The sequence below is a fragment of the Brassica napus genome, chromosome A7, assembly GCF_020379485.1.
Source record: "Brassica napus cultivar Da-Ae chromosome A7, Da-Ae, whole genome shotgun sequence".
In the NCBI taxonomy this organism is placed as follows: Eukaryota; Viridiplantae; Streptophyta; class Magnoliopsida; order Brassicales; family Brassicaceae; genus Brassica; species Brassica napus.
This window is the reverse complement of record NC_063440.1, coordinates 26023969-26288839: the sequence shown is the minus strand read 5'-3', so window position 1 is coordinate 26288839 and position 264871 is coordinate 26023969. Positions and strand designations below refer to the sequence as shown.

Sequence of the window (264871 nt, the reverse complement as noted above, 5' to 3'; positions counted from 1 at the left end):
GATTTTCAAATTGTTTTTCAACAAGTCTTTCTCGAACACTATAGTAGACACACACACATTTATATATGTAGTTAAATTTATAAAGATTTAAATAGTTTTAATGAAGTTTAATGACACCCAAAAAACATAAATGTTAATTGATATATTAAAAATCATGAGTGTTGAATAAGAAAACAAACGATGCGATTTCATGTTTTATATTCCATAGCCAGAGAAACAACTATTTTGCAATTAAACATAGATGTCCAATTTACACCCAAAAAAAAACATAGATGTCCAATCATGAAAAACGTTAGTCTCTAAATTCACAAAATCAATTGTTGACAAAAAAAAAAGGTTCACACAATCAAATACTTTTGTTCTCTTTCTTTTTAGGCCACAGTTTGAAAATAAAGTGCAAGCATTTTTCACAGCATATCCGGACGAAGCATATATATTAAATCACAGTATATGAAATATGGACCATATTTCAAGATGGAAACATTATAAATTCTGGAATAGTTTTTGTTCTCCTTCACGCAGACATGTTTCACTGTGCCCATTGTCCCTTCGCAATTCTATTTATTTTCAAATACATATCAAATATACTAATAATTAATACTTTGTATTATTAAGTTTATAAAAGTCTTCGTTCTGAACTATTTTCCCGTGTTATAAGTTGAATTTTCTCTTTTATTGAACATTAATTCGAATTTTCTCTTTATAGATGATGAAGAAAGATGCCAAAAGAAAATAGAAAAATATCGGAGTGTGACGTACATATAATTCATAGCCTCTAATCAATGGATTGATAAATAAAAATTCATGGATCTGGTGCTTGCATCGCAAGCAACTCCGTCTTGACATTATTTTGTAAGAGCCGATGATGAATGAAAAAACAAAATCGAAAATAAACCAAATGGTTTAATAATTTTTCAAGTCAGTTGTTTAGTTATTCAAATTATTTTCTGACACTTAATCATCGTTATTTCCAGAAAATATTAGTTGCTTCTTTTTTCCAATTCATCAGAGGAATGTTATAATAAACGCTTATACTTAGAGCAAGATTAATAGGAGGTTCATAAGATATTTAAAAATCAGTTTTTAGTTTTTTTAGTTAAAAATTAAGAGACGATTTTTTATATTCCACTAAGAACTCTACGCTAAGAACCTCCATTAATCATGTTCTTACTGATCATGTTATTATTCGCCTAAAAGTTTAGGGAGTGGCCTTTGCGTGGCAGGTGAATCTCAGACCCTATTGTTTTTTCTCTTTTTAAAATTTTATTCGATCCAGATATATCTATCGGTTGACAACTTTTTTGTCAAACGACGTTTGAGGTCATCCACCTTCCTTTTCCTCCGGCAATCGAATATGCCGGAATTGTTGACATGTGGTAGGTATTGGAGACAAAATTTTGAAATTTATGTTCATGAAGTGGAATTTATAGTGTGGTGGCTCGATAAATAAGTTAGGAGTATTGGTGGCTTGTGAGTATTCTCTGTTTCGAAGATGGCAAAAAGTGAAACTGAAAGTCCTAGTCATTGAGACTTTAGAGTTTGTCGTTGGCAGTTGAGATCGGTTTCATTGACAGTGGTTCTAACAACTCCATAGAGGTGGTTTTCCAGGTTTGGTACCCCTTTAGTGTATAATCATTTTTGATAGGAGATTTGGAGATGAATGTATTCCTTGAGCCTGGAGACAGCAAATTTCAAAGCCAGAGATGATGGTTAAAATTTTAGTAGGTGGTTCTTTTTGGAAGTCTAGAGATTTGTGTCGCGAAACGTTTCAAATGATAGTAAAATCTCTGAGAATTAGGGGTGTTCAATCCGGTAAAACATAGCCAAAATAGAGAAAGTAGTTTGGATTTGGTAGTACCAAATAAACTAAATGAATGTTATTTTTAAGAAACCGCAGTATATAGATATTATTTGGTATATAAACCGATCAAACCGATTAATTAAAAAATTTAGTATACTTATATGTAAATTGTATAATAATATTGATAATATATGCATGATTTATTTATTAAATATGATATTCATAATCAAAACATTGATTTTAATAAATTTTTATTTTGTTTAAGTTAAAATAGTTTTTTTTTCTCATTTTCATCAAATTAAATAAATCATACTTTTTTGATAACTCCTTGTGGTAAAATATAACAATACAATGATATTATTATTTTCTTACTCTTATTTTAATATGTAAATAAAGCAGAGAATATTATATTTAAAAGTTAGAGTAAGGAATATATATTTATGTTTTAACAAATCTTATTTCTATTCATATAATCTAAAATTTGTTATAAAAGATAAATAAGTTATGTTTTTTTGGTATAACACTGAATAAATTGCTATATAAACCAAATCAAACCAAATTAGACATGGTTCTATTATAATAGCTAATTTTCATAAACCGAAATTCCAAAAAATCAAAAAAACACTGAACCGAAACCATAACGAAATCCAAAAAATCAAAAAAAAAAACAACGATGGTCTTCAATTTGAAAATTTATCTTTAGTGGTAGTAAAAATGAAGAATGGTACCAAGAAAGTGGTATATATTAAAATTCCATCTTTTTTTCACCATTGCTAATTTGCTTGTTAAATAGTTTCTGCTGTTTTTGTGTAACTTAGAATTATGTTTCTCCGGTTAAACTTAGAGCAGCCTCAACGGCATATACTTTGTTTTCAGTATCTTCTCATTTAAAGTTAATGTTTTTTAATACAGTTTTAATTATGATTTTTTGTTCTAGATGAAAATTGCAAAATAAACCACTCACAATGATCCATTTGGCACATGGGTATATTGTAAGGTTCCAAAAATGTGTAAATAAAGGATCGGTTTTAATCTTTTAAGTTACTGTGCTTAACTTTTACTCCCTCCGTTTTTTAATATAAGTCGTTTTAAAGCTATGCACATAGATTAAGAAAATTATTAATTTCTTATATTTTCGAAACAAAAACATCATTAATTATTTACCTAATCACAATTCAACCAATAGAAAAATAGAAGATATATTATCATTGGTCAGACAACATTAATTATTAATAAATGTTACATAGAAAATCGAAAACTACATATAATTTAGAACCAAAAAAATTCTCTAAAACGACTTATATTAAAAAACGGAGGGAGTATTATTGTTTATTTTTTACAAACTCTTCCTCATAACTGCGGGAGAAGCTCTTAGGCTTTGACTGGTATTAATTAGAGTAAATGAGTGGGAAAAAGACAAAAATTGGAGAAAAAGTAAAATTAAAATCCAGAGTAAAGTTTCTCTCTCATCTAAGCAAGAGGAATACATTATTCTATTTTTACTTTTTTTGCTCGTGAATGAGTTGAAAACACATTTTTCTTGATTGGCAAAAAATAGAGTAACTGAGCAGAAAACTTATTTACTCTAATTTTGTTTACGCCATATGTGTTATCCAATCATGCTCTTAGTATGTACGGTTCCGATTGGACCTTTTAAAAGGGACGAAATCAATGATGTTTAAAGAAAATGTTATGTTGCGGCTGATTAATTTACAAGTAAACAAATTGCGAATAATAAATGAGTTTACAACTAAATAAATTTACAACTAAACAAATTGCGAACAAAAAAATGTTATGCCACGACTGGAACACACATTTATCTTCTTCTGGCTCTTCATCGTGGAAGGGAAGGTTCAGGTAAGTTTATGTTTTGGATTATAGATCTTCTTGCTTGCTCCCTTAGCTGGTGGTGTAACATAGCAAGACATCCGGCTGATTTAGACTCGGGACTATATTATCTTTGATCGGTTAAGGATTGTATGTGGATTCTAGCTGTAGAAATCTACTTTAGACTTATATCTCAAGTTATGTTTCGATCTGCTTGTATGTCACCTTGTTTGGGTTGTAGCTTCCTTCTGATGGATTTTGTTTCTGGCCATTTTAACGTGTTCCGCCCACTTATGTATCTCATATTGTATCTATTTGGTGTCTAATGTATTTCAGTTGACGGAAAAAAAAAAGCAAACAATATATTTTGAAACATGCTGCCCCCACATGGGGCCTCTTCTGGTTACACCGTTATCGTTATTACATTGTCACAATTTTCAATATGGATATTGTTCACAAAATAAGTGTAGAATTCAATGCAAAGTCTAGTACATCGTTTCAGAAAATATATACTGTATTTTACGGCGTTTCACATATATTTGACTCTAATGCCGGATGTTTACTGGTAAAACCTAATCTGTAAATATATATACGCAGTAAATTCATTACTATCCCTTTTGGTAAAATAACTATAAATTATTTAGTTTTACTAATTATTATTTGGTTACTTTTTATTTACATTTTGTTTCCAAATATCACCATTTTTCACACATATTATAATTTTTGCTCAAATATTTGTTAATTCATTTGGGAAAACATAAACGCATTTTTTAAGTGTAAAGATTAATCATTCAAGTAATAAAAAATCAAAACATTAAAAGTTTTATACAAAAGGTAAAAAGAAGAAGTACGGTTGTGTAACACACCTGTATGTGTTTTTGGGTTTAATCATATTTACACGTCTCAGCAACGCAAATAGAAGTGTGAATACTGAGCATCCTAGCGATATTATTTAGTAACAAGACACAAATCCGGAAGAAGAAAATTATAACATGAGAACAAGTTGGCAACTATGAGATTTGAAAATTCGGTAAAACGTATCAATCTCTATTATCGTGCAAAGGTATTAATGTTCAGATTGGCATCAGATAGTACCCAACTTGCTCGTCATTGTTTGTTTTTACAGAAAATAAATTAAATATAGTACCAGATCAATCCACCGAACTAATTATCGTCAAATCTTGCTAGGCGTTAGTTTCCCACGTTATTCATAAGAGAGAAAACCCTAAAATAATAAGTGTCTTCACGTCGAAATATTTGTTTTAGAATTAGAGTAACATTCCCACACCAATTTGTATATATTAGTTTAATCGGTTTGAATTAATTATACATGACTCGAGTCACTCGACGAAGAGTAGCTAAAGAAAACTCATATTTAAAAGTAATAACAATGTACGGAGTCAAAATATTCTTGTTAAACCATTTCTGACCTCACCTACTATATCATGCATAGAATACAGATCTTCCATTACCAAAAATAAATTGTTTGCTTTTGTGAAATTAATTTCTAGATGAAGTCAGAGAGAATCTACCGACTGCAAAGTACTGCAGAAGAAGAATCTATCTTCGTTTATTCTTTTACACAATTTTATGTCTATATAGTGCATATTTTCTCACATTGATAAAAAATAACATTTTATTAGAAAATAATATGTCACTAAATTTTATTGCAAAATATTTTTCTTTCTATGATGAAATTTGTTTTCTTGCTTTTGTTAATTATTTGGGTTATCTAATATTAATCCAGTTTTTAGTGTTTTTACCGTGCAAGTCACCACGTGAACTTATCTCAGGAGAGAACAGGGCCCATTAGGATTCTCCGTATCTAACCGCGGACCCCCACTCTTTCACCACGCACGTGTGACCTCATCCTCTCCCACGTGAATATCCACGTGGCGCTTTTTCTTTGCGTCTCTCCCATTCCTCCCATGCTCTCCTCCATGACTATACCACATCCTAGTTACATCATATTTTATAACACTCAAAACACCAATCCTATACTCTCTAATCAAATTTCACTTCCCTATACATCGACATCGTTGATTTTTATACTATAGTTTGTTCTTGATGTCCCAGACAACTGATTTTTCAGTAGTCAAGTCAATGGTTACCTAGCTTTAAGCTCATATAACACGTTTTGATTTGAGAAATTTGATACTGCCAATCTTGAAGTAGTCCAACCGTAAGTATTCGGTCCACAATGTCTCGCTGAAACAAATGATTTGTATACACTACGTAGAATGATACACATCGACACGTAGATATCACACGGCCCTTCTGTTAAAGATGAATTTGTTATTAAAAATATGACGTGATCTTCTCCGGTACAAACTCTCTGTCCTATAAATAGAGAGCTTCTTGTCTTCATATTCTCGACACATACATAAACGCATAAACTCGTTAAATTGTACGAATAAATAGATTTTAAAAGCTCGTTATATTTTTATAATAATATTGTTTTTCACCCAAACCGAAAAAGAGAGAGAATCTGTGCATGTTGCTCAGAAAATCTTCAAAGTGTAATCTGGGCTTACGTTAGCTCTCACGAACTCCCAAGGATCTCCTATATATGTTTTTCCATTTCCCCATAAAATCTCTCATCATCTAAAACATCTTTATTATCATTTCTTCTTCTATATATATATTCCTTTCCCCTTTAGTGTCCTGAGAGACGCATATCTTGATTTCTTGATTCTTGATGACTCCTGAAATGACGTCAAGCTTTCTTCTCATGACATTCGCGATTTGTACACTGATCATAGCCGTTGGTCCCAGCGAGCTCCTCCGCATCGGAGCCATAGACGTCGACGGCCACTTCACCTTCAAGCCTTCCGACTTAGCCTCCGTCTCGTCGGACTTCGGTATGCTAAAGTCGCCGGAGGAGCCATTAGCCGTACTTCATCCATCCTCAGCTGAAGACGTGGCACGGCTCATCAGAACAGCTTACGGCTCAGCCACGGCCTTTCCGGTCTCAGCCCGTGGCCACGGCCATTCCATAAACGGACAGGCTTCGACAGGGAGGAACGGTGTGGTGGTGGAGATGAGCCACCGCAACATAGGGACGCCGGAGCCACTAGTTGAACCCGAGGAAATGTATGTGGACGTTTGGGGTGGAGAGTTATGGGTTGATGTGTTGAAAAAAACGTTGGAGCATGGCTTAGCACCAAAGTCATGGACTGATTACTTGTATCTTTCCGTTGGTGGTACACTCTCTAATGCAGGAATTAGTGGTCAAGCTTTTCACCATGGTCCTCAAATTAGTAACGTCCTTGAGCTAGACGTTGTAACTGGTTAGTATAAAACGTTCAAGTTCATATATTTGGTTCTTGAATTGATTTTCAATATTTATAACAAACAAATTGAATCAAAAACAGGGAGAGGAGAGGTGATGAGATGTTCAGAAGAAGAGAACACAAGGTTATTCCATGGAGTTCTTGGTGGGTTAGGTCAATTTGGGATCATTACACGAGCACGAATCTCTCTCGAACCTGCTCCCCAAAGGGTAAATGTTTTTAAATTTTGATTCTATGTTGTCAAGAAATAAAAACTGCCAGGCGGGTCCATGAGTTACATTAACATTTTCACTGTTGTGGTGACATATTTTGTTTTATAAATTTATTAAATTTAGTTAATGAAACCCTAAATAATAATCGTCTGACAGGTAAGATGGATAAGAGTGTTGTATTCGAGCTTCGAAGTGTTTACAGAGGACCAAGAATACTTAATATCTATGCATGGTCAATCAAAGTTTGATTACGTGGAAGGGTTTGTGATCGTGGACGAAGGTCTCGTCAACAACTGGAGATCATCTTTCTTCTCTCCTCGTAACCCCGTTAAAATTTCTTCCGTTAGCTCTAACGGCTCCGTTCTGTATTGCCTTGAGATCACCAAGAACTACCACGAGTCCGAGTCCGACACCGTCGATCAGGTAAAATTTAATTAAGAAGTTCTCAATTTTTTTTTCTCAATTAGATAAAGAGATATTATTCTTTTTATAATGATGAATATCTGGAACGATTTAACGCTATGCGATTATTGAGGAAATCATGATTAAAAAAATTGGTTTTCTTTTAGTTTATATGATTGAAAGTGGTCTCCCTAGTATTTTTGTTGTGTCGGCTTTATAATATAATTAAAATTGTTTATTATAATTTAAATTAGGAAGAAGACATGAAAAAGAAGCCAGAGAGGATCTACAGAGATCTAGCTTTTCCACCTGAACTATTATGTTTAGTTTATCACTAGCGAATTAATCATGGTTACTAATAAAGTAGTGGACGGGGTCATGGACCACTCACCAAATAATGATTCCCCTTTACTCTAATTAAGTTTTAATAAAACCAACTCTACTGGAATCTTAACTTATCCTTGGTTTTGATAGACTTTAATAGCAAAACAGTTTTTTAATTTTCTCCTTTAACTTTAATTTTTTTTTTTTGAAAAATCCTTTAACTTTAATTTTCCTAGTCTGGTTTAAATAAATTAAAAGTGGGTTTTGTTTGCTCCAGGAAGTAGAGATTTTGATGAAGAAATTAAATTTTATACCGACATCGGTATTCACGACGGATTTGCAATATGTGGATTTCTTGGACCGGGTTCACAAGGCGGAGCTGAAGCTCCGGTCGAAGAATTTATGGGAGGTTCCACACCCATGGCTCAACCTATTCGTACCAAAATCGAGAATCTCTGATTTTGACAAAGGCGTTTTCAAGGGCATTTTAGGGAATAAAACTAGTGGCCCTATCCTTATCTACCCAATGAACAAAGACAAGTAAGTCTCGATCGATATTACCAGCGTTTACTTAGAAATTTCTTTTCAGAAACAAAAGAATAAAACGAGTTTTGCATGCATGCAAAGTTACACTTGTGGGGATTAAATTAGTGGTCCAAGAAAATAAATGTTTTGTCGAAACTGTAAAGAACTACTGACACGTGGTACATGGGATTGTCCGAAAAACTTTGTTCACATGTGCATCGAATCGAACCAGCTAAGATTGATAATAACGCATCATCGTCGGCTCATCTTTCTCTTTTGGTTCGTTGTCCAATCTGGACGGTCCAGATTGGGTCTATTGTTTTTTAGTTCCTATAACTAATGGTGGTGGGTCCCAATCGGATTCTACTAAACCAAACCGATCTCAACGACCCTCCCTCACATCATTTATTAACTATAAGATTATGTCGTGCTGACGTGACGTACTTTTTGTAATGCCAGATGGGACGAAAGAAGCTCGGCCGTTACACCGGACGAGGAAGTTTTCTACCTCGTGGCTTTACTGAGATCAGCTTTATCGGACGGTGAAGAAACGCAGAAGCTAGAGTATTTGAAAGATCAGAACCGTCGGATCTTGGAGTTCTGTGAACAAGCCAAGATCAATGTGAAGCAGTACCTTCCTCACCATGCAACGCAAGAGGAGTGGGTGGCTCATTATGGAGACAAATGGGATCAGTTTAGAAGCATGAAGGCTGAGTTCGATCCACGGCATATACTCGCTACCGGTCAGAAAATCTTTCAGAACCCATCTCTGGCTTTGTTTCGTCCATCGTCGTCTTCGTCGTCAGCTTCATGGTGACAGGACAAAATCAGAGGGGGAAAGTAGTAGTTGAGATTATATTCTTCCTGATGTATATATATGACCTAATAGAGAAGCATCAGAGAGAGATTAGGTTGGGGTATTTTGTTAGCAACGTTTAAAAATTAGAGTTAGGAAGATTCAAGTTAGTAATATGTTACTGTTTAAATTTTCTACATCATCACGGATTTTGATATGGTTTTAGGGAAGCTTTAAACCCGATTATTAAATTAAAATTAGACAACAAACAAACCTCATGATTGTTTTGGATTATTATACATTTATGGTTTTGATGGATGGATGGTTTATACTTTATCATCGTGGAACCACCATCTCGTCTCCTTTGGAGATCTTCCGTTCTTACAATTCTGCACATATCGGTCATTATCGGTCGGTCGTTGCTGCAACCAAGCGAGAGGAAGAAGGTTCATATTTTGTAGAGAACAAAGAGAGCATTGACTATATAAAATGACCTATGAACGAGTATAAGAGTCGCATGTACCTTTTCAGTCGAGCTAGAGAGCATGGAGAGGATGCTGATGCAGATAGAACTAACAGTCATCGCTGGAGACCACGAATCATACAGAATATCTACAAAGGATACAAGTGGTCAGATTCTCCCTTGGAGTGGCCTATGAAAAGCATGAAACATAGAATATCCAAACGTTTCAGTCATTTGGTATATCTTGCCAAAACTGATCATATGATCTTAAACCGATATATATAGCATTGAATTATAAAGCAAGATCTTAAGGTATATAAATAAAGCAATTGAAGAGGGTCATTCAGATTAACGGGAAAGACTTCAGATTAGTTTGGAAATGCAAATTCATGGCACCTTCTTACACGATTTATACAGCTTTTAAATTGTTTTGATATGTATTTACAGTCTCAACCTTTTACTGACGTGTCAAAAACATCAGATAATTGGCTATATCTTGTTTTACCACAAAAGCGTGTTAAGATGTCTCATCATGTTACAGGAAACAGAGGACAATCGCACGTACCTAAGCAAATATGCCCATTGCTGTAAATGTGAGGATGCAAAGGAGCCGGAGGGAGAAAGATCACCTGCACAGTAAACAAAACATAACATAACATAACAAGGTGGACATCTAAGAATAAGAATAGTTACCATTTATTTGTATTTTAATTATTTTGGGTTTTTTATTTTAATTATAGGATTATGGTTTTCAAGGTTTTCTTATAAATATGCCTATGGTTTTATATCCTTGTTTTTTTGACACATCTTTAAAAATCCTAACGAGGCCAAGAACGCTTGGTTTACTTATAAATTCTTAGACTAAACTTTGCATCTATCTAGTTTCAGCTACCTGGGGGAAAAAAAAACTTATGCTCAAGTCAAACTCGAATACAAGATAGAGCAGAGATCAATCCCTTTCATTATTTATCATCAAAGCATTATTTGCGAGACCCATTAACTATAGACTGTATATATAGTGTATAATCTAAGCAGCAAAGTCATCACTAAGTTGGAAACACTCACTTGCGGCGATTCCATAGGATAGTGCTCGGGAAAATCAACTTGAAGCTGATAGGTCTCGTTCGCGTACAAAGTTCCTGGTGCTCCAATAACTTCAATTATCCATCTATAACCAATCAAATTTCACAATGATTCAGTTCACAGTCGATAAAAGTGTACAAACTCAGCGATCAACACGATGTTGTTGTTTGTACCTCTGGAGATTATCAGTGACCTTGTGTTTGAACCCCGTAGGTGGATTCATCTGCCATTCCACAAGCTCTTTCTGAAGCCTTTTACACGCGATTTTGCTCAGAGCCTTACGCCAAGTTTAAACAAAAAGTCAAAACCCTAAGTCAATGACACACAAAGAGATAAAAAAAACAGAGGGAGTGAGAGAGAGAGAGAGAGGTAAAGAGAAGGAAACCTTGTGAGAAGGAGCACCAGAACTTGCCATGGCTTTGCAGAGATGGAGTGAGACAGAGATGATCGCCCCCTTTGGAGAAGAAGAAATGAGAAGGAAGGCTCGATGAAGAATAAGGATTTGTGGGGTCCTCTCTGATTGAACAGATCTCTGGCAGATTATTTCAGTTCGTCAAGATGGTGCCACGTGTATTATCCTAGGCCTTTTAGAGTGTCGGCGATGTAGTCAGAGTTGCTGAATTTTGCTGCCGGTAAAACGGTGCAAGGTAATAACAGTAATTTATTACATACTGCCTGCGTTACCAATACTGCATTTTGATATACACGAATCATTTATACTTTTAAAAACTTTTTTTTTGGTAAAAATACTTTTAAAAACTTGTCAAACTTTTTCTTCCAGAAAAATTTACTCTGTTTCCTAAAGAGTTTATTTTGATATTCTTACACCTATTAAAAAATAATTAAGATACACTTTTGTTTTTATTAATTATGCATATTTAGTCAATAATATTTGAGATATATTAAAATTATTTATAAGATTAATAATTAATATTAAACATAAACTCAATATTAATTATATTAAAATTGTAAAATGATATTTTTATGTAGCAAAAAGTGTGAAATAAGTAAACTAAGCCAGGTTTGGTTGTTGCCGTTCAAAAAAAAAAAGCCAGGCTTGGTTGTTATTGTGAATTTTCAGAGAAAATACAAGTATCAGCTGGTTATAACTTTATATAGAATGATAAAAAATATCGTTATTTTTGTATGTCAATCAACACAAAATTTAGACAACGAAAGATATACATTAACTGAAAATGTGAGATAACATTATTAAAATTGGGAGAATTCCTTTAAAACTGTTACAAAAAAAAAAAATCCCTTTAAAACCACTTAAAAGTAAGCTAATCTTTGGATTCTTCGATTACTTTGAGTAAGTCCACACAATCCATTTCAAAATTATTGAATGAAAACATCAAAAATAATAAATTAAAACATCCTTTCTCGTCTAACTAAACATATTCCACCCAAAAAATCATAAAATGAATGCCAACGATGAAACTGAAGAATAATAATTTCATCAATTTAATTTTTAATATTTCCTGTTTGGTCAAAATAAGTAACGCTTAAATAGTGAAAACTATAGTAGCTTATTAAACTAGAACTAACAAAATGGCTTAATAAAATGTTTGTATTATTATCTTTTTTGCTCTATTAATCGAGTGTGGATGAAGAAACATATACTTCAAAACTCCAATTAAAAAAAAAAAAAATGGGTTAGAGGTGTTTTAGACAGTGTTTATATATAAAATTATGGAATGGTATTATTTTTTTTTTTATTTTTTTTTGTCATCTATGGAATGGTATTATAAGACTAATAAATTAATAGAAGCTAGGAATAAGTTGAAGACTCGAAGGCCTATTGGATGTGTTGCAAGTTGATGTAGGAATAGTGAGAAGCCAAAGCAATGTCTTCAAAATCTTTGCAGTGCCTTCTCAACATCTACGAGTTGTCCTAGTTAGCAGCTACTATCAACGAATATACACACACTATTCTTAAAGTTTCCATGTTCCTTTGCCTTTATGTCTCAGACGCAGACAAAGTCTCTGAAATTTCCAATAAATAATAGAAATCATGAATTTAATAAAAGACTCTGATTGAACCAGATTTTTTTCCTTTTTTAACCGAGTTTTGTATATGAACGTTCAATGAGGTTGAAACTCTTTTTGGATTTTAGAACATTTTAATCTCCAAACTTTAAGTTTGAAGAGTAGTGGAGTGTATACAGATTATTAATTCCCTAGGCCCTAATGATTTTTTTTCAAAGCTCTAATTTGTAAATGATAATCGTCACTGGTAACATTAACAGTTCTTAATTTATAGAGTTGTAACAATCTTAAAGAGTTAACTAAATGGCTACTTATCAAGGAAGAACTTAGTGATATTATACATTTTCAAAAAATATATTTAGATATTAAAAATAGGATAGCATATAGAAATTAACATATGTTGTTTGCATGTGTGTGTCTTTTTCTCTCTCTCTTTTTTTTTTTGAAGTTCCCAACAAAGTTCGAAGCTCAGAAAGGGAACTGTGGCTACTGATGCAATGCAAGGTTAGAGGAAGCATTTATGCAAAAAGCCTGTTGCTTCGTGCTCAGAGGAGAGGGACCATATATATTTGAATCCCTTTCTACTTTCTTTTGACAAAGATATACCAATTTTTTTTTTTTTGGACTGGTGTTAATTCATTGTTTTATTTAACTATTTAATTATTTATTAGTACTAGTCTTAGTAGGGGGAGGTATAGGTAAGCAATACAAAGTGCTTTTCCTGCAGGCTTCAGCATTGGCTCTCACTCTCTAGGTGGTTCGTGATTTCAAAATCTTCAGTGCTTTTCTTGCGACAATAGTTGTGAAATATAAAACCAGCTTTGACCACTGATTACCTCGAGTAGTGTTTTTCAACGTATGTGACACAATACTTGGTCTTCTCGACTAATGGCCTACCTCAGTAAACAACACAAAATCAGTGAAAAACTTCAATTTTGCTAGAAATTCTGAGGTAATCTCTGGATAGACCACTAATGGTAACTAGCAACTAGGTTTCAACAGCTATCTCCGCTACAGGCCTACAAGTCAGCTTAACAGTTCTTTAAAATCAAATATGCATTTATATATAGATATTGCTTTGCTTATTTGTTAATATTTATATATGTGGAGGGAAAAAAGTAAAGTAACAGTGCCCATAAAGCTTTTGTTTTCACTCTTTTTCTTGACTTGTTTTCTCTCTGGGTAGGAAGACGATGGAGGAGTTTAGGGTAAGACACGAGTTTTCATCTACGACTAGTGTTTCGTTGGATTCAAGATACGTCAAGGCAGCGCGGTGCCTTTTAGAAGAAGTTATCGACATGGGTGGTAGAGAGGTTGATCTTTGCAACGACGTTCTTATCCAACAACTGTTTCCAGGAAGAAGAAGACCCGGTTTTGGCTTGTCCTCTGAGATCAAATCTGAACTTTGTAACTCAGGTTTCATGTCTTTGCCTGAGAATCATGAGCTTCATATCAAAATCACCAAGCTTCTCAGTTTGTTGCAACAGGTCAGTCAATATAATCTTGAGGATAATTATTATGGAAGTAATCTTTTTCCACTTTGGTTGCATTTATATAAATCTAATGACATAATCTATTTAAAAATTAACAAAACAGTCTAAATTTAAGCTGTAAACTCTAATTTTAAAATATTAAATACTAAAACCAAAAAAATTAAAATATTAACTATAGATTAATAATAACATGGTGTAGTTTTTATAGTTAGATTCATTTTTCAAATTATCCTAAAGTTCATTCCTTTGTTCTTTTTTCTCTTTTCTGGCTAGATCCGGTTTTTTTCTCCCGGGGCTATCAACAGGTAGAAATTATTTTGGAAGTAATCTCTTTTTTTTTTTTTCTCTTTGGTGGCATTGATATAAAATTTAGTGACAAATCTTATATGAAAAAATCAAACAAAACCGTCTAAATTTAAGCTGTAAACTCTAATTTCTAAATAGTAAATACTAAACACAAATTCTGATGCCTAAATTTTGAAAATCTTAACTAAATTTACTAAACTACATGTTGTAGATTTTTTTTATCTATATTTAGTACCAAAGTTTTTCTTCTCTGGTTAAATCCGGTTTATTTTCCCGGTTATCAACAGGTAGATGAGAGGTTTGACATATACTGCAATCAATTGGAGCAAGTGATATCATCATTTGAGGAAGTAGCAGGAGAAGGATCATCAAAACTATACACCGGTTTAGCACTTCAAGCCATGACTCGACATTTCGGTTCTCTCCAAGAAGCTATCCTCTCTCAGCTCAACTCTCTTCGTAGGAGATTCATCATCTCTCAAGATTTTGTTCCCAAGATCGTGACCTCTGGTTTGTCACAGCTCAGCTTGTTCGATGGGAACACTCCATCATCGCTTCAGCGTCTCGGTTGGGTTCAAGGACCTCAGAGACATGCTTGGAAACCCATCAGAGGCTTGCCTGAAACTTCTGTTGCGATTCTCAGAGCTTGGCTCTTTCACCATTTCCTGCATCCGTTAAGTGTTTTCTTGCTGCTTAAGTTAGGTTAACAGTTAAGTTTACAAAAAAAAAAAGTTAGGTTAACAGTAGAGATGAGAGAAATAACATTTTGATTTTTTTTTTTGTAATGAAAACAGTTATCCGAGTGATGCAGAGAAGCTGATGTTGGCGTCTCAGACAGGGCTTTCAAAGAACCAAGTACCTTCATCTGAGTCTTAGTCTAAATTTTTTGTCATCATCAAGAATCTGATTGAGATCATTTTGTGTGTGTTTGTTGGTGGTGTAAGGTATCAAACTGGTTCATAAATGCTCGAGTTAGACTCTGGAAACCAATGATAGAAGAGATGTACAGGGAAGAGTTTGGAGACTCCTCAGATGAATCCATGCAAAGAGAAGGCAATGATGATTCAAACTGACTTATTAAAGAACAGAGTCTTGCGCCATCTAACTCGATCTTTTGATGAGTTTGTTAGTCAATTTTACACCTTCTTTATGTCTATCTTAACTCTTCCCAAACACCAGCATTGTTATGTAAACTGGACCGAGTTTCTTCGCTTCGTTAGTTTTAGTTCTGGTTGATATCTCCTTGTTTAGGTATACCAGAAGCATGAATTTTAAGGATTCTCATTCTAGATCGGCATTACACAATGGGATCTCTAAAAAGTACACCTAATCCATTAGGAGAGACTATAAATCACAACAATAAGTAAGCAAGTAAAAAAAAAAGGGGAACCTTACTTGATGATCACGAGCATATCTAAACATCTCTCTCATTAACATTGAACTAACACTTAAGTATTTAACTACAACCGCGCAAGAAACAACCTAAGTGAAAGAACAAATATATCATAAAACTTCGTATAGGCAAAGGAAAAAAAACTGTTATACAAACCATCAAAAATGTGAATGGTTGTTAATAGAGATTGCTCTTGGTAACATAAAATCGATTCATCACCGTCTTATGTTGTGCACTATCATCATCAAACAGAACATATTCATCATCGTCTTAAATTATATTATTATTATTATTATTATTATTATTATTATTATTATTATTATTATTATTATTATAATAATTATTATTATTATTATTATTATTATTATTATTATTATCATTGCAAAAGTCATCATGATTTGCTTTAGAAAACCACATTCATTTAATCTATTTTAGAAAGTTTAACTATTTGATATGTAGTGTGTTCATTTCCACATATTCCACCTGCCACATATTAAATTAAGTCTACATTAAAATTATGTTTATCCAAATAAAAGAAACAATCCACTCATGATCATATACATAATCTAATTGTGTTAATACATTGATTCTCCTCGAAAGGTTTGTGTCGGCTGTTCCAATCCATGACAAATTGACTCAAAAAAATTGATAAAAGATAAAACAATATATACAGAAGGAAAATTAAAATAAATATTTATTAGTATTGACACAAAGCCGTAAGCTTCCTTCCGTTAGCGTCCACAAGGCAATTTCGCGTCCAAGTCTTTTGTTTTGGCAACTTTCACCAACCTCGCGTCCAACACATCTACCTTATTTATTTCATTTTTTCATCATTTCTATTTCAAATCTTTTTATTATTTATTACACAACCTCCATAGATCCCTTGGGACAAGGAATCGACCTATCAGAAAGCTCAAAACACTTGCAATTTATTGTTTTTGAATAAATACATATCATATAGTGTCATACATATCTAATTGTTTGTGAATAATGTATCATCCTCATGTCATATAGGAGTATATATTAGTAGATAATCCCATTTAAGAAAATATTTTTTCTTTTAGTCAATAGTTGATTTTTTCTTTACAAGGAAGGAATGGATAGTCACCAACTGGTTGTTAAGGCCCTTAATCCCTCAATTAAGCAATTGAGCAGACACACTTCTTCCTCAAAGAACACGTCTGGCAAATCAAATTCTTTTGGTTACCTCCCACAAAGAAAATTTCTCTAGCTGCAAGGGTGGTTTTGCAAGTTAACATCAATATTTAATAAACTGATTTTCTCCGTCTGTATTTACTAAGTATTATGTAAAAAATCAGAAAATATGAAAATGGAGTTATTTAATTTCCTCCTTTGCACGTCACTTAATAAGAAATGCGTGCCCGATGTATGACGCAAACATAATACGTATGACTTGTATAAACAGTATGATACGCCTAAAAATGCTTATTCGATTTAAATTACAAATTTCTCGACACCATTATGATCACTTTAACAATTACTTCATGTATCATGCACGTAACACAAGTTTCATGCTCGCCTATAAACAGGGATTTGCAATTATATACGAAATAAATATATATGGTGTTGGTTCACACTAACTTATGATTTTACCAGCACAACTACGACTAATTTGAGTTGCTCTAGTTAACAACTCAATCAAACTTTGGTGGACAAATTTAATAGTAAAACAATTCAAAGGTTGCTTGAATTTGTGTCCAAGCTATTAAACTTCTAAATAAAAAAATACAATACGAAATTCAACTCTTTTCTTCATTTTCTTAAAAAATTCCACTATTTGTTTGAATTATATACGCACCAAGTCAAGTCAATGATATTCGTGCCGTTTCAATAATTTTAGTTTGTTTATCGGTATTTTGAAATAAAAATGTATATAAGTCGGATTTTGCAAAAATATTCTCTATTATCTACAAAAACTAAACAGAAAAATAAATAAAGTGATTTTTCTGCTTCACGCGTGCTACTCGCTAAATGGTTGGCACAGAAAAAAAACAAAATAATATTAATAAATGTGATATAGAAGCTTCTTCGGTTCGAATAAAATTAAATATTACTGGTAGAGATTGTCAAATTTTCTTCATAGATTATTATGATATGGTTGATATTCGTTAAAGATTATTTTTAAATAATTTTAAAAATTGGTGTTTGTTGTCGAGGTTCCAATGATAAGATGGGTTGGTTCTTGTTCTTTGTGAGTGATACACACACAAAAAAGTAGAGAATAATTTTGTTTATTATAATTGCAATAATTGATCGTCTCTTGGGATTGGGTGTCTTCACCTCTTTTTGTCTTCGACTATTACGAAGTTCTTCTCTTTTCTTGTGTTCCCTGATTCAGAGCCACATCCACAATCTCTCTCAGGTTCTTGATTGATCTGTGCTGTGTTTCTCTCTTTTTCAAAAAGCTTTCCTCTTTTGGAAAGAAATGAATCAATGATCGTCTTCTCCATGTTATCATCATCGTACATGAAAATATGAAATCATCATCAGAAGAAAATAAACACTTTATTATATATGGATCTTTCATGATTTCATCATCCTCTCCTATATAAGGATTAGGGTTTTAATTCTTTCCTAATTTAGAGATTTCTGGGTTTCATTTATTTTTTTTATTTTCTTGAACTTTTCCATCTGTAATTACGGCGTGAGAATACGATGTTTTAACAAAGAATCTTGTTTCTAACTTACACGTCTCTCTCTCTCTTTCTCTTACAGGGAATCTCATTTTCAGACAAGTGATCAGTTGGATGAGATAAGACTCGCTGTAATAAAATACATTTTGTAATAAAATACATGGCGGTTTATTACCCAACTAGTGTCGGCATGCAACCTCTGTACCAAGAATCCATCTACCTCAACGAACAACAACAACAGCAACAAGCTTCTTCTTCCTCCGCCGCATCTTTCTCCGGCGGAGGAGGCGGTCTCGATATCCCTAACTCCGATGGTGGTGTACGACACGAGATGGTATTTATCCCACCAACAAACGACGTCGTCGTCACAGGACTCAATGAAAGTTCAAGCAACGATCTAAGCTTTCAAGGAGGAGGACTTTCACTGAGCCTCGGTAACCAGATCCAATACCATTACCAGAATCTCTCGAACCAATTGAATTACAGTAACGATGAGAATGGGAAGAGCCTGAGCCATCACCATCATCAACATCAAGCTGAGCAGCTTCCTTCCACTGGTTACAGCAATGGAGTTGGATACTACAACAACTACCGTTACGAGACATCAGGGTTTGTGAGCAGCGTTCTAAGGTCTCGTTACCTTAAACCAACACAACAGTTGCTAGATGAAGTCGTTAGTGTCAGGAAAGATATGAAACTGGGTGAGAGTAACAAGAAGACCAAGAACAACAACAATGACAAGGGTCAAGACTTTACTAATGGGCCTAATAATAACAACACAGAGAACGAGAAATTCCCAGAGGAGTTATCGCCTCAAGAACGTCAAGAACTTCAGAGCAAGAAGAACAAGCTCTTAACAATGGCTGATGAGGTACATTAGTTTAATCAAAAGCCACAATTTATAAACATAATTGTTAAGTATCATGACACCACAAAAATTAATTGGTGATAAGTGAATTACCGATCTCCTTTATATATTAGTGTTCGGTTCTTTAAATTTTTTATATGAGATCTCAACAATGATATTGTTGGTGTTGATTGTTTGTTAAAAATATTTGCAGGTAGATAAAAAGATAAAAGGTAGACTAAATAATCAAATACATATGTATTTTTAACCGATTTGAAAATTAGATAATTTATACATATTAAAAACTTGGAGGTCAAAGCGAATGTTTCGTTCCACTATGTGTTAACCGGCCTTACATTGATGTTTTATGATTGTTTTTGAAAACTTTGCAGGTAGATAAGAGGTACAACCAATACTACCATCAAATGGAGGCTGTAGCTTCGTCTTTCGAGATGGTAGCTGGTCATGGAGCAGCCAAGCCTTACACATCAGTGGCTCTGAACAGAATCTCTCGCCATTTCCGCTGCTTGCGGGACGCCATAAAGGAGCAGATACAGGTGATAAGAGGGAAGCTTGGGGAGAAAGAAACGTCTGAAGAACAAGGAGAGAGGATACCACGTCTTAGGTATTTAGATCAGAGGTTGAGACAACAGAGAGCTTTGCATCAACAGCTTGGAATGGTTAGACCATCTTGGAGACCACAAAGAGGCTTACCCGAAAACTCTGTCTCTATACTCCGCGCTTGGCTCTTTGAGCATTTCCTTCATCCGTAAGTGTTTGATTAAGAGACAGCATTCTAGATTCTCTTTGCTTAGTTAATTAACCAGTTTAATCTTCTTTTTTTTTTGTAGATATCCTAAGGAGTCAGAGAAAATCATGCTTGCTAAGCAGACAGGACTATCAAAAAACCAGGTAGATAACACAAGAAGGCTGAGATGTCACTTTTGTTGTTTGTTCAGTCTTTAGTCTTTCGTTGATTTGAGTGGTTTCTTGACAATATTTAGGTTGCGAACTGGTTTATTAACGCGAGAGTTCGGCTATGGAAACCGATGATCGAAGAGATGTATAAAGAAGAGTTTGGAGATGCATCAGAGTTACTCTCTAACTCTAACCGAGACAAGAACAAAATGCAGGAAACATCCCAGCTTAAACACGAAGACTCTTATTCTTCTCAACAACATCATCAAGGAAACAACAACAACAACATTGCATATACGTCTGCTGTTGAAGAAAACCTTGTCTTCACAGATCCAAAACCAGACCGTGTTACTACTACTGGAGACTACGACAGCTTGATGAACTATCAAGGGTTTGGTGTCGATGATTACAACCGCTACATTGGCCTTGGAAACCAACAAGATGGCAGATTCTCTAATCCCCATCAGTTACACGACTTTGTTGTCTAAAAAGGTTTTATGCCAGTGATTGGATTGGATGGAGTATGATTCTTGAAGCGCAAGAAAAGAGCTTCTTGCATTTTTATACATAGGAGATATATATATATACAGCACCATATAAATCTGTAATATTCATGGTTGCATATATTTGTGAAAACTGTAGGTGTTAGTCCTTTACATGTGTATATGAAATTGGGCCGTCTATACACATTGGTAAGCAATTATTGTAATGTTTTGTGTATAATCTTCATGGTGGTAGGTATAATAAACATATATACTTTTCAAGAGTGAAAACTGTAGGTCTATTCTTTATCCATTTCGATCTTATGTTGGTTGGTCGCCACATTTGCGCGTCCCGGGTCCCAAACAATTTTTTGTCGTGCATTTTTCATTTAAAATGAAGAAAGCCCAATGGGCTACATAAGCGATGTTTCAAAAGTCCTATCCCATCTCCGTTAACACCCTTGATACAAATTAAAATCCATCGCTGAGACACGCACTCTCTTTGGTATGCAATAATTGTAATGTTATGTATAATCTTCACTGTGGTATAAATAAATAGTTAAAAACTTTATACAAGTGTGAAAACATAAACATATTTGCGAGTTTGGTATTCTCATCTACTGTTATAGTATTTGTTTTTTGAAGCATGTTTAACATGTAGATTACAGAACTTAGATAACACTGTAAATGTGAGGCAAAAATTTATCAAATCTCTCTAAAATGATTAAAGTTTGTTTCATAAACTAAAAAAATCATCCCAATAAGTTACACTGAAAACACACAAAATATCCCAAACAAAACAAGTTAAAGACGCAGCTCTAAAGGCTAAAGCTGTGAAGCTCACTCTGTTTTTTTTTTTACAAAGCTTTCCTACATAACCTCACATTCCACTGATCTGAGAGGTTTCCTTAAAGCTGAGATGTCTGGTTAAGTCCCTGAAATGTGCAGCATTGTTACTATCAGACCATTTTTAAATAAGCAAAGAGAAGATGAAGCTTTTACCTCTATGCTTGATGAAGAACGGTTGTTACGATGTCTAGACCAAAACCCTTTCTTCAAAGCAGAGTCTTTGGACAAACGGTTGTTACTCCACTTGGAGCTGAGAGAAGCGAAATGCCATTTCAAGAACGACTTTGACGGGCCTTTGCTACTGGAGCTAGGCTCCATCTTCAGAGATTTTCCTTCTCTTTTCCCTGTCTTCTGGAACATAAACTCATCGCACTCACTCTCGCCGTAGCTATCCACCACACGGTTCTTACATCTTTTGTAATGCTTTGCTTTCGCTTCCGCCTCTGCCTTTAGAGCCTTCCTTGTTATCTTAGCAACCCGTTTCTCCCCAATCGTGCATATGGGGCAAGCGGGATCGTACTTCTCAATCTCGGTAGTCATGGTCTCTAAACACTCAGCGTGGTACACATGACCACAAGCAAGAACAGCAGCGATCGGGAGCTCGAAGTTCGCCACAGAAGACCTCTCGGTTAATAGCTTCGAGCAAGCTCCACAGTTCTGCTGATCGACGACAACGGAAGGGGAGAAGGAGAATCTGCTGCTACCACCACCACTAAGTTTCCTTCTACCGGAACCCAAGTGCTCGCTATCAAACGACCATCTCTCCCTCTGAGAATACGCCACGAGCTCAGAAAACGTGTTCAAGGACCATCCACCTTCAGAGGAAGCGTAATGGGATCCGTTGGCGAAGTCGTTGCTACAGGTCGAAAGCTTAAAGGACGACCTCCCTTCAGAGACTGAGTAGTTGTTATTCGGGGATTTGAATCCTAAGATTTGACTATCGGAAACCTGCCTAAACAACTGATGCCCCGGTGAACGCCTAGCTCGTCTTGATGGTGTGGATTTAGGAGGAAGCAAACGAGTATGAGCCGAGGAAAGGTCACAAACAGGAGTAGAGAGAGATGGCGAGGAGAACAAAGGCTTGGAAAGAGCTGACGGAACAATACTCGGCGAGGCAGCAAAACTCTTCACCTGAAACATTAAGAGGAACACAAGAGAAACGTAAACCTCCAAATCAAGCTCAAACTATAATGTAAAGTAGATTATCTCACCTCAATGGGGTCATGGCTTGCCAAGGATGAATCTGCAGCACAAAAAAGAGTAACATAAGACAAAGCAAGAATACAATACCGCAAGCTTGATTGTTTACAGTAAAAAAAATGCTTAGGAAGAACTCAAACAGACTCAAGACAAAGAGTTAAGATCATAAGCCACCTGAAGAAGGACTTAAAGTTGCAAGCTTTACTCATACATTAATGAACCAAACCGCTAATAACAACTCAAACAGACTAAAGACAAAGACTTTAAAGATCATAAGCAACAACCTGAAGAAGGTGGGACCATCATAGAGTTGGATCCCATCTCCGGAGCTCCTGACTTGAGAAAGGGAGTCCCATCAGGAGGAGGAGTTCCACCCTCAGAACGAGTCCCTCTCTCAGACCCCAACGACGACGTTTTATCCATACTAAGCCCTTCTCTACTATAATAAGGCGAACCTTCGATCTCATCAGCCACACGCCTCCTATTAACATCCCTTCGAAAGCTCCACTGAGGCGAGCACGCCGAGTTCCGATGAAGAGAGGCCCCGGCGGCAGCGTGGTGGTGGTGGTGTCCGCTGCTACTGGGAGGAGGAGGGACCTTCCTCCTGTCTTTCACAGCTACGCAACAAACTGAACCCATAGTCTTCTCTTCTCCTTGAATCGAACCTAATCAAATAAGATTCGATCTGAGATTAGATTCAATACAAGAAACGAAGAAAAAGTCAACGTGAGATGATTCTTAGGTCAATTCGGTGGAAAGGATTTTGATTCAAACAGCAACGGCGGTTATAAGGAAGGGAGGGGAATACGTACGGGAGATGGATCATTCGGCGGAGAATGAACGGCGGAGATTAACGATGATGATCGGCGCGAAACAGAATCGATCTGAGAGAGAGAGGGAAGAGAGAGAGAGAGGGGAGTTATGGTGGTGCGTCTGCGTCTGCGTCTGGGGGGTGAGGAGGAAGAAGCACGCACGGGGAATTGTGCCACGTTCTTCTCTTTTTCTTTTTCTTTTTATTTATTTATTTTTATTTTCGCTTTTTCTTTTTTTTATTACTTTTGCTTTATGTTAAAGTTTTCTCTAATTTTCTTTTGGAATCAGCATTAGTAACACACAGAGATAGTTAACACATTTTGAAAAATAAACAAAAAAAAAGTAATTTTTTTTTTTGAAGTTGTATATGATAGATTTAGTTACCATTTTCTAAAAATTTAATTATGTTAAGAGAATATTACTAGAGATTGGTGGGTGGCTTGGCTTCTGGACCACGGGGAGTGCGCTCTACGTGTTACTGTTTCTCCACAGCCGCAAAAGCCAAAACTTTTCTGTCCCCAAATTAAATTATTTAATCCTTTAGATAAATAGACTTTATTGTTTAATACTCAAAGAAAAATGTTTAATGGCTGTTCCTTTATTGTTTCTGCTACTAATTTATTCTCATCTCTCCAGTAGTATATTTGTTCACCCACTCTCATCAGTTGGAGAAAAATTAATGGAGAATTAAATATCTTTATCAATGTATATATGCCAAAACTTGTCAGCAGCTAGGTTAGATCAATTGACCACACCATGTTTTCAAGTCTGAGATTTATAGACTTTAAAACAATTGAAAACTGTAAAGCAAATAATTCCTACATATATTTCTCTAAATAATTTATACGTATTAATTACATAAACTTTAAAATATGAAACGAAAATTTTGTTCTGATTTATTAAAATATGAATCTATTTACTTTTAACTAAAAGTAAGTTTCTTACGAACTAATTTCTATTGTTGTTAGGTTGCTTTCTGAAACTACTTATTATTCTTTTGAATTAATATATCTTATTTGAAATTTATAAAATTTATAGTATGAAATCGGGCCCTGTCCCCGCATATGGAAGCACATCTAGTGCGATTTTGCAACTTTTCTTACAGTAGATTTGATTATTAATTGTTAAATCTACTACTAGTATTTTAAGGAATGTGTCTTTACTTACTATAGGGCCCAAATAGCAGAGGGTTCATTACAAACAAGCCTGGGCCAGAACTCTTCACTGGTCAACAACCTTTGCAAAAACGTAAATGACAGATTATTCCCACGATGCTTTTTGCAGTATAGCCCATCTAAACTTAATTGTGTGTCTATTTCATATGTAAACAAGCCCGGTTTAATGTGTTTCGGGTAAACCGGAGTAAAACACTTGCTGAAAACTTGTAAAAAGTCGGAGATCTCCAGTGACCAAGAGGGATACATTTGATTATATCCTTCTTGACCAAGAATCACGGTAACCCTATGTAAACTTTTGACGGAAAGATTAGCTTAGATGTCACGAAAGGATATTTAGGTTATATGTCCCACTTAACACTCGTCTCTTTCATACTAGAATAACATTCTCTTTACCCTTTCTCAAAAAGAAGATAACATTCTTTTTGTTTCTTTCATAACTGCAAGCGAACTTACAAACATGTAGCTATAGTGCCTAGTGTTAACGGGAATATAATCGTGGATAAATGAATTTTATGCCAACAACAAAAATAATGAAGTGGACGGTGCAACTATCAAAAGAATCGATTCTGATCAATCTTTCGTACGTGTTTTATTCGGAGAAAAAGCGATTGAAAATCAAAGACAATCAACTATGGTGGCGACAAAGAAATATACTCCACATATTGTTACCCTGAAATATAGTTTTATTCTTACGCTAAGTCAGACACACGAAGATCTACTTGCCCCCAAAATTTTTATTCCTTTTCACAGAGTATACTATATTATGATGTGCAACAAGTAAATAAGGACAAAATCACCAATCAACATGGTATGTGGATTCATTGAACATATATGAGTTTTCAAGGTTGATTAACATTAAACTTTTTTGTTTCTGGTTTAATCATTTCATCAGTGACCACTTAAGCCTATTTGCATGGTAGATTTGTAAAAGTCAATGTAAAGTATTGTTTTTGGTGTCTGGCTATCATTGAGGGTGATTTTTTTGTCAAATTATCTCATCAAATATCATCATTATAAGTTTATAACTAAATACACATATGTGGAAGCTTTTTAAAAGGATTTATAAATGTTTTTACATGAAGTCTAGAATTTAAATATTAAAGATACGATTGATTATTATTTATCCATTTTAATGGAGATAAATTTACAAAAAAAAAATATGGTGCATATAAATTTGTGTGGATTCTCGTAAGGTGGTAGATTTATATGTTGTAAAATGGCTGATGTAATATTTTCATAATTTCAAATAAAGAATAATAATTCAGTGTTAATAAAAATGTGTAATACCATACGAATTTGATGTGTGACATTTCAAAATGTATAGTAAGAAGTCAATTGAATATCTATATATATGAGACAGATAAAATATCTTTCAAATGATGATTTTACACACACACAAAACTTTAAATAGTGATTTTATTAATAATAAATATCCGAGGGGAAATAGTATTTTCCAACAAAAAGTTGAATAAATGATATAAATGAAATATATTAGGCTTAAGAAATTGAATGAACAAAAAACAACTTGTAATTTTATTTTATTTTTAATTTTAGATACCTATTATGTGTGTTTATCATGGGAAGTGCTTAGTTTTGTGGATAATTATAAGACAAATACAGGAATTGGAACAAATATCAATGAGACCTACTTTAAAAAAATATTAGGGTTTAGAATGCTCATATTATAATTTTGTGGCTTTAAGTTTAAGTTCTTAAGATTTATCGTTCATAGTTAGATTTCATGATTTAATTAGGTTTAGATATGAGTATATAGTTTGGTTCTTAATTAAAGTTTATGAAATTTCAATGAGAATCTTAAATTATTATTTAGTTTCATGATTTAAAATATTTGGATTTTATATTTTAGATCATATTTTATATATTTACAGTTTAGAGATTTCATATGTTGTTTTTAATTAATAGCAGACATTTTGGTTTTTATTTTAAGCATAAACTAGATTTTGACCCGCGCTTTGAAAGCGCGGGATTATTTGTTTACAAAACTTAGTTTATTATAAACTATAATTTCTATCTAAAGTTATATATTTTAAGTTTTATTTAAATAAGCGTTGGCATGTCTCTCATTTGTTTTAGATTATTTTAAAAGTTAAAAACTGAAACGGAGTAATACATCGTCTATGTCTTGCTTTGGTCAAATTTTATTTTTATAATTTTTTTTAATCATAAATGATAGAGCTGGGCAACATATCAAGACCCAAAGAACTGAATCAAACCCGATCCGAAGAGTAGTACCGAACTTAAACCAAAATTGATTAATACATGATTGGGTATACAATTTAATATAGGAAGAACCAGATTCAAACCCGACTTGAACAAAATATTTCGGGAACCCTAAAATGCTCAAAACACCGGAAATATCTAAAAACTTGTTTTCCATCATAATTTCCAAATAAATCCAGTTTTATTTTAATTTTATATATTTACTTTTACATTATTTAAATTTTTATGTTTTATATTATTTAAGTTTCGGGTTTTTAGAATTTAAGGTACATTTTAATTTTTCAATTGTTTACATAATTTAAATGGATACCCAAACCAAACTCCAATGTTTAGAATAGGGTTTAAATCTATAAGCCTAAAAATCTGAAATCCGAATAGACTCAAATCAAAGCCAAACAGATCCTGATTAAGATATATAAGATTATGTGTGTTTATTTATTTAATAATAATATAAGATTATGTGTTTAGTTTTTCTCCTAGAATATTTAAATGTTTATTTGGGTTTATATAGAAACCGTTTTTAACAAAAATCAATACCAAATATATGCATCTATATATACCGGGTTTGCTGACATATTATATAATATAAACGTGTTTTAATCATTTTTTAAATAATTTAAAATTTTGTGCTATAATCATTTTTAAATAAGAATATGAGGATATAATTATTTAGATGTTAGTGCCCAAACATATTCATTCAATAATAATGAACATCAAAAATATTCATACCTATGTATTGTTATGAAATCCTCGTTTATAGTAACAAAACTATAGATTCGGTAGAATCAGGTCATTAATGGCCAAAGATATGATCATTGATTTATTTACGGTTGGTGACATTTAAATATATTGATTAAATCTTTCTTTAAGCTAGATTTTAGGTTATTTATTTATTTATACTAATTAATATAGCAATGGTATGTCATTGTAAATAACTCAAAATCTAATGGCAGAATCCTAGTAAGAATTCTGCTTTAATAGTATAGATAAAACTTATTTTGGTAAATATTTTTAAGTAATATAACATTTTTCCGACTTAATGTGTCTCAAAACTGCATAAATATTTAACAAGTTTCCAAAAAATTATAATATGTTTTTAGAAATTTGTATGTCATGTTATTCATTTAAATTATTATATTTCATAATTAACATCTAAATAACTATAACCCTGACACCCTAACCCTGTTTTTATAGGCTTCATTAAAACTTACATCATTCTAATTTTGTAAGCTAGTCACTGTATAATCTTGGTAATATCGGTATTCATTTTACTCTTACTAATTATTAGCGTTAACATTTCTATATAGTAAGATGATTGACTAGTATGATATTTACTTTGGTCATATAAAATAGCCATATGTTATATTGTATTTGACATCTAAATCTAGAAATTAATCATCTGAACTCTAACGGAAAAAAAATCATCTGAACTCTAATGTAGTAGTCTAGAAAAATCTATCAACTATATTTCTTAGGTTTTGGCTTTATCAGATTATCGATCTCTTTCGTATTTTTTCCAATACATATATATACCAAACACACAAATTTTTGATTTAGATGAAAAAAAAAATGGTACCACAATTTGACATTTTCCACGGATTATCTGAAACAATTTAAAAAACAAACAAACAATAAAGTATTTTGATAGAAAAGATATCTCACCAGTAGATACATTTCAATTAGTTGTTCTAGAAACTGAGAAGACGAAAACCTCAAATAGGAGGAAGATGACCCATGATATCTAATAATTATAGTTGTAAATTCCAGCCATTTCCATGGATACCTAGTTCTGACCTGTCAAATTGATGCATCTTAGATTGATTATGACTTAGTCAGTGGTTTATGATAGAGCTAGGGATCAAATGGGGGTGAATCTTCTAGGATGCAAAAGTATGTCATAGAAGCCTTTCCACGACACGCTTCATGCCGAGATGAAAGGGCTTTTTTTGAGCTTTGTCAAGTAGTTCTAATATATTTATAGTGTTTACGTCTCCCTAAACAATATGTCATATCCTCTTCACTTGCTCTTGACATTTGGGTATCAAATCTATCAACGACATATCTACAACAAATATCTGGAACAACATAGCAGACATGTTATCACTCCACATGTCTTCTTCATCAACATCAAATCAAAGATCTCGACCTTTTTGGTTAATGTGGTGCATGTCCATATAAGTCTAGCATTAACTAATTTATTTTTAAGACTTTAACCAACCTTCTGGGAATCCCTTAGAAACATCTGGGAAAACAATCGAAGATCATTGACAAGGATAAAATAGTTTTGAAGAATTGTTTGTACTTAACAATCTTTTAGAGAACGTCATATCTAAAAAATTATATGGTAAACGTGGTTATATCTCTAAGCAGTCATATACATTAGTTAATGGGGGATTTGAATCAGAGAATAATCATGTACGTAATATAATAACGAAATTATTGAGAAACTGGGATTATGTGCCTCGTACGTTAGATTCTTGAGAAAAAAAAAAAAACTCGAGTGGCCCATGATCCACAATCCATTTTGCTGTAAGTACTAAAATACATCATTATCTATCACACTTTGGTCAGTTATAGTCTCGAGCACAATAATGATAATATTCCATCTCTATATAACGTTTTTAAATCGAACCACCTTGGATAGAACCGTCTCACATTGTTATCATTCTTCACTACCAGCCAAAGTTTCATCTTTCTAATAAGAGCAACGAATGCTTCCAAATAAGGAAAGCAGAAAATACAAGAAAAAGGTCAATATATAATATTTATTCATCATTAATTTAAAAAAACTTAAATAATATATCCCCCAATTACAATCACATCACCATCTTCATACTACACATTTATGTTCATTACAACACTGGTTAAGCCTTAGTTAACTTTATCTTATAATCTAAACACCCAGCATCACATCATCTATAATAAGATTATTACAAGTTTACACCCTGATGTCAGTCATATTCGTCTCTCTCTAGATGATGGTGATTGTGACATTGAGTTTACCAACGGTTGAGAACATCACCAACACCAGTCGAACCAGAAGCCATGTTTGGTGGTTCGTCATAAAACCCTAGATCGAAAGGGTCCATCGCTCCGTCGAAAAATTCACCTCCTCCTCCGCTGCTCCAGCCATCGTCGTAAAATCCACCTCCTCCTCCGCTGCTCCAGCCATCGTCGTAAAATCCACCTCCTCCTCCCTGACCAGCCTCCATCCCAAATCCTCCGGCAGCGGTGTAGCCCGTCTCCATCTCAAATCCTCCGGCGGCGGCGGAGGGAGCAGTCGCCATTCCAAATACTCCGGCGGCGGAGGGAGCAGTCGCCATCCCAAATCCTCCGGCGGCGGAGGGAGCAGTCGCCATCCCAAATCCTCCGGCGGCGGAGGGAGCAGTCGGCATCCCAAAACCTCCGGCGGCGGAGGGAGCAGTCGCCATTCCAAATCCTCCGGCAGCGGAGGGAGCAGTCGCCATACCAAAACCTCCGGCGGCGGAGGGAGCAGTCGCCATTCCAAATACTCCGGCGGCGGAGGGAGCAGTCGCCATTTCAAAACCTCCGGCGGCGGAGGGAGCAGTCGCCATTCCAAATCCTCCGGCAGCGGAGGGAGCAGTCTCCATCCCAAATCCTCCGGCAGCGGAGGGAGCAGTCTCCATCCCAAAACCTCCGGCGGCGGTGCCCCCCGTCACCGTCCCGAATCCTCCGGCGGCGGAGGAGTACGACTCTGGAAAAGCGATGATCTGGTTGAGGGAGTTCAGGCGATGGTTTAGCTCCGTCACCTGAGCTCTCATAACGGAGTTCTTCGCCTCCATCTTGGTGTAGTGCTGCGTCGTGACATCGACCTCGGTGGTGGCCTTGCGGATTTCCTTGCGCAGCTGCTCGAGCTGAGTCGTTAGACCCACCAGATGCTCCCGCTTCCTCATCCTCGACCTCCTCGCCGACTCTCTGTTGGACTCCAGCCTCTTCCTCTTCCGCTCGTTGATCAGATCACGTTGCACGCGATCGGAGTTTGGTAAACTGGTCGGTAGAACCGGCGACCAGTTACAGGTCAGACACGGTCTCATCTCCGGTTTATTCATCATTACAGATACCCAAATTAATTTTTTTTTTTTAAAAAGACAAAAACACGAAAATACTAGTTCAACTGAAAAGACGCAAGACCCTGATGATTAAGGTTAAGCAAAAGCTATCTGGAAAAGTGATATAATATATAGTTTATAGGCTATATGTTATGGCTAAAGGAGAGATGATTTCTGAGAAAACATAGAACCAGTAAAGAAAAACGACGGAGAAAGATTGAACAAGATGGGTCCTGCGTCTAAGAGATGAATCTATAGTTAAGCCAGATCTAAGTGCTTCGCTAATCACTGGAGACATTAATGTCTGAACATCAAGATCTTATCTTTCTTAACATGAGTATTTGAAAAAAATGATACAACAGGTTTTAATATTGTTGAGAAAACTGAAAAAAAAGAAGAGTAAAGATGGTCGAAAGAGGATGATGCGATGAAGAGAGCGAGTGATGTATTGGAGAGAGAGGAGGAAGAAGTAAAACTTTGGGAGGGGTTTTATAGTGTGAGAAGGAAAGAAGTGAATAATGAAAAAACTCTATTACAAGATAAAAATACAAACTAGGAATAAATTTCATAATATTATGGGAAAATAAGAAAGAAAGAAAAGGATTTGACTGCTGAGAGGTTCCAGTTGTTTTTCTAATGTAGTTTTATGTACATTTATGGTATTAATTTTTAAAATTAAATGATTCTGTGTAAAACCAATAACCATTTTTAGACAATTTTTATATGTAGGAAAACTTAGCTTTGTTTTCTCTGTGTGAAAATCTGAAATTTCTTAAAATATTCAGATTTATTCCCTTGTTTTGCTATATTCACTTTCTATATTAATTAATGCAATTAGATTTTTTTTGGCTGTATTAAAACTTTTCTTTTGACCAAAGAAAAAAAATCAGTTGAAACTTTTCTTGGTTTGGCTGTTTCTAATACATGAAAATCACCCATCTATAGTACCAGAATTAACCGTTCAGCAAAGGACATCTGGAGTATATGACAAATGATGATATTAGGGGTAGTTGTGGTATTTCTTAACATATATGGGTAATTTCGGTATTTACGTTCTCTTATCATGTCAATAAACTTCAATCAGTATTTTAAAGAGTATTTGAAATGCTAGCATGAATTTTAGTTCAACTTCATTCAACAGTGATGTTCTTATCACTAAAGTATCTGCTGGAGCTCTACAAGATAAAACAACTTCATTCAACAGTAACTCTAGTTGTTTTCTTCGTACTTATTTTTATTTGTTGGATATAGGAATCAAAGCATGCATGTAAGACAGTAAAAGGTAACCTCTTTCTCACTTTGTATCCAAAGTCTAAGCTATCACGATTGAAGACAACTGCGAGGAAAGGACACTCTTTATGTGCTTAAGTCTCTCATCCTTTCCGAGAATAGAGTTTCAGTTTGAAAAGCACTTTCATGTGTAATGATTCACCGGTCTTTGAATTTGATAGCTACATTTTCACTAAATGGAGGAATGATTCGAGGACATATATAGAGAAGAACTTCTGCTCAATATCCCATTCCATTAAACATGTTATTTTTAACTTCAGCGAGCACTACATCCGTATGAGACGGATCGACCATCAAGATGTTTAGAACTCTCTTTCTCAGTTTCAATGTTTCATCGATTTAATGAGCAGTCAAAAACAAGAACTCATTCGAATCATTTGAACCATTTCCATACATCTACTTGGAAAAACACTTTCCTAGAATAGAGATTTGAATTATAAACTGATCCAGAATACACCAGCCACTGAACATGAGAACTTTCAAAAAATATTGCAGATCATCCGCGAATACAATTATAGTATTTAAAACACTCTTAAAACATAAACCCAATTTAATTGAAAAATACATCTTGCTAGTGTTAGATGGAGACCCAACGTACGGACATCTCACGTGCAAGAGTGCGTGCTGTGTGTGTGCATGTGGATCCCGTGTAAAAACCTTATAGATTGGATGTCAGCTCGACACATGTCGCTATTTTACTTAGTATTCAGGAAAATAACTCATACCAACGATGTTGATTCAAACAAATAAGTCAGCCCTGATGTTTAAATTAGATTCTTATTAATCAATTTCTTCATACATTTACTGGAACAGGTTACAAAAGTAATTTGTACTAATTGTCTTCTCGATAGTTGATACATCATTCTTGGCCACATACCTTTTAAATTTTAAGTCAATTTCAGTTATACTTTTGTATGACATGTTAATGAGTTTGATTCCCGATAGAAAAAGCATACGTAACTGCAGAAAAAAGCCTATGTAACTGATTTTACATAGCAGCCGTTATTTTGATCATGGGTTACACGTTTTATTAGATTAATTAAATACTTACAACTACTAACCTTCAAAACTATTGTACCGGCAGTTTGTTCCGATTGCATAAATTGAAAAGAAAAAATATGGAAGATAAGTATACCTAGATAACAAGGTTTTCGTGGAGCTAAGTAACAAAAAGTCTCCAACTAATCATCGTAAACCCAAAATCAGTTGGAGAAATAAACAAAAAATACGACATATATTGGATATGCAAATGACATCCCTTTATAGATTGTCCATAAATCAAATGGTTAAACTTACCAAACTAATGAAATCGCCGCCTCAATAAGTTTATCCAACAGAAAAGGTGGTTGTTCGTTATTGCTTTTTACTACGCCATTTCACATCTCATTCATAGAAAATGATTTAAAAAAAAAAAACTCTTTTATTTACACACAATATGATGTTGTACATTCAGGTTTGGTAAGATATATAGCTTTATTTGAATGTTTATCAAGTTAGATAAATTATCAATAAAACTAGTTCATCTAACTAATGTAACTATGCATATATATATATAGATCTTAACAAATTAAGCACTGGTAGCTTGACTTAGTTCTAATATTAGGATTAAAGTATGTACTTAGAAGCTGTATTTTACTAGTTCAAAGTGTGTAAAGTTCTATGCACGTTGCAAATTATATGAAAGACCATCTTTTTAGTTTCGATTAGGATCTCAAAGAATGATAATACCTCATCAAAAACAATCAGAGTAGAGATATTTAGTACTGCAAAGTTTGGTGAGTGGGTGTAAGGTCAGTGGTGTGAAGTCTCTTTTTACCCAACGCAAAAGGGTTCCAAGTTGCTTAGTGAAACATATACACAGATATGGATAAAAGTATTTAAAAAGAAAGCTATGTTAAAGATACTGAGTTTTGGCAAAAACAGGGTTTTATACCAAAAGCGGAATCAAAATGTAGTAAAAAGAAACATGTTTGTGAGAGAGAGATGATCAGAGAGAAGGATGTAAGAAGAAAAAGGTCTCCGGAAGATTCTGAATCTGCCTAATATCTCAATTCTCAAAGCACATGCCCCCTATCTTTCTTCCTTATTAATCTATTTCCCTATGGTTTGTCCTCTCTTCTTTGCGAGCATTGTGGAGTTGTTTTATATCCAGACCACCTTTTCTCTTATGTACTATGCCTTGAAGCTAAGTAGTTAATTACTTTATGGTTTTTGTCGGTATAACAATAATGTATAAAAATAGAATCAACAATCATGAAATAAAGAAAAATCATTTAATACAATATGATAAACTATATATACACGGAATAATTAGAAAATCATAGAACAACGATTTATCTCAAGCTCAAAAAATGATTTATCTCTTTTACTTCATTTTGTTATTCTAACTTGCCAGAATAAACGAAATAATTGATTGGATAAATATCATCAATCAGGGTATGACTAATCATATATTACGGTGATAAGATCATAAGAACCAACACAATTGTTGAATAATTTCATGGATGACCAAACAAAATTGTTGCCTTTTGGGTCAGTGCGTGGTTTCTTTCAAATTTAAACTGTATCGTCCAAAGAACTTGGAGAATACAATGCAGCTTTGGCTAAAGTATCTGCTAGACAGTTTGCAAAGCGAGAAAGGAGAGAAGAACGTATTAAGGCTTTTAATATCAAAACGAACGCATGAAACCTCGTTCAACTCTGTCACTAAACTTTACCACCACCCCCCCCCCCCCCCCCCCCCCAAAAAAAAATACTGACCCTAACTTGAAGACTTTATAGAGTCCGAACAAATTTAGAGGTTATGAAGACTCTCCGCTGTTGAGGCTGAAGGGACAAACTCTCTATTATTTGGGCCGTGAAACAGAGTAGAGACATTACCGTCTTGAATGATCCATCACATTCCTCCTTATATATATATATACATATTCAATAAAATGTTTATATGAAGTAACAAAACTTTCTTTCGCTGAATTTAGTTCGTGTATAAAAAGAGACAATGCTCGTTAACTTATTTATCCTCTATATTATTTGATCTCATATACAAAAGAAAAACAGACAACCTCAATGAATGATGTAGTAAGCAGGTGCGTAGGTTAAAAATAATGTATAATTGAAAGTTAACTTCTATAACTAATTGTGGAATCCTTCCATCCAACGAAGATTAAAAGCCAAAGTAAGTTTTGCCAAATTATTTATAAGGTGGAGTATAGTGACTAGTCAATTTTTATGAATGTCTACTTCATTATTGTTTTATAATATGCTTATAAAAAAAGCTGGAAATATAAAACAATTTGTGTGAAGGCATCTTACAAAAATATTCCATTTTCAGTTAATATATGAACATTTATCATTTGTTGGGTTAGGTACTTTGTAAACTACTTAGAATCAAACTTGATATAACAGAAACAAATACATATTCTCTATAGTTTAGTTATAAAGACATTGATATAAATGTGAAAGTAGATAAATATAGGTTGTTTTTCACTTAATGAAAAACAGTTGCCTAATATCTCGTTAGACATATCCATCAAGCATAAAAAAATAAAGTAGAAATTAGCAAAGGAGCAACCGATGAGACCCAAGAGTCTGTTTCTATTTCTTATTCTCCTTCACCCATAAATTGTAAGAGGGATTATGTTTCAATCAATTGTCTCGGCGCATGCGTGCATTAATGTTTCAATCAATTGTCTCGGCGACCTCCGAAAACAGAGATCAACTAGGGATTATGTTTTGTTTATTAGACTGTTCTACTCAATTAGTGATTCTCTTTTCTTTGTTTATAATAAATTGCAATTTCTTATATTTGTCACAACTCACACATGCAAATTATAGAAATTAAATTTACATCATTACGATATTAGCATAAATCATTAGGTTGCAAACAATGATTCTTTATTAAGTATAGTAATTTTTTATAGAGTGGACCAAAAAAACATGGTTTTTGATTTAATGAAGTTAAATTTCAGGTAAAATTGGATGATTCTATAAGAATTCCTAGCTGTTCTCCGTAGCTATAGACCACAAATATTTATTTTATGGTAGACTAATCGCTACAATTTCCCAAAAATAAATCCTAAGATAATTTCAAACATTTATGGACACACGTTGCAGATCATAAATATGCCTCAAATATATAGAAAACGACTTTATGATATCAGTTGACATCATTTACATACTGCCATTCATTATAAAGAAAAACCTACGTGACCTTTTTTCTGTTTACAATCACATCAAATCTGATGTTGCAACTTTGGGTTCGAGATTTCTTGCCTAGCTTTGTACGGCCATGAACTTTTCCTTCGGTAGTAAGGCAAAAATGTTGACATATAAATTTTATAGCGTGGATTTATCATTTCAAAACATTCATAGTAAGATATGTATATCAAACAACTGCCTATCACATTTGGCGTGAAAAGAATAACAGAAAATGTGAAGAATTACTTTTACTGTCCTATCATCTCATAATTACACTAATGGATAGAATTTTCCAAAATCGATTAAGCTTGATCCATTCTCCAAGATAGCACATGTGATGAAAAGCTTACCAATGTGATTTGCCACAATACCATACTAGGGAAAATCAAAGATCCACCCCTAATAAAATGTTGATATCAAAAGAAAAATACATAATCAAATTAATGATTGGTGCTTTCATATAATTTAAGGTATATTAACGAATTACCTATTAAAAAAATTGGAAGGGATATTCTTTTGGTCAAAAGACATGCTCTAAAAGGATATGTGAATTCTAGAAGCCTTCTTTTTAAACCAAGAACGAAGAATAACTAAGCGGAAAATTAACAATCCAAGATAATCTCTGAGGAGCAAGTTCCAGACACCAGCATATCAGACATGAATGATCCTATCCAGTGTTCTGAAATCGGACATGGACATGCGGTCGAACCGCTAAATATGGTGGCTTGGTGTGTAATCCAATTTGGATTTTAAGAAAAAAACCCATTATATATATAAAGACCCGGTAAAACCTACAAAAATAGTTAAAACTCGAAACCCGGCTACCGGTTAAAACATTACATAAATTTTAATTTTATTTTTTTAGTTAAATTATTAGAATCTGATTTCAATTCTAATTAAAAAGCTAAATTTTTAGTTTTTTTCAAAAATAAAAAGATCATATAATCATGTGGATTATGAATTTATTAACAAAACTAGTTGATGTGATTTACCATTAGTTTATTAGTGATAATTTCTTAAATTTTATATTTAACTTTTGGCTTATTTTGGATTTGAATTTAATTTAATTATTCACATTAAATATTTAGATACTTACAGATTTTAAGTCTTGATATATTTTTATTATATGTCATAACTCGTAACTTGTTACAAAATTGTTAAATAGTCTAATTTTTTTTGTTGATATTTTGTATGTGAAATGGAAAAAACTAAATTTAAGTATTTTTCCAAATGTTTTATAATACATAAAAATTTCTTATATGTTTCAATAGCTAATATATTATTATATAACAAAATTAATTAATTTATTAATTCGCGGTCGACCCAATAACCTGGTGATCCGGTAAATTATCCGGTTCAGTGTCCGTATCGGATTTCGAAACACTGATCCTATCATAGTATCATATCTTGAATATTAAAATAAAATTCGATTGCGAGCTAAACATATACACAATATACACACAGAAAATTTGCCCTTATATATGCTATATGCACATATGACATAACTATAGTAATATATATATATTATACACTAATACTCATAATACAAATCATATGATTAATGGTATTACGTATAACGGTGTGTGGTTCCTTGCAAACTTGTGCATGGCCTTTGTCTCCGTTTTTGTGGCTAGAATTCGTGTCTCATGATTGTTGAAGACAGAAGTAAGACAGTATCATCGACGTATCAAATATAAAGCCTTAATCATTTTCTAATAATTGTTTTAAAAAGTAGTCAAAAAGACAACGTATTCGTGATATGAGGTTCATGCTCTTCTAAAAAAATAAGGTATACTATTTTGTTGTCGCTGAGACTGTTGTCGAAGTTTATGGATATACAAGGCCATCTGGGTTGCCAGATGAAACATTCGTTTCAAATTCCCAAAATTTTTTAAAAATTATATATAAATAGATTTTTAAATTTATAAAAAATGAATTTTAGGTTTCCAAACTGTAGAAATCTTTCTTACACGGTCTATACTTCTATAGCCTCAGACTCTAAGGACTGGCTCTGTAGATATATCAAGTTCATTATTTAAGCATATAATGATAACTTGTTAATTGTTTCATAGCTAAGTTAGCTGATATAATTAGTCCAGTCCAATAATATATTACGCAATAAGAAATTGTTTTAAGTCACCATCCCGTCCTAATTATGTATCGATACGGTAGCGTCATTTCAAGTGTGGTAATTAAATTTAGACAAAAAAAAAGTGTGGTAATTAACCCAACTTGGACTTTAGAGAAACGATTTGGTTATAATGATACTCTTGTGTGTTTATATAAAACCTAGTTACCTAAACATAAGATGCTCTATGTAAGCTAAAAATGAAATGTAAAAATACGCTAAGTGATAAAAAAACAAATGAAGAAAGAAAGACAAATGGGGGACACTTACAAAAAAAAAAAAAAAAAGGCAAATGGGGGAGAGGATAGTCTTGAGAGTGGGTGAGGGAGGCATAGAAGCAGCCGACATCGAAGCTTTAAAAGTGGCAAAAATCTGAAAAAACCTTATCACATATATACGCGCATCTGAATATAATTATTTTTCTTAATAAAAGATTCATGAATTAGCTTTGCTTGCTTGAAGGACAAGAAGTAATGTACTACATCTGGGAGTGAGCGTCCACTCACAGTGGAGAGGAGAAGTAGAGAGAGAGAGCAGATCTGGTTTCGGGTCCGGCGTACGGCCGGCGCGTGAGCGTCCGTGCCGTCGCCGGAGTCCATTTTCTTTTGGTTAAAAACGTTCCCCGGCTTCTTTTTTCACCTCCTCTTCCTGTTCGTTTTGTCGGAGCTCTGTCCAGTTCCCATCTGGTGTGGTCAACTCGGGGAGTGACCAGACACACGCGGTGGCGCGGTGGCTGGAGTAACGACGCGACTGGGTGAAGGGTGAGGTGGGGTGTTGTCGGTTTGTCAGGTTAGGGTTTCCCGGGAGGTGGAGGCTTCTTCAGATCTACCGTCGCCGGTCTAGTTTCCGGGAGGCGGAGGCTTCGTTAGCTCCGCTTTCGCCGGCTTCAGTTTCCGGGGGGTGAAGGTGTTCTTTGCCTTGCGCCGCCGGCTTTTAGTCCCCTAGGGTTGTTAGGGTTTGTTGTTTTTTATCTTTGGTTTTTGCGGTTTCGGTTTGGTCTTGTTGGAGGAGTTCTCGTCGGAAGACGATCGAAGCTATCCGATGTTGAAGGTTTGGTTGTGCCGGCGAAGCTTTCTTCCCAGTTCCGGTGTCTAAAGGAGGCGGATGAGATCTCGGTTTACCGATTGACTCTCTTCACTATTGGGAACTCGCGGTTTGGAAGCGTTTGCGGCGATGAGGTTTGGAAGCCAGTGAGTGATGGTTCTGCCGGTGGATCGCTGGGTTGATCACCGGTGTTGGCTGGAAGCGGGGGCACGCCGTGAGCGAACGGAGGCGCCGTTTTTAGTTTTTCTCTAGGGTTTCGTTTGGTGGGCTTTGGGCCTTTTTTTGTAATTCTGGGCTTGGCCCATTAAGTTATAAAATCAACTATTGACGGAAAAAAAAAAAGAATTAGCTTTGCTTCAAACAAAAGGAAACTGACCAAATGGGCAGAGGCTTGCCTTGATGCGAAAGAGTACAAACATATGCACGCGCTGTTAATAAAGAGCGATATGATGAAGCTGGTAAGTTAATACTAAGATTTATTCAAAAATATAAATCAGTGATCCGTATTTCCATGTAGCTTTCATAAATTTTGGTCTAAGATTAGTACATTGTTGTCTTAGGACATAGAGCATGCGCATCAACGAACCGGAGGTTCACAAACTTTAATTGTTTATTAATCTTTTTCGTTTGATTTAAAAAAAATAAAAAAATACGCAGATCAATAGCGGGCTGCCACATGGCGTGGAGTCCGCGAAACAGTGATGAAACGGGTTTATCCGGAGGCATCCCTACAAGACGAGTTCATCAGATTCTATTATTATAATATATTTTTTTTTATGTGTGAAAGCTTCGCTTATGAACCTTTGATGCTCATGCTCTTACAGCTGAGTGGAGAGATAATTTTGAACAGTTACAAACCAAGCTTAACCTAAGGAAATACACATATTAACAAGTATTTATAGGGATCATAGTGGAAGAATGAAGTGTAGTTTCGAGATGGAACACTACTTCTACACTTAACCCATTGTCCCGGAATAAAACAATGTATATAATGTATAAAATATATAAGTAGCTTAATGTGTGCATAGCTTATTAATTTATGATTTTTTTTTGTTAAGTTTTGAATTATTGATTCACAAAAACCATAAGATCTTTTATTGTCAAATTCATGATAAACATCTTAAAAATTAAAAAAATATCCATTAGAACAAAATGACTGAAATAATAACAAGAGAAACAGCGCCTAGCGATTTATCAAAATTTCATGTTAAATTAATTGCAAAGAAATGTAAAAAGCAATAGAACCCATCTCTATTTGTTTTACCACTTAAGCCTAAAAGAAACTAATGGGACGAATCCTAGGCCCAAGACGTATAAAGCCTGTTTGTGTATATGAGACGGTGCGTTAATATATCCCACATCGCTTGTGAGACTTTCTTAACTCAATAACATGCGCTATAAATAAGGACTCGCGTGCCTTCTTAAAAAACATCTTTGCGCTTGGGGCAATGACGCAGCTAATGAGGTACTAACCGAGGCGCGTCTATTGCTGGTTGAAAACTATTTCCAAACCCCCTCCTGGGCCTAAGCTTGTCTTGGGCCTTCGAGAATTTCTGGAAGGGCTCCCTCCGGGGTAAAGCCCTACAATTTTCTAAGTTAAATTTTTTAACGTAGCCTTGCATTTACTTAGGTCTCAGTAGTCTCTTCTAAGCTGTACTTCAGATTGCTGCTATTTGTTTATGTAGTACCCCAATGAGTTGCTTCATCAGTTTTCGTAAGTGGATAATGAACCTGCCCTAAAGTTTTATTAATCTATAATCACATGCAAAAGCCCAAAGCATAAACAAGTTATGTGACAAAATAAAATTCAACGATCAAGCAGTTGGTAAGAATCCGAGGATAATAATGTGTATGTAACATGCTTATTCTACGAGTTTTAAATATGTATTTGTTTCGTGCAACAAAACATTAGTATGTACTTGTAGAAAATCGATGCCAAATAGTTTGGTAACGACAAATATCATTGGTTGTTCTTTGGGAACACAGAACACCCTTGGTTCTTCCTCAAGAACATTTCTGAGAAATATTGTAAAAAAAAAAACAAAGTGGAAATGCTAATGACAATAAGTTCACAAGATTACGAGTTGGTCGTTTCATACAAAGATAACATTGATTGGTAGCTACGTTATTAGGTTCATTATAAATACCATTGAAAGGTAGTATTAGTTTTAATATAAGAGAGAACTACATTATAAGTGGTCATCCATTTCGTGACTAAAAAGAAAACAACTTTTCTCTCAGTCAATTGAGGTTATTACATCACATTACTGCACGTCTACTTAGATAGAGTCAGCCCCAACGAGCTCAAGTCCAGAAGAACCATCTTCTCGCCATCCAACGACGTCGTTTTCCTCCTGAACAAGACATCTCTTCTTCTCCATTATAAACGCCTCCACCTTCAAACGAAACTCCTCGCTGTTCAACCTCTCGATCGCCGAGTTCGCCGACTCAGTCCTCCGAAACTCCGTCGCCGGCCGGATAACCTTATTCTCCGTTGTAACCGCCTCTACAACCACCACCTCCTCCGCCGAAACGATTTGCTTCTCCGCAACCACCTCCTCGTGGACCTCCGTGATAAACGTCGGAACGATTTTCTTTTTCGAATCATCATCATCGGAGGCGGTTACGGCTACGGTTACGGCGGAGAAGGAGGTGTACTGATCGTATAGATCTGGCTCGTTGCTACTAACACTCCCACTATCTTCCTCGCCGTGATCGCGAGATAGAAGGAAGATGGAACCGATGAGTACGTTAACGAAGAAGAAAACGAGCGCGCGATTGGTTAAATTAATAACCGGTCCGGTTCGGTTAAACCAATCGCAGGCAGCTTGTAGCGTGGGAAACCACAAGTAGCAGAAGAAAGATAGGGCGGCTGCTCGTACGATGTTCCTGAGACGTTTCTGGTTGTTGTATCTCCTCATCGCTTCCGCTTTCTCCGCCTCCACGTCATCGAGCTGCTTCTTCTTCGTCATGTTGTGTTTGTTTTGTTTTGTTTCCGTGTGATAATTGAAAAAGCTAATGCTTTGGTTTTATGTAGGAGAAGTTGGAATACGATGAAGATCACTGGCGAAAATGAATCGGGAAAGTAACGATTCTTTACAAATTTTCCGGGAAATTTTTGAATTTGGGAAAGTAAAGCGATCGGTAGAATATTCGATTGGGGAGGGAGATCACTGACACACTTATACAGGTTTCTATTTATATAGACCGTTCTAAATGCATGCCTCTTTTCATTTAAATGTTTAATTATTATTATTTTTAAATAATATAAAACTTTTAGTATATGGTTTTATGTGGACATTCAACCAATAATGGTAGCAACATAATAATATAATTTTTTTTTCATTTTTCTTAGTATTTAAATTTATGAAATGTAGTAACTTGGAGAATTCTTTTTGTTTTCCTCGCAATGTTTTGTCTCCTGTCTATGAAAACAATGATAAGTTTGTCTACTAATTGCCGATTTTCCATATTTAGTTATTATACTATCTCACCACAATATTTTCTCTATGGAAACTTGCATATAGATAGTGAGATTGAAAATACGGTTTCCTACCGTATATATACTGAATATAATATATACCCAATATATTTCAACATACCATAACTTAAAAAGATACGTTTACGTCTAGGGGTACTTTTCTATTGTTTTTTGAATGTTCACATACTTTGTGAATGAGGTGTACTTTTTCTCTTACTTTAACTTTTTTACTTTCCAAAAAACCTTCTGGTGGATAACTTTTCTAACCTTGGTTAAGTCTAAAAGGGTTAAGCAACTTCCTTGGAGATTGTCGTTACATGGGCTGGTCCTAATTAAATGATCAAAAATTGGTAGTACATGAAACATGTATATTATTTGCTAGCCGTTAGATGACTATATTTTAGGAAAAAATCGGACAGTTCTCGTTGAAAGCAGTACAACGATGCTTTAAGCGGTAAAGTAGGTTTATTATGGTCAAAGTCGGTGTGGTCATAGGTATAGGTTTTGCACATTTTTTTGTTATGGTCAAAGTTGGTGTGGTCACTCCGGCGACTTCTTTGTCTAACAGCACCACCAGTCCAGCTTGACCACGTCTTGTCTCGTCCTCCACCATCAAGCTTTTCTGCTCCTCCTTCACGCTCTGCCACCGGCAACGAGGAGATCAATGATTCGTCACGCCACCACCACTAATTAGTCACGTCATCACCTTCCGTTATAACATCACCATTTTATACATGTACTTCTTCTAACTTCGTATCGACGGAGAATCGGCGAACAAGACGGGGTGACACTAGAGCTGCGGCAAGGAGAGATTAATCAACGACATTTATGGCTTTTTAGAGGATATAGTAATTTGAGATTGTCTGAGAGGATTGTGTTGAGTAATCGGAGATCTGAGAGGATCTCGGCTAGGGTTAAACCGTCGACGTAGAGATGTAGCGGGGAAGGAAAATCAGCGACAATTAGGGTTGGTAAAAAGTAGGAGACGAGAGAGAGAGGAGAAAATAAAATTTGGTAAAGAGGTAAATTGGGTTGTGTGTAAAAAATAATAAATTTAACTATGGTAAGAAGAGTTAACTAGAGTAGTCATGGTTTTAGGGTAGTTCAGTCATTTGAGTACAGTATAGTACTTCACATGTAGAGAGTATGTCTAGGTGATATGGAAGAAGGAAAAAGTATGTGTAAATGTAAAATTTTCACTTAATAATGCGTTTATAACAAAATATTAAAAAACATGTGAAATTTCATTAGACATGGACTTGTTTAAGCAGTTCAAGGCTTGCAGCCCATGAAGCCACTTGTAAAGTTTCAAAAAGACATGTGAAAGTCACGCGCCATCAGAGTAAAAGAGCAACTTAACTTATCCACAGACATACATTTACGAGGTTCATGGATTTGAAATACAAAAAGTTGCGCAAATGGTAGAGAATCACATGAAAATGAGATGAGTCACATGCACGAAGAAACTTTAGCGTTTATGTACGCAAGTATTATCTAAAAGCTTGATAATATTTTTGATGCATACATTAGTAGAATAGATTGAGCTAAGCTTTTAGCAGACAAATACTGTTTTGGTGTAGCAACAGAGCTTAACACTGTCTGATCTTGGCGTCGTCGGGGACAAACGATTGCATTATTTGGACTAATAAACAATCTATGTAACATTTATTTAATCCGGCATAAACCAAACAGATCTTTCTTGTGTTAAGATCAGGGAACAGGAAAACAAAACATTTGGTCTAAATCGATATATTGTTTTCATGTTTTGAATGAGTGTGTTAAGAAATTTTCAAGCTTTATGATCCAACTCCACATCTATATCCATTAAACGGTTGACTGGGCCTGACCGTCTACCAAAAACAGCTGACTAGGCATTGCTTACCGTCACATTAATTTTAATCCCCAACAGATAAAAAGCCCACTAAATAGTGTGTGCCTTTCAAACTTCAAATGAGCACAAGGATAGTATTGCACTGGGTATGACCACAGAAACAACCCTCAATGCTAGATTGTGCTCCCTAATAATAAATTTAACTTTGCGTGTCTGCAAGTCACTACTACAATGATCTCGAGTCTGTTGTGAATAAATGTATGATAAAAACACTATGTCACAGTTCATGTTCTGGCTTATAACAGCAGACATTTGCACAGACCAAGATCATGCTCAAAGTTCTGCAAATCTGGCTGAAAGAGAGAGAGAGAGAGCCCTAGAACAATTATCTCAAGTAACTCATCAAACACTAGACATCAATAACAACAACAGCAATAACCACATAAAGCATAATCATTTGCATTCAGAAGAAATGTATAACATACAACACTCAACAGCCAAAGCAGTCCACTTTTGATTCAATAAACAAAAAAAAAAGACAATGTAAAGTCACATCATTTCTTCTTCCCTTTACCAGCACCTTTGTTCTTCTTGGTCGGCAACACGATCTCTCCTTTCAGAACCGGAATCTCCATAATCTCCGACAGCCCCGCGAACCTCTTACGGAACTTCTCAACCTGATCAGCATCAACCATCAGAGCCGACCTGTTCCCGAGGTAAAACGGGTGGTTACCAGACCAAACATCGACCACATATTCTTTCTTGGTCCCTCCGGTCGTCATCACGAGCTCTCCGTTGCAGTAAACCTTGGCGTCCTCGTGAAACTCGGGGTGCAAATCCTTCTTCCTGCACGTTATTTGAACCACCGACGGTTTCTTTCCTCCTCCTCTCGCGCCAATCGCTGCCGCCGTAATTGGCTATTCAGAAAAAAAAAGTTTAGTGATTTGAGGAAATGAAAGGAGAGTATAAGGAGAAAGGTTTTACCTTTTTGATTGCCAGAGAAGGAGCGGATGGATTGATCTGTAGGAACGAGTTTGGGAGAGAAACCGCCATTTTTATCGCTTTGGCCACAATCTTTATCTCCTTTTCACTGGTGTAGAAGAAGAAGCGTAGATAAGGGAAAGATGATGATGAGGCTTAATTACGTTTCTAACCCTTGAAAACTGAAGTTTTTATACCAGTTCTAGTCATTTTACTCGGACCGGAAATTTGGACCGGAACGTCTGAATTCAAAGTACTACTAATCCACAATTTTATAGAAAATGTGTTTTTTAATTAAAAAAAATATAAGGGTTTATATTTCTCTATAAAAATGAGGATTCGATAAAAAAAAGACTATATATTTCAAGTTCTTTTTTGGGGGGTAAATTTAAAGTTCAAATGTTTTATTTTTCTATATTTTTGTGATTGTTACAATGAATTTATATTTGTAAATTTCATTGTAGTAATATATTTTAAGTACTATAAATTTTAAATATTAAATTTAGAATTATAATAATTTGATCTCAATAATTTTTATTTACTTTTGATGATTTTGGTACTGTTTGGAGTAAATTTATAGCCCCAAATGATAACATAAAATATTTGGATGTTTTTTATAAGTAGAAAAATATTTATAACGAAACCGAATCGGAACGGAGTAAACCAACCTAAACCTCCTCTACTCAAAAGACCCGGATCCAATAAAGATTCGAGTCGACGCTAACTCTTTCTTTGAAAACAGATTATACCAGAAGAAAAGGTTTACACTTTGTGGAAGGTTTGAGAAGCAAGTGACTATGAGAAAAGAGTTGTGCAGAAACTTTCAGCAGGGCAGGTATACTTTCTTTGACCTCTCCTTCTCTTCGTTTCCAAGTTGTTTGATTCATCGTTTATTGTTGTTCTTGCAGTTGTAGGTATGGAGAAAGATGTAGATACCTTCATCCACAACAAACTAAACCAAACAACCCCTTCGGCTTCGGCACACAGCAGCAACAGAACAAGACTTCGAACAACCCTTTTGGATTCGGTGTACAAGGCGGTTCTAACTCCAACAGACCAAATCAATCTCAGCAGGTTATGCCCTTTTTCAGATTTAAAGTATTGATTTTTGATTAATAATTGAAAGAAAAGAAAGCATCTTTGAATCAAATTGTGTGTTTCAGCCTTTTCAGAACACATGGCAACGTAATCCTTCTAGTGGTAGTGGTGCTTCTACGCAGCAGTCTGGTAAACAGACTCAGCAGGCTGACCATAAGTGAGTGTTTATCATATGCCTAGTTTACTTAAGTATCTTTCATGTGACCTGTTGTTGGTTACTTTGCATAGATGCACGGATCCTGCTGCGTGTAAGAGGGTGATTCAAGAGGATCTTAAGAATGAGAGACCCATGTGGAAGCTCACTTGCTACGCTCACTGCAAACAGTATGTCTATCTTTACATCCACCATTCTTTATAACGTTTTCTAATCTTTCTCTTTTACTCTTTGTAGCCTTCCTTGTGACGTTTCTGGTGATGTCAGCTACGAAGAGTTACGTGCCATGGCGTATGAAGAATCCAAACGAGGAATACCTCTACAGTCTATTGTGAGATTTCAATCTTTCTTAAAACACATAATCATGTCTCCTCTTTTTTTGTTGCCTTATCAAACAATGATGCGATTATATAGGTTGAAAGGGAGAGGAATTTGCAAAATGCAAAAGTAGCTGAGTTTGAAAACTTTCTAAGGAGTCCATACAGAGGCGCTGTTACAGCCAATCAAACTCCTAGTATCTTCCCACCAGCTACTCAGGTCAACTCCTCCCCTCCAGGGGGATTCTCTGCCTTCAACCAACAACCAGCATTCCCCAACACCAATGCTGGTGGTGGAGGACCTCCTAATCCTTTTGGGCGGTTTAATCAACAACCTAATGCTTTCAGCGTCAACACTCCTCAACCTGCTCCTTCAGGTACTTGTTTTTTTCATTTGTTCAGATTTGCTGAGACTCACCTCTTTTGGAAATGATCACAGGTCCTTCTGGCTTCCAGAGTCAACCATCATCGTTTGGACCTGGACCAGCTGCTCCATCTGCTTTCCAACCATCAGTATCGTTCAAGCCAGCATCGTTTGGACCTGGACCGGTTGCTCCCTCTGGCTTCCAGAGTCAGCCAGCATCGTTTGGACCTGGACCAGGACTCTCCACACCTCCACAGAACAGCAGCATCTTTCCTTCAGTGACCCCGACGCCGGCTTTTAATTCTAACCAGAATAATCAGACCGGTTTTAGTTTCAATTCCCCTGTTGCATCTTTCACTTCTCCTGCTGTAGACACAACAAACACACCTTCCGGGTAAGTGCTCATTCTATTTTTCAGATTTTCCACCGTGGTAAACACAAGAAACATTGACCTATGCTATAGTTTCTTACCTGAATCATGTGCGGAAACCTTGCAGAACCGAGCTACAAGCAGGAGGTGCCCCTGTTGATACTAGCATCTGGTTAAAGGAGAAATGGAATCCAGGAGAGGTAAAATTGCTCAAAATCTTTAAATTATTTTCAAAATTTTACTGCCAAAACAAGAGTAGTTAGATTGTTTTGTTGATTTTGTTCCTGCAGATTCCAGAGCAAGCGCCGCCTGATGCATTTGTTCATCGATAAAGAAAGAGTCATTTGTTATTTTAGGGGAAAGAAGTTTTGAAATTACGTGTAGGGAAGTGTTTCTAAATGACTTTTGACAATTTTCTTATGATCGTTTGTGTAATGATTTTGTGAACAAAAAAAAAGAAGCTATTAAAGACTAATGAAAAACCCTTTATACCATTGGCCAGCATTCTTATGAATATGAATCTTTTTACACGGATGATTGTGAAGTTGACTAGTCCACTGAATGTACCTATTATGCTGGTGTGCCATTTATTGTACTGTATTAACCTTAGTTTGAGAAACATTGATTGATGAATAATAGTGTGGATGCTTTAGCTGGGAATAAGAATGAGCTTCTACTTTTATATATATATGACTCATGAATACAAATGTTTATATTATTGGTTATTACATCTCTAGATCTGTCTACATCCCATATCATAGCTTGATCATGTACTTGATTTAGTTATTGAGCTGGTTAGTTCTGATTTTTTGGGTCACTGCTGATAATGGGGTAATGGTTCACATCATCTTACTTATCGTTCATCTGCACCAAATTTGTTCCACGCTTCCTGGAGAATCAGAACGAAGCAGGTTAGAAACTGATTGCAGATGGAGATAACTCAAGTGGAATTGATATATCGAAGAGTTTGAGAAAATAGAGACAAACCTTGAGAAGGTCAAAAACCTTTTCGCAAATGTACTTCTGTTGTGTGGATGCGCCACGTTGTTGAAGCTTGTCGGGATGAACGTAAAGAGTTGCCTTTCGGTAAGCTTTTCTCACAGAAGCACTTGAAACAAGATCAGTGAGAGGGATTGGTTTCCATCCACTCTCTGCTCCAAGTATCTGCAAATCATCAAAAAAACACAGGACAATAATCGTTAAAGAGTTATCTCTAGGTTTCATGAAAGAGTTAAGAGCTATGGAGCAGAAACAGTTACGTATTGGAGTGTTGAGAGCAATGCCCGCAGGTTGTTTTCCTTTCCATTCGACCACCGTTTGACATCAGCATCAAGAGCTTCCGAGAGCCTCTGCAATTCCAAATAGACAAGAAGAAAGGATTAGCGCAACTAAATTACAAAGATGATATGTACTGTCTATGTGGATTACATTTCTCTCTGCCTCCTCTTTCTGGACTTTGAGATCACGAAGTTTCTTCTCTGCAAGAGCTTCTGCCTGGAATGGTAGCAACACACATGCATGTTTCAGCAGAGAAAATGGGATTACACTAAACAGATGAACAGATGGGTGTACATACCGCACGCTCAGATGTTCTCTGGTGTCTCTCAGATCTAGCTTTGCATCTCTGGATTGGCTCACCTTTGGCTTCATCAATCAAATTAAATGTACAGGTCAGTGTACAGATCAAACATTTTGGAAACGACAATATATAAACACATCTATTAAGACCTACCAGTCTGGTTTGAAGAACTAGAGGGACCCGAACTTTTGTTCTCTGTAACCTGCTTCACAATATTACATGAGAGATTTGTCAGATAAGTTGAATGATGGATATTCATAAGAAAAGAGGGGTTGAAACTCACAGAAGATGAGGAGCCTCGTCTATCACCAGAAGAGCCAAACGACTTGCTGCCACCATAACTTCTTGTTTGAGAAGCATCAAACTTACCGGACAATGCCTTTTCCAAGGCACGTTCTCTGGCCTCAGAGAGTGCTCTCTCTACAGCAGCACGCTCGGCTCTGAGTTTGGCTTGCATTGAAGCCTTCTCAGCTGATGACAACTTATCATTTCCCTCAACAGATGCCTTCTCTGATCTCCTTGGACCATCGGAAGCCACTCTTCGGGGAACTCTCGCCTTTGCTTTCTCCATTGCGGCTTTTCCTGCTCTTTCCTTAGCATCAGCAAAGGCTCTTTCCCGGGCTTCACGGATAGCTCTTTCTACCATTGATCTCTCTTTCTCTTTCGCTCTTTCTTTTTCTTTTGCTTCATCTTTCTTTTTCAGATGTTTCTCAACTCGGTCTGCTTCTTTTTGTGAAGCATCAGAAGTAGATGATCGACAACTCTCCTCTCCCTCATTTTCTTTCATGTTTATATTAGCTGCTGCGCCAATTTCTTCATCTCCTTTGGGCAAACAACAGGAAGACTCGGCTGACTCTACATTGTTTCGATCTACCTCCTCCTTTTGGCACTCAAACCGATGCTCTTGTTCCGTCTTATCTTCATTATTCTCTTCACTTAGACTTGTTTCCATGTCATCAGATTCTTCTTTGGGTTCCTCTATTTCTTCAACCTTACTTGCCCCTCCATCCTGCATATGAGCAGCCAAACTTTCCTCAACATAAGACTTGATTTTATCGTCAACGCTCCAACCACTTTGAATTGAATCAGTATCTATTTCTTCAACGTGCTCTTCCGTGCTACTGGCAGCACTGTTTTTCTCATGGAACTGATCCCTGAGATCCTGCTCGAAGCCAACCTCCTCAGTATGTGAATCACCTTGTCTAGTTTCAAAAGATGACCTGCTGGTGTCAGTATCTACGCTACAGTCGATCTTGGTTTCCTCCGCTAGTTCCCGCGTTTGGTCAAATTTCTCGCAAGATTTGTTTGAATCCGTCTCACTACGATCATATTCAAGCATTTCAGCATGAGAATCTGGATGCTCTCTGATCTCATCAAGTTCAGAAAGTCCATGAGCCCATCCAGCTTCTTCAAATACTTCCGGTACATATTCACCTTCTTGGTCACTAGCCATTCCAGTAGCATCCGGCTCTTCTTCTCCAATTAGTTCACGGACCAAAGACGTTTTTCCATGCACTTCTACGTTACCTTCCTCTTCTCTACAGTTTGTTTCTTGTTCAGACTCCAATTCTTCATTTTCTATTGTATGTCCGTAGGCTTTATTCTCCGTCTCCACCTCATTCTGTTCATCTCTATCTGTACCCGTAATTTGGCAGTAAGAAGTTTCTTTCCCATTCTCGTCTCCAGCTTCTTGATGGATATCAATATGCTCCTTTTCAGATTCCACCAAGCAATAAGTTTCATCCTCTCCCTTAGTAGTATCTGTTGTCTGGAACATCTGCCTAAACATTTGTTTAAGAACGGTCCAATTTTCTTGCAATCCTGAATCACTGGCTTGCTCAGATGTGCTTTCTATTTCCTCACTAGAATCATGGATCCTTACACCTTCCATTTGAAAGGACCTCTGTGTAGTTTCTGTTTCAACACTTGGTAGCTGCCAATGCCTTTTGTTTCCCTTCGGTGCCCTTATCATATTGTAGACGTCTTCAGAGGTCTTCCAAACTCTTCTTCGCCTGGGAGCCTTGTGCTCTGTCTCCTCGTGTATGTTTCCTGGCTCAGGAGTGCTTTCTTTCGCAAAAGACACCATCGTTCCAACACTTTCATCTAATTGAGTTGTACTCAAGCTCTCATTAGGTGTTGGAATCTCTTCCACTTCCCTTACGTCTGATTTGGTATCATCAGGACTAACTAACATCTCCTGCGGCCTAGAAACTATCTCCTTCTCACTCTCCTGATCTAGAAAACTGTAAGTTGGGTCAGGGTTTTCTTGGAAAACTATTACACCACACTCAGGTCCATCTTCGGAATCACAAGAAGTTTTAACTTGCCATCCTGTTTCTTTCTCCATCTTCTCTGAACACTCTTCCGCAAGAATAGACATTTTGGATTCAGACTTCACTTCTTGTTTGGTTTCGCCTCTACTCTCAGTTTGTTGCTGGATCTCCTCCGCTTCCGTGACTGGAATACCAGCTAACATCTCATGTGAGTCGCCGCCTTCTTCACAGTGAACCATTTGAGGGAGGATAGATTTTTCCTCCTCTGTTGCATGCGACTCATTCTTTTGTGAAACCTTGCTTCCCGTGAAGGCCTCTACAACACCTTTTATTTTACTACCCAGCTGTCCAAATGTGTAGAAGGGGTTCTCAGTCAATGGTTGCACTTCTTGTTTTGCATCAGATTCAGTTTTGGCTGGTGCAAGGCTTTCTGGCTCCTGCTGCTTACTCTTCATAACTGATTTGAATATCCCTCCAGGTAAGTCCCAGTGTTTACGAGCTTTTCTGGCTTGTTCTTCTTCTAGCTTCACGTCTTCTTGTTCTTTCACCTCTTCCCGCTTATGGTCTGAGGTTGAATTTAAAAGTCCTTCAGGAACATCCCACTGCTTCCGAGCTCTCTTTGCATGCTGATCTCCCTCGTTTGAGAATGATTGTTCAGAAGACTTCACCACTTCACCAAGAACTTGAGGACTGTTTTCTTGTAGTTTTTCTTCAACTTGTTCGTCCCTTTTGTCTTCAACTTGAGAACTTACCACAGCTTCATTTTTTACTTCAACTTTAGGGGACTCATCACAAGTTTTCAGTTTAGCGGAACTGCGAAAACCTGATTTTTTCCTTTCCATCATTTGTTTTGCGATATTCATTCTCACTTGAGCCTCTTCTAAAGCCTTTTTCAACGCCGCGGAAGACGCAGCAGCAGAAGAATCTATATCTGTCTCAGCATCAAAGAATGGAGGTGAGCTTGGAGAATCATCATCAACTTCAGCTTGATGAAACCTCTCCGGAAGCCCTGAACTGAAACCCATTAATCTCTCAGACGCTCCACTTTCACCGTTGAGTGTACGCTGCAGCAAGCTTGAAGGTGGCTTCACATCCCGACGCTCAGCAATAGAATCAGTCTTGCACGTGGAGTTATCACGCGTGCTGCTTTCATCTCGAACAAAGATCTTCTCGTAATCCACCTCAGTTTTAGATCTCCGCTTTCTAGAAGCCTGGACTTCCTCAACTGATGGAATAGGTGTTTTACTCTCAACCTTCTGCAACAGACTCGTGTTATGAACCACTTGAGTAGGAGCAGCCACAACAGGAACCTGACCAGAACGAATAGTCCCATTCTCACTGCGCTGACCAATCTTCAGCAACGGATTGCTGATGTTATCAACCACTTGAGTAGGAGCAGCTACAATGGGAACGTGACTAGAGCAAGTAGTCCCATTTTCACTGCCCTGGACAATCTTCTGCAACGGACTAACGTCACCAACAACCTGAGTAGGACCAGGACCAGACATAGCTTGAACTTGAGTAAGATGAGCTGTCCCATTCTCTTTTGTCTGGTGAAGTAATATATCAGAATGCTTCATCCTAACCATCTCAGGTGAAGAAGTTAGATTCTTGACCTCATCAGAAGAGCTTCCACCTTTCCTACGACTCCTACACATTAAAACAACAGACCAAAGGCTCACCAAACAGAGACCCAAGAAACAAAGTCTTCAACTTTTCACTCAGATTCTACAAAGGTAGCACCTTTAAAGGATTAAAGCAGAGAAAAAAGTTACCTTCTTTCCTTCTTCTCAGGCCTAACGATCACTTCGCTGGGAGTAACAGCGAAATCACCGCAACCTCCGAACCCTCCAAACACCGAACCGTAATCGAGCTTGGAGCTCCTAACATCGACTTTAACCTTACCAACGTTGAGCTCGGGGACATCGAGAAACGGAATCGAAGACGGAGAAGGACCCGAGCCGCGGAATATCTCGCCGTAATCAACGAGAGGAGACTTCGCGTTCGCCGGAGATGAGAAAACGCCGTCGTACACGGCATTGGCGCTGAAGCTGAGGCTGTGGCTGTGGCTACGGCTAGTCATCTTCCTGGAGAAGGTAGTAGCAGAGGGAGGCTTCTCGTACTCCATAGAAAGGACTTCGTTGGGGTTTTAGGGTTTTCTTCCTCTTCTTCTTCCTTCCTTCTCTCTCTTTGGGGTGGGTTTGTCTCCTCTTTGCAGTAGAAAAAATCTGCAGAGGTAGAGAGAGAAGAGAGAGGAGTGAGAGAGAGAGATATGAGCTGTGTGTTTTTTTCTGCGTAGATATTTTTTTAATGTTAATATATATAAATTATTTAATAATTGGACAAAGCGCGTGAAGAAATAATGACTGTCCGTAAATAGTTGACAAGTATAATCGCGACGTACGATCTGTTCCGTATTATTTTTTGGTATTATTTGAAAATACTCTGTTTGTGTTTTTATATTTTGAAACTAGATTTTTTTGTGTGTTTCAAAATTCATTCTTTATACATACTAAATCCTTTCGCCGCGCTACGCGCGGTTAATATATTTAAATTTGTTAAATTTATTATTTTTATTTCTATGTGAATTTATGCATATTAAATTATATATAACTAATTTTTAAATTTGTTTTTTTTTAATTTGAAGTAAATATTTTTATTATATGTAACAAAATCAACTAATAAAATATGAAGAATTAAGCCTGAGATTTTAGAGTTATGTAAAAAATATATAATTATGTATAGAACATAAATTATCTTAGTTTAAAAGATCAGAATCTCATCTCGAATAAATTCACGAAAAGAAAAAGTACTCCAATACCCTACTAAAAATATAAAACCCCCTTTTCATTAAAAAAACGTACTTAATAATATTTTTTTACGTGTAATAGTTGAAAACTGACAATTGAATATCGTTCTAGAATATTATTTTAATAGATCTAAAGGTAAAATATTAATTATAATAAGCAAATTTTGAATTTTGTAATATTACATGAATTAAAAATCTTTAAAATCTAAAATCAATTTTATTAACATAATATATTTTTTATTCATTTATTATTTTGATGTTACAAAATATTGCTTTAGTTTATTTGTATATTGATTTTTTAATAATTTAGTTTCTTTTTAAGTAATTTTAAATTATCAAGAATATAATATATTTAAAATTATTTATTTAAATATATCCAAATGTGATGTCTCATTTTTATGGATGTTTACGTTGAGCATATTTAATTTGTAGTTTGTATATTTTAATAACACCTTGTTGCGTGCCGTTCTATGGTTTTAATAAATGTGTTATTTCATTTTTATTACTACTAACATGATTTCTTAGTGATCAGTGATAATGTATTTTTAACGTTATGTATTATATTTTATCGTATATTTGCTAACTCTTCATGTTGGCACTTTTTTTAGAATCATTTTAATTAGATAATATGTTTAAATATGTAAATAAAACTGTGTATGTTGTAAATTTAGACTTTTTAGTGTAACTGAGCACTATCAATTATGGAAATTATATTATGATTTTATTTTACTAAATCTTTCTTTCTGTGTATATTTTTTGTTTTATTTTGCATTTTTACAATTTTATTGCATTATTCTTTAATTGCAGAAAATTGCTATTTCTAATTTTTGTTTCATATACCTTAAAAGTTTTCGGTTGATTTTTGTTTGTTTTCTTTCTCCAATTATAATGTATGTTCGACCGTTTTTTCTTGGGATCAAATTACTAATATCATCAGATAGAAAAGCTTAAATTCCAAGAATGAAGTCAATATTTGTGCTAGAGAAAATTGATTTAGCCACTAATATAGTGAGATATTATAATATTATAAGGTATGAAAACTCTTCTATGTTGTCATACCCTGGACATAATTAAGTTGTTATCAATTGATTTTATATTTGTGATAACTGGAAATACATTTTTATGTCTTTCTTACATCATCCTTAATTGGTTTACGGTTCAACCATTTCTAATATACTGAAAATAACATAATATTAGATGTTGATTATCTCATTCCAATTAGGATTGAACAGAATGAGAGAAATTTAAGGTGAGACCACTTTACAATTTTGTCATCATATCTATATAGAGTTAGTTTATAAATTACTCCATATGTTTCAAAATGTAATCAGTTTTAATTAAAATCTGTAATATTTAAAAGTTATTACTTTAGTAACTGTCATTTAATATATAAATTTAATCAATTATACAGGAATTTACATAATTTAATTGGTCACACAATATCCAACAAATATAAAGTTACATTGAAATATAAAAACAATTTATATAGCAAAACAAAAAATACTTTTAAACCATTATATTATAAAACAAAGGTATATTCAAATTATATTGAAACATTAGAATAATAAGAATCAGAAAAGCTGAAATCTCAACATCGATCATGCCTTAGACCATCTCCAATGTATTTCTCTATTTTTTCTTTAAAATTGAAGAATTTCATAATAGAGATGGATTTGTCTCCGGCGTATTTTTCTATTTTCTCTCTTAAAAAAGAATATTCTTGATATATTCTTTTCTAAGTTTACAAATAATATTTATTTATTTTGAAAATCAGACCAATTTTGAAAATCAGACCAATTTATTTTAGTATTTTATAAAATTATGATATTATTTACACTAAATATTTCTTTACAAACTATTATGTAAATAAAAAATATAATTATATTTATATGTATATAATAAAAACCAAATGTGTATATATATATGTCGCAGATATAACCATCTTCGTCCACAACTCACCAAAAACTTGAAAGTGTTTTGAGAGAAAAAGAATCACAGAAATTCATGGAAATGGAAAATGCAGTAGCGAAACAGAGTATCCCTCTTCTCACTCCCTACAAGATGGGAAGATTCAATCTCTCCCACAGGGTTGTTCTGGCACCATTGACGAGACAGAGATCATACGGAAACGTTCCTCAGCCTCACGCTGTCTTGTATTATTCTCAGAGAACAAGCCCAGGAGGGTTTCTCATTACTGAAGCTACAGGAGTTTCAGACACAGCTCAAGGGTAACAAATTACTCTGCTCATTTTTAATTTGAGTATTTTATGGAACGATTAAAAGTAAAAGTTATAGTCTTTTATATTTGATAGTTTAGTATTAAAGCGGTGGAATTACGGTTTGAGAACTAGAATAATTAAATGTTTTTTTTCATTTTATGCGGTTTTGAGAATTTTGATTATTTAGTGCTATATGTAAATATAGTTTGTAAATACATATAAACATCTCTATATGTAATAAGACATTTTGTCCAGATTTAAATAAGAACTAAGTTCAATTTCTAATTAGTTTTTTTTTTAAATTAAAAAAATTATAAGATCATAAAGCCTACAATTCACTGTATATTTCTAAATCTATAGGTTTAAGCATAATTATAAATTAGTTGGTTTAGTGTCACCATAATATAGTCATGCTTGTAGTAAACAACGATTTTGATTGTCTTGACAAAAGAATATTGGTCTTGGACCGTTGGTTATTTTCTAGAATATGAGAAAAGATATTAATGATCCGAACTTTTGATTTTAGTTTTAACATATATTATATAAAATTACCCTTCAGTTTTATAGAGGGTTATTTAGTCAATTAATATTAAGAAAGTGTAATTTATAAAGGAAGAAGTGTATCATCAACTTTGGAAAAATATTTAAGTTTTCTCTAATTGCTACTTGGGTACTATAAAAGCAAATTAACGTTAACATGTGTCGGTCAATCACTTTCATTATGTTATTGGTAGCATATTATTTAATACTCTAAGATGCTTTAGCGTTTTAAATAACTGTAGATTGGTAGCCATTTTGTTGTTGTTTTTTGTCTTCATGCGATATTAGTGGGTTGGGTATTATTCATTGTGTGAAATCAAAACTATTCCACACGCCAATCTAATTTAGCTTTGCAATAATACAAATAAATAGTAGCAGATATGACAATGTGGTAATTAGCATGCTGGACAATATGGCGTTTAACATGCTACACAATATGGCATTTTCCATTAGCAAACCTAAAGAAAAGTAGAGTCAAACCTACATTAGAACTTCTATTAACAATGAAATGATGTAAACGTTGACAAAAAAAACAATGAAATGATGTAAGGGTTATTTTCGGAATATTATGTAGCATAGTGAAAGCTATGATTCTCTGTACTCTGGCGACCGTTAGGCATTAGCCTAGCCCGTTTGTCATATTTCAGTCTTTTCTTGGGACAATTAAACAATAATATGGTTTATGTTAAGCTCAACAAAGTAGTTAAATGTTCATTTTTACAATATTTTCATCGGAATTCAACTCTACTAAAACGCAATGCTCCGTGTTACAACTTGATACGTTACAATAACACCGCGGATTTGAGTTTTATACAATGATATCTTAATTTTTTATTTTATTATGATGATGTAATGAGGTAACTACGATCCTAATAAAGTTTGGTTAATTTACATACTGATACAAAAAAAAATACATGCTGATCGTGCAAAAAAAAACAAGAACAAGAAGGGGTAGAAAACAAGTGGCGTTACAAAAGTATGTATTAAGCCGTTGTGTATGTCTTTATCTCGAATGATCACATGGTTTTGGTACAAGACATGGATTCTTGTCACACCAATTTCCCACATATTCTCATAACAAGAAAAACAATTCACCACATTTTTATATATACTCCAACAAATTTTAAAATTGAAGTGAAACCAATAGTTCAAATATTTTTTTTTTAATAGTTCAAATATTTATCATACAGTATAACTCAAATTCATGATTTGAATTTGAAGCTTCCTCTTGGTTGGTGGGTTTTTGGGATGTGGTCCAAAACGTTTAGATTACACAGACTGGTCCAGGTTAAGTAGGACAAAAATATACATTTATAACAACTACTCGTATAGATTAGTACATTATATGAATTGAATGACCGTATGTATGCACACGTTTTGTAGAAATGTAATGATTCACAGCTTCATAGTTGCTGGCAATCACCAAGAGCAAGAAACTCATGCATTTCTCGACAAATTCATATGTTATCCAAAATAGTATGAACATTATTCACAGACTGAATAAAATCCAAAACAACTTTGCCATTTCCAAGATCGTTCCAGCTATCACCGCGTTGAGTGTTTTAAACAGTTCAATATTGGAAAATCCTACAGAAAATAAACATAGGTTTATGTTTCTTGTTTCCTTCAGAGAATATAGAGCACAAACATAAAGTTGAAACTGTTTATTTGAAGAAACATCAAAGAGACATCTTGTATCGGGTAGTGGTCCCCAAGTGCCATTAAATCATTTGTTTAGTGATCACTGATCACATAATGTTACTATTATAATGCGCCAACGAACGACATATATAATTGTTGATAATGCTTTTTCCATACTATCTAGTGATTTATATTATAATTAGGACTAATACGAATCCAGACGAAAATGACATCTCAGGCAAAGAAAAAGAAAAAAAAGTAGCAACATTCATGTGCAAGTGTGTGTATATGTGATGTTGACCTTCCTAACTCTTTAACATCGAGCGCCAAATTAGAATATAGATACATGTATATTTACTAATCACCAACTTGTTTATGGATAGAAACTCATTAACATTCACAGACCTGTATAATCTCATGTAAATCTTAGGTTTTCATTAGTATTAACATTTATCATTTACTCCTGTTTAATAAAAAATTAAACATGTCATTTGAAAGGATTCACTTTAGAATGTAATTTATACATACTTCTATCTAAATATTAATGATAAAATGCATTGATTTTATAAATAATTTTATTTATTTCAAAAATAATTTATTAGAATAAAAATAATTATTAAAAACATAAATGAATATTTTTTAAAAAAATTGTGAAAGTGTCAAAATTATACTTTTTATAAAACATATATAACCAAACATTTAACATGTAAGTTATGTAACGTTACAACATACAAATGATTAACTAAGAGTGTAAACATTAATTTTTTTACATCAAAAGTTTTGAATTCTAATTATAAAAAGTAAATTTATTATTATTTATATAAACTAGTGAAGAATAAACTTACATAGTTTTTAGTCTAGATTAAATAAAGTTGTTCGACGTAAATTTTATAAAATGATTAAGCGTAATATAATTAAATTATCAAAACAAGTAAAACTATCAATTTTGATTTAATAATTCTCACAGGTTAAAATAAGAATAAATTAATGTTAAAGAAGAGCAAACATTAAATGATGGTAAAGCTTTTCGGCAATTGAGATCTAACATGTAGAGTAAATCTTGGTTAATTCCTTTTTAGCTTTTTGGAGAAAAAATAAACGTAAACGACTGCTTTAAGATCGAGAATCTAATTATATATCAGTCAAAGCAAAAACAGATTGGAGCCCACTAAAGATAATATATCGTCACTACTTTCGGGTTTTTTAATTATGTAATATATATTTCAAGCTTTTCGATAGGCCATTGGCATCATGAAACCTAATCTGCAAGGGCTTTTCCAAGTTTTTATAATCTTTAAAGTGTTTTCAGTTGCTTTCTTGCTAAAAGTAGTCTCTGAGAGAATCTCTCAGCCATATGCATCGCATATTCACACCCAACCACATGCTTACTTCTCCGTGTTTTCAACAAGACATGAATCACATTCACATGATTGCATGCATATAAAACCTATCATCTCTCGACCCAATAAGGGCCAATATTACAAACCTCTAAATAGCCCATATTATAAAGGGTCATCTTTAGAAGGGTCAGCTGCGATCACTCGCTCGAGATTTGTGTATATCGATTTTCAATCTTCAGTGCAGCCAATATGCTCGGTGGTGTGTAATAAAGAATCTAAAACCTCTTGGTGAAATGTATGTGTTATTTTTCTTCTAGTGATACAATTCATTTTTAATTAAATGGTGAAATAACATCGAAGTTACTTACTAGATGATACTTCTTTCACATCTTGCAATTTGCTTTTTCGTATTTGATTTACAATATGCATCATGTGTTTTATATGCATACATACTTTTTTTTTTTGCAAATCTGACATTCAAGGATGTTGACATTGTTTTTACAGATTGAATCCATCTTTATGTTGTCAGGAAACTAGTAAAAATAACACAAAATAATATTGCTTCTTGCAAAATATACATGTAGACAAAAAATAAAACTAATATTTTCTTAATGCAATTTTACTAAAATATCACTAATAAAAGTTTAAAATCAAATCTATATATATGATAAAGTTTTCATAAACAAAAAGCAAAAAGTAAATTGAAAACTATTTAGTGAAAACACTTGTTATTTTTCACAAAAAAAATATATATGCGGTTGCAAGAGTTTGGTGCTGATTTATCATGTCTTTTTTTCTAGCGACATGAAGTATTAGTAATATAATGGTTCTTGTCAAATCTTATTGGATTCATTAGTGCTACAACGAAAAGTTGCTAATTGAAGAAATAATGAGTGAGTGACATGGCAGACTCATTACTTGAAACTTGAAAGGCCATGGTGGCCACAACTTCTCTTTTTTTCTTAATAAAAATGTATTTTGTACTTATTAAAACTTGGTCTAGAAACACCTATATAGGTAACTTTTTTTAAATGTACTAATAACATATTTTAGTAAATTCACATTAAGAAAATACTAGTTTTAATTTTTGCTGTCTAAAGGTGTATTTTTCAGAAGCAATATTGTTTTGAGTTGTTTTACTAATTTCCTAGCAAAAATAAATAAGGATATAAACATTGTTTAAGCTGAAAAACATTTAAGGATATGTATTTTTTTTTCTTTTTTTGAAAAAGGTTTAATTTAAGGATATGTATATTGCTTTCAGATTATATTCATCTTTCATTTTACATGTCATAAACATTAAACATGACACTGTTAACAACGTTGCTGACATTTGGATGGAAAACTTGACTGAATAAAAACTAAAAAGAGGATATTTCTCTTATTTACACACGTATTCATTTATTTTGGCTTTCTTTTTCATCTTGGAGTTTCCTTATTTTTTCCTAAATATTTTCTTATTTTATTCCAAAGTTTTCTTATATTTTCCTTAAGTAATGCCTGGGGCAGAGAAAGGCTTTAGAAAAGCTGCTTACGTATGCGATATCCTAGTTGTAGAGAACAACCAGACTTTGGTTCCAGTCCAAGATTTTGGGGTACGAGCTCAATTCCCAAAATATTTATTATTCAGTTAAAAGGTCGCAAACTAAAGAGTGTGAGAAGCATTTTTATTTCGGCGGACCAGGGCAACACGTTCAGGGGCAGTTCGTGGAACATTGGCATGTGCGTCGCTATTATTGTATTTGGTTTTTTTCTTGTGTGTTTAGTGTTGTTTCGGTATTGACTGTGTTTTTGTTTTCGAGTGTGGTTAGTTTCTTTGGGTAAAAGGTTGTGTGTTTAGTTTATGAAAATAATATATGCTGCTTCAATATCTACTGGTTATGTCAACCAATTAATAATGTTGGCAATCGTAGAAGCTTTCGACTTCTGATTAGACTGTTGGTTTCCATTTGGCAATTTTTTTGGAAAAGAGGATCCTACGGCTATGATCATGCGTATGGAAAAGTTAAACGATGGTAGATTCTCAAATTTCAACATATGTATAATCATAGCCAATAGATACCAAAAGGTTGAAATCGAATGCTAGTTATGGTGTATGTGTTTTTTATATTGTATATATGACGATGTTTAGCCGAACTGATTACAAACCAACATAATGACACCATCTTTTAAGTCCCCAAATTATAAAATACTTCCGATCATGTCAAGCTTGAATATCCCGATCATGCTTTTATTGAGGAAAAAAAAACTAATGGTTAGTACAAGAACAATAGAATGATGGGCCTTCAGTTGGATTAGCACCACATTGACCAAATTTAAATCCCTTGTCAATACAGTCCAGAGCGCAATAATACCATCCGTCTTCCCCATCACATACATTGGAGGAAAGAGCATACGAAAATATACTCCCTCCGTTTTCGCCATCAAATATGGTCCTGGGAAATCTCAAATTAGCTTAAGTTAGTCAAAAACTAATTAAATTTATTTGTGTATTTGCATATATCCTTTGACTCTGCTTATTGACTATTTAGTGACGTGTTTAGTTATTTATTTTAAAACATACTCCTTCCATGTTTTAATATAAGTCGTTTTAGATAAATTTTTATGTTTCAAATTGTATGAAGTTTTTGGTTTTCTATGTAAAATTTATTAACACTTAATGTTATATGACCAATGATAATATACTTTCTATTTTATTATTAGTTGATTTGTGGTTAGGTAAATAATTAATGATTTTTTATAAAAAATATAAAAAATTAATGATTTTCTTAATCTATGTACACAATTCTAAAATAACTTATATTAAAAAACGAAGAGAGTAAATGTAAATTACTTTGGTAACAATATCTTATTATAGTATTAAATGTTGCATTTGACTCCAAAAAAAAGTATTAGAAAGTTACATAAGACAACATTTTTTTCATCAAACTTTTTGGGATATACATTTATTTTATTTTGATATATTTCAAGATTCTCACAATACTTTTACAAGTTTGTTCAAATATTTACATAGTAAATAAGTTACACAAAATTTATTTATTTTTAGCCACATGTTTACTTTTAACATTTATAACAAAACATAAATGTAAATTACTTTAGTGTAAGCAACTTATTATAGTATTAAAAAGTTGCATTTGACCCCCCAAAAAAACTATTAGAAAGTTACATGAGAAAACATATTTATATAAACTTTTTGGGACATATATAGCTTTGACATATAACCTTTAAGATTCTCACAACTGGTTTGCAAACTTTGTTTTATTTTGTGATAGATTCACATTTAGTTTGACAAAATCGACTAAAATTTGATATATTTCTCTTTTGACCAAATACTTACATAGTAAATAATGTACACAAATATATTTACGTTTAGCCACATATTTACTTAATACTAGTAGATCTATTTAGTTCTTCACAGATTTATCTGTTTCACATGTATTTTTGGATTATTTTAACTAATATCTAATATATTTTTTTCTTCTTACCATTATTTATTTTATTTTGAGCACATATTAATTTAATTCCGTATAAAACCGGTTCAAACCATGGTGGTTAAACAGAATTCAACTAACTAAACCAAGACAGTGCAATTATGTGGAACTTTTTTCTTTAATTAATAATTATATTTAACAACCTCAAAAATTGGCAAATCAGAATTGTTACAGTGGCTCCGGTAACTGGAAAACAAGACATTTAAAAATTTGATGAACAAGCTAAAAACGAAAAAAATCACATTCAGAGGTGTCATGTGGCCATGGGAAGAGCTTACTCCCAAAACCCTACCTCCGCCATTATCTTATGATTCCCGTCACAAAATCCTAAAATGCACCCATCACCATAGTCAAGCACTCAAGCCAGCCAAGAGAGGAGTATGCTTCAAGAGGAGGGAGTCCCGGGGAACCCGCCATCCTCGTCACTACTAGTCTAATAATATATCGATGATTGATGAATGTGTGTCAATCTAAGTAATTTTCTCAAAGTTATACGAAAGATCGTAAGACTCTTTGATAAGATACAAACAACGCATACACATACACCTTTCTTTATCATTAGAGAGAATCACATTTTATTGTTGCAATATGAAACTGATGAGGTCATAGTCGTGGTAATTTTATTTAAGCGTTTTACTAAATTTCTCAAGCGAAGTGACTGAGATACTCCTCAATGCTCGTGTACTTGATATCGGGGTAAAGCTCAGAGGCGTCAACACCGAGCTCCGGCTCTATTGTGAAATTGGTCTGATCTCCCTTTATAAACACCGAGTGGTTTATCGACAGAAGGATAGTCGCGGGAACAACCGGAGACACTGCCAAAAAAATAACATATCCTTTTTTTAATATTCAGCTAACAAAAGAAAGAAGAACATATCTATAGTTGTGATGTGGTTTTAATCTTTCAAAAACCTTGGATGGTTTTTGAAAGATTAAAACCACATCACAACTATAGATGGGACTCACAATTCACCCTTGTTGTTATTATTGCTTTGGGACTCACAATTCACCCTTCCAGATTCGCTAGTTATAATTCAAGCTATCTTCTAGGATTCAGTAACCGTTTGAGCATGTCAAAACATTCTTTAAATTAAACTTACTTCATGATCAACCTTTTGCAAACATGCCATCAAGATCCTTAGAAATGCCAATTGACAACTCTACCACATGGTTAACCAGGCTGTTTTAACAAAGATTATATGAAGTACGTATACAAATAGGGAAAGTATGTTTTATAACAAACTTTTAATTATATGACGTCATTAGTTTAATTTGTTGTCAATAGCACAATTTAATACAAAAGGACTCAACACCATTTCCTAATAGATCCAACAAGCTTATGGACTCTAATCGTAGATGGATGCCATCTCTGATCTCAGGAACTCCATAAAATTGGATATCATGGACACACACATACAAAGATACAAACATAAACACACATTACTCCACCATTACACAAGAATGAACTTTTATTTTTTACATATATGAAACTCGCCTCTTGGACGTGGTACATTAGGTGTTTTTTAAAAGAAATCTCTTCAAGCGAAGTGACTGAGATACTCCTCAATGCTCGTATACTTGACATCAGGGTAAAGCTCAGAGGCTTCAAGACCAAACGAAGGCTCTATAGTGAAATTGGTCTGATCTCCCTTCACAAAAACTGAGTGGTTTATGGCGAGAAGAACATTGATAGGAACTGGAGACTCTGCACACAAAAAAAAAATAGCACATCATTTTTTAGTTTGGCAAATATAAAATGTCGTATTAAAAAAAAAATCTAAAAATGATACTAAACCTTGGATGAGTTTAAGGACTTGCTCCTCTGGGATGTGAGTCTTCTCAAGAGACTTGCCGATCTTGGTCTCCCACAAGGAGACCATTTCGTTCATCGATAAAGTGTTCTTAGGAGGATTAATGTAAATGATTTTGTTAAGAGTTCTTGGATCATCCACCGTCTTGATTGTGTAAGCAGCTATATCTTCCTCCTTGTTGATCACAGCTGCAAAAAACATAGGTTTAGTATCATTATAAGAAATAAATATTTTGATAGAAATGAGATTTAATAGGCCTATAAAACATATCATAAATTTTTTAACCTTTGGCATTTCCATCTCCCAAAATGGTGACTTTGTCTCTAGGAGGAGAAGTGAGACCAGGCTCGAACTGAACCAACGTAGGCAAGTAATAACCAGCAAAGCAATTGTTAACAACGTAAGTGTATGGTACTCCTTCTGCTTCGATGCCTCTCCTTATCTGAATCTTCACCGCAAAAGCAGATTTCGCCGGCTCAACCGCACTTGTTCTGTCCACGTCTGTCCCAAACTCAGACGGCAAGAATCTCTACAAAACAACAACAATAACAACAAACAAATATAGTATGAAACTATGTAACTATTAAATTTTTCTATAAATATAACCTTTTCGTCAGTTCGTATACTAATTATATGTAACGGGTTGGATCATATACCAACCTTGACGTTACCAGCTTCTTTGATAGCAGAAATGATCTTGGTTTGATCCAAGATTTGCATACTTCCAATACTCGATATCACCACATCGACCTGTTTTATCGCCTTCACTAGGCTCTCGTGATCGTTCACATCTCCCTGCACAAACCAAACGATCAAATTAAAACGGAAACTTTTAACACAAGAAAACATTTCATTACATTAACTAGCAGAGAAAATAGAGTTTCACACGTACTTGTAGTATTGTCACGCCGAGATCTTTAAAGTTCTGTACGGTTTTGCTCTTGACGGGGTCCGAAAGAGTGGTTTCTCTAACGAGAGCGAATGTTTGGTGACCAGATTTAGCGCTTTCTGTGACGATGAACTTCCCGATGTAACCGGTTCCTCCGATGACAAGAATCTTGCTTTTCTCAGTCGCCATGTTTCTTGATAATAAGTGAGTATAGTTCGATTTGAATGCTATAGAGAGAATGGTTATGAATGTGAGTGAATGAATGGCAATTTATGGACCATACAATGTTTGGTTGGTTTACGATCATAGCCTTACCAAACTTTTGCTTCAAGTCTAAGATAATTTATTTCATGTTTCTAGTCCTCTGTCTACCTCAAACTCTAATCTTTACGTTGAAATTATTTAGAATCACATTGGTTGGTTCAAGATAATACCCTCACCGGACCCTTTTTAATTGGACGCTGTCTTATTTTTGTTGTCGTTGTTAGTCTTTCACTCTTTCCTAGTTCCATTAAATTGTTTTAAAGAAAAAAATTAAAATCATATTAACGTTTACAACAATTAAACATTTTCTTCGGTTCTAAGATAATTATCTGCTGATGTGATCATTTTTAAGGTGCCTATATGTTTAGATGTCATGGATAGGCCTAATTTTTGTATGAGCTAAGAATATTAATGTTTACACACGAAAAATGGTGATATTAATATGGATCAAATATAGTTTTGAAATTGTATAAATAATTAAAATTAACTAATTTCTCCTACGGCTTAGATTTGTTGTTGTTGTTCTCTGTGTTGTTTACTTGTAAATCTAACGACGTCCGGATTAACCGGTGGTTGAGTCTGTTCCGATGTCTTATTGGGGTTCATTAATGCAATTTATAAACATGAAACAGAGTTGGGCATCTAAGGTGAACGAGTCATGTGGTGGATCCATGCTCTTCGTGTTATGTTGCTTAGAAAGATCGCGTGTTACTGTTTTTCTTAAGAGTTTGATTATCTCTTGATGCAATAAACTATCATATAGATATGTCTTATTCAGTTTTTGGTATAACTGACCAATGGTCTCTTATCACAGTAAATGGTTGCCACAAGGCAAAGATGATTTCTTTTACTTCTTACACAAACTGGTTGAGATACTCATCGACGCTTGTGTACTTGACATCAGGGTAAAGCTGAGAAGCTTCCACACCAAAGGAAGGCTCTATTGTAAACCACGTTTGATCTCCTTTCACAAAGATGGCATGATTCAAAGCCAACAGAAGATCCAGAGGATGTGGTGACTCTGCATCAACAACGTTTCCAAGTGCCTTAGCAAATCTCATTATCTTGATTGTTTATGCATTGTATTAAAACAAGTGTGAAATTATCTCTCTAACCTGGGATTTTCTTGAGGAGTTCTTCCTCTGAAACGTAAGTCTTCTCTAGAGTTGTACCAATCTTGCTCTCCCACAAGGCAACTACATCGTTCTGCGAAACAATGTTCTTCGGAGGGTTTATGTAGACAGTCTTGTTGAGAGTCCTTGGATCATCAACAGCTCTCATGGTGTATGCAGCAATGTCTTCCTCTTTGTTTAAAATGGCTGCAATTTCATTCGATCATTGTTCAAAAAATCATTAGGCGGTAATTATACGTGTTATAAGAGATTATTTAGGCAGACGGCTAGGCATCGCTCAGATCAAATTTAAAAAATATATATATTTTAGAACAATCGCTTATGACCGATTTGCCTTCCAAGCGTCACCTAAACTGAAATTTAGTAACAAAATCTATTTTTCAATCAGATGATCATGCTCTCTTAATGTTACCTTTAGAGTTTCCATCGCCGTAGATGGTGACTTTGTCTCTAGGAGGAGAAGTGAGTCTCGTTTCACATTGAGCAAGTGTAGCCAAGAAATATCCATTAAAGCAATTGTTGATAACATATGTGTACGGTACACCTTCAGCTTCAACGACACGGCGGATCTCAGCCTTCATTGCGAACTCCGACTTTGCTGGTCCAATCGCCACCGTTCGATCCACGTCATTGCCAAACTCAGAAGGCAAGAATCTCTGTAAACTCGTAACCAAACACATCAACAAAACATACTGTAACGTATTGTTTACAACCTTGAGATAAATCATAAAGACACTGACCTTAATATGCTTGCCAGATTCTTTAATAGCAGAAATAATATTAATCTGGTTCATGAGTTGAGATAGACCAACGGTGGAGATGACTACATCAACGTGTTGAATGGCCTTGACTAAGCTCTCCTTGTCGCTTAAGTCTCCCTGCGTATAACATATGGTTGACTAATACACATCATGGATCTGCTCATTTCATAGAACATTATAGAGAAGATTTTTTACGTACATATAATATTGTAACGCCGAGATCTTTGAAGTTCTGGACGATTTTGCCCTTGACGGGGTCAGAGAGAGAGGATTCTCTGACGAGAGCGAATGTTTGGTGGCCGGATTTAGCGCTGCCTTCGACGATGAACTTTCCGATGTAACCAGTTCCTCCGATCACCAGAATCTTGCTTTGCTCCGACGCCATTGATGTTGTTGTTCTTTGTGAGTTATGTTGTTTTTGGTAAAGGGGTTTTAAATTATTATGGTCACGTTTAGGCCGGCGGGTCTATATAGCACCCGTGCCGCGTTTCAGTTTGTTAAATTACGGAATTAGCCTTTGACTGAAGAGTCTTTGATTTTGACTTTTGTTTACTGTGTCTGCTTTCTCTCTCTTCCGATGCATACGTCATGCCATGCGATTGATTTTTTTGAAACAATTTATCCTTTTTGATTAATTATTTAAACAAATTAAATCACTTTTCTAGAACATCAATTTTTTTTCAAACAACATTTCTGTTTTTTTTTCTATGCAGTATTTCGCTTAATGATCCTTTCACTAAAATTAGTTAAATAATTGAAATTACTCTTTTTCTAGAAATATCAAAAAAGAAAAACGAAAAGCATTGCGAGAAAAGTCCTGTTTTTGGTGGTCAAAGCTTCTAGATAATAATATTTGAACAAAAAAAAGAAGCTTCTAGATAATACAAGTTTCAAAGACTCTTTTGGTGGTGTTAAAGTAAAAGATGTACATTCTTGTTGGAGAGGAAATTCTCTAAAGTTATTCCAAATAAAAGATGCTCCACGTTTTGAACATTCAATGGTGCGATTCATTGAATAAACAACAACATTTGTAAGAACTCATACTCCATGTTCTGTTCCCTTTTGCCAATGATCAAATGGAGCATTTACATAATTAAGTATTCACATAATTTAATAAAAGTATATTTACATAATTAAGTGTTCTCAATATCTTTGTCTTTACAGGTAAAGCGGCAACCATGTCTCCTAGGCTTCAAGGGATTCTCCGGATCCGACTGACTCGACTCTGCTAGCAACCCTCTCAAGCATCTCCTCCTCACCCTCGGCTCATACTTCAACACCTTCTCCGTCGCCGGTTTTTTCTCCGGTGGACTAATAGTTTCATCCTTTTCCTTTGATTTTTCAAACTTCAAATTCATATGAATGCCTGGATCGTTCTGTTGCACTGAACTATCGCATATAATCGAGTTGTTGACCCCCTGACTGTTTCCGTTCACGTATGCCCTAACCCTAGCGTCTTCTTCCACGTCTTTAGGGTAGGGTCTTGTGCCTCCTTCGGTCTCCGTGGCTGTGGTCTCAGGGCTCTCGTCTGGATTAGTTTTGTACCCACGGCGGATGTGAACCTCACCGTCTTTCTTGTCTTTTTCAGAACCTATTGCCATGTTGGCTCCTCTGTTTTCGCCTGTTAGAGTGAAGACACTCACGGATTTCTCGTTGTCACCGTTGCTTTTTCCCCAAGTAAGCTTGCTTAGTCCGTCTCTGATGTCTTCTTTGATCTTTCTGCTCATTGAAGATGATCCTTCTTTTGCTGCGGTGATATTTTGTGTGGTTTTGCTTTGCGTCGCATCTTCTGTTCCCATCGTTTTAAGAGCTGTATGTCTTTCTTGCGCTGCAAGTTTGCTCTTCTGTTGGTCTTGAGCTGCTTTTGAATTCTCTTCCATGTCATTGCGAATAACTTTCTTCTTTTCTTGATCCGCAAGTTTCTCGGTTTCCTTTCTCCTCTGTTGTTCTTGAGATGTCTTTGAATTCTCTTCCATGTGGTTTTGAATAACTTTTTCTTTTTCTTCCATCGCAAGTTTCTCCGTTTCTTGAGCTGTTTTTGTTTTCTCTTCAGTGTCCTTTTGAAAACCCTTCTTCTTTTCTTCTACTGCAAGTTTCTCGGTTTCTTTGCTCTTCAGCTGTTCCTGAGCTGTTTTAGTTCTCTCTTCCATATCCTTACTAAGACCTTTCTTCTTTTCTTCCGGTGCAAGTTTCACGGTTTCTTTGCTCTTCTGCTGTTCCTGAGCTGGTTTTGAATCCCTATCTACCACTGCAAGTTTCTCTACTTCTCTCCTTCTCTGCTCCTGAGCTTCTTTTTGTTCTGAACGTGCAGCCGGAGGCTTCTCTACTACCGGATTGCTGTTCTCACCAGCTTCTTTTCTAACTTCTCTTGATGATTTATCTTTCATCGCCACCTTTTGCTCCTCTGCCCTCAGAGACTCAGGTTTCTTCACCGGAGAACCAGATTGGTTACTCTGTTTCGCCAGCCGGGAAGGCGTGGCTGCGCCTCGGGATGGCAACTGAGACGCAGAAGAAAAAGCTGCAGTGGCCGCAACATTGCTTTTAGACCTAGAAAGCGAAGGTGACACCTTGGGCTTTGTTTCTTGCGACGTGGCTGGCTTTGACGGATGAGCGATGCCACCAGGGCGAAAAGGAGGGCGGGAAGAAGTAGGAGGAGGTGGGGGTGGTGATGGGGAAGAAGTCCCTGATGAAGAGGGACGAGAAGGAGAGCCGTAGGAGAAGAAAGGAATGTTAAAACGGAAAGGAGGCATAATGTTATGGTAAAAGAGATGTCAAAGTGGGTGAAAATGTTTTTTTTTTGACTAAAAAGTGGGTGAAAATGTTAAAAAGAGTAAATATAAATATTTGGTGTGTCTTAATTTGCGTCTGTGTTTGTATGTATATGTGTGGCTTTGTGTGTGAAGAGGAAAAGATAACTTTTCATGCAGGTAAAGAAAAGTGATCGTTTTATCCATTGAAGTTATCTTTGGTATCTCTATTCAACTTGTGAATTTGCTCCTTAGGTTTACAGAGACCTTTGTGAAGAAGCAAAGAACAAACAGGAAACTTGAACTGAATACAAGATAATTTCTTTTGAGTCTTCTTGAAACAGGTGTTTAAGATATTCAACATACTAATGCAAACCAAAACCATAGTTTAATGGGGAAAAATATTCTCATAAAGAGATTTTTAGATAATTCTGATAAACGGTGACTGACATATTTCAGGCTTCTCAATGTTTTTTAGCTTGAAATATAAGCCTATCTATTGACAGATTTGGGAGAAAAAAAATGGTACAGAGACTTGGGTTCCAGCTCTCTATATTTGCAGATATGAACCCTGACCTTTATCAAAATTCTTCATTTAGAACTGCATTGAGTATAAGAGCCTTAACCATATTTCGACTCGTGATTAATTTATAAAGAACCTAAATGTTTCAACAAAATTCTAGATCTTGAAATATTTGTGTAATGTTTCTAAAGCAACAATCTACATGAAGTAATTTTAAATGTAATTTTAAATGTATGAGCTTCTGTAATTGTTATTTTAACGCATTATTTAATTAATTTTATTCACATTATTACTTATAAAAGTATTAAAAATGAAAAAAATTATGATAACTATAACTTTTTCTTAAGTTTGTCTTTTTATAACTAATTTTAAAATTTACAAACATATTCATTGCTTCTTTTATTTTTTTATTTTTAATTATAGATCATGTAAAAATATTTATAAAAAAAATTAACCTAATTTTTTTCTAGATTATTTGTATTAACTGAAATGAAAAGATACATCTGTAAGTATGTTACAAATATCCGGAGCAAAACAAATAGAAAAATTTGATATCTATAATGTACAAAGCAAATCACAAATACCTATAAATTTTTTATCTTTGTATGTTACGGATATCTCGAGCAAAGCAAATCAAAAAAATTGGTATCCGTAATATACGAAGCAAATGAAAAATATTTCTAAAAAATTTGGATATCCGATCCAGCCCTAATTACAATGGAGTATATCTGATTTTTTTTTGTACTGTGAGTCGAATCTAAAATAACCAATATTTCTCTTCCAAAAAAACATTTGACTCTAACTAATAAAATGGGATACCAATGAAATTGGACAACTTTAACGTTATTGTTAGACATGAAAATTATTAATTTATTTTGTCATTTGGTCGACATTAGACATGAAGTATATGTAACAGAAAATAGATTAGATTTGGATATAGGAATTTTATCACAAAAGGAAACGATAATATCCCTTATGTCCTTATTCTTTTGCATGAAAGTATTGGTGGTTCTTGTAAATTTGCTTGTCATCCAAATGGCTCTCTTCCATTAATTACATCACACATAAAGTCATGAGATTCAAGGTCCCGGAGAATAATGTTTTATCTTTGATCATTTCGAATTGGTAACGAATATGATTTGTAGGAAAAAAATATCCACCAACTTTGGTTAAGGTGATGAAGATGATGATGACATATAGAATCCTTTATTTGTTCGAATTTAGCATTTTTAGAGTTATTAATTATTAGTTGATGCTGAGAATAGAGAACTTTAAGCTACCATATCAAACATCTTGATTTCTTGTAATATGCTTTGGATAAATATGATGGTAAACTTAGCCAGAAACGATGCTCAAATAATGGCTTATCATTATTTAGTCATAAGCATTTTTGAACATACGATTAAGCTTTGGAGAATATAAGTATGGGCCAGTCGTCTCCATTTCAAAACCTTTTTCATTCCAATAATACTATGGATGTATTATACTTCCACTATGATTGTCTACTAATATATTCTTAAACCTATCAATCATCACGCAAAGTATATAGATGGCTTACATTATGATATCGAAAACTGTGAAATAATATATACGTAATACATGTATATAAGAAAACAAGTAGTGGCACTTATATTAATATAGCATCGCGATAATCTTTTGTTTATAATAATCACATAGTATTAGGCCAAGTTGTTCAATTTACCAACTTCAACCCTACGTATAAACTGGTTGTCAGATATGATAATTCAGTTCAATAATTTTGCTTTAACGTGTAAGCTTATAACATCATCCTAGTTTTCAGTTGCTTAAATTTTTATTTTACAAACTATCACTTATTAGTTAAAAACATGTTTTTTTAACGTTGATTTATTATGATATTACAATTATGAGAAAGATTAAATAGAAGATTCGACAACCGATAATACTATATATCTTATGAGGTTCTACGCCTAAATGCATCACCTGAACCGTCATACGAAAACCTACGCCTAACCGGATTTACTTGCACCATATTGAAGATCCCTTGTAAGTTTTTTTCCATATCTATCTTATTAAAACTCAAGTACAAAATTGGAGTGTTTGGAGACTTGAATAGGACTTTTAAAAATTTGGAGTGTTTGGAAACATGGATTGCAGTCTTTTAAAAAAAAATATTTTTGTTTGAAAACAAGGATAGTAGTATTAAGAAAAAAAGTAATGGGCTTATGTTTTTTTTAAAAATTGAAAGTTATCTAGGCCACTTTTAAAATATACCAAAATGGGTCAATCTAATTCCCTAAAAATTTTTTTTCTAAACTAACCATAAAACAAAATTTAAACTTTATATACATATTTCAAATCAAAATAATAATTCAAATTTGATTTATATCAAAAATTGATTCAAAAATATACATATATTCAAAAATGGATTTTTACTAAACTATTTTTCAATAAACATTATAAAAAAATATTGTCAATATATATAAGAAAAATATAATACAAAGCCCAATTTGAAATACCAACTCAAATTATGGTTTTCATATTTCATATTAAGTTTTAAAAATATAATATATGTAATTATTTATATGATGGTATGTATAAAATACTATTAATTATATGATTACTTATATGATGGTACATATAAAATACGATTAATTATATGATGATAAAATACGATATATAATAATGACTAGGGATGGGCTTTTAGATATCCATACGGGTTTAGTTATGATCGGTTTGTATTTTGGGTTTTCGGGGTCAAAGATTTCAGCCTTATTAGAATGTTTCTAAATTTTGGTTTGAGTTCGATTTGGATCTTTGCGGGTTTGGTTTGGGTTTGGATAACTAATTTAAATTATTTTTAAAGTCTTAAATCATTATATATTTTAAATTTCTCAAAATGTATAAATAAAATAATATATTACGTATAAATTTGAATAACATATGTCATAATACTTAAACTTAACATATCAATTGGCTTGATTTAAAATTTTGGATACGAAATCAATAATTATTTTAAGTATTTTTGGTGATTTGAGTATACTTTAACTATTTCAGATATTTACTTTTGACTATCTATATATATTTTCAAGTATTTAAATCAATTTAAAAGTATCATTTTTGATGTTTTATATACGTTAAATCTAAAAATAATTAATATATATAAGTATATAAATCTATTTTTAGATAAATTCGGATACCTAAATACTTCGGTTCGGATCAGATTCGGTTCTCTAAATAACAAAATTTTGAATAATTAGAATATTTAATCAATTTATGTTTGGGTTTGGTACTATATCTTTGGATCGGTATCGGTTATGTTCCTCGGATTCATTTTTCCAAATCCTAATAATTACATGAAAAACAAATATCAACATATTTTTCAAAATATACACCCGCGCGCCTGCGCGGGTCAAAATCTAGTTTTGTATAATTGTTTAATAAATCGTTTTTCCGAGAATTAAAACATAGACCTCTTATAATGCGTGATCTGCAAGAAATTGCATAGTCTGGAATTTAAACTCCAGACATGGATGTAAAATGCAAAACTATCCTCCAACTTAAAATTTTTTAAAACTTTAACCATTAAGCTACGGTAATTCCACATTTAAATGCATGTTTAGATGCGAACATACGAGTATATAGGACTATATATTACATAGCTCTCACTTTTTTCCTATATCATTCTTTCACAAAAAGAACATAAAATATAATACATTCTTTAAAAACTTGAGATATCGATACATTGTTTCCACTTTTCAAATTAAAAAGGTATATCAGAAAATACTACACCAGTGTTGGCTTTATCTATACCATATATATGAACGTTAATGTGTCACAAAATGTCATTTATTTAAATTTGGATAGTATAACATGAAAAGAATAATTAAATAAAATAAAATTTTAAAAAACTCTCCAACTTGCAGAATCTAAGAACTCTCTTTTTCTCCTCCTTATAAGGAACCCTCTATTGCTATTTCGTTCTCACTCTCTCCTCAAGTAACATTAATGGCGTCAAACTCTAGAAGCTCGTCATGGACGTTTAAGCAGAACAAGATGTTCGAGAGAGCCTTGGCAGTTTACGACAAGGACACACCAGACCGATGGCACAATGTAGCAAAAGCTGTCGGAGGGAAATCTGCAGAGGAAGTGAAGCGTCACTATGACATCCTCGTCGAAGATCTCATCAACATCGAAACTGGTCGTGTCCCTTTGCCCAACTACAAGACATTCGAATCTAACTCCAGAGGCATCAATGACTTCAACACGAGGTAAATAATTAACTAGCTACTTATATTTTGTTTTCACTTTAACAAGCCTATATATGTGTCTCGTTTGTCCAGATAAATTATTCATGTAACTTTGGAATATCAATTAAATGCTTCGTTTTGGATTTGCCTTTACATGTTCAGTAATGTGTTTAGTTGGATCTTCAAAACACAACACAACACAACACAATAGTTTCTTCTACTTTTTTTTTTACCAAACATTACTTTTTTTCAATATTGTAACATAAACGGAATAAAAGAAAAAAAAAGTTGACAAAAAAAAACGGAATAAAAGAAAATTAGTTGCGGTTATAGTTTATAAATAAATAAAAAACTAGTTTCGTAAGAAAACTTAAATGAAATACATATATTAAAAAAGTAGTTTTATAATTATAAGGAACACACCGATTAAAACACAAGTGTGTTCACATGAAATTTAATCTCTTCTTGTACTTGATCACATGCAAATTATCTTTAATATTTTTGAAGCTCATAGCACTATATGATGATAAGATGTACATAAATAGATATTTTGGTTATTTCTACTTCTGTCCATGGTCGGTGGTCGACATAGTGTTTATTTAGATTACAAGCAGTTATTTAAGCAAAACTCGAGTTTGGGAAACCTTTAATTAACGATATCTTCAAGTTGCTAACTAATATGTGTTTGGAATCTGATCAACATGCATGAACCGATAATTTAATTACACATGCTCTGGTTGATAGTGTATTGTTTTTTTACAGGCTAATGAAAAATTTGAAGATCTAATGAAGTTTATCGTGTTTAAATGTAAGGATTCAGAAGACTATGTGACTCTTCTGATTATTGATTATGTTTGTATTGATCGTTTGCTTTCATATTGTGTGTTTGTCTACTACTATAATTAAAGAATTGAAGAAAGTAAAACTCAGTCAAATATTTTTTTTATAATTATTAAATCAACTGGAGAATATAATAAACATTTGAAAGCCGACAAGAATATTGTGTTTCCTATTTTAGCAAATGGGGAAGAGTGATTTATACAAAAAGTGTGCCGAAAGAAGAACATAACAAGAAGCTGGGAATTGGCTTAATTAATATCTTAATCATTACTTTCGTTTTTCATTTTCAGAATTAGTCTTAAATTAAAATGTATTCCGAAGAATACACAATAGTCTATTGCAGACTGATGCCTGTCTCGTCTTCGACTTGGTCATCATTGATCAAGCGAGTTCTGTTTAATTTAGCATATCTATTTAAATTTGTTGTCTCTCCTCCATTTATTGAGGATTATATTTAAACATCATTTGTACTGAGCGAATATTTTAATTTTATCGTCCATGCATTGTATTTGATATGTCCGAAGAAGAAGAGAAAAGTCACAAAAATAAGAAAACACATGATGAGCTTTAATAACTCCAATAAAACCAATCGTTTTGCCGGAAGCATTTATATAATACATTTGCGTGATTCTAATGGGCTTTCCCGGGCTAATTGTTATAAATGAGTGAGGCCTTTAAATCTTCGAACCGACCCATTTGAAAGGTGAACCAAATAGATGATTAAAAACTGAAACGACGTCGCGAGTGAAGGAGAAAATCTTATGTCTCGTGTTTTATGTAACTTGGACTTTGATATTGGAAGCTTTTTCGTATAAAATATTTTGGCCCACTTTCTTTTCTCAAAGGAAGAAACATAACTTCCATGAGAATAATATAATAATATTATTAGAAATTATCAACAGTTCCCCACACATAATTGTCACAAAAGAAAATAGAAACTCGAAAATTATTTATAAAGCCAATTATTACATATAGCAGCTTAGATGCATAGGTCTTGACGACACAAAAGAAAAGATACATAGGTCGTCAGTTATATAAATTTGGTCTCATCTGTGTTATATTCAACAGTGAGAATCTTCAATTTTTGTTTTTAGATTTCTTTTTCTTCCATGTTTTTTCGTTTTTGTACAAAACTGGAATGTGACAGATCTACAGTATACTCAAATCATATGGTCACAATTGTGGACATATCTCACATCAAACATATAAAGTGCTCAGCTTTGATCATATATGACGCTGGCGTATGCATATATTTATATATAGCAAAAATTCTAAAATTATGGATTCATTTTTTCAACTAATTTCAGACATTATATAAACATTAAATATTCTCGTTTTTGTATATCTCTTGAGAAAAGTAAATATAGATTAATTAATTAATATTTTTGAGGGATAAATATGGATTAAATTACAAACATGAAAATATTATCAAATAAAACAAAGTTGCTAAAGTTTTCACTAGAAAAGGGTCAACCCAAAATTTAACCATAAAATTTTTGGGGTCTCATACAAAAAAAAATCTTCATATATATATAAATTAAACTGCTAAAATTATTGTGTTTACACTATATATCTGTTTTCTTTATTGGGTGACAGCAAATAATGTTTATCTATAAGTTCATGTATATCCAAACTAAGGAATACAAATTTAGAATGTTTGCATTAGTTTATATATTTAGTAAGATTGGTATCAAACTGTTAATAACAATGTCGTATTTGGCATATTTAAGTTTGTACTTTGTAACAACACAGCATCTTTGAGTTTAAGCTTAAACGTAAAAAAAGACAGAAACATAAACTAACAAGTAAACGAAGCTGATTACAAGTACGAACTGGGTAAAAGACAAAACACAGACAAATAAAATAAAAAACAAACCAAATTAAAAGAAAAAAAAAACATTAACTACGCAAACAAAACATCCATTGATTGATCCAAAGATCGTACAAGCTACAAAAACCTAGATAACATTAAAATAAAAAGACAACAACAATAGATTAATAGATAATCTCCGACATAATCTCACCATTAGAGAGGTTCCTCATACTGTTGATGGTGGTGGCTTCCTTGCATTGTTCTTGTTGTTATGCATCCACACTTTGAAGACTTGTCTCTTCACTCCGATCTCACCGCAGAACCTCTTGAGCTCTTCTTCGTCTTGCTTGTTCATCCTCCACCCCAGCTTCTCCGCGAACTCCATCATCCTCTCCTTCTGCTCCGTCGTGAACTTCGTCCTGAACCGTTTCTTGGACGACATCGAAAACGCCATTTGTCCCGCCGCTGCTCCTCCTCCGTGCTCTCCGCTCGATTGTCCGTACATGTTCAGATCCTCACTAGACGACTCAGCTCCACCTCCTCCTCCTCCGCTCCCACCGTAAGCGACGCTCATCGGCGTCACCATTCCTGCACCACCAGGCGGACTCATACCGTACTTGTGGTGGTGCATCGGCGTGTAGTTCGGCGGCGGAGGAAGCATGAGCGGGTTAAGCATCATGTTCGGCGGCGGCGGTCTTCTCCCTCCTCCTCCTCCTCCACCGTACTGATGGTGGTGATGACGGTGGTGGTGAGCGATCACATCCGAGCTTCCCACACCGTCGACTTCTTTCCGGTGGAAGTTACGGTGGCAGTCGCAAGCAGCGCATCTGAGAGCTTCTATCGTCCCTTCTTCGCCGCTCGGCATAAACTCGCCGCATCCGTCGTGCACGCTTCCGCCGACGTTCGCCGCGTGGTTCTTGAGACACTCCCGGTACCGCACGGCGGTTTTAGCGGCGGCGGAGATGACGAAAGAAGACGGAGACTTGGACTGGTGGTGATCTAGGGTTTGAGAAGAGACACGAGTGTTGTTGTTGTTATTACCGTTGACATTATCTTCATTTGCAATGCTACCAACACCATTGTTGCCATTGTCATCTCTTCTTCTCTCTACCATTTCATGGCTTCTCATATCCATTTTTCTTCTTCTTGGAGTTTAATTAAAATTAAAACCCTGAAAATGATTTAATTACAATTAAAGAGATTAACAAAAGAAAAAAGGGTTAGTCATGAATTAATATTCTGAATTTTCATGGAGATATTATTAAATAAGCTTATGAACTGAAGCTTGTTTAATTTTATGTCTGAAAAAGAACATTTTAATGAGATTACCAATAAGGAAATAAAGAAAATTAAAGACAGTGAGATCCAGAGACTCACAGATAAGAGCAAGTACACGAGGAACAGCCCAGTTCTTTGCAGGAGGAACCGAAGAGGATCTAAAACTCATTAAAAGCTCAAAGCTTTTTGCTTGTGAATGGTTTTAATGGAGAGAGAGAGAGATGAGGAGATGAGAGAGGAACTTTTAAGATTAATACTGTAAAAGGGATTTTTAGGGCTAATTGGGTTTTTAAGGGTGAAAGAGAGAAGAAACCATGTGTTGATGTCTCAGTGCTCCCAACAAGCCAACCTTTGAGATCTGATTATAAGAGACAGTTTGGTTGCGTGTGGTGAGGCCATGAGAAAGAGATAAGAGACGATCCCCTTTGTTTTTTGAGAGATGAGACTAATATCATACCCTACTATATATATTATACTATTATATATGTTTATCATATACTTATTAAGGTATTTATCATTTTTTGCATTTTCTTTTATAGCTGCTTTAATATTTTGACCGCTAAATATGTTCAGCAATCTATCCAAAAGCTATTTTAAAGTTAGTATTATCATTTTTAACATTGAGTTGAACTAATGTACAAACTTATAAAAGTGTGAAAACAGAACATAACTTTTAATTGAATTTTATCCTTATAAATTAAGTAGTTTGTATAGTAGGACACCATTTATAATTTACTCAAAACGTATCATAACCCTTGATCAAACTAAAACAATGGGCAGAAATACAAAAACTGCTATCTGACTCTACATCAATATTTTAAATCCGACGATTTTCAGGTCACTGGATCTACAAAACAATCAGGATGGATCATAAAATAATTGATTAATATTTTTTATATGTTAAGTTTATAACTATAAAATAAAAATAAAAACCTGATAGTTTTAAATATGATGTCTAACAATAATGATAAAAGTGACTGAAAATATCAATTATAAACTAAACCAAAAAGAAACATTAAAATAGTGTGTATTGTATAATTATAAAAAATAAATAAACTAACAATGTATTACATCAAAATTATAGTTATTTTCATCACTTTCTGCTAAATTCTACAAACTGTATATAACATATATATATACATTTTAAAACATGAAGGGTGTAAGCAGACTGACCCCCGATCATGGGTTAAGTCAGATTTTGTTGGTTTTCTTTTTAAATGTTAGCAGTAGGTTTCAAATTAGCTGATTTGGCATTATAATTTATATCAGAATCAAACTAGTGACCAAATCGCCGGTTTATATATCCGACGGCGGATCCAAACTGCAGATGAGAACATTACTCTATATTAAACAAAATAATTGAATTTTTCAGTTAATTTCTAAACACAGCATGATTCTCTAGTAACTTGAAGCTCAAATTTCATAGTATTTGTAACTCGCATGAAATTGATGCAATTATTGACATTCTGACCGCAAGTTTTTGTGAGCTCACTTTTTTACCGTGTACAGTAAGGCATTAGTGCGTACGTTGATCCTTTTAAAACTGTTAAAATACACTTGAAAACTATAATATATACATCATTAAAATTATTTACTTCCTTTTTTTTTTCTGTTGTTTTGCATAATGCTAAATTGCTAATCAGCCTGAAACGGGACTGTTGTCTGTATGTTCCGTCAGTTAATCCCCTTTGAGCATATTAATAAATAATTACGTAGTCAACTATAATAATGATTAAATAAACACTAACAATAGTTAATTCAGAGCATTGTAATTTGTGCCAGTGGATCATATTTTACATTGGTAATCGGGTGATCTTATTACGTAATCTTTGTTTTAGATATATATCATTTATTGTCCTCTGGTTTTAGATAACAAGTAGTATACAATATTCAAGTTTACCTCCAAAGCTACAACTCTCAATCTATACTTCCTGTGGACATTATGCATAAGTGCTGTTTTCTGCATTGTTTGCGTCCCCATTAATAGAATTAAGAGCGTTTGAGGGGGTCAACTATTCCAAACGATCTTAATTAATCTACCTGAGAACTTCAACCAAGTCGGTGCACAGATCTTAGTTGTATCTTGGTGGGGTGGGTGGGGGTCAAGAAGGTCTTTGATTGTTTATACTGGAATATGAACGTTTGTGCTTTTGCTTACCAGTGAATTTGTAAAAGTTCATATGGTTTACAAGTCAAAATCGAAGTCAATGAACACTACATCCATACAAAATTAAACATAAACGTAAATGATAATTAATCAGGACTTAGTTCATGCAATCAATATTTTTAATAATTTTCTTACATTGGATAATAAACATAATTCATTCAAATAATACTCTGAAATTAAAACATATTGTCAATTAGTGTAAATATATCTTTAACAGTCAATAAATTCAGTTATATTATATCTAATAATCGGTTTTGAGATTTTGGAGGGACAAATATTTTACGATAAATTTTAACAAAAATATTATTTAAATTTTTTAAAATCAAAGTATAATAACTTCTAAAACTTGGAAGGTAGGCGAATATTTCACTGCGTTTTACCTTTCACCCAAGGCCGATGCTAAATATATATTGTAAATTTTAGATATGAGTATGTATAACAATGTTTCCGTAGAATAGAAGTGCAGAACTATAGTATTGAAAGTTTGAAACAATGTAAAAAAAAACTTCCGTAAAAACTCAAAAACAAAAATAATTACCATATTGCTTTTTCGAATGTGCAAAAAAATATAAAGAGATTAACTAAAAATAAAAAGAAATTAGGCTTTATATAGTGTGTGGGTTGCAGAGAAGGGCAGTGCAGAGAACAACCGACAAGGTCAAGTTGGAAGCCCAGCCACATGCCCTGCCACATTATGGACCCCGCCCATTCGCTCTCTCTCTCCTTCATTATTATTACTCTCTTCTCTCTCGCTTGATTTTTTTTCAAACCCTTAAACCCTAATTTGTTGAAACACCATTTACCCTTGCTCATGTCTTTTCTTCTTTCCTCTTTCACCCTACCTTTACTTTACTTTTATTATTTGCTTAGTTGTATCATTTTTGAACTAAAGAAAAACTCAAAACATACTTCATTTACTCAAGACAATACTTTTTTTTTTTTTGTAAAAGTACTCAAGACAATACATGAGAACATACAAAGTGTGTCTTCCTATCTTACCTTTTATCTTTTTTACTTTTCATTTTGAATATATAAATTAATTAGAAGCTTTTTCGAGCACAAAAGAATTATGAGTTTGACAAAACAACATGTAAAAACATCCATATTAATAATCTTCCAGTACAAAACTATTTTAATATTAACCCAATTATCTTATTTACTATCCTGATATGCAAATAGATATCCGTTCATTCATTCACGCATGACGTAATATACTGTACTTTCTGAAGATGTAAGATATTCAGCATATATAAATTCGGCAATACTACAATCCATGCGTGTGAATAACTGTTGTAAAAGGTTGCAAAAATGAAAAAAAAAATTACCGTAATTAATTAAATTTGATAAAAAAATATAAAATAAAAGTAATCGTCATAGCTTCTGCAGAATTTTTCATGGACACAGCCTGTCACACGATAATTACTTATCTACCATAACATGTTTTTGTCCCCTTTAGCATTATGACCTCATTCTCTTTCTAACAATTTATTTTGACTTTAATTTAAAAACAAATCGAACTTGAAACCCAAACTAATGTTTTCTGGTTTAACTCTTGAATTGAGGTTCGTAAATCAATTTTTCGAGGAATCCATAAGAAATGGTTAACAAAATAACTACATGCCATTTCTCAGGTCATATAAAAGGTTATACACTATAATCTATATCATTTATATTCAAAATGTATAAAACTTTGGATTATCAGTTGATGAACCTTTATTACAGACTTTTTTTTTGTCACAAAACCTTTATTACAGACTTGACTATTTGTTAATGTTCTTAAAACATAAAAAGACGGTGTGCCGGTGATATAAGCCACTGCCCACGAATACGAAAGTTGCTTTACAACTTCACCCACCAGGGCCACCACAGATTTTACCAACTTAATTATCTTGGAAACATCATACGTTCTCTGACGAATCCAAACAAAAACCGAAGCTGTATATATCTGATAGGTTCTAAATCATCATGTCTTAGTATTCTTTAGCAACAAAATTCAACACAACACTTTAAAGTCAAATACAAATATCATGCTTACTAAGATTAACATTTATATTTGTAGTCACAAAGTAACAAATAGACTTAATTAATCAATGTATTTAAAGAAAAAAATCAACCAATATATGAAATAAGGAACTGGTGAAGTTGTGAAGATATGAAATGTCTATATTCAGACAGAGAATCAAAACCCAAAAAGCAGTTTTGAAGTAGTAACAACTGTAGAATTAAACAATGTCTGAATCTCTCTCTCTCTCTCTCTCTGCCACCCTCCACGCTTCCCCGCAAGCAACCCTTTTTACTTTCTCTCTCTTTTAACTTGTTTTTTTTTTTAAATTTTCTTCCTGTGTATGGTTTTTTACACCTAAAGTGTAGCTTCTATGGTGTTGTAGGGACATTTTGGGATTTGGAATTTCCAAATTCCACCAACTTGGTTTTCACTAAAGTATTCAATTTAAATCGGTTCATCTAAACCGATCTCCGGTTAGTTAAATGCATTCAGAAGAGTTGCATAATGTTATTCAAGGGATTAAGTTCGTTGAATATTCCTAGGCAATGTAAAATGTAAGAAAAAATAGCTGGAAAATGAAATGAATGAAAGGGAAAGCAGTGGTTTGAGTTGTCCTTATCAGCTCTCTATTCTTTCTGAAAAACAAAACTTAAGAGTTTTGTGTTGCCAACTTGTTTTGTAGCCAAAATCAGAACAACTCTTACTTCACTGTTTCAAAACACTTTGCTTTGTTTGTTTTCTACTAATGACTTTTGTTTGCCTCTCACGTCTTCATCACTCTCCCATACTTCACTTTCATACACAACTCTCTACTTACTAAAACATATTTTAAAATTGTGTGGAGGAGAAATGATGAATCTGGTGTGTTTCTGTTACAGTGACAGAGGCAAGAAACCAAACAGTAGTGTTTTGATCTACTCTGTTGTCTTCAAACTTATAATAGAAGATCCCAAGAACGATGTATCATCAAAAGTGTTTTTTTCTTCCATGAGAGTACATTTTGTTAAGTGTCTTTTGACAACTCAACAGAACAATGGTATAACCTCCTCCGTTCATGAGTTTTTCCACTTCACTTTTGGGGCGATTGCATCTTGACTTCTGTATACCTTATAAACCGCACCCCTTCTCCATTACTTCAAAATAAAACCCCATTTGAGCTTCTTACTTCTAAATCTCCCACTTATGATCACCTTAGAGCTTTTGGGTGTCTTTGTTATGTTTCAACTCTGTTAAAAGATAGACACAAGTTTTCTCCAAGGGCGTCCAAATGTGTTTTTCTTGGTTATCCTAGTGGGTACAAAGGTTATAAAGTCCTGGATTTAGATACTAATGTCATCTCTATCAGTCGCAATGTAGTGTTTCATGAGACTGTTTTCCCATATAAAACCAACCCTCGAGTTTCTGATATCTTTGATCAATCTGTTCTTCCTCTTCCTATTCCTGAATCTTTGTTCCCTGCCTCTTTTGAAGCTGATTTTTTACATACATCTGATCATGAAGATACTCAAAATGACTCTTCTTTTCCTTCGTCTATTTCTCCTCATTCCGAGTCTGTACCTTCTATACCTTCATCTTCTCATGATTCTGATCCTGTTAGATCAAAACGGCAGACAAAAGCTCCTGCTTATCTCACTGATTATCATTGTTACTTGCTAAAACATGTTCCTGATTTTGCATCTTTCTCAAATCATACCACTTCATATCCAATCTCAGCTTTCCTTACCTATGATAACCTTGAACCCTCTTACAGAAATTTTGTTCTCTCCATTACTACCTCATCTTTACCTAAAACTTACCACGATGCTGCTAAATCTGTTGAGTTTACAAAGTCCATGAAATCTGAGATGACATCACTAGAAGATAGTGGAACTTGGTCTGTTTGTGAGCTTCCTGCTGGTAAGCATCCTGTTGGTTGTAGATGGGTACATACGATCAAGTATAATCCGGATGGTACTGTTGAGAGACACAAGTCAAGAGTAGTTGCAAAGGGATATACACAGTTAGAAGGGCTTGACTATTTGGATACATTCTCTCCTGTAGCAAAGCTTGGTACATTCCGTATATTGATGAAGCTAGCTGCTCTTCAGAATTGGTCTGTTACACAGCTTGATATTAGCAACGCTTTTCTGAATGGAGATCTAGATGAAGAGATATATATGACTTTGCCACCAGGTTATACTGAGCTGACTGGCAAATCAGTTCCTAAGAATGCGGTTTGCAAGCTACACAAGTCACTGTATGGCCTTAAACAGGCATCACGGCAATGGAATCACAAACTCACTTCAGTGATTCGTCGTGAAGGATTCATACAGGCATATGCAGATCATTCTCTCTTTGTTCGTTATGATTCTACTGCCTACATTGCTATCTTGGTTTATGTTGATGATATCTTACTGGTCGGTAATAATGATGAAGCTATTACCAGTTTTAAAGAAGTGTTGAAGAGTTCTTTCAAACTCAGAGATATGGGTGCGGCGAAGTATTTTCTTGGATTTGAGATAGCAAGGAGTGAGAAAGGGATTTCTATTAATCAGAGGAAGTATACTTTGGAGTTACTTGAGGATGCTGGTTTACTTGGATGTAAACCTGTGAGTGTTCCTATGGATCCCACATTGAAGTTATCTGAGTCTGATGGTGTTTTACTTCAAGATGCCTCGGTCTATCGAAGATTGGTTGGTCGCCTTTTGTATCTTACTCATACGCGTCCTGACATCACTTATGCTGTGCATAAACTGAGTCAGTACATGGCACATCCTCGCGATGCGCATTTACATGCTGCTACTAGAGTGTTACGGTATCTCAAGAATGCGCCTGGACAGGGTCTTTTTTACTCCTCTACATCATCTGTCAGTCTCACTGCGTTTTCTGATGCTGACTGGTCTGCATGTCCTGATACAAGACGTTCTGTCACGGGTTACTGCATGTTTCTTGGTGATTCCCTCATTTCTTGGAGATCGAAGAAGCAGCCTACTGTTTCTCGTAGTAGTTCTGAAGCTGAGTACCGTTCGATGGCTGATGCTACGTGTGAACTCATCTGGATTCACAACCTGCTTACTGATCTTCATTGTGTTCCTTCAGGACCTGCGGCTCTCTACTGTGATAATCAATCTGCGTTGCATATTGCTTCTAATCCGGTCTATCATGAACGCACTAAACACATTGAAAACGATTGTCATCTTGTTCGGGAGAAGTTACAGAGTGGTTTCTTGAAGACATTACATGTGCAGTCTGCGAATCAACTGGCTGATGTGTTTACTAAAGCTGTTCAACCTGGTTTGTTCAAGTCTATCATTTCCAAGATGGGATTACACAATTTGTATAATCCATCTTGAAGGGGGGGTATTAGACTTAAGTAAAGTCCGGTTAACGTGTTGGTTAAACCGAGATTGGGTAGTATAAATACATAACCAAATGTAACAAACTCTTTAATTCAATAGTAACAAACTTTCATCTTCTTCTTCTTCGCTCTATCAATGGAGCTCGATCCTCAGATCTAATAGCAACGAGAATATAAACAACAGTTGTAAATCTCCAACGAGAGAAGATTGAAAATTCATTAGCTAGACTAAATCTTACGTACTCTTCACTTAGCTAGAGGGTTTCTGCTGTATGCGGAGCAATCAACTTTTTCACCAGACAAGTAGCTGATGACCGGTCTAAGCCAAGCTATGTTTTGTCCCCATGCCCTTTTAGAAGACGATAAGAAGACTAATGTATCAACCACTGTTTAGAATTTAAACCCACCGTTTACTAGAATTTTATCGCCTTTTGCTTGTGGTTAATGTACACATTATCGGTTATATACATAGTCGCATGGCTTCTAAATTGTCGAATTTTTTTTTAATCAAAATTAACCTAAATGTTTATGGTCTCCTAAGGATGAGTAAAAAGATAAGCAAAAAGGAGTCGACATGAGAAATCACAATCGATATCAAAGCTCAATAAGCTTACTCCAGCCATAATAGCCAATCTCAATACACATTCCCTACGTAGATGCTATTCTTGAACATCCTAAGGTCCACAAAACTACGTACGATATCTTCTCATCATCTCATGTGACTTGTAAGCTCGATACAAGTATTATATATGTAAATTTAAAACTAAAACTTATCTTAACAACAATTCCAAGAGTGGCCCTCACGCTCCGACGTTCTCCTACATGGGCCTTTAATAAAATAATAGAGGTTGATTTATTTAATAAGCCCAGACTAAATTGCTTGGGTGTTCCAGTTAGGGCCCAATAATACCGACGGTCTTTGATCAATTGTTTTCATACAATTTGAGATTTGATTAGGTAAATGATTATGTTTATTTTATTCTGTTTGTAACTATTGTACATGTGAGAAACGAGAACAAAATACCTTAATCAATGTTATGTAGAGTGCAGATATATAAAATTTGTGGTCAACAAGAAGATTAGTTAGGTTATGAATGGAGACAGGGATATCAGATCACGAAGACGTGTTCGGTATGATATGATACTCTGTCTTTTTGTGTTCTGGCCACCTCTTCCCTCACATTTCTCTAGTGTTTTTCTCACTCTTCTATTTCTTACCAAACGGCAATTAAAAAGAAAACAATTTGATTTAGTCTAAAGTATAGAACATCGTTGATAATTTGGCTTTTTATATGGATGCGAAAATACAAACTGAAGACTTAAATGGAATTAATATTTGAAATGCGGGTCTGGAATTTGATAATACGAGTACGGTGCGGTGCGTTCACGGACCTCAAAGCTGACCAAAAAAAGATGAGAAAAAAAATAAGAGAACAAACTTCCAAAAGTAATTCTAATATTTCATAAAAAGAATTAATACAAATAATAAGCTTAAAATATAAAATTACTTATTTTAGTATTTATTAATGATGTAAGTAATATGTGGATGTCTTATCCAAAAGAAAAAAAACTTCCAGTTTTGATTAATTAGTGTAAATATATTTCCTAACAGTTTATTGTATTTTGTAGTGATTATATATCATTCCCCAAACTAAAATCAGGTAGTTAACAGTGGTGGATTACTGACCAAAAATGATAAATATCCAAAACCAAATACTAGCTGGTCATTAAAAAACGGATATAAATTATCCAAAACACAATAAGATAATTCATATTTATTGGCAACATATTCTGTTCAAAAACTGCATTATCTTTTTAGCAAATCCTGATGACTATAGTATGTTTTTAGTTTTAGCAAAAGATCTACATAGTAAATTATTCATCATCCAAAAACATTGTGTAATTATATTTACCATAATATCTTTTATTTTGTCTAAATATTTGTTAGTTTTAGCAAAAAAATATAAAAATAAATTGTCCACTATCTAAAAAGAACCTTTAATTTTGTCCAAATTTGGTTTATGCGACGACGCAACCTGTTGTGATCTTCAAAAAAAAAAAAGAACTATCAGAACAAATCTCCTCTTGTCTCACCAGCAGTTAATCACTACATTACACCCAAATTATCTTCCTTTTTTCGATTTTTTCCATAACAAGACGGCGTCTCTTAAAATCCCTTCTTATCCAAAGCACAGCTTCGTCATCAAAAACCCAGTTTCTAGATCCTCTAAACCGAGCATAAAAGTCCAAAAGGAGGTTTCTTTTCTTGCCTTGAGGCTAAAGCTTGAAGCTTTTTTTATTTACAGAAGAAAGATGAGTGATACAGAGGAGGCCAGGAATAATGATCTGCGACGACCTTTCATACACACGGGAAGCTGGTACCGGATGGGCTCAAGACAATCGAGCATGATGGGTTCGTCTCAAGTCATCAGAGACAGCTCTATCTCTGTTCTTGCTTGTGTCCTGATCGTTGCTCTTGGTCCTATTCAATTCGGTTTCACTGTAAGTCAGAATAAAAACGTCTCAACCTTTTTTCTTTTTCCATTTGTAGAAAGTTGTTGACTGATTTGTATCTTTTTTGGGTTTTAGTGTGGTTATTCTTCTCCGACACAAGCTGCAATCACTAAGGATCTGGGTTTAACTGTATCTGAGGTAATAATAATAAACCAATCTCTTTGTCTAGACCTGTCTGGTTTTTACCGTTGACTGACTTTGATCTCTTTTGTTACATGTATTAGTACTCTGTGTTTGGTTCTCTATCCAATGTGGGTGCTATGGTTGGTGCAATCGCCAGTGGTCAGATTGCAGAATACATTGGAAGAAAAGGGGTATAGCTTTGTCTAATTTTGAATCTTGATCCAGCTAATGACATCTTTACTCGCTTTACTTAGACCCTTTTATTGTTTGTGTGTTGTCTTGGACAGTCTCTGATGATTGCTGCAATTCCCAATATCATTGGCTGGCTTTGCATATCATTTGCAAAAGTGAGTTTTTTGTTGTTTTATATTTTTTTTTATTTGATCTGAAAATGTTATGATTGGCATTACATCATCCTTTGTTGTGTAGGATACTTCTTTTCTTTACATGGGAAGGCTTTTGGAAGGCTTTGGTGTTGGGATCATCTCTTACACGGTAAATGCTGAACTCATCACCTAGTTTTTGCTTTGCTTATGGTTTATGCCAACTCGGTTTTTGGTTGCAGGTGCCTGTGTATATTGCTGAGATAGCTCCACAGAATATGAGGGGAGGATTGGGTTCAGTTAACCAGGTTTGACACGCCTAGCTGAATGATACTTCTTTTTCATTTTGTGAATAGATTTTAATGCTGAACATTAGATGTTGGTTAACTTTTTCTTTGCATGTAGCTTTCTGTGACAATTGGAATAATGCTGGCTTATTTACTTGGCCTCTTTGTTCCATGGAGGATTCTTGCAGTTTTGGGTAAGCCTGAAACCATTTTCCTGATTAATGATTCATTAACATGCTCTAATCACTTTTTCTGTTGTCTTACTTAGGGACATTGCCATGCATAGTATTGATACCAGGTCTCTTTTTCATTCCTGAATCCCCTCGCTGGCTTGTAAGTTTAAAAAAAATATTTTTCTTGAGTCAAGTTCATATTTTGGTTAATCCACTCTTATGGGATGATTTACTTTAATTTTGTAGGCGAAAATGGGTATGACTGATGATTTTGAAACTTCTTTACAAGTGCTTAGAGGATTTGAGACTGATATTACCGTTGAGGTTAATGAGATCAAGGTAATATATTACAACTCAGAATCTTTTCCTTCTTTAAAGGTATATAAATTATTTTTAAAGGCTTATTCTTTTTCATATCTTCTGCAGAGATCTGTGGCATCATCTACTAAGAGATCATCTACAGTTCGGTTTGTAGATCTCAAGAGGAGGAGATACTATTTCCCACTTATGGTACAAAACATTGAATATGCTTTCTCTACCATAAAGAAACATTATCTTAAAACTGTTTTTGTGTGTGTAACAGGTTGGTATAGGGTTGCTTGTACTTCAACAACTCGGTGGGATTAACGGCGTTTTATTCTATTCCAGTACAATCTTTGAATCTGCAGGTAAGTCACTTCCTCTAAGAAGACAGGACGTGTCTTGTTTCAGATTATTACATAGCTTCAACCTTTTCTCGTTTGTAGGAGTTACATCGAGTAATGCAGCGACATTTGGGGTCGGTGCTATTCAAGTAGTGGCGACTGCAATCTCAACATGGTTGGTGGACAAAGCAGGTCGTCGGCTTCTGCTTACCGTGAGTATTCATTAGTGTCATATCTTTAGGAATCTAACTCAGGACAGGTCCAAAGTTTAACTAATAACGTAAATGGAAATGTTTTGTAGATCTCTTCGGTTGGGATGACGATCAGTTTAGTAATTGTTGCAGCTGCTTTCTACCTTAAGGTACTTTTAAAATTTGTAACTTCCTTAAACACTATTTTTTATCTTCTGTAACAACGTTTTTGAGTTATTACATGTCTTGTTTTAGGGATTTGTGTCTCATGATTCAGACATGTACAGTATGCTGAGCATCTTATCTGTAGTTGGAGTTGTGGTAAGTTTGTTTGTTTTGAAACTTTCTTGATGCAGTGAGATGTTATCATTGCTTTAACTCTGTTGAATCATTTTACAGGCAATGGTTGTTTCTTTCTCATTAGGAATGGGACCAATTCCGTGGCTCATTATGTCTGAGGTATTAATTAGAACCTAGAACTAAGTGTTGTAAGAACTTTATTAAACTGCCTTTTGATTGATTTGGTGTTGTTGTTGTGGTAAACAGATCCTTCCTGTAAACATAAAGGGCTTAGCTGGAAGTATAGCGACTTTAGCAAATTGGTTCTTCTCTTGGTTGATCACCATGACTGCAAACTTGCTCTTGGCCTGGAGCAGTGGAGGTTTCTCTGTCTTTCTCTCTTACTCTTCTCTCTCTCTGTCGCCATGATGGGATCATTTTTATTTAATGGGGTTTTGGTTCATGTTGGACAGGAACTTTCACTCTATACGCGGTGGTGTGTGCATTCACAGTGGTGTTTGTAACTCTATGGGTTCCTGAGACCAAAGGGAAAACACTTGAGGAACTTCAAGCCTTGTTCAGATGATCATTATATGTTTCCCTTTCACCACATCGCTGTTTTGGCCAAGAACAAGAAGAAACAAAGAAATGTCAGAGATTTTTCCAGCTGTTGTTTAATTGGGCTGTGAGAAGTTACGAAGATTTGTTTGTTTGTTTGTTGTGTGTCAATAATCTTCTGTTATATGTATATGAACACAAGTAGTTTTTTTTTGTTGTAATTTGATCAAACTCTTCTAATAGAGTAAAGATTATGCTAATACAGAGATGAATCTGAACATCAACACTGCCATAGATAGAATGATCCATCTAAAGATATATCTAAAGCACCAAACAAGACGTGTTCTAATTCTTCTCTGTGAAGAAACAGAACAATTAAAATAAATGATAGTAGACTAATGAGTTTTGTAGACACAAACTTTTCCGCAAGGTAAAAAGAAAACGTTTCCAATAGAATCTTAAACTTGTAGTTCGTACCAAAGTGAAATTGAAAATGCAATGAGTAAAAGAAGAGATAAAGGGAGCTTGTGCAAAAATAAGCACCCAACCAAATCAAACAATCACTTTGATAATACTCTCTTGACTTCAGATGGTCTTTTCTTTAGCTATCTCACTGATCGGATCAAATCAAAGGGGAAGAAGGTGGAACTCGTGGGACATGAAGTCCTCACTTGGCCTGTAGTATTTGTCTGGGGAGTATAACCGCAGGTTAGAGACCTGGCTCGTGTATAGGCATGCAAATCTCTCCACCTACATTGAAAAATAACATGAAATCAAATTCCCGTACAAAGGCAAAAAAAACTATAACCGTTACATATATATATAAAACGTTATTACCTGGTGAGCAAATCTAGAACTTTGGTAACCAGTTTTCATTAATTGCCCCCAGACATTGTGAAACTGCAGTAACCAAAAAACCAACAACATGAGCATTGGAACTTTAAACTAGTTGTTTTACACTGACACACTCTACATGATTTTTACCTTTTTGTGGCTTTCTCTTTGAGCTTCTTGAAGATTTAGTCGTACTTCATCTCTTTTACACTGTTGAATCCCACCCAAAAAAAAAACATTAATTATTAAATGAATATGCAACTCTTGGAGATTAAGGAGTCCGTGCAAATCCTAACGTACCACTAAGTCCTTAACCGTTGATAGCATTTCCTGCTTGTCTTTCTCGTTGATATCTTCAAACCTGACACGATATATGATCTGGTTACACAAGCTTTCTTTGGTTCAAATTCTTATTTAAAGAAGACTTACTTCAGAGACCAGCTCAAGTGGTGGATCATGTCTTCCACTGAGTCACGCTCATTCCTCATCAAAATTAGTTCCTGCAAACCCAAAAATTTATCAGATAAGGAAAAAGCCTATTTCACAAAATCATATATTTTATAATGACAATATGAAGAGAGGGTCCATTCACCTTACGCGCGTCCCTAAGCTCCCACAGAAGTTCAACCTCCTTTTCAAGTTCCGGTACAACCAGCATAGTTCTCCACCCTGAAGAATTAAAGAAAAAAATTAAACTACAAGTTTACTTCACAGAACAAAAAAAAAGAAGTAAAAATCTATAACTGGCAAAGGAAACCTTACCGAGGACTTTTTTGCTGCGCAAGATGTCACCGTATATGTGATCGCCAACGTAAAGGACCTAATAAGATCGAATAAGTGACTGATAAATGAGACATGGCACGGTACATCCAGTTACTATAGAGGTTTATAGTGTGACAGTACCTGAGAACTTGACTCGATGGAGAGCAAATTGTGAAGATGACCAACATTTCCACCTTGGAAAACTTGACACGCTTTGTCTTTACTCTTCAGTGGAATTTTTGGTGAAGGATCTCCAATCTGTGAATCATAAAAAAAATATAAGTTGCAACATTTGGATAACTAGCATGTGAAAGACTGAACGAATGTCACAACTCGTGAAGTCTAACCTGAGCCATAGGCAGGGGCGGTCCTGGAAAAAGTGGGGCTCTAAACAAATGAAAAAATGGGGGCCCTTCTAACATAACTGAAATTTTAAAATTCGTGAGCAAGAATTTTTTTTTTAAGCAAAACAGAAAAAAAAAACTAATTCTCAAACAAAAAGCTAAGAAAACTGTAAATGTGGGAAGAGAAAAGATTTATTTTATGTAAGTCCCACTAAATTCTGTTGTTCGATTTTATTATTAATACATATAAATATTTTTTTAATGTTTCAAAAAAAACAAAATATTTTTTTTTAAAATAGGGGCCTTTTAATAATGGGGGCCCCAGGCCCATGTTTCAAATGGCTCTCCTCAGGGACGCCCCTGGCCATAGGTGTTCCATTGTCCGTATTGATCAGCATCCCTGACTTAAGTTCCACCTCAAAAAGGTTGGCACGGCTCTCCTCATGGAAGAAACCAGGTTTTGCACTTCACAAACATATATCCAATTCAGATAACAAACAAACGAGATTTAAAAAAAAAGGAATAATGCAAGAAACTAAAATTCTTCTATAATAGCACATATCTTATTGTTCATCACCATGACTTTGTTCAGATCATTAGACTAAAAAAGAAACTAAGAAAAAAAAATACCTGCCAGTGATCACAACATCAAAGTATTGGAGCCAGTCAAAGTTGCAAGTATCAGGACCATGTACAGTGCGGCCTCCACAGAGAAAGTTCATCACAATATTTGTGTAGTCCCACAAACTGCAAGAATGTCGTTAAAAAAATTCCTTTTAAAAACTATTATACAAAGACAGGTAAGAACAAAACAAATCACTAGTAATGAAAGTTTGTCTCACAACAAAGGTTTCTGTAACTCCCTATGTTCACATTTCTATTACAAGGGGCAGGGGAACAGGTTACAGTGGAACTTTAGAGCATATTGCCATTTTAAATATGATGCTGAATAAGCTGCATGCAGAGCTACAAAAGCCATACGTGCATAACAACTTTTACCATAACACAATGAAGTTTTAAGAACTATGTCATTAGCATTACCTATTGGTCACCAAGAATGTTGAGCGTCCGGAATCTCTTATCATTTTTATCAGAGGTACAATGGTAGCATCCTCGTTGATATACCTGAAAAAAGTAACAAGTTAAAAATCTATGATGAAAAAAGGAAAAAAGCAAGAAACAGTAATGAATATACCATCAGCCTTACTTATTAGGGTCCTTTGCCACCATCTGCTTCAAAGTACCATCACGGTGGCACATATCAACAGCAGACCGGACATCTTTATACATGCGAGCATAACTAACAGAATATAGAATATCATGAGCAATAACATATGCTTTCTTGGAGGCTATATAAGTGTAAGAAAACAGTAACGTATATGGAAGTTGTCTTACTCAACGTCCTTGGGGATTTTATCAGGGTTGTTATCTTTGAAGTCAACGAGTTGGGCAAAGAGATAGGCTTCGGCCAAAGAGAAGAGAGTGTCTATGAGAGCATAGTCAGGCTCATCAAAAGAATCTCGTACTAGGCTAGTGCCATAGACATCAACTTTTTCCTGCTTAGAGAGCTCCTTAAACCCATGGTAAGCCACCTTCACGTACTTATGGCGATCCATCTGAAACATGAGACAACAGTCAATTAGGAAACGAGGCAATAATTATTATAAGAGTCCAATCCAATACACGATATATACCTTTAAGATGTTTCCTTTCTTTTTGTCTAGAACCAACCCTCTAACCATATAGTTCCAATCAAATGTCCATTCCAACAGCTGTTTTTTGTAAACAACAACGAGTAAACAAAATTAATCAAACTTTTTCTACCGGTAACAAATTTAAAAACAGCAATGAAGTATACTAACCTCTCTTGGATACCCCAAATCGTATACCAACTTCCTGACAGTGCCTTCATATGCAAGGGACTCAAAAGTTTCGGACTTATATTGGGCCAGAGTATAGTCCATATCAAAGCCTACGGCAATGATATTCTTCATGTTCAAAGATCTATTGCAGAAGATCTGGTTTCTTACGTCGATTTTCTTTCCTCCTCCATTGGATGACCACTTATGGGGAGCTTCACATCCGTCCCTTGATCCCACATTGTGAAACTGCACCACGCTGTCCGTAAGACCACTAGCTCTTTGTTCTTCCATTGAACTTTTGAAACAGATATGACTTGTCCCTGAGAGTTGATCAAGTAAAAGAAGCGTCATTTTTGTTGTTCTTCAAATGAACTCGTCTAATATATAAAAATAGATGCAACACACAAACAAGGTATAAATTACATAGAGAATGTACATGGTCTATCCAAAAAAAATGATAGCAATAATATATAAAATCAATCACGGAAGAAGCAACTGGTTACTCAGAACCCACGAAGGCTAAATTTAGATGACACGTTTTCTAGAGAGAATACAAAAGTTTAGGATTAGTCAACACGGGTCATACAACACTAAGATTGCACCACTTTGATCCACTAGCACCGAAAAGGAAAAAAAAAATGTAACAAAACCTCCTGTAAAAACAATCCTTATTTGCTCGTTAAGATAGAACAAAAATTGCACCACGTAAACTCCTGATTTATGTTTCTTCCCAAGGGCTCCAGGAAATTAAGACCTAATTAATATTTGCAACTTTAACTAATTAAAGACGTAAATTTACCACAACTTCACTAAAATTCACGAGAAACACACTAATAGCAATATGTAAGAAAAATACTACTACCAAAATATGGAAACCAAACACATTGTTGAGAAATCAATCATTGTGAAATCAATGAACTTTAGGTTAAATCAAACAAAAAAAAAATAACAACACAAAGTTTACAGAAACAAAAATTCCATTAAACACAAAAAAAAAATATACTAACCAGCAGAAGAATTGAGTAACTGTCTTTGTGCACAAGAAGAGAACAGAGAGACACAGAGAGAGAAATGACGCTTGTTGAGAAGCATGGTGATGGTGGATGATAGGGTATAAATAATATAGGCATGGAAAAGGAAACGACTAATATTCCCCAGAAAGAGAATACGGCGTCAAACAAGAAAAAGTAGATTTGAATATAAACGCTCAACATTTACCGATAATCCACCAACAATATTCATTCCGTCTTAGTTTGATTTATTTGTTTTTTGCTTTTTGTTTATCAACTAGGTATTGCCGAAGAAGAGATTGCCACGTGGCGCATGAAGATCAAAGGGAAAAAAGCGTGGTTGTGGCTTTCTGATCTCGGGCAGAGTTAATGGGCTTTAAACCTAGATTAACCGGGCCTTAAAAATAAAGACCATTACGTAAACCTTATACACTTACTCCCCCGTCTCCGCCATTTCTCCGTTCGTGTCAACCTCGCTCAACAACCGATCCCAGTTCATAGCTTCGCGTGAACACGAGGTATTGCCGAATAAGAGATTGACACGTGGCATAGAGATCAAAGGAAAAAAAAGTCGTGGTTGTTGCTTTCTGATCTCGGACGGAGTTAATGGGCTTTTAACCTAAACAAACCGGGCCTTAATTCTAAACAAACCGGGCCTTAAAACCATTATGTAAACCTTATACTTCTTCCCCGTCTCCGCCATTTCTCCGTTAGTGTAAACCTCGGTTCATAGCTTTCGCGTGAACACCACGCGCCGCCTGCGTAGTCTTTGCAACCTTTAATTCATGGCTTCGTCGTCCTCCATTCACGCTCGACTAGCTCTCGTAGCTCTACTCTCAGCGACTACTTTCTACTGCATCCACAAATACCGCCGCCTGAAACGTCTCAAAACCCTCTCCTTAAACCCTAGCAGCAGAAGGGGAAAGATCTTCTTCATCTCCCAAACGGGAACATCCAAATCCCTAGCACAGCGCCTCCACAAGCTCCTGGAATCGAACGGCATCGCGTTCGATCTCGTCGATCCAGCTAGCTACGAGCCGGAGGATCTCCCCAAGGAGACGCTAGCCATCTTCGTCGCGTCGACGTGGGACGGCGGGAAGCCGCCCAAGGACGGGGAGTTTCTCGTCGACTGGCTTTCGGAGAGCGCGGAGGATTTCAGAGTCGGATCGCTTCTTCTCTCCGGTTGCAGATTCGGAGTCTTCGGCGTCGGGAGCCGCGCTTATGGTGATGAGTATAACGCGGTGGCGAAGGAGATGTCGAGGAGGATGGTGGGGTTGGGTGGAGCGGAGATGGTGCCGGTGGGAGAAGGTGACGTGGACGATGGAGAGTTAGATAGAGCGTTTAACGAGTGGTGTGATGGAGTGATTAGAGTTCTCAAGGGAGGCTCTGCTCAGGCTCGGGAAGCTAATGAGATTACTCAAAACGGTGTCGTTGAGAGTGAAGAGGAATATATTGATACAACAGATGAAGAGGAAGAAGAAGATAGCAATGATATTGTTGATCTCGAAGATATTGCTGGAAAAGCTCCTTCTAGGAAGAACGGTGTTGTTAAGGTTACGAAACGTGGTGATGGGAAGAAGGAGATGGTGACACCTGTGATTAGAGCTAGCTTAACGAAACAGGTAGTTTTTTTTTTTTTTTGCTTTGAGATTTGAAGCAGGGTAGTTATATTGATATTGATTGCTAGAGAGTTTTCTGAAGTTATGTGTAACTTGTTGCAGGGGTATAAGATCATTGGCTCGCATAGTGGGGTTAAGATTTGTAGATGGACGAAGTCACAGCTTAGAGGGAGGGGAGGTTGTTACAAGCACTCCTTTTATGGCATTGAGAGTCACAGGTTCGATTTGAAAGTTTGTTTACATCTAGCCTTATGGTTGTAGGGTTGTGATTTCTTATGTTGAGATGTATTTTGGGGTTTTGGAATGTGCAAGGTGTATGGAGACAACACCTAGTTTGGCTTGTGCGAACAAATGTGTCTTCTGTTGGAGGCATCACACTAATCCTGTGGGGAAGAGCTGGCAGTGGAAGATGGACGATCCTAAAGAGATTGTGAAAGGTGCTCTTGATCTTCATACAAAGATGATTAAACAGATGAAAGGAGTTCCAGGTCTGCTTATATCTCCCTCCTTATTTTGGTTTGCAGATAATACATTCTGAAAAAAATCTCTGTCATGTCTCTGATGGTTTATGAGAATCCGTGGGTCAAGTTAGTGTCTGAATCCTATTTAGATATCTCATAGTTTATACATGTCATGATAGTCGTTTAGATCTTGGAAGTCAATAATAATGTGCGTGTTTTGGTTATTTGGTTGATTTGATTCCACCACTTAAGTGGATGTCAGATGCTGATGTTTTACTGGGGGGGATATGTTCTTCAGGTGTAACTCCAGAGAAGTTACAAGAAGGTCTAACACCAAGGCATTGTGCGTTATCACTTGTTGGTGAGCCAATTATGTATCCAGAGATCAATGCACTTGTGGATGAGCTTCATGGAAAGCGTATTTCCACATTCTTGGTTACTAATGCACAATTCCCTGAAAAGATTTTGATGATGAAGCCTATCACCCAGGTCCGTGGTGTCTATTTTGTACATGTTTTTTCCAGCTTTGAAGGCTCTTCATGCACTTAGAGGAACGAAGTTGCCTAACTCGTTAATCTTTGATATCTACAGTTGTACGTAAGTGTAGATGCTGCCACCAAAGAGAGCTTGAAGGCTATTGATAGGCCTCTCTTTGCAGACTTCTGGGAGCGGTTTATTGTGAGTATTTTAAAATAAACGTCTTATGTAATAACCTACGAAATGAAATTTGAATTACGGTAAATGTATATAATATCTGCTCCATTTGTATCTCAGGACTCCTTGAAAGCTCTCCAGGAGAAACAACAACGAACAGTCTACCGTTTAACACTCGTCAAAGGATGGAACACAGAAGAGCTAGAAGCTTATTTCAATCTCTTCAACATCGGGAAACCTGACTTCATCGAGATCAAAGGCGTCACATATTGTGGATCGTGAGTGTGTTTCACTTGTTCTCCATTCTTTTTATAAACAAGTCATTACATATGTTAATCGTATGGAAACATAAACAGATCTGCAACATCAAAGTTGACAATGGAGAACGTACCATGGCACGCGGATGTTAAAGCATTCTCAGAAGCTCTGTCTCTGAAGAGCAATGGAGAGTACGAGGTTGCTTGCGAGCACGCCCATTCTTGCTGTGTTCTTCTAGGGAGAACCGACAAGTTCAAAGTGGATGGGAAGTGGTTCACCTGGATCGACTATGAAAAGTTCCACGATCTGGTTAGTTAGTTAAACCAGATCAAACTCAAGATTTCATGCTAACTTTTACTGACACTCGTTAATGAATCCGTATAGGTGGCTTCTGGAGAACCGTTCACGAGTAGGGACTATATGGCTGAAACACCATCATGGGCAGTTTATGGAGCAGAGGAAGGTGGGTTTGATCCAGAGCAGTTGCGTTACAAGAAGGAAAGGCATCATCACCCTAAACCACAGGCTGTTGTAGCTTAAGAGAGGAAGTAAGCTAATGTCTGCCTTTGTTTTTTTGGTCAACTTCAGTGTTACAAGTTACTCCTGGAAAGACGTTAAGGTTTTGAAACCATATCAAACTGAATACTTATAATCAAGGTTTTGAATTTACCGGTTTTGAATTTTGATAAGTTTCGATGTTAATCTTGTGACAAAGATGGTTTTGCACGTGAACACTTGCAGGGCCCATAATGTCTTGCGTGCAATTAGTTAGTTTTTATTTTCTAGGTTCTTTGCTCTTAACTACAGCAACGATCATATTAAGTATATATAGCTTTGTTGTGGGTTTAGAGTAATAGACAAGTCGTTTTCACTAGCAATATCCATTGGTTTCTTAACTTATCTGTTAACCATGTGCATTTGCATCTTTTGTTATCATACAAAAATCCGAAAGCGACGTAACCATCAACTACACAACACATAAAAATATGCAACCTACTACAACTAAAACCCTATAAAGCATCATTATGAAACAATTACTTTTAATTAATTTCAAAATTCACCATTAACTTGTATTGTTTCCCCCATTATTGGTTATCTAAAAGACTAAAACTTTCCAAAACTTGTGTTCTTGTTTTGAATTAACCGATTCAATAATCTAAAGAATTAAAAGGTCGTCTTCCCATGAGGGTTCTTAATTAATTTATAACTCAACGATAGTTAATCCATGAACACACAACACAATATCAAAGACTCCAATGGTTTGGTAATATTAAGTTTACCAGCTTTTCACCGGTGTGTTCTTCCTCCTGGACCGTCTATATGACAGCGGTGCAACCGTCTTCACCGTCATATCCGGCTTCTCCTCCTCTTCAGCTAGTTCTTCACGTTTCCACTTTTGCCCTTCTTCCACGCTATGGCTACTTCTAACCTTCTTCTTCTTCAGTTTCTCTCTGTTAACAATCTCAACTTGCTCGTCATCTTCTTCTTCTTCGTACTCGTACTCCTCGTAATCTTCGTCTTCTTCCTTCTTGGAATTTTCAGGACCCTCAAGATTCTTCCTCGGCCTTCCTCTTCGTCTCCTTGCCGTCTGAGACCCCAACAGAGATGAAGCTTCTCCTACCGTCGCCGTCACTGACGATTCTTTCTCTCTCTGAAACCTTTTCTTCCCCATCAGCTTATAATTTTTCAGTAGAATACAATTTTCTTGAATAGCTTATTTGTTTCTAATATCTTCAAGACCAAATATAAAAAAAATATCTTCACGGGGCAATCAAATTTTCTCATGCTTTATTTGTTTTTTAATGTTATACAGACAGAAACAAAAGACAACAGTCTTCAATATCAAAAGTCACCCACTCTTTGGTGTTAGGATAAAACTTTCAGAAGAAAAAAAAAGTAGATTTTATGTTTGTCCATTGGTTATCTTTCCTTCTATAATATTATCCATCAATATAATCCATGTATGTCGACATATAAAACCAATATAATATACTGTATTATTTTATCCTTTAATGTTAGGGTTCATGCATTGTGTACTATAGTACCTAATTCTATATATTTTTTGAAGGAAAACTAGTTCTATATATATTCATATATTATATGTATCAAAGATCAAATTGTATAGCTTCATCGACTGAAGTTATAAATCTAGTGAAGAATATTTGCAACCTTATCACTACTGGTTGCTAGCTGCAATTTGTGTGTTAGGTTTGACTTCTAATGAAAGTCCTTTTGGTTTTGTTTCACTTTTTTTTTGTTTTTTTTTTTGTTAAACTTGTTTCACTTTCTTAGATCTTATTTTAATTCAATATTAACTGAAAACGTATGTTTATCATGTGAGATTCATTTCATTGAACACGATTGATGGTACAGTCAACGTATACGTATGTAGTTCAAGAAACGATTATTCAACTTAAAATTTTGTTTTAAAGAAAATGAAACGTTTTTGCAACAAAATTTATTAACTCCTAAGCAAAACGGCACGATGTCCACCTTTTTATCAAGAAATATGTAAATTTAAAAGCTCAACACTTGACTAAAAAAGCCCAACAACGTGCAGTTTTCAACGAACGTCAGGACATTTCGCGTCGTTTTAGTAAAAGCGACCCGACGCGGTGTGTCTCGTAAACAGTGACTTTTTGTTGGTCCAAAGAAGAGGATAAGGATGATCACGTGATGGAAAGTCGTTCAGAAGAGCCCATCTCCTCTTCTCCCTGTTGGATCATAACAACGAGACATCTCAAACCTCTTCCCATCACTCTTCCTTTTTTCTTTTTCTCATTATATATAATAATCTTTTCCTCCTAATTAAAATACAAAATTATCCTCCATAAAGACAAAACCTTTCGTCGTTAATCCTCTGCCACGCGCCGAGCTCGCAATATAATGGAAATCTATGATCTACGAGAGATCTAATCAGAATCCTACTTGGCCACACATAAAGTTTCTATTTTTTGCTTTCCTTAATTTTGGAGACGCAGGCAGGAGGAGGAGGAAGATCAATGCTAATCACTAGTTTGTAAAAAATCATCAGATTGTAATTCTCTGGGCTCGTGGATGGAACCATCTCCTCGGTGAGCTTCCTCTCTCCTTTCTGCGGATTTTTCTGAGTTTTTTTTTTAGAAAATTCTATTTTTGTTTTGAAAAGAAAAGATAGTTCCTTTCTGATAGAAACGTAGTTTTAAAGCTTTAAAGTTTGTTAATTTGTTTTTTTTTTTCAACTTAAGATGTGATTTCCACATCTGTAAATTTTTGACCCATCTCTCTGTTTTTGGCAAAGTGATTAAAGTTTGAATCTTTACATTTCTTTCGTTACGATTTGGTTAATGAATGATTTCTATTTCACATCACATTAGGGATTGATTCTAGTACTTCTTAATTATGGAGGAGCCTTACGAGACACGCAACAACAACGGTGAAGCATATCAGATGGTTAGATATCATCAGGGCTACAACAGAACATCATCATCACCATTGTTGGATTTGAGAGTGTTCTATGTCAGAATCAGCAACTTCAAGGCGGATGATTCCACACCTGAGGTCCTCACCCTCACCCACATCCCTCTGGATCCTGACTCGCTCCTCGAGATCAACGGTGTTCGGTACTCTCAAGGAGTTTCCTCTCAGCTGAGGAGAGACCGTGTTGATAAGAGATCAGAAGCGGTTACTTTCATCAGCACAGACAATATCAGGCTATCTGGTAGCGTGAGGTTTGAGGTGTATGACAGAGATGAGCTTGTTTTGTCTGGGACTTTAGAGTTGTCTGGTAGTAATGGTTTCACAGGGGAGTCTGTTAAGCATGGCGTGAAGCGGTGGGGGATGAACTGTGAAGCTGAGATCACTGCAGGGTGTGGTTTCTTGAAGGAGAAGAAGAAACACATTGGTTGTTCTGAGATGTCATCATCTCCGTTGTTGCCGACTGTTGAAGTGTATGTCACTGGTTGCTTCTCGGGAACACCTATCATCTTGACCAAGACGCTTCAGCTTGGTTTTAGGAAGAAGATGCATAATAGAGTGGCTGCGTTAGATTCGATTCCTGAGTATGAAACCGGCGAGACTCATAAAGGCAACTCGTCTGAGCTTGATTTTCAGGTAATTTTTCATTTTGCTGTTTCATTGTATCAATGCTTTTTAAATAGTATTATAATGGTTTTTTGAATGCGTTACCTAGGATATGAGTCTGCTTGTTTCTTGGTACCAGCTCTTGATAAATGATCATGTGATGTATGGGGCCTGACATATTAATAGAAAGCTCTCTCTCTCTCTCTCTCTCTCTCTCTTGTCATGTGATCTTAATGTTTGAATTCTTATCCTCCTGTCTGCTACATTCAGTTCTTATGTGATTCATTGTGGTTATCACATTAGTGCCACAATATATCAACTTTAGTTTATGCATAGACTACTTACCAGGGAAGATGTTAACCTATTGAAGAATCAAATGTTAAGATTAACTTATGCTTGAAGGTTTTATTGCAGTTGACCTATTTGGAATGGTTCTTAGAACTCACTATAGGTTATTAGCTTCCCTTAAACTATATTAGTGTCTATAACTTCCACCTAAATATCATGGAGGTCTAAACACCAGTATGAGAATAAAAGTACTATTAGCCTCTATTCTACAAGTACTGGTTGAATGGCCATTGTGTTCTTTACTTGACTATCTCTATGAATGTATCTTTCTTATTTTCGTTTCAGAGAGCCATGTACCAAAACATATTCTTTGCAATGTTTTGTCCTAAGTATGGGAGTTTTTTAAAATTGTGTAGGCAACAGAATACGGAAACTATAAACAAGACTATGAAGGAGAATACGGAGACATGTATATGGGAAGAGAGTACGCAGATGTTGAAGATGGCGAAATGTCGTGGTTCAATGCTGGTGTGAGGGTTGGCGTTGGAATTGGTCTTGGCGTCTGTGTAGGTCTCGGCATTGGTGTTGGCCTTCTGGTGCGAACCTATCAATCAACCACCAGAAACTTCAGAAGAAGACTCATCTAGTAGTCTCACTTAAACTTGCCTCAAGCTTCTTGGCCTTCTCTGTCTCTCTCTCTAACTCCACTCCAACGCAAATCTCTAAACTTAATAGAGTTTAATAGCTAATACATTTGTGTAGTATGATAATCTTTCTTCATCTGTTTTTTTTTTTCTTCTGTGTGCCTTCAAATTTTGAAAGAAACCATTCTCTTCTTCTTCTTGGGTTTGTTGAGATTGATGATACTGAAAGAAACAAAGCTTGTCTTCTTCCTGTAAATAAATGCTTTTGAGTGTAAAGTATTATTGGAATCACTTATAACACCTGCAAGAGCTGCTTATAACACACAAATCCTTTTATTTAATCAAATACCGAGTCTAAATCTTACATCTCTGTGTCCTCTCCTCTAAGCATCAAGAGCTATCTTTATCTTTGTCCCCATTTGAAAAAGGGTTGGTTACAACAATACATAGCCTTTCAAAGCTAGTTTTAAGTGTTGGTTTGTATTGGCTCAGGAGCAATCTCAGCTCCAGAAAATCCACTGCTGGACTGCTGCTGGTGATTGTTGTTACTATGAACCAATCCCCAAAAGTCTGCAGTTTTAACATCGTCTTGGTTCATTTGCTTAGAGAACTCTTCATGGTTATACTGCAACAAAGCCTTCCCTCCAAACTCCGTTGGGAGGTTCTCCTCGTCGAAAAATGAGCTCATAAGCTCCACGCTTTCAGGGTTCTTCGGGTAAACAAACTTCACCTTGATGAATGTCTTTGCATCAATGAAGTACTTCACTATCTGCAGAACAACACACACACAACAAACACTCATCATTAACTAATGTTTTGTATAACTCTATGAGTCAGAATCAGTGATTTGCCTTCTAACCTTCCAGAATGCCTCAAAGAGCCTTGGAGGGTTATAGAGGAAAGCGACAGCTAGTCTCTCAGGGTAGTGATTCTGCAGTATGTTGATAGTTTCCCTGGCGGATTTGATAGGCACACTGGTGCTCAGCGACCAGTCTGTAAAATCAATGAGCCAAGACATCTGCTCTTGATCCTCCGGGAGATTCATAATAGCATTCTCAATGAGATACACTAAATGTTTCATCTGGTTCTCCAAAGACTTGGTGTTCTGCAATCCAGGTCTGAGTATAAGAACCGTTCTTCCACTTCTGTCATGGAATCCAGCTTTGTAGACTTTCCCAGTCTCACCTTCACCTGAAACTTCATCCTAGTAAAAAAAAAAACAAAGCAAGCCTTTAAGTTGATAAGGTTTCAGAGGAAGCCTACTCTTAAGGAATGTGGTTGATGACTTACCCAACGGATCTCTTCAGGTTTGAAGGTTGATCTCCATTTCAGCGTCTCTTCAAGCATCTTCTTGGCTTTGCCAACGTTCCAGCTCCTAGCTTCAAGATACCTCTTGAGACAGGGATCTGAACAGTAGAGTGAACTCCTTCCAGAGAGCTCGCCTATGAGAGTCTTGAGCTCTTTGATCTGTGGATCATTAAGATCAGTAAAAAAATGATTTTTCAAGAATCATTAATTCAGTTTATAAGTGAGTGTCATGGAAAGTTTGTACCTTTGCCTCTCTGAGAGCTGCTTCATTATTCTCTTGTTCAGCTTGCGAAGTAGTCTTGCGGCGAAACATTTTGAATAACACACTAGTGTGCAGTATCAAAATCTATTATTCATGAGGGAAGAACAGCACAACAGAGAAGTCACAGACATGCAAATGGACACTAGACAAGAAATGTTCACTTGGTTCATGTGACTTGAATCACACAGACAAAGCATGACTCAGCTAACTAACTAGTTGGCTAACTAACACTACGCAAAAAAAAAAAAAAAAAACTAAGAATCAAGTGAAAGTTTTGAGTAAAGTTGTTGTTCAATCTCCATCAAGAAGATCCATCAAATTTTCGGGAATTTTGGACCGCAGAAGAATAAAAATTTCACAAACACAACACCACCAAAGATCTAAACTTTAAGAGACAAAAAGGAAAAGAAAAGAGCGTACCCAGTAGTCGAGACGATCGAAGGAATAGCGAGAGAGATCGAGAGTGAGAGTGAGAGGTCCTCGTGAGTCGGAGCTGAATATGAAGCTCTGATTAAAATTGAGAAAAGTAAACGTAGTAGTAGTCTTCTTCTTCAAAAGCGGCTTTAGGACAAATCACAATTGGACAGAAACAAAAAATATGTCTAAAATATCTACGGCACGTGCGACTCACGTTTATGTCTTGTAATAAAGAAAAAAAAAAGAGTAGGTTTGGAGGGGATACCTATCCGGTTCGGTTTGGATCTATTCGGGTTTCGAATTTTCGGAGTTAAAAAAATTTCAGTTCCATTCGAATATTTATAAATATCGGCTTGGATTCGGTTTGAATTTTTGAAGGTTTGATTCTAATTTGGATAATACCTTTAAATATTTTTTGAAAATTAAATTCATTATATACATTAATTTTTTCAAAATCTAAAAACAAAATAATATATTATACATAAATTTGAATAAAATATGTGAAAATACCTAAATTTAACATATAAATTAATTTGACTTGAATATTTAGACAAATAATTAATAAATATTTTAATTATTTTTGATATTTTAAGTATTTTTTAGTTATTTTAGACATTTACTTTGATTAGTTTATATTATATTCCTTAAGTTTTGGATGATTTAAAAATATCTTATATATTTTAGATATTTTTATAAGTTAAATCTTAACATTAGTTAGTATATTAGATATATAAATCTATTTCGAATACATTTAAATATCTAAATTACTTTGGTTCGGATTCAGTTCTGTTTCTAAAGTTTAATAAAATTGGTTCAGATTCGATACTATTTTTTTGGATCGGATGGGGTTCCATTCAAACCCTATAAAAAGTATTGGCAGAAGCTTCACACATTACCCACCGTGTCAACTACGCAGGCCAAAGAAATTATAGTTGGAGATGACCAAACCTCTTTAAAGATTTAGCTACCGTCGTTGAAACGTTAACCAATTTTATAAAAAAGTATACTAGTCTATATTAAAAATCATAAACATCTATATCATAGGATTTATTATTTTGTTAGGTAAAGTATCATTCATGCATTAGTGTGAAGAGTTTTCTCATTACATTTATTGTTGAAGGGGATTACATCAGGTCCATAAATAACACCCTAAGAAATACACATTTATTTTGGGTCTTGAAGTAGGACAACCATGAGTCTTTGGGAGGCAAACCAGGGCAATTATTCACAATTGAGTTAATTTTTAACTGTAAATTAGGCTCATTACTAATGACCAAGCCAACTACTTAAAACAGCCACATAAAACTCATCCACTACCATTAAGACGAATGTAAAAGGCAAAGCTCAGTGTTCAGAATAGGCACACACTGGTTCGCAAATCCTGACCACTTGAAAGTGTATGATGACTTCAATATATTCACATTCTCAAAAACCAGGAAACACACTGTTATATATATGGATAGAAAGCTAAACACTCACATTTCAATATGAAAACTTCATCACAAACACAACCAATTATAATTCGCATAACACAGTAGGTGAATACTACCGTAACAAATCACAGACACAAATCTACACAACATCAATCATTGCTAAACATCTCATATTCATTTATCGATCGACTAAAAGCTCACAGAAAACGAAACAAATTTCAAAATCAAAATATCATCAAGAAACATATTTGATTTCCAAAGAACTTTTCATGAATGTCAAACAGAGATTATTGTCGTCAACATTGTAATAAAGTTATATCACCATATAAAGAAACCAAAGCTGGTGATTGTCTTAATGACAAAGACTCAGACTCAAAACAAAAGTAAAACAACAGTAGTAGCTTAGAAGAGAGTGTTGATCAACGTTGTTGGGAGAAGAGAGAACGGCTAACGATACCCATGGCTTCAATGTAACGATCAACGCATCTAGAGACGCAGCTACTCTCGCCACTGCTAAGGCTTGATCCTGGCTTTGTTACACATTTATCAAAGCATTTTCCTCTCAGTGTCTCTATCAACTCCTCCGCGTAAGCTTGTTGTAGCTGCGCCTGCACCTGTTCCATCAATGCTTCCGGAGATTGACCACTACCCATCGGCGGCGACGGAGATGAGAAATCCATTTTTTTTTAAATTCCAACTGAAATACAAAAAAGCCACCAAACAGATTGGCAAAATAAAAAAATAGAATCAATAGATAGTTAAATACACAAAATGAGACAAAGATCAAGAGATACCGGAAGACAAGCGTGCGGTGGTGGAGGTAGACCGACTTGTTGTTGAAGGTTTTGTCAGGACCAGCGGAGGAGATGTTTTCTCTATCCCCCTAATTAGGGTTTTGCTTTTTAACGGGCTACCAAAATATTTATGTGGGTCGAATAATAGATTATTGGGCCTGTTTCGATTGAATTAGTATATAAATATATTGTTTTTTAATCTGATTTTTTTTTTGAGCTGGAAGATGCATTTATGTTGTTCAATTTTAAAATATATATATTTTTTCAAATCTGAGTTTTTGCTCAATTTTTTTAACGTTGTTCAAATTTATTCAACAAAAGTTCGGGAACTAGCAATTTTGGAGCAAATATTAAGCTATTAAATAGTAGAGCTAGAAAAACTAATCAATGTTAGTGGGCTTTGTCCCATTTGATCCGAGGTGAAGTGAATACGGGTCAAACGGTCTAAAATTTCAGATGCATATTGAGTATATCTTAGAGCATGTTGTTAAATAAGAATTATAGATATCTCACAACAAATATTTTTTGGGAAAAAACCTTTTATTATATGAAATGAAAATTATAAAAATTTAATAATAAAATAATACAAATAAATAAATTATAGAAACTAATATTTATATTATTATTACTATTATCTAGAGCTGTTCAATATGGTAAAAACGAACCGTACCGAACCGAACCGAAATAGACAATATGGTTTGGTTTTGGTATATACCATATAAACCGAATGAATATAATTTTATAAAAACCGTATGATTTGGATATGGTTTGGTATATAACCGATTAAAAGTAGAAACATGTAAATATGTATCTATTTTAAAACAATACATGAAAATCTATTTGTTACATAAGTTAAATTTGTGTTAATAACTATTACTATAATTTTATAGTAATAAAAAAATCTTAATTTGTAAAACACTTGAACTATAACTAAATAACAATACATCGCAATTCATACATCTTATTTTCTAAGTCTTTTTTGATCTTTTTGATTTATTTTAGTCTTCACTTAATTAATATGAAGATTATAAATTTGATGGACAATAATTAATAGAAAATTTTCAATTGAAAAAATATGACTTTAATGAACACTAAATATGGAAGAGTGGAAAAACTTTTTTTTTTATGTTTCTGTTTTGTTTCATATTTTTATTTTCAAAATTTCAAGCTTTGATTTTAGTTATAGAATTGATTATTTTATTGATGGTAGAAGCATTTTACTTTTTTTTTGTTCATCTATTTGAACATGTAATATATTTTTAACAAATGACTGTGTTGACAATATGACTCTAAAATTCATATAATATGATCTCAAACAAAATAATTATGTTTGTTGGTATAAAACCGAATAAACCGAAAACCGACGGTATATAAACCGAAGCGAACCGAAGTAAATATGGATTTAGAATGGTAGTTATATTTTACTAACCGAAATACCAAAAACCGAAAAAAACCGAACCGATATCCGGATTGAACACCCCCTACTATTATCCGTTACCGCAAATTTTGACGAGATGAGAATATTTTTTCTTTTTGTGAAATATATGAATCAAAATTTTAAGAAAGAAAATTGGTTAATCCACATGCTAACGAACCAAGTGAGGCAGATTTGACCGTCAACCTATCAATAGACGATATAACATGTACAAAATTTTATATATTCTGTAAATAATATGAGTTCATGAAACAACTTTGATTTTTACAACCTTTATAACAAAATATCAGTTTCAACCTTTTAAATATTTGTGTGATTTAAAGAATTTTCGAAGTGAGTTTATTGAGTACCCCTTTAGATATCTAGAATTTCATTTTGCCAAACTCACACATGATGGGATAAGTTATATCAACCCAAATATTAGTGGTTTAGGACAGTCTTAAAATCACATTTGTAATAAATCATTCGGACTACATGAATACACACTGAGCTGAAGGTTTACTTTGAACCAGCTTATGAGATAATGAAGATCCAATCAATCCATTTTGAATATGTATTTTGACTTCATAAATTGATACTTTCTAGAATCTACAGGATAACTTCGAGAGAATGAATCTGCATTACATAACTTCGAGAATTCTGAATTTGCGTCACATGAATCTGCCAAGATCAAACCTCGACATAGTGAAAACTACAAAACATCTATAGTCCTTTTAACATGTTACTCTTAACGTGCTTTTGCCTTATTGAAAGGTAGTGTGTCTAACTGAATAAATTGCTTTGGTTCATATTGGTTACATTGGGTCATTACTTCTAGCCATCTTATGTCATTTCTATCGCCTTGTGTAACTTTTTGTTGCAGTATAAATATTTCTATCCGTTTATGGCTGCTTTAATATTAGATTATATAGTGAAGACAACTTCTAGTTCGTTACTTTAGTTAAAGGTCCTTTGCCTAAAATAAACGAGACAAAAAGTAACAGATGATAGTAAAACGATGGTAGTTTATCAACTCAGTTATCATGATCATATCCATTGGACTATCTTCTCCGATCAAATTGCAACTTAATCAGTTGACTAACAAGAAATAAAAAGCTCACGCGGCAAAGGTCTATCTAGACTTTCCGGATATAACAATACCTTTACTGTAGCAATTTATACACGACCCTAGTTACAGCAGATTAGGATTACATCAATGACAAGAACAAAAGTGAAAACATACGTAGCTCAGAATTTTTTGCACCAGTCAGATCAAAGATTGAATAATCTCATATGTCCAGACATAATAGAAGCAAATTCATCATGGCAAATATCAATTAAACACATAAACCAAACAAAGAGACAATACTCAGAGAAGCTACAAAGTTGTAGCGAAGGCAGACACGTCTACATGGCATCAATTCAGACCGCCCGTCTGCTTATCTCATCACTGTATGATCCGAATACAAAACCACAAGAAAATAAACTATTCAAATTCGATTAAAAAAAATCATGGCATCAGATAATAAGCGGAGATTGTTTGTCAACACTATTATTCTGTGATTTAAGCATAAGTAATCAATTCATCATCTGCCATAAAATCTAAAATCCCTAAATAAAAAAGAGAAAATTTCGGTCGATTCATTTGACGCCAAAGCAAGAGAAAAATATGCAATGGGTTGGTAAGATAACCATCTCAATCTCTGCACCCGTTCTTAACATCTCTACCATTCTTTGTGATTTTACTCATCATGGGTAGAAACGTGGGTAAACAAATGCATTTACATCAACTAAACTACGGAAAAACTTCAAACAACATAATCTTATAAACATACCGATGTTTCATGAACACACAAAGAAACCAAACTAATCAATAAGTGTAGGAAAAAAGAAACTGCGCTAGCTGTTCTGTAAGAATTGGGATTTATCGTTATTTATATAGCGGAGATCCTTTTGTTTCTCGTGATCTAGGGTTTCGGCTTTTTAAAACCGACTTAAGGTATCATTCTAATGGGCTGGATAATAATAATCCGGCCTGTTTAAGGGTGGCCCATTAGGATACTTCTTAAAGGCCCGCGGAGAAAGCTTCGCACTTTTCTTTACAGACAAATAGAGGCGCGAAAATCAAAATAATTTGGCGGCAAAATCGTCGATCAATATCTCTACTTCTCCTTTTCGAACAAACACAGATCCATTCGCCACCGTTTTCAATTCTCTATCACTTAAACCGGAGGTTAACAATCGGAGATGGTTAGCGAGAAGCAGCTTTCTCCAATCGGAGGATCGAGTGTCCCGGTTCCGAACAGGATGCTTAGGCTATTGAAGAAGGCTACGTCGATCTCCGATCTATGTCCTGGTTCCGTAGAAGCCGACGGTGAAGATTTGGAGAAGGATGGAATCGAAGAAGACGAGATGCGATCTGATTTAGAAGGTTTGGGTGTGGAGGATGGAGTTCACGCGAGGAAGGCTCTCGACTTCGATTCCGTGCCTGAGCTTAATCCAGCGATTGAGGATTTTGGAGAGAAAAGTGAAGAGGTAATCTCTGAAATGGAAACGAGAGAGGAAACTAGGGTTTCGGAATCGAGCGTGCCTGAGATCGATCCCGCATCTGATGAAACGCGCGAGGAAGGCGAAGAGGAGATCCCTGAAATGGAAACTAGGTTTTCGGAATCGAGTGTACTTGAGGTCGATCCCGCATCTGAGGAATTGGGAGAGAAGAGTGAAGAGGAGATCCCCGAAATGGAAACAAGAGAGGAAACAAGGGTTTCGGAATCGAGTGAATGTGAGGAATCGGGGGAGAAAGGCGAAGACGAAGTCTCTGAAATGGAAACAGAGGAGGAAATCAATGGTTGGGGATCCAAGGGAGTTAGAAAGAAGCGACAAGTTCTCGAGGCCGGTGATAGCCAAGGAAAGGAGGCGAAGAGAAACAACAAGAAGAGCAAGAAGACTACTGTTGATTTTGATGAGCTGCCTGCTTCCATGAACATGACTAAGAAGGTACCTCTCTAAGTTCTTTATTGGTTTCATCTTAAGCTTACCATTGCAAGATATTCAATTGTTTGTTTACTTCTCCTGGATTCACTCTTCTTCTTGTCTTCCACAGGAACGAAGAGAGTATCTTGACCAGCTTCGTGCAGAAAACCAGAGACTCTTGCGAGGTAAATACTCTTATCAACTCCACTTTTATCAGTTCTTGCAAGGTTTTTCATGGAACTGAACCTTTTTGTGACTATTGTCTCTTGCTTTGTAGAAACTCGAGATGCTGCCTTTGAACCCGTCCCTCTTGTGCGTAAGCCCATTTCCTCTGTCTTGGAGAAGATTCGACGAAGGAAAGAGGAGATTTCTAAGCAGTGAGTTTTACTTTTTTTTTCCCTGACTATTGTCCTATCAGTCGCCGTCTCTCTTAGTGTGTCTCTTAGTAACCATATTGAGTGTTTATCATTTACGCTTTTGGCAGGTTCCTTAGCCGGAAGAAATCCAAATCAAAGGACTTATATGACGGTGCTCCTTATGGGGAGGAAGTTGTAATGGAAGAGAAGGATGAAGATGTGAATTTGGAATTTACAAGCAACCAAAACCCTGACGGAGAGGATTCCTTGGAGGACTCTGCTGCTCCATTGGGGAACTCAGACAGTCCATCTAACAAAAACGCTGAAAGTAACCCTACTCAGCAGGTGAGCCAACTCATCGTTAGATCCTTGCACAAATAGGAAGTTGCTTTCTGTTTTGTTGCTTTGATTTTCAGGTCCTTGATTGAAGTTTTGTGTGATATTTGAATGTTTGCTCCTCCGTACTAAGTTCAATCCTTTGAAATTGTGAACTGTAGCTGTATATCCCTGCAAAATCATTTGACTCTGTTAAATCTTACAAGCATAGATGTCATTTCACTCCCAGTTTAGAGATACTAAGTTTATGCACTGGTTCAAAAGCTAGTTTTATAAATCAGATCAAAGCTGACTCTGTTATTTTTTTGGTTAGGATCCATCCTTGGGCTCTCAAACTACTAGTTCTGGAGAAGAACATCTAGAGAAGACATCAACCAGATCCGTGGATGAAGTGATGACACCACCATCGGTGCTTGCAAGTAACCTCAAACGAAACCCGTCTCCAGCCCCTGACAAGTGAGTCTGTCTTTAGATTTTACATGCGGAAATATAATGAAATATAACACCGTACGTGTTCGTTAGTCAAACATTGGAAAGCTTCACATAGCATAGTCTTATGTATTCATAATATTTATTGGACATATGTTAGCTGGAGTACATGAATCACTCGTGTTTTGTGCCACAATCAGCAAAGCCAATTGTCTAGTAGAGTTCAGTTGCATAGTGTATTCTAATGCTTGTTTTCTATGCAATAACTAATTCCCATCTGCAGTTCTGAAGAAGCAGAGTACACTAAGGAAAGTTATGATCCTGAGACCCATGATTCATCTCCTGGAGACCCTGTGAGAAAATTTATTGATGAGGTTGCTGAAGAGGAAGATGACAGCGACAACGATTTACTCCGGTTCGAAGATGATGATGAAGACGAGGACGAAGAAGATGACGATCTCAGGGATATGATTGCCAGTCAATTTAAGGAAGATCCAAGCGACAAATATAAACGTAATGAACTGCATCAGAAGTGGCTTGAGCAACAAGATGCTGCAGGGACAGAGAAGCTCTTACATAAGCTAAAACGAGGTCTGCAGCAGGACGAAACATCATTGTTTGAAGATGAAGACGATAACGCTGATGATGAAAATATGGCTGAAGATGAAGAAGTGACAAAACCTGAAGCCAGTGAAGATGAAAACGAAGAAGATCCGAGTCATGCAACTTCCATGCGAATGAGGATAAAGAAAATAAAAGAAATGATCCCTTTAATGTTCACAGATAAAGATGACGTTTATGTGTCATCTGACGATGAGGAAACGGAGAAGAAGCTCATGCAACAGCGATTGTACAAGAAAAGATTGGTAGGTGCTCCACATTTTATCACTTTTCCATCGTACCTCTATATTCTGAAGACTGAAAAGCTCTGTTTAATATTGTCGCTTGTGCTACCCCATGAATCTAAAAACTATTGTCTGGCACAGGAGCAAAAGGCCAAGCTTTCATCATCTACCGGGAATGAACACTCTGAGGAAATTCTTCGCCACATCAAGAAGCCTGAGATAGGAAAGAAAGCAAAAACTACTTGTAAGATACCACTCACGTCTCTCCCTTTATAAGTAGTCATCAGTTGAGTTATATTTGCTTATAACCACTTTGATTAAACTGTCCTCAGCTTTTAAAGATAGGGCACTCATGGGAATAAACAAAAACCCCGCTGCATCCAAGGTACATATAAACCTTCTTTAGTTACTTTCATGTACCAATGAAGTTCGTAGAGAGGTTACTGTTTAAGAAGTATTGCATCTTATGCCATGAATCTTTTGCAGTCATCGTTCTTGGGTAAACTTACAAAGAGTTCTATATCAGAAGGATCTCGTAAGCGCGGGTCAAACGTTGTCCGTGGCTATATATTCGAACGTGATGACAGTAACAGCAAAAGCTCAAACTCAGTGCCAGAGGAACCTTCAGTTCCAGAGACGGTAAAGCTCTCTCTACTAAATTGTCACAACATCCCATCAAGGTTTCTGGTGCACTCGTAAATATATTTAGCCACAACATTTACAGATTGTTCAAGAAAAGAGCCGACCAAGAAGAGCTCCAGCAAAATTCACCGCCTCACAGTCACAGGAGAGATCAACAACTTCACCGGCATCAGCGGCAGAGGAGAAGAGCACGAGGCAGCGAACAACCTTGTACGAGATTCTAAAGATGTCTTCAAAGAAAACTAGCTTCACTTCAGGGGAGACGGTGATAAGTAGCAGCCACACTGAGTCTATATTTGCTGCCTTCAAGCTGGATACGAAACCACTTAAGACAAATCCACAAGTAAACACCTTCCTCCTCTTATCGAATCTATTCTTGTAAAAGCTGTTCTTAATTTATTTTTCATTGTTCCTTGACTGTTTTTGATCTAACGAATATTTAACAGGCACAGAGATGAAGTCAGTTAAAACGTCTTTTTGAAGAGAACGGTGGCAATTAATCTGCACGTGTGATGAACGTGAATCACTGGATCATGTCGCTGTGTGTTTATATGGCAACTACTCACGATGGTGGTAGGACCGTGCGGTTTGGCCTTGTCTTAATCAGATTAAAGTCTTCATTTCTCAAAAGTACATAACTTGTGCTGTAACTACAGTGATTATAGTGGGAGATTTAGATCATCCATCGTAGTCATTCGAATCTGTTGGATTGGGTTTACTATCTAAAGTTTTGTTTTATATAATTCAATATATTCCAGCGAATACTGTTTTGAAAGGTCTAACAGTAATTCAAGAACTGACATCAATAGTTTTAACATGGTGACATCATGAACTTGGAATGTAGAGTGAGATCAAAGAAGAAGATTCAAATAGAGCCTGTAGCGTTACAAGCAATCAAAGGCTATCTTGTAGCCAGCCAAGAGAAAGTCTTTGTGTACAATGTTCGACTCAACACTACGTACGAACCACAGGTCCTCGGAGATGAAGTATGGTGGTGGGCCAGGGCTTGATTCAGCTGGGGTTTGGTAATAGAAGAGAGAGCTTTGTTTGGTAATAAGACCAAAGTGAAAAGACTTTTTTATTTGTTAACGGTCAAAGCTTGGAATTTTTTTTATCTTTTATAAAACATCTGTTTGAATCTTACTGTAATATTCTTGTGGCAAATCTCAAGATTGATTGAAAATGATTTTTTTTCAATATTATAATTTCAATATCCAATAAATGAAACTAAAGGAGAGAGAGAGAGAGAGTGAGAGACAACAATGGCAGTGCCCTTCGTCTTCTTCCTCTTTCTCTTCCTTCTCATCTTCAGATTCGTTTACACTAATCTATGGATCCCATGGAGACTCCAATCTCATTTCAACAAGCTGCGCTTGACCGGACCTCGTTACCGTTTATTCACCGGAAACTCGTCGGAAGTTACCCGTTCAACAACCGAAGCGAAGTCAAAGCCGATACCGTCCGGCGACAACCCTCACGAGTTCGTACACCGCGTGGCGCCTCACTACCACAACTGGTCACGCGCCTACGGGAAGACTTTCCTCTACTGGTTCGGTACCAAACCGGTGGTTGCCACGTCGGATCCGAAACTAATCAGGGAAGCTTTGAAGAGCAAGTCGTTTGATCGTATCGGACACAACCCTTTGTCTAAGCTTCTTTACGCTCAGGGTCTTCCTGGTCTTAGAGGTGATCAATGGGCTTTCCATAGAAGAATCGCTGTTCAAGCTTTCACCATGGACAAAGTCAAGGTACAACATCAATCTCTAAACTCTGTTTATTGGCAGTGGAATCAATCTAGTGTATAGCTTCAACTTGGTTGATATGGTTTGGTTTCAAGGTTGTGATCAATGTTCTAAAAATTGGTTTGGTTGGGGCCTTCTAGTGGTAAATCAATAGCCGAAATGATTTTCCTAAAATTATCATTCAGATTGTTTTAAACTTTCTAAATCGGTTTAAAATTAATTTCAAATTCGTTTAAATCAACCTAAATTTGTCTAGTTTTTTGTATATCTAGTTTTTATAATTCATTAAAATAATTTATAACTAAATCTAAAAATTAAAATATCTACTATTAATGTAAAATTTATAAAAAAAAAATAAATCAATAATTTGTCAATGACTGTCCTTCTAAACTCCTAATAATCCATCTAGTGGTTAATGCTCTTAAAAAGCAACTAGCAATTTTTTGAACATTGGTTGTGAATAAAAGCTGAGATTTTCATTACAGAGGTGGGTGCCGCAAATGGTGGCAAGTACTAAGATGTTTATTGAGAAATGGGAGGAGATAAGAAACGGAGAAGAGGAGATTGAGCTAGATGTACACAGAGAGGTACACAGTTTGTCTGCACATATGTTATCAAGAACAGCTTTTGGTAACAACGTAGAAGAAGGGAAACGAATCTTTGCCTTGCAAGAGCGTATGATGCGTCTCTTCTATCTAGTCCGATGGAGCATTTACATCCCTGGGTACAGGTAAAGCCTTCTAGGGACACTCTCCGCTAGTTCATAGAGAGAACAAGTTTTTATACTTAATGCTTCTGGTTTATAGATTCTTGCCTTCCAAGACTAATAGAGAGATATGGAGGATTGAGAAACAAATCCGTGGTTCTATCCTGGGACTCATCGAGAAAAACAAAACAAAGGACGTGGAGATAGCAGGAACTCTTCTTCAGGCTTTTATGTCTCCTTACGTGAATCATAATGGTCAAGAGGAGAGGCTTGGGATTGAAGAAGTTATAGATGAATGCAAGACTTTCTACTTTGCAGCTAAGGAAACAACTGGTGATCTCATGACTTGGGTGTTAGTCCTCTTAGCTATGCATCAAGAATGGCAAAGCATTGCTCGAGAAGAAGTTAACCGCGTCCTTGGACCAACCGGGTTTCCCACTCCAGATATCTTACAAGATCTCAAGATAGTAATATTAGGATAAGGAAACTATCTTCACATTCATGAGCATATATTACATTAGCTCAATCATCTCCTTATCATAACTTCTGTATATACGCATACCGTAAATACCTCCTCTGTAATTGTATATAACAAGAGCTCTGCTCTATCAATAGGATCATCCAATTCCATAAGTTATCATGGTATCAGAGCACTGAGATCCTCAAAAATTTTTTTTTTTTTTTTTCTCCTTTCTCTCGGTTCTGTTTCTTCTTCTTCTTCTTCTTCGTTCTTCTCTGTTTCTTCTATAATTAAAAAAAAAAAAAAACCTCCATTCTTTCTGTTACCTATGGCCAACGATAGCTCCTCTGCTGAGACTACAACAGTCTTCAATGCCAGAGATCCATCTAGCACGCTCCTCACTGTCAACATGTCAAACATTACCAAGTTGACAAATGCTAACTATTTGATGTGGAGTAAACAGATCTGTGCTCTTCTTGAAGGCCTTGAGCTTCACGGTTTCCTTGATGAAACAACTATGGCTGCAGCGACCATCCTCAATGCTGAAGGCCAGAACGTAGTCAATCCGGACTACCCTCCCTGGCGACGTCAAGATCGCCTCCTCTACAGCGCATTGATTGGAGCAATAACAACACCGCTTCAGTCTGTTGTCTCCAGCGCCACCACAACAGCTCAGATCTGGAACCTCCTTGCACAAACCTTTGGTAATCCGTCCAGAGGTCATATTCGCCAGCTGAAGAATCAAGTCAACAAGTGCACCAAAGGAACCAAGACGATCTCTGAATATCTTAGGACCATCAAAACCAAAACTGATGAACTCGCCGAACTTGGTAAACCAATGGATCTTGAAGACATCACGGAGAATGTTCTCGCTGGTCTGCCTGATGAATACAAACCCGAGATTGATGCGATACATGGTAGAGACTCAGCTATTTCGTTTGCAGAGCTTCATGAACGTCTCTTGAACAGAGAGGCAATGCTTCTCTGTAAGGAACCAGCAGCAAGTCTAGATGTTCCAGCCACAGCGAATGCAACTGATACAAGATCTCGGAACTCCAATATGCAGAACAACTGGCGAGGTCCCAATCGCAACAACAACAACCGCAACTACTCTAACCTATGCTTCGGCTACTAGCACAACTCTATCTGATTGGCATTCGCGTTTAGGCCATCCGGCTGCTTCTATTTTACAAACTATGCTTTCTACTTTTCATTTACCATTATCTTCAAAAGCTTTAAAGAACAAGCCTTGTAATGCTTGCTCGATTAATAAAATGCACAAGTTGCCGTTTTCAGTTTCAACTCTTATTTCTACTTCTCCTCTCGAAGTTGTGTTTTCAGATGTATGGACATCACCTCTTCTGTCCATAGATAATTTCAAATATTATGTGATTTTCGTCGATCATTTTACACGTTATACTTGGCTTTATCCTTTACAAAGAAAGTCTCAGGTTTCAGAAGTCTTTCAACGCTTTAAGGCTTTAGTTGAAAATCGTTTTCAAAGCAAGATTAAAACTCTTTACACTGATAATGGAGGTGAGTATATTGCACTTACTGCTTTTCTAGCTGCTAATGGCATCTCTCATTATACTTCACCTCCCCATACGCCTGAGCATAATGGCATTTCAGAGCGGAAACATCGACATATAGTCGAAACCGGTCTTGCTCTGTTATCTCATGCCTCGATGCCAAAGAATTACTGGCCATATGCTCTAGCAACATCAGTTTTTCTAATCAACAGAATGCCTACTCCAGTCTTAAAGATGAAGTCTCCTTTTGAATCTCTATTCGGTCACATACCAAACTACTCTAAGTTGAGGATATTTGGTTGTCTTTGTTTTCCTTGGACAAAACCATACACCTCCCATAAACTTGATGCACGCTCTTCTCCATGTGTATTTCTAGGATATTCTACAACTCAAAGTGCCTATTACTGCTTAGATAGAAAAACATCTAGGATATATACTTCTAGACATGTTGTTTTCCATGAATATGTTTTTCCCTTTGAGTTGCCTAACCCGCTTACATCTGACTCTTTTGATGAGAATGTTCCTGCAGCTTCATCAAACGCAGATCATGTGACTACTACTGTTATTCCTCTCAAGCCTCAGGCTCCTCCATCAACTGCTCCGGCTCCTCCATCAACTGCTCCGGCTCCTCCATCAACTGCTCCGGTGCCAGTCTTACAGCCTCCAAACTCTGCTCCAACAACCACAACTCCTACTGCCGCAGCAGCTCCACCAATACCACCACCAGAACAGTCAACACAACCCACGATCATACCTTCTACTGAAGCACCTCCAGCTGCGCCAAATCCTGTCCAACACCAGCCACAGAGAGCATCTACACGGAAGCGCAAACCAGTAGACAAACTCAATCTTTCTGCTGTTGTGGTTCCTGCAACAGAGAGAATACCAACGTCTGTGGCAGAAGCATTAAAGGATCCTAGATGGAGGAAAGCTATGTGTGATGAGATTAATGCACAGCTTCGCAACCATACTTGGGATCTACATTCACCAGTGCACGCAGCTAATGTTGTCGGGTGCAGATGGGTCTTCACGATCAAGCGCAAAGCTGATGGTTCGGTGGACAGATTCAAGGCCCGTCTAGTCGCAAAAGGCTTCACTCAGCAACATGGTCTTGACTATCAAGATACATACAGTCCTGTTGTCAAACCAGCTACCATCCGCTTGGTCTTAAGTGTCGCCATCTCCAACCAATGGCCAATCCGACAATTTGACGTAAACAATGCTTTCTTGCAAGGCAAGCTTGATGAAACAGTCTATATGATGCAGCCACCGGGGTTCATCAATCAAGACAATCCAAAGGCTGTATGTAAGCTCAACAAGGCTATCTATGGACTTAAACAAGCACCAAGGGCTTGGTACACTGAGCTCAAGCGATTCTTGCTTTCTTCTGGATTCAAAAATTCCCTTGCCGATGCCAGTCTCTTCATTTACAATCAAAATGGCACTCTTCTCTACATGCTAGTGTATGTCGATGACATTGTTCTCACCGGGAACAACATACAGCAAATGGAACGCTTCATAAAGGCTCTATCTACACGATTCTCTCTCAAAGACCTTGGCTCTCTCTCTTATTTTTTAGGCATTGAAGCTCATAGAACTTCTCATGGCTTGTTACTGACTCAACATCGTTATATTGCAGATTTACTACAGAGAATCAAGATGGAAGACTGCAACCCAGTTTCCACGCCAATGTGTCCATACAAACCACTGACGCTTGACTCCGGCAAGCCATTGTCTGATCCGACTCAATACCGTGCTACTGTTGGGAGTCTTCAATACTTGTCCCTAACTCGTCCAGACATCTCATTTGCTGTCAACAAGCTATCACAATTTATGCACAAGCCCACTGATGAGCACTGGCATGGAGTTAAACGTGTTCTTCGCTATCTGTCTGGTAGTATGACCACTGGAATTTTTCTTTCTGCGAGCAACACACCTGCCTTACACGCCTTCACAGATGCAGATTGGGCAGGGAACCGCGATGATTACACATCCACAGGTGCCTATATCGTCTACTTTGGGAAGCATCCCATTGCCTGGTCTTCTAAGAAACAAGCCACTGTTGCTCGCTCGTCGACTGAAGCTGAGTATCGGTCTATTGCTTCCACCGCTGCTGAAGTTTGCTGGCTGCTCTCTCTCATCACCGAATTGCACATCAAGACAACTGCACCTCCAACGATCTATTGCGACAACATAGGCGCCACGTACCTTGCAGCAAACCCTGTCTTTCACTCCCGAATGAAGCATCTAGCTCTTGATTATCACTTTGTCCGCAGTCATGTTCAAGCTGGTCATATGCGTGTCACTCACGTTACCTCGGCCGATCAACTCGCTGACGCTTTAACCAAGCCTCTCTCCCGCGCTAAACATCAACAACTATGCTCCAAGATCGGACTAGCACAAGGCGGTCCGTCTTGAGGGGGGATATTAGGATAAGGAAACTATCTTCACATTCATGAGCATATATTACATTAGCTCAATCATCTCCTTATCATAACTTCTGTATATACGCATACCCTAAATACCTCCTCTGTAATTGTATATAACAAGAGCTCTGCTCTATCAATAGGATCATCCAATTCCATAAGTTATCAAGTAAGTCATTAACTTAACAATGGTTTTGTAAGAGAAACTGATTCCTAATCTTTATAACAGTTAGGTATGATAATCAATGAGACACTCCGGCTCTACCCTCCAGCGATGACACTAAACCGCGACACACTTAAGAAAGCTAAGCTCGGAAGCCTCGAGATTCCTAAAGGAACTCAACTGTACTTATCGGTTGTCGCGATGCACCACGACAGAGACGCATGGGGAGAAGACGCGGAGGAGTTTAACCCGGGTAGGTTCGAAGACACCAGGAAAGAATCAGCTCTGCTTGTGCCGTTTGGGTTAGGGGTGAGGACTTGCGTGGGACAGAATCTAGCAGTTGTTGAGGCCAAAACGGTTCTTGCCACGATCTTGAAGCATTACAGTTTCAGGTTGTCTCCAAGTTATGTCCATGCTCCTGTTTTGTTTGTGACCTTGCAGCCTCAAAAAGGTGCTCATCTTCTCTTTAGTAGGATTTAAAGTTCTTAAAAAAAATGATTATGAAGATTGTACCGGTATGTATCTCGGTTTAGTGTTGAGTGTTGACTCATTTGAATCTTCCTTAGGGCTTATGCCTTTAATAATACTTGTTATGCAAGAAACAAGGTAGTCTGGTTTCATCTGTGGTTATAATTTTTAATAATGAAATTATTATAATTATTCACGAATTTGTCTAATTTCATTAATTATTACAATTTTTCTGTACCATGAATATTTTTGTAACCTTATGGTCTTTAGCCTAACTGACCAAACATGCATTATCTTCTGACCACAAAAAAAAAAAATTAGAGAGAGAGACAAAAAAAGAAAGCAAGAAGAGAGAGAGGGAGAGAGTGTTAGGCTTTGGACTTATATGTGTTTTATCCACAACAAAGAAGACGTTAAGATTCCTCTCTGTAATAACTCAAACACTCTTTTGTTTGTGGCTTCAAATCAAATGGACCCCACCCTTACCTTACATCCTGTCTGAAACAACTAACCTACAATGTTCTGTTCCGTGTGTTAGCTCTGTCAAAGTTCTCATTTGTGCCACACTATGCAGACACTACCAAACTCACCGCCTCTCCTGCGTCATCCCGCCGGGGACGATGACGTGGACATAGACTTCAGGGATGTGTTTGGTGGTCCGCCTAAAAGACGGTCCAAAGTTATTGAAACCACCGGTAGACATAGCTTCAGTGAAATCAGGCGGCGTGACGTCATCGTCGACAACAGCGCGCTGATTCTCCGAGACGAGAAGCCTGTGTTCGGTGAAGACCCGTCATCCATCCGTCGTCGTTTCACTGCTGATGATTTCTTCGACGATATCTTCAGAGTGAATGAATCATCATCATCTTCTTCACCGCAGAGGAAGGTAAAGAACGAAGGAGAAACGTTCGGGTCATCACTTCCGGGTTCTCGGATCCTTAGCCCGGCTCGTCCTATCCCTCACAAAGTCGAGTCTCCTCCTGGGACTTCGTTTCCTGCACAGTTCAGGTTAGTCCTACACATTTTGGTTTTGGTTCGGTTAATTCAGTTTTGGAATTTTTTTTTAAATTCTAGAGATAGAATTCGTTCGATTATTTATGAAACTCAGATTTGATTTCGATTTAGTTATTTCAGGTTTAAATTGGTTTTGGTTTTTCGTATAATTTTGGTTAAATCGAGTAAATTTTATAGATAAGTCCGAGATTTATAGAAAGTATCAGGATGTTTGTTTACTTTAAAGCTAAACATAACTAATTTTGTAAATATAAAAATTGTATTTTATTATTCGGGTATCCATTAGTTCGGTTTTGGTTTGATATATGTTTTTTAGTTATAAATTCTGTTTGGATATTTGAAAATTTTGATTCGCTTTCGGTTTTTTATCGGTCTAGTTCGGTTCGGTTTTTCAGTTTTGGATAAATGTGCCGAGGTCTAGTTCAGGTCTTATATTTTCACTGGCTTTCGTAAATTGGTGATGCAATCAAAATATGATCTGTTTTGTAGTTTTGAGTATTGACTTTTGTTTCTCAGTCTTCCTGCAAAACTAATCAAAGGGACAGAGATGCCTACGTTTGGTTCAGCTGCTCGGAGTTTAAGCAGGAACAAGGAAGCTGCTTCGAGCTCTCCTTTGTCAAGAACTTCAAGCAGTGCTGATATGGTGAACTCTACTGCTAAACCGGATTCAGATGGTTATGTTGCTCCAAAGGTTGTTAATGGGAAAGTGAGGCAGTTTCACTTCTCTATCTACAAGTGGCCTAATAAAGGAGTTCCTGTTGCCATGTGGGGCACTTCTAGGTTGAGCTCTATGGCTAAAGCTGAAGAGACGACACCTAGTGATTTGCGTCCTACTTCGTTTGAAGCAGAAGGACAAAGCTCACAAAAGCGTCCTGGTGTTCAGAAAGAAGAGGAGATGTCTGAACAAGCCTTCTCTAGCAATGTGTCGAAAGCTCCTGATGAGGCTAATGTGAAACCTCAACATTCATTTTTAGATGTTAAGGACGAGAGACAAGGTTGGTTTCTTTAAGACATAGGTATGTTTGTTTGGTTTGTGGACTTTGTTAAGTTCTTTTGTCATTGCAGGTGAGGAAATAGAGTTAGAGAAGGAAGAAAGAAAAGGTAAAAGCAAAGCGAAGAGCATGAGAAGCCATGCAGGAGATTCAAGAAGCAAAAAGAAAGCACAAGGCAGTAGAAGTTCTGTTGATAGCCCCATGCCTGATAATACATCCAGCTACGCAAGTGCATCCTCAGCACCAGAGGTTGGCAAAGATGGAGCCAAAGGGAAAGTGATGGACTTTGTTAAGATTTTCAGTCAAGGAGCTTCAGCTGGAGCAGGTGGAGAACCTCTTGGGCAAAGCTCTAGATGGAGAGCTAAAGAAGTTCCCGTGACTGATACCAATAAAGACGATGCTAAGGCCAAAGAAACTGCAAAGGTTCCTGATCAACAAAAGACATCAACTCCAGTTACACCCGCCATGGTTTGTGGTTTTGTAAATCAAGATCTTCCTATATATATGTTTTACTGTGTTTTGTGGTTTTTGACTCCTTGCTTGCGAATACTCATGCAGGATCAGGATCAGAAACCTTCACAGGCAACTCAGAAAAAGGTAGCAGATAGTAGTAAGCCTAGTGGTGTTACTGAACAAGAGGAGAAACAGGAACCTAGCACAGGTAGGTTCTTGGATTGGTGTATCTGATTAAAACCTTCTTTTCACACTACATAACTAAAATATCATCTGAGCTCATCTGTTTTTCTTCTTCTTCTGTCAGCACATGTTACCTCAGAGGATATAGACGAGCCCTTCCATGTAAATTTCCTGGTAAGCAGAACATCACTTTTAACCTTCAAGTTTTCACCAATCTTTAGTTTTTTTATATTTCCTTGTGATGTGTTGCATAGGTGGAGGATATAACACAAGATGAGAACAAAATGGAAGAAACAAAAAATAATGCTGAAGAATTCCAGGTAATAATACTACTGCACCTACAAAGATATATAATCTTTTATTCATATAAAAAACTCAAAACAAAATGCAAAAAAATGTATAGAACATCGATGCTAAAATACGCAAGTGGTCAAGTGGAAAGAGTGGAAACATTAGGTCTCTCCTGTCTACACTGCAATATGTAAGTATTCAACTACAGGCTAACATATTGAGACTATGTATTTGGACAAGTTATGGACTGTTTGACTTTGCAGATTCTATGGCCCGGGTGTGGATGGAAGGCGGTTCCTCTCATGGATATGATCGAAGGAAACGCAGTTCGAAAATCATACCAGAGAGCATTACTAATCCTTCATCCAGATAAGTTGCAACAGAAGGGTGCTTCTGCAAACCAGAAATACATGGCTGAGAAAGTTTTCGAGTTGTTACAGGTTGGCTCACAAGCTAATAAGTGTTTTTATGATGATTTTATTTTGGTATCTTAAGTCCTTTCTCTTTTGTTTGTTTGGTTTAAATCTGTTAGGAAGCATGGGACCATTTCAACACTCTCGGACCGGTTTAAAGACAAATGTTTTAGTCTTTTAGTTATTACACAAAGGCTTATAGCGTTATTAAAGTGTACAGTTGTGGTTCTGAATACAAAAGATGTTGCAGAAATTAAATTTGTCACACAGCCTCACAGGTTTTACTTGTACCAATTTTTGTTTGCTTGTTGTTGGTGATGAGAGATATCTTCTTGTTAATTATGGAAGGCTTTTAAAGAGTTAAGTACGGAGTTAGGGCCGCATAATTAGTTGGGCTAAGCCCATTAAAGAGGAGTTAGTGGTTAGCCGTTAGAAAGAAAAGGTAAAAGAAACGGCAGGCCACCGCAAGGTGAGGTTGAGGTGGAGTTGGTGTTGGGATGAGATGGCTTTTACGATTCTTTAACTTAACGGTAAGCTACTTTTTTAACTTCTACTTAAAGCTTTTTCAAATTCCCGTTGCGCCCTTCACTCGTGTGCCAACACCACACACTTCACCAAATCAGAGCCTGACTCTCTGCCCACCTCTTAATAACCATTAAACACTCTATTAGTCCCTCAAAGAGAGAAGTTATATATGGTTATGCTACAAGGTTATATGGCAACTAGTAAAATAATCAAAGGTTTTCTTTGTGTTATCTATTCTTGTAGAGTTTGTAAAGTTTTTTGGGTTAACCGGTGAACACTGCAAAAGAAACACTGAAATAAATAATGTACAAATAATGAATAATGAACATCGCAAAGTAATAATAACACAATTTTACCACCGAAGAAAAAAGAGATAGAGAGAGAGGGGTCAAATCAAATTAGTTTATTTACAATCATTGTACTTGCCCTTCTTCAACGAAGCCAAAAGCTGTGATTGAGCACGAGCGACTGGAGCAGTTAATTAGAGGTTGGAGTAAAAAATAAATGTACTTGTTTCATTGAACTTTTACTGTATATGGGGTCAAACTCATAAAGCATTTGGTGCATCCCCCAAAACACATGTTTTTGAAGTTTTAACCCCCTTTTATTCCCTAAAAAGTCTACAGTTAACCCCCACTACTCTATTTTTTTTTAATTCTAAATGACAAAGCGCGGCAAACTTAATCAGTTCATTAATGACACAAAAAAAAAACGTAATTCTCACGCCTTTAACCATTTTCTCGGTGTCTCTTTCTGAAGCAACACGATAAAAACTACCGACACGCAATCAAAACACTCACCGGCTATTACCGGTTTCATTACATCCAACCTCTTTAAAGTCCTTTTCTCTTGTTACCGTTCTGTTTTTAAAAACCTCATACTCTGTTCCACCTCTCTCTCTCTCTCTGATCCCATCTCATTCCTTATCATCAATTCTCAATTTTTCTCTTTCCCATTGTACCCTCACATTTCCTCAAAGATGTCTGCACTCACTAAGCTTCGTTCTCCTGTTAAACCAATGGTTGTCGAGCCACGAGCCATCCTGTGTTCGACCGGGAACAGAGTCAAACCTTCGAAAGAGATCGCCGCGAAGAAGAAGAAGCCGCAAGTGATGAAATCTCCGGCGACGAGCAACTTCTCAGCCTCGACTGATGACTCATCTTCAACGACATCTTCCTCGGAGCGTTCGTCGGTGAAGACGGCAGACTCTAAGAAAATGATAACTCCGTCGAAACGGAACGGATCAGTGACGAAGCTGAACAGTGTCGCCGCCGTTGGTGACATTCTTCCTGAGAGTCCGGGACCGGTCAAGAGATGCCACTGGATCACACCTAACTCAGGTCTGTTTTGTCTGACAACTTTTTTTCCTCAATTGCCTCATTTAACTTTAATTTAAAATTTTCACATTTTCCTCTGTTTATTTTGCCAAAAAAATATACTGTTTTTTTTTAAATAACTCAATAATTTCGTGAATAACGAGGAGGTGCTGTTTTTTTTGTGTTCTTTGTTAAAAAAAAACATTTTACCCAAAGTAGAGATTTTTTTTGTCCCTCTCGCACATTTAATCTTTTGTATGTTATTTCGAAATGTAAATTGTTTTCTTGAGTATTGACAAAAAAAAATTGTTTTTTTTTTAGTATATGAGTTAAAAAGATTACTGGTAGTAACATTGTAACAATCAGTTTCATACATGTCAACAACATATTAATTGCACCCTGCAATAACTAGGTGTTGTAGTTGACAATAATGACAAAAACGAAACAGAAGTTTTTTACTTGGGCGGTTGATAATAATAGTGATAATGATTTGATGGACAGACTCGATCTACGTGAAGTTTCATGATGAGGAGTGGGGTGTTCCGGTTCGTGACGACAAGAAACTCTTCGAGCTGCTTGTGTTCTCACAAGCATTAGCTGAGTTTAGCTGGCCTTCTATTCTACACAAAAGAGATGCCTTTAGGTAATATTCTGATTCTAATTTTTATGGAATATATAGAAAGATTGTTCCTTTGTCTTTTTTGTGTAAGAACATAAGATTTTGGTTTTTTTTTTTTTTTTGCAGGAAGCTCTTTGAGGATTTTGATCCGTTAGCTATATCAGAATTCACAGAGAAGAGGTTGATGTCTCTTAAAGTAAACGGATGTCTTGTTCTGTCCGAACAGAAACTGCGAGCCATTGCCGATAACGCAAAATCAGTTCTCAAGGTAGATAGATAGATAGATTGTGTGTGTTATGCTAAAGAAGTTTATGAACAAATTGACTTAATAGATTGTAAATTGAAAAACAGGTCAAGCAAGAGTTTGGATCATTCAGCAACTACTGTTGGAGATTTGTGAACCACAAACCTTTAAGAAATGGATACCGCTATGGCCGTCAAGTACCCGTTAAGTCCCCAAAGGCAGAGTACATAAGCAAAGACATGATGCAGAGAGGGTTCCGCTGCGTTGGTCCTACTGTTATTTATTCCTTCTTGCAGGTCTCTGGCATTGTGAATGATCATCTCACATCTTGCTTCAGATACCAAGAATGTAATGCCGAGACTGAGACCTGACTTGTTTATTCAGCAACGTGAACTAATGGAGTATTAAGAAGATTATGATTACAAGTGTTTGTTTGTATCATTATGAAATGTAGCATTTGTAGCTAGTTGTGTTGATTGGTTGTGTTTTTTTCTTCTAGCTAGCTTTGTCTAATGATGATATGATTTAGTTTTTGACAAAAAAAAATAATATTGAATTGCAAGGAAATAAATAATTTTAAAATTTTGTAAAAAAAAAATACACATGTTCCGCAAATATCGGATCTTTGATGTTGAGAAGCAGATACATATGATTAATCAAATTTAACAAGACAAGACACAACGGTTTACAGCCACTGTAGCCTTTGTAAGGGCACATAACAGTCTTATCTACAAATAATGCTTTTTTTTTAAAGCCAAATTCATGAATTGAATCAAACAAACAACACTAACACTCCCAAGTTCCAATGCTTTCCATGGAGAAAGGCTTTGAGCCCCCCATGTTTGGATAGTAAGTAAAGAAGATAATGATATACTCTATAAAGAAGAATAGCTTTCTCTCAAAATTCACAAATCAACCACGAGCCTTGCCGTTTCCAAGAGTAAGCTCAAGATCCTCCATACCAACATCATGTATCCTCTCTCCTTCCCACGGCTTAACTTGGCTACTCTCAAATTTAAACTCAGAGCTTTGACCAATCATCCCTTGAAACGCAGCGTTTGGAGACATCTGCTGAGGCACAGGAGGTTTCACGAGATTAAACGCAGGAGAAGTCGGCACCATAGAGCCAGAGAATGGCTGTTGATGTTGTGCAAACTTCTGAAAGCTTATCCAATGACCAGAGTCAACAGTGGAAGAATCAGACTCATCACACTCAGGTATTGTAACCGGAGCATAGAACTGACGACGGGTGGGACTAGCAGGTGCAGAAACCGCATAGAAAGGATAGTTAAAGGACGCCATTGATTGTTTTTTATTAGCGTTGACCATGGACTGCTTAGCGATAGAGTCCCATGTAGGTAAGGGTTTAGCGTTCTTGGAAGATGGAGACGAGAGGGGTGGAGTAACGGGACAGCTGTTTGAGATTCTGAGGGATGGAACGGCGCCGTTTCTGAGGAAGGGGAAGAAGGTGGTGGAGCTGTTGTTGGGCTCACCACGGGATGAAGATGGGCTGACTTGGTAAGAAGGGATGGGACTCTCACCAGGTAGAGGCCTGCTGCATCCCTGTACGACTCAAAATGACAAACAAACATCAATAGATTCCAAGAAACAGAACACAACTGATTGAGATTTTCCAAGAATCAGATCTAAGTAATCAGATTTAAACTCAGATCTGGAGAGAAAAAAGTGTTGACCTTGCGATAAGTGGTGCCGTCTTCTTCAACGACCCAACCAGCTTCAGCACAGAGAGCCTTGAGGACTTCATTGTTATCGCAATGTTTGGGGAGATTGTAATCGCCTTGTGATCTTAGACCTGTGTATATCTTGGCTGCTATGGCTCTTCTCCTTCTCTCTCTCCTCCGGTTGTTCTCCCTCTCCCTCCACGACGGTTTCCTCCTCGCTGCTGCGGCGGCAGCTGCTGCTGATGTGGATGTAGCACCATCCGACGTCATCGGAAAGCTTGGAGCTTTGTGATGAAGATTGTGTGAAGGGAGACTGAAGAAGAAGAAGAATGAGGAAGAGGAGTGAGAAGGTAGTAGTGCTCACGAGGAATACGCTTTTACCTTCGCTGGAATCGATGAAGAATTCTTTCTTCTTACAATTTTTAATTTATTAAAAAAAAAGGATATAAATTGGGGTCGTGTGTTCAAGTACGCGAGTTCACATTCAGAAACAGTATTTGTTTTTTATTACAAAGACTTGTCCACTTGTCTTGACATTGGTGAGATTAGCTGCGGTTTATATTAACAAGGTGTGTGGTTTAGTGTAGAGGATAAGAGAGCGCGTGTGTGTGTGTGTAAATGACTAGTGAACAAAATAAATACAGAGAAGGTGTCGGGAAGACATAGGTGGGTCCCCCAAACACACACCATTTGATTGGTTTTTCTTTCCTATCGAAACCAATGAAATAAGTTTATTATTAACACAACAAATGATTAAAGCCGTGTTTTAAGATAATGATAAACTAAATTTAAAGAAGTTTTTGGGCTTTTTCTGGCATGGAAATCTCACTCTCGAAATAAAAAATTGATAACTTTTTTTTGTCCTGGCTGGTTGTTATCGTACATTTTTTTTTTGAACTGGTTATCGTACATTACTTTTGACTTTTATAACCTTCTTACTTTTTTTACCATGATACAAAGCAAAATATTTTGATCCGTTACCTTCTTTCTTATGTATTTTATACGAAATTACATCGCCCACTGTGGAACTTTAACAGAACCATCTAGTTTACTTCTGAAATGAAGTAGCTATTTGGTAAATAAAAATACCTGGATTAATTGGTGGATCCTTCATTTTTATAATATCATCTGTATAGTTTCTTTGAACATAAGAAGCAGAGGGGGTTGACGATTTGTGTCCCACAGCAAGACCCAACAGCATAATCTTCCAACGAACAACCGTTGAGTATATTTACACGCGAGTATCTTAAATTAAGCTCTTTTATAGGAATTTTTTATGCAAAAGAAGAATAATAATAATATTAAGAATATTTGCCTGTAATCTTAAAATGTTGGCAGAGATTACTTTTAGAAACGTAGTTGAATGACGAATGAAGGTGGAGGTTCTTTCTTGCCAACGATTGTGCAGTTCTGACTCCTGAAACATGGTAGACGTCATAATTCATTTATTTGTGAATTTTAAAAACATTCTGATGCTAATTTATTAAGTGTAGATTTGCGCGTGCAACGTCTAAACAAGTCTATATAAGAAGGTAACTCTTGGAATGAGTGAGAGGGTTCAGTAACAGATAAGGGAAAAAAGATTACGCCGTTGCCGGGGATCGAACCCGGGTCACCCGCGTGACAGGCGGGAATACTTACCACTATACTACAACGACTCGGATGTTAGCTGTCTGAATGTTTGATTTCTTAACAAACTTAACGTAAATCACACTTACCTCTTTCGTTAACCTCTCTTATCTGTCAATTAGTAATTTTATAAGCTAACATGTCTTAAGAATCACTCCATAAATAGACTTTTGGTTCTAGTTAATTGTTTTATATGGACATTATACGATGCAAGGTATTAAATTCAGTCGTGGGTGAGTGATTCAAAAATATTTCAAATTCATGGAACTGTCTTTGGAACAAGAACTCCACATTGCCCTTTTTTCAAAAAAAAAAAAAACAAGAACTCCACACACAAAGTGAGGGGGTACTGTCGTAATTACACGATTGAATGGGCCCTCTAGGCCTGTCTTTTTTACACAAATATCAGTCAACAATTCAGATTCACGTCGATCGCGTGTATACATTACACACAAAAATTACTAATTTGTGGCCCTCATTTTCTTCTTCTTTTTTAACTCTTGTAAAACCATACAAAAATCGGATTTCCAGTACAAATAAGAACCTAAAATGTTCATGAGGATTTAACCAAAACAATTTTTAAAAATTTTATTTTCTGAGAAAGGAAAGAATCCATTTTTAAGAGTCCAATACAAATTAGTACCTAGAAGCTTGAATGAAGTAACAAAATATAGCATGTTATTGACAAAAAAAAACCACTATAAACGGAAATTAATTAGCCTGCTATGCCATGACATAAAAGCTCAAGTCATGTTTTTAGTAAACATATCCATTCTTAGGTGTAATAATTAAGAACAGACAAATCTAAAATAAAGAAAAAACGCTCAATTTCAATTGCAGTACAAAATCCACGTGGCTGAACATCATTGGTGATTGAGCTAGGAGGGCGGTCGCTATCGTCCTCTCCCCTCATACTATAGACTCTGCTTTTCCCTCCTCTGTCTTTTTTCCTCACACAATTAAAAACCCTAATTTCTCTGCTCAATCCTCCCAATAATGCGTCAGCTTCCATTTCACAGATCGTGAAACTCGAGATTGGTGGTTCTGTTCAGAAAGAAAACAAAATGCTGGAAGCTAATGATAACTCCAATGGAGGATTCTCTCAGCTACAGAGCTGCTTCGGAGATTGCAGCAGCGAGGAGGAGCTAACGGTGCTTCCACGTCATACGAAAGTGGTCGTCACCGGGAACAACCGTACGAAATCAGTTCTCGTCGGTCTTCAAGGAGTCGTTAAGAAAGCCGTCGGACTCGGTGGTTGGCATTGGCTGGTGAGAAACAATCATCACGCCTTCTCACATATTTTGTCTTATTACGTCTTTGTTGTTCGATTTCATTAAAAAAAAAATACAGAATCAATGGTAGTTTGATGTTTTTGTTGATTCAAAACGGATCAACTCTCAGGTAAAAAAGAAAAAAGCGAAAAGACCAAACCGATGGGATTTGATTTGTCCATAAAAATACAAACTTTATTCTAAAATCGCATCGTAATATAACCATCTACACTTTTTTATATTTGTTTTAACTCTCTTTTTCCATTGTTCTCATCTAAAATTTCGTGTGAATCCTTCTCCTTTTTTCAACTTTTTGTGGGTTCAAGCTGGCTTTTAGATTTGTTTTATTTGTAATTAATTTAATATTAATTTACAGATGTTCTCAATTTCATTAGGCTGCAGTTTTTAAAAAATAATTATAACTCCTTTCTTTGATCATTACTCACTTCACCGTTTCTCCGGTTTTAGTAGTATATCTTTAAGACGTTTTCTTCATAACCAATGCGTATTATTTTACTAATATAGATTATCAAAATCCCACCAGTTCTTGTCTCCCATTTCTCAAAAAAAAAAAGCTCAAGCTTTTGACTTGTTTGACTGATTTTAATCCCATTCCTCATGCATGCTTTACATTTTATAGGTTTTGACAAATGGAATCGAAGTGAAGTTGCAGCGGAATGCACTTAGTGTCATTGAAGCTCCTACAGGGAACGAAGAAGACGATGATATTGAAGTCGAGCATATACAATGGAATAATCCCTCTCATATGAGTGAGTTTAGTTTCCTTGTCGGAAATCTGTAAAGACATGTTCTTGAGTGTGTGTTAAGACATCTTCTTTGATTGTCTCTCTTGCAGCATCTGAAGACACTTTGAAGACTCATAAGTCGAAGCAGAGAGGATACAAATCAGCTCGGTTATCACAAAAGACAATGTGCAAAGCCTTATCTTGTGACTCACACTCAAAAAGCCAGAGTATTATTACTCCTCGTGCGAACATGGTAATGCCTTTGGAAATTATGGTATATGCTTTTTAATGTTTCTGGTTACTTACTGAGGAAATATATGTTTTTCCACAGAAGGTTGATCTTAGCAAGTTGGATATGCCTGCGTTACAGAGATATATACAACATTTTAACCTTGTGAGTCAAGAGTAACTACTTGACGTTTTAACCGGTAAAACTGTGGAAGTGAGTTTTTAGTTTTGACAAGATGTGATTCCCTTTTTGTAAGGTGGATGCACTTCCGAATCCATCAATAGAGCAACTACTTGACATTGTTCAGAGACACTTCATGTCTCAGGTAAACATCCCCTCTTCTTCTAACAATTGAAATCAAAAGGGCCAAAAAGCTACAATAAATTTGTGATATTTGTCTCCTCTCTGGTTTATAGGAAATGGATGAGCTTCAGGTTATTGTGGGATTCGTTCAAGCTGCAAAAGGAATGAAGAAGGCTTGCAGGTGGAAATCAAAAGAACATCAGAAACACTCATCTTAACAAGCTCCTAGATAGGCTAACAAACCCCACCTCCTTTGGACCTTATCCAATCTGCGGTCAAATAGTTTTAACCATTCCATGGCTTAAACGTTGAGTATAGTAGTAAATTAAAGCTGTCTCATGTGTTAATAGTAGATGTTGTTATTGCTCATTCATGCAAGTACATCAAGCAGCAATGACCTAAAAACGAAGTAGCCCTCTAATCTCTAATCAAAGCATCCATCTTTATTTGTCCATATATATATTGATGTTAGCATGTATGTAAGTACTGCAAAACGTCTTCAAAATCAATAATTAAAAAAAAGATACTAATGAAATCAACAATGCAAATGAGATGTGTAACAACTACACTAAAAATCTTTAAAATGAAATAGGATGAAACAAAGTCATTATCTTTCCGTACATAACAAGCAAAAGAAACATGAAACAGCAACCAAACCGGAATCTAAACCGGAACAACCGGTTTTCAAGACCGGGTGGGACAGAAAGTGATCAAGTAGTTAGCCCCGGCACAAGTAAACGTACTTGTCGCGTCGTCATAAGCGTAGCTGTAAGCGCTAGGACAAGCGTTCTTAAACATCGCCGAGTAACGCGTCGGAGAACAAGTCTGCGGCGTCGCGTGAGCACCGGTGCAGCAAAACTCCGGCGAATTAAACGCCGCGCAAGCGCTCTTACACGCCGCGACGGTTCCGGTTTTCGGATCCACGATCCGAAGCTCGTTAGGACAAACCGCGTTGACGTCGGCGACGCAGCCGGCGTACTTGCAGTCGCCGGAGCCTCCTTGCGGTTTTATCCCCATCTCGACGTTGTAACCGTCGACGAGACTCACGTCGTAGAAGTCCTTCCCGGAGACGCCTGTTCCGACGGTGAACTCTGCTAGAGTTGTCGGAGGAACTCCTCCGCCGATGCATTTGAGGACGCCGCCGCAGTCTCCGGTGACGCAGTTGCCGTTGCCGGAGGAGTCGAAGCTGCAGCCGGTGCGAGCCCAGAACCGGCCTGACCATCCTTGAGGAGCGGTTAGCTGTTTGGAAGCGCCTGGAGTCAAGGGAAACCCGCCGTCGCCGAGGGTGTTACTGTTGCCGGAGAGGATCCCGGGCCAGACGGTGTAAGGACAGCTGTTCTGTAAAGTGAAGACGGTGGCGGAAACAGCAACGCCGCCTGCAGTTTCCGAATAAAATTGTTAAATACAACATAATAAAAACAAAAACAAAATAAAACTATCTGAGAAGAAAGCAAGAGCAGAGAGTGTTGTTGTTGTTGTTACTTGTGATGAACACGAACAAAAGAATGAGAGCACTGGAGAAATTCGCCATCTTTTGTGTGTTTATATGTGATGTGGATGGTAACGATTATGAATGTGATTGTAATGCTGATGATGAATGTACGTTACTCGCACCGATCCTCTATTTATAAGTGCTGGTTCGAGGGTAGTGCTATCATGTTTTCATTAATTATTATTTTGATGAGTTAATTACAGTTTATGGTAAAAGAAAGTGATCGTGGTGATTTTTTTTTGAGAATTTTGCCGATATAGAACAAAAGAAGCATATCTTTGTCCCCTTACAATAAAAAACTCAATCTTTGTCCCTTTAGAACAAAAAAAAATGAAAAACCTGTTTTGTCCTTTTTAATAAAATAGGTTAAAAGTAATAAGTTAAAAATTCCTGGATTCAGTAAAAAAGACGCATCACTTTCTTTGTCTCCGACTCCCCTTTTCTAAAACTCAGAGGCGATTCCACCGTCGACTCTCTCTCTCTATTGTGTCCGTTTAAGTTCGTCGGAGACGACGAACGCGTCGTCACATCTCTCCGTCCTCCTCCTTCTGTCGTCTGTACTCTTTTGAACCATCGATTACAAGGAATTGAAGGTTAGGGTTTGGAAATCCCCTTTCTGTTTTTTTTTTCGTTTTCGTTTACGTGTATGTAGTATAAAGAGGTTGAATTGTTTAAAAATACAAATCGATTCGCGTTTATGGTTTTGATTTTCGTTTGTGGGTTGAGTTGATTGTGAGGTCATTGTAGTTCTTGTTCTATACGATTCTGAACTCTTTTTTTGTTTGGTATTGACTTTGCTTTGTGTTTTGAATTCGTAATGGACTTAAAAGGCTAATGAGTTGATGTTTTCTGTTTCATGTTTTATAGGAATGGATTACCAGTTTCCAAAACGCATTATTGAAGAAGGAGCTGAGACCAAGATTGATAAGATTAACAACACCTGTAGACGCACGATTCTGGGGACGCTGAAGGTGGTTCTCAGGGATGAGTATCAAGAAGTTTTGAAAGACCCTGTCTTTGGTCCGATTCTGGCAATAGTAGAGAACAAGCTTATTTACTCAGGGAAGGTTATTCACAGCTTCATATGCAAGCAGCTCAAGGTTTCCAAGCTTCACGAATTGTGGTTTCTATTTGCAAAGAGGCCTCTCAGGTTTTCTATGCAAGAGTTTTATGCTGTGACTGGATTGAAGTTCAAAGAAGAACCCGACGTAGACTTCAATAACTGGAAGAGTGATAAAGGGTTCTGGAGCACTGTGCTGAAGGAAAATAAGAAGATCAACTTGTTGGTTATAAGGGATGAGCTCCTTAAAGTCTGTAAGGAGTGGACGTATGTGGACAGGGTGCGACTAGTGTATCTGTGTATTATACATGGATTCCTCATTGCTAAGGATTTGAGAGTGTTTATCCCTCACGAGTTCATCCGTTTGGTGATGGATTTTGAGAAAATGAGGATGTATCCTTGGGGTCTTCGCGCGTATGATGAGCTGCTTGCATCAATATTCAAGGCAAGGGAAGATGTGCATCTGAAGAACAGCTATGTGTTGGATGGATTCTCATATGCGTTTCAGATATGGATTATGGAGGCAATCCCAGACATCGGTTCTATGGTGGGTAAAAAGATCAAAAACAATGTGACGAAAGTGAGATGTAGGAATTGGAAAGGAAGTGGAAAAGTATCATATCAAGATATCACCAGCCTAGAGTCCAACTTTGATAAGGTAGTTATATTTCTTATATTAATGTTGAGTTCTATAATCGAACAACTGAAGCTTACTGTTTCGTTTTTTATTCCCAGGGAGAGTTGTTCCCGTTTATATCATCTACTGGGAGCTTGGATGCAACTGATAATGCTGAGTTCTTTAGGGAAGATGAGAAGAATGACGAAAGAGTCAATCGCATTGTTGCTCTGATCAGTGCCAAACAAGACTGGAAGCAATTCACTTGGGAAGTTGAGACTCTGCCTCCAAATATAGAGTTATCTGACGCAGAAGAGGATGTTGAAGTTGAAAATGTCACAGAAACACCTGTGGAGGAACCGACTGTTGTTGAAGAGGAACCGGGTGTTGTTACAAAAAGGGGCAAGCGTAAGCTTATTGATCCTGGTGTCGAGTCTCGAAAGAAACAACTTCTTTGTAAAAGGGCGGCTGAACATAACAGTGTTGTCTCCGGTGATATGAAGACCTTCATTGAAGGTTTGTTCAACTCTTCTTTCAATTCTTTTAAGGAGCTGCTGCAGAAGGATATACAAGAGCGTTTTGACAAGGTCGACAATGAGATGGCTCAACTGAAGGCAACAGTGTCGCAGATTACGGGTCCTTCAGTTTTTGTGGGACGAGACCTAGCCTCTGAGATTCCCTGTCCTTCTGCAACACTTGGGAAAGAGCAAGAGAAATCATCACAGAGTCCGGGTCCTTCAGGAGCAAAGGGAAAAGGCAAAGGCAAGGCATCTGTGAGTGTTGATCCTCCTCCGCTTCGTCGTAGCCCTCGGCCAGTAAGAAAGGTAACCAAAACATGAAGCTTTGAATTAGGTAGGACGAATCATCTTCGGTTGTAAGTGTTTCTGTGGTTTGACTATTTTGTAATATCCTTGTATTGTGCTATGTTGCATATCGGCTTGTAATGTATCTTGTTGTTTGCTATGAAGTGAACTGATAACTATGACATGTTGGCTTGGCTATTTTGTAATGTAATTTTGTCACTATGTTGACTCTATTTGCTATTAATGTTGTTATGCTTGGCTTTATTTACAGGAATTTAAAACTGATGACGATGACATGTTTGATTTTTTGAAGAATTTGTCACAATCATCGAACTATGTAGATAAGGGGACGCAAGAATCTTTACAAGACGCCGTGGGAAACCTTTCTCAAGCATCACATGTTAAAGGCTTTGATCCCTCACAAAAAATCAAGGACGACGAACCAGCAGAATGGATTACTCCACTGTCTTCATTTAAGCCTCCGAATTGGAAACCACCAACTCTGAAAGATGAGGAATTACTTGAGGACCGGGTGCATGACATTGATCACTCACTAGTGTTTGTCCCTGAGGATGCATGGGCCAAAATAATTGAGTGGTCCTCAACTTCCAAGTAAGTTTATATTGTTTCTCAACACGTTAGATACTGTATCATTTTGAACTGACTTTTGCATTGCAGGGAACTGAAAATTGGACCTTCTATGTTAACAAGTGTGTTAGCAGCACGCGTCATGGGACCTACAGAATGGCTTTTGAATCACGTGAGTCTAAATTTGTTCCTTAATATTTTCATTACACGACTTACAATCTATTATAAAATTTTCAGGAAATTGATGCTATGATGTACTTATTCACTGAGAGGACTACTTTGCGACGATGGGAACCAACAAAAGTAGCATTCATGAGCTGCATGTTCAGTAATCAAATGAAGACCTCTTTCGAAGAGTTTCGGAAGGACAAGAAGAAATTCAAAGTATCAGAATTGCTTCACCGGTACGGCATTGGTGAACTTCCACCACACGGACGAACAGGACTGATGTGGGATCTTGACGTCACACGCATGTATGTGCCTCTTAATGTCGGTAAACACTGGATCTCTATGTGTGTCAACTTTGTTTCTCGGTCGATAGAGGTCTTTGACTGTGAGGGATTGAAATACAACAAGGAAGTAGAGCCATTTGCCATTCTCATCCCTAGAATTGTCAAATGTGTTCACTCTTCAAAGAGTCGGCAGCAACTCACGGTCAAGCAGTATACTGTCAGTTACGCCCCAATGCCCTACTTACTAAACAAGAGTAGCAGTGATTGTGGAGTATATGCCTTGAAGCACATTGAATGTCATCTTCTAGGCTTGGACTTCTCTCTGGTGAATGACAGCAACATTCGAGAAGCGCGCCAAAAGATTGTTTACGACCTATGGGAAGCTGCCAATGATCCTGAACTTATTTTGAGAATGGCACAATACATTCCACCGAAGTTGATCACAAATCCTCTAGTGGAACTTGATTGAAGTAGCTTTCGTTTATTACTTGTTAAGGAATAGATTGGTATTGGCTCTCTTATTTGACTCTTGACTTTGATTCTTGTAGTTACTCTTTAGTTTTTACTTTATTTGAAATATTTAGTTGCTTGATTTAACTGTTGTGACAAACCATTTGAACCCCTATCTATGCCCTAAAAATTCATATCAATTTCTAATCTCGAGATCGGACTATTGCTTGATTTTACTGTTGTGACAAACCATTTGAACCCCTATCTATGCCCTAAAAATTCATATCAATTTCTAACCTCGAGCATAACCCAATGAATCCACACAAACCTTATAAATCACAAAAAAATCTAATAATCAAGACAAATTTTATTTGAAACCTTATCGATGCCCTAAATGCCACTAAAGAATCACAAACCATTTGAACCCCTATCTATGCCCTAAATGCTACTAAAGTATGACAAACGAAGGTAACCCAATGAATCCACACAAACCTTATAAATCACAAATAATTCTTAATAATCACGAGAAATCTTATTACTCAAAACACGTTTTACGTTTACCCTAAAATCAAACCAGAGTGTAAGAACTTTTGACCTAAAAAAATCTTATATAAGACCATCAAATGGCCTGAAACCCTACATACTCCATCGTTTGTTTCTCCTACATCTCAAAAAAAAACTTCTCGTTCCTTCTGAACAAAGAATGTCGAACATGAATCACAGTGAAGGAATCCCTTCCAGATGCTGGTGTGGGAAGGGGATTGTCACATATGTTTCAAAAACCAAAGAGAACCCATACAGACGGTTCTTCAGATGCGAGATTGGTATACAGGTAAATCTTTAATTACTTATTCATCATTATTCAATATGATCGAAGAATAAACAGATGTGAGATTGACTTGTTTTTGTGTTTTCGAACAGAGAAAGAACGAAAACCATATTTTTAAGTGGGTAGACGAGGCTCTGTTAGATGAGATTCAGAGGATGGATGAGCATCAGACGAGAATTAGCGAGGAAATTGAAGATCTGAGAAGTTCCATGAAGAAGACAGTTGAGGAGGAAGTTATGAAACATAAGAATTCGATCGATGTAGGTTGTTTAGGATCCATTCTCACTATTTTATGTCTCTGGTCCAAACGTGATTGATAATGTAATGGTTCTCTGTTTCATTTTAAAATAAAACTTCTATTGAATTCTAATGGCAAAACCTATTGGATCATTTGACATGAACAAACTGAAACACAACTTCCAATCATCATCTGAAGAAGAAAACGCATAGTCTATTAAACATAAAATTCAACATGAAAATACTGAAACATAACTTGCATAAAACGAGATAAAAGGAAAAACACAGTCTCTGAAACATAACTTGCATTGAACGAATTGAGAATCCTATATTGCTCTATCACATGTTCTCCTATTGTGACCTTCAATCCCACATCGACTGCATTTCCGAACTGTAGAGCGTTGAGTTCCTTGTGACGAACGGATCTTGTCTTCGGCTGTCTCGTATCTGCGTTTCTTTCTCCTACCCGCAGCTCGTCTACTCTCTGGAGGAAGCATTTTCGACTTCTCCACATGAGATGGAACTTTCCATGTATCTTCAGGGACGCTAATAGGATTTATGCTTTCTTCATAAGCCGAGCGCCATGAGGCAGTAGTGTACATGTCGTCTGTGAGTGTGTGTGGTCTTATTCCAACACTGAAGCCTGCTTTTATGGCGTGCCTGCATGGGATTTTCATCAGATCGAATTTCCCACAAGAACACGTGCGTCTGACCAAGTCTACCGAGCAGTCGAAAGTGTCACCTTGAACTAAAAACCGATGATCGCTAACTGGAAACACCTTAAATGTTTTACCCTTCTCAATCCTTCTGTCAATCTTCTTCTCCACGGCAATGGTCAGTGGCTTCGAATGCTTAGAACTTAAAGTTCTACGCTTGAAAAACCATCGAGTCATCATTTCCCTAATGCTGTCCAACAAAGGTATCACTGGAAACTCTCTAGGCGTACGCAAAGCTGCATTTATCGACTCCGCAGGGTTAGTAGTCCTCATATCATATCTGTAACCCGGAAACTGACAACGAGCCCACTTCCTCACATCGGCATCTATGAGATACTGACCAATTTCAGGACTAATAGCAAAAATAGCAGTGAAGACCTTACGAAAATCAGCGGCTCGATAAGCTTTAGAAGCCTTTGCAACCAAACCAGCCACACCTTTTCCGCTGAAATATGTTACAACATTATTCAGCAAGTGGTGAATGCAAATTCCATGATGAGCTTGCGGATACACTCTCGCAATAGCTTTAGCAATTGAGGAATTCCTATCAGACACAAAAGCTAAAGAATGGTCGTCAGCAATGACCATATTAAGTTGTCTCATAAACCAGTTCCACGCGAGGTCATTCTCTGAGTCAACAATTCCAAAGGCAATAGGATATAAACTCGAGTTTCCATCTAATGCAGTAGCAACTAGTAAGACTCCTTTGAATTTGCTCTTCAAAAACGTCCCATCCACCACAATAACTTTTCGAATTGCAGCATAGAAACCGCGAACACTCTGACCAAACGAGATGAAGAGGAATTTGAATCTCCCTTTTGTATCCCTTTCATAAAACGTGTGTGAGCCTGGATTAGCTTCCTTCATCATATGCAAGTATTTAGGAATTTTTTCGTAACCTTTCTCTGGAATACCTTTCACTGCGTTGATTGCATATTCACGGGCATCCCATGCCAAAGAATAGGATATCTCAACTCCATGTACCATACGCATATACTGGATTATGTCATCCGATCTCGGTCCTTCTTTAGCAGTTTCATACTTATGCATAATCAAAGTGCCCACTGTTTTTGCAGAAACTGTCCTAACAGAACCCTTCCTATTGGATGCAGCACATGAATGATCAGGTACATACTTTTTGATGATAAAATACGATGAGCCTGTTAAGCCCTCTGCACGAACACGCCAGGTGCAATCATCATCTGAGCAACGAATATACCACACTTTTTTATCCGATCTGACAACCACGTAGTCGAAATTATTTTTCATTGCACATATTTCGAATGTTGCCTTCAAAAGTGTTTTGGAAGTAAAAGATTGACCCTTCTTCACAACATCCACCAAAGAAAAGCGAACACCATCTTCATTGATCTTCTCTTTGTCACACTCTTTGTCATCTTCAGTGTCAGGTACCTCAACATCTTCTTCTGAATCCATATCACTTGAATCGTCGGACTCCATTGGCGCTTCCTCTCTATTATGCGACTCCGTACCTCCTTCCGCTATGTTAGAGGGTTGAGTACTCACACACAACTGCGTCGAAGCTTTGTTCTTTACATATGTCAGAAAATTTTGAACTTGTCTTTCACTGGTGATGATAACAGGGGGTGAGTAGATGCTATTGATCAAATCAGAAGGTAAATAACTCAGCTCGATATTGACCATGTTAATATCAATTCCAAAGTCTTCACACACCATAACCTTTAGGTTTTCAAAGCTTGAACTTGTGTCCAAAGTAAGTAACCTGCCTCCTTTTGCTTCATCGACAAGAAATCCCCATCCATTGTTCAGAGACGATTTCCACAACCCACATGAAGCATATACGTTAATCTTCATATTTTAGAATGACAAAAGTTTGAAAGAACTAAAAAATGAAGAAAACTTCCACGTTGAATTTTAGAAATCGTGGTATGTTGAAGAAGATGACAAGATTTTAGGAAAAAAAATTAAAAAAGGAAATTAAAAACATTTAAAAGATTTTCTGTATATTTCCTAACCGTTTTTGGCTAGATTTTCGGATTTTGTAATTTTATTAGGTAGAATTTGCATTCTGTCTACTTAGAAATTAGAAGGCCCGGTAGAATATTGTATACCACCGGTGTAGACAAAAATACAATCCGAATAATGCATTTCCTACCTTAGTAGGTTAATTTGTTTTTGTAGTGCATCAAATCTACCAGTTACGTAGAGCATAAAGGAAACGAGGAATTTATATTCTTCCCTAGTAGTTATTTATGTTTTCGGTGTATTGCGCATGCTACGACAGGTAGATCACTATGTCTTTGTTAGATTATATATTCTAAACCTCCGTAGATGGTAGATCTGCATTTCTAACCCATTTACCCCATTTTTGAAATTATTATTCAAACATTTTTTGAATACAAATTTATTTTTCTTCTATGCAGTTGCTTATCTACATCAAATATACAATTTTCCAGAATTTTTTGCTTTCTAAAAAAATTGATATGAATTTTTATATACAAAAAGGGTAGTGAATGTCCAAAAGTGACAAAAAATGATTTTGTTCTAAGGGGACAATACTTTACTTTACTTGTTCTATATTCCCAATTTTCCCTTTTTTTTTTGTTAGCCCATCTTCTTTGGCTCTTGAATTTTCTTTATTTTGGTAGTATAACTGTTCGTTCGTGCGTTAAATTTGCTATGAATTTATTTTTACATTGACGGTTTAAAGAAAATAAAGTGGGTCATTATTACGGATTCATGAATATTAATAAGTTGATTCAACAAAAAAAATGAATATCAAGTGGACAGTAATGGTGAAACAGCATGCCCTATTAACTGCTCACTGTATTAAGCAAATTAACCATTTTCACACGTTCGCATGAAATTTCGTTAAATAAGAACGAATGAACAACCCACAACATCCCGCGGAAGTAGAAACTGTCTTTCCATGATCCCATCTTTCCTGTTGTTCGATTTTTATTTTTAACGTTTTCATTATTCTTTTTATTAGTTAATTTATTTATTTACAGTATTTTCCGATAGTTTCTAAGAAACATGCCATGAGATCCAATCATTAAAACATAAAAACATATCATCTGTTTTGTTGGGAAAGAGCAAACAACTAACATGTAGTACAAAATTCTTGAATTCATGAACAGGCTCAGAAGTAGCAAAGTTTGAGACGAGATATTTATTTTAGATTCAATATGTTGAGAAGACTTGACTTGTGTAGGAGAAAAGAGTTGGTTTAAAATCGTGACGATTAGGTTTCCTTGAGTTAGTGGCTATACATATGTTAATGGGTCAATAAACGAAAATTCCTTTTTATTCACTCGAGATCACATTGTCTACACGATCTTAAGCATTTTTTGCGGTCATGGCTGTAGCTCTCTCTCTCTCTCAAGCATTGATAGCTGTAGAAGTTTTATGAACAAGAATTTACGCAAAAAAAAAGGTTTATGAAATAAGAACGGTTTGTAGGTTAGTTAAGTGGGTTTGATGAATTATGACAAGCAAAATGTATCTATTACATGGTTTGGTTTTGAGTTTCTTCGACTCTTTCCCAACAAAAAAAGGTATAGAAGGTTCAAAGTTGGTTCTAAAGAAACTAACCTGATCTCACTTGCACCTACTCAGACAACTAGATAAGAAGATAAGATGACATGTGACCAAGCAGGGTCATGTAAATAAAACAGGAGATGCTATATATATGCTTTTCCTGGAAAGTTGATCTAATGGAGCAGTTAATTAAAGAAGATAGCATCATCCTTTTGGGACAAAAATGAGTTCTATGCTTCTTACTTTTGACAACATAAATGCTAGTGAAATCACTGAAATGTTGTTGTTTTTAACTCAATAAACGCAAGAGATTCTCGTTTACACAAAGGGATGTTAACAGTGGGATTCACAGGACACAAAGAGAAAGACGCAACCAAAATGCAATTAAGTTAATTGAATATGTGAGTTAATCAAGATAGCAACATGTAATACGATTGATAAGTTATAAAGAACTAACAATGAAAAATGACAGCACAAGAATCTTTTCTCCGTAATTTTTTTAAAATTATTTCTCTGTATATGAAGAACGTAGCAAAATGCGATACTTGGTGTGAATTGCAGAATCCCGTGAACCATCGAGTCTTTGAACGCAAGTTGCGCCCCAAGCCTTCTGGCCGAGGGCAATGCAACAATGCAAGGAGTGTTTAAAAACAGAATACTTGAAAAGATCTTTAAAAACTGAAAATGATATTATTCATCCCTTATATACTAAATCACAAGTCACTTGACAAATAGAATTATGACACATAAGCAATGTTTACAAATTTTAGGAAAAAATTATTTAAAAGGAGATAACGACTAAAAAACTTATCAGCGGTTTCTTGAAACAACTCCCACTATCTATGATCTTCTTTCTTAGTCCACGATCTTTTCTTTCTTTTATTCCTATATCTCTATAATTTGACAAACAAACAACAAACGATAGCAAAACAACCAAACAATTAAGGGTAGATAAGAAAGATGTATACTCTTTTTTCTTCAATTTGATACTTTTAACTCAATACTGGAGCCATAGAATGTCTTGAGCCAGTGTCTGAGTAAACGTATCTCAGCAACCCAAAAATCCTCAAGTTATACTATCTTACTCTTCTGTACAATTTCGTTGGCTTAGCAGCAGCACCAAATTGCTTCATCGAAACCTGTTTAGGGCTAAGAACGTTTCAGAAAGAGTGGATATGGTGAATCCGAGTTGCTGGAGATTTGACCAGTTCAAAGAGTCTGCAGGGTAGGAAAAGGAGAAAGAAAGGGGGGGGGGATGGAAGAAAGCAAACGTAAACATGGTACAAAAGGATTTTCATAAAAGGTGAGAAGCTGTAATTGGAATCGTTTATGTCCATGCAAATCTTATTGTAAATCTCTCTCCTTATAAAACTTATGTGGTCGTTGTGTAGTTCAGATCTTTAATTAACCGAATACAGACTATTGTTGTCTCTCTTATGGTTTGTAAAATTAACAGGTATCAACTGTGATATCAAAAGCAAGCCAAAAGACATGACAAGTGGCACACAGTCTCAATATGTGGCGTCCCTCATGATGTTGTGCGAGATTTTATTTGTTTCCATTACTCTTATCAGTACAAAAGTTTCTTCACTACTCACTCTTACCTCTTCTAACATTCTCTTAGTAAAGATTTTCAGGGTGCTCGCGGGGTTCTACAAAAGTGGAAGATGATTGAGGCAAGGCTAAAGCCACATCTCATTTTTGAGGTTCTACAAAAGTGGAATATGATTGAGGCAAGGCTAAAGTCACATCTCATTTTTGAGAACCGAAGGTTTTCGCTTCCTTTCCGAAACATGTTTTGCTTTTTTTTTGTCACTGAACAAGATGATTGAGGCAGTGCCAAACATGGTTTGCTTATTCTATCAAAATTGTAGATGAAAATAATCTCAATTTGTTCCCCATAATTAGAATGTGGAACCCACTGTAGCTAGATCAATGCTCAAAGGAAGTAAAGGTTTTTTGAGCAGGTATATCTGATAGTATATATTATATATATCCATAAGGTATAAAATGATTAACCTACTAATCAACCTAGGCTTATAAATCAGTTGCAGAGTGGAGATCGTGCTACTAAGAATCTTCTAAGCAATTTTTTTCTTTCAGCTTCAAGCTAATCGTGTGTTATCCCTGACATCCAGGAGCAGTTGCATGAGTAAATAGAATATTAATAATTATATAATAATCACTTTACGTAAATGATGTGATGTGACTGTGGTCTGGTCTTTGCAGAAGCAAATAAAAGCCTTGGAAGAAGTGACAGACCTTATGACAAAGCTTATTAGAAGGTTAGATTCCGGAGAGTTTTTTAGATATAAAGTTAGAAATCCACTTTAAACAGTGATGCTTTCATCTAGACATGAACAATTCTTCCTGATAGTAGAAGACCGGAGGAAGCAAACTCAACGTACCGACTGATTTTTGGTCAGCAGAAATGACGCTGATAAAAATAATATTAAGCATGTTCCATTTAAGGAACTTGGTGATCCCGTTGTCGTCTACGTTCCTTTATCTCAGGTCACATGGCTGCTGCGTTTATTGTTTACACAATCTTATGTCGCTTATACTACTTGGAATATGCTCGTGATGATCTTATTATTATTTACTAATTACTTTCATAGGCTAAGAGTAAGAGTTAGTGAGTTACACAGTGCAATCATGAATTTACCTGGAGTTTATTTACAATTGGAAACTCGAGAATTTAATATTAGCTATTCTCTAATTTGCATTCTTTTGACTCGGGGATATGAATATCTCATGTGAACATTCTAATGCTTTATGGTACACCACAGACCTTTTATATGCCTTAAAATGTAGGGTTTTGTGATCTTGATGTCTTATTTTATAGGTTTCAGCATACATAGCTGACTCTCAACTCTCAAGTAATTAAGTGTTTCGAGATTTAAAAGCTTGGATGTCTGATTTAACATTTAAACCCAAAAAAAAGTTTGGATGTCTACTTTATCTCGCTTTTTAGTTTATACTGCCTTAGACAATCACAGTAACATAGAATTTGTTTTTCTGGATAAATAAAAGTTATGCACAGTCAAACACGTTTATCCTTCCCGATGCTACTCAATCAGAAGCATAGTAACGATCCGTCCTTAGGGGTTACGGAATCTCTGCAGCACCTGCTAGGCTGCTGCCTCAACAGTGTCCTTCAGTATCTCACCTATTATATGTAATTTTAGTTATATATAATTGAAGTTTGGTTTTCTTTGAAATAAAACAATATTCCCATGCGTAGCATGGGGCCAACACTAGTCCTTCCTTATATCACAAGCAAAAGAACACATGAGGGAGAAACCCGACCCGAATTTAAACCGGAGCTCAGGTTTTTAAGAGCGGGTGGGGCAGAAAGTAATCAAGTAGTTAGATCGGGAACAAGTGAAGATGCTTGTCGTATCATCATAAGCGTAGCTGTAAGCGCTAGGGCAAGCGTTCTTGAACACCGTCGAGTACCGACTCGGATCACAAGTCTGCGGCGTCGCGTGAGCACCGGTGCAGCAAAACTCCGGCGAATCAAACGCAGCGCACGCGCTCATGCACGCCACAACAACTCCATCGATGTTCGGATCCATGATCCGAAGATCTCCAGGGCAAATCTCGTTGACGTCGGCGAGGCAGCCTGCGTAGTGGCAATCTCCGGTTCCTCCCAGGGGATCGATCCCCATCTTGACGTTGAAACCGTCGACGAGGCTAACGCCGTAAAAATCCATGTCTGAAACGCCTGATCCGACGGTGAACTCGGCTAGAGTGGCCGGAGGAAATCCCCCGCGGTTACAGTTTAAAACGCCGCCGCAGCTACTGCGACCGGAGGCGTCGAAGCTGCAGCCGGTGCGAGCCCAGAAGCGTCCTGACCATCCCGGAGGAGCAATGAGCTGTACGGAAGCGCCAGGAGTCAGGGGAACCCAGCTGTCGCCGAGGGTGGTGCTGTTGATGGAGAGAGTTCCTGGGCAGCTGTTCTCCAAGACGAAGACGGTGGCGGTAACGGCAATGCAGCTAGCAAAAGTAGATGATTCAGATTGTAATAGCCAAAGGAGGAAGATTAAGACATAAGTGAAAGTGAAACAGAGAAAGAAACGATAATAGAAAACAGTTGTTTTTGTCGTTACTGCTTGTGATGAACAGAAGGAAGAGAATGTGAGTACCCGCCATTTTTAATCGATTTTCTTTGTTTGTTCGTGTGATGTGGACACTGTCAAGGATATACGGTTACTGACACTGTCTAAGGATATACGCTATATACTGAAATGCTGTTCATTAGAAGATTTAGTATTCTTGCAGGGTTGTACTATTATGATATACTCAGTAAGTTTACTAGATCTGATGATATACACACGTTAGATTAGAGTATTCAATCTTCTTTATCTCTTTATGAATCAAAGAATATATAAATACGGCTGTCAGCCCATCTTCTTTGGCATATGTTATTAATAAGTTGAACGCATCTCATGAGAAAACATGATAGATGATGACACGGTTATGATTCATTACATGTACAAGTATCAATTGGTTCTATCAGAACTAACCTGACCTCACTTGCACGGTTGCACCTAATCAGATAAGGTGACATATGAACAAGAAAAACGCATGCAAAGAAACCAAGATGGAGATGCTACCTGAAAAGATGAGTTCTATTACCGACTGAATCATATGCTATACCTTTTGACAACAATAATAGTTAATAACCTATTGTAGTTATTTTTTTTTAAACTCAATGAACACTTTTAGCCTTTTAGGAGAAAAGAAGAAATCTGTATATGTAGTTATTCTCTTTATCTCCTGCATTTATTTGAGTTATAAGCATGTTCTTTAATTTCATCTTCCTTACATAGCAAGAAACCAAAATAAACATAATAAAGGAGTCAAACTCGACCCGAGTCTAAACCAGAGCTCCGGATTTTTAAGGGCAGAAAGTGATCAAGTAGTTAGACCGGGAACAAGTGAAGGTGCTTGTTGCGTCGTCATAGGCGTAGCTGTAAGCGTTAGGACAAGCTTTCTTGAAGATCCTCGAGTAATCCGTCGGAGGACAAGTTTCCGGCTTATCGAAAGCTCCCGTGCAGCAATATTCCGGCGTGCTAAACGCATCGCAGGCGCTTTTGCACGCCACCACGTTGTTCTGTGGATCCATGACACGAAGCTCGTTAGGACAAATGGCGTTGAGGTCGGAGACGCAGCCTGCGTATTTGCAGTCTCCAGTACCTCCTTGTGGTTTTATCCCAATCTTGACATTGTAGCCGTCGACGAGACTCACGTCGTAGAAATCAGTGACTCCGATGGTGAATTCGGCCAATGTGACTGGAGGAACCCCGCCGCCAGCACATTTAAGAACGCCACCACAATCTCCGGTGGCGCATTTGCCTTGGCCGGATGAGCTGAAGTTGCAGCCGGTACGAGCCCAAATACGGCCTGCCCATCCAGAAGGAGCGGTGAGCTGTACGGAAGCGCCTGGATTTAATTGAAAACCACCGTCGGCGAGGATGTCGTTTCCGTTGCCGGAGAAAATTCCCGGCCAGACTGTGTAAGGGCAATTGTTTTGTAAAGTGAATTCGGTTGAGGAACCAGCAATGCGGCCTGCATTTTTCGTTACACAAACCAAAATTATCAAAATGAATTAAAAGAACTAGGAGTCTAGGAGATTTGAAATCTAGTTTTGCTGAATTTCTTATTGATATACAATAAAGTTATGCATTTTATGATTTTTGAAGTCAATTTAAAATGTGTTGGTAGAGTTTATTAGTTAAAACAATAAAACCTAAATCTTTTTTATAAAATTAATGATATTTTTTTGGTATATTGTAACCAAAAACCTTAGAGGTGTTATTCAATTATGTATTTTAATAGAGTTTAAATCTAGACAGAATTCATGTAATTTGAATGATGAATATAAATTCTATTTTAAAGTCAATTGTTGTGGAGTTATCATGAACATGAATAAAATGATCAAAATCAAATTTTAATGTATACTGCAAAAAATTAGACTTTACCAACTAAAACTATTTTAAATTTTTTAAATTTGGTGTTAATTTTTTTTAAAAAAAATTAGTTGATTACAAAACTTGACAATTTGATTTTAAATCGATTGAATAACACCCCAATGACAACCAAACAATTTCAAATTCTAAATAGAATTCCCAAACATTTATGAATCTGAACGGTATGTCATAAATCAAAATTAAAATCCGATGAAAAGAACCTGTGGCGGGGCAGAAAGTGATCAAATAATTATTATCTCCTTGGGGCTTTACTCCCACCTTGACATTGGTACCGTCAACGAGCTCGTAGGAATCCTTTTCTCCATGAGTGAATTCTGCCATTGCAACTGAACTATCTCCGCCGCTGCCAGAACATGTTCGAACCACGCCGCAGTCTCCGGTGACGCAGCTGCCGTGGCCCGATGAGTCGAATTTACAGCCCGTACGAGCCCAGACGTGGCCTGACCATTCGGAAGAAGCGGTGAGTTGAACGGAAGCGCCTCGATTCAACTGAAATCCCCCGGCGCCGAGATTGTTATCGTCTTTTCTTGTGAGAGTTCCTTGCCAGGCGGTGGATGGACAACTGTCTTCGGTGGCGAAAGCAGCAACTCCGCCTGCCGAAAAAATGAAAGAATAATAATTATGAGAATTCATACCAAAAAAAAAAAAATTATGAGAACAATTTGCCGACAAAAAAAATTTATGAGAACTATATGTTGTGCAACGACTAAATATCATATTTACTGTGCAAAGAATTGAAACATACTGTACTTATTATAGAAGACGAAAAAATCATCAAAAGAAAGCTGACATGGAGTTGTCCTCTTTTAGAAACAGAGGAGATAAGGTTGTTCAAAAAAAAAAAAAAAAAGAAACAGAGGAGATAAGATGATGTAGAATCTAATAATGAAATGAGAAAGATAAGACAGAGGAGTGTATTGTAGTTACTTGTGATGAAGATGAAGAAGATAATGTGAAGACTGGAGAGATTTGCCATGCTTTCTGATCGGATTATGTGGAAGTGTGAAATAAAAGTATATATTAATCTGGACCTTTCAAGTAGCTGGAGGTTCTCAGCTTACTTCAACTTGTTTGAAAACAAGGATTACTGTGTGTATTTGGTTCGAAATAGATAATTTGAAAATGACAGGGCTCTCGGATTTACTTCAATTCGTATGTATTTGTTTAGAAAAAAAGAAAATTTGAGAATGAGAAATCTAAGTAAAAACGGTAGATAAAACCAAGAATTTGGTAACTAAAAAAAAGAATTTGGTAACTTACCATATGTCACATAAGTCTATACGAAAAAAAAAACAATTTGACGAATGAAAGAAAGTATTGCAGGTCTTTATTGGTCGGCGGATTCATTAATACCACCAATTATGGTGAAAGACTTCTTCTCCAGCAAAGACCTATAATTCATGGGGGGGACTCCATCAAGGGAGACTAATAGAATGGTTTGAGAAGAGAAGACTGGCTAACTAGACATAAAGACATAGAGAAATTTGGAACTTTTTGTGGAAGGAAAGATTAGTTGCCTTACTTAAAACTTGCCGTGACCATGAGTTTCCTTGAACTTGCTACATTGGTTAAGGCCTATCCATTAAAAAGTAAATGTAAAAAGACTATAGTCTAAACAGAGTTATGTGCTTCTTCCTTCACCAACAAAAAGTTTTGTTCCGATAGATACTTCCTTTACCGACTGAATCAGAAGTTACATAGAACATCCTTTGACATCAACAAGGGTTAATGACATTTGGTTTGTTTCTACATGCATCTACGTTGGTTTCTGTAAATTTTAGTTGCCTACATGGTTTTTCTTGCGTTAGTTTACTATCAAAATAGAGATACTCAAGAAAATACTAACGTTGATTCAGTTTTGACTCAGCCATGTGGCTGATGCACACGGGAACTTTAGGGTTCATGAGATGTTACGTCATCTAACACCCATGCAGGATAAGAATTAATTGAGTATCAGTTTATAGACTTTTTTCTGTTTTTGTTTACGAATGACTAGAAAGTTTTGGGTTACATTTACCTGCGGTGAGGTATAAACCATGTTAAATTAACTTTTTTTAGGAGAGTAAAGTTCTCCCAACAAGAACTGAATATGCGGCCTTTTACACCTTTACTAGGTGATCTAAAAATTATATTATAAGGTCAACTTCTCGTTTGTTATAGAAAAAAATTATTGTATTTGAAGGTTTCACACTTTATCCTATATGATATCCATATGAGAATCTGTGACTGCATTCTCAAACCAATTTATTTGCGACCGCTTCCATGGATTATATGTCGCATTTAGAAAGCATGTAGCGAGCTCATTTCTAATGAAAATATCCTCCATGCCGTTTAGGCAAACCGTGGAATCTAGGATGTGACAAATGGTTAGGACTTTTGATAGTAATCACTACAAGTATTCGTTATGTCGGATATGTTATTCGAAATGGACAATCCAACATTTATTATTTGGATGTGTGAAATAAAGATATCATTTGGTTCAGCACAAGGACCGAATTATCGGCTTAGTTCAAGTTGTATGGACACAAATATTGCTACGTATTTTGAAACTGGCAAATCTAAGTACGATGGAGGAGAAACAATTCGACGACTGAGAGTACTATTGTAGGTCCAATATTGTTACTTGGCGGATTCATGAATAACAATAATGCAGAAAGAACATGCTTTTCTAGAGTGGAATCAAATCAAAGACTTCTTCTCCAACAAAGACCCATAATTCACGGTGGGCAAATTCCATCAAGGTATCTAATCAGGGAATGGGTTTAGTAGACTGACGTGAAAATAGAATATAGTCCATGAATTAAACTATTGTGTGTGATCAAAGAGTTATTGGCTTAACTTGTACCTGCCGTGACAAAACGATTAATCTTCTGTTCTGGTTGGAAATGGAAAAAAAATGGAGACTGGTCTTGAATCTTAATGGGTTGAGGAGGCTGACTTAGACAGTCATTAATTTAAAACAACTTTGTGTGGGAGAAAACATTACTGAGTCAACTAAAAGAGATGGGTTTCCTAAAAGCATCATTATCCATGGTTTCTTAGGGAAGGGTTCTTAGGGAAATATAAGAAACTATTTCTTAATTTTCAACTAAAAAGTTAAGAAACCGTTTCTTAAAGTTAAGATTCGGCTTCTACGGAGACGTGGGATAGAGACGATGAAAATGGAACCGTATGTAGAATTGGTAATTAACAACCATGCTTCCTAAGTTTTGCATAGGCTCTTGCTGAAATGCTAATAGTTTTCAGTTTTTAACACTACTGATCGTGCATCTGATTCTGCTTATACTCTTCTCCTCACCAGGTGGCTAGTGCTGGTATGGTTCGGACCGCGTTGAAGCCTATTAACATTCTTAGTGCAGTAAGATCTGGGGGTAGTTTTTTTCTTTATGAGCTACTTAATTATCTCATATTCATAAATCTAATATAAGTCAAAAACAATCCATCAAATGAAATTTATATCTACAAAACAAGTCCAACTACATTATCGATCGATCTCATTGTCATTCTTCTTCTGCCTCTCCTTGATCATTTGAAGGGGAGACTCAAATTCTTTCATTATAAATCTCCAAATTGTTTGCCTGCAACAAAAGTTTAGGTTTTCTCTATTTGTTGGTCACGAAGGTCTTCCCAGCCCTTTTTACAACCTTCAGTTTTCTTGCCTGGCGTTCATTCTTCAGCCTCTCACTGTCCCTACTTAATGGGCTTAATAATTTTTAATGGGCTTACTACCGTTGAGGCCTGGGCATTTTGGATATTAGTCACAGATCACACACAATTAACCAACTCACAGTTCCTTCCGGCGGATATTTATTTGTCTCTCCCTCGGAATAATAATTGTTGTGTCGGGGCAACTTCTCAGACATGCTCCTGTCTCTGATCTTCTCCTCCTTTGTCCGAATCAATCAATCTATGTGACCTAAATTCGGTTACATTCCAAAAGTGATTCCATAGGAGCAATGACGATTTCAGTGAAGCTTCCCGTCTTCTCCACTCTCCTCCGAGCACCATTGTTCGCTCATCCTCTACCTCTCCTTCCTTCTTCCGCCCTTTCATTTTCATCCGCTGCTGCTGCTACAACGCGATTGAATTGCACCGCTCGAAAGGCGCGTCGAAGGATTTGCTGCGTGATGTGCTTGGCGAGAGATTCGGCTTCTGCGGAACACGGAGCTGAGTTCATTGAGGTCCTTGTCATCGGTAGTCGCAAGGAGTCTATCATGGACTCTTGCTTGGATTCTCCTTTTCCTTCTCTTCCTCTCCGCTTCTGGTTATAATCTTCGATTCCTGCCCTCATAAAGCTTGCAGCTTCCTTAATGGCTATATATGTTATGTATATTCATCATTAAATTCACCATATTAAACTGTAAAATTGTCTCCTTTTTCCAGGAGTATTAGCAGAGACAGCTCTGGAGATCCAGTCTTGCAGCAGAGGCTCCATCACCAAGGTCCATTACTTTTATATTTTTATTTGAGTTTTGCTATTTGGATACTTTAAATATTTTATAGTCAATTCAAAAGTTTGAGACAGTGGATTTCAGTTTGATAGTTATGTCTGTCTTACCGTATATAAGCTAGTTGTTCAAGAAGATAACAGGGATATGCGGTCTTTCTCTTATCCTGTTACCTCTCTCTCTCTCTCTCTTTTATGTTTGCAGATAATGGTTTCAAGAGCATGAATCCAATTGAGCTTATACAGTCACCTCCAAAGGCCTTCATCCTTGTTTGTACTTCTCTTGCCTACCATTGTTTCTCTTCTGTTTTATGCTAATACTATTATCTCAGTGCCTTTTGCATCTCCATGCCTGCCACATTGGATTCTTAGTTTTTTTTATAATATAACTAAAACAAGATACAGAGTTTGCAATTGGTAACTCAACAACCATGCTTCCTAAATTTTGCATAGGCTCTTACTTAGATGCTACTGGTTTTCAATTTTTTCTTCTTGGAATAGTAGTGTACTGCTTGTGCATCTGATTCTGCTTAAACTCTTTATCCTGACCAGGTGGCTAGTGCCGGATATGGTTCTGACCTGGTTGAAGCTATTAATATTCTTAGTGCAGTAAGATCTGGGGGTAGTTTAGCTGTTGCTGTGCTATTAAGACCTTTCAGCTTTGAAGGTCGAAGGCGTCTTGAAGAGGTAGGCTTCGTTGTTGCTTTGCTACTATCTCATATTCATAAAACAAGCTAAAAGCAGTCCTTCAAACAAGTCCAACTGCATTTACTATCTCTAGTTGGAGTCTCTTTTTTTTTTCTAATTTACCAGGATGTGTACAGGTTAACGAACTGGCTAAAAAACTGCAGCAACACACAAATTTTTGTATAGGTACTTCTCTTAGCAGTATGATAAATTGCCTTGACTACCTTTTGTTCTGCTTGTCCTGCTGGCCATGAACTGACTTTAACTTTGGCTTTCTAGATATCGACATTGAGATTTTACTACAGAAGGATTTGGTGACTTTGGACGAGGCGCTAAGAAATGCAAACAATGCTGTCTCGAAGGCAGTAAATGCAGCATCTGCTCTGATAAGCGTAAGCACAATTTTGCCTCTCATAAGTATACTCAAAAATGATTGTCATTTTTTCATATATGGTTTTATACAGGGGATGCATGGAAACTTTATCGACGTGATGCATAAAGATCTTAAAGAACTTGAAGGCTCAGAAGTCACAACGGTAAGTTTCTTTAAAAAAAAAGCAATTTCAGTGGTTTAACTCAATGCAGAGAGTAAATTTACATCTCGTAGGATAGTAATTTATTTTGAACTTGTATTTAACCTTTCAACTCTCTTATATTCAGATTCTAGAAAGCTACAAAGAGGCAAAGGTTGGTTTTGGAGCGGGTCACAACCTTAAGACTTCTATTTTACAAGCTATATACGACTGCCCTTTCTTTCGCCCTGGTGTAAAGGTATGTCTAATCTCTTAAAGAACATTTCATAGAATGCTCATTCCTATTACTAGTACTTAAGTTCTCGGTTTGATTTATTTCTCTTCTAAAGATGTGAATAAAGTAATCTCAGTTATCTACTATGCAGGATCTAAAGGCCATTATATGCATCGTGGCTAGCTCGGTAGCGCTTCAGAAGAAGGACGTGAAAACAATTCTCCGCACTTTTCGCCAAACAATGGAGTACACTGGAGACATCATTGTATCCACTGTTCATGAACCTGATCTGGAGCCTAAAGTCCTCGTCACAACTTTTTTTATCCAAAGGTATGTGATTTTATTTCTACTGGGCCACTGATAAGCATTAATGCAAGCCTCTTATTCATCACAGTTCTGAAGAGGAATCTTCCAGCAAAGGCAACATTTTTTCTGGTGTTTTGCCTTTTGTTTTGAATATCTTCAAGAAGTATCGTTCACAACTCCAGAAAGAAACAAGTATTGGACTTGGAGAAGCCCCGGTTGCAATGGAAGATTCAGCAGACTCTTCTACCGTGAAAATATCTAATCAGAGTGTTGAAGGATTTGAAATTGATTCTGAGGAAGTCCTGGAAGTTTCTGAGAGTGGTGATAGTGAATACCTAGTAAGAGAGGAGGAGCCATCTAGAAACAGTCGCCTGGCTCTTGGAGATGAAAATATAGAAGGTACAATATCTAAAAGAATTATGCTTCATTTCTTGTTTATTCATAGGAATATTGAAGTGAGTATAAGAGCCTCTCTTTTGTAGATTATGGTGCTATCCAGAGGGAACCAATTGCTAATTGGAGTGTGGATCCGGGGTATCAGATTGAGCAGAAACGGCCAGCTGATTCTGGAGACACCGCAGTGCTTAGCCTGGGTATTGTCAACCTTCCTGTTGGTGTGAGACCTTCAAAGAATTCGAACAGTAGTCTCAATGTCACTAGTCAACCCTCTAGAAAGGCTGGTTCCAGAGATGAATCATTTTTCAACTCTAATAGCTCGAGAAAAGGCTCTAGTGATGATACTGCATCTACCTTGCTATCTGAGAAATATGCTGACTTTACAAAGCAAAGGAACTTATCCGCTCGAGCAGCGTCTATGCTGGTAAGCAGCAATGTAGCAGTCTGTGATATAAAATCATTCTCTTAGTAGTGAGTTGCTTTCATGATCAAGAGTCATTTTGAATATTTCTTCTCCATTTAGGAAGCTGAGCGGGATTCATCAAAAAGATGGAGTCCTATTCAAGAGATGCAGTACAGAGGAGGATTGTTCAAGGGAAGATGCCAAGGAGGCCTTCCCGAAGGAAAGGTAAACCATCTTGTTGGCTTTATTCATCTATGTATATTAGTCTTATGCTTGAGACAAGCTTTCTTAATTGATCCCAAAAGTAATGGCTGGAATTTTCCAAACCAGGGTCGTTTGGTACTTGGAGATGGAAGCATATATGATGGGATGTGGCACAACGGTAAAAGATCTGGTCTTGGAACGTTCTACTTCAAGAATGGTGACGTGTTCCAAGGCACTTGGAGAGAAGATTTAATACACGGAAAGGTAACTATATAGTCTTTGATCTTTTCAAATTGGTTTAGCTTATTGAGACCAAACTTGTGCACAAACTGCTTAGTAGTATCAACAAGTCCCTAAGACAACTGAAATGGGTTATAGATTCTTATCAGACAAACAAAACTTGTTTGGTTATTTTCTTGCAGGGCTGGTTCTATTTCCACAAAGGTGACCGGTGGTTTGCAAATTTCTGGAAAGGAAAAGCGAGCGGGGAAGGACGGTTCTATTCAAAGTCAGGTGAGATATTCTTTGGACAATTTAAAGATGGATGGCGTGACGGACACTTCCTCTGTATAGACGTGGATGGAACAAGGTCAGTGACCCCTTACAAAACTCTTTATTAAATAAAAGAACAATCCCACGTTTTTAATTAAATTGTTAATGCCCTTTTCCCTCAGATACTCTGAAACTTGGGACGACGGTGTTCTTATTAGCCGGAAACAAATGGACGCCGGAGATTGATTTCGTCCAAACCACCCTTTAAAAAGTGTGTTGTAATATGTATAGTGCAGATCAGCTTTTGTCCTTTTTTCTCAGGTTTATTATTACAAAAACTCATAGAAAGGTATTCCTTTGACTTAACTCCGCACGTTGTCTTAATTTTCTTTGATCAGATGTTGTAAAAGTAACGAATCCAATACCAAATCTACCGGACTTTTTTTTGTAAACGTGCAACCTGGGGAAAGAGACTGAAACTTCAAAAGATTAAAGTATCTAAATATTAAATTCATTGATAGTTTTCTCTTAAGAGTAACTTTAATTACTCCAGTTGTTAAATATCATTATCAGAATCCGATTATGGATTTTACGTATAGACTATACATTCACGTTATTTATCATTACAACAACAGAAGAAAAATCTCAATCTCCAGTCTTTATTTTTTTTCCTGAAGTAGATTTCTTTTCCGGTTGATATAATATATTCATTTTTCTTAATAATACAAAAAAAATATATTATTGTTTACGTAGGCTCAACGAACGCGTCTTGACGTAGAACTTCAAGTAGAGCAACGAGATAACGGCGTTTAGAACAGAGTTAAACAGCCAAGCACCGATACCGTTACAACCTCCGCGTTTGACCAGGTGTATGCACAATACGCCCACGTGGCACACGGTCAAACACCCTAACAACACGGCTTGACAGTTAACGACCAACGGAAAACACGCGCCACGTAACCCGATCGCCGTCCAGAATCTGTAGCCGTACACGACGGCGTAAGAAACGGTCGTTAACAGTATCGCCACGACCTGCAAAAACCAAGGACGGTTCGATTTAAAATTTTGTGTGTATTGATTTCGGTTTAAATTGTTAACCGAACCGGTTAGTAACCTACCTGGAAGGATTGGGAGTACTCAAGCCAGAGGAAGGAGATGCAGAGGAGAGAAGACTGGTTGATGAGCTGGAAGAAGCTGAGCTTACGACGTCGTATCACCGCGAAGAAGGTTCTGAACAAATGAAGGAACCGAGATAAGTAAAACGCGTACGACCAGAAGAACACGCGTCCCGAAGCGCGTGTTCCCACGGGAAAGCAGAGGAACCACTGTAGCGCCGTGGTGCGCGTTCTCCTCCACAGCCAGCGCGTGTCCCTGATCTCCGCCGCGGCGGAGAGGAGGATCCCGACGAATATGACGGCGGAGATCAGAGCCATGGCTAAGCTGTGCAGAGCGGGGATAGGGCCGAGGGAGAGGCCGCGTCGGCGTCGGGTGACTGCGAGGAGGATGTGGAGAGAGACGGCGGCGATGACGTATGATGAAACGGCGGCGAAGAGGAAAAACCACGTGGAGGCGTATGATTGAGTTGGACTCCAACGGAAGTTAACGATGTTAGGATGCTCCGTTAGCCAATATTTCACGGTGTGAACCGCCATTGATGGGATATACAGAGATCGAGATCACAGTCTTTGTGTATGTAATAGAGACAAAGGAAGAGGCAGTTGACGAATCAGGTGGGAAAATGAGAGAGATGCTTTGCTTTTATGTGACGATTGTTATTTTTTTTTTCTCACCGGCTCTCTATTTATATACTCTTCATTTTATGTGTGTGTGTGAAAGAAATAAAATTATAGGACGACACTGAAAACGTCAGCGTCAAAGTCGACATATTGAAAGAGATTACTTTATTGTTCCATCAAATAATTTATGTTTTGATATAACATTTCATATTTCTTATACAAAAATTCCGGTTAATATATACATCGTGTGCCATATGGCTATAATATTTTAGACTTACTATCTAATTGTTCATTTGGAAATTTGTGAAATGTTTATGTTATCCAAACTACGTAAATTTGAAAGTTACATTAAAGTATTTTTACATGCAAAGAAACAAGTGTTTTACACAGGATAACGATAGTTGATTTTTACATGCAAAGAAACAAGTGTTTAAACCAATTAAAATCCTTTGTTCCAGAAGTCATATCTATATTGAATATTATGCATTGTTATCCTCGATTTCAGATCAAATTATATTTTTATATAAAACACATAGTTTAATCCACGTATGATATCGGTTGGATCATCTTCCATTTCGAACCTTCGTATAGCTACGGTCAATTTGATTCGTCCGTCGTATCAATAGAAAAATAAATTAATAATATCTTCTTCTAGATCTATTATAAACGATTAACATTCGTGGAATAAATTTATAGTAACACTTTGGATCTTTTACTCTGAACCGTAAACACGGTCACTCCATGAAACATTTAAAACGTGTAGCAATGTAAAGCACTATACAACTTCAAAAGCAATATTAGATCATAAACATCTATAATTAAGGAACCATCTAAAACTCCCACAATGTATTATGGTTTTACCACCGAACGTAGACCCTTTTGTCGAATATGTAGACGTTTTTGCTTGTTTGAAAAGGAATTCTCTAAATTAATTTTCTTAAAATATATAAAAGACAACTACAGCAAAAAAAAAAGGGTTAGAAGAGAAAAAATAATAATAAACTAGTTTGTAAAACAAGCATATTAAAATATTTAACTATAAACAACTAATTAATGAAAAGGAATAGGCAATGATATAAGCATATTTTGAACTTTTTAATTAAGGATGATTTAATTAATTATTTTGTTATTGTATTGGATTCTTAGAACAATCTATATTGTGAAACAAAAAAAGAGATTTCAAAAATCTGTGTTTCGTTATTGGCCAAAGTTCTCAGTTTCTATTTGTTAAAAAATCTCGATATTCTTGTTATCATTTAATCATTTAACACGATTTAAGGTATGCTATTTAATAAATTGTTTGACCGTATAATCAAATCAGTAATGTTAATAGTACTAATCATCACAAACATAGGGAAGATGACATGATGTCGCCACTCAAGCGTCGAAGTCCAAAGACAGGTTGGCATTACTAGTCACTAACTCTAGGTAGGTGATTATAAATTAATTCAGCCATTTATTTGGGTCACGTCTGGGTAGTTGGGCCCATGCAAGGTTCATTTCACAAAACCGAACGAGACAAATATATATTTGTAACAACAACAAAAAAAAAACAAAAAAAATTGTTGGCCGAATAACAGAAACACCCTATTATTCTGTACTAGAAAGTAGTTTTTAAAAAGAATTAAAAGTTAAAAAATGGAATAAAATCAGGAGGAAGCTTCCCCAAGTATATACATAACTCTCTTCCGTTTTTCATTCGCCGAGTCTCTATCTCTCGCTTGCCATCTCACATCAGAAAGCCTCTCTCTCCGTCTCTCGTCTCGCTAGGTAAAAAAAAACAAATCGAGACTTTGAATCATTTTCACTGGAATTTTGATCAATTCTGCATGTTTGATACCAAACCATTAGAGGGTTTCAATTGTTTTAATCTCGTTTCGTTGATCACGTGTGTTATAGGAACCAATATATGTCTATGAGCAACGAGGAAGACGTATCGAACAACTTTGGATGCAACATATGTCTCGAAATGGCGAGAGAACCGATCGTGACATTATGTGGTCATTTGTTTTGTTGGCCTTGTCTTTACAAATGGATCCATTTCCATTCCCAGTCGAAGCACTGCCCCGTTTGTAAAGCTCCGGTCAAGGAAGACAGTTTGGTTCCTTTGTATGGATCCGGGAAGCCATCTTCTGACCCGAGATCCAAGCCTTCTACAATCCCAAATCGACCGTCTGCACCTGCTGCACCTAGGCTTGAAACAGCTCGTCCTCGTCTCCGACAAATACATCATCATGAGTCTAGTTTCTTTGGAGGGTTTGCTTCAGTTCCAGGTGGTGCACGGTTCGGGAACTTCTTGTTGTAGAGTACGTATCTTGACGAAGCCGAGTAGTCACGGTGTTCTGTTTTAGACAATGTTTTAAAAAAAAACTACACATTGGTTACAACTTTTGTTTCTGAGCTCCATTTTTCTACATCTTATGTTCTCATATAATAAATATTGAAGTAACTTGAGATATTTGATTGTTCGGTCTTTGTCATAAGCTCTTTCTCTCGTGTTATATGTACATATTGATCTCTACATGAATGTTGATTACATACCAGGAGCCTAGAGACCTTTTTCATTTCTATATTCACATTTGAATGCATTACCGAACTATTCTATGAGATCCATTCCCAATTATATTTTTTTGTGTCATGATTATCTTTTGTAAATCTTTTTCTAAAATTTGTTTTTTTCTGGAACTCGAAATTCATACCTTCTATTATAGAAGTATTAATAAACTTTTAGTTAAATTACTAGACTAACGGACTTCTATTTAGCCTAGAGACCTTATGTCCCAAAACAATTGCTTGTTTCTATATTACACATAAGTCATTGTTATTATCAGATGAGTTATAAAGAGCCAACTCGATAAACCAAGCGATGGTGGATTGGTGAAAAAAAGACTTTGGACAAGATGTTACCCATCAGTTATGAACTTGAATCATGTGATGAACTAAATTACTGTTGTTTGGCCACACATCACATTACCATGTTTTAGATTTCATAAAAAAAAATCTGAACTGGATTATTGGTTGATACTGTTTCTATAGAGATTAGTTGGGTCTTAGCTAAGAGCCTTAGACACCTCCTGCATAGAAAAAAAGAGAAAAAAACTTGAACACATGATTGATATCAAAGACAGTTAAATACAGTATGTGTATATACAAAGATTTACTTGAATCTATTTTAAAGCCCATTTAAGTCTTTAATGGGCCTATTACAATAACTCGGAGAGCTCACGAATCGATAGAGAGACCGAACCTCATCTCATCTTCACTCTTCTCCGTTATCTTCTCCTTCTTCCTCCTCCAGCGACAATGGCGTTATCGGTTTCAAACCTCGCCTCCTCACTCTCCTCGCTCTCCTTCTCCTCCCAGGTCTCTCACGGACCAACCACCCTCTCCCTCCCCAGGTCGAACTATTTGTTCTCACTTCCGGCGAAATCACCTCGTCGCGCCTCTCTCTCAATCACCGCCACGGTAGCTGCTCCCGCGGAGGTATCGGAGGAGGATGACACGATGGAGCTGAAGAAGTACGTGAAATCTCGGCTTCCGGGAGGCTTCGCAGCTCAGAAAATCATAGGCACGGGACGGCGCAAGTGCGCCATCGCTCGTGTCGTTCTCCAAGAAGGCACCGGCAAAGTTATTATAAACTATCGCGACGCCAAGGTTAGTAACATTGAATGTGTTTTTTGCTTAGAGACCTTTTGTTTTTTTTTTTTGTGAATCTTGAAATGTTTTTGAATCAATCTTTTTTTTGCAGGAGTACCTTCAGGGGAACCCGTTGTGGCTTCAGTACGTTAAAGTGCCGTTAGTGACATTGGGTTATGAGAACAGCTACGACGTGTTTGTGAAAGCCCATGGAGGTGGTTTATCTGGTCAAGCTCAAGCGATTACTCTTGGAGTTGCTCGTGCGCTTCTCAAGGTGAGTGCTGACCATAGATCGCCTTTGAAGAAGGAAGGTTTGCTCACTAGAGACGCGAGAGTTGTTGAAAGGAAGAAGGTCGGGCTCAAGAAGGCGCGTAAAGCACCACAATTCTCCAAGCGTTAAGAGAGCGCTTTGTTGTTGTTATTGTTTGTTGTTGTTGGATATCAACTCTTCTAAGTACACTCCTTTTGCCTCTAATTATGTTTTTAAGTTTGTGTAGATGAACCAATCTCTGTGTTGTTGATTGAATAGAATGCTTATGATTGTGACTCATATGCACTTATCGATTGTGATCAATTGTTTGTTACAGATTTTCTTAAAACAAATGTAGTTCTTTCTGTTAGAAATGTAATGCTGGAAGATTTCATAAGTGGCTTATGTTTGACACTCGTGGTCTATCTCTCAATCTCTTGGACTTGGTCTCCTCATCATCATACGGTTTGCCACGAGTGAGACAGTGATGCATATAGAAAATGAACCGGAGATTGGTAGGCTGGTTTAGCTGAGAATGGTGATGCAAATTTGGAATGTTAGGTATATGTGAGCTTACCCACTTTGACTCTTTCCATGCCTTCTTTTCTGCTTCCTCTGTATTTTTCTTGTTTCTTTTTTTGCCACTATCATTAAAAGTTTTATTAATGTATCACTTGAAGGAAAACAGAAAACAAAACATAACCTGAACTCTTGGGTGTTCAGCCAACATAAACCAATAGTCTAATACAACAACTTGTTTTTATGCAAATACTTTACAATAGAGAAAGAGCAAGTTGGTATGTGTGTATATATGTTTACATCAGTAATGAAAACAAATCACGTGTATGGTCCTATAAATTTATTGATTGCATATATAGTCAACCGAAAATTAATTTGTAAACAATTTAATGATTTTGAGGTGTCTATTTTTCTTAATAATATTTTTTATTACGTTACTCATCGTCAGCTCATGACACATATCACATCAAATCCATGACTTTTATCAATGTTCATATTTCTGGATCTACTACTATCGTCACGATTCACAAGGACACATCAACTATTCTTTCTTTGATTCTCTATATGCACAAGTGAAGTTATTGTATCAGTGCGCATGTAACGTACTGAATATATGTATTTCTGAAAGATTCGTATTAAAAATGACGTGAATGTTAAAAAACAGTGGTGCCATTGCCATATCGCTATCACCTACTGTAGCACTTCGCTGCCACAATTACAACAATAAGATATTGGTATCCAAGTGTCATTCCTTCGATTAAACCGAGGTCACCAAATCTTTATGTACGTATAATATAACTCTACATTATTAACTTGAAAATGGTGGATGTGAAAAACAAAAGGAAATATTTGATTAAAAAAAAAGGAAATATATGAGTGGACGAATGAGTGATGATTATTTATTTTTTAATTCGTTGTTTTATGGTAAGGGTGAACAAATTTTCCTCTATAAAACATACTTCCCACGAAGCTAAAAATAAAATTATAAATCTATCTGCATTTAACAAATTGTTTACTTTTAGTTTCTTCAGCCAGTGGAATAAGCGAGCATCAACCATAATTAATTTTGACAACTTTTCCAATATGTTGGAATAGAGTGTTCCTAATTACTACTCCATCCGTTTTTAAAATGTGTTACTTTGATATTTTTCACACAGATTAAATTGAAATATATTTAAATTATTATAGATAAATAAAATTGTTTATAAAATCAATGTAGTTTACAATTAATTTTTAGATAAAAATAAATATAATTTGCATCAAAATTTTAAAATGACATTTTTATGTAACAAAAAAAAGGTAAAACTAGAATAACACTTATTAGAAAAAATATCTAACGAAAATGGAAATATGAAACTGGAGTTTTTCTCGTAGTAGTTGTTAGAGCTGTGTTTTCAATTGCTGCTATTAGTTAGATTATTTATAACAAATAACAAAAAATGTTATTTGTGAACTAAGATAACAAGATAAAAATGCTTTTCAATTTGTGATTATTACTATAATCTAAGTAGCTTAGACCTAACAAACTTAACAAAATACACAGTGGATTATAATTTTTTACTTTTTATAAATAAAATATTGTAAGTTATTAATCAGAATTTATTTCTCAATTTTTACACTAATTTAAATAAGCAAGATGTTTTCTTGGGGGTTGAAAAGGGAGCTTTTTTCTGTCAACAAAAATATTATTGTTGTTACAAAGTCAAGAACTTGCGTATACAAGTTAATGTGGAGCCCATCATCATAAATTCTTACAGTATTATTTGTCTGATTTTTCTTCTATATAAAGCATGTAATGCATTGTGATCAGATTGCCCCTTTCGAACGTAATAACATCAATCTCTCTTATTTGGTATACTACTTCTTCTTCTCATTTATTAAGATTATTATTCTTTTCTACTTTCTATTATTTACGTAACATGATCAAACAAATAGACACCTCTTATATATGAAACAATATATAATATAATTATAACACGTTATCAGCACGATCACTCTATTATTATAATTCTTTCTTTTGATTATTATGTTCGGAGTGGGGCCTCCATTTTATTTGTTTATGATTACCGGAGTGCGGCCCTGCCGCCCCGCCTTTTATTGTTAATTTTACAATGGTTGCTTAAAGCACCATAATGGCTGGTATACCGCCTACACATTTAACTTGTTATTTTTGAGTCCATTATCATAATTTATTATTTTACAGATTTGATTACCTTAATATTTTTGCTTTCAAATTTGACGGATAATTTTATCACCATAGATAACTAAATACATTTAAGTAGGCACATATATTTATATATATGTTTAAATTGATAAATTTTATAATTGCTCACTGATTGTTTATGATTAATTTTTTTTTCTATCTTATGTTTTTCTTTTACCTCCAACGGTCATATATAAATTTAAATTTAAAAAAAAAAAAAAAAAAAAAAATTTACTTTCTAAACGGCTAGTTAACGGCTATGAACAGTGTTTTTATCTATAAATATACTCATTTCTTACTCATTTACTTCATCCAAAACATTTCATCTTCTCTAAAATATTTTCAAATCGCTCCATTCCGGTTTTTCATTACAAAAAAGGATGATTCGCATATTTTTGGTTGTATGTGCAATTCTAATTTTTGCTTCTATGTACGGTCTTTTTATTGGAGAATTTGCTCCTGAAGAATTTACGCTCAATGTCGGCTTACTTTTCTATGCATTGTTTCTCCTTGTAATTGCGTGTATTATTAATATAAATGGTTCATTTTAAATTATGAAATTCTAATAAAATATATTATTTGATTTTAGAAATCCAATGGCAAACATGGAGAAGCTCCAATTCCCCGTCCTAGACATCACCGGTACCAACTACATTTCATGGGTTACAAATGTCGAACTTCATCTTGAATCTCTTGGTCTATCCGAGACCGTTAAAGAGATTAATACTTCAACGCCTCAAGAAAAGGCTAAATCGGTGATCTTCCTTAGAAGACACCTTGATGAAAGTATTATTTATGACTATGCCAACATGAGAGATCCTAAAGAGCTATGGAAGTCTCTGAAAGATCGTTTTGATCATCAGAAAGACATAACACTTCCACTTGCTCGGGATGAATGGCAGAGTCTGAGATTTCAAGATTTCGACAAAGTGATGAATTACAACTCGGCTGTGTTAGGAATTGTGGCCAAATTGAGATATTGTGGTGAAACAATCACCGAATCTCAAATGCTTGAGAAGACATACACCACATTCCATAAGAGCCACATCACCCTACAACAACAGTACAGGTTGCGGGGATATACCAAATTTTCGGAATTGATTGTGGCGCTTCTCATAGCAGAAAAGAACAACGAGCTTCTGATCAAGAATCACATGACTCGTCCAACTGGTTCAAAACCGTTTCCTGAAGCAAACGCGTTAGATGCGAAGAAACCAGTCAAGGAAAATAAAGCCTATTGGGGTCGCGGTCGTGGTCGTCAAAACTACCGTGGACGTGGACGAAAGTACAATCCACAAGATAGGAAGTCATTCCAGTGGGTCCGCTCTGAGCAAACCCCTAAGGGAAAAGAACACCAAGGAAATACCTCCCAGAAGCGAGAAGAAGCTTGTTTCAGATGCGGTACTAAGGGACATTGGTCTCGTTTATGTCGTACCCCTGCACACCTTTGCGCTCTATACAAAGAGTCCGTCAAAGGAAAAGAAAAGGAAGTAAACTTTGCGGAACATTCTGAGGGTACAACGCACCTCGATGCGTCTGACTTTGTGAATGATTTCGAGGAGACCGCTATCACGGAAGCCTAAGTGCCCATCATGTGACTCTTGAAATTCCACAATTATACCATAAATAATTGTTGTTTGTGGAAGATTAATGTATAATTATTGTGTGCTTTTCACCTTCTTATGTATAATTATTATGTGTTTAATGTTTGCTAATGATGTATAATATTTTATGAATAATATTATCTTATGTTAATTCTTTTTGTTTGTCTCAGAAATGGACATTACAAATGGAACATCAACCAAGATCAATGCTAGAGATATTTGTATACCAGATAGTGGAACAACGCACACTATTCTGAAGCACAGAAAATATTTTTCTGAACTAAAACCGACAAATATCACTGTTAATACAATATCAGGTCCTGCAGACTTGATCGAAGGGATTGGTAAAGCCCATTTCACGTTACCCAACGGGACAAAATTCTCGATAAATAATGCACTATTTTCTCCAAATTCTAAAAGGAATTTGTTGAGTTTTAAAGACATATATCTTCAAGGATTTGATACTCAGTCTGCAACTGAGGATGGAAAGAAGTATATGTATATTACTCTTGAGAAATCGGGAAAACAAAAGGTATTGGAAAAATTACCAAAACTCTCTTCTGGTCTACATCATACATATATAAGTGCCATTGAATCACATTTGGTGATTAAGGAAAATTCTAGTGATTTTACACTATGGCATGATCGTCTTGGTCATCCAGGCACTACAATGATGCGAAAAATCATCGAGAACTCACATGGTCATTCACTGAAACCCCAAGAAGTTTATCAAGGGAATAAAATGACATGTACTGCGTGTTCTCTTGGAAAGTTGATTATAAGACCATCGCCAACCAAAATAGATAAAGAGTTACCAAAGTTCCTTGAACGAATTCAAGGTGATATTTGTGGACCTATACATCCACCTTGTGGACCATTCTATTATTTTATGGTAATGATCGACGCGTCGAGTAGATGGTCACACGTTTGTCTATTGTCCTCTCGAAATATGGCATTTGCGAGATTTTTATCTCAGATAATCAAACTAAGAGCTCAGTTTCCTGATTATCCGATAAAGAGAGTTAGACTGGACAACGCTGGTGAATTTACCTCCCAAGCATTCAATGATTATTGTATGGTAACTGGAATTGATGTTGAACATCCTGTTGCTCATGTTCATACACAAAATGGTTTGGCCGAATCATTAATTAAACGTCTGCAACTGATTGCAAGACCATTGATTATGAAATCTAAACTCCCAACTTCTGTGTGGGGACATGCTATTGTGCATGCAGAAGTATTGATTCGAATAAGACCAAGTGCATATCACAAATACTCTCCAATACAGTTAGCCTTTGGACGAGAACCAAACATTTCTCATCTAAGAATTTTTGGTTGCGCTGTATATGTGCCGATTGCACCTCCCCAACGTACAAAGATGGGACCTCAAAGGAGGTTAGGGATATATGTTGGTTGTGACTCTCCATCAATTATACGATACCTAGAACCGCAAACTGGTGACGTATTTACGGCACGTTTTGCTGATTGTCACTTTGATGAAAAAGTATTCCCAGTTCTAGGGGGAGAAAATAAACAAGTAGGAAAGGATATCAAATGGTGTGTACCATCTTTATTACACCTTGATCCTCCTACAAAACAATCGGAATTAGAGGTCCGTCGGATTATGCATTTACAAAGCATCGCAAATCAACTACCCGATGCTTTTGCAGACACCAAATTGGTTACAAAATCCCATATACCGGCTGCAAATACTCCTGCTCGCGTAGAAATGCCACATGAACGTGGAGTAGAAGATAATACACGAGAGTCTAAAATACGCTTGAAGCGTGGTAGACCTATTGGTTCTAAGGATAAGAATCCTAGAAAACGAAAGGAGTCAGAAAAACAAAATCTTTCCAATATAGAAGAAAAGTTGGAAGAGATTAACAACGAGGTCAATGACAATGTTGAACATCATGATTCTGAAGAAAATCATGAGATTTCTATTAACTACATTCATAATAGAAAAATATGGAATCGAAACAAAGTGAATGGTGTTGATGATCTTTTCTCATACTTTGTTTCGAAGGAAATAGATGAAGAGAATGATGACCCTGAACCAAAATCTATCTTGGAGTGTCAAAGGAGACATGATTGGATAAAATGGAAAGATGCAATACAAGTCGAACTTGATTCACTTAACAAACGAGAGGTATTTGGTCCCATTATAATCACACCTGAAGCTGTGAAGCCAGTTGGTTACAAATGGGTTTTCGTTCGGAAACGAAATGAGAAAAACGAGGTTATGAGATATAAAGCTCGCCTTGTAGCTCAAGGATTTTCTCAAAGACCTGGAATCGATTATGAAGAAACATATTCTCCTGTTATGGATGCAATCACATTTAGATTTTTGATGAGTCTTGCGGCTAATCAAAATCTAGAGATGCGTCTAATGGACGTTGTTACTGCATACTTATATGGATCTTTGGACACTGATATTTATATGAGAATCCCTGACGGATTTAAAATGCCAGAACCATTAAGTTCTAAACCTAAAGAGTTATGTGCAATAAAATTGCAAAGATCATTATACGGTTTAAAACAGTCTGGACGCATGTGGTATAATCGTCTCAGTGAACATCTAACTAAAGAAGGATATGTAAACAATCCTATATGCCCATGTGTTTTCATCAAGAAAACATCATCTGGATTTGTTATCATTGCCGTATATGTTGATGACCTAAATATTATTGGGACTAAAGTCGAAATACAAAAGGCATCTGATTATTTAAAAGGAGAATTTGAGATGAAAGATCTCGGACAAACAAAGTATTGTCTTGGCCTACAAATTGAGCATTCTCAAAAGGGTATATTTGTACACCAGTCTACATATACGAAAAGAGTGTTGAAACGATTCAACATGGACAAATCGACTCCACTTAGTACTCCTATGGTCGTCAGATCACTTAATGTCGAAAATGATCCCTTTCGACCACACGAAGAAAATGAAGATATACTTGGTCATGAAGTGCCATATTTAAGTGCAATAGGAGCACTTATGTATCTTGCTAATTGTACTCGGCCTGATATATCATTTGCTGTTAATCTTTTGGCAAGATTTAGTTCATCCCCTACGCAAAGACATTGGAATGGGATCAAACATGTCTTTCGCTATCTCCAAGGAACGATTGATTTAGGATTATTTTATCCTAATAATACTAACGGAGAAATGGTTGGCTTTGCAGATGCAGGATATTTATCTGACCCCCATAAAGCTCGATCACAAACAGGGTACGTCTTCACGGTTGGAGGAACCGCTATATCATGGCGATCCCAGAAACAAACACTTGTAGCCACTTCTTCGAACCATGCTGAAATAATTGCTCTCCATGAAGCGAGTAGAGAATGTGTTTGGCTCAGATCAATAAGTAAACACATCCTATCAAGTAGTGGGATCAACGTCGACTCAAAACCGACCATCATATATGAAGACAATGCAGCATGTGTCGCTCAAACAAAGGAAGGATACATCAAAAGTGACCGAACCAAACATATTCCACCAAAGTTCTTCTCATATACCCAAGAACTCGAGAAGAATAAAGAAATTGAAGTGAGATATGTTCGATCCTGTGATAATGCTGCAGACCTCTTTACGAAGTCGCTATCCACTACGACATTCAGAAAACATGTTTACAACATTGGAATGCGTCATCAACAAGACCTGTAATGATCGTCTATTCGAGGGGGAGCTTCTGAGTTGTACTCTTTTTGCCTTACTATGGTTTTTCCTACTGGGTTTTCCTATTAAGGTTTTTAATGAGGCAACATGATGCTGGTCTCCAAGGGGGAGTGTTACAAAGTCAAGAACTTGCGTATACAAGTTAATGTGGAGCCCATCATCATAAATTCTTACAGTATTATTTGTCTGATTTTTCTTCTATATAAAGCATGTAATGCATTGTGATCAGATTGCCCCTTTCGAACGTAATAACATCAATCTCTCTTATTTGGTATACTACTTCTTCTTCTCATTTATTAAGATTATTATTCTTTTCTACTTTCTATTATTTACGTAACATGATCAAACAAATAGACACCTCTTATATATGAAACAATATATAATATAATTATAACAATTGTAACATTATTATATTTAGATATATATATTATACAGAACGACATTATTTTATTATTTTGTTTTCTCAGATTCAGGATTAAATAAAACGAATAAAATTTTTTTTATTCTGGACATGGATATTTTCTGAGATTTGGAAGTGTCGAATTGATATAAGCAAAGCAACAAGTGCTCGCTTGTATGTATCTTTTGACGTCTCCACGCACGAGTTTACGCATCCCAGACGCCTCCTTAGAGAGAAGAGAGAGATCGAGATCGATTTCCTCCCTCTTAAACCTCTCTCTCTCTCGTGAATCTCATTTCCCTTTGCCGCTAGATTCTCTCTTCACCCTTTTCTCGCCCTTCCTTCCTCTCCTCATTACTTTTTTGTCGTCTTCTGCTCTCTCTCTCTCTCAGCACTCTTCGCCATGGTGGGTGCTGCTGCGTCTTCCTGTTACGCATCTCCGCTATGCACCTGGTTCGTCGCCGCCTGCATGTCCGTCTCCCACGGCGGCGGAGATTCCCGACAAGCCGTCGCTCTCAAATCTACCGGGCGGAGTCGTCGAAGCAGACAACAGCTCACCAAATGCTCTGGATCCGGTAGCAGCACTACTTCCTTTGGGCCTTGCAATCACTACAATGCCTTGTCTTCTCTCTTCGGATCGAACTCTGTTTCTCTCAATCGAAACCAGAGGAGGTTGACTCGAGCTGCTACTGCTAGTTCCGGTAATATAACATTTCACCAATCTGGGTTTTTGATTTATGGGTATTGTTTGCAGAGTTGACAAGCTTTGTTTTTGTTGGTAAAGTTTCTCTTTTTATGTGTTTATGTTATTTGGTCAAATGATTCAACTTGGAGATCAAGTTATGCTGATTTGGAATCTCAGCTTAATTGTCAAGTTTGATTCTTTATTGTGTGTGTAATATGCAAAGCACATTTCTGTGAGTTTGATTCAATATTGGACTCTAGATAAGGAGTATGATGATACAGAGTATGTGGAACTCAAATGTGGTTTCTGGGTAGTAGTAGCTAATTAAGTTAATCCATCATCAACTGTGAATGTGGTTTCTCTTGTAGTAGCTGGTTAAGATGATATCTCATTAACTATAATAATGTATTTTGTGTGTGTTTTAAGGTGGAGGAGCCATGGCTGTTGCGATGGATATGGAAAAGGAAGCCAAGGTTGACAACAAACCTCCTACGGAGCAGCGCCGGGTTGTTGTGACAGGCATGGGAGTTGAAACATCACTAGGTCATGACCCTGACACCTTTTATGAGAATCTCCTACAAGGCAACAGTGGTATTAGCCAGATTGAGAATTTTGATTGTTCTGCTTTTCCTACGGTAAGCATATATTATTATCAGGAGTTTCTCCATTTGCTTTAGTAGTTTACTTGACTATCTTTCCTTGTTTTTAATCTTTGTCAAGAGAATTGCTGGAGAGATCAAGTCCTTCTCAACTGAAGGATGGGTCGCTCCAAAACTCTCAAAGAGGATGGACAAGTTCATGCTCTATCTTCTCACAGCTGGCAAGAAGGCTTTGGTTGATGGTGGGGTAACCGAAGAAGTCATGGCAGAGTTTGACAAAGCCAAATGCGGAGTCTTGATTGGCTCTGCAATGGGAGGCATGAAGGTACTTACATTCTTGATTCTCGTCTTTGAGCATTTTAAGAGAGTATGATGGAAAAGAGTTTCTGATCGAGGTTTCTGATACAGGTCTTTCAAGATGCTATTGAAGCTATGAAGATCTCTTACAAGAAGATGAATCCTTTCTGTGTGCCTTTCGCTACAACAAACATGGGTTCTGCTATGCTTGCTTTGGATCTGGTCTGATTTAAAAAAATATATATATGTTATGTAATATTTATGTGGATCACCACCACCAGGAGCTTAGTACTTAACCTTTCTTTGTGGTCATGTATTAGGGATGGATGGGGCCAAACTATTCTATCTCAACTGCTTGTGCAACAAGCAACTTCTGCATTCTCAATTCAGCAAACCACATTATCAAAGGGGAAGCTGTAAGTATTCTCCACCCATTTGGACTTTTGGTAGACTTCTGCTGGTTCTAATTATGTATGTCTCTCCTGCTGTATCTTTCAGGATGTAATGCTCTGTGGTGGCTCAGATTCAGTTATTATTCCAATAGGTGCAAATTTATTCTCTTATACTGCATTGTTTCCTCTGTTCTTGAACTCTAAGCTACATGATTCTTTTTAACTTATTGTGTGTGTACCAATGCAGGGTTGGGAGGTTTTGTTGCATGCCGTGCTCTTTCACAAAGGAACAATGATCCCACAAAAGCTTCACGCCCTTGGGATAGCGTAAGTTTCTACAATTTCATGCTCTCTCTTCTTTTCCATTGGCATGTTGTAATACCCTTTTATGTAATGTTGAAAGAATTTAAATGTGAGGAACGTGTGTGTGTGTTGTGTTTGGATAATCTTTTAACTTGGTTAACTTGGTCTTCGTTGCATAACAGAACCGAGATGGTTTCGTGATGGGAGAGGGAGCTGGAGTTTTGCTTTTGGAAGAGCTTGAACATGCTAAGGTATGTATATGGCTCATTCGTTCCTGTTGCTGTTCCTTGTTTCCTATGTAAAGTTATGAGAACTTATGTATTCTGATTTGTTTATTTTTCAGAAAAGAGGAGCAACAATCTACGCAGAGTTCCTTGGTGGGAGTTTCACATGTGATGCCTATCACATGACCGAGCCTCGCCCTGATGGTAGTTTCATTTTCCCCTTATTTCATACTAGTCTGCTAATCAATTGCAAGTTTTGAATCTCATTTGTCATTATTATCCGCAGGTGCTGGTGTGATTCTGTGTATTGAGAGAGCATTGGCTGATGCTGGGATTTCCAAAGAACAGATAAACTATATAAATGCACATGCAACCTCAACACCAGCTGGAGACCTTAAGGAGTACCAAGCCCTTGCTCACTGCTTTGGCCAAAATCCTGAGGTAGCTTTCTCTTCTCCAGGCCTCCTCAAGTTCAGTTTATTAGGAGTTGTTACAAGATTTCAAGGTAGTTTTCGTGTGCTTTCCTTAACTGTTCTTGCACAATGTTGCAGATAAAAGTAAATTCCACAAAATCTATGATTGGGCACTTGCTGGGAGCTGCTGGGGCCGTTGAAGCTGTCGCAACTGTGCAGGTAAACACATTTAATTTATTAGACAAACAAATCAACGTATCTATGAGGGGGAAGAACTGATGTTTAAACAAATATTCACAACTTTTTCATGTTAATTTTCGCTTGTTTTCTAACAGGCAATAAGGACCGGATGGGTTCATCCAAATATCAACCTTGAGAGTCCAGACAATGGAGTGGTATGTTAGTAAACTTTGTTTTGGCATTCTTTTATGGGCTTATTTGCTAAATAACCAAAAAAATAAGGAAATTAGATATTTAGAGAGAGAGAGTAGAGAGAGATAGGAAGAGAAAGTAGGAGAGAGGGGGTGTTTTTAGTTAGTTAATGAATTTTGGTTTTTGTTGTGTATAGTGAATGCAATTTCCCTTCTTTTATTCCAAGATGATCATAGTTACGGATACTAGTACATTTAATGTCCACAACAAACTGTTCGCCTTGAGATTTTAATAATTCTACTACCTTATGTGGTGAAACTGGAGCAGGATACAAATTTGCTGGTGGGTCCTGAGAAGGAGAGATTGGACATTAAAGCAGCCTTGTCAAATTCCTTCGGGTTTGGTGGCCACAACTCCAGCATCATTTTTGCTCCTTACAAGTGAAAGCACTCATTGCCTGTACTCCAAACCTGGTTGTGTAACTTGCTGTAAGGTACATCACCCATCCATTGTTCTCTGATGCATCATCATTGTGGTCCAGAAACACAGTTAATGATTTGGGGATGGCTTTAGATATATAAGATACCTTTGTACTGTGATGAAGCTGAGTTTTGAAGCATGTATTTATTAATTATGTGCAGTGTTTACAAGAACTCCCCATGTTATGTTGTTGCGGGAATCAACACAGTTTGTTAAACTACCAAGAGCTAAGCTAAGTTTCCTTAGGATCAAGATCCGATTGTGCCAGAGAACTTGGACAAAGAGCAAACGTAGCAGAGTTTGGATTTAGCTTCCGTGTGATACCTTTTGAGTGGAATCTTTGTAGCCTTTTTTTTTGGTAGTGTTTCGTTTCTATTTGTTAATCATTACAATCTGAAAATTGCCAAACCAATTCTCTGTTAAATTTAGTAACTCTACACAGTTGTTATCAATGCTTCTTATTAGCTTATCTTAGGAAACTAATCATCATTTGAATTGTTAAAAAGTCCTTCTAGTGGCCCAAAATATCCTTCTTGTATAAGCTATTTCTACGGTTAAACGTGTGAAAGAAAAGCAGACAAAAAAAAGGAAGAATTAACTGTGAAAACCAACTTGATTCAAAAAAAAATCCAACTGATAAACTTTCTCATGCCTCAGCTCAGAACGTCCACTATAAGTGTAACAGAACCATAACTAGATAAAAGCTTCTACAGTAAAAGAAAAGATTATTATTCCTCTCTTTAGTAACTGAAGCTTTATGTTCTATTATTCTTGTGACCCCTCTTGCATAGCCGTGACCACTACGATCCCCCACTTGCTTTTATTTCTTTTTGGCTGCATACTCAAATAATATCCAAATTCTGATGTCGTTTATGTGCTTTTGGTTACATATTCCTGATGTCAATAGTTTTGTATAAGCTGGGTATGTGTGTATAAATTAGAGCACCGACTCTTACTTAGTGAGTTAATATCTACAAGAGACCACAGACAGTTACATAACAAACCGAGGGCCAGTACATAAATATGGAGCAGTTAAAGGATGAGAACCGTGAATATGGATCAACCAGAAGACAAATCATAGACATGGACCAATCAGAGGCCAATATGACAATTTGTTTCATCTATTTTTAGTCCTTTAATTATGATTTTTACCGTGTGTTAGATAAGATCTGGTTACCTAATTCTTTTAATTATATAGTTGTGAATATTTGTTTTGTACCTAACAGACTAATAATATACACGTGGGATAATAACAAAAGAATACTAGTTTTCCTCCGTTTCATTTTAATCTTCGTTTTAAGTTTATTCACACAGATTAATAAAATACATGATTTTGTATTTTCAAAATGAAAATACAATTATCAATAATCTAATCATATTTCAACTAATAGAAAAATAATATCAATAATTTTATTAATAAATTTTGTATTGAAACTCTAACACGACATTTATGTGAAATAGATTTATTTCCTATAACGATGATTAAAAGAAAGGAGAGAGTATTAAATAATGACAGAGAAATTTACTTTTTCGTTTAAAAAAAAATAATAATAACAGAGATCAAAGAAAGACAAAGACATATAGACATGATCGTCGAACCGCATAGGAGAAGAGACGTACATGATGCTGTTTATCAGCTAAACAGCCGCGTAGCTGCTGATCGCACCTCAATTGGCCTTGTGTCATTTGTGTGCCAGAGAGCAATAAAAATAAATAATGGTTAAATATGTGTAGTTAAAATGGACACGCGTAAGGTCAGCATTTGTGGAGGAGACGTGAGCTTCCCGCATCTATTAACGTGCAAATATCATACAATTGATTAATAAGGTAAAAAAGTCCCAAAACGTGATCTATGGATCGAAATGGATAGTGGAGTTTGATAGTTTATACAAGGGTGCAGCAGCAAGCCACTTGCCTATTACAATACTACTAGAGGGGGCCTTCGACACACACGATAATTAATTAATTAATTAAAACTGAGATTTGTTGTAAGTGCGTCACTATTTTAATCACGCCATGTTGATGTTTTTACTCGAACAGAAGGTCTGTCTGCCGTTAGAATAAAGTTGGGCATTTAATTAAAACACGTGTTCTATATGCTTCAATTACTAATATAATATTTGTTTGGTATCTGCAAGTAGAGGCGAAGAAAGTATAATAAAGAGAGAGAGAGGTTCACGTTTCTTCCTCGTCACAGCAGAAGAAGAACATCAATTGAAGAAGAAAGCACCAAGAGTTTAGATTCTTCTCCTCCTTACGATGTCGAGTTCTGCCGAGTGTTGGGAGTTTTCCGGCGAGAGGAAGAGGTTGCTCGAGAAGAAGCCGAGCTTCTCGCAGACATGTAGTCGATTGAGTCGGTATCTCAAGGAGAAGGGTAGCTTCGGAGATCTGAGCTTAGGGATGACTTGCAATGGTAAACCAATCAAACCCCTTTCTACATAAACTAGATCTGTTTATTTTTTTTTTTTTTGGTTTTCCGATTCGGAACCAAGCAATTGAAAATCGGTTAAATGTTAACCGGAAACTTAATCATAGAGGAGAACCGGGAATCAGTTTGGTTTCTTATTCTATGTTTGGTTTGGATCAATTTTTGCAGGAGGAGGTAACGTCGCTGTGACACGTCAGCAGCCCACGATGATGAATCTCTTCCCCGTTGAAGATTCCTCAGACGTAAAACAGAAGAACGATGTGATTCCTCGGCAATCAAGCTTCTCTTCTTCTTCGTCCTCTGGAGCCAAGGAAGAAGTGGAGAAGATCACAGAGACTAAGTAAGTATGTTTTGTTTATATGTTAATATTGACAAAGAATCATGATGTCCAAAAGCTTGACTAACTTTATGTGGGTTTGTCTTTAACCTTTGAACAGATCTGTGAAGGTGGAGTCTCAGTCTTCTGCTCCGTTGACTATATTCTACGGCGGTCAAGTTATGGTCTTTGATGATTTTCCTGTTGAGAAAGCCAAGCAAGTCATTGACTTGGCTCACAAGGGAAGTGCTAAAAGCTTCACAGCTGAACTGAACATAGCCAAGAATAATCATAAAGAGATTGCTTCCACTACCCCAGTTCCAGTTCCTAGTCCTGTGAAAACAGCAGCACCAGAGCCTATCCAGACCAACAAGTCCTCTTTAGCTTGCGGTAAGAGTTATAACATACCCTCTTTGGTTTCAATCTCTGGGGGATTCTTTGGCTTATCCATATTTTATCTTAACTTCTCTGTTTTTTTGATGTGTAGAACTCCCAATTGCTAGAAGAGCTTCACTTCATCGATTCCTTGAGAAGAGAAAGGATAGGTAATTGCGTCTTTGTGAAAACATCTTTTTATGTTATTTAGTATCTTGTTAAAGCAAGTTTCTAAATATCTTACTTGTAACCTTTTTTTCAACAGGATTTCATCAAAGGCACCGTACCAGATAGATGGTTCAACCGAAGCATCTTCCAAGCCTAGCACAGCTTTGCTCGGTTCCCAGTAAATCTCTCTGAAAGATCCTTTTGATGATGCTCTCCATCTTTTACAAATATATCAAAAGCTCTACTGATTTCACTCCTAGTAGGTTTGTTTGTTTGTTCACTGCGCCGAAAAAAAAACTCAGTATATCTGTATGAAACTAATCTCTATAGTTTTGTTACTTTTTGGGTTTAAAGCCATTGTGTTATATAGACCTTTTACCTCTGCTGTTCTCAGATCATTGGCTTGCAACTTTTTGTAAGAAACATCAGTTTCTTTTTTTTGGTTGTTGTTGACGGCACCTTATTAATATCATCTTCACTTTAATTAATCCAAGAAGTGTTCCTTTCTTTGCTTATTTATTGAGAGAGCTGAAGCTTCCAGTTACGGAGAGTAAATTAAATTTAAAACGTTTTGGGTTCTTCCATATTCAGCCCAACCTGAGGAGAAATCCAAAATCTCATTCTCTCTTCAAAATACTGAAAATCTCATTCTCTCTTCAAAATACTGAAATATCTACAAAAAAGCTCTCGTTTGCCCACAGTTTTACATTCGACATACGGTGGTCGGCTTATTCGTTAGTATTTGATTTTTAGATTTGAAATTTAAAAAAAAAAATGAAATTGTACAAACTGGAGAATCTTGTAAAAAAGGGAAAATACAAGCTCGCTGCAGTAAAATATTTTAGAAGTACATGTACATCGGGCAGAAGCGGGCCCGAAGTTCATCTTATCGTAATAGCGTGGAGACGTTATATCAAGTCACTTTTTTAGTTTTGACAACGGGCCCGGATACAGCAAGTTGCACATCCAAGGGGCCACAATGGATTGATTGCTCATAATGTTGCATCAGGTCTTTCCTTATTTTACCTTTATTTTCCTTTGCTAAAGTCTTTACTTTTACTAAAAACTTTTTTTTTATAGTTTCGTCATTTAACATGAAACTGAGGATGGGATATTACTTTTCAAAGATATTTTGAGTTAGATGAATTATTCAAGTTTGGAATTCAGATATATTATTTTTCAGAGATATTTAACATGAAACTGAGGATGGGATATTATTTTTCAGAGATATTATTTTTCAAAGATATTATTTTAACATGAAACTGAGGATGAGATATTATTTCTCAAAGATATTTTGAGTTAGAATTATGAATTATTCAAGTTTGTAATCAAGTTGAAAGTGACATTGATTTCAATACATTATCACAATTTTAATAAGGTACTAAGGTAGCTGTAGTTTGAATATCTCTATAATCACCTTGACTGGTAAACCGGAAATAAATCCATAGGAGATTGGAGTATTTAGAATTCGAGTTTTCTAGTCATAGAGTTGAAGACGCATGTCTTTCATTTTCACTTGATTAAAATATTTTGGATACATAAATTTGCGAACATCGGTTGTATATACATATAATTTTTTGTTAAATCATCGCTAGCTTTTTATTGATTTATTTGATTCAGAAGCAAAACATATAGACATTAATCGTTATTCAAAAAAAACAAAACCAAAAGCAAAGCTTCTATACAGTTTGCTTTACTCTAACCAAAATTTTCATTTTTATTCATTTTCTTAACTTTTTTTCTTCATGTAAAATAGAATGATGATCACTCTTTTTTTTTTACCGAAATTATTACGCTATCCTAAAATACGAATATCCCGGCGGAGAAACTATGTTCGCCGGCATATAGAGAGCTCGAAACGTCGACGTTTCTCAAAACTTGCTGTCTAGATTGCTCCTTTCGCTCGTCGTTCATTATCTGCACTGATCTACACTCTGCACTGCAGAATCCCATCTCTCCTCTGCACACAACCCAACAAAAATATAAAAAAATTAGAAATCTCGGGATTTACAATCTTGGATTTGTCTCGAGCTAACAAATCTTTATTTTTTTAATTCAGATTCATTGATAAAGATTCGTTATTAATTATTGATCCGAATCTTAAAAAAAATATAATTATAATGCGAAGAGACTTACTTGTACATGTAAATGTCTTTGCCTTGAAGTCTCTTCTTACACAAGCAACACGAGCTCAGAAACTCTGTCGGATTATCCCTATTAACCCGTCTCTTAATAACCGGTGGTTGAACCACCGGTTTATGCCTTCTCCGATCATCGTACTCCGGCTCGTCGCTGTAATACACTTTCGTCGTCCCATCACGGCTCGTCACGCAAGTGTATTCCTCTTCCGACAGATCAATCTCGGGGCCTCGGAATCTCCCGGAGAAACAAACCGGATCGTACCGGTTAATCCCAATGTTACTTTCCTCCAACGCAGCCACGATACCTAAACCGACACCGCCTGAACCGTAACGTTTTGAGTTAACCGGCGATGGGAACTTCATATCCAACGGACTTCTCGGACTCGCCGAGTAATCATCCGGTTTGATAGCAGACCGGCTTCTTGGAACCAACATCTCCGACAGTTTACGGATCATTAGATGAGGTCTCTTGCTTAGTATCATGATCAAGAATCAAATAAGAGAACTGAGAGAGATGAAAACAAGAATCAGATAAGAGAGTTGAGAGAGAGACAGAGAGATGAAAACAATAAACAGGGAAACGCAAGCTTATAGGAAAGAATCTGAGTGAAGAAGAGAAAGGTGGAGAGAGACCTTGAGCCCACTGATTTGCTTGGAAGTTTGGAGTTTTCTGTGAGGTGATCAATGATTGATATATACAACGGCCCACCATTTATTTATCATTATTATTTTCATTTATTTTCTTTTATTTATACACCAATATTGAAATGAGCAGGCTCGGAATTTATTTATTTATTTATTTTAAGAAATGAATTTATTTAGTATTCATTGGTGAGTAGGACACTAGGACCCACTATTTTCATCAAGATTCAAATGTCTATTTCTAATAATTATTTTTATTCTTTGGGAATCCAAGACTTTTTCATAAGGGAGAAATATTTTATGTAAATGTAGTTATTTTTTTAAATAAAGATAGACCAATTCATCTGTACTTGAAGTGTGGATTGTTTTCAAGTATTTATTGGCACCTAGATTATTATTTTAGATAGTGGTTTTTTTGTATTGGTTCAGACAAGTGGTTTTACTTTCCTGAAAGTGATTGTTTAAAAATTTAAGCCGAAAATTAGGTGGCAATTTGTAAATTATTGCGGAATCTTATCCTTTAACTTTCTTTTCTCATAAAATCATTATTTTCCTGGTTATTTTCCAGATTTAAAATCATTCTCATATGTTAATACCACCGTGCTTTGTTGGATTGGAATTATTTATCATTCTGCGGATTCGTACTAAATATTTGTATTTTAATATGTCAAAAATTTTGTTTGTCCACCGTTTCTCTTCTTGAGTTAAATTCCCCACTTTAATTATTGATTTTAAATTTTTTTTTCATTAATAATATCGAAACATGCGGATTGGAAGATGTTTTCATTATTTCATTTATAGAAAAACCCCTTTGTCGTTATCATCATTATCTGTTTTCAATTGCTTACGCTTATGGGCCTACCTACAAGGCTAAAACACACTAGACTCACTTTAAAAAATGGCCTGTACACAATGATTAAAGACCTAGGCCCAACTATAATATTATGGGCCGAATAATAATATCCGTAAATAATAAAGAAAAGAAAAAAATCACATTTAATGTAATTGCTATTTTATCCAAATATTTTCATTAATAACAGCAAAAAATGAAGGAATATCAACGAAAGCAAGAATGATCAAGTTCCCGGGTCGCTGGAGCTCCGACTTACAAAAATATCCAGATTACTCTCCACGACCCGAATAAACAACAATTCAAAACTCTTTTACACATTTAAAAATCCCAAAGGAACAGAGACTCATCAAAAATCACATCTCCGTAATCTTCAACGGGTAAAACCTCTGTAAACTGATCGCCGGAGAAGCCGTCGGAGAAGTCATCAAACCCAGAAAACATCCCGAAATCACTCGGAAGCGTGTCCAAGAACGACAGATCGTAATCCAGCGACATAGCTGCTTCAGACACGGAGGTTGAAGGAGACTCCGGTCGGGTTTCGGACAAAACCGATTCTTCTTCTCCGGTGCTGATGATAATATCGCCGTCCTGAGCGTTTGCGTATCGAGCAGCCGCTTCCCGGATCTCCGGAGGCGTCAGCGACCTTCCGCCGGAGATCGACGGCGGATTATCGGGGAAATTGAAACCGGATTGGCGGCCGCGGAGGCAAAACTGGGCGGCGTCGAAGGCACGCGCGGCCTTCTCGGGAGTGTCGAAAGAGCCTAGCCAGATTCGCGCTCTGCTGTTGGGAAGTCTGATCTCGGAAACCCATTTGCCCCACTTCCTCTTCCTCACGCCTTTGTACTTTGACTGCATCGACGAGTTTCTCATCTCTGCCTCTTCCTCCTCCTTCATCGCTTTCTTCACCATTTGGAGAGTTACAAACAAAGAAGAGACCCGGTTCGGTTTGGTTAAGATAAGACTGTTTCGGTTTTAGATTTCTTTCTTCGTTTTGGTTTTTGCAGTTATTTCTGTTATTTCTGCTTGATTCTAATTTGCGGCTGTGTGGATTTATATTTATATGAAGAGAGAGTGAACTGAGAAGTGATGAATGAGATGAACGCTGACTGGCGCGTGGAAAAAAGTACTAAAGTGGAACACGCGGGAACAGTGAGACCGTATTGGTCTGTCGTGTTTCTTGTTTTCCACGTGATTTTATTTCACTTTTCTTGTCTTTTTGCGTTATCTGATGATGGATTTATCTCTATTTGTTTAGACACGTTGTTTAAAAGACTGAAACTTCACTCCTCGGGACTTTTTGTTTCTAGATGTTTTCATAAGATTTGGACACACAAGTTTATAAATATATTTGGTTGTAAATATTATTAGGGAGGGGGTGTGATTGGTTGGGTTGTAACTATAGAAAATTTACTTTAGAATTTAGGCTGTATGATTTTTTGATTTAACTTTAATAGATGTAGCTTTAAAATTTTCTATGAGATTTTATAAAATAAATTTTTTACAACTATTTTTTGTGTGTTTTTGCTGTAGCTTTAGCTTTTTAGTTGTAGCTTTAAAAACTAAAATAAAACATATTGGTAGTGTTTAAGGTTGTAGATAAAATATATGTAAATTTTAATTCCAAGTTCAAATAAAAATATATAAAAAATTTATTGTTAAAATCTCTGATTGACAGCGAGAAGAATCCATTGTCTAACATGAGTCCATGTCCACCTTATGTGATGCCATAATTGTTGACTTCATTTGAAAACCAAATGATATAAGTAACCTTATATATTGGTAAGGTTGACCTTGCAGAGTTCTACCAGCTGTGGGATGGAGACTAGTCTATACCTTGCTCTGATCCCTGCTGCTTCAAGAAAACCATGGACCTACTAGCTAGGATCTGAAACGCCTCGTATACAAAAAAGGAAAAAGGTGATATAATTAATTAGTAAGAGTTTATTCTATACAGTGCCAACATTTAGACTATAAGACTTCACCATAGTTCATATTGGTTTAAGTCCAGATTGATTTGATGCTCCAGTAAAAAATGTTCTTGGACTTACTGAACCAGACACAGACACAATCTTATCCTTACTAACTAAGAAGCTTATATGCTGCTAAAAATGCAAAAGTCATGGTTTCTTGGTAGATTGGGTTTACTGGAAGTTTTGCCCCAGGAAGCAAAGTCATGAAAGCTGCTGCTGAGTTGGGTAAGGTACTGAGGTATATATTTATTTTATCTTTTGCTTGATTGAACAATATCAATGACACATTACTCATGGCCTTGTTGCAGCTTGTTTCTATGGAACTTGGTGGGAAAATCCCTCTCATTGTGTTTGATGACGTTGATTTTGACAAAGGTGAGTGTCACAATAAGTTATTAAGGGATATGGTATTGTCTGCTTTTACGTTTAGTAGGCATGTCTTGGATCCGGTTTAAGCTTTAAAATGAAAGTTCTGACGCGTGGAAATGATCTTAAATAGCTGTTGCACTGGCTCTATTGCGGTTGCTTCTGGACAAATGGTCAGACCTGCAGTGCAACTTCCAGGCTTCTTGTTCATGTAAGTACCAACCAAGTGTGTTTCATAACTCGAGAAGTGAATATTACAAGTTAAGACTATAAAATGTTTCCTAGGATACTTGTCTGTTGAATATGTCTTATGATGTATTTCAATCTTGTGCTTTTTATCAATCTGTCAAAGTCTGATTATATGTAAGATCTTTCAAGTAACATTAAAGACAATATGAAATAAAGTCAGCTTTGGTGATACGTTTGTTATTGCTACAAGGTCAAAGCATTCAGGGGCACCATTCTAGGGGCTATTGGTGCAGCAACATGCATACCATTTTATGTCACCTTCAAGTCACAGCAAAGTTTAAAAACTCACATGGCATTTAATACAAAATAAGGACTTGATTAGAAAAATAATGCGTTTAATGAGAGATCAGGCGAGACTAGTGGCATTTTATAATATATAGAAAAAAATAAAAAAAGAAGATAAAACAAAGAGGAGAGGTGTGTCATGTGTGTGTGTGTGGAGATTTTCTGGCGCTTATCCTTTAAAAGGAAAGAGGTGACTTAGGACCCATCAACCAGAACATTAACAGCTCTGCTTAGATCTCTCTATCTATAACCACAACTTACTACTGACACTTCATCTTCTTAAAAACCTCTCCTTTCTTGTCGATTTCTCCGACCCATTAGATCTCCCCTCAAAAACACTCTTAAAAAGACAATCTTTTTAGTTTTTATTTTAGTTTTGGCTGTCTGAATCCTCTGTTCTGCGTGACCCAACAACACTGGTGAAGTTAGTGGCTTTCTTGGTCTGCTTAGAGATCTGTGATCAATGGTGAGCTCGATGGATGAAAAAGTGGTGGCTGTGATCATGGTCGGTGGTCCAACCAAAGGTAATTGCTCAAAAAGATGTTTGCTTTTCTCCTTCAATCTCAAACGAATACGTTAGATTTGGATTTGTGTGTTTTGAGAATATCTATTACATTACGTATCCACCGACAATCCTGGTCGGAATGATTATGTGTTTTCTGATTCTGTCCGAATCTTTGGATCCACCGCAGGTACTCGATTCCGACCATTGTCTCTGAATATTCCAAAGCCTCTGTTTCCTATTGCGGGACAACCAATGGTGCATCATCCAATTTCAGCGTGTAAAAGGGTAACTTTCCTCACTCCATTTCAGATCAATGGATGATGATGATGATACTAATCCTTTATTATCTGCAGATTCCTAATTTAGCTCAAATCTATCTTGTCGGTTTCTATGAGGAAAGGGAGTTTGCACTTTATGTCTCTGCCATTTCCAATGAACTCAAAGTTCCTGTCAGGTTTTGATTAGATCCCTCCTCCTTTTTGCATAATCCAATGGCTCTGATCCTTGTTTGTTGGATTTCTGGTTATTAGATATCTCAGAGAAGACAAGCCACATGGTTCAGCTGGTGGTCTGTATCACTTTAGAAATCTAATCATGGAAGATGACCCGGTTAGAAGTTCAATTATATTGTGCTCAGTTGTTCTATGAACTATTGATGTTTCTTCTTCACATCTAAGTTCTTGTGTCTACTTCCTTGCAGTCTCATATCTTCCTGCTTAACTGTGATGTCTGCTGCAGTTTCCCCTTGCCTGAAATGCTCGGTATGTACTTATTTTCTCTGTGCAGATTCCTCTTTTTGGTTTTGAAAATCCTTTTTTTTATTGAACAATGGTTTTGAACATCCATCTTGATCTTGATACCTTTATTACACAGAGGCTCATCGGAAATATGGTGGAATTGGAACACTTCTTGTAATCAAGGTGTGTGACTGCGCATAAGATGAGTCTTGTTTTTGTCTGGTCGGTTTTACCAAAGCTGCTTCTGTGTTTTGGTTTTCTAGGTCTCTCCTGAATCAGCCAGCCAGTTTGGAGAACTGGTTGCAGATCCAGTTACTAATGAGCTGCTTCACTACACCGAGAAACCTGAAACTTTTGTATGTTCACATATCACTAAGATGACCCAAAACTCTTCAGCATATTCAAGTTTTGATTATAATGTTTTTCTTTTTATCTTGGAAAACAACAGGTCAGTGACCGTATTAACTGCGGTGTTTATGTATTTACACCTGACATTTTTACTGCCATAAGAGATGTTTCTTCTCAAACGAAAGATACAGGTAAAAGTGGTAACAAAGATCTTACAACAAAATGTGTTTTCTCTTCAAAGTCCCTCTCATGTATATCCTCTGCGTCTTGTTCCCGTTTGTTGTAGCAACTTTGAGACGTGTTTCCAGCGTTGAAGCTCTTCAACCGGCAACAAGGTTTGTCCACTGTCTCTTCGGACATTAACTGAGATAACCTTTTGAATCATATTCTTGAAATTATATGTTTCAAATAGGAACTCCACGGATTTTGTAAGACTGGATCAAGACATCCTTTCACCTCTAGCTGGGAAGAAACAGCTATATACTTACGAGACTATGGATTTCTGGGAGCAAATTAAATCTCCTGGGTATGCCTTTTGTGTTTTCATTCATTTCTTTTAATCTTTTGCATGGAGAGAGACAGCAGCTGAAACAGGGAATCTCTATGTCTCTGACTTCTGAGTTACCCTTTTTCGCAGAATGTCGCTGAGGTGCTCGGAACTCTATCTTTCTCAGTTCCGGTTGACCTCACCACAAGTGCTGGCTAGTGGAGATGGAACAAAGAGTGCCATAGTGACTGGTGATGTTTTCATACATCCTTCTGCAAAAGTACACCCAACTGCAAAGGTAAGTTACCCCTGGTTTTGTTCATTGTTGAAGCAACCTCTTTATCACAACCCATTCTGTTTTGGCTACTGACAGATTGGTCCCAACGTCTCAATCTCTGCCAATGCTCGTGTTGGACCCGGTGTCAGGCTTATCAGCTGTATCATCCTTGATGACGTTGAGATCATGGTATGTCTTCTTACACCAGAGACTGAAAGAAAAACGGGCAAAGTTCTCTTGGGACTGACTCTTCAGTGTCTGTTTTCCCAGGAAAATGCAGTGGTGACTAACGCAATTGTTGGGTGGAAATCTTCTATCGGGAGATGGTCCCGTGTCCAGGCATGTTTCTCTCCTCTGCTCATCTCTTAAGATTCTGACCTTTAAATGTTTCTGTTTGGTGTACTTTGCATTCATGAAACTGAAGCTATACTATGTTGATCACAGGCTGAGGGAGTCTACAACTCCAAACTCGGAGTTACAATTCTCGGTAAACTGTTCTTATAACCATCCCTTTACTGAAAGACAGCCAAATCTCCTTATAGAGAGAAAACTAACCTGAAACATAAATGGTTTCAGGAGACTCGGTTGCAGTTGAAGACGAGGTTGTGGTGACCAGCAGTATCGTTCTTCCAAACAAGACACTCAACGTCAGTGTTCAAGACGAGATCATCTTGTAACTGAAGAAACGAACCAACCCTGTGGAAGCAAGTTATTTGGGAAGTAACTCAAATGAATCATTTACTTTACATAAAAATTGCCAACTTTGTATCAGATTCCATCATCTATACTCAGACACACAGCTACTGTAAAACGCACTGAATTTTTTGGCCCATGATAATAAAGCAATTGTGTAATTTAGCAGTTTTGACACTGTTCTTGCTCTATCCTCTCTGAACAATGCCTTTCCTGATTCAGTGAGTCTGCATTAACTTCAATAATGCAATGTCTTTCCCTTTCACACGCACATAAGAGATTCATAACCTGAACTTCTTAGTAAGCCGGCTACCAGATTTACTCTGCGACCTCAAGATCTCCTTCGCGAAAGCTTGATTCCCAGTCAAAAGAAGTCCATTCAGAACCCGATTAAAAGTAAACTTCCTCGGCACAAACCCTCTCTCAACCATCTCAACCAACAGCTTCCCAGCCACCACCATATCCTCCGATCTCTTCCTCACAAACATCCCACTTATCAGTATATTATAAGTATCCAAATTCGGCAAGCAGCCCCCACTCCCCATCCTCTCAAACAACCCCAACGCTTTCTCAACCTCGCCGCACTCCAAATAGTATCTTATCATCATATTATACGTCTGAAAGCTCGCCTCACACCCACCTTCCTCCTCCATCGTCCGCATCATCTCCTCTCCTCGAGTAAACTCCCCGGCGTGAAACAACCCTCTTATCAACACATTGTAAGTCGTCACATTCGGCTCATAACCTTTCCTCACCATCTCCTCAAACACCAAAACAGCATTCTCCACAGTATCTTTCTTACACAGAACCTGTATCAACGCATTGTGCGTGGCTACAGAAGGTAGCACTCCTTCTCTAATCATCTCGTCGAACACTTTCTTAGCTCTCTTAACCTCCCCAGAGACGCCAAGCCCGTGAACAACTGTAGTATAGGTCACAACATCGAATCCGATTCCGCAATTACGTTTCTTCATCTCCAAGAAAAACTCCCATCCCTGCCTCACCTGCCCTGACCTAAAGAAGCCTTTGAGCATTGTGTTGTAAGTGGTGAGGTTAGGGCTAATCCCTCTCTCAACCATCTCTTTCAACACCTCCAAAGCCTTTGGGGTGCGTTTGATCAAACACCATCCGTTCACAATCACGTTGTAAGTCACCACGTCAGCGCTAAACCTTCCTCTAAGATCCTTAAAGAGCTCGTAAGCTTTTTCTACGCGTTTGGATTTACAGAGGATATCGAGGATCGTGTTGAACGAGGCGAGATCTTGAGAGCAGCCGTGCTCGTGCATGTTGAGGAAGAGGTTCACGGCTTTATCGGGCTTCCCGGAGGAAGCGAACCTCTCGGCGACGATCGCGAAGGTTTTCGGGGAGGGGCCGATGCGGAGGGAGCGCATGCGGCGGATCAGGGACCAGACGGTGGTGTGGAGGTGGAGGCGGGCGGCGATGTCGATCGCGAGGTTGAAGGAGGAGGGGGAGTGGATGTAGTTGCGGTGGCGGCGGTCGAGGAGGTGGAAGAAGTGGAGGGCCTTTGGGCCGTGGTTCCAGAGGCGTTTGAGGATTGAGTTCACGAGGTGTGGGGTCCATGGGGTGTTTGAAGGGAGGGGGGATTGGATGGGGGAAGAGAGGATGAGGTTGGAGATGGCGGCGGGATCGGGCGGTGGGGGTTTTAGGTTGGCGCCGGCGGCGGAGGAAGTGCAGAGCGATTTGGTGAAGAGACGATTCATTGGTTCGGTTCGGTTTATTTTTTCACGTGAGTGGTTTTGGTTCGCTTACCAGTTCTCAGTGACTGACTACTAGTAGATTTCAAATAATTACGGAAATAGCTATGAAGTTTTTCGTATTTACTAATTTCACTCCAAGTTTAATGTGATAGGATCTATATACCCGTTAAACCTCTCTCTCTCTCTTTAGGATCTTTGGGTGTTTTCAGGTAAAATAGAAGGTTTGGAAGTGAAAAATTAAGAAACATTTACAAAAAAAAAAACTGGAGAGAAACATAACAAATTTAAACAAAGAAATGAGTTCTGAGATTTTTTTTTTGTGTGTGGACATAAATGGAGCTCGAGATTAAGCGGTCAGTTATAGCTCGGAAACTGCCGCTGCGTCTATTATATTAACACCGGCGCGTCATTATTTCCGATGTTTTGTGTATAAAGCAACAAAAGTAGAGTGTATTTTCTAGACGCTGAACGCTGCCGCTGCGTTTACAAAAAGAACAGGGCTTATATGCAAAAGTCTAAAAGTCAAATGATGTAGTTTCAGATTTAGAGATTACGAGTTTTGGTTGGATATTTCATAAAACATCATACATGTTCAAACCGATGAAGTAAAAATAAGTTTAAAAGGCTGATGGTTAAGGGTGTAGATGTGAGAGTTCGTATCCTTGTTTTGTCAATGAATCGAACAAACTGGGAGACATCTTTTACAAAAGTACATCTAAGCTCCATCAAGATTTTGTTCCAAGAATATGTAATACTTTGTAATAATGCACTATGGTTGTGATTGGTAATTTTTAGAGTAAATGAGAGAAAAAATTTAAAAAGTGAAAAAATAGTGAAAAAGTAGAAAGGGGAAAGAGAGAAAACTGGGGTAAACAAGTTTACTCATGTGCATACTAGAGTAAATATGTTTGTACATTTTTTTCTCTATTTCAACGGAGGGAATAAAAGAAAATATGTTTTCACCTGATTGGTAGTTCATGAGAGTAACTAAATTTTCTTCTCAAATATTTACTAGATTTTCTGTCAAAACCTATACGATTTTTTTTAGATGTTTAAGAGGAAAGGTAAGTAGAAGCAAGTAATATACGAGAAGAGTCGTTGTCGGATGGGAGGAAGAGTCTTATGGAGCCCCCCGATAAGATAACGACATTAATGTTTTTTGTCTTTATCAAGACATAAACACACATTAGTAACCACTAATTGCTCATATCAACATTAATAGAAAGGACAAGTAAAAAAGTAATCAATAGACAACAGTAGTTGTAAATTTACTGGCTGACTACTACAGAGAGGAGAGTTGTCGTTGTCAGATAAGAGAGAAAAAGAGCAGACAAAGAGATTGTAAATATATCAGAAAGGTCCCTCAAAAAAGATTTTCGACCGTGATGATACAAGATTACGTTTATCTGACAACACATGAACACATCACACTCATAGATCTATTAGATTCTCTTCACAAAACAAAATCCGATCCTCTAGATTCTCTGTTTTAAAAAAGAGTCCATCACCTCCCTTCTCTCTCTCTTATTTATGTAACTCCTTGTCTTAATCCTCACATTGATTAGTTGTGTCCTTCTTTGACGTTAAATATCCATCCACAACGCTTCTTTCAATTTCCTCAAGAGAAAACAATGGCACTAGGAGATTTATCTTCTTCTTCTTCTACCTCGGAGTTACATGTTCTCGCTGTGGATGATAGTATTGTTGATCGTAAGGTTATTGAGAGGTTGCTTAGGATCTCTGCTTGTAAAGGTATCTCTTTCTTTTGTTTCTCTTTGTTTGGTCTCTGGTTCGGTTTCTGATTAAAAAAATACGGGTTTTGTTTATATATATATATATATATATATATATATACAGTGACGACTGTTGAGAGTGGGACTAGGGCTCTTCAGTATCTTGGTCTAGATGGAGACAAAGGATCTTCTGGTCTTAAGGTAATGTTTTCTTTCTTTCTTTCTTCAAAACCTCTCAGTTTTCTGACCAAACAAACTCAAGATTGAAATGTTTGGTGCTTTCTTCCCTGGTGGTTTGGCTCCCAAGAAATCCAATAGTTGAAACAATCAGGATCACAAGATTTTAACCTGTCTAAATGAAAGATCAGTTTATTTAAAAATTGACCCTTTGTGTATCATTAAGGGTTTGCTTTTGATGTATGGTTTATATGACTAGTTCTTGCAAATGATTTATTGCAGGATTTGAAGGTGAACTTGATAGTGACAGATTACTCTATGCCGGGACTAACAGGATATGAACTACTCAAGAAGATCAAAGTAAACCATTATTCTTTTTTCCATTTTTTTTTTCATTATATGAGAGAAGATATTGAATAAAGCTTTACTCAACATAAACTATGTTGAATATTTTATAACCAAGGAGTCTTCAGCATTCAGAGAAATACCTGTAGTGATAATGTCGTCTGAGAACATACAACCTCGTATAGAACAGTAAGTGGCTGTTAGTTAATTATGATATTACAATAATAAATCTCAAACGTTGTTATTTGACTTTGAAATTTTTTGTGTGCATGCAGATGCATGACAGAAGGAGCAGAGGATTTTCTGCTAAAACCGGTGAAATTAGCAGATGTGAAGCGGCTTAAAGAACTCATAATGAGAGGTGGTGAAGCTGAACAAGAGAAAACCAGTAACCTTATTAGTCCTAAGAGAATCCTTCAAAACAACATCTTCTTCTTCATCATCTTCTTTATTATCACTATCACTATCATCTTCATCGTCTAATGTTGTTTCTTCTCCGGAAGATAACACTCCATCTTCCAAAAGGATGAAATTAGAATCTAGAGTTCATGATTGAGCTAAGACTCCTCTCTTTTTTTTTCCTTGGTTAGATAAGTTTTTGATTTGATATATGCAATGTTTAGATCCTTGAGGCTCACCATATGACTCTCTTTGTTATTTTAATCAATCAAGTGAACGTGGAACGATTTGTATATGATTGAGCTTCCATGCCATACATGAGTTCACTTGTATTTCATAAATAAATAAAAATCAAACATCAGACAAGAAAAAACATTATATAAAAGATAAAAATAAGTTTACTGGAAAAAATAATCCACTTGTTAAAACGTAATCCCAAAGCAGAGGAAGCTTGTTTGTGTCACTTACGTGGCACCCTATGATTGGTTCGCTTATGTCTTTATTTAGACCGTTGAGTTTTGAGAGGCCACTGCGGTCTTATCCCAAACTCTTAACAACAACACACAGAGAAATTTTCTTGGTGGTCTCTCCACTCCAATGGCTTTCTCAGCGACTCTGTCTCAGCTTTCTTCTCTTTCGACAATCTCCTCCTCACTCCCACTTTCTTCTAGAAGCTTCCCTCTTCGATCTCAGACTCAGTTCAGAGTCAAAGCAGAGGCAGAGAAACAGAGCACAGAGACTAAATCCGAAGGAGAAGCTTCGCCAGCTGCAACCAAAACCCCTAAAACTCTTCCCAAGAAACCGGTTTACTCGAGTCAGCTTCTTCACTTATGTTTCAAATGTTGAATCCAATAACAGAAACTTGATATTTCTCTTTTGAAACAGTGAAGAAGGGTCAAATCGTTCGTGTAGACAAGGAGAAGTACCTCAACAGCATCAATGTAGGGTCTACGTTTTTTTTCTTCTTTTTATTGAAATCCTGTTTCTGAAACGTTTTTTTATTTCTTTATTTGTTGTGACCACAGTACTTATCAGTTGGTCATCCTCCTTTCTACAAAGGACTAGATTACATCTACGAAGATCGCGGCGAGGTATATAACTCGAATCCAATCCCTTTTCGGCAAAGAAGTTTAACTCGGTCTTGCTAAACTTTGCAGGTACTGGACATTCGTGTCTTTGAGACAGGAGAGTATGCACTTGTAAGTTGGTTGCGACACACATTGTTTGTTCTGTTTCATTAGCAATACATAAATAAATTTATAAGCTAATGAGTTACAATTTTTTTGGAGTTATTAGGTTGGATGGGTTGGTATCCCAACCGCACCGGCTTGGCTACCAACAGATATGCTCATCAAGGTACTTAAAATTTATGAAAGTAACACTGTCCTTATAACAAACAAATCACGATTGTTTTATGTGTGTTTTGGTTCCTTATGCAGTCTGAGAAACTTGTTTACGAGAGACTATAGAGTCTTCAAGAAGATCATGTCTATCAAGAGTTTGACAAGTATAATAATGTTACCATAGTCAAAAAAAAACTGTTGTGTAATGTAAAGAATGTAATGAGACTGAGTTTTACAATAATGCATCTACCGTAGTTGCATCCCTATACCAGTCTAACACTCCTTTATTGCCTGAGATGATAATCTAAAACAAAACTGTTGTTCCTGGTGAGAAACTAACATACTAAAAGTAAACCAAAAAGTAAACGTTCCATCAAAACTCTCGATCTTCTTTCTCTCTTAAGCTATGTCAAGTCCTTTAAACGAAGGAGACAAACGAACTGTGCCACGGCCACGCTGCTGGAAACTAACTTCCCCACTGTTGTGACTACTTGTCTGCTCATACTTGTTCCTGCAAGCTGGACAACGTCCATCGTTCTCGTTGATCTGCTTATGGCAGAAGAGACACAGCCGAAACCCGCAAGGACATGGTAAGAAGCTTAGATCCGTTGCATCCATCTCTTCAGAGCAAATAGGACAATCACTCATCTCATCATCACCGTCACCTTCTTTCTTCTGATCAGACTTTTTCTTCTTCTTATTCTTCTTTCTACTGGTGGCGTTGTGATGAATCGCCTTCTCTGGTGAAGCTTCTTGCTTGCACTTGTCTTTATGAGGAGAAGACTTCTTCTTCCTCTGGCTATCTTCGTCGCTCTCAAAGCTGTTCAACGCATCGCTAAAGTCTTCCCAATTGTCATACGCATCATCAAAAGCTTCTTCTTCCTCTTCCTCAGTGATCTGATTAGAACAGCAGAAGCAGCCGTGCACACTCTTATTAGTATCGGAGTCTTTATTCTTGAGGACACTAGTGGGGCTACTAGCAGACAGATCAGTCTCATCGTCATCACTATCATCATAGCATCGTAGTCCATCATGATGATCATCAATACTCCAAGATTCAAGGTAAGAAACTCTATCATTTACTGTTTTTCTATCAATCAGCTTGTCACGCAAAGATCTCAGCCCTGCTTCACCTACGCTTGCTCTCTTCCCTGATCAATTTCACAAACAATTCATCATCAACATTAAAAAAAAAGAATGATTAAAAAGAAAAACTGAAGAAGAGAAGATGCCACGTGTTGTACATTGGTATATCCATTGCCTGCGACGAGCATCGATCTTCCACTGCTTCAGCTTCCAAAACCAATTCGCCTGCAACGTAAATAAACGTTACATAGGTTATATACACATGCGTGACGATTCATAAGAGACATAAAGTAATATATAAAGAGTTAGGACCGATCCACTAATCACCGATTAGTTATTTTAAATTGGAAGCCAGTAATAAAATAAACCCGAATCTAACATGCCTAAATGTTATCCACAACCACAGTCATAATCTGAGATCTATTGTCTATAATCGCGCATGGTTGTTATAAGGAATCACGCATCTTTACTCGATTCAAGAAAACGAACGTAACGGGATCGAGCCGGAGTGAATTCGAAGAAAGCTCACCTTCCGTTTCTTGACGAAATCTCTCGAAACCGGAGACTCATGGAAGAGTTGAGAGTCTGTGACGGAATCAGCAACCATGACTAATCTCTCTTCTGTGGAGCAAGGTCAAGGAAGACACTCACGCACACACACGGGGGAGTAATGTAAGAAGAGAGAGCAAAACCTAATCGGTGGGAGAGAGAGAGAGATGAGAATCGGAAACTGCTCTGCAACGTTCCTTGTATTTCTCACTCTCCAAAGAACCCAAGCCTCTCTGTGTGTGTATTTAAATACGCTTAATGCTCGTTCAGTTAAATTACCACGTTACCCCTGGTGTTTTTTTTTTTGATTGGTCATTGTTATGACGAGTCGCTGAGAGTGCTGAGTTTGAACCTTGGACTGCAAGGCATATTATTCAACTTTTCCATAAATTATTATTATTTTTGGTCTAACTTAGTAATTGCTAGGTACTACATTTGAACACATTTTCAATATATGTGAATAAATTTTTAATCAAAGATTTAGTATAGTATATAACTCAACAATTTATTTTTAGGCCAACTTGTGATTCTTAAATTTCTTAATTCATCATACATATTATTATTTATGATCATGGATTTAAATTTTATTTTAACTAAAGAGTTAGAAATTAAAGCACAATCACAATCATTATAAATTTTAAGAATAACACTATATTGAAAGATTATTAACTGAGAATTAGCAACTACTATGAGTCTATAATTATTAATTAATAAACTCGAATCTAAATGTATTTGATTGAACAAGTCTTCCTTAGAGTAATTACAGCATGGGAAAGAAATGTTCTCTTTATGAAGCCGCTAGTAATTTTTGAATGGTCAATTATTCACTAGTTTTAAACACAGACGACTGATGACAAGTCACATATAAGTTGCCTCTTTTAGGCAGACGATGGTCCATGGTCTCTCAGTCCATATTCCCATAAATAACTTTGACTAAGTGACAAAGGAGACTTCTTCGTTAGATATTATTATTCACATATAAGTAAAACATAAAATGGTTTTGAGATATCATGATACAATGATACCTCTTTGACCAATCCAGGCGTAAGAATTCACAGTCCTCATCAATCCATATCAAATAAAACTTTAATTTGACTCAAAATCAAAAGTAACATTTTATATATTAGAGGAATACTTTACTAGTAACGCTAAAGCTGGCATAACCATGGACAGATAAACTGCACTTGATGATGAATAGGAACTCGAGCAGCATCCTACTGGTTGACTAGTTCTGCTGCAAAACTAGTCTTCTTCGAGAATGGTACAAGCTGCGGTCAAGAAAACAAAACAATTAAGAAACAGTGAGATGTCATCATCATATAAATAATAAACCACCCACCAAAAGGGACAAAGAGTTTAACAATGAAGGGCCATCCATTACTAGTGAAATCAGTTTTCAGACCAAAACACTTACACGGCAAGAGGGAAAAGTAACAAACCAGATTCTTCACAAGTTGTCCAAAAAACAATAATTAACTTAGTATGTATATAGAGAACTAGATGCATTGCTAATATTCACTAACCTGCCGAGCCACCTGTGCTACGCATAGACTATCCCGAGATGATTCACCGGTGAAGCTAGGCTTCAGAGATTCCAGATAACCATCGTCTTTCTCCCCAGTCTTCTGTTTCACGTTTCTGCTCTCCTCAATGGATGAATCTCCTTCAAGATTGCTTGAAGCCTCCTTCTTTCTCTTCCTCTTGAATGTGTACTTGATACACCGGTTCTTACTAGCAGCCAAAACTGGAGTTTCTTCACTAGATGCCAGAATCTCTTTTTCTTCCTTCCTTGCCTCTGTTGCGCTAATCACAGTCATTCTGTTCTCTTCATGTTCCTTCGGAGATGTGTTTTGAGACACCATTGGGTCTTCTCCATCTCCATTGACCATACTCTTCTTATCCACTGCGTGAATCATCTGTGTACATCCTTCAACCTCCCTGCGCTTTGTCAAAATAGACGGAAGAGTGTGGTGACAACGATCCATGCTATCTTTAGAAGAACACCGTTTAATACTGTTAATGCGGGCCAAAGATTGGTTTGTGATCCCGTTAGCCACCACCGAACCACTTTGTTCAACTGGGACAGCTCCTGATCGCTCCTGACTGCTAGAAACTGCTGCATCACTTGCTTTTCGACAAGAGACTTCCTGGTGATCACCTTTAAGATATGATGGCTGACGATTAGTAACTTTGTTGAGCTCATCATGAAGTGCTCGAAGTTCCATCCTCAGCTCCCCTACAATATCTTCAGCTTCTCCAAGCTGAGCTTCAAGTTCCTCAACCTTTTGTTGCTGCTTCAAGGACATCTCTTCTGTCTCCTTCACCTATACAACCACAAAGAGTATTTTGGTAACTAAAGAGTTGAGGCGCAAATGCAAAGTCGCCCACAACAGAAAGATAGTACACAATGGGGAAGGTCTTCCTCAAGTCTCTAAGATAAAAAAATAAAAACAGCTACATCCCCACAATTGTAAAAGAATCAACTCAAAATGAGTGGTGGATACAGAACATGTTGCTAAGATATATTCAACGCTAAGCTACTCAATTGGTTTCACTTACAATCAGCTTTTAAATTTCATCAACTATTATAGTTAGTGGATGAAGAACACAGCTCAATCTGCTCAAAGTGTTAGTGTAACATCTTCTAGCTACTTGAAATATGAAAGATTGAATAAACCAAACTCACAATCACACACATACATCATACATGAGAATCAAGAAAAGGTCTACACAGTTATTGTACCTTGGAATCATACATCTGTTTAAGCCTAAGCAACGTAGTGATAGCTTCGTCTTTAACCGTCACAATCTCTTGCTGATACATGCGTGTCTTCTTCTCAGAAGACAACACACGCGCCGCCGCCTCCTTCGTCGTGTTCAGTATCGTATCCGCGTAGGCTCTCTTCAACGCCGCTAAGGTCTGCCAACCCCAACCAACAACAACAAAGAAAAAACAAAATCAACGCAAACCTATAAATAAAAAATCAACCAAACACGAAGCTTAGAGCAAGAGACAAGGTTGTCTTAATCAGACAAAACACGGCCTAGACTCAACGAGAAGAAGAAAAAATCACAGGGAATCGAAAGAAGGAGCTCGAGAGAGGGAGGAGATTGAGGGGTAGAGAGGTAATTATACCTCGGAGTCGCCCATTAGAGCCGATAATGCGGTTGCGGAGAAGCGATTATGAGATTTTTTTTGTTTTCCGACCAAGGTCGAAGACTCTCGCCAAGAAGAAAGAAAGGCGAAAAAGGTTGGTTCTTTTTTTTTTGTTTCTCTTTTACTTGAAGCGTCTGTCTGTTAGGAACAGAAAGTATGAAATGACTTATATGCCCATGACGAGTCCACTTTATTACTCAAACGCCTCGGAAACGTCACGTCATCCCCCGCTGCTTTTGTAAACTGCAAACGGCGGTGCGGTTTCCCGTTTTTTGCGCCAATCTGTTCGTAATCGTTTTCACATTTTAGGCGATAACTATTTATATATGTTTTTAATGCTTTTACTTACCCTCACTTCAATTTATTACCTCACTAATTTTTTATGACATGCAGTGCAAATGTAACTATTTAGGTGTGGTATTTTAGTATTTATTACGTATCAGTATTCAGTATGCTCTCTAATAATAAGAATTGAATAAGGAGAAAAGATAAAAAAAATATTATGATCAAAAGTAAAAATAACAATATTTTTTAAGTCTTTAGTCTGATTATTTAACTAAAGGTTCATTAATATATTTATACTATAAAATCAGTACCGGTCCTGGTTTATGATGGACTGGGAACAAAATAATAATATTGGACCAGTTTATAAAAGTTTGTCAAAAAACTAACTGTAGTAAAAAACTGCACGAAGAGAGATTGATCCCATCACTCTAAAGTATTAAGGGAAGAGCTGTTTCCAACTGACCTAGAGTGAACTCACAGAAAATGAATGCTGGAATTATTGATAATAATTTTACGGCCGGAAGCGTATGCTTCTTCCGTTTCCTATCAGGGTCGGTACTGTATAAAATCTATATTCTGAATTTCAAATATGATTTATTAATAATTATGCAGATTAGTTTCAAATATGATTCATAAGTATAATTTTTAATATATATTTTATAAAGTGGCTTAAGATTGGTCAAATAGAATCATGAATTATTATAAAATTACACCCAAAAAATGAATTATCATAAAAATAAATAGAATTATTGGTTTAAATAGTATTTTTCATAAATTATAACAAGATGAATCATGGGTAAAAAAAATATTTTTCTTGTGGATACTTTTATTTATTAAGCGATAAATTTGTCAACCCAATTTCGATCTAACCAAATGTAAACCGGCAAGCATCATATAAACCGAGTAATAACCGGTTGGTTCCTCGAGACTGTTATCCACAATAAGAATCCACGTGTCTTCTTCAAGCGCCCTCCCTCTCCTTCCATTTCTTCCGCCATTTCACCGAGAGAAGAAACCTCTTCTGGGGTGAGAAAACTCGTCTTTCAAAAAAACCCTCTCTTCATCTAGTAAACGTCCGTTAACTTACTGAAGAAGCCGTTAATCTCAAAATGAACCTCGCAATCCCCAATCCCAACTCACACCACCTCTCCTTCCTCATCCAGAACTCCACCTTCATCACAAACCGCAGGCTCTTCGCCAACAACCCCAACCGCCTCACCTTCCTCTCCGGCGGGAAACGACCCTCCTCCGTCGCCAAAATCAACGCGAAGACGAAGGATCTCGTCCTCGGGAACCCCTCCGTATCCGTCGAGAAGGGGAAATACACCTACGACGTCGAGTCCCTAATCAACAAACTCAGCAGCCTCCCGCCGCGCGGCAGCATCGCCCGGTGCCTCGACATATTCAAAAACAAGCTCTCCCTCAACGACTTCGCGCTCGTCTTCAAGGAGTTCGCCGGCCGCGGCGACTGGCAGAGGTCCCTCCGCCTCTTCAAGTACATGCAGCGGCAGATCTGGTGCAAGCCTAACGAGCACATCTACACCATCATGATCTCGCTGCTGGGGAGAGAAGGCTTGCTCGACAAGTGCCTCGAGGTGTTCGACGAAATGCCTAGCCAAGGCGTGGCGAGGAGCGTGTTCTCTTACACGGCGTTGATTAACGCTTACGGTAGAAACGGACGTTACGAGACGTCTCTCGAGCTTCTCGAGAGGATGAAGAGCGAGAAGATATCGCCTAGTATATTGACTTATAACACTGTGATAAATGCTTGTGCTAGAGGGGGGTTAGATTGGGAAGGGTTGTTAGGTTTGTTTGCGGAGATGAGACATGAAGGGATACAGCCTGATATCGTGACTTACAACACGCTGCTTAGTGCTTGTGCTATTAGAGGATTGGGGGATGAGTCTGAGATGGTGTTTAGGACTATGAACGATGGTGGGATTGTTCCGGATTTAACTACTTACAGTCATCTCGTTGAGACGTTTGGGAAGCTGGGGAGGTTAGAGAAAGTGTGTGATTTATTAAATGAGATGGCTTCAGGGGGGAGTTTGCCGGATATCACTTCTTACAATGTGTTGTTAGAGGCCTATGCTAAGTCCGGGTCTATTAAGGAGGCGATGGGGGTGTTCCATCAGATGCAGGCGGCAGGGTGTACGCCGAACGCGAATACTTACAGTGTTTTGCTGAATTTGTTTGGACAGAGTGGGAGGTATGATGATGTTCGGCAGCTTTTTCTCGAGATGAAGTCTAGCAATACGGATCCTGATGCTGCTACGTACAACATTTTGATTGATGTTTTTGGGGAAGGTGGGTATTTCAAGGAGGTGGTGACTTTGTTCCATGACATGGTGGAGGAGAATATTGAACCTGATATGGAGACATACGAGGGTATAATATTTGCTTGTGGGAAGGGAGGATTACACGAAGATGCGAGGAAGATTTTGCAGTATATGACGGCTAAGGATGTGGTGCCAAGTTCCAAGGCGTACACTGGGGTTATTGAAGCGTTTGGGCAGGCTGCTTTGTATGAAGAAGCACTCGTTGCTTTTAACACTATGCATGAAGTGGGAAGCAATCCGAGTATCGAGACATTCCACTCGCTGTTGTATTCTTTTGCAAGGGGAGGACTGTTCAAGGAGTCGGAGGTGATTTTGTCTAGGTTGGTGGATTCTGGTATTCCCAGGAACAGAGATACTTTCAATGCGACAATAGAAGCCTACAAGCAAGGAGGCAAATTTGAGGAGGCTGTGAAGACATATGTGGATATGGAGAAGTCAAGATGTGATCCTGATGAGAGGACGCTTGAGGCTGTTTTAAGTGTGTATTCTTGTGCACGACTTGTTGATGAGTGCAGGGAGCAGTTTGAGGAGATGAAAGCTTCTGATATACTACCCAGTATCATGTGCTACTGTATGATGCTGTCTGTTTATGGAAAAACCGAGAGGTTAGTGCCTTCACACCAGTATCACGCTCTATCTTATGTTGTCTTTTGTGTTCCTACATGGCCAGGCATTGGAGAGACATGCTAGTGTAACATAGCACCCTTGTTGATTTTCTTGCAAATAACTTGCATCTTCCATTTTTTGTTTTGTTTTCAGGTGGGACGATGCCAATGAGTTACTGGAGGAGATGCTTTCAAACAGAGTATCAAATATTCATCAAGTTATCGGGCAAATGATCAAGGGAGATTATGATGATGACTCAAATTGGCAGATAGTGGAATATGTCTTAGACAAACTCAATTCAGAAGGATGTGGTTTGGGAATAAGGTTTTACAATGCTCTTCTGGATGCTTTGTGGTGGCTGGGCCAGAAAGAGCGAGCTGCAAGGGTACTCAATGAGGCAACAAAACGTGGAATTTTCCCTGAGTTATTCCGGAAAAACAAACTTGTGTGGTCTGTTGATGTGCATAGGTAGGTTAAGATCCCTACGCTGGCCCCGTTGGTTGAGTACCAGTCAATCTAATTATTGTGGTTTTCGATATTCTGCAGAATGTCAGAGGGTGGCATGTACACGGCGCTATCTGTTTGGCTAAATGATCTAAGTGATATGCTTGTAAAGGGACAGGATATTCCTCAACTAGCTGTTGTTGTTTCAGTGTAAGTACTTCGATGCTGGCTAGCTCGTTTCATTAGGCTTCCGAGCGTTGTGCTTTTAACTTGTCTTTTGCCTTCTGTAACTTATTTTACTTTCTGAATTTAGCAGACGGGGACAATTGGAGAAAAGCTCTGCTGCAAGAGAATCTCCCATCACGAAAGCTGCTTTCTCCTTCTTGCAGGATCATGTCTCGTCGTCATTTTCCTTCACGGGATGGAACGGAGGTCGCATTATGTGCCAGCGATCTCAGCTCAAGCAATTGCTGTCTACTCAAGAACCAACTTCAGAAGAGTCCCAGAAAAGTAGCCTAGTCGCTTTAACAAACTCGCCAATCTTTGCTGCTGGAACAAGAACTTCAACAAGCAGTGACACGAACCAAAGCGGCGGTAACCCTTCCCAAAGAAGAACTAAGATGAAAAAAGAACTAGCAGGAAGCCCAGCTTAACCGGTGTGCGTAATTTCCAGCAACCAAAGGCCTCTTCTGTCTTTCTCGATCTAGACTGGCTGGTGAGAATCCTGCTTCTATACTTCTAGTCATTTACGTGCCCTCCATGTCCATGCTAATATGTTGTGGTGCCAAGCAGTAGTGTCAGCCTCTGATAGACAGAAGAGGCCATATAGGAAGAAGATAAATGGTCGTCTTAGTTTATATGCAGAAGTGATGCTACAAAATGTCAAAGTAGCAAACTCTTATCTTTTGATGGAACTGTTAGCCAGACCCATGATTTTGCAGCCATAGATTTATGTTTTTCTTTCATCTGTCTTTCTGGTTACTATTGTGAAGCTAAATGTTGTTGTAATATATCAAAGCTCTAGTGTTTGCTTGTCACATCTGTGATGGTCTGTCACTATCTCCCAATCTAACTTATTACACACCAATGACCCAGTGGCCTGTGTTTAAATTGGAACACACAACAACTCCACTCGTCAGGATAAAGAATAAACTAGTTGATATGCAAGATTCTCCTTCTGGCTGATTCATCTGCTTTCTCTCTCTTTCTCATGTTTATTTTCTGATTTAGGAAAGTTACAGGCAAGCTTCTCATCCAAATTGGTAAAAAAAGAAGAAAAATAAAGGAGAAAGGAAAGCTCTTCCTTTAGTGCTTTACACACTACTCTTAGGTCTGCACTTTGTGTGCATAAAAATAATGGTGTCTTTGCTTCCTAACCGATGCTAGTGCCTTGTGTGTTTTTGCTGTCTTCCAAAACTATTCACCAAAATTATGTGTATACTTTTTAGTTTTTTTCCCTATAAATCTCAAAAAATAAAAAACATTATATATATTGTGATCATTTCAAACACCATTTTAGAAATTAATCTTACAATCAACTAAACTATCAAAAAAATTTAGTTAGATGAAATAATTTTTGTTATACTTGTACTCTGTATAAGTTATTATAAATTCAGAAAGGATTTACCTGTCTCCAAGGTCAAGGATTTACCTGTCTCCAAGGTCTTTTTAGAGATCTACTCAAGGATAGACAAGATATAGTTGTTTAAAAAAATAAAGTACTAGGTTGTAGCTGTAACTTGATATTATAAGAGTGAGAGTACAGAATCATTACAGAAGCTGACTATTTTTCTAACATCAAGTTGCATGCGCTTAGGAAGGGACATTGAGTTGACCAGATTCGTATAGTACAATTACAACCCTACATTTTTATCATAAATAATTTACAAGGGTAATATATTACATGAAAAGTTGCATATTGTAACATTTTTTGATACATACAATAAGATATCCTGAGCTAAAAGAATAGCTGGAGACTTTAATAAACCTATGATATCTAGTCAGCAACGAAATTAAAAAAGTCTATCCGAACGAAAAATAGGTAGAGAGACAGGCAGGTTAAGATAGAAAGATAACACAGACGAATAGTAATTCTACACGTGTCATATGATACCATCACCAGCAACTACAACATGCAATAATTTAAGAAAGAAGCACGTGGTTTTTGGCTTATAAAAGGCAAAGCACAGATCTACTCAACACCACCACCACTCCATTACCATTATTTGCTTTGTACTTTTGATTCCTTGACGTTGTAAGAAGGAAAACACCACCAGCTCCGGGGTAATAACATGGCGGATGGTAGTAGTTGTTCGTCGGATTCAGGCTGCATCAGTAGAGAGATCATGCTGTTTGGTGTCAGGGTGGTTCTTGATCCGATGAGAAAGAGTGTGAGTTTGAACAACTTGTCTGAGTACGAGCAGACGGAGGAGATCCCAAAGATCATCATCGCCGAGGATGAAAAGAACAAAACCTCCTCCGGTTACGCCTCCGCGGACGACGCTGTTCCGATCTCTTCTAGCCGAGAGAGGAAACGAGGTACTGTCTTAGATTTAGATGTAACTAAACATGCTTTTGTCAAAGAAAAAAAAAAATTATATTGATTAGAGATTTGTCTTAATGTTGACTTTTGTCTTGTTTTTTTTTCTGAAACAGGAGTTCCATGGACAGAGGAAGAGCACAAGCTGTTCTTGCTTGGGCTGAAGAAAGTAGGGAAAGGAGATTGGAAAGGAATATCTAAGAACTTTGTCAAGACCAGGACGTCTACTCAAGTAGCTAGTCACGCTCAGAAATACTTCCTCCGGCGAAGTAATCTCAACCGTCGCCGGCGAAGATCTAGTCTTTTCGACATGACAACTGACACGGTAAATTGTTTGGCCTTAATATAAATTGTTAGGTTTAAGAAAAAACTTAGTTAAAGAAGTCTTGAAGATAGAGAATCTATAAATGGTGACTATTGGTTAATAAATATTAAGAATAACAAATAGACATTGATTTGTTTGATCATCAGGTCATGCCCATGGAAAAAGATCAGATGCTTATGCATGAGAACATGTCACAACCATCTTCTCTTGTACCTGAAATCAAGATACACCCGGTTATGCAAATCTTTCCTGAGTTTCCGGTACCAACATCTGGTGGTAATGCATCAAGGAACCATCTGGTACCATTTACTTTTCAAGCACGGCCTGAACCAATCTCTCTCAGCCTCACACTAGCCTCATCTAATCTTAATGACCCGTCTTCCTCAAGGCACTCAGCATTCAACACGATTGGAGTTGCTTAGAAAAACCCCCCAAAAGGTTGAATCTGCAACACACACGTTGTTTGTTTCTCTGTTGTACAGATAGGTCTTGAGATTTTCTTATGTATTTGGCTGAAGAGACCTGTGTCAAAAGAAGAATAATAGACAGAGGAGTTTGGAGGATAGTTTCTAAGTTTGGTTTTTAGGGTTTCATCATCATCTTTTGTTTTGTTTTCTTTTTTTTTTTCCTTCCATGCTTGGAAGTTGTTGTAATACTACTTACCTGGTCATTCGTGTGGATCTATATCAAAACTTATAAAAACTATATTAACGTTATATTTCATTCATGTTCTTGCAATATATATATAAAAAAACAGAGTCGTACTTGCTTCTCATGTGGTGGCCATCTCTATCAATACTTGGTGATTCATATTTCATGGGGGGGGGGGGTTTCAGGGTTATATTATAATATATCTGATGTCCATATAGAGATAAGGTGTTGTAGGGTTCGTGGAATAATGTCATTATCTTTAATGATTCCAATAATGTCTCATGTTATTGGTTACCTCCATTATAGTGGAGCTTATTGTTGTCCCATCAAAATCCAGATTCTTTTTAAAAATATTTTTTAGTGTGGGATGATTAGGTACATTACCTGTTTCGTAAGCAATAATCTTCCAATCAGAGAACATGATTCCCATTCATTAACCAACCAATCAAACAGCATCGCATACATGTGTTAGATGTTTTTTTTGGGGGTAAAATGCCCTTAGAAATCTCTATAATAGAATTCATCTATTTTTAGTAAAATATAAAGAAATATTTTTGTTTGTTTCTATAGAGGTAAAAATAATATTTTCTATACTTTCCCTTATAAATAGAGAAATTTTATTATAAAGACATACGTTAGAATAAATTCAATTCTATAGTAGAAATTCTTTATTTTGGAAGAAAGTACAAAGATGAAAATAATTAAGATGTGTTCAAGATGATCTAAGATGTTTTGTCCGCGTGCGAATAAGTTATTGTTCATACATATAAAAAACATTTATAATAAATTAAATATCAAATTTCTTACATACAAACAAAGTTTTTCATCGTAATAGAAATAATTATTGCGTAAATAAACTTGAAAAATTCATGCGTTTGCAATATTTAATATAAATAAAATATTAAATTTTAATATATGACAAAAAAAATCTTTCATAAATAATAGTATTAGATAGTCTCATGTGTTGGCATATCCTCTGTTTTGGTCGTGTATGGTTGTAAAGTTCTTGTCTCGACACTTGTATCTCTAAACTTGTCAATTTCAATCCATCGTTCCAGTCTAATATACTCTGTTTTAGAGTCTCACAACCCATAAATAGAAACACAAGTCACAAAAGAGGGACAGATAGAGATCACCATCTCTGTTTCTTGTTGATTTATTTAACCAATTTGATCTCACATGCATGATTACACAATTGCTCTGTTTCTTCTTGTTCTTGTTTCTTCTATTACAAGCAACAATGATCTTTAAACGCTCTTTCAAAAACTTCGTTGAACAAGAACTCGGATCTTTCCCTAAATTCCTCATCTACACCGTCCTCGAATGGATTCTCATCACCGCCCTCTTCGTCGACGGGGTTCTCGCCTTTCTATCAAACCAATACGCCAGATTCTTCGATCTCGACGCTCCTTGTCTCCTCTGCACAAGAATAGACCACGTTCTCGTCCCTAGGGATCCTCATTTCTATTACAACGACTCGATCTGCGACTCTCACAAGAAGAAAGTCTCTTCCCTTGCTTATTGCCACGTCCACAAGAAACTCTCCGAGATCAAACACATGTGTGAAGGATGTCTCCTCTCTTTCGCTACCGAGAAAGAATCTGATTGTGATACGTATAAGTCTCTCATTGGGATCTTACATAAAGATCTTGAGGTTCTTATAGAAGATGAAAGAGATCTTCCCTTGGGGCTCAAGAAACAGGACGATCTTGTTCAGACAACAACAACACATCTGATAGATTACAAGACAGATAGCTTGAAACAACATTGTTCGTGTTGTGGAGAATTATTGAAGACGAAATCTGAAAAGTTCTTAAAGAAGAACAATTCTTTCCTAGCTCCTGCTCCTTCTCCTAGGGTTTCGTACAACAAGCTGTCTGAAATTAATGAGTCTGAGTTTAAGGACTTTGATGTGGAGGAGAGAACACCGAGTTTTGTAAGAGGAGGCAACAAGTTCTTTGGGGTTCCTCTGTCTGATTCAGCGCAAAACAGTCCAAGATGGTCCGTTAGATCTCTCAGGAAACCCCCCTCTTTGGATAAGATTGAGATACCTGATTCAAACGGTGAATCCATCCTTAATCAGCTCAAGAAAGAGGTTCGTTTGGACAAGAAGTCACTGATAGATCTGTACATGGAGTTAGATGAAGAGAGAAGTGCTTCAGCTGTTGCAGCAAACAACGCAATGGCTATGATCACAAAGCTGCAAGCCGAAAAATCGGCTATTCAAATGGAGGCATTGCAGTACCAAAGAATGATGGATGAACAAGCTGAGTATGACCAAGAGGCTTTGCAGTCTATGAGTAGTGACTTGGCGAAGAAGGAAGAGGAATTTAAGGAACTTGAAGCTGAGTTTGAGGCTTATAGAGAGAGGTACGGATGTTTGACTGATGATGAAGCCTCGGGAGATGAGTTTCTTGAGGAACAAGGTAACGCTAGGGCAGATGATGAAGGCGCAGGAGATGAGTTTCTTGAGGAACACGGTAATGCTAGAGCAGATGATGACTGCCAAGAAACCAAACCAGACTCTGACTTTGAAGATTGTTCTTCAAATCAAGAGGAGGATGTAGAAAACGTTGATCAAAATAGGTCTTGTAAATCCGAAGAATCTGGACTTTTGGTACAAATGAAAAGCTCAGAGCAGTCTACTGAAGTGAATGGTGCATCTGCAGAGGAAGAGAAAGGTATGAGTTTAAGAATTTTACTTTGTGTTCTTTATTTATTCTGATGAGAAAACCTTTTCTTTATGTTTGTGTTGTTGTGATGAAATTGAGCAGGAAGTGTAAGCAAAGAAGGGATAGTAAAAGAGCTTTCGGAGATCACAGAGAGGCTAAGTGCGCTTCAGTCAGATGGTGAACTGTTGAAACATATTGCAGATGTTAGTGAAGGAGAAGCAATGCTATTGCAAATATCTCAGAACTTGCACATGCTTCGTAGTAGTTTTGTTGCTATGCCTTCAGAATCATGAACTTGTTGTAATAATAACATCATTTTGTTGTTTCTTGCATAACAAGAAAGCTTCTAAACCCCATTGTATTAACTTGAAAACATTTCTTTTATTATTATTATTAGTTACTAAATATTTTTAGAGTTTCTCCATGAACGTAAATTGGATTGCATTAGGGTTGAGGTCTGATTGGTTGAAACGCAAATTTGTTTTCTTTTATTGTCCATGAAACCAAAAATTTAGTTACATTCAGACCTAACTTACTTGGCCTAAATGAAAACCAATAGTACTACACCAATTTGTACCCAATTCAATCTTTCATGTGTCTTCCTCAAACACGTCTTACCTTATCCAATCTAGTCATAGGGTTGATCCAAGACAACCCAGTTTTCTAAGGCTATATAATCTAACAATAAGCATGGTGACTTATCATCAACAACAACATCGTCATCATAACTCCAAAGCAATGGCTAATAGTCCAAAAAACCTTCTTCTCTCTCTCTCGAGTGTTTTAATCCTCCTTACACACTGCATCATTCACAGGCTCACAGCCTCTTTCCAATCATGCAGTCCCATTACGTGTATTGCGCTTGTCTGACCCTGTAGAATAAATATTGTAGAGCTTGTTTATGATACTGAGTCCACTACTACATATAAATAGATTCCTTGTGAGACATATTATGGGCTTATGTCACATTTGACACACATACACTTACATTCGAATTATTGAAAGGGAAATTGCACCCTATATACATGAAAAAAACTTAAATACACTAACTAACCAAAATCTTCACCTCTCTCCTACTTTTTCTTCCTATCTCTTTCTACTCTCTCTCCCAAAATCTAATTTTCATTTTTTTTTGGTTATTTGGCAAATAAGCCCTTATTGAAATTCGTATAATATAACACAACAATAATTTTCATTGGAAACTGGAAGAATCTTAGAGCAACATTATTGCTGGGACAAATTTTAGGTATCTTAGCATTTTTTATTATTATTTTTTGAATAAGAGATATTGTTAAGAGACAATGTTAAATATACAGATTATTGGTAGAAACTTTTATGTTGTCTCTTAGTAAAAAACATATAAAAGAACCCTAAATTAAGAACAACAAGAACAAGAACAGAACAACAACGTTTGCTTATATAACAGAACAACAATAACAGAACAACAAGAACAAGAACAGGCCACACGGTTTCAACTTAATTTTAATTGAACAACAACAGGCCACTCGTTTTAATTGCCAACTTGCTTCAACATTAAATCTGCATCAACATACAGATATTACATGAGTGATAATTTCGTATGTGAAAAGAACCTGCAGACAGAATCCAAACAAATAGACGAATTTGGGATGATGCAGAGTGCAAAAGTGATTACCTTTAACAGGATCACCATCGATACAATCCAACCCGCTTTCACTACCGGAAGCTCTCTCCTCCGCAGCTTCATCTCAGCTCTCCTCCGAAGCTTCTCGTCTCCTCCGAAGCTTCATCTCGTCTCTTCGTGCTGTCGTCGGATTGGAGGTTCCAACCGGGAGAGAACTTTCGCGCGAGAGAGAGAAGAGATAAACGACGAAGAAGGAACACACCTCCTCTGATCTCTCAAGTGCCTACGCGTGTCAACAAGAAACGCCTCATTTTGTCCCTAATTAAAAGACGTTTCTTCCATAATTATATATTTTTTATTTATTTTTTAATTCAAAATACGTTAAGAGACGCCTTAAGGATGGCGATAATTGTGCTCTTAAAAAACAAAAGAAAAAAAGAGATTTGAAAAATAATTAATTAAAAAGAAAAAGAAAAGATTTATACTAACTTACGCCTTAAAAAGAATATTGTGCGTATCTGAAGAACCAAGATCTCTTTTCTCCTTCTCCATCTCTCGTCGTCGTCGTCATCATCATCATCGTCCAGTGAACAAAGTTTCCAACTTTCTATCACTTTCGGATGCAAAGTTAGGTTTTTTATCCAATTCATTTAAAAATGAAGAAACCCAAATCGTCAAAACCCGAAAAAATCGACAAGCTCGATCTCTTCTCATCACTATGGAAGCAGAGATCTTTCCGTGTAATAATAGCAATAGGGCTCCTCTATCTCCTAATGGTCACTGTCGAGATACCCCTCGTGTTCAAATCCTGGTCCTCCAGCAACTCCGTCTCCATCGATTCTCTCTCCAGACCCGAGAAGCTCGAAACAGAAGAGCAAGACCCGCCCCAAATCGAGATCATCTCTAATCCACCTCCTAAACCGGATTCTAAACCGGCCCTTAACCGTGAACACCACAGAGGTCTTCTCTCGAGCCTTAGATTCGACTCGGAAACGTTCGACCCGAGTAGCAAAGACGGGTCAGTGGAGCTTCACAAGTCAGCCAAGGAGGCGTGGCAGCTAGGGAGGAAGCTCTGGAAGGAGCTCGAGTCAGGGAGGCTTGAGAAGTCAGTGGAGAAGCCCGAGAATAAGACAGATTCTTGTCCAAACTCTGTTTCGTTAACCGGGTCTGAGTTCATGAACCGGGAGAATAAGCTGATGGAGCTGCCGTGTGGTTTGACGTTGGGCTCGCATATCACTTTGGTTGGGAGGCCGAGGAAGAGTTATCCTAAAGGAGGAGATGGAGACGGGTCTATGTTGGTTTCTCAGTTTGTGATTGAGCTTCAGGGGTTGAAGACTGTTGATGGAGAGGATCCTCCTCGGATCTTGCATTTTAACCCGAGGCTTAAGGGGGATTGGAGTAGAAGGCCGGTGATTGAGCAGAACACTTGTTATAGGATGCAGTGGGGGTCTTCGCAACGGTGTGAAGGGTGGAGGTCAAGAGCTGAGGAAGAGACTGGTGAGTGAGGTTTATTCTTTTCTGATTTGGTACTTTCCTCCCTTTCACAAAGAGTGTCACATAGATATTTTTTACTCCAGAAAATGATTAAAATGCATTTATGTTTTCTAACTACATTTTTTTTAACAATATTCTATCCATTTCATAAAAAGTGTGTTTAGACATTTTCACACAAATTAAGAAACCGATTGAAACGCATTTATGTTTTCATGTCATCTATTTAACCAAACAACATTTATTTGTAAGATCAATGCATTTTACAATTAATATTGAGGTAAAAATAAAAATAAATTGTATTGAAATTGTAGAACCATATTTTTTATGTAATAATAAAAAAATATTAAAGTGACACTTAATATGAAACATAATATTTACGATAACTAAAATTATTTATTAGATCAATGCATTTTACAAATAAAATTTAGCTAAATGTAAGTATAAAATGTGTTGAATTCTCTAAAGGTGACACTTTTTGAGAAACAAAGGGAGTAATACTTTAGTGTTGTTTGCAGTTGATAGTCATGTGAAGTGTGAGAAGTGGATCCGTGATGATGATAACTATTCAGAAGGTTCAAGAGCGAGATGGTGGTTGAATAGACTCATAGGAAGGAGGAAAAGGGTTAAAGTTGAATGGCCGTTTCCTTTTGTGGAAGAGAAGCTCTTTGTTCTCACTCTCAGCGCTGGTTTAGAAGGTTACCATATCAATGTTGATGGACAACACGTTACATCTTTCCCTTATCGCACCGTGAGTATATATACATATCCTACACATGATTATCTTGCAGATAAAATAGCAATGACTGACTTTTGTGTGATTCTTTGTAGGGTTTCACGCTGGAGGATGCAACAGGATTGACTGTGAACGGAGACATTGATGTCCACTCTGTGGTTGTTGCCTCTCTGCCAACATCACACCCCAGTTTTGCTCCCCAGAGGCATCTCGAGTTGTCGAAAAGATGGCAGGCTCCTTTAGTACCCGATGGGCCTGTGGAGCTTTTTATCGGTATTCTTTCGGCGGGGAATCATTTCGGAGAACGGATGGCTGTGAGGAAGTCGTGGATGCAGCATGTTCTCATCACATCTTCAAAAGTTGTTGCTCGTTTCTTTGTTGCACTCGTAAGTTACATTGTTTCATCAAAGTATAACTCTTTGAAGGATAGATAACTGAGGGGCACTCGTGTGCGTTTTAACAGCATGGGAGGAAAGAGGTGAATGTGGAACTGAAGAAAGAAGCAGAGTACTTTGGGGACATTGTACTTGTTCCTTACATGGATAGCTATGATCTTGTCGTCCTCAAAACTGTTGCCATATGTGAACACGGAGTGAGTTATATATAGGACATGCTTCCACATAATTGTTCTTAATGAAGTGTGAAAACAATGGAATTTTGATTGGTGCAGGCTCTTGCATACTCTGCAAAGTATATAATGAAGTGTGACGATGATACATTTGTGAAACTTGGCGCAGTGATCAATGAAGTGAAGAAAGTACCCGAAGGTAGAAGCTTGTACATTGGTAACATGAATTATTACCACAAACCTCTCCGTGGTGGTAAATGGGCTGTCACATACGAGGTATATACATTCTTGTGCATCACACTCCATCTCTGTGTTGTTTGATATAGTGAAATGGTGTTTGAGTGGTTGTTGTATATCAGGAATGGCCAGAGGAAGACTATCCACCCTATGCAAATGGACCTGGATATGTTCTGTCTTCTGACATTGCACGCTTCATCGTGGAAGAGTTTGAGAGACACAAACTACGGGTAAGGAGAAGAGAGAATCATAAACTAATTGTGACACAACTTGTTTATTCTCAGTTATATATTCATTTTTTTTTTGTTTATGTGAACATACACCAGCTGTTCAAGATGGAGGACGTGAGTGTAGGAATGTGGGTGGAGCATTTCAAAAACACATCAAACCCAGTGGACTACAGACACAGTCTTAGATTTTGCCAGTTCGGTTGTGTTGAGAACTACTACACAGCTCATTACCAGTCTCCAAGACAGATGATATGCTTATGGGACAAGCTCTTAAGACAGAACAAGCCAGAGTGTTGTAACATGAGATGATGATTATTGAGGGACGTTCTCTGAGATATAATATGCCTTCAAGCGTGCTGTAGAATGTCAATTTTGCAAGCTCACCATAGAGAGACTCTGGACTTCACTTTGATTGGTCTGCAAACTTCAAGCCTTCAGAAAATGCAGAGAAGAGTAGGGGAGAAAAAAATTAGTCTTACTGTTTATTCACTTCAATCAGTTAATTTATTTTCATATGTATAAAACCAATTTCTTCATATAAATGGAAATTTTTGTTCACCTCTTCATAGAACAAGAAACACCTTACGTCCTTCATAAGGATTCTCCATGACTACAAATGTTCTTTTTTGGTTAATACAACGTTGGAAAAGAGTTAATTGTACACTGAGATTAACAACATTCACAATGTCAAATAACATACATTTGTAAAAATCTCTTCAACCTGTCTCATTTATGATACATGTATGTGTGCAGTCTCTCAGAACATCCTGATCATACAAATTGAATAACAGAACTCACAAATATTCTTTAAAACATATGAAAAAAAGATAGACCTTCTCCACATACACTTACACTAACAAAGCCAGTAGAATCAAAGACAAAGACACCAAGATTCCATGGAAACCATTCATATGCATATAACAAGAAGACGAAGAAGAAGAAGGAGAAACCGAGGGACCAGGGTTTCTTCTAGCTACCGTGGAGTTCTCCTTGGAGCAAGTCAAGTTGCAGCGGCTTGGCCTAACCACTCTATAGACACCATTGCTTGTGAGTAAGTAGATGTCTTTGTTGTTGTCCTCACCAAAGGAGAAGATATATCCTAAAGACAACCCTGAAGTTCCAGGAGAATCATCACATTTCATTGGTGAGTCACTGGCGCAGCTGAAGGTTATTCTGTGGGACACAAAGTTCCCGCTATCAGCAGGCGTTTCAATCCCTGCCCACACTCCATTTCCATAAAGATCAGCATACAAGTACCTGCAAAAGAAACATTATAGTTGCAATGTAGCTACAAAGATATGAGGAAGCAGAGAAAAAAAGAAGAGTGTGAGTGTTGTTGGCCTCACATTCCATCTATGCAAGGATCTGTCTCTGATCTGTAAAAGTATCCTCCAGTGATTGAAGCTGATTTTCCACTTGAGTCAACTTCAGAATGGTTGTAACCCATCACAGGGAATATAGTGTTTATTGATTTAGCAGATGTGTTTCCACCAGGAGATGACTCAGGTTGGAAAAGCTCAGGGCCTTCATACACACGCCAACCGTAGTTTCCTCCTTTGGTAATAAGATCCACCTCTTCATATGTGTCCTATCAACAACAAAACATATCAAGAAGATTGTAAACAGAACAAACAGACGAAACAAACCATTCATTTACCTGTCCAACATCAGCACACATGAAGTAAGAAGGCCTAGAAGAATCAAAGCTGCATCTCCAAGGGTTTCTCAATCCAACAGCCCATATCTCAGGTTCAAGCTCTTTGTCTTCACGGAAAGGGTTGTCTTTAGGGATAGAGTAGTTTCCCCACAGTCCCCTTTTGGAGATATCAGAAGCGCTAGGAATGTTATCTACATCAAGCCTCATGATCTTCCCTAGCAAAGACTTCTTGTTCTGTGAGAAGTTATAAGGGTCGGCGCCTCCACCTCCATCTCCCATCATAAAGTATAAGTACCCATCAGAAGGACCAAAGAGAATCTGTCCAGCATGGTGTGATGTGAAAGGAAGTCCCATTGTGAATATCCTCCTGACTTCTGTTGGCTTAGCGTTCTTGGCCTAAACAACAAAAAGAGGCTCTTAACAACAAAGATCTTTAGATGCTGAGAAGCCAATCAAGAATACTCCCTTCATTTCAGTTAAATTGTCGTTGTAGAGTAACATTTTCGTTTCAATATAAGTGTTGTTTTATAATTCAATGGAAAGTTTATTAACTTTATATTCTAATATATTTTTCTATTGGTTGAAATGTGGTTATGTATATTAGTAATGATGTTTTTATTTAAATTTTTTTTTTAATTTGTGTGTCCAAATCTAAAACGACAATTAAAATGAAATGAAAGAATTAATAAAATACCTTAGAAGGGTCTGATGAGGTACCATTGGCTGAGTACTCAGCTATTACAGTTTGGAACTGGCATGGTTGAGATCCACTATCAGGAGTTATCTTGGAAGGATCACAGTTCACATCAGAGTTACAAGAGCATCTTCCAGTACAGCCTGGCCACTTGGACTTATCACAGTTGAAAGAAGCGAAAAACCGCCCGTTCTGAGCAAACTTGGGATGAAAAGCCATACCCATCATTCCAAAAGAAGTATCAAAATGAACTTCATCAGTCAAATCAACAAAGGGACTAGATGGATCCACATCCAAGACCCCACCCGAGTCCTGATCCGGTAAACCAGCCAAGAACACTACTCCAGGTTGTGTAGAGAAGAAGGCGCGGTTTGAGCCATCAGGGTGAGGAACCATGTTGAGGTAAGATCCGTTTCCGATTTTCTCAAGGCATAGACCAGGAGGAGGCTTTTCAGGAGTAGTGTCATTAAGAGTAACTGGCTCTCCGCTGAAGCAAATGGTTTCATTGGAGCTAGCAAATGCGCTGCAGAAATCGGTTTTGGACTGCCATAGATCAAAAAGTTTGGAGGCGTTGGTGTTCATTGGCGCTCCAGCTTGGCCTTGTAACGAGGGAGCAAAAAGAGAGCCTGATATGGAGATGTTTTGACATGTCTCCCATGTTTCAGAGCAGAAGTCTTTTGTTGAATTAGCTGAACTGGTATTGCTGCAGAGGATTGGAACAGATAGCTGATCTGAATGGTCTCTGAATAATTCTGATGAAAAAGGATCACATCTCTGTAACATCACAGTGAGAAATAAAAAGGGAAAACTTAAAACACAATTCATCTTTTATAGATTCTTTCCATAAATAGAACAGCACAAACATTTCAGAATCTTTTAGAGAGAAAAAAAAAGGAGAGATTGAACTTACAGAACAAAGGATTGACTTTACAACAGAAGCACAAGCCTTGTCTGAAATGTTCATAGACTGAAACTGCTTGTTCAGATTTGAATCTTCCTTTGTATCGCAGCATGTTTTGCCTTTGTAAGGACAAAAGCTCGATGTTGAATTCCCCTCTAAGGGAGCTCCTAAAAACGAAAAAAAAAAAACATAAACAAAGAAAGCTAAAAGTCAAAACCATGAGAGGATACAAAAAGAAGAAACTCACTTGAATCAGAACAAAGAGGAAGAGCCAATGAAGAAAGAGTCGAGCATAAGATGAACAAGAAGAAGATCACAAGAGATCGATGAAGTATCATCATCTTGTCTCACAAGAGACAGATCTTGAGGTATGGATAATGACAGTGGAAAAGAAAAGAAGTCTGTATTTTATACATCTGATTCTCAGGACAGGACCAAGAGATAGGCAAATAATACAGCTTAGTTTGTTTGACTCTGCGGACAGAATAAATGCAGTTGCGATGGCGTTTACTGTCTTCCCATGACTACCAACAACCATATCCCCAGAAATCACTCTTCTGATATTTAATAATATATATATCATCATGTTGCTTTGAATTTTTCAACTTTCTCGTGTCACATAGACATAAGTTTCTGTCTTTTTCTTTTGCTTAGCTAGCTTTTGATTCTTTTCCAACTCTTCTCTCTATCACGAGCTTATCGTCTTGATATGAGAAAGTCAAAGTAGTTGACATCTTGTGCCTGGGTTTTTGAACTTATTACCATTTTTAAAATGTAGGTTTGGAGTTAATAAAGCAAAAGATGACAAAGAACATGAGTTAATGTCTTATTCAAGTTCTTTCTTCCATTTGCGGCTGCAACAAGCCAAAACTTTTAAATAAAAAAAACATAGTTTTATACTACTAATAAAATAACTCTAAAACATGTGGAAACTGTCAACTATAATTGGGAATGCAATGAATAGGTATTGGTGAATGGTGATTGGTTTGTGATTAGTCTGAAGTACAATGAATGAATGAGACTTACGGCCTGCAGTTATATTTGAATGCATAATTAACAACTATATGAATAAAAAATTCAATATTTTTGGGGAGGAGACAAAGATCTCAGCTTTCTTTCTTCCCACCTCTAATCTAACCAAAGATAATTGATACAAACATAAGTTACCAGAATAACTTACAGGTAAAGTAATTACATAAGCTCGGGTTTCACTTTCCTAAGTATCATATTTCCGAGAACTCTATGCAACCTTTTCACAAACAAGGCCGGTCCTAGAATCAAAATATCACATTTTAGAGGGTATTATATAAAGAATTGACTGTGGTACAATAGCAACAGCAAAGCCAAAGAACGCCACAAACGCTATTATAACAAAGGACAGCCTGAAGCAGTGAGCCAAACATGTGTTCCCCTCCATAGAAGCAATCTTGTCATAGATATAACCGATCAATCATAGAACATGATTAATGCGGATTTCTTATGAAGGGATTCTTAGCGTAATATACAATCTCTTAGTTTTTTAGTTAAAAGCTAAAAATCGTATCTTATATTACGCTAAGAATTCTATTATAAGAGACCTTCATTAATCATGCTCTTAGAAGTAAGTTATAGAAACCAATGGGGACTAGCCACAGATCTGGTGTTGAAGATGGTTCCCATCTGTAAGTCTGTAAACCATAACAAACGCCAACTATAACAGCACTTATCACTGAACCCTGTTATTAATAGGCTTTTCCCAATATTATTAATGGGCCGAAAATATTGGGAAAGGCCCATCATATATACAAGGCGTAGTATACTACGATTCTGTAAGCCCAATTACGTGGAAACTGTCGCGTGGAGTCACAGGAAGAGCACACGACAGGCACAATACGGCTCGTGGAGAAGACAAGACGGAACGGGATGTTTTACAACGGAATAAACTAACGGAGTCAGCGTAGACTGGTCTCGGGAATGGAGACAACTGTACGGCCGGCCACAAGCATGCCATTTTTTCATAACGTATGTGAAAATTGACCAATCGTTTTAATATCACGAGGCTGACTCAGCTTAATCCTCCGCAAATCACGAAAATTTTCATAAACAAGACATCATCAAATCATTAACAAATCTGATACTATGAAATCATACTATTATTTTTATTATTGATCTCTCTATATGTCTGATCACGCATTAAGTTAAAGATCTAATTAATGTGTTTTGGCCCACTGCATACTGTAAATATCATAATCAACGATGTCGGATAAATAAACTGCTTTTGAACAGTTGACAAAAAAAGTTTATTGATTCTTTTCTGAAATAGTAGTATTAATGTTGAATAAATCGTACTAAATGATATGATATATTATCTCCGTTCGTGTTAATAATTAATCTTGAAACTCGGATGTCATTTTGTAAAGAAACTGACTATTGCCTTCTCAATTGTAAATCTTGTAAAAAAAAATAATTGTAAATCTTGTTTTGAAATACTCCGGACAAGGAAAATATTTACGTGTTTTTCTTTAACTTCTCATGCATTCTAAGAAATCAAATGGGAAGTAATTCTCTCTCATAACTAACTTATGAATGACTAATTAAGATTCTGATATTTTATTAATTTATATACTATTTTAAAAATTATATAATAATTTTAATTGATATATTTACTATAGAACATAGCTCAACGAATAATCAATTTGCAGAATATAATTGCTTAAACATTAAAATGTAACTATTTTTATTGAATTTTAAAATTTATTAAAAATTGAGAAACATTTTTATAAGACAAGAAACATATAATAACCTGTTATTTGGCTATATTAGTGGAACTATGCCTTTATATATCATTTTAAAAATTTATTATTTGCTTCTCTTATAAACTTTTGTTATATTTTGAATTAAAATTATTGTTTATTTGTAGAGTTTTTACAGTAGTTTTTTTTTCTATAACATAACAAAAATAAAATAGTTAGTAAAAAATAAAAAGAGACGAATAAAAAATCCCGCGCCAGAAGTATAAGCCTTGTTGGTTTTCAGCTCCAACGTCTCTGTCACTTCTGATATAACAAAGGGATTAAAATGATTAATTAAGCGTTAAACCCAAATTGATTAAATAAAGCTGTGTAGATTCAGCAGAGAGTGACGACTACGAAGATGATGGTGATCAATGCCTTACAAAACCTTCTTTATTCGTCAACTCGTTTCCTTCTTTCCCTTTTCTCCAACACTTTCCTGGTTTTCTCCTTCATCGCTGCCTGTAAATGGCAGACGGAGGTCATCTTCATCATCTCCCGCCGGAAAATGCTTCTGAGGTGGCTACCGTCGAAAACACCAAGCTTGCGGATGCTCCGGTTCTGTTCTTCGTTTACTTCCACAAGGCTTTCCGTGCTCAGCTGGTGGAGCTCCGTCGTTTAGCTACAGACGCCGCTGAAGCCGGTTCATTTAGCGGCGACCTCGCCGGTGAGCTATGCCGGAAGTTTGAGTTCTTGAAACTTGTCTACAAGTATCATAGCGCAGCTGAAGATGAGGTTAGATTCGTCTTTTACATATAGTGGTCCCAACTTTTGAAAGTAGGAAACTTTCCATAAAAGTTTTGTTCTTTGTAGATAGTTTTGGTAACTCATGCCTTATATGTCACGTTACTTCTCTATGTTGTTACACAAATGCAATAACAGTTCTAGAAACCCTATTACTTGCGTGTTACGTCTTACATTTCTTGTTTCAAATGATTTGCTGGATGTTGTAGTATTGATAATCTTCGTGGAATAGATTTAGTACATGTAGTGGTTAGCTAGAATGATCTTGAATTAAGATTCTTGGTCATAGTTTAAGATTGGTGCTAACCAGTTTCTGGAAGAAAGTGTTTGAAATGATTATTTTTGTACTGGCAGGTTATTTTTTTGGCGCTGGATTCACGTGTGAAGAACATTGTTTCTAACTATTCGCTAGAGCATGATGGCACAGATGATCTCTTCACCTCAATTTTCCATTGGCTAAATGTTCTTGAACATGAGTTAGGGAACGTATCTGATGTACTTCGTGAAGTTATACTATGCATAGGCACCATTCAGTCATCCGTTTGTCAGCATATGCTTAAAGAAGAGCGGCAGGTATATCATTTTTTTCAGTTAAAAAGACATTATTTGTCTTCAGATTTTCTGTATGTCTTAACCTGCCATGCTTCATCCACTCAGGTCTTTCCTTTGTTGATTGAGAAGTTCACTTTCCAAGAACAAGCATCACTTGTGTGGCAATTCATTTGTAGTGTTCCAGTGATGGTGTTGGAAGACTTCTTGCCATGGATGATGTCTTATCTCTCTCACAAAGAGAGAACTGAAGTTGTGAACTGCATGAAAGATGTGGTCCCAACTGAAGACTCATCACAACAGGTATGAATATCCTTTTGTTTTCTATTTAATCTTGGTAGTTTCTGATAAGATAAAAGACTTTCTGATCAAGGTCATAAGCTCTTGGCTGATGGATTGTGGGGCTTCTACAAAGATCTTGAAACAAGTAGAGTATGAAGATGTGTCTAAAGATAGCAAGAACTTATCTCGGAGTGGATGTTTTCAACGGCTTTGGCAGTGGAGTAAAAAGCCAGTTTTTATCCCAAATGTAGGACACAGCCCTATCCATGGTCTTCAGATTTTTCAAAATGCAGTTGAAAAAGATTTGAGAGACATTCAAGAAGGATTGTGCCAAGCGAGCTTCCCAAGCCTTCTTCTGGACCTTGATGTACTCATGGCTCGGCTAAACTTTCTTGCTGATGTTCTTGTTTCTTATAGGTAAGACAACTTAGTTTTTCTCTTTGGTAAGGTGCCTACTCTCTTAAAACTTGTCTAGAATTTTTTTTTTTGTGGTTGCAGCAATGCATTTAAGAAGTTCTTTCATCCGGTGTTGGAAGAAATAGCAGATGGATGCTCTTCAACAGCCAATCAATTTACCATAGATGGCTGTCTTGAGAGTTTTCAGAGACTGCTATACAAAAGTGCTGATCCTAAGATGAGGACAGATGGTTTTATTCTGAAACTTCAGGAGGAACTTGAGTCCCTTATAGTTCAAGTAACAAAGCAATTTTCCATACAGAGAAGAGAGGTAAACAACTACTTATTCCGTATTTGAATGGTTGATGTTTTAGATTTTGTTTTTGTATTAGAAAAATTGATTTTCTATAGTATAATTATTGCATTTGTTTTTTAAAATTAAAATATAAAATTAAATATAAAAATATGAATGGTGAAAATTTATTATTAAAACCAAAAAAATAATAAACGAAAGAATGTGTTTAAATTTTTTTAATATGTGCGAAAAGTTTAGTATATCAACTTTTAGTGTACAAAAGGAGTATTTGATACTTTTAGAACTTAATGGAAGTTTTTCTAGAACTAACGTATTCACCATTCATTGTTGTTTCTCTAGGTATTCCCAATCATCAGCAAGAACTGTAACCATGAAATGCAGAGGCAGCTCCTTTACACAAGCATACATGTCTTACCTCTTGGATTGCTAAAGTGTGTCATTCTCTGGTTCTCTGCTCATCTATCAGAAGAGGAGTCTCAGTCAATTCTTCAGTTCTTAACATTGGAAGATTCTTCTCCTCAAAAATCATTTCCACGCCTCTTGTTGCAATGGCTACGCTTTGGCTACTCAGGCAAAACATCTGTTGAGAGTTTCTGGAAACAGCTGTCTGTAATGTTCAAAATAAGATGTTTCTGCAAAAAGGAACCCACTGAAGAAGCATCAGGATCCTTCTCCCATCAAGCACAGCTCCAACTATGCAAAGAAACTGAAGCTGATTTGTTTATATGTCCTGGGAAAATAAACAAGTCTTCAACATGCTTCCTCATGCCAGATGCTGGAGACTTGTACCAGACACCTTACTCTAGTAGGATGAACCAGCAAATGCTATTCTCTGGAAAGCTTAAACCTCCTCCTCCTCTCCATCTTCCAGAGTTTTTTGGTGAGCAGAATGTTGATGAGCCATTCATGATGGATGTTAAACCAATTGATCTTCTTTTCTTCTTCCACAAGGCAATGAAAGCGGATTTGGACTACCTTGTTAGTGGATCAGCTAGATTAGCAACCGACTTTCGGTTCCTTGGGGAGTTTCAACAGAGATTCCATCTTATAAAGTTTCTGTATCAGATACACTTTGATGCAGAGGATGAGATTGCTTTTCCAGCACTGGAGGCAAAGGGAAAGCTGCAGAATATTAGCCACTCTTTTAGTATTGATCATGAGCTAGAGATCAAACACTTTGATAAAGTATCATTCATTTTGAATGAGATGTTAGAACTGAACATGTTTGTCTCAAGTGCAGCCGACCACCACAGAAAGATGAAGTATGAGCGGTTGTGTCTGAGTCTCCAGGAGATATGCAAATCCATGCACAAGATACTGTCAGAGCATTTCCAACACGAAGAAACTGAGCTCTGGGGTCTGTTCAGGGACTGTTTTGCTATTGAAGAACAGGAGAAGATCATAGGATGCATGCTTGGGAGAATAAGCGGGGAGATATTGCAGGATATGATTCCTTGGTTGATGGATTCTTTGAAATCTGATGAGCAACATGTTGTAATGTCTTTGTGGCGACAAGCAACAAGGAAAACAATGTTTGTGGAGTGGCTAACAGAATGGTACAACGGTCATATTGTACAAGAGGAAGCAGGAGAAGCAAACAATGATCCATTTGGGGATTCAGATCCACTGGAGACTGTTTGGAAGTATCTATTTGAAGGAGCTTCTGATGGGGATAGAGGGACCATTGGCAGCAAAATTTCAGAGACAGACATGGAAGTGGATAAGCCACTTGGAAAGACTGCTCCTAATAACAAAGAAGGTGAACATCAGCAACTTCCAGATACTAAAAAGATATGCAGAGGAGCTGACAAAAAGGAGGACAAGGAACAAACTGACTGCAATTGCCATATCAATCCTGCTCAAACTTTTACAATGTCTCAGAAGGCTCAATCCAAGAAATATGAACACTTGTTAACAATGAGTCAAGAAGAAATGGCTGCTATGATTAGAAAAATATCATGTGACTCTTCCCTAGATCCTCAGAAGAAATCATATCTCAAGCAGAACTTGTTAATGAGGTAAGCCTTATCACCTCTCATTTATTATTATTTTTTTCATTCTTATTGCCAAAACTAATATTATGTAATGTACTTTTTCAGCCGTTGGATTATTTCACAGAGGATATATAATCAAGAACCAGCCATTCTCTCAAGCAGTTTAGGGACAATTCAAGGTCAGCATCCATCTTATCGAGATCCTCACAGTTTGGTCTTTGGTTGCAAGCACTACAAGAGGAACTGCAAGCTTCTTGCACCTTGCTGTGACCAGCTCTTCACTTGTATAAGATGCCATGATGAAGAGACTGATCACTCGGTGGATAGGTAGTGTAACATCTTCTACTTTCATATGAAGAACTTCAACAAAATATTGTTTGACACTCAAATGTTTTTCTGATTCTCTTGATTTCTTATGCAGGAAACAGATAAAAAAGATGATGTGCATGAAATGCCTCCTGATTCAACCAATTGGTGCAAACTGCTCAAATACTTTGTGCAAGTCGTCAATGGGAAAATACTTCTGCAAGATATGCAAATTATTTGACGATGAAAGGTAAACTATTCCTCTACTTTGATGCTTCAAGTGTGTCTCTTAGACTAACAAGCCAATGTTTCTTAACAGGAAAATTTATCATTGTCCCTACTGTAATCTCTGCCGGGTCGGGAAAGGATTGGGCATTGACTACTTCCATTGCATGAAATGCAATGCTTGTATGGCACGTTCCTTAAAAGAGCATGTTTGCAGAGAAAAATGCTTAGAAGATAACTGTCCGATTTGCCATGAGTACATCTTCACCTCCAGCTCCCCGGTGAAGGCTCTTCCATGCGGTCACTTGATGCACTCTAAATGCTTTAAGGTACTCAACTCTGTTTATATTTGTGAGTAATATGAAAACCTAAAATAAGTTGCTAAGCTTTTTTTTCTTTATTCTGGTGGTAGGATTACACTTGCTCACATTACACATGCCCTGTCTGCAGCAAGTCTCTAGGAGATATGCAGGTCAGTTTCATCATTTTCAGACAGAATATTGTGTTCCTAGACCACATATAGTTCTGATTTTCTTCTGAAGCCAAAGTGTTTTGAGTCTTTATTGAAGCAATGAACACTTTTCAATCACTAAACAAAGGACATGTTTCACACAGGTATACTTTAGTATGTTAGACGCATTACTTGCAGAAGAAAAGATGCCTGATGAATACACCAACAAAACTCAGGTAATAGATCTCTCTCTGTCTCCATATTGTTTACATAGGGGAATGAAAATATGGTTTGGTGCAGGTGATACTGTGTAATGACTGTGGAAGAAAAGGAGAGGCTCCTTACCATTGGCTATACCACAAATGCTCATCTTGTGGCTCCTACAATTCAAGGCTTCTTTAGACCTTCCTCCAATTCACATGGCTGTGGTAAGGAAACAGTTTTGTAACATTTGATGTTGTACAAAAATAAAACAAATGTCAATAAAATTTGGGTGGTTATAACCCTGAAAGATTGATTTATATACTCCCCATCGCAAGAGGAGATAATGTTTGACAACAAAAATCTTGAGCTGGAGATAAAACTCCAGTCATCATCACTAACCTTTAAGGCTTAAACCTTAAAACTTATTATGTCATACAAAACCAAGTGACTGAGATTCAGCCAAAGAATAATAACAAAACTACTAATCTAAAAACTAAAGCAGATGCATCCTCTCAACATATGATTCACTTAACCAATTCTTGAGAGGCTCTCCACATCCAACAAAACATCCTGAGTTACCATTCTCAGTGAAAAACGGGAAGTTGAAGACGTTGAGCAGCTCCTCAACTGCTTGTCTCACCATTGAACTGCCTGTGACTCTACTCCGTCTTCCCCAACCAGTTACTATATCAATCCGTGAAGGACACTCTCCTGAAACCAACATCTGCTTACGAAACCACGCAAGCGTCCTAGACAGCGCGGTCACTGCAGTTCCTTCCGACATCACATGGAGATTTATAAGCCAGTAGCTGCAGCTTTTCTCCCTCAATGCATCTGGATACACATTCTTGACTGCAGCCACTTCCCAGACCGAGCCAGCCTCTTCTTTAAGTCCTGACTTGTGGAGAAATTCCACTACTGCGTCAATGAGCCCCCTCTTGCTCTCTCTGTCCTCGCTGTGCATGTAATCAAGAAAGCTGCTGACATGGTCACGCACCTTTTGGCCATTATCTGAACCTGCAGGCGGCATTTTGAGGAGAAAGGTGTGTGCAGGATGGCCTGAGACCGCCATTAGCTGCCCACAGAAGCCCAAGTCAAAGTTTGAACGAGCTTCTGTGCAGCAACTCAACAGCAATGTGTATGTCTGCAGAGAAGACTGCAAACCAAACGCCACCATGCTTTGTAATAGATTATAAGCTTCAGTGAGCCTATGACCTCTAAGCAAAGTACTGAGAAGAGAATTGCATGTAGGTACATTAGGTCTCACACCAGCGTGAAGCATTGCTTGATACCACCGCCAAGCTTTCTCCACGTCACCAGCTTTTCCCCACAAGTCCACAAGAAGACCGTAAACATGTTCATCAGGAACCCAGCTCTCACGTTCCATCTCAGTGAATACACCCTCTGCCTCCTCAAGAAACCCACAGTGTCCAAGCACCTCCATGACTATACTGTAAGTCACTTTATCAGGTCGAAACCCTGCACCTTTCATGTCTCGGTAAAGCTTCAACGCGCTCCGGTAGTTCCTCGCCTTGGCGTGCAAAGCTATCATGATGTTGAACGTCACCAAACTAGGCGTACAACCCTGACCAACCATCTCACAGAAGAGCCTATGAGCAGAAGGTAAATGACCAGCTTTGCCAAGACAGTTTATTATAACACTGTATGTGAAAGTATCAGGAGACAGCCCGGCCGCTTGCATTCTATGATACATCTCCATGGCGATGTCAAGAAAGCCAGCTTTAGCGTGGATGTCTATGAGTGTGCAGTACGTCACACGGTCAGGCTCGCATCCAGCCTCTTGCATTTGAGTGAAAACATTCACGGCTTCTTTGAGGTAATTTGCACGGCCGTAGCTGTGGATAAGTCGGTTGTATGTGACGGTGTTTGGCTGACAACCGTCTCTAACCATCTCGTTGAGAAGGTTGTTTATCTCGCCGAACTGTTTTGCACGGCCGAGGTTACCAACCATAGTGGTGTAAGTGTGTTCATCATGTTTAAAACCAGGTTGTGTTTTCAGCCAGTAGAAGAAGCCAAGAGCGTTTGCGTAGTTATCTATCTGCTTAAGGACTTGGTTAGCTTGGTATGCGTCCATCTTGAAACCGGAGTTGTGAAGAGCCTCTTCAGCAGCTGGGCCCCATTTGAATCTCCGCAATATGCTAGAAACGTTTTCTATGACGTGTCTAGGTGCTGGTGTCACTCTCATCATTTCCCCTGAGGGGTCATAGCCACACTTCCTCTTTCCAGAGGCGGTAGTTTTGGTTAAATCATGAGACACATCATTTGAAGCTTGCTTAGTCCCTGGAGAGGCGTTTACTGGAGCTCTCTCTGATGAATCTTTGGAAGCAGAGGTAGTGTAGACTTCACCGAGATGCTCTCTTCCACTGGCTTTGACACTAGTAATAGGAAGAGTATGATCGACCATAGAGACTTCAGTTCCATCGGGTAGTGGGATCTTACGATTAGCAGGATCCGGTTTCACAGGCAAAACAGGAGGAGAAACATGGAGATGAAGAGGAGATGGTCGGGTGAAAACTCTGTTCCCAGTGTGTACAGCTTCAGGCCTAGTTCGGTGGCGTCTCAAGACGGAGCTTTCATCCTCTGCGGATGATGTGCAAGAGTTTCCATCAGCTGCACTAGATCTTGTTCCACCAAGAAAGAAGGATCTTGCTGAACTTGAAAGATTACTGATCTGCTTTGCACGAATCATTGTCTGTCAAAGAAAACAAAATGAACCACAGGCTCAGAAATGTCTCATAAGATTCAAACATTAAAAAAAAACAATTAAGAACAAAAGAGAGTGTGTTCCATTAGACTATATTGGCAACCTAATACACTACTTGAGTTCTCTCCCAATACAGTAACTAGGTTCAACGCTTGGTCGTGTAACCATGCCATAAGTTACATGTATGCATCTATGTCCCTTAACAGTTACATGAAACTATGTAATGTACATTACTCTTATTCGAAGTCACCCTTTTGTCTTGTATAATAATTTCAAAGAAACAAAATTGAGCCTTTCATTTTTAATTTCAGCTTTTCTCCAGAAACCACCCAGAAAGTATCAGCTTCTCAAAACCATTGTGCATTGTTAAGAGTTTCCAACACATTCAAACCTTAACAAATTGATCAACTACAGTAATCAAACAAGTAGCTAGAACTGACTCTCATAAACCGGAAAGAACAACAACAACCAAGTCACCTTCGAAAATGGCGTGTAGCTTGACTTCCTTCTTCGAGCTTGTTTTGCTCTCCAAGCAAATTTGGTCAGAAGCTTACAACTTTGCAAAGCTTACGACTTCTTGCTTTTATTGTCTCTTTTTCTTTATATTTTTATTGATTTTTATTCAGTTTTCGTTTAACCTACCTAAGCATACACCTCTGTATATTTATTATTTAGTATATGTGACATCAAGATCCATGCTTTCCTAGGATAGGCTAGCTAGGCCATTCAAGATCTTATCTGAACTATTCCATAACAATTTTTTAAGTGTTGTAATTTATGTTAATCCATGTTCAACTAGCAGTCATTATTAAAAATGGCATCTTTGTAATATAAATCGATTTTCGTTGTCAACTTTGGAGTAGTGTGCATGTAGTGGGAATTTGTTATTTTTTAAAGTTAGTGGTTGATTTGTAATAATTAGAAAACTATAAAACGGCAGGGTTTAATAACTTCTTCGTCTTTGCTTTGGTTCCCCTTTGCGCAACGTTTGGGTTTTGCCCTCTTCAGATGTCTCTGTATATGCTAATGGGCCTTTTGTAATAGTTGCCTTCTAGCCCTTTTTATCTTTTTGTGAACCCAGCGAAGAGTATTATTTTCTTGCTGGTTTATACGATTTTAGAGCATCTTTAATGTAAAATTTTATTTTTTTCCTTCAAAATGATCGAATTGCTTTATATGATTTTAGAACATCTTCAACGTAAAACTACATTTTTTCTTTCAAAATGATCGAGATTATATACTAAGATATAATGATTTATACTATCAAGAATAGTTGCGATAGTTTGAAATTCTGTAACATAAGGCAGTGCAAAAGTTAGTCATTGACTCATTGCGGTTCAAAAGAAAACATATCACTTGATCCGTGTATACTCACATTTATTTTGCTGTCTTCTTGTGCTTTAGAGAAACAAAATACTATATCAGAACTAGACTACTCGATAAACTTAGACAAACTTTAGTTGTTCTTTCCAACCAAGCCAGACTAATAAATGTAAGCTTAGACTTGAGTGCAAACTCGTTTATGACAAGACTAAGTTAATGTTGCTTGGCTAAACAAAGATACGATATTGTTTTAAGTGTCATCAAAAATTAGGGGGTAAAACTTAATTGTTAGTACTATCCTAATGTGGATTAACTAGGTTTTGGTTTACATACTTTTGATCATTAAAAACTTTAATTATTTTATTACGTAGAAGTTTAAAGCGTTTAAAATGGTAAAAAGAAAAAAAAGGACTAAAATCAAAAAAATCATCGATCAAATTCTACGGATGGTAAACAACCACACCGAACGCAGACAATAAATAATTACAGCCTTCTCAGGTTGAGACACAGTCACTTGGGATTCAATTCATTCATATTCTAAATATATGGTTTAAGGTTATAGATAAGGGAGTGCTATGCAAAAAAGTGATGGGGCTACAATAAATTGAATAGTTGGCATGACAACGCCACATACACATGCAATCTCAAGCATTTGAGTTGAGCCCATCATTTCATACACAATCTCATGTTTTTCCTCTCATCAAACCAAAGTCCCTTTTTCAAATATTTTTAATAATTTGCCAGCTTAAAAGTTGCACAAGATAAAACATGGTCCATCATTTCCTTTTAAAAAAAATCTAACAATCAAATTCATTGGCATCACCCCACTCATAATTTATTCATTTTCATGGATTTGTATAACTAAATTAATACCACAATATTAGTCTATATATGTGTATATATATATATATTATGAAAGCTAATGAGTGTAAATTAGATACTAAAGTTGGAGTATGAGAACATAATGTGTTGGGGCTTCTACATCTTATTTTCCTAAACCTTACAAAGGAGACCCGTTGCGTGACTTTCTACTTTTTCACTCTTTTTGCCAATTGCAATAACTGTCGGTTGGAATTACAACCGGGAAATAAATTTAAGACCTTCTTTTTCACCTATTTTTTTTTTGTCAACGAAAGTAATCTTCTTTTTCACCTATTAAAGTATAAATTTGATAAATATGTATTGCACATAATTATCATAGATGATAATGTTGTTTGCGCAAAATAGCATATGTTAGGTTGTATTTATTTTTGGAATGTAAACCTAAATTGTTGTAAGCAAACGAATAAGGAGACGACATGGCGACACATTTGTTTGATATGTGAATTGAATTATTTACGAGTAGAGGAAAAAAAAGACGTTACCATTTGTTTACATTTTTGTTGACTTTGATCAGTGGAATTATGGGTGGGCGTTCGGGTATCCGTTCGGGTTCGGATCGGGTATTTCGGATTTTCGGGTATTTCGGTATAGAGGTGTAGAACCCGTTCGGGTATTTCTGTACTTCGGGTCGGGTTCGGGTATTTTTAGTTCGGTTTCGGTTATTTTGGATCGGGTTCGGATATTTAGATTTTGAAGAAAAAAATAAAAATTTTCATTTCTCAAATTTCTTGTATTTAAATATATAATTTTCCACTTAACTATTTTTTTTATTTTTAATAGATTGAATGATTAATAGATTTGGACATAACATTTTCAATCTAAAAAGACATTAATTTGGTTATTGTTTTTAAATTTTGGATGTTACTTTTTGTTAATTGTTGAAATAAAAAGTTTGACATGCATTTTAAGTGAATAGCAAATCACCTTCTACGTAATTGTATGTATATCATATGAATTTAAAGTATGTGTAGTATCAATATAAATATTTTATATAAAATGAAGGATGTAAACTAGAAATATAAGGTTAATTATATATATGTTCGGTTATTTTCGGATATCCATTCGGGTTCGGATATTACCCGTTCGGGTTCGGATATCCAATCTCTCCTAATTCAATACCCGTTCGGATATTTTGCTACTTCGGTTTGGATTTCGGTTCGGATTTTTCGGATCGGGTTCGGGTGCCACTTCGGATTTCGGGTAAAGTGCCCACCCCTAAGTGGAATCTTCATATTTACTCTTCATTTTATTTTTCTTATGTCACAATTAAAGTACGATTGATTGATCCTTATATTGACAAAGTCTACACCTAATCTCTCCTATCCTGATTACATATCTGATAGGTTTTGAAATTATCTTCACCACCGTATCTTTTTGCAGAAACCTTCAAATCAACCATTCACAAAAGTATATACCTATTTCAAAAAAAAATTAAAATTTCAATGTTCTGACAACTGAGATTGTTTTCATACGGAAAGTGTATAAAATATATATGGTACCCAAAAAAACTATAATGTTTCTGTAAAATCCAAAGCTAGTAACTTAGGTAAAGTAATTAGAGGGACAAGACGACAAAACAATTCTCACAAGTTTAATTACATTAATCAATTCTACTGATTTCAAACAGACAATGATTTTGGTTAATACCAACAACTCAAATGAAACCAACGTCACACTTTTTTGACAATGTCACCATATCCACTTCCATGGTCAACAACTCCACCTGACTTCATCTCATCTCTCCACCTCAACAAATCGACGGCTAGTATTTTTCCTACTCATCTTTTAAATACACGAAAGAGTAATAAAAGCTGTTGTAAGTATAACTAACCTTTTGAATCACTAAAAAATGGTTGACAAAAAAAAAAAGGAATCACTGAAAAAATATTTTATAATTCATATAGAAAAAATCTATTTTAAATACAGTTTCTTTGCATTTTTTTTGTATTTGCAGATACAAATCAAGTTGCTTTTTTTCCTTAATTATTTAAACTATATAAATACTTTTTAAATATCAAATATCATCACCAAACTGAAATTTACACAAAAGGTCGACGAACCTTTCTTCATCTTCTCTCCAGAGACTACAAACTCACCGTTCGCCGGAAAACACAGCCGTTGCCGTCAAATCTCCAGAAACTAACCAACTTCGGTTTACTGAGTTCGAAACTCAGACATGGGTAACTGCATCGCCTGCGTCAACTTTGACCCTGAAGCAGACTCAAAACAAACCAAGAACCAAACCAAGAAACGACATGTCCGCAAACCAAACGCCTACCACGATCCCGACGGTCTGAGATCCCACGGTCCCATACGCGTCCTCCCCGACGTCCCCATGAGCCACCGGACTCAGATCAGCGACAAGTACATCTTAGGACGAGAGCTCGGCCGCGGAGAGTTCGGCATCACCTACCTCTGCACGGACCGCGAGACACGCGAAGCGCTGGCTTGCAAGTCAATCTCCAAGAGGAAGCTCCGGACCGCCGTTGACGTGGAGGACGTCCGCCGCGAGGTCACGATCATGTCCACCATACCAGATCACCCCAACGTGGTCAAACTCAAGGCGACCTACGAGGACAACGAGAACGTGCATCTTGTGATGGAGCTCTGCGAAGGAGGCGAGCTTTTTGACCGGATCGTGGCTAGAGGGCATTACACGGAGCGCGCGGCGGCCACCGTGGCTAGGACCATCGCGGAGGTCGTGAAGATGTGTCATATGAATGGTGTGATGCATCGGGACTTGAAGCCTGAGAACTTCTTGTTTGCTAATAAGAAGGAGAACTCTGCGCTTAAGGCTATTGACTTTGGCTTATCCGTGCTCTTCAAGCCTGGTAACTTTCCCAAAATAGAAACTTTTGAGATTCAGATCACATTGTTCTAGAAAGGGTTGAATCTAGGTAATGAAAGTTTGATTGTTTTTTTTTTTTGCAGGAGAGAGGTTTACAGAGATTGTGGGGAGTCCATATTACATGGCACCAGAAGTGTTGAAGAGAGATTATGGACCAGAGGTTGATGTGTGGAGTGCTGGAGTTATCCTCTACATCTTGCTATGTGGTGTTCCTCCTTTTTGGGCTGGTAATAGCTGTTATGCTTACTCTACGATCCGTATTTGGGCACAGCCGAATGAAATATTGGTTTTAGTTTTAAAAAAAGAATTTTACATAGATATAAGCCTCTAAATTATGAAAAAAAAACATCTTACCAAAGTTTTTTAAAAAATGTTTATAACCGCTAAAAACTTAGATCCGACCCTGAATATGTAGATCTGTACTGATGAAGGGTAACTTAGTGATTCAAGGTTTTGAATGCAGAGACTGAACAAGGTGTGGCTCTTGCAATCTTGAGGGGAGTTCTTGATTTTAAGAGAGATCCTTGGTCGCAGATATCTGAGAGCGCAAAGAGCCTTGTGAAGCAGATGCTGAACCCTGACCCAACTAAGCGTTTGACTGCTCAGCAAGTTCTTGGTAAATGAAGGATGGATCTTGTGATCTTTTCATGTTATCTCTGCTCTACTTGACGGTCTTTGTTGTTACCTCTTTTTGTAGATCACCCTTGGATACAGAACGCAAAGAAAGCTCCAAATGTTCCTTTAGGGGATATCGTTAGGTCGAGGTTGAAGCAATTCTCCATGATGAATAGATTGAAAAAGAAAGCTCTACGTGTAAGTGTTCCTCTCATTCTTTTGAGTTTATATTTTTGTTTGGTTTCGTCACTTATTCTATGTGATGCTTCCAGGTGATAGCTGAGCACTTGTCTATTCAAGAAGTTGAGGTTATAAGAGACATGTTTACACTGATGGATGATGACAACGACGGTAAAATTACGTATCCAGAACTCAGAGCTGGACTAAAGAAAGTCGGTTCACAACTAGGTGAACCAGAGATCAAAATGTTGATGGAAGTGGTAAACTCTTTTGTCTTGATCAAAAGATTCAACAATGGTCGTCTTCTCTGGTACTAACACATTCATGAATTTTCTTTGATGCAGGCGGATGTTAATGGAAATGGATGCTTGGACTATGGAGAGTTTGTAGCAGTGATAATACACTTGCAGAAGATGGAGAATGATGAACATTTCAGACAAGCTTTTATGTTCTTTGACAAAGATGGAAGTGGTTACATTGAATCAGATGAGCTACGTAGAGCTTTAACTGATGAGTTGGGTGAACCAGACAACAGCGTCCTAATTGACATAATGCGTGAAGTTGACACTGACAAGGTCACATGAGCTCTTTGGCCCTTAAAAGACTCTTCTTATAGAAAAATATTAAATAATAAATGTTTGGTTTTGCAGGATGGGCGTATAAACTATGATGAGTTTGTGGTGATGATGAAAGCTGGAACTGACTGGAGAAAGGCATCAAGACAATACTCAAGAGAGAGATTCAAGAGCTTAAGTATAAACTTGATGAAAGATGGGTCATTGCATCTCCATGATGCACTCACTGGTCAATCTGTTGCTGTTTGATCTTTACACTTGCTTATCCACCAAAACATAAGCAATCTAATGGCTTTGTTTTCCTCTGTTCAAGAAGGTTTTTTCTGAGCTTTTTCGTATGTAATTTTGTATTACTTCACTTTGCTTCTAGTGATTCTTTTGGTTTGGGAAGTTGAAAATTTGTAATTTATGGGCTTAGTTAGACTTGTTCTTCACTGGAGAATGAATGTATTTGTATGTAATGTTTGTTTAATTGTTATAAAGCTTCTTTCTGACTTGCTTATGACATAGTCTACCATGAATTTATAAGACACCCACCGCTAATGGACCGCATACGTTTACTCGGTCTCGTGGACTCCATTTTGTGCAAGCCATCGAAACATACTTAACTATAGAGTTTTTTAGATGTGTGACCGAAAAAATGAGTGCACTTTAATGACATATATAGTGAAATCATTTTTTTTAGCATTTACCCTACGATATATCACAAACCGGAATGTTATAGAATCATTCAAACTTACGGTTATGATTTCATCAAACGAACATAAATCAATTGGAGAAAAGGTTTATTTATGTTTAGTTTACATATGGAAAGAATCAATCAGCTTCTTGAAGTCCATCCAAAACAACAGAACCAACCAACAAAACAACAGCACCAAGAGCAAGAGCACCAGCCAAAACCGATTGAGCAACCACCAGAGTAGTTGAGTCATCAGGAATCAGCACTATAGCTACAATAGCAGCCGTCAGAGCAGGGAGTGCAGCAGAGGCTAAGACCGCAGGAGATGTACTTGCTAAAGTTTCAAGGAGACTGAGAAGACCGAGCTCCTCCGCTTTGGAGAAGACACCAAGCTTCTCGAGAGATGACAACGTGAGTCCCAAGTCCTCTGCCTTTGAGAGCAAGCCAGATTTCTCGACGTTGCTGAGCACTTTCCGCTTCTCAAGCTTCTTGAAAACGTCGACGTTTACTTCTTCGCTTCCTTCGAAGAATAGTCCCGCTCCGTACCATTGTTTCTTCCACTTGGCATCATATTTGTTCACCTAATATATAAATAGTTTACTCCTTTGAAGAATTTGAGAATCTGTGGTGACTACTAAACTGTTCACTAAGGCATGTAATGAAAATGAAGAGATTAGTTTTTAAGGTTACCTTCTTCTGAGGAGCCATTGAGACGACGGAGAAGGCTGATGCTGGTGCTTTTACGTTGGAGTATGATCGTTGAAAGCGGGGGAGAACGGGATTGGAGAGAAACTGTGTTCGCGGGTGAGACGATATAGGAGCGTTGACAGCCATTGGAAGAAGATCGAAGCGATGAAAAGGCAAAACTCTTTGGAGATGTCTTCGTGTTTTGTTGTTTCTTCCCCCCTCGCACACTATGTGGAATCTCTGGAAACAGAGAAAGTGCCACGTCAGATGATGTCTTTGTGATTTTCAACCAATCATATTCGTTAGCGCTTTATCTTCGGTGTTCACTTGTTTTAAATAATCAGATTCGTAATTAAAGAATGTTATAATAATTCAAGAATTTCATAATGGTTGTTAGGATTTGTCAAAATTAAAACAACAAAGACAATTATCTCCGGTTGTTTATTTGTTCTGGTAGACCAGTGCGTGAAAAGATTTTGCGAGGAAGGTTAATGGATGAAGATCATAATAAAAGACGGTCGATTAATAATCGGACTAGGCCCGGTTTAATTACAACCAAGAAAGACTCAGGCCAGCCTAATAACAATCAAGAAATTTTTTAATTTACATTAACAAACAAACAAACACACTGATTTTCTATTGTAACCTGACCCCATTCCCATACAATTAAAAGAAGAATAAAAAAAAGAAACAAATGTTGTTACTCTTTCTTCAATTAATTGTCTGCAGCGTTGTTGTTGTTGTTGCCTCATACTCGATTGACTTGGTGAACTGCAAATACAACCACACAAATAAATAAAGTTAGGCTTTTCTGAAACAGAAGAAGCGCAGTGTTAGATACATTTTTCTAAACAAGTCACACCTGAGATATCTTTAGATCAAGTTCATTCCACTCTGAGGCTGGGTTGCTTCCTGCTACTATCCCTGTCCCCGCATAGATCAATGCTCCAAGACCCTGTAACCATTACAAAAAAAAAACGATTTAGTCTTGTTTACTAAAACTTAGGAAAGTGTTTTCCTAAGGTAAGATTTTACCTTTTCGACTAGAGCTGATCTGATCCCAACTGCAAACTCACTCTCCTCGCCACCAAAGAAACCAATAGGCCCGGCGTACATTCCTCTATCAAATGATTCTGAGAGACGAAAAAATGTTTGAATAAGCATAATTGGAAAGAATAAAACAATGCATATGCATCTTTAGTTACTAGGAGATGGTTGAAAGAAGCAAAGAAAAAAAAACAGATTATCTTTACCTATTTCCTTAATCAAAAGCCTGGCTTCTTCTGCTGGAAGCCCACAAACAGCTGGAGTTGGATGCAGAGCAGCCAAGATGTCAAACTGTAGATATAACATACGACAAAAGAGTCAAATCTAGTGTAATTAAAAGAAGAGCCTGGAGATAAACGTTCATAACCGTTAACTTCAAGCTATCTAGATGATCATGTGATGTAAAATTATTCATATACTATTATCTCACCTCGTCATCTTCTCGCCTAAGCTTCCCCGCCAATTGAGAATATAGGTGCTGTACTCTTGCAAGCTTCCTCACAGTTTTTTGAGGCTTAACAACCACCTTGTCACATATAGACTGCAGAGTAGACGAAAGCATAACAAGAACACATGTTAATCGTAACTGTTGTAACTATTTAATACATTTTTGTTAAAGAGTAAAAATTGAAACTTACGTTTAACTTTTCTCTTATATTCTCTCGTACAATAGAGAACTCAAGATCGTCTTTGGGGCTGCAGCAGTTTAGTAAACCAAGTCAGTAGTTTATCCGGATATTACAATGAAATAAATGAATTTTATGATTGTTCAAAACAGTAAAGTAAAAAAAACTGACCTGGTTAGTAAGTCACGCTCTATCTCCATATCACGTGCCGTCGAAGCAGATCTAGGCCTAGTCGCAGCCAAAGCTTCACTGCAGACACCTAACTGATTCCTTTGGAAAAGTCTCTCAGGCTGTTTCACAAAGATGTGTGCCATAACTTTATAAATAGTTTCTTTCAGATATGTCAAATAGAATAAAATGCACCAACATGCTACTTATATAACATACCGTGTTACCGATAAAAGCTGGTGCACCAGGTGGTTGCAGACAGAACTGATAAGCATCATGACCTTCACTCTGTCAAACAATAAGTTAAGTGAGATTCAAGTCTTAACATTGCTTTTACTCCAAAAGTAAATATAGTATCCACAGACAAAAACACACCTGTAACTGTGCAAGCCAAGCGATGGGATCAATGTCGGTATCCGTTATAATCCTGCTGTTGCGAGCAAGCACAACCTAGTTTTCCAAACAGAAAACATCAGTTAAGCTGGAAACCATAACTGTGTGATAATAGATGCAGACATTAGTCACTAAACTACCTTGCTAAGAGATGAACTCTTCTGCTTAATAATCGCCAAAGCCTTCTCTACAGCAGGGTAATACGCTCCTTTTGTGGGAACATGATTCTTGCTAAGAACAGATACTCCTAGAGACTCCCTTCGTAACCTCATCACAACAGAAGAAACCTAACCCAACAAAATTCTCATTAGCATAAAAACCATTCAATAACTCAAAAGCAGACTTTGTTTAATGATAACCTGAAGCATAGTCTCTTCAAGTGCTTCAATGGCATCCTCCAGCGTCCAAGAGAGCTCATCATCCCAAGCAAGAGTTGCAGCCAACATCGAGCTTCCCCCAAACTCATTAAACTCAACCTGAGGCACAGCAAAGTAAAAAGCACCAAAGGGCTCCCATTCCACAGAGATCTTGCCGTTGGGATCAAACCGCATGCCTCCATAGGCACGGATCAGAGGCGACGAAGACGACAGAAACCTTCAAAAATTGTTAAACCACTCAACAATCAGATAACCGATAAGCGAAACGAGAAGATTCGTTAAGTTTATTACTTTACCTTCGGATGGATCTCCAATCATCGTGAGAGAAGGGATCTAGGTCGCGGAAGAACACTGCGGATCCGATTCCGGCGACGCTAACCAGATCACGATTTGATGAGCCTCCGTTACCGTTCTCGCTGGCCAAGTCGAGGAGGAGATCGGGACGACCAACGTCGCTGCGGCGAGAGAAGAAGCAGCGAGGTTGACTCTCGTCTTGGGCCTGAAGCCAATCGATTGCTTCGATTTGCTGGTCAATTGGCACCTAAACCGAACCAAACCAAACCGAATTAAATTAGGATTCCTGAGAATTTGCGCGGGAAAAAAATATGACTGTTAATTAATGTGCGAGTCTTTAATCATTAATCTCCTTTTTTTTTCGCCCCACATAATCATTATCCGTTACTTTTCCTCCAGCTTAATATTTTTAGACAATATTGAACTTGTTGAACTTGATTAGAACAGTCGTTAATCTTTTCTCGAATGTCTTTGTTACTTATGAGACTGCTTTAGGTCAACTCTGTACTTGGTCAACATTTAATTGACTTCAAAAGGAAAATTATTCGTTTTTGACGTCCATGTAGGTACGACTCAACTTCGAGTTTGTGTTTAATAGAAGTCATATCTTCTTCTTTGTTGGTTATTATTAGCCACTGTCTTTTAAGAGATTGTTTATGATTCATAACCTAAATTAACCAGAATTTGTACATATGATGAGGTTAATACCGATGTCATTTGACGACCCTACCGTCAATGAAAATGAAAAAGAAAAAACTACGTAATTACTAGAACTAAAGCAAGTGGAAAATGATATGTGCATTCTTATTTTATTAAAAAAAAAAAACTAAATGAGTCAACTCTTATTAAAAATAAATTTAAATGATTAGGCATAACGATACGTCAAGGAACGATCTAGAGAACGATATCATCATAATTCATAACCCAGGCCGAAAGAACCACGTGGCGATATCTCATCTTTCACTGACAGAAACAGAGGAAAGTCATGTACCTGTATCCGGACAACGCCGGAGGAAAGCGGCGGAAGTTGAGATTTTAGCTCAGAGACGGCGGAGATTAGTCTCTCAGTGGCTGCTGTCGGAGATAAAATAGCCGCCATAGTTCTTGTCTCAATTGTACCAAGTGGCGTCTTGAAATCGCCCTCGCATCCATTCATAGACATGGAACACGACATAAACTTCTACAATTTTATCCAAAAACATTTCTCAGATAATCAAACAATGATGTCCTTTGAAAAAACATAAGAACACAACAACAAAAAAGAGAGAGAAAACAAACCTTGCGGGAGAATAATCTGGTGAATGGGGTTTGGGAGTAACTATTAGAGATGGAAATGGAGTTGTGTTTTGTAGTGTTTGTGCCCAGAAAATGAGAAGAAAGCTGAAGTGAGGCCATTGGAGATTGCTTAGAGAACGTAGGAAAGAGATATGGTGAGTGAGTTTTAAAAAAATTTTGTTTAGTTGGGGTTCATGCCTTCTTGTTTTCTTGTTACTAGGGTCGGTCCGCGCTTCGCGCGGGATATACTTGACATGTGATATATATAATTATATTACTATATATTTTCACTGAGTGTGTTTTATATTTCTTAAATTATATTTTTTATAATTATTTTCAACTTCAAGAGTTTGGTTTTTATATATATATATATTGTGTTATTCATCTTATCCGTGATTTTTTTTGCTTATTATTAGAAGATTGAGCATCAAAGTCATTGTTGACTAAATTTCATATATGATAGTTATGATTGTCTGAATGGAGCATTGTTCAGTTTTTATTTTAGCGGAGTAATTATTTTAGTTTATTTGTCTTATGTTAAGTTATCTATTATCATGTCAGATCTTACGTGTTCTTTGTATGATTGTTGCACAGTGTGGTGTTTTTTTGCACTATACAACCTTTTTTTTTTGAGAAAACACTATACAACTATTTAATTTAATTTTATTTTGATTATAGGATTATGCTAGACTTTTTTTTATTACTTTGAATTTATTTTTTTTAATTTTCGACACATATTTGGTCACAATACTTTACATCTATTTCTTAATTTAGGTAAAAAATTTTATATGTATATATCATATTAGTAGGTGTCGCATGTGCTTTTTAATGTTGTTGGGGCGGGTATATAATCATTGATTTTGTATTCCTAAAATTTTTGAATAGCATGGTAGTTTGATTACTTCAACCCCGTGAAACGATTCTTTGATGCGTCTCCAGCATTGGTCAACTTTTGTTTTTATTAGTTTCCATCGGCGCATGCTTTACTGATATTGGGCTCTCCTTTGCATAATATTTTTATGCCGTATAGGTAAATTTCATTGTTGTACGAACCAACCATTGTTGCTTGCAGATTTTGGAACCTGAAGTTTATGTTGTTGTTTTGAAAATACTCTTGCATGCTTTTGACGTAGTGGATCGGCAAGTTATCGTCTGAAAGACATATTGTCATTAAGTTTTGGGTTTGTATCTAGTTATCGATGTTCGGGGTTGGGACATTAAAGGAATTAAATTGATATTTTCCCTAATATTTTTATAAAAAATTTATTAATTATTAATTATTTTCCTTATATTCAGTTTAGTGAACAAAAAGGAGAAAAGTGCTATGAGATTCACTTTTCTCGTTAGCTTATGTGTTGATAAAATGTGTAAAATAATATCTTAAATAAATTTTCTACATTTTTCTCTTGTAATTTTTCATATTTACTATTGATATTATGTTTTTTATAATATGTCTTTAAGTAGTTTGGTTATTTTATGTATTATTATCAGATATTTATGGTTTTATTTGTTAGATTTTGTGTATTTATTTCCAAGCCAATTTCTGAAAGATATTTGTACTGATTATATGTGAATTATTAGTTGTATTTTTTTCATAATTTTCACACAAATAAAAAATATTCTGTGAGGTTAACTTTTTAAAAAATATATTTTTTCGTCCGCATGAAACTGATAAAACGTGAGAATTATATGCTATGCATTGTCTGATTGTGTTTTCATTTGATACTCTTAAGAAAATATTTTAATATTCAGTTTCTACACAAAAGTTGTTCCACGGTCCAATTAATTTGCCAACGTTAGTTTTGGGACATCTCATTTTGATCATAACATTTTTGTTTTGATTCATTTATCTAAATATAATTTCTATAGTTTGTCAGAATATGTATTCTCATATGCTCTTGATAGTTAGTTACAATAATTTGGATTTGTATCTATTTACATTATAATATTCTCAAACTGTACACTCGTTTCATGAAAGGTTAAACCGATGTTAAACCTGGTTTGGTTAAACCAATTCCATGGCTTGCGGTAATAGTATACTATCACACGTTAGTTATTAAATTTTTTACAAATACTCCAGCATTTATATCTTCTTTTGGCTTCGGCGCTCAACTTAGAGTTCATCGCAAATTAAGAGCGACATCTGCTGACAAAACTACACTAAATCATCATGCTGCAAAGGCACATGAAGAAAAAGAAGGTGGTGCTTCTCTTTCTTTCGGGTTTCAGTCTATTGACTGAAAGTTCTTCTGCCAATTTCTGGATTAATTGTATTGTTCTCCACATCCTCTCATGTACTTGAACCTGTAGGACAATAACGTCGTCAGATAAATATAGACAAATCAGTCTAGAGATATTAGGTATGGCTGAGCTTAGTACAAAAGTATTCTTCATGACAGCCAATTGAATGACAGCCTGATGACTTTTTGTGAGTTTCTTCAGTTGTTCATGTCATCTCCACCAATAGAAAGTAAATTAAAGGAAACTCATCCAACTCTGACTTGCTTATTCGCTTCTACTCCCATCCAACATATGGTTACTCATCTTCAACAACCATCTTTATAACAATCCCACCTTAAAGAGAAAGTTTCAAATGTTAATATACATTTTAATGATGATGAACAGAGGAGTTTGTTTTCGAGAAAAGAACCTACAGCTAAGCAAGTTGTTATATGGACTGATGAGCTCTGAAATTTTCTTAAACACCCCACCAACTGCTTGTTCTGCAGTCATATTGAGTTCACCATAACCATCAAAACATGTCTTGCAAATAACTAATCATATAAAAGACCACCAAAAAATGTCTTTTAATAACTTCTAAAAATAAAATATGAAACGCAATAAGGAGTTGATGTCAGTTTATTACCTCTGAGGCTTTGTAATATATGAGAATCGGATGGTTTTTTACATCTACACAGAAAACATTTATTTTCAAGACATCTGAAACATCATATACGAAGAGCCTATAGACAAAAATACATTAGTGTTGGATTGCTTACCAACAAAGACTCTAATTACATCCAAATTTGTATCTTTTGGCATAGGAGCTGGAGGGTCCTGCAAATTATAAACTAACCATTATAAGAAACTAACAGTAACTCAAAAAGCCCAAGAATGGAAATTAGAAACAAATAAGTTGACAGAAGGAGAATAGCAAAAAATAATAAAGGATCTAAACTTTCTTAGAAAACCTAATAAGAACTTGAAGAGATAGATGAGTTAGCCATTCAAAATAAACATAAATTTCTAGTGTTTCTAGAATTTCTGAGGATGAAATCTAACCTTTTATATAGCTAGGAATCCACAGCCTCGCAGAGAAGAACGATCGTCTTAGTGGTACCAGGCTTGCTCACCACATACTCATACTCATCAAGCTCATGCTGCCCATCCAAAAACTTTGTTGCCGGCTCATGAACAATCACAAAGAACAACCCAGACATTTTCAAATCCGAAACATCACCAGTAACAACGTTCTTCACCTTCAAACCACCAAGCACACCTTTCCCGTTTTCATCTCTATACGCCTCCACCACCGAAGAGTTCCAAATCACTTCAATCTTAGGTTTCGACAACACCCTCTGCTGCATGATCTTCAACGCTCTGAACGTATCGCACCTGTGGATTATATAAACCTTAGATCTATACTTGGTCAAGAACTTCATCTCCTCCATCGTCGAGTCTACGCCGCCGATAACTACCAGAGGCTTGTTCCTAAAGATCAGAGCGGCGCCGTCGCATACAACACATGCTGAGATCCCTCGGCTCCAGAAACCACCAGCGCCTTCGCCAGATCCGACAAATCTCAGCCGTTCCGCGACAGCTCCGGTGGAGATGACGGCGTCGCTTCTCGAATCGGTGAAGAACTTGAACAGCCTCGAGGACATGTCGGCCTTGGTGACTGTCTCCGTGAAGATCTCGGTGCAGAACCGCTCTGATTGCTTCCGGAACTTGTCGATCAAATTGGAGTTAGGTTGATGAAATCATGGAAATTCAAAAAGAGAAGAAGAAAATTAAGGGATTCTGGAGGAGGAAAGTATACTTATATATACTAACAAATAGACCGTCCTAGAGAAGAGAGATTTGCATTAAAGACTCGATCGTGGTTGATGAATTAAAGAAGCGTTTAAGCGATGGATTTGTAACTGTGGCGTTTGGGTTGATTAAGAGAAGAGCAAACGATGTTGTGAAAACCCTAGGAGGAGATTATTCATGATGGCAATCTCTGATAATGGCGGAGAAGGAGTACGAAAGCCCATCAAGATTCGCCTTTAATGAAACGATAAGTTTCGTTGGTATGTGACACGTGTCGGCTTAGAACAGCTCTACTTATCTATGTGGCAGAGGACGTGGCTTCACCAGGAGTGAGCAAACTATACTTTATAGTAATAGATGTGAAGAAATGTGATTATGGGCACGTCTTAAATAAGGTGGGACGGGGTTCAATTGGGGCCCATTAAGATTGAATATTCATTTCACCTACAAACTTAAATTTCTTGTAAGGCCATCTCCAACCCAACTCCAAAACACTATTTTAGTGTGATTTTGACACAAAAACCTTTCTCCAACCCAACACTAAAAATCACACCATTTTAGTGCAACACTATAATTTTACACCAAATTTGGTGTGACACTATTCACCACACTAAAACACTATTCACCCCACTAAAACACTATTCACTTAATTTATTAATAAAATAGACAATTAAATAAATGAAAAATAAAACTATAAATACATATAATATTATAAAATAGCTTTTAGTGTGAAATTTGGTGTTATGGTTGGAGAAAAACTTTTTTTTAGTGCTAAAATTACACTAAAATAGTGTGGTTTTGACACTATAATAGTGTTATGGGTTGGAGATGCTCTAAACTGCTCAGAAATGTTCGTTACCTTTCTTATTACTACTTTTCTTTCATTCTATTTTTATTTATCCAAATAACAATTTATTATCTTAATTTGTCATTTTATTTCATAAATAAGTAATAGGTACGTGATGCTTGATGGTAAATTGTTGTACTTTTTTTTTGGATTAATCTGGAGTTATTTCTAACTTACGAAAATTCCAGACTAATTCCCAATAGAAATTGTAATTCACGGATGAACTTTTCTGCCAGATGAATTTTCTTTTCAGATGATTGTTTCACTTCGTTTCACTTGATCTGCCATTCAATAGTGAAATTTTAATAACAACATTGTTGAGCTAAGGATTTCCAGAAATAAATGAAGGCTATCAAATAAATTGGATTTATGAAAACTATTGCGGGAGATGTCTTCGTAAATCAAAGAAAATGTCAGTCTTGTACACCAATTACCATGCACTACCGGATCATACCGTTCATTTATTGCAACGAGGGCAGTGTTTCTGAAGGCACATGTGTACATGCTTTGAAAAAATAGATCCTTTTTATTATAAAATTAAAATTAGAGATCCTCAAAATAGTATTTTCTTCTATTTTCGAAGACATATATATATATATATATAATTGTTTTATAAATATAATTTATGTTTTATAATTTAATTATATAAATTATAAATGACATAATAAAATTTATTATTATTATTTATTTATTTTAAATTAAATAATTATAAAAATATATGATTATATATCTAAGAACATGAAATATATTAAATATAAAATGAAAGAATAATTACATAATTGTTTTATCAATGTTTTTGAAAAAAAAAAGAATTAAGATTTTTAAAGCCGTTCAGAGCCTTCTTAGATTATTTGAGGATTCAATTCAATAGAATCGTCGTATTTGCTAGAAACACCATCGGTCTTTAACCAGACCTCCATCTATCAACAAACAATTCTTGTTATCCTAATTTCTAAATCAAAACCCCAAATCCACACTATTATTCACCAAAATGAAAACTTTCCTAAAATAGAAATTTTGAGAATTATAGTTTAAAAATACAACTATTGATCAAAAAAACTAAAAGAATACTCCATCTATCAACAAACAATTCTTGTTATCCTAATTTCTAAATCAAAACCCCAAATTCACACTATTATTCACCAAAATGAAAACTTTCCTAAAATAGAAATTTTGAGAATTGTAGTTTAAAAATACAACTATTCATCAAAAAATATAAAAGAATACTCCATCTATCAACAAACAATTCTTGTTATCCTAATTTCTAAATCAAAACCCCAAATCCACACTACTATTCACCAAAATGAAAACTTTTCTAAAGTAGAAATTTTGAGAATTATATTTAAAAAAAACAACTACTGATCAAAAAAACTAAAAGAATACTCCATCTATCAACAAACAATTCTTGTTATCCTAATTTCTAAATCAAAACCCCAAATCCACACTATTATTCACCAAAATGAAAACTTTCCTAAAATAGAAATTTTGAGAATTATATTTTAAAAATACAACTATTGATCAAAAAATCTAAAAGAATACTCCATCTATCAACAAACAATTCTTGTTATCCTAATTTCTAAATCAAAACCCAAAATCCACACTATTATTCACCAAAATGAAACTTTCCTAAAATAGAATTTTGAGAATTATATTTAAAAATTACAAATATTGATCAAAAAATCTAAAAGAATACTCCATCTATCAACAAACAATTCTTGTTATCCTAATTTCTAAATCAAAACCCCATATCCACACTATTATTCACCAAAATAAAAACTTTCCTAAAATAGAAAATTTTGAGAATTATATTTAAAAAATACAAATATTGATCAAAAATCTAAAAGAATACTCCATCTATCAACAAACAATTCTTTTTATCCTAATTTCTAAATCAAAACCCCAAATCCACACTATTATTCACCAAAATGAAAACTTTCCTAAAATATAAATTTTGAGAATTATATTTTAAAAATACAACTATTGATCAAAAAATCTAAAAAAAATATTCATATATCAACAAAAAATAATGTTATCCTAATTTCTAAATCACAACCCCAAATCTACAATATTTCTATAGAAAATGAAAACTTTCCTAAAATAGAAATTTTGAGAATTATATTTTAAAAATACAACTATTGAACTAAAAGAATACTCCATCTATCAACAAACAATTTTTGTTATCCTAATTTCTAAATCAAAACCCCATATCCACACTATTATTCAACAAAATAAAAACTTTCCTAAAATAGAAATTTTGAGAATTATATTTAAAAAAAACAAATATTGATCAAAAAATCTAAAAGAATACTCCATCTATCAACAAACAATTCTTGTTATCCTAATTTCTAAATCATAACCCCAAATCCACACTATTATTCACCAAAATGAAAACTTTCCTAAAATAGAAATTTTGAGAATTATATTTTAAAAATACAACTATTGATTAAAAAAACTAAAAGAATACTCCATCTATCAACAAACAATTCTTGTTATCCTAATTTCTAAATCAAAACCCCAAATCCACACTATTATTCGCCAAAATGAAAACTTTCATAAAATAGAAATTTTGAGAATTATATTTTAAAAATACAACTATGGATCAAAAAATCTAAAAAAAATATTAATATATCAACAAAAAATAATGTTATCCTAATTTCTAAATCACAACCCCAAATCTACAATATTTCTATAGAAAATGAAAACTTTCCTAAAATAGAAATTTTGAGAATTATATTTTAAAAATACAACTATTGATCAAAAAAACTAAAAGAATACTCCATCTATCAACAAACAATTCTTGTTATCCTAATTTCTAAATCAAAACCCAAAATCCACACTATTATTCACCAAAATGAAAACTTTCCTAAAATAGAAATTTTGAGAATTATATTTAAAAAATACAAGTATTCATCAAAAAATATAAAAGAATACTCCCATCTATCAACAAACAATTCTTGTTATCCTAATTCTAAATCAAAACCCCAAATCCACACTATTATTCACCAAAATGAAAACTTTCCTAAAAAGAAATTTTGAGAATTATATTTTAAAAATACAACTATTGATCAAAAAAAACTAAAAGAATACTCCATCTATCAACAAACAATTCTTGTTATCCTAATTTCTAAATCAAAAACCCAAATCCACACTATTATTCGCCAAAATGAAAACTTTCATAAAATAGAAAATTTTGAGAATTATATTTAAAAATACATCTATTGATCAAAAAAACTAAAAAAAATATAATATATCAAACAAAAAATAATGTTATCCTAATTTCTAAATCACAACCCCAAATCTACAATATTTCTATAGAAAATGAAAACTTTCCTAAAATAGAAATTTTGAGAATTATATTTTAAAAATACAACTATTGATCAAAAAAACTAAAAGAATACTCCATCTATCAACAAACAATTCTTGTTATCCTAATTTCTAATCAAAAACCCCATATCCACACTATTATTCACCAAAATAAAAACTTTCCTAAAATATAAATTTTGAGATTATATTTAAAAAATACAAATATTGATCAAAAAAATCTAAAAGAATACTCCATCTATCAACAAACAATTCTGTTATCCTAATTTCTAAATCAAAACCCCAAATCCACACTATTATTCACCAAAATGAAAACTTTCCTAAAATAGAAATTTTGAGAATTAAATTTTAAAAAACAACACTTGATCGAAAAAAACTAAAAGAATACTCCATCTATCAACAAACAATTCTTGTTATCCTAATTTCTAAATCAAAACCCCAAATCCACACTATTATTCGCGAAAATGAAAAATTTCATAAAATAGAAATTTTGAGAATTATATTTTAAAAATACAACGATGAATAAAAAATCTAAAAGAATACTCCATCTATCAACAAACAATTCTGTTATCCTAATTTCTAAATCAAAACCCCAAATCCACACTATTATTCACCAAAATGAAAACTTCCTAAATAGAAATTTTGAGAATTGTAGTTTAAAAATACAACTATTCATCAAAAAATATAAAAGAATACTCCATCTATCAACAAACAATTCTTGTTATCCTAATTTCTAAATCAAAACCCAAAATCCACACTATTATTCACCAAAATGAAAACTTTTCTAAAGTAGAAATTTTGAGAATTATATTAAAAAAAACAACTACTGATCACAAAAAAACTAAAAGAATACTCCATCTATCACAAAACAATTCTTGTTATCCTAATTTCTAAAATCAAAACCCAAATCCACACTATTATTCACCAAATGAAACTTTCCTAAAATAGAAATTTTGAGAATTAATATTTTAAAAATACAACGATTGATCAAAAAATCGAAAAGAATACTCCATCTATCAACGAACAATTCTTGTTATCCTAATTTCTAAATCAAAACCCCAAATCCACACTATTATTCACCAAAATGAAAAACTTTCCTAAAATAGAAAATTTGGAGAATTATATTTAAAAAATACAAATATGATCAAAAAAGCGAAAAGAATACGCCATCTATCAACAAACAATTCTTGTTATCCTAATTTCTAAATCAAAACCCCAAATCCACACTATTATTCACCAAAATGAAAACTTTCATAAAATAGAAATTTTGAGAATTATATTTAAAAAATACAACAAGTGATCGAAAAAACTAAAAGAATACTCCATCTATCAACAAAAAATTCTGTTTATCCTAATTTCTAAATCAAAACCCCAAATCCACACTATTATTCGCGAAAATGAAAAATTTCATAAAATAGAAATTTTGAGAATTATATTTTAAAAATACAACTATTGATAAAAAAAATCTAAAAGAATACTCCATCTATCAACAAACAATTCTTGTTATCCTAATTTCTAAATCAAAACTTAAAATCCACACTATTATTCACCAAAATGAAAACTTTCCTAAAATAGAAATTTTGAGAATTATATTTAAAAAATACAAATATTGATAAGAAAATCTAAAAGAATACTCCATCTATCAACAAACAATTCATGTTATCCTAATTTCTAAATTAAACCCCAAATCCACATTATTATTCACCAAAATGAAAACTTTCTTAAAATAGAAAATTTTGAGAATTATATTTAAAAAATACAAATATTGATAAAAAAATCTAAAAAAATACGCATATATCAACAAAAAATAATGTTATCCTAATTTCTAAATCACAACCCCAAATCTACAATATTTCTATAGAAAATGAAAACTTTCCTAAAAAATGAAATTTTGAGAATTATATTTTAAAAATACAACTATTGATCAAAAAAACTAAAAGAATACTCCATCTATCAACAAACAATTCTTGTTATCCTAATTTCTAAATCAAAACCCCATATCCACACTATTATTCACCAAAATAAAAACTTTCCTAAAATATAAATTTGGAGAATTATATTTAAAAATACAAATATTGATAAAAAAATCGAAAAGAATACTCCATCTATCAACAAACAATTCTTGTTATCCTAATTTCTAAATCAAAACCCCAAATCCACACTATTATTCACCAAAATGAAAACTTTCCTAAAATAGAAATTTTGAGAATTAAATTTAAAAAATACAACTATTGATCGAAAAAACTAAAAGAATACTCCATCTATCAACAAACAATTCTTGTTATCCTAATTTCTAAATCAAAACCCCAAATCAACACTATATCACCAAAATGAAAACTTTCCTAAAATAGAAATTTTGAGAATTATAGTTTAAAAATACAACTATTGATCAAAAAATCTAAAATAAATACTCATATATCAACAAAAAATAATGTTATCCTAATTTCTAAATCACAACCCCAAAGCTACAATATTTCTATAGAAAATGAAAACTTTCCTAAAAATTTTTTTTAAGAATTATATTGAAAAAATACAACGATTGAGAAAAAAAAAACTAAAAGAATACTCCATCTCTCACCAAACAATTTTTTGTATCCTAATTTCTAAATCAAAACCCATATCCACACTATTATTCAACAAAATAAAAACTTTCCTAAAATAGAAATTTTGAGAATTATATTTAAAAAAAACAATATTGATCAAAAAATCTAAAAGAATACTCATCATCAATCAACAAACAATTCGTTATCCTAAATTTCTAAATCATAACCCCAAATCCACACTATTATTCACCAAAATGAAAACTTTCCTAAAATAGAAATTTTGAGAATTATATTTAAAAATACAACTATTGATTAAAAAAACTAAAAGAATACTCCATCTATCAACAAACAATTCTTGTTATCCTAATTTCTAAATCAAAACCCCAAATCCACACTATTATTCGCCAAAATGAAACTTTCATAAAATAGAAATTTTGAGAATTTATTTTTAAAAATACAACTATGGATCAAAAAATCTAAAAAAAATATTAATATCAACAAAAAATAATGTTATCCTAATTTCTAAATCACAACCCCAAATCTACAATATTTCAATAGAAAATGAAAAACTTTCCTAAATAGAAATTTTGAGAATTATATTTAAAAAATACAACTATTGATCAAAAAAACTAAAAGAATACTCCATCTATCAACAAACAATTCTTGTTATCCTAATTTCTAAATCAAAACCCAAAATCCACACTATTATTCACCAAAATGAAAACTTTCCTAAAATAGAAATTTTGAGAATTATATTTAAAAAATACAAGTATTCATCAAAAAATATAAAAGAATACTCCATCTATCAACAAACAATTCTTGTTATCCTAATTTCTAAATCAAAACCCCAAATCCACACTATTATTCACCAAAATGAAAACTTTCCTAAAATAGAAATTTTGAGAATTATATTTTAAAAATACAACTATTGATCAAAAAAACTAAAAGAATACTCCATCTATCAACAAACAATTCTTGTTATCCTAATTTCTAAATCAAAACCCCAAATCCACACTATTATTCGCCAAAATGAAAACTTTCATAAAATAGAAATTTTGAGAATTATATTTTAAAAATACATCTATTGATCAAAAAATCTAAAAAAAATATTAATATATCAACAAAAAATAATGTTATCCTAATTTCTAAATCACAACCCCAAATCTACAATATTTCTATAGAAAATGAAAACTTTTCCTAAAAGAGAAATTTTGAGAATTATATTTTAAAAATACAACTATTGATCAAAAAAACTAAAAGAATACTCCATCTATCAACAAACAATTCTTGTTATCCTAATTTCTAAATCAAAACCCCATATCCACACTATTATTCACCAAAATAAAAACTTTCCTAAAATATAAATTTTGAGAATTATATTTAAAAAAAACAAATATTGATCAAAAAATCTAAAAGAATACTCCATCTATCAACAAACAATTCTTGTTATCCTAATTTCTAAATCATAACCCCAAATCCACACTATTATTCACCAAAATGAAAACTTTCCTAAAATATAAATTTTGAGAATTATATTTTAAAAATACAACTATTGATCAAAAAAACTAAAAGAATACTCCATCTATCAACAAACAATTCTTGTTATCCTAATTTCTAAATCAAAACCCCAAATCCACACTATTATTCGCCAAAATGAAAACATAAAATAGAAATTTTGAGAATTATATTTTAAAAATACAACTATTGATCAAAAAATCTAAAAAAATATTAATATATCAACAAAAAATAATGTTATCCTAATTTCTAAATCACAACCCCAAATCTACAATATTTCTATAGAAAATGAAAACTTTCCTAAAATAGAAATTTGGGAGAATTATTTTAAATACAACTATTGATCAAAAAAACTAAAAGAATACTCCATCTATCAACAAACAATTCTTGTTATCCTAATTTCTAAATCAAAAACCAAAATCCACACTATTATTCACCAAAATGAAAACTTTCCTAAAATAGAAATTTTGAGAATTATATTTAAAAAATACAAGTATTCATCAAAAAATATAAAAGAATACTCCATCTATCAACAAACAATTCTTGTTATCCTAATTTCTAAATCAAAACCCCAAATCCACACTATTATTCACCAAAATGAAAACTTTCCTAAAATAGAAATTTGAGAATTATATTTTAAAAATACAACTATTGATCAAAAAAACTAAAAGAAGACTCCATCTATCAACAAACAATTCTTGTTATCCTAATTTCTAAATCAAAACCCCAAATCCACACTATTATTCGCCAAAATGAAAACTTTCATAAAATAGAAATTTTGAGAATTATATTTTAAAAATACATCTATTGATCAAAAAATCTAAAACAAATATTAATATATCAACAAAAAATAATGTTATCCTAATTTCTAAATCACAACCCCAAATCTACAATATTTCTATAGAAAATGAAAACTTTCCTAAAATAGAAAATTGAGAATTATTTTTTAAAAATACAACTATTGATCAAAAAAACTAAAAGAATACTCCATCTATCAACAAACAATTCTTGTTATCCTAATTTCTAAATCAAAACCCAATATCCACACTATTATTCACCAAAATAAAAACTTTCCTAAAATATAAATTTTTTGAGAATTATATTATTAAAAAATACAAATATTGATCAAAAAATCTAAAAGAATACTCCATCTATCAACAAACAATTCTTGTTATCCTAATTTCTAAATCAAAAACCCCCCAAATCCACACTATATTCACCAAAAGAAAACTTTCATAAAAAGAAATTTTGAGAATATATTTAAAAAATACAACAATTGATCGAAAAAACTAAAAGAATACTCATCTATCACAAAAAAATTCTGTTTATCCTAATTTCTAAATCAAAACCCCAAATCCACACTATTATTCGCGAAAATGAAAAATTTCATAAAATAGAAATTTTGAGAATTATATTTTAAAAATACAACTATTGATAAAAAAAATCTAAAAGAATACTCCATCTATCAACAAACAATTCTTGTTATCCTAATTTCTAAATCAAAACTAAAATCCACACTATTATTCACCAAAATGAAAACTTTCCTAAAATAGAAATTTTGAGAAGATATTAAAAAATACAAATATTGATAAGAAAATCTAAAAGAATACTCCATCTATCAACAAACAATTCATGTTATCCTAATTTCTAAATCAAAACCCCAAATCCACATTATTATTCACCAAAATGAAAACTTTCGTAAAATAGAAAATTTTGAGAATTATATTTAAAAAATACAAATATTGATAAAAAAATCTAAAAAAATACTCATATATCAACAAAAAATAATGTTATCCTAATTTCTAAATCACAACCCCAAATCTACAATATTTCTATAGAAAATGAAAACTTTCCTAAAAAATAAAATTTAAGAATTATATTTAAAAAATACAACTATTGATCAAAAAATCTAAAAAAATACTCCATCTATCAACAAACAATTCTTGTTATCCTAATTTCTAAATCTAAACCCAAAATCCACACTATTATTCATCAAAATGAAAACTTTCCTAAAATAGAAATTTTGAGAATTATATTTTAAAAATACAACTATTCATCAAAAAATATAAAAGAATACTCCATCTATCAACAAACAATTCTTGTTATCCTAATTTCTAAATCAAAACCCCAAATCCACACTATTATTCACCAAAATGAAAACTTTCATAAAATAGAAATTTTGAGAATTATATTTTAAAAATACAACTATTGATCAAAAAAACTAAAAGAATACTCCATCTATCAACAAACAATTCTTGTTATCCTAATTTCTAAATCAAAACCCCAAATACACACTATTATACACCAAAATGAAAACTTTCCTAAAATAGAAATTTGAGAATTATATTTTAAAAAAAAAACAATTGATCATAAAATAAAAATAAATACTCATATCAACAAAAAAAATAATGTTATCCTAATTTCTAAATCACAACCCCAAAGCTACAATATTTCTATAGAAAATGAAAACTTTCCTAAAAAATTTTTTTTAAGAATTATATTTAAAAAATACAACTATTGATAAAAAAAAACTAAAAGAATACTCCATCTATCAACAAACAATTTTTGTTATCCTAATTTCTAAATCAAAACCCCATATCCACACTATTATTCAACAAAATAAAAACTTTCCTAAAATAGAAATTTTGAGAATTATATTTAAAAAAAACAACTATTGATCAAAAAATCTAAAAGAATACTCCATCTATCAACAAACAATTCTTGTTATCCTAATTTCTAAATCAAAACCCCAAATCCACACTATTATTCACCAAAATGAAAACTTTAAAATAGAAATTTTGAGAATTATATTTTAAAAATACAACTATTGATTAAAAAAACTAAAAGAATACTCCATCTATCAACAAACAATTCTTGTTATCCTAATTTCTAAATCAAAACCCCAAATCCACACTATTATTCGCCAAAATGAAAACTTTCATAAAATAGAAATTTTGAGAATTATATTTTAAAAATACAACTATGATCAAAAAATCTAAAAAAAATATTAATATATCAACAAAAAATAATGTTATCCTAATTTCTAAATCACAACCCCAAATCTACAATATTTCTATAGAAAATGAAAACTTTCCTAAAATAGAAATTTTGAGAATTATATTTTAAAAATACAACTATTGATCAAAAAAACTAAAAGAATACTCCATCTATCAACAAACAATTCTTGTTATCCTAATTTCTAAATCAAAACCCAAATCCACACTATTATTCACCAAAATGAAAACTTTCCTAAAATAGAAATTTTGAGAATTATATTTAAAAAAAACAACTATTCATCAAAAAAATATAAAAGAATACTCCATCTATCAACAAACAATTCTTGTTATCCTAATTTCTAAATCAAAACCCCAAATCCACACTATTATTCACCAAAATGAAAACTTTCCTAAAATAGAAATTTTGAGAATTATATTTTAAAAATACAACTATTGATCAAAAAAACTAAAAGAATACTCCATCTATCAACAAACAATTCTTGTTATCCTAATTTCTAAATCAAAACCCCAAATCCACACTATTATTCGCCAAAATGAAAACTTTCATAAAATAGAAATTTTGAGAATTATATTTTAAAAAACATCTATTGATCAAAAAATCTAAAAAAAATATATAATATATCAACAAAAAATAAGTGTTATCCTAATTTCTAAATCACAACCCCAAATCTACAATATTTCTATAGAAATGAAAACTTTCCTAAAATAGAAATTTGAGAATTATATTTAAAAAAATACAACTATTGATCAAAAAAAACTAAAAGAATACTCCATCTATCAACAAACAATTCTTGTTATCCTAATTTCTAAATCAAAACCCCATATCCACACTATTATTCACCAAAATAAAAACTTTCCTAAAATAGAAAATTTTGAGAATTATATTAAAAAAATACAAATATTGATCAAAAAAATCAAAAGAATACTCCATCTATCAACAAACAATTCTTGTTATCCTAATTTCTAAATCAAAACCCCAAATCCACACTATTATTCACCAAAATGAAAACTTTCCTAAATAGAAATTTTGAGAATTATATTTAAAAATACAACTATTGATCAAAAAAAAACTAAAAGAATACTCCATCTATCAACAAACAATTCTTGTTATCCTAATTTCTAAATCAAAACCCCAAATCCACACTATTATTCGCCAAAATGAAAACTTTCATAAAATAGAAATTTTGAGAATTATATTTTAAAAATACAACTATTGATCAAAAAATCTAAAAAAATAATACCATATATCAACAAAAATAATGTTATCCTAATTTCTAAATCACAACCCCAAATCTACAATATTCTATAGAAAATGAAAACTTTCCTAAAATAGAAATTTTGAGAATTATATTTTAAATACAACTATTGATCAAAAAAACTAAAAGAATACTCCATCTATCAACAAACAATTCTTGTTATCCTAATTTCTAAATCAAAAACCAAATCCACACTATTATTCACCAAAATGAAAACTTTCCTAAAATAGAAATTTGAGAATTATATTAAAAAATACAAGTTTCATCAAAAAATATAAAAGAATACTCCATCTATCAACAAAAAATTCTTGTTATCCTAATTTCTAAATCAAAACCCCCAAATCCACACTATTATTCACCAAAATGAAAACTTTCCTAAAATAGAAATTTTGAGAATTATATTTTAAAAATACAACTATTGATCAAAAAAACTAAAAGAATACTCCATCTATCAACAAACAATTCTTGTTATCCTAATTTCTAAATCAAAACCCCAAATCCACACTATTATTCGCCAAAATGAAAACTTTCATAAAATAGAAATTTTGAGAATTATATTTTAAAAATACATCTATTGATCAAAAAATCTAAAACAAATATTAATATATCAACAAAAAATAATGTTATCCTAATTTCTAAATCACAACCCCAAATCTACAATATTTCTATAGAAAATGAAAACTTTCCTAAAATAGAAATTTTGAGAATTATATTTTAAAAATACAACTATTGATCAAAAAAACTAAAAGAATACTCCATCTATCAACAAAAATTCTTGTTATCCTAATTTCTAAATCAAAACCCAATATCCACACTATTATTCACCAAAATAAAAACTTTCCTAAAATATAAATTTTGAGAATTATATTTAAAAAATACAAATATTGATCAAAAAATCTAAAAGAATACTCCATCTATCAACAAACAATTCTTGTTATCCTAATTTCTAAATCAAAACCCCAAATCCACACTATTATTCACCAAAATGAAAACTTTCATAAAATAGAAATTTTGAGAATTATATTTAAAAAATACAACAATTGATCAAAAAAACTAAAAGAATACTCCATCTATCAACAAAAAATTCTGTTTATCCTAATTTCTAAATCAAAACCCCAAATCCACACTATTATTCGCGAAAATGAAAAATTTCATAAAATAGAAATTTTGAGAATTATATTTTAAAAATACAACTATTGATAAAAAAATCTAAAAGAATACTCCATCTATCAACAAACAATTCTTGTTATCCTAATTTCTAAATCAAAACCCAAAATCCACACTATTATTCACCAAAATGAAAACTTTCCTAAAATAGAAATTTTGAGAATTATATTTAAAAAATACAAATATTGATAAAAAATCTAAAAAGAATACTCCATCTATCAACAAACAATCATGTTATCCTAATTTCTAAATCAAAACCCCAAATCCACATTATTATTCACCAAAATGAAAACTTTCGTAAAATAGAAAATTTTGAGAATTATATTTAAAAAATACAAATATTGATAAAAAAAATCTAAAAAAATACTCATATATCAACAAAAAATAATGTTATCCTAATTTCTAAATCACAACCCCAAATCTACAATATTTCTATAGAAAATGAAAACTTTCCTAAAAAATAAAATTTAAGAATTATATTTAAAAAATACAACTATTGATCAAAAAATCTAAAAAAATACTCCATCTATCAACAAACAATTCTTGTTATCCTAATTTCTAAATCAAAACCCAAAATCCACACTATTATTCACCAAAATGAAAACTTCCAAAAATAGAAATTTGAGAATTATATTTAAAAATACAACTATTCATCAAAAAATATAAAAGAATACTCCATCTATCAACAAACAATTCTTGTTATCCTAATTTCTAAATCAAAACCCCAAAACCACACTATATTCACCAAAATGAAAACTTTCATAAAATAGAAATTTTGAGAATTATATTTAAAAAATACAACTATTGATCAAAAAAACTAAAAGAATACTCCATCTATCAACAAACAATTCTTGTTATCCTAATTTCTAAATCAAAACCCCAAATACACACTATTATTCACCAAAATGAAAACTTTCCTAAAATAGAAATTTTGAGAATTATATTTAAAAAATACAACTATTGATCAAAAACTCTAAAAAAAGTACTCATATATCAACAAAAAATAATGTTATCCTAATTTCTAAATCACAAACCCCAAACTACATATTTCTATAGAAAATGAAAACTTTCCTAAAAAATTTTTTTGAGAATTATATTTAAAAAATACAACTATTGATAAAAAAAATCTAAAAGAATACTCCATCTATCAACAAACAATTTTTGTTTATCCTAATTCTAAATCAAAAACCCCAAATCCACACTATTATTCACCAAAATAAAAACTTTCCTAAAATAGAAATTTTGAGAATTATATTTAAAAAAACAACTATTGATCAAAAAATCTAAAAGAATACTCCATCTATCAACAAACAATTCTTGTTATCCTAATTTCTAAATCAAACCCCAAATCCACACTATTATTCACCAAAATGAAAACTTCCTAAAATAGAATTTTGAGAATTATATTTTAAAAATACAACTATTGATCAAAAAAACTAAAAGAATACTCCATCTATCAACAAACAATTCTTGTTATCCTAATTTCTAAATCAAACCCCAAATCCACACTATTATTCACCAAAATGAAAACTTTCAAAAATAGAAATTTTGAGAATTATATTTAAAAATACAACTATTGATCAAAAAAATCTAAAAAAAAATCCATCTATCAACAAAAAATTAATGTTATCCTAATTTCTAAATCACAACCCCAAATCCACACTATTTCTATAGAAAATGAAAACTTTCCTAAAATAGAAATTTTGAGAATTATATTTTAAAAATACAACTATTGATCAAAAAAACTAAAAGAATACTCCATCTATCAACAAACAATTCTTGTTATCCTAATTTCTAAATCAAAAACCCAAATCCACACTATTATTCACCAAAATGAAAACTTTCCTAAAATAGAAATTTTGAGAATTATATTTAAAAAATACAACTATTGATCAAAAAATAAAAGAATACTCCATCTATCAACAAACAATTCTTGTTATCCTAATTTCTAAATCAAAACCCCAAATCCACACTATTATTCACCAAAATGAAAACTTTCCTAAAATAGAAATTTTGAGAATTATATTTTAAAAATACAACTATTGATCAAAAAAAAAAAAAGAATACTCCATCTATCAACAAACAATTCTTGTTATCCTAATTTCTAAATCAAAACCCCAAATCCACACTATTATTCACCAAAATGAAAACTTTCATAAAATAGAAATTTTGAGAATTATATTTTAAAAATACAACTATTGATCAAAAAATCTAAAAAAAATACTCCATCTATCAACAAAAAATTCTTGTTATCCTAATTTCTAAATCACAACCCCAAATCTACAATATTTCTATAGAAAATGAAAACTTTCCTAAAATAGAAATTTTGAGAATTATATTTTAAAAAATACAACTATTGATCAAAAAAACTAAAAGAATACTCCATCTATCAACAAACAATTCTTGTTATCCTAATTTCTAAATCAAAACCCCAAATCCACACTATTATTCACCAAAATGAAAACTTTCCTAAAATAGAAATTTTGAGAATTATATTTAAAAAATACAAATATTGATCAAAAAATCTAAAAGAATACTCCATCTATCAACAAACAATTCTTGTTATCCTAATTTCTAAATCAAAACCCCAAATCCACACTATTATTCACCAAATGAAAACTTTCCTAAAATAGAAATTTTGAGAATTATATTTAAAAAATACAACTATTGATCAAAAAACTAAAAGAATACTCCATCTATCAACAAACAATTCTTGTTATCCTAATTTCTAAATCAAAACCCCAATCCACACTATTATTCACCAAAATGAAAACTTTCCTAAAATAGAAATTTTGAGAATTATATTTTAAAAATACAACTATTGATAAAAAAATCTAAAGAATACTCCATCTATCAACAAACAATTCTTGTTATCCTAATTTCTAAATCAAAACCCCAAATCCACACTATTATTCACCAAAATGAAAACTTTCCTAAAATAGAAATTTTGAGAATTATATTTAAAAATACAACTATTCATCAAAAAAATATAAAAGAATACTCCATCTATCAACAAACAATTCTTGTTATCCTAATTTCTAAATCAAAACCCCAAATCCACACTATTATTCACCAAAATGAAAACTTTTCTAAAATAGAAATTTTGAGAATTATATTTAAAAAAACAACTATTGATCAAAAAAACTAAAAGAATACTCCTATCAACAAACAATTCTGTTATCCTAATTTCTAAATCAAAACCCAAATCCACACTATTATTCACCAAAATGAAAACTTTCCTAAAATAGAAATTTTGAGAATTATATTTAAAAAATACAATTGATCAAAAAATCTAAAAGAATACTCCATCTATCAACAAACAATTCTTGTTATCCTAATTTCTAAATCACAACCCCAAATCTACAATATTTTTATAGAAAATGAAAACTTTCCTAAAATAGAAATTTTGAGAATTATATTTTAAAAATATAACTATTGATCAAAAAATCTAAAAGAAAACTCCATCTATCAACAAACAATTCTTGTTATCCTAATTTCTAAATCAAAACCCAAATCCACACTATTATTCACCAAAATGAAAACTTTCCTAAAATAGAAATTTTGAGAATTATATTTAAAAAATACAACTATTGATAAAAAAATCTAAAAGAATACTCCATCTATCAACAAACAATTCTTGTTATCCTAATTTCTAAATCAAAACCCCAAATCCACACTATTATTCACCAAAATGAAAACTTTCCTAAAATAGAAATTTTGAGAATTATATTTAAAAATACAACTATTGATCAAAAAATCTAAAATAAATACTCATATATCAACAAAAAATAATGTTATCCTAATTTCTAAATCACAACCCCAAATCTACAATATTTCTATAGAAAATGAAAACTTTCCTAAAAAATTTTTTTTAAGAATTATATTTAAAAAATACAACTATTGATAAAAAAAAACTAAAAGAATACTCCATCTATCAACAAACAATTCTTGTTATCCTAATTTCTAAATCAAAACCCCAAATCCACACTATTATTCACCAAAATAAAAACTTTCCTAAAATAGAAATTTTGAGAATTATATTTTAAAAAAACAAATATTGATCAAAAAATCTAAA

The 264871-nt window shown here is 35.8% G+C and overlaps 60 protein-coding genes, 2 long non-coding RNA genes, 3 other non-coding genes and 1 pseudogene across 79 annotated transcripts; 32 read left to right on the top strand and 34 right to left on the bottom strand.

The window, feature by feature from the left end:
• The first annotated feature begins 5991 nt into the window (after positions 1-5991).
• Positions 5992-9497, top strand: LOC106354495 (cytokinin dehydrogenase 5). Its single transcript, XM_013794445.3, has 5 exons — positions 5992-6918; positions 7003-7130; positions 7290-7556; positions 8137-8399; positions 8844-9497. Exons 1-5 carry the CDS (start codon positions 6327-6329, stop codon positions 9199-9201), a joined length of 1608 nt encoding a protein of 535 aa, XP_013649899.1. The 5' UTR covers positions 5992-6326; the 3' UTR covers positions 9202-9497.
• LOC106415585 (probable ubiquitin-conjugating enzyme E2 16) lies at positions 8460-11273 on the bottom strand. Of its 2 annotated transcripts, XR_001283010.3 has the most exons (7): positions 11112-11273; positions 10900-11003; positions 10709-10811; positions 10209-10272; positions 9704-9792; positions 9455-9602; positions 8460-9266 (listed from the first exon to the last, which is right to left on the bottom strand). XR_001283010.3 is itself a non-coding variant. In XM_013856337.3 (6 exons), exons 1-6 carry the CDS (start codon positions 11139-11141, stop codon positions 9507-9509), a joined length of 486 nt encoding a protein of 161 aa, XP_013711791.1. In that variant the 5' UTR covers positions 11142-11273; the 3' UTR covers positions 9340-9506. The 2 variants fall into 2 exon arrangements, 1 of the variants encoding a protein (XP_013711791.1); XM_013856337.3 differs by lacking the exon at positions 8460-9266 and having other exon boundaries at positions 9340-9602.
• Positions 11274-13116: 1843 nt separating this feature from the next.
• Positions 13117-15755, top strand: LOC106354497 (BEL1-like homeodomain protein 11). The gene is made up of 4 exons (XM_048736269.1): positions 13117-14202; positions 14802-15187; positions 15309-15369; positions 15459-15755. The coding sequence occupies exons 1-4, from the start codon at positions 13909-13911 to the stop codon at positions 15585-15587; spliced, it is 870 nt and encodes a 289-aa protein (XP_048592226.1). The 5' UTR covers positions 13117-13908; the 3' UTR covers positions 15588-15755.
• Positions 15756-17964: 2209 nt separating this feature from the next.
• LOC106354496 (BEL1-like homeodomain protein 3) lies at positions 17965-21099 on the top strand. 2 transcript variants are annotated; one of them, XM_013794446.3, is made up of 5 exons: positions 17965-18290; positions 18644-19432; positions 19801-20177; positions 20260-20320; positions 20413-21099. In XM_013794446.3, the coding sequence occupies exons 2-5, from the start codon at positions 18722-18724 to the stop codon at positions 20812-20814; spliced, it is 1551 nt and encodes a 516-aa protein (XP_013649900.1). In that variant the 5' UTR covers positions 17965-18290; positions 18644-18721; the 3' UTR covers positions 20815-21099. The 2 variants fall into 2 exon arrangements, with proteins under 2 accessions (XP_013649900.1, XP_048592225.1); XM_048736268.1 differs by having other exon boundaries at positions 17969-18119.
• A 430-nt stretch (positions 21100-21529) lies between these two features.
• Positions 21530-24005, bottom strand: BNAANNG09230D. The gene is made up of 5 exons (XM_013794450.3): positions 23670-24005; positions 23142-23522; positions 22869-22900; positions 21811-22788; positions 21530-21743 (listed from the first exon to the last, which is right to left on the bottom strand). Exons 2-5 carry the CDS (start codon positions 23494-23496, stop codon positions 21717-21719), a joined length of 1392 nt encoding a protein of 463 aa, XP_013649904.1. The 5' UTR covers positions 23497-23522; positions 23670-24005; the 3' UTR covers positions 21530-21716.
• A 5833-nt stretch (positions 24006-29838) lies between these two features.
• Positions 29839-31980, bottom strand: LOC106357305 (glycine-rich cell wall structural protein-like). The gene has a single exon (XM_013796989.3). The coding sequence runs from the start codon at positions 31160-31162 to the stop codon at positions 30089-30091; it is 1074 nt and encodes a 357-aa protein (XP_013652443.2). The 5' UTR covers positions 31163-31980; the 3' UTR covers positions 29839-30088.
• Positions 31981-41248: 9268 nt separating this feature from the next.
• Positions 41249-41399, top strand: LOC125576824. Its single transcript, XR_007315248.1, has one exon. It is a non-coding gene; the product is annotated as a U4 spliceosomal RNA (small nuclear RNA).
• Positions 41400-42097: 698 nt separating this feature from the next.
• LOC125576202 lies at positions 42098-42790 on the bottom strand. The gene has a single exon (XM_048735626.1). It carries the CDS (start codon positions 42788-42790, stop codon positions 42098-42100), a length of 693 nt encoding a protein of 230 aa, XP_048591583.1.
• A 2775-nt stretch (positions 42791-45565) lies between these two features.
• Positions 45566-46364, bottom strand: LOC106354500 (50S ribosomal protein L31, chloroplastic-like). The gene is made up of 2 exons (XM_013794451.3): positions 46115-46364; positions 45566-46047 (listed from the first exon to the last, which is right to left on the bottom strand). Exons 1-2 carry the CDS (start codon positions 46181-46183, stop codon positions 45685-45687), a joined length of 432 nt encoding a protein of 143 aa, XP_013649905.2. The 5' UTR covers positions 46184-46364; the 3' UTR covers positions 45566-45684.
• Positions 46365-46715: 351 nt separating this feature from the next.
• Positions 46716-48908, top strand: LOC106354502 (zinc finger CCCH domain-containing protein 16). 2 transcript variants are annotated; one of them, XM_013794454.3, is made up of 9 exons: positions 46716-46946; positions 47020-47185; positions 47284-47366; positions 47438-47533; positions 47601-47694; positions 47778-48057; positions 48120-48438; positions 48542-48614; positions 48705-48908. In XM_013794454.3, the coding sequence occupies exons 1-9, from the start codon at positions 46909-46911 to the stop codon at positions 48744-48746; spliced, it is 1191 nt and encodes a 396-aa protein (XP_013649908.2). In that variant the 5' UTR covers positions 46716-46908; the 3' UTR covers positions 48747-48908. The 2 variants fall into 2 exon arrangements, with proteins under 2 accessions (XP_013649908.2, XP_013649907.2); XM_013794453.3 differs by having other exon boundaries at positions 47275-47366.
• A 160-nt stretch (positions 48909-49068) lies between these two features.
• LOC106354504 (auxilin-like protein 1) lies at positions 49069-54570 on the bottom strand. 2 transcript variants are annotated; one of them, XM_013794455.3, is made up of 8 exons: positions 54042-54570; positions 50277-53916; positions 50147-50198; positions 49991-50058; positions 49843-49908; positions 49674-49763; positions 49402-49578; positions 49069-49303 (listed from the first exon to the last, which is right to left on the bottom strand). In XM_013794455.3, the coding sequence occupies exons 1-8, from the start codon at positions 54392-54394 to the stop codon at positions 49268-49270; spliced, it is 4482 nt and encodes a 1493-aa protein (XP_013649909.2). In that variant the 5' UTR covers positions 54395-54570; the 3' UTR covers positions 49069-49267. The 2 variants fall into 2 exon arrangements, with proteins under 2 accessions (XP_013649909.2, XP_013649910.2); XM_013794456.3 differs by having other exon boundaries at positions 50147-50195; positions 54042-54569.
• A 10966-nt stretch (positions 54571-65536) lies between these two features.
• On the bottom strand, positions 65537-67269 carry LOC106354506 (isoflavone reductase homolog P3). Its single transcript, XM_013794459.3, has 5 exons — positions 67010-67269; positions 66778-66912; positions 66403-66646; positions 66102-66305; positions 65537-66011 (listed from the first exon to the last, which is right to left on the bottom strand). Exons 1-5 carry the CDS (start codon positions 67193-67195, stop codon positions 65845-65847), a joined length of 936 nt encoding a protein of 311 aa, XP_013649913.1. The 5' UTR covers positions 67196-67269; the 3' UTR covers positions 65537-65844.
• Positions 67270-68013: 744 nt separating this feature from the next.
• On the bottom strand, positions 68014-69626 carry LOC106354505 (isoflavone reductase homolog P3). The gene is made up of 5 exons (XM_013794457.3): positions 69364-69626; positions 69144-69281; positions 68816-69059; positions 68386-68589; positions 68014-68291 (listed from the first exon to the last, which is right to left on the bottom strand). Exons 1-5 carry the CDS (start codon positions 69547-69549, stop codon positions 68125-68127), a joined length of 939 nt encoding a protein of 312 aa, XP_013649911.2. The 5' UTR covers positions 69550-69626; the 3' UTR covers positions 68014-68124.
• Positions 69627-70115: 489 nt separating this feature from the next.
• On the bottom strand, positions 70116-72485 carry LOC106354508 (inner centromere protein-like). Its single transcript, XM_013794461.3, has one exon. It carries the CDS (start codon positions 71912-71914, stop codon positions 70298-70300), a length of 1617 nt encoding a protein of 538 aa, XP_013649915.2. The 5' UTR covers positions 71915-72485; the 3' UTR covers positions 70116-70297.
• A 3896-nt stretch (positions 72486-76381) lies between these two features.
• On the top strand, positions 76382-77600 carry LOC106357308 (protein RADIALIS-like 6). The gene is made up of 2 exons (XM_013796992.3): positions 76382-76684; positions 77426-77600. The coding sequence occupies exons 1-2, from the start codon at positions 76422-76424 to the stop codon at positions 77448-77450; spliced, it is 288 nt and encodes a 95-aa protein (XP_013652446.1). The 5' UTR covers positions 76382-76421; the 3' UTR covers positions 77451-77600.
• Positions 77601-79279: 1679 nt separating this feature from the next.
• Positions 79280-81046, bottom strand: LOC106354509 (zinc-finger homeodomain protein 5-like). Its single transcript, XM_013794462.3, has 2 exons — positions 80694-81046; positions 79280-80487 (listed from the first exon to the last, which is right to left on the bottom strand). The coding sequence occupies exon 2, from the start codon at positions 80449-80451 to the stop codon at positions 79543-79545; it is 909 nt and encodes a 302-aa protein (XP_013649916.1). The 5' UTR covers positions 80452-80487; positions 80694-81046; the 3' UTR covers positions 79280-79542.
• Positions 81047-90153: 9107 nt separating this feature from the next.
• Positions 90154-93457, top strand: LOC106354512 (sugar transporter ERD6-like 6). The gene is made up of 17 exons (XM_013794465.3): positions 90154-90605; positions 90693-90755; positions 90842-90931; positions 91028-91087; positions 91170-91235; positions 91306-91371; positions 91469-91544; positions 91619-91683; positions 91770-91862; positions 91950-92033; positions 92107-92191; positions 92270-92379; positions 92469-92528; positions 92614-92679; positions 92758-92817; positions 92905-93019; positions 93111-93457. Exons 1-17 carry the CDS (start codon positions 90417-90419, stop codon positions 93221-93223), a joined length of 1461 nt encoding a protein of 486 aa, XP_013649919.1. The 5' UTR covers positions 90154-90416; the 3' UTR covers positions 93224-93457.
• A 169-nt stretch (positions 93458-93626) lies between these two features.
• Positions 93627-98473, bottom strand: LOC106354511 (5'-nucleotidase domain-containing protein 4). Its single transcript, XM_048736267.1, has 16 exons — positions 98005-98473; positions 96998-97317; positions 96830-96907; positions 96531-96751; positions 96343-96435; positions 96177-96260; positions 95766-95882; positions 95492-95600; positions 94933-95049; positions 94792-94849; positions 94622-94698; positions 94459-94529; positions 94330-94390; positions 94180-94239; positions 94033-94095; positions 93627-93945 (listed from the first exon to the last, which is right to left on the bottom strand). The coding sequence occupies exons 1-16, from the start codon at positions 98087-98089 to the stop codon at positions 93823-93825; spliced, it is 1737 nt and encodes a 578-aa protein (XP_048592224.1). The 5' UTR covers positions 98090-98473; the 3' UTR covers positions 93627-93822.
• A 224-nt stretch (positions 98474-98697) lies between these two features.
• On the top strand, positions 98698-101668 carry LOC106354510 (S-adenosyl-L-methionine-dependent tRNA 4-demethylwyosine synthase-like). The gene is made up of 8 exons (XM_013794463.3): positions 98698-99629; positions 99729-99844; positions 99939-100114; positions 100386-100576; positions 100679-100765; positions 100862-101019; positions 101098-101308; positions 101384-101668. Exons 1-8 carry the CDS (start codon positions 98793-98795, stop codon positions 101537-101539), a joined length of 1932 nt encoding a protein of 643 aa, XP_013649917.2. The 5' UTR covers positions 98698-98792; the 3' UTR covers positions 101540-101668.
• Positions 100862-102996, bottom strand: LOC106354514 (protein DYAD). Of its 2 annotated transcripts, XR_007314740.1 has the most exons (3): positions 102280-102923; positions 101133-101602; positions 100862-101046 (listed from the first exon to the last, which is right to left on the bottom strand). XR_007314740.1 is itself a non-coding variant. In XM_013794466.3 (1 exon), exon 1 carries the CDS (start codon positions 102669-102671, stop codon positions 102276-102278), a length of 396 nt encoding a protein of 131 aa, XP_013649920.1. In that variant the 5' UTR covers positions 102672-102996; the 3' UTR covers positions 102162-102275. The 2 variants fall into 2 exon arrangements, 1 of the variants encoding a protein (XP_013649920.1); XM_013794466.3 differs by lacking the exons at positions 100862-101046; positions 101133-101602 and having other exon boundaries at positions 102162-102996.
• Positions 102997-103694: 698 nt separating this feature from the next.
• LOC106354515 (uncharacterized protein At1g01500-like) lies at positions 103695-106293 on the top strand. Its single transcript, XM_013794467.3, has 3 exons — positions 103695-104073; positions 104356-105091; positions 105766-106293. Exons 2-3 carry the CDS (start codon positions 104381-104383, stop codon positions 105994-105996), a joined length of 942 nt encoding a protein of 313 aa, XP_013649921.1. The 5' UTR covers positions 103695-104073; positions 104356-104380; the 3' UTR covers positions 105997-106293.
• Positions 106294-106310: 17 nt separating this feature from the next.
• LOC106354517 (phosphatidylinositol transfer protein 3) lies at positions 106311-108187 on the bottom strand. 3 transcript variants are annotated; one of them, XM_013794470.3, is made up of 5 exons: positions 107984-108187; positions 107546-107647; positions 107284-107460; positions 106853-107197; positions 106311-106762 (listed from the first exon to the last, which is right to left on the bottom strand). In XM_013794470.3, the coding sequence occupies exons 2-5, from the start codon at positions 107612-107614 to the stop codon at positions 106460-106462; spliced, it is 894 nt and encodes a 297-aa protein (XP_013649924.2). In that variant the 5' UTR covers positions 107615-107647; positions 107984-108187; the 3' UTR covers positions 106311-106459. The 3 variants fall into 3 exon arrangements, with proteins under 3 accessions (XP_013649924.2, XP_013649926.2, XP_013649925.2); XM_013794472.3 differs by having other exon boundaries at positions 107546-107627; positions 107984-108162; XM_013794471.3 differs by having other exon boundaries at positions 107546-107705; positions 107984-108086.
• Positions 108188-109643: 1456 nt separating this feature from the next.
• LOC106357309 (mitochondrial import inner membrane translocase subunit TIM13-like) lies at positions 109644-110110 on the bottom strand. Its single transcript, XM_013796993.1, has one exon. The coding sequence runs from the start codon at positions 110091-110093 to the stop codon at positions 109833-109835; it is 261 nt and encodes an 86-aa protein (XP_013652447.1). The 5' UTR covers positions 110094-110110; the 3' UTR covers positions 109644-109832.
• A 2535-nt stretch (positions 110111-112645) lies between these two features.
• LOC106357310 lies at positions 112646-113584 on the bottom strand. The gene is made up of 2 exons (XR_001272266.3): positions 113457-113584; positions 112646-113071 (listed from the first exon to the last, which is right to left on the bottom strand). It is a non-coding gene; the product is annotated as an uncharacterized LOC106357310 (long non-coding RNA).
• On the bottom strand, positions 113133-113219 carry LOC125576793. The gene has a single exon (XR_007315218.1). It is a non-coding gene; the product is annotated as a small nucleolar RNA R16 (small nucleolar RNA).
• Positions 113585-113779: 195 nt separating the features above from the next.
• On the top strand, positions 113780-117964 carry LOC106354519 (glutamic acid-rich protein). The gene is made up of 11 exons (XM_013794474.3): positions 113780-114618; positions 114725-114779; positions 114872-114971; positions 115079-115295; positions 115600-115742; positions 115999-116581; positions 116702-116804; positions 116893-116945; positions 117047-117199; positions 117285-117545; positions 117649-117964. Exons 1-11 carry the CDS (start codon positions 113869-113871, stop codon positions 117658-117660), a joined length of 2430 nt encoding a protein of 809 aa, XP_013649928.1. The 5' UTR covers positions 113780-113868; the 3' UTR covers positions 117661-117964.
• Positions 117965-118410: 446 nt separating this feature from the next.
• On the top strand, positions 118411-124892 carry LOC106354521 (cytochrome P450 734A1). The gene is made up of 4 exons (XM_013794475.3): positions 118411-118950; positions 119430-119674; positions 119751-120117; positions 124295-124892. Exons 1-4 carry the CDS (start codon positions 118465-118467, stop codon positions 124706-124708), a joined length of 1512 nt encoding a protein of 503 aa, XP_013649929.1. The 5' UTR covers positions 118411-118464; the 3' UTR covers positions 124709-124892.
• A 221-nt stretch (positions 124893-125113) lies between these two features.
• LOC106354520 (J domain-containing protein required for chloroplast accumulation response 1-like) lies at positions 125114-128381 on the top strand. The gene is made up of 9 exons (XM_048736266.1): positions 125114-125704; positions 126227-126705; positions 126776-127170; positions 127261-127363; positions 127463-127512; positions 127593-127658; positions 127742-127819; positions 127893-128069; positions 128162-128381. The coding sequence occupies exons 1-9, from the start codon at positions 125265-125267 to the stop codon at positions 128198-128200; spliced, it is 1827 nt and encodes a 608-aa protein (XP_048592223.1). The 5' UTR covers positions 125114-125264; the 3' UTR covers positions 128201-128381.
• A 1036-nt stretch (positions 128382-129417) lies between these two features.
• LOC106354524 (probable GMP synthase [glutamine-hydrolyzing]) lies at positions 129418-131320 on the top strand. The gene is made up of 4 exons (XM_013794479.3): positions 129418-129907; positions 130385-130526; positions 130629-130770; positions 130854-131320. Exons 1-4 carry the CDS (start codon positions 129547-129549, stop codon positions 131115-131117), a joined length of 909 nt encoding a protein of 302 aa, XP_013649933.1. The 5' UTR covers positions 129418-129546; the 3' UTR covers positions 131118-131320.
• A 30-nt stretch (positions 131321-131350) lies between these two features.
• LOC106354523 (protein BRASSINAZOLE-RESISTANT 1-like) lies at positions 131351-132955 on the bottom strand. Its single transcript, XM_013794477.3, has 2 exons — positions 132441-132955; positions 131351-132309 (listed from the first exon to the last, which is right to left on the bottom strand). Exons 1-2 carry the CDS (start codon positions 132696-132698, stop codon positions 131659-131661), a joined length of 909 nt encoding a protein of 302 aa, XP_013649931.1. The 5' UTR covers positions 132699-132955; the 3' UTR covers positions 131351-131658.
• A 1059-nt stretch (positions 132956-134014) lies between these two features.
• Positions 134015-134086, bottom strand: TRNAD-GUC. The gene has a single exon. It is a non-coding gene; the product is annotated as a tRNA-Asp (tRNA).
• Positions 134087-135003: 917 nt separating this feature from the next.
• On the top strand, positions 135004-137060 carry LOC106357311 (annotated as a pseudogene).
• A 135-nt stretch (positions 137061-137195) lies between these two features.
• Positions 137196-138220, bottom strand: LOC106357312 (pathogenesis-related protein 5). Its single transcript, XM_013796994.3, has 2 exons — positions 138089-138220; positions 137196-137982 (listed from the first exon to the last, which is right to left on the bottom strand). The coding sequence occupies exons 1-2, from the start codon at positions 138135-138137 to the stop codon at positions 137291-137293; spliced, it is 741 nt and encodes a 246-aa protein (XP_013652448.1). The 5' UTR covers positions 138138-138220; the 3' UTR covers positions 137196-137290.
• A 174-nt stretch (positions 138221-138394) lies between these two features.
• On the top strand, positions 138395-140810 carry LOC125576361. 2 transcript variants are annotated; one of them, XM_048736264.1, is made up of 3 exons: positions 138395-138691; positions 138966-139816; positions 139894-140810. In XM_048736264.1, exons 2-3 carry the CDS (start codon positions 138968-138970, stop codon positions 140611-140613), a joined length of 1569 nt encoding a protein of 522 aa, XP_048592221.1. In that variant the 5' UTR covers positions 138395-138691; positions 138966-138967; the 3' UTR covers positions 140614-140810. The 2 variants fall into 2 exon arrangements, with proteins under 2 accessions (XP_048592221.1, XP_048592220.1); XM_048736263.1 differs by having other exon boundaries at positions 138395-139816.
• Positions 140811-140872: 62 nt separating this feature from the next.
• LOC106356002 lies at positions 140873-142086 on the top strand. Its single transcript, XM_022689465.2, has 3 exons — positions 140873-141189; positions 141256-141337; positions 141403-142086. Exons 1-3 carry the CDS (start codon positions 140873-140875, stop codon positions 142084-142086), a joined length of 1083 nt encoding a protein of 360 aa, XP_022545186.2.
• A 693-nt stretch (positions 142087-142779) lies between these two features.
• Positions 142780-143213, top strand: LOC106356001 (uncharacterized protein At4g04775-like). Its single transcript, XM_013795854.1, has 2 exons — positions 142780-142899; positions 142989-143213. Exons 1-2 carry the CDS (start codon positions 142780-142782, stop codon positions 143211-143213), a joined length of 345 nt encoding a protein of 114 aa, XP_013651308.1.
• Positions 143214-143459: 246 nt separating this feature from the next.
• On the bottom strand, positions 143460-145685 carry LOC106413131. The gene has a single exon (XM_013853962.1). It carries the CDS (start codon positions 145683-145685, stop codon positions 143460-143462), a length of 2226 nt encoding a protein of 741 aa, XP_013709416.1.
• Positions 145686-150269: 4584 nt separating this feature from the next.
• Positions 150270-151519, bottom strand: LOC106357314 (pathogenesis-related protein 5-like; the record flags this gene model as incomplete). The annotated part of the gene is made up of 1 exon (XM_022689464.2): positions 150270-151519. A coding segment is annotated over one exon (813 nt), but the record flags the coding sequence as incomplete, so codon positions are not given.
• Positions 151520-152130: 611 nt separating this feature from the next.
• On the bottom strand, positions 152131-154628 carry LOC106354526 (pathogenesis-related protein 5). 3 transcript variants are annotated; one of them, XM_013794480.3, is made up of 3 exons: positions 154295-154628; positions 153568-153960; positions 152131-152945 (listed from the first exon to the last, which is right to left on the bottom strand). In XM_013794480.3, exons 1-3 carry the CDS (start codon positions 154341-154343, stop codon positions 152275-152277), a joined length of 1113 nt encoding a protein of 370 aa, XP_013649934.1. In that variant the 5' UTR covers positions 154344-154628; the 3' UTR covers positions 152131-152274. The 3 variants fall into 3 exon arrangements, with proteins under 3 accessions (XP_013649934.1, XP_013649935.1, XP_048592222.1); XM_013794481.3 differs by lacking the exon at positions 154295-154628 and adding an exon at positions 154113-154246; XM_048736265.1 differs by having other exon boundaries at positions 153568-154412.
• Positions 154629-157157: 2529 nt separating this feature from the next.
• On the top strand, positions 157158-161501 carry LOC106354527 (protein ACCUMULATION AND REPLICATION OF CHLOROPLASTS 3, chloroplastic). Its single transcript, XM_013794483.3, has 15 exons — positions 157158-157631; positions 157751-157809; positions 158020-158084; positions 158367-158501; positions 158639-158687; positions 158781-158893; positions 158966-159037; positions 159162-159272; positions 159400-159578; positions 159643-159953; positions 160037-160374; positions 160474-160578; positions 160684-160821; positions 160980-161146; positions 161232-161501. Exons 1-15 carry the CDS (start codon positions 157324-157326, stop codon positions 161293-161295), a joined length of 2214 nt encoding a protein of 737 aa, XP_013649937.1. The 5' UTR covers positions 157158-157323; the 3' UTR covers positions 161296-161501.
• Positions 161502-161538: 37 nt separating this feature from the next.
• Positions 161539-162842, bottom strand: LOC106354528 (elongation of fatty acids protein 3-like). Its single transcript, XM_013794484.3, has 2 exons — positions 162168-162842; positions 161539-162081 (listed from the first exon to the last, which is right to left on the bottom strand). The coding sequence occupies exons 1-2, from the start codon at positions 162699-162701 to the stop codon at positions 161788-161790; spliced, it is 828 nt and encodes a 275-aa protein (XP_013649938.1). The 5' UTR covers positions 162702-162842; the 3' UTR covers positions 161539-161787.
• Positions 162843-162965: 123 nt separating this feature from the next.
• On the top strand, positions 162966-165326 carry LOC106357316 (E3 ubiquitin-protein ligase RMA1H1). The gene is made up of 2 exons (XM_013796996.3): positions 162966-164555; positions 164685-165326. The coding sequence occupies exon 2, from the start codon at positions 164695-164697 to the stop codon at positions 165088-165090; it is 396 nt and encodes a 131-aa protein (XP_013652450.1). The 5' UTR covers positions 162966-164555; positions 164685-164694; the 3' UTR covers positions 165091-165326.
• Positions 165327-165995: 669 nt separating this feature from the next.
• On the top strand, positions 165996-166971 carry LOC106354529 (30S ribosomal protein S9, chloroplastic). The gene is made up of 2 exons (XM_013794485.3): positions 165996-166439; positions 166534-166971. The coding sequence occupies exons 1-2, from the start codon at positions 166089-166091 to the stop codon at positions 166819-166821; spliced, it is 639 nt and encodes a 212-aa protein (XP_013649939.1). The 5' UTR covers positions 165996-166088; the 3' UTR covers positions 166822-166971.
• A 3018-nt stretch (positions 166972-169989) lies between these two features.
• LOC106356005 lies at positions 169990-170976 on the top strand. Its single transcript, XM_013795857.2, has one exon. The coding sequence runs from the start codon at positions 169990-169992 to the stop codon at positions 170974-170976; it is 987 nt and encodes a 328-aa protein (XP_013651311.2).
• A 4061-nt stretch (positions 170977-175037) lies between these two features.
• On the top strand, positions 175038-179310 carry LOC106354530 (3-oxoacyl-[acyl-carrier-protein] synthase II, chloroplastic). The gene is made up of 14 exons (XM_048736262.1): positions 175038-175777; positions 176188-176396; positions 176482-176685; positions 176769-176879; positions 176978-177073; positions 177156-177201; positions 177297-177376; positions 177535-177603; positions 177696-177780; positions 177863-178017; positions 178128-178208; positions 178325-178384; positions 178689-178854; positions 179003-179310. The coding sequence occupies exons 1-13, from the start codon at positions 175480-175482 to the stop codon at positions 178803-178805; spliced, it is 1611 nt and encodes a 536-aa protein (XP_048592219.1). The 5' UTR covers positions 175038-175479; the 3' UTR covers positions 178806-178854; positions 179003-179310.
• Positions 179311-180970: 1660 nt separating this feature from the next.
• Positions 180971-182616, top strand: LOC106354531 (protein TIFY 10B). The gene is made up of 5 exons (XM_013794487.3): positions 180971-181254; positions 181438-181609; positions 181707-181975; positions 182073-182130; positions 182226-182616. Exons 1-5 carry the CDS (start codon positions 181101-181103, stop codon positions 182308-182310), a joined length of 738 nt encoding a protein of 245 aa, XP_013649941.2. The 5' UTR covers positions 180971-181100; the 3' UTR covers positions 182311-182616.
• Positions 182617-183701: 1085 nt separating this feature from the next.
• On the bottom strand, positions 183702-184928 carry BNAA07G31870D (FCS-Like Zinc finger 13). Its single transcript, XM_013794488.3, has 2 exons — positions 184265-184928; positions 183702-184088 (listed from the first exon to the last, which is right to left on the bottom strand). Exons 1-2 carry the CDS (start codon positions 184750-184752, stop codon positions 183929-183931), a joined length of 648 nt encoding a protein of 215 aa, XP_013649942.2. The 5' UTR covers positions 184753-184928; the 3' UTR covers positions 183702-183928.
• A 978-nt stretch (positions 184929-185906) lies between these two features.
• On the bottom strand, positions 185907-186816 carry LOC106357317 (ethylene-responsive transcription factor ERF018). The gene has a single exon (XM_013796997.3). It carries the CDS (start codon positions 186671-186673, stop codon positions 186083-186085), a length of 591 nt encoding a protein of 196 aa, XP_013652451.2. The 5' UTR covers positions 186674-186816; the 3' UTR covers positions 185907-186082.
• Positions 186817-188801: 1985 nt separating this feature from the next.
• Positions 188802-191849, top strand: LOC106354534 (mannose-1-phosphate guanyltransferase alpha-like). 3 transcript variants are annotated; one of them, XM_013794492.3, is made up of 15 exons: positions 188804-189158; positions 189327-189424; positions 189493-189593; positions 189670-189748; positions 189840-189900; positions 190013-190059; positions 190140-190232; positions 190325-190415; positions 190511-190559; positions 190637-190750; positions 190862-191009; positions 191085-191177; positions 191259-191331; positions 191439-191475; positions 191565-191849. In XM_013794492.3, the coding sequence occupies exons 1-15, from the start codon at positions 189098-189100 to the stop codon at positions 191581-191583; spliced, it is 1164 nt and encodes a 387-aa protein (XP_013649946.1). In that variant the 5' UTR covers positions 188804-189097; the 3' UTR covers positions 191584-191849. The 3 variants fall into 3 exon arrangements, with proteins under 3 accessions (XP_048592218.1, XP_013649946.1, XP_013649945.1); XM_013794491.3 differs by having other exon boundaries at positions 188810-189158; positions 191259-191327; positions 191433-191475; XM_048736261.1 differs by having other exon boundaries at positions 188802-189158; positions 191085-191327; positions 191433-191475.
• LOC106354533 (pentatricopeptide repeat-containing protein At1g74900, mitochondrial-like) lies at positions 191710-193571 on the bottom strand. Its single transcript, XM_013794489.3, has one exon. The coding sequence runs from the start codon at positions 193400-193402 to the stop codon at positions 191963-191965; it is 1440 nt and encodes a 479-aa protein (XP_013649943.2). The 5' UTR covers positions 193403-193571; the 3' UTR covers positions 191710-191962.
• A 1221-nt stretch (positions 193572-194792) lies between these two features.
• On the top strand, positions 194793-196351 carry LOC106354536 (two-component response regulator ARR15). Of its 2 annotated transcripts, none has more exons than XM_013794496.3 (5): positions 194793-195151; positions 195257-195333; positions 195592-195669; positions 195776-195843; positions 195930-196351. In XM_013794496.3, the coding sequence occupies exons 1-5, from the start codon at positions 195031-195033 to the stop codon at positions 196135-196137; spliced, it is 552 nt and encodes a 183-aa protein (XP_013649950.1). In that variant the 5' UTR covers positions 194793-195030; the 3' UTR covers positions 196138-196351. The 2 variants fall into 2 exon arrangements, with proteins under 2 accessions (XP_013649950.1, XP_013649949.1); XM_013794495.3 differs by having other exon boundaries at positions 194805-195151; positions 195773-195843.
• A 213-nt stretch (positions 196352-196564) lies between these two features.
• On the top strand, positions 196565-197662 carry LOC106354539 (NAD(P)H-quinone oxidoreductase subunit O, chloroplastic). The gene is made up of 6 exons (XM_013794498.3): positions 196565-196867; positions 196939-196994; positions 197079-197144; positions 197211-197252; positions 197350-197409; positions 197493-197662. The coding sequence occupies exons 1-6, from the start codon at positions 196651-196653 to the stop codon at positions 197520-197522; spliced, it is 471 nt and encodes a 156-aa protein (XP_013649952.2). The 5' UTR covers positions 196565-196650; the 3' UTR covers positions 197523-197662.
• Positions 197562-199280, bottom strand: BNAA07G31800D. The gene is made up of 3 exons (XM_013794497.3): positions 199012-199280; positions 198641-198707; positions 197562-198547 (listed from the first exon to the last, which is right to left on the bottom strand). The coding sequence occupies exons 1-3, from the start codon at positions 199087-199089 to the stop codon at positions 197796-197798; spliced, it is 897 nt and encodes a 298-aa protein (XP_013649951.2). The 5' UTR covers positions 199090-199280; the 3' UTR covers positions 197562-197795.
• Positions 199281-199978: 698 nt separating this feature from the next.
• On the bottom strand, positions 199979-202351 carry LOC106354540. The gene is made up of 4 exons (XM_013794499.3): positions 202168-202351; positions 201775-201951; positions 200555-201355; positions 199979-200299 (listed from the first exon to the last, which is right to left on the bottom strand). The coding sequence occupies exons 1-4, from the start codon at positions 202180-202182 to the stop codon at positions 200246-200248; spliced, it is 1047 nt and encodes a 348-aa protein (XP_013649953.2). The 5' UTR covers positions 202183-202351; the 3' UTR covers positions 199979-200245.
• A 1090-nt stretch (positions 202352-203441) lies between these two features.
• On the top strand, positions 203442-206899 carry LOC106354541 (pentatricopeptide repeat-containing protein At1g74850, chloroplastic). Its single transcript, XM_013794502.3, has 4 exons — positions 203442-205417; positions 205572-205886; positions 205965-206072; positions 206179-206899. The coding sequence occupies exons 1-4, from the start codon at positions 203583-203585 to the stop codon at positions 206513-206515; spliced, it is 2595 nt and encodes an 864-aa protein (XP_013649956.2). The 5' UTR covers positions 203442-203582; the 3' UTR covers positions 206516-206899.
• A 1148-nt stretch (positions 206900-208047) lies between these two features.
• On the top strand, positions 208048-209451 carry LOC106404462 (transcription factor MYB1R1-like). The gene is made up of 3 exons (XM_048736260.1): positions 208048-208400; positions 208518-208726; positions 208873-209451. Exons 1-3 carry the CDS (start codon positions 208154-208156, stop codon positions 209146-209148), a joined length of 732 nt encoding a protein of 243 aa, XP_048592217.1. The 5' UTR covers positions 208048-208153; the 3' UTR covers positions 209149-209451.
• Positions 209452-210407: 956 nt separating this feature from the next.
• LOC106355975 (probable myosin-binding protein 6) lies at positions 210408-213147 on the top strand. Its single transcript, XM_013795829.3, has 2 exons — positions 210408-212058; positions 212152-213147. The coding sequence occupies exons 1-2, from the start codon at positions 210561-210563 to the stop codon at positions 212340-212342; spliced, it is 1689 nt and encodes a 562-aa protein (XP_013651283.2). The 5' UTR covers positions 210408-210560; the 3' UTR covers positions 212343-213147.
• Positions 213148-213441: 294 nt separating this feature from the next.
• Positions 213442-214031, bottom strand: LOC125576360. The gene is made up of 2 exons (XR_007314739.1): positions 213704-214031; positions 213442-213588 (listed from the first exon to the last, which is right to left on the bottom strand). It is a non-coding gene; the product is annotated as an uncharacterized LOC125576360 (long non-coding RNA).
• A 132-nt stretch (positions 214032-214163) lies between these two features.
• Positions 214164-217475, top strand: LOC106354407 (hydroxyproline O-galactosyltransferase GALT5). Its single transcript, XM_013794331.3, has 7 exons — positions 214164-215149; positions 215662-215894; positions 215975-216265; positions 216343-216471; positions 216550-216723; positions 216807-216914; positions 217011-217475. Exons 1-7 carry the CDS (start codon positions 214309-214311, stop codon positions 217221-217223), a joined length of 1989 nt encoding a protein of 662 aa, XP_013649785.2. The 5' UTR covers positions 214164-214308; the 3' UTR covers positions 217224-217475.
• Positions 217476-217561: 86 nt separating this feature from the next.
• Positions 217562-220720, bottom strand: LOC106354406 (HIPL1 protein). Its single transcript, XM_013794330.3, has 6 exons — positions 220414-220720; positions 220176-220333; positions 219266-220039; positions 218572-218967; positions 218261-218502; positions 217562-218171 (listed from the first exon to the last, which is right to left on the bottom strand). Exons 1-6 carry the CDS (start codon positions 220505-220507, stop codon positions 217763-217765), a joined length of 2073 nt encoding a protein of 690 aa, XP_013649784.2. The 5' UTR covers positions 220508-220720; the 3' UTR covers positions 217562-217762.
• A 1328-nt stretch (positions 220721-222048) lies between these two features.
• Positions 222049-228723, top strand: BNAA07G31730D (zinc finger protein BRUTUS-like At1g74770). 2 transcript variants are annotated; one of them, XM_013796961.3, is made up of 12 exons: positions 222049-223672; positions 224036-224254; positions 224339-224533; positions 224604-224929; positions 225011-225239; positions 225564-227242; positions 227324-227545; positions 227640-227774; positions 227844-228078; positions 228162-228221; positions 228365-228436; positions 228501-228723. In XM_013796961.3, exons 1-12 carry the CDS (start codon positions 223406-223408, stop codon positions 228600-228602), a joined length of 3741 nt encoding a protein of 1246 aa, XP_013652415.2. In that variant the 5' UTR covers positions 222049-223405; the 3' UTR covers positions 228603-228723. The 2 variants fall into 2 exon arrangements, with proteins under 2 accessions (XP_013652415.2, XP_048592214.1); XM_048736257.1 differs by having other exon boundaries at positions 224036-224533.
• Positions 228724-228877: 154 nt separating this feature from the next.
• LOC106357277 (pentatricopeptide repeat-containing protein At1g74750) lies at positions 228878-234007 on the bottom strand. The gene has a single exon (XM_048736258.1). It carries the CDS (start codon positions 231112-231114, stop codon positions 228898-228900), a length of 2217 nt encoding a protein of 738 aa, XP_048592215.1. The 5' UTR covers positions 231115-234007; the 3' UTR covers positions 228878-228897.
• Positions 234008-235510: 1503 nt separating this feature from the next.
• Positions 235511-237801, top strand: LOC106354405 (calcium-dependent protein kinase 30). The gene is made up of 7 exons (NM_001316241.1): positions 235511-236165; positions 236266-236409; positions 236646-236798; positions 236880-236995; positions 237070-237237; positions 237322-237552; positions 237628-237801. Exons 1-7 carry the CDS (start codon positions 235511-235513, stop codon positions 237799-237801), a joined length of 1641 nt encoding a protein of 546 aa, NP_001303170.1.
• A 523-nt stretch (positions 237802-238324) lies between these two features.
• On the bottom strand, positions 238325-239220 carry BNAA07G31700D. Its single transcript, XM_013794328.3, has 2 exons — positions 238922-239220; positions 238325-238812 (listed from the first exon to the last, which is right to left on the bottom strand). Exons 1-2 carry the CDS (start codon positions 239063-239065, stop codon positions 238369-238371), a joined length of 588 nt encoding a protein of 195 aa, XP_013649782.2. The 5' UTR covers positions 239066-239220; the 3' UTR covers positions 238325-238368.
• A 203-nt stretch (positions 239221-239423) lies between these two features.
• On the bottom strand, positions 239424-243320 carry LOC125576359 (isochorismate synthase 1, chloroplastic-like). Its single transcript, XM_048736256.1, has 14 exons — positions 243102-243320; positions 242815-243003; positions 241826-242070; positions 241512-241746; positions 241293-241439; positions 241135-241209; positions 240979-241047; positions 240763-240881; positions 240604-240661; positions 240396-240506; positions 240172-240256; positions 239954-240051; positions 239781-239873; positions 239424-239689 (listed from the first exon to the last, which is right to left on the bottom strand). The coding sequence occupies exons 1-14, from the start codon at positions 243216-243218 to the stop codon at positions 239630-239632; spliced, it is 1701 nt and encodes a 566-aa protein (XP_048592213.1). The 5' UTR covers positions 243219-243320; the 3' UTR covers positions 239424-239629.
• Positions 243321-246391: 3071 nt separating this feature from the next.
• LOC125576201 (thioredoxin reductase 2-like) lies at positions 246392-247072 on the bottom strand (the record flags this gene model as incomplete). The annotated part of the gene is made up of 1 exon (XM_048735625.1): positions 246392-247072. A coding segment is annotated over one exon (681 nt), but the record flags the coding sequence as incomplete, so codon positions are not given.
• Positions 247073-264871: the final 17799 nt, after the last annotated feature.

What these genes read in the sequence shown, in the direction of transcription:
- LOC106357308 (XM_013796992.3), top strand. Translation starts at nt 76,422, where the DNA reads ATGGCGTCAAACTCTAGAAGCTCGTCATGGACGTTTAAGCAGAACAAG. An exon ending in ATCAATGACTTCAACACGAG is followed by an intron (nt 76,685 to 77,425) that starts GTAAATAATTAA and finishes GTTTTTTTACAG; the next exon opens with GCTAATGAAAAATTTGAAGA.
- LOC106354502 (XM_013794453.3), top strand. Translation starts at nt 46,909, where the DNA reads ATGAGAAAAGAGTTGTGCAGAAACTTTCAGCAGGGCAG. An exon ending in TCCTCAACCTGCTCCTTCAG is followed by an intron (nt 48,058 to 48,119) that starts GTACTTGTTTTT and finishes AAATGATCACAG; the next exon opens with GTCCTTCTGGCTTCCAGAGT. An exon ending in AGAAATGGAATCCAGGAGAG is followed by an intron (nt 48,615 to 48,704) that starts GTAAAATTGCTC and finishes TTGTTCCTGCAG; the next exon opens with ATTCCAGAGCAAGCGCCGCC.
- LOC106404462 (XM_048736260.1), top strand. Translation starts at nt 208,154, where the DNA reads ATGGCGGATGGTAGTAGTTGTTCGTCGGATTCAGGCTGCATCAGTAGA. An exon ending in TAGCCGAGAGAGGAAACGAG is followed by an intron (nt 208,401 to 208,517) that starts GTACTGTCTTAG and finishes TTTCTGAAACAG; the next exon opens with GAGTTCCATGGACAGAGGAA. An exon ending in TCGACATGACAACTGACACG is followed by an intron (nt 208,727 to 208,872) that starts GTAAATTGTTTG and finishes TTTGATCATCAG; the next exon opens with GTCATGCCCATGGAAAAAGA.
- LOC106354523 (XM_013794477.3), bottom strand. Translation starts at nt 132,698, where the DNA reads ATGACGTCGGATGGTGCTACATCCACATCAGCAGCAGCTGCCGCCGCA. An exon ending in ACGGCACCACTTATCGCAAG is followed by an intron (nt 132,310 to 132,440) that starts GTCAACACTTTT and finishes TGAGTCGTACAG; the next exon opens with GGATGCAGCAGGCCTCTACC.
- LOC106357277 (XM_048736258.1), bottom strand. Translation starts at nt 231,114, where the DNA reads ATGATTCGTGCAAAGCAGATCAGTAATCTTTCAAGTTCAGCAAGATCC.
- LOC106354539 (XM_013794498.3), top strand. Translation starts at nt 196,651, where the DNA reads ATGGCTTTCTCAGCGACTCTGTCTCAGCTTTCTTCTCTTTCGACAATC. An exon ending in TCTACGAAGATCGCGGCGAG is followed by an intron (nt 197,145 to 197,210) that starts GTATATAACTCG and finishes TAAACTTTGCAG; the next exon opens with GTACTGGACATTCGTGTCTT. An exon ending in CAACAGATATGCTCATCAAG is followed by an intron (nt 197,410 to 197,492) that starts GTACTTAAAATT and finishes TTCCTTATGCAG; the next exon opens with TCTGAGAAACTTGTTTACGA.
- LOC106413131 (XM_013853962.1), bottom strand. Translation starts at nt 145,685, where the DNA reads ATGAAGATTAACGTATATGCTTCATGTGGGTTGTGGAAATCGTCTCTG.
- LOC106354520 (XM_048736266.1), top strand. Translation starts at nt 125,265, where the DNA reads ATGCAGACACTACCAAACTCACCGCCTCTCCTGCGTCATCCCGCCGGG. An exon ending in TGTTAAGGACGAGAGACAAG is followed by an intron (nt 126,706 to 126,775) that starts GTTGGTTTCTTT and finishes TTGTCATTGCAG; the next exon opens with GTGAGGAAATAGAGTTAGAG. An exon ending in CCTTCCATGTAAATTTCCTG is followed by an intron (nt 127,513 to 127,592) that starts GTAAGCAGAACA and finishes TGTGTTGCATAG; the next exon opens with GTGGAGGATATAACACAAGA.
- LOC106354511 (XM_048736267.1), bottom strand. Translation starts at nt 98,089, where the DNA reads ATGCTTCTCAACAAGCGTCATTTCTCTCTCTGTGTCTCTCTGTTCTCT. An exon ending in AAAATCCCCAAGGACGTTGA is followed by an intron (nt 96,436 to 96,530) that starts GTAAGACAACTT and finishes ATATTCTGTTAG; the next exon opens with TTATGCTCGCATGTATAAAG. An exon ending in AGCTTAGGGACGCGCGTAAG is followed by an intron (nt 94,530 to 94,621) that starts GTGAATGGACCC and finishes TTGGGTTTGCAG; the next exon opens with GAACTAATTTTGATGAGGAA.
- LOC106354526 (XM_048736265.1), bottom strand. Translation starts at nt 154,084, where the DNA reads ATGATATTTAGTCGTTGCACAACATATAGTTCTCATAAATTTTTTTTG. An exon ending in CACTTTCTGCCCCGCCACAG is followed by an intron (nt 152,946 to 153,567) that starts GTTCTTTTCATC and finishes CGAAAAATGCAG; the next exon opens with GCCGCATTGCTGGTTCCTCA.
- LOC125576361 (XM_048736263.1), top strand. Translation starts at nt 138,941, where the DNA reads ATGTTTTCTGTTTCATGTTTTATAGGAATGGATTACCAGTTTCCAAAA. An exon ending in TAGAGTCCAACTTTGATAAG is followed by an intron (nt 139,817 to 139,893) that starts GTAGTTATATTT and finishes TTTTATTCCCAG; the next exon opens with GGAGAGTTGTTCCCGTTTAT.
- LOC106356002 (XM_022689465.2), top strand. Translation starts at nt 140,873, where the DNA reads ATGTTTGATTTTTTGAAGAATTTGTCACAATCATCGAACTATGTAGAT. An exon ending in GAGTGGTCCTCAACTTCCAA is followed by an intron (nt 141,190 to 141,255) that starts GTAAGTTTATAT and finishes TTTGCATTGCAG; the next exon opens with GGAACTGAAAATTGGACCTT. An exon ending in CAGAATGGCTTTTGAATCAC is followed by an intron (nt 141,338 to 141,402) that starts GTGAGTCTAAAT and finishes TAAAATTTTCAG; the next exon opens with GAAATTGATGCTATGATGTA.
- LOC106356001 (XM_013795854.1), top strand. Translation starts at nt 142,780, where the DNA reads ATGAATCACAGTGAAGGAATCCCTTCCAGATGCTGGTGTGGGAAGGGG. An exon ending in GATGCGAGATTGGTATACAG is followed by an intron (nt 142,900 to 142,988) that starts GTAAATCTTTAA and finishes GTTTTCGAACAG; the next exon opens with AGAAAGAACGAAAACCATAT.
- LOC106357312 (XM_013796994.3), bottom strand. Translation starts at nt 138,137, where the DNA reads ATGGCGAATTTCTCCAGTGCTCTCATTCTTTTGTTCGTGTTCATCACA. An exon ending in TTTGTTCGTGTTCATCACAA is followed by an intron (nt 137,983 to 138,088) that starts GTAACAACAACA and finishes CGGAAACTGCAG; the next exon opens with GCGGCGTTGCTGTTTCCGCC.
- LOC106356005 (XM_013795857.2), top strand. Translation starts at nt 169,990, where the DNA reads ATGGCAAACATGGAGAAGCTCCAATTCCCCGTCCTAGACATCACCGGT.
- LOC106354406 (XM_013794330.3), bottom strand. Translation starts at nt 220,507, where the DNA reads ATGATGATACTTCATCGATCTCTTGTGATCTTCTTCTTGTTCATCTTA. An exon ending in TAAAGTCAATCCTTTGTTCT is followed by an intron (nt 220,040 to 220,175) that starts GTAAGTTCAATC and finishes GTGATGTTACAG; the next exon opens with AGATGTGATCCTTTTTCATC. An exon ending in GATCCTTGCATAGATGGAAT is followed by an intron (nt 218,172 to 218,260) that starts GTGAGGCCAACA and finishes TTTCTTTTGCAG; the next exon opens with GTACTTGTATGCTGATCTTT.
- LOC106354500 (XM_013794451.3), bottom strand. Translation starts at nt 46,183, where the DNA reads ATGGCGGTTTCTCTCCCAAACTCGTTCCTACAGATCAATCCATCCGCT. An exon ending in CTTCTCTGGCAATCAAAAAG is followed by an intron (nt 46,048 to 46,114) that starts GTAAAACCTTTC and finishes TTTTCTGAATAG; the next exon opens with CCAATTACGGCGGCAGCGAT.
- LOC106354505 (XM_013794457.3), bottom strand. Translation starts at nt 69,549, where the DNA reads ATGGCGTCGGAGCAAAGCAAGATTCTGGTGATCGGAGGAACTGGTTAC. An exon ending in AATCTGGCAAGCATATTAAG is followed by an intron (nt 69,060 to 69,143) that starts GTCAGTGTCTTT and finishes ACGAGTTTACAG; the next exon opens with AGATTCTTGCCTTCTGAGTT. An exon ending in CGGCGATGGAAACTCTAAAG is followed by an intron (nt 68,590 to 68,815) that starts GTAACATTAAGA and finishes ATGAAATTGCAG; the next exon opens with CCATTTTAAACAAAGAGGAA.
- LOC106354517 (XM_013794470.3), bottom strand. Translation starts at nt 107,614, where the DNA reads ATGTTTCGCCGCAAGACTACTTCGCAAGCTGAACAAGAGAATAATGAA. An exon ending in CAGCTCTCAGAGAGGCAAAG is followed by an intron (nt 107,461 to 107,545) that starts GTACAAACTTTC and finishes AATGATCCACAG; the next exon opens with ATCAAAGAGCTCAAGACTCT. An exon ending in AACCTGAAGAGATCCGTTGG is followed by an intron (nt 107,198 to 107,283) that starts GTAAGTCATCAA and finishes TTTTTTTACTAG; the next exon opens with GATGAAGTTTCAGGTGAAGG.
- LOC106357317 (XM_013796997.3), bottom strand. Translation starts at nt 186,673, where the DNA reads ATGGTGAAGAAAGCGATGAAGGAGGAGGAAGAGGCAGAGATGAGAAAC.
- LOC106357309 (XM_013796993.1), bottom strand. Translation starts at nt 110,093, where the DNA reads ATGGATTTCTCATCTCCGTCGCCGCCGATGGGTAGTGGTCAATCTCCG.
- LOC106354510 (XM_013794463.3), top strand. Translation starts at nt 98,793, where the DNA reads ATGGCTTCGTCGTCCTCCATTCACGCTCGACTAGCTCTCGTAGCTCTA. An exon ending in ACAGATGAAAGGAGTTCCAG is followed by an intron (nt 100,115 to 100,385) that starts GTCTGCTTATAT and finishes TATGTTCTTCAG; the next exon opens with GTGTAACTCCAGAGAAGTTA. An exon ending in ACTTCTGGGAGCGGTTTATT is followed by an intron (nt 100,766 to 100,861) that starts GTGAGTATTTTA and finishes TTTGTATCTCAG; the next exon opens with GACTCCTTGAAAGCTCTCCA.
- LOC106354528 (XM_013794484.3), bottom strand. Translation starts at nt 162,701, where the DNA reads ATGGCGGTTCACACCGTGAAATATTGGCTAACGGAGCATCCTAACATC. An exon ending in AGTACTCCCAATCCTTCCAG is followed by an intron (nt 162,082 to 162,167) that starts GTAGGTTACTAA and finishes TGGTTTTTGCAG; the next exon opens with GTCGTGGCGATACTGTTAAC.
- BNAANNG09230D (XM_013794450.3), bottom strand. Translation starts at nt 23,496, where the DNA reads ATGGGTTCAGTTTGTTGCGTAGCTGTGAAAGACAGGAGGAAGGTCCCT. An exon ending in GATGGTCCCACCTTCTTCAG is followed by an intron (nt 22,901 to 23,141) that starts GTTGTTGCTTAT and finishes TTTGTGCTGCAG; the next exon opens with ATTCATCCTTGGCAAGCCAT. An exon ending in GTTCTTCATCAAGCATAGAG is followed by an intron (nt 21,744 to 21,810) that starts GTAAAAGCTTCA and finishes TGCACATTTCAG; the next exon opens with GGACTTAACCAGACATCTCA.
- LOC106354521 (XM_013794475.3), top strand. Translation starts at nt 118,465, where the DNA reads ATGGCAGTGCCCTTCGTCTTCTTCCTCTTTCTCTTCCTTCTCATCTTC. An exon ending in TCACCATGGACAAAGTCAAG is followed by an intron (nt 118,951 to 119,429) that starts GTACAACATCAA and finishes TTTTCATTACAG; the next exon opens with AGGTGGGTGCCGCAAATGGT. An exon ending in ATTTACATCCCTGGGTACAG is followed by an intron (nt 119,675 to 119,750) that starts GTAAAGCCTTCT and finishes TCTGGTTTATAG; the next exon opens with ATTCTTGCCTTCCAAGACTA.
- LOC106354531 (XM_013794487.3), top strand. Translation starts at nt 181,101, where the DNA reads ATGTCGAGTTCTGCCGAGTGTTGGGAGTTTTCCGGCGAGAGGAAGAGG. An exon ending in CTTAGGGATGACTTGCAATG is followed by an intron (nt 181,255 to 181,437) that starts GTAAACCAATCA and finishes CAATTTTTGCAG; the next exon opens with GAGGAGGTAACGTCGCTGTG. An exon ending in CTTGAGAAGAGAAAGGATAG is followed by an intron (nt 182,131 to 182,225) that starts GTAATTGCGTCT and finishes TTTTTTCAACAG; the next exon opens with GATTTCATCAAAGGCACCGT.
- LOC106354514 (XM_013794466.3), bottom strand. Translation starts at nt 102,671, where the DNA reads ATGGGGAAGAAAAGGTTTCAGAGAGAGAAAGAATCGTCAGTGACGGCG.
- LOC106354515 (XM_013794467.3), top strand. Translation starts at nt 104,381, where the DNA reads ATGGAGGAGCCTTACGAGACACGCAACAACAACGGTGAAGCATATCAG. An exon ending in CGTCTGAGCTTGATTTTCAG is followed by an intron (nt 105,092 to 105,765) that starts GTAATTTTTCAT and finishes AAAATTGTGTAG; the next exon opens with GCAACAGAATACGGAAACTA.
- LOC106354495 (XM_013794445.3), top strand. Translation starts at nt 6,327, where the DNA reads ATGACTCCTGAAATGACGTCAAGCTTTCTTCTCATGACATTCGCGATT. An exon ending in TCGAACCTGCTCCCCAAAGG is followed by an intron (nt 7,131 to 7,289) that starts GTAAATGTTTTT and finishes ATCGTCTGACAG; the next exon opens with GTAAGATGGATAAGAGTGTT. An exon ending in TACCCAATGAACAAAGACAA is followed by an intron (nt 8,400 to 8,843) that starts GTAAGTCTCGAT and finishes TTGTAATGCCAG; the next exon opens with ATGGGACGAAAGAAGCTCGG.
- LOC106354504 (XM_013794455.3), bottom strand. Translation starts at nt 54,394, where the DNA reads ATGGAGTACGAGAAGCCTCCCTCTGCTACTACCTTCTCCAGGAAGATG. An exon ending in TAGTTCTTCAAACCAGACTG is followed by an intron (nt 50,059 to 50,146) that starts GTAGGTCTTAAT and finishes TGATTGATGAAG; the next exon opens with CCAAAGGTGAGCCAATCCAG. An exon ending in AAGAGGAGGCAGAGAGAAAT is followed by an intron (nt 49,764 to 49,842) that starts GTAATCCACATA and finishes TTGGAATTGCAG; the next exon opens with AGGCTCTCGGAAGCTCTTGA.
- LOC106354530 (XM_048736262.1), top strand. Translation starts at nt 175,480, where the DNA reads ATGGTGGGTGCTGCTGCGTCTTCCTGTTACGCATCTCCGCTATGCACC. An exon ending in ATTGTTCTGCTTTTCCTACG is followed by an intron (nt 176,397 to 176,481) that starts GTAAGCATATAT and finishes ATCTTTGTCAAG; the next exon opens with AGAATTGCTGGAGAGATCAA. An exon ending in TTCAGTTATTATTCCAATAG is followed by an intron (nt 177,202 to 177,296) that starts GTGCAAATTTAT and finishes GTACCAATGCAG; the next exon opens with GGTTGGGAGGTTTTGTTGCA.
- LOC106354524 (XM_013794479.3), top strand. Translation starts at nt 129,547, where the DNA reads ATGTCTGCACTCACTAAGCTTCGTTCTCCTGTTAAACCAATGGTTGTC. An exon ending in CACAAAAGAGATGCCTTTAG is followed by an intron (nt 130,527 to 130,628) that starts GTAATATTCTGA and finishes TTTTTTTTGCAG; the next exon opens with GAAGCTCTTTGAGGATTTTG. An exon ending in ACGCAAAATCAGTTCTCAAG is followed by an intron (nt 130,771 to 130,853) that starts GTAGATAGATAG and finishes ATTGAAAAACAG; the next exon opens with GTCAAGCAAGAGTTTGGATC.
- LOC106357316 (XM_013796996.3), top strand. Translation starts at nt 164,695, where the DNA reads ATGTCTATGAGCAACGAGGAAGACGTATCGAACAACTTTGGATGCAAC.
- LOC106354506 (XM_013794459.3), bottom strand. Translation starts at nt 67,195, where the DNA reads ATGGCGACTGAGAAAAGCAAGATTCTTGTCATCGGAGGAACCGGTTAC. An exon ending in AAGAAGCTGGTAACGTCAAG is followed by an intron (nt 66,647 to 66,777) that starts GTTGGTATATGA and finishes GTTGTTTTGTAG; the next exon opens with AGATTCTTGCCGTCTGAGTT. An exon ending in GGGAGATGGAAATGCCAAAG is followed by an intron (nt 66,306 to 66,402) that starts GTTAAAAAATTT and finishes TGTTTTTTGCAG; the next exon opens with CTGTGATCAACAAGGAGGAA.
- LOC125576359 (XM_048736256.1), bottom strand. Translation starts at nt 243,218, where the DNA reads ATGGCCTCACTTCAGCTTTCTTCTCATTTTCTGGGCACAAACACTACA. An exon ending in GAGCGTGACTTACTAACCAG is followed by an intron (nt 240,662 to 240,762) that starts GTCAGTTTTTTT and finishes AAACTGCTGCAG; the next exon opens with CCCCAAAGACGATCTTGAGT. An exon ending in GATCAGCTCTAGTCGAAAAG is followed by an intron (nt 239,874 to 239,953) that starts GTAAAATCTTAC and finishes TAATGGTTACAG; the next exon opens with GGTCTTGGAGCATTGATCTA.
- LOC106354496 (XM_013794446.3), top strand. Translation starts at nt 18,722, where the DNA reads ATGGCGGTTTATTACCCAACTAGTGTCGGCATGCAACCTCTGTACCAA. An exon ending in TTTGAGCATTTCCTTCATCC is followed by an intron (nt 20,178 to 20,259) that starts GTAAGTGTTTGA and finishes TTTTTTTTGTAG; the next exon opens with ATATCCTAAGGAGTCAGAGA. An exon ending in CAGGACTATCAAAAAACCAG is followed by an intron (nt 20,321 to 20,412) that starts GTAGATAACACA and finishes GACAATATTTAG; the next exon opens with GTTGCGAACTGGTTTATTAA.
- LOC106354541 (XM_013794502.3), top strand. Translation starts at nt 203,583, where the DNA reads ATGAACCTCGCAATCCCCAATCCCAACTCACACCACCTCTCCTTCCTC. An exon ending in TGGTCTGTTGATGTGCATAG is followed by an intron (nt 205,887 to 205,964) that starts GTAGGTTAAGAT and finishes GATATTCTGCAG; the next exon opens with AATGTCAGAGGGTGGCATGT. An exon ending in CTAGCTGTTGTTGTTTCAGT is followed by an intron (nt 206,073 to 206,178) that starts GTAAGTACTTCG and finishes TGAATTTAGCAG; the next exon opens with ACGGGGACAATTGGAGAAAA.
- LOC106355975 (XM_013795829.3), top strand. Translation starts at nt 210,561, where the DNA reads ATGATTACACAATTGCTCTGTTTCTTCTTGTTCTTGTTTCTTCTATTA. An exon ending in ATCTGCAGAGGAAGAGAAAG is followed by an intron (nt 212,059 to 212,151) that starts GTATGAGTTTAA and finishes GAAATTGAGCAG; the next exon opens with GAAGTGTAAGCAAAGAAGGG.
- BNAA07G31730D (XM_048736257.1), top strand. Translation starts at nt 223,406, where the DNA reads ATGGCAGACGGAGGTCATCTTCATCATCTCCCGCCGGAAAATGCTTCT. An exon ending in AAATTATTTGACGATGAAAG is followed by an intron (nt 227,775 to 227,843) that starts GTAAACTATTCC and finishes GTTTCTTAACAG; the next exon opens with GAAAATTTATCATTGTCCCT. An exon ending in AATACACCAACAAAACTCAG is followed by an intron (nt 228,437 to 228,500) that starts GTAATAGATCTC and finishes GGTTTGGTGCAG; the next exon opens with GTGATACTGTGTAATGACTG.
- LOC106354497 (XM_048736269.1), top strand. Translation starts at nt 13,909, where the DNA reads ATGGAGGAGTTTAGGGTAAGACACGAGTTTTCATCTACGACTAGTGTT. An exon ending in TTTCACCATTTCCTGCATCC is followed by an intron (nt 15,188 to 15,308) that starts GTTAAGTGTTTT and finishes TAATGAAAACAG; the next exon opens with TTATCCGAGTGATGCAGAGA. An exon ending in CAGGGCTTTCAAAGAACCAA is followed by an intron (nt 15,370 to 15,458) that starts GTACCTTCATCT and finishes TGGTGGTGTAAG; the next exon opens with GTATCAAACTGGTTCATAAA.
- LOC106354405 (NM_001316241.1), top strand. Translation starts at nt 235,511, where the DNA reads ATGGGTAACTGCATCGCCTGCGTCAACTTTGACCCTGAAGCAGACTCA. An exon ending in TGTTCCTCCTTTTTGGGCTG is followed by an intron (nt 236,410 to 236,645) that starts GTAATAGCTGTT and finishes TTTTGAATGCAG; the next exon opens with AGACTGAACAAGGTGTGGCT. An exon ending in GACTGCTCAGCAAGTTCTTG is followed by an intron (nt 236,799 to 236,879) that starts GTAAATGAAGGA and finishes CTCTTTTTGTAG; the next exon opens with ATCACCCTTGGATACAGAAC.
- LOC106354527 (XM_013794483.3), top strand. Translation starts at nt 157,324, where the DNA reads ATGACGATTTCAGTGAAGCTTCCCGTCTTCTCCACTCTCCTCCGAGCA. An exon ending in CTCCAAAGGCCTTCATCCTT is followed by an intron (nt 158,085 to 158,366) that starts GTTTGTACTTCT and finishes TATCCTGACCAG; the next exon opens with GTGGCTAGTGCCGGATATGG. An exon ending in CTCGAGCAGCGTCTATGCTG is followed by an intron (nt 160,375 to 160,473) that starts GTAAGCAGCAAT and finishes TTCTCCATTTAG; the next exon opens with GAAGCTGAGCGGGATTCATC.
- LOC106354508 (XM_013794461.3), bottom strand. Translation starts at nt 71,914, where the DNA reads ATGCCTCCTTTCCGTTTTAACATTCCTTTCTTCTCCTACGGCTCTCCT.
- LOC106354536 (XM_013794495.3), top strand. Translation starts at nt 195,031, where the DNA reads ATGGCACTAGGAGATTTATCTTCTTCTTCTTCTACCTCGGAGTTACAT. An exon ending in TAGGATCTCTGCTTGTAAAG is followed by an intron (nt 195,152 to 195,256) that starts GTATCTCTTTCT and finishes ATATATATACAG; the next exon opens with TGACGACTGTTGAGAGTGGG. An exon ending in AACTACTCAAGAAGATCAAA is followed by an intron (nt 195,670 to 195,772) that starts GTAAACCATTAT and finishes TTTATAACCAAG; the next exon opens with GAGTCTTCAGCATTCAGAGA.
- LOC106354407 (XM_013794331.3), top strand. Translation starts at nt 214,309, where the DNA reads ATGAAGAAACCCAAATCGTCAAAACCCGAAAAAATCGACAAGCTCGAT. An exon ending in AAGAGCTGAGGAAGAGACTG is followed by an intron (nt 215,150 to 215,661) that starts GTGAGTGAGGTT and finishes TGTTGTTTGCAG; the next exon opens with TTGATAGTCATGTGAAGTGT. An exon ending in CTCGTTTCTTTGTTGCACTC is followed by an intron (nt 216,266 to 216,342) that starts GTAAGTTACATT and finishes GCGTTTTAACAG; the next exon opens with CATGGGAGGAAAGAGGTGAA.
- LOC106354540 (XM_013794499.3), bottom strand. An exon ending in AACAGATGTATGATTCCAAG is followed by an intron (nt 201,356 to 201,774) that starts GTACAATAACTG and finishes GTGGTTGTATAG; the next exon opens with GTGAAGGAGACAGAAGAGAT. An exon ending in TAGCACAGGTGGCTCGGCAG is followed by an intron (nt 200,300 to 200,554) that starts GTTAGTGAATAT and finishes TCTTGACCGCAG; the next exon opens with CTTGTACCATTCTCGAAGAA.
- BNAA07G31800D (XM_013794497.3), bottom strand. Translation starts at nt 199,089, where the DNA reads ATGGTTGCTGATTCCGTCACAGACTCTCAACTCTTCCATGAGTCTCCG. An exon ending in ATTTCGTCAAGAAACGGAAG is followed by an intron (nt 198,708 to 199,011) that starts GTGAGCTTTCTT and finishes TTTACGTTGCAG; the next exon opens with GCGAATTGGTTTTGGAAGCT. An exon ending in CAGGCAATGGATATACCAAT is followed by an intron (nt 198,548 to 198,640) that starts GTACAACACGTG and finishes GAAATTGATCAG; the next exon opens with GGAAGAGAGCAAGCGTAGGT.
- BNAA07G31700D (XM_013794328.3), bottom strand. Translation starts at nt 239,065, where the DNA reads ATGGCTGTCAACGCTCCTATATCGTCTCACCCGCGAACACAGTTTCTC. An exon ending in CAATGGCTCCTCAGAAGAAG is followed by an intron (nt 238,813 to 238,921) that starts GTAACCTTAAAA and finishes TTTATATATTAG; the next exon opens with GTGAACAAATATGATGCCAA.
- BNAA07G31870D (XM_013794488.3), bottom strand. Translation starts at nt 184,752, where the DNA reads ATGATACTAAGCAAGAGACCTCATCTAATGATCCGTAAACTGTCGGAG. An exon ending in AAAGACATTTACATGTACAA is followed by an intron (nt 184,089 to 184,264) that starts GTAAGTCTCTTC and finishes GGTTGTGTGCAG; the next exon opens with AGGAGAGATGGGATTCTGCA.
- LOC106354519 (XM_013794474.3), top strand. Translation starts at nt 113,869, where the DNA reads ATGGTTAGCGAGAAGCAGCTTTCTCCAATCGGAGGATCGAGTGTCCCG. An exon ending in AAAGAGGAGATTTCTAAGCA is followed by an intron (nt 114,972 to 115,078) that starts GTGAGTTTTACT and finishes CGCTTTTGGCAG; the next exon opens with GTTCCTTAGCCGGAAGAAAT. An exon ending in AAAGAAAGCAAAAACTACTT is followed by an intron (nt 116,805 to 116,892) that starts GTAAGATACCAC and finishes AACTGTCCTCAG; the next exon opens with CTTTTAAAGATAGGGCACTC.
- LOC106354509 (XM_013794462.3), bottom strand. Translation starts at nt 80,451, where the DNA reads ATGGATATGAGAAGCCATGAAATGGTAGAGAGAAGAAGAGATGACAAT.
- LOC106354529 (XM_013794485.3), top strand. Translation starts at nt 166,089, where the DNA reads ATGGCGTTATCGGTTTCAAACCTCGCCTCCTCACTCTCCTCGCTCTCC. An exon ending in TAAACTATCGCGACGCCAAG is followed by an intron (nt 166,440 to 166,533) that starts GTTAGTAACATT and finishes TTTTTTTTGCAG; the next exon opens with GAGTACCTTCAGGGGAACCC.
- LOC125576202 (XM_048735626.1), bottom strand. Translation starts at nt 42,790, where the DNA reads ATGACGAAGAAGAAGCAGCTCGATGACGTGGAGGCGGAGAAAGCGGAA.
- LOC106354512 (XM_013794465.3), top strand. Translation starts at nt 90,417, where the DNA reads ATGAGTGATACAGAGGAGGCCAGGAATAATGATCTGCGACGACCTTTC. An exon ending in TGGGTTTAACTGTATCTGAG is followed by an intron (nt 90,756 to 90,841) that starts GTAATAATAATA and finishes TACATGTATTAG; the next exon opens with TACTCTGTGTTTGGTTCTCT. An exon ending in GATTGGGTTCAGTTAACCAG is followed by an intron (nt 91,372 to 91,468) that starts GTTTGACACGCC and finishes CTTTGCATGTAG; the next exon opens with CTTTCTGTGACAATTGGAAT.
- LOC106415585 (XM_013856337.3), bottom strand. Translation starts at nt 11,141, where the DNA reads ATGGCAAGTTCTGGTGCTCCTTCTCACAAG. An exon ending in GTCACTGATAATCTCCAGAG is followed by an intron (nt 10,812 to 10,899) that starts GTACAAACAACA and finishes GATTGGTTATAG; the next exon opens with ATGGATAATTGAAGTTATTG. An exon ending in ATCCTATGGAATCGCCGCAA is followed by an intron (nt 10,273 to 10,708) that starts GTGAGTGTTTCC and finishes TTTACTGTGCAG; the next exon opens with GTGATCTTTCTCCCTCCGGC.
- LOC106354533 (XM_013794489.3), bottom strand. Translation starts at nt 193,402, where the DNA reads ATGAATCGTCTCTTCACCAAATCGCTCTGCACTTCCTCCGCCGCCGGC.
- LOC106357305 (XM_013796989.3), bottom strand. Translation starts at nt 31,162, where the DNA reads ATGATGAATAAACCGGAGATGAGACCGTGTCTGACCTGTAACTGGTCG.
- LOC106354534 (XM_048736261.1), top strand. Translation starts at nt 189,098, where the DNA reads ATGGTGAGCTCGATGGATGAAAAAGTGGTGGCTGTGATCATGGTCGGT. An exon ending in GGTCGGTGGTCCAACCAAAG is followed by an intron (nt 189,159 to 189,326) that starts GTAATTGCTCAA and finishes GATCCACCGCAG; the next exon opens with GTACTCGATTCCGACCATTG. An exon ending in GAGCAAATTAAATCTCCTGG is followed by an intron (nt 190,751 to 190,861) that starts GTATGCCTTTTG and finishes CCTTTTTCGCAG; the next exon opens with AATGTCGCTGAGGTGCTCGG.